This window comes from Elephas maximus, chromosome 5, assembly GCF_024166365.1.
Source record: "Elephas maximus indicus isolate mEleMax1 chromosome 5, mEleMax1 primary haplotype, whole genome shotgun sequence".
NCBI lineage: Eukaryota > Metazoa > Chordata > Mammalia > Proboscidea > Elephantidae > Elephas > Elephas maximus.
Window position 1 is genome coordinate 149174797 of NC_064823.1, and position 227786 is coordinate 149402582.

The window sequence follows — 227786 nt, forward strand, 5'->3', positions numbered from 1 at the left end:
TTCACAGATGTGGAAACCAAGGCTCCGTGAGGTTAACCGGCTAAGATCACAGTGATAAAAAGGGAGGGGATCAGGATTTGAGGCAGGTCAGAGGGTGCTGCTTAGGAGGGAAAAGTGCCCTCTGCGGCCCCATCCAGACCGTCCTGCCCCTGAGCAGGTGTGTAAGGCCACTGGAGGTGTTGCAGGCTTATCCGGAGCGCATCCAGAGCCCCAGGCTTAGCGGCTGGAACAGGGCGATCTTTGAAACACCCAGCAGGTCCCTACCGGGTACCTGGCCGCTAGCTCAGCTCTCCCGCCGGGGGTGAGTACGTTTAAGGAAACATTTGCACTCCGGGGGCTCGCATCCCAGGCCCCGGCCCGGGGACCAGGAGACCGCTGCAGGTCCCCGCGGCACCCCGGGCCTCGCTCCCCATTCCCTGCGGCAGGCTCCTCCCCCGGGTCCATAGCGTCCGGGGGTCCTGCCTCCTGCCCCCGTCTGCGCCCCGCCCCTCCCCGCCTCGGCAGGCGGTCGGGGCAGCAGGCCAGCTCTCAGGAAGGCGGCTGGTGGTCCCCGAAGCCGGCTCATAAATCATTCATGAACCGGGGCCAGGCGAGCGGGCGGCGAGGGGAGGGGGCGGGAACAGCGCCACAAGGCGGGAGCAGGAGTCCGGCGCACCGCAGCGGTGGCGGCAGCGGAGACGCACAGTGAGTGGTCGCGTCCTGATCTCGGAGCCGGGGAAGAGTCTGCGAGCCGGGCCGGGGGAGGGGCGGCGGTCTGAGCGCACGGACCCCCATTCCAGAAAGCAGGGACTAGAGAGGCTCGCCGGGCGCCTCCTTCCTGGCCCCGCGGCAGGTGGCGTGAGACCCGAGAGCCGCCGAGAAGCCGGAGGGGTTGCGGGGCGGCGAGGCGGCCCGGGCGCCAGGCTCCCCGGGGAGGGCAGGAACGCGAGCAAACTTTCCCGGTTGCGTGGTGGCCCGCGCCGCGCTGCCGGTATCTCCTGTCCATCCCGCTGGAGGGAGCCGGCGGCCGGGGCTCGCCAGGTTCCGGGACGCGAGCTGACGATGGGACCCAAGGGCCGAGGGCTCGTTCCGGGGAGAGCGGCACACCGTGGGGAGGGGTGGGGAGGGCTCGCCAGGGAGTTGGAGACTGTTCTGCCTGGAGAGGAGCGCTGGGGATGGCTCAGGGGACAAGGGGCCCTGAGCCTCCCCCGCTGGGTGCAAAAAAGAGGCCCAGCTTCCAAAGGCAGTACGCAGTGCATCCGGCCACAGCAGGAGGGGGCAGGACCCAGCCAAGGTGGGAGTCGGGGCGCCTTTGCTATGAGGTGCAAAGGGGGGCCACCTCCTTATCCATGGGAGAGGGCACGCACACCTGGCTCCAATCACCGTCATCACCTCTTCCGGGTGTACGACGCGGGGACCTCCGGCGATAGCCGAATCGAGAACTGGGGTGCTCGGTGCGCACCCCTCCAGTTCGCACCGACCGGAATAACAAAGGGGAGAGTGGAGCTAGGGAGATCTCCGCGGCTGCGGGAGAGCCAGGAGTCCGGGGTTAGTTTCCCCGAGAACCTGCGCCGAGATGGGCCTGGGGATCCTGTCCGTGGGTGCACAGCCCCGGACTCCCCTCTCCGGGGACCGGAGAGTCGCGGATCCGTGCTCAGCAGGGGCTGCGGTGCGGACCCGGCGCCCACGCGCTCGGAGCAGCCAAGTTATTCGGCAACCCCCACCCACGGAGGCGGTGGATTTCTCGAGTCTCTGAGCTTCGCGCGCTGGTCCTCGGGCCATTCTTTTGTGTCCCGCAGCCTGGGAGCCGCTACTGCTGAGCTTGGAGCGAGGGAGCCAGGGAACAAGGGGCTCTGTGCTGCGGCCGCTTGGAGGGAAACACCGGGTAGCCGGCGCCCGGAGCTTCCTGCAGCAACAGGTTGTTCCGGAGCCCGCCCGCGGCTGCTGGCTTTTCTCCTGCCCGAGTTCCAGAAAGGTTTTCCCGGGTTCTTGGGCAGCTGTTGACTTTTGTTAAGATAAGCAGGTGCATGTTTGGGGTTCCTGAAATGCGGCCCCCTCCCCGTATGGACACTCACTGTGGCCCTATGATGTTATTTTGTACCATATAGAATTGTCGTTTTTGTAGCTCGAAGACGGTTGAATATCGGCAACTTCATAGGATACAACCGGTGTGAAGTTATTTTTCTTCTCTCATTCATCTGTGAGTTTCCTTTTTCAGTATCTTTCGAGCTGCACTCTCTGCCAGGACGAGGCTAGGGGCCAAGGTGGAGTTTAGCTGAGTATTGATACTATAGAAGGGACCAAACATCCTTTCCTAACTGCCACCTGTGTGCCAGGTGCCATAGCTATTGGGTCTCTCACTCTCACAACCCTATACAAAATCTCCATTTTACAGGGGAGCCAAGGACAGTTGGGAGTGTGAGCAACTGCTCACTGTCACAAAGTTAATGAGTGGGACCTGAGACTCCTACCCTGCCTCAGAAGCTTGGGCTGTTGTCTCTGTAGCAGTGGCCTTTGGTTTGGTTTTGTTCTTTCTTATGCAACTCATATATATATATATATTTTTTTTTTTTAATGAACTTCCTTATGACCTCCATGCTGGACTCTTCCTCTGTGTTCTCATACAGTGACGTAAAAAAAAGGCATCAAAGTCCAGGCTAAAAATAATACTTTAAGGCAAGCCTTGTTTTGCTGATGCTGTTTAAAATATGAAGGAAGTAGGGTTTGGGGGCCAAGAGCGACGTCATGAGATTTGTAAGGCTCAAGATAGTGGTGGGCTTGGAGAAACCATCTTGGGTAATTTTAGCAGAAAAGAGACCTCTTGGAAGGGTGCCATCTTCACTTCTTAGTGCTGCTGTATCAGAAATACCACAAGTGGGTGGGTTTAATGACAGATATTTATTTCCTCGCCATTTAGGAGGTGAGGAGTCCGAATCTGGGACGCTGGCTAGGGGAAGTCTCTCTCTCTCTGCTCTGGGAGAAAATCCTTGTCTCAGCTTCCGTAGCGCTCTTCTTGGCATTCCTTGTGGATCTCCACGTGGCAGGCATCTTCCCCTCCATTGCTGCTGGCTTCCATCTGTGCCTCATCTGCTCTTTTTATGTTTCAGAATGATTGGTTTAAGACACACCCTACACTGATGTGGCCTCATTGACATAACAGAGAAAATCCTGTTCTCAAATGGGGTTACATCCACTGGCACACCCATTGTCGCTGAGTACTCAATAGTCACACTATAGGACAGAACAGAACTGCTTCGTAGGGTTTCCAAGGCTGTAAATCTTTAGGGAAGCAGACTGCCACATCGTTCTCCTGCCGAGCAGCTGGTGGGCTCAAATAGCAGAGTGCTTAACCACTGCACCACCAGGACTACTCATCCACAGGTATATGAACCAAAAAAAAAAAGCCAAACCCGTTGCCGTCAAGTTGATTCTGACTCATAGTGAACCTCTAGGATAGAGTAGAACTGCCCCATAGGGTTTCCAAAGCTGTACATCTTTATGAAAGCACACAGCCACATCTTTCTGCCAGGGAGCCGTTGGTGGGTTCGAACCGCTGACCTTTCACAGCTGCGCCACCAGGGCTCCTTCACAGGTATAAGCCTTAGGATTTACAGCACATATTTTGGAGAGCACAATTCAATCTATAACAGATGGTTTCTGTGTAGCTTAGGGAAATGGCAGGAAGGCTGGCTAGCCAGGCTCAGAAACCCAGAGGAGTGGGGCTCAGGATATGAGGCAGGACACCGAGGCCATGTCAGGACCATGGATGTGGCTACTGGCACTCTCACTGCCATCAGTAGAATGAATTAGAAGTTGACCTTGTTTCAGTGTGTGGTGGAGTACCTGGGTGGTGCAAACATTTAGCATGCACGACTGCGAACTGAAAGGTTGAAGGTTTGTCTACCCAGAGGCACCTTGGAAGGAAGACCTGGTGATCTACTTCCAAAAAACCAGCTGTTGGAAACCCGATGGAGCACAGTTCTACTCTGACACTCATGGGGCCGCCATGAGTCAGTGTTGACTCCAGGGCAGCTCGTTGGTTTTCAATGTGGCTTCAAGCACAGGCCCAGGAGAAGGCACCTGATGGCCCAGCCCGGGTCACGTGGTCCCTGGTAGTTCAGGATTTGGACACCTCAGCTGGCCTCATACTGAGAAGCATGACAGCTTCCCATAGGACTCAGTAAGATGGGCTCAGGAGCTGGGCAGCCCCGCCCCTCCAAAGAATACAACCCAGATGACAAACATCCTCTACACGGATGGTGTAAGAGGAAGGTTTGGAAAGTTCCATCAAAAGACAGAGAGAAGAAATGAAGTAGCTCCCTCACCATTTGCTTTTTCGCTATGAGTCGAAATCGACTCAATGGCACTGGGTTTTGGTTAAAGTGGTTCTCTGGATTCCAGACTCAGCATCCTGTGATGCTTTTGTTTAAAATTCACATTCCTGGGCCCCTTTCCCAGTTTGAAGTCAGTGCATTTGAAGCGCAAACCAAGAATCTGTGTCCCATAAACTGGAAAAACGGGCGAGACTGCCTAATTAATTTGTCTAGTGCACTTTAAGGAAACCCTGGTGGTATAGTGGTTAATTGCAACGGCTGCTAACCAAAGGGTCGGCAGTTCGAATCCGCCAGGCGCTCCTTGGAAACTCTATGGGGCAGTTAGTTCTACTCTGTCCTATAGGGTTGCTGTGAATTGGAATCGACTCAACGGCACTGGATTTCTGGGAGTGCCCTTTAAAGGGGAGAGCCTCAGGGGAGCAATATCCAAAGTTCCACAAAGCTGCGAGTCTCAGAAGAAGGTATGTCCCCAGACTTGTAGGCGAGGCGTTCTGCCAGGGGTGAGTCTAGGGAGGGCAGAGCCTGCTGCTACAGAGCAACCCCACTTAGGCCTACCTTCCAGAGCCTATAAGACCACTAATGAGAAACAAATGCTTGATCAAGTTTGGAAACAGGTAAAAACAATGGCATCGTGCTAATTCTCTGCCCTGTCCCCGACCACTGTATTTCAGCAAGGATTTACTGAGTGCCTACTGTATGCCAGGCCTTGGGCATACAGGATAAGGCAGGGACCCCGCACGGCATCTGGGATAGATCAGGTCCCTGCATTGCTGGAAGGGCCTTTGGGGAGCTTTCCCCTTATGACCTTGTCCTGCAGCTGTGTTTGGGAAGCCTCAGGTGTCCTTGGAAAGTCACATGGATTGGCCAGGCAGATGATCCAGGAGCAGTGCAAGCTCCCCGGCTTTGCCTGTCCTAAAAATCAGTCACCAAGGGAGCTTATTAAAACTGCAGATTAGCGGGCCTCATCCCCAGAAGCTAGGCCTGGTAATCTGCATTTTAAATAAAAGGACCCATTCTATACTGACACAGGTGTTGGCCTCCCCTGACCCCAGGGCTTTCCTGCAGGCAGTTCCCGAGCTGTTCTCAGTAGCTCTTGCTTGCTCCTAGTACCTGTTGTTGTTCACTGCCTTGGCGTGGGCTGCGCTTCTGGTGATCCCACGCACGAGGGAATGGAACGCTGCCTGGTTCCATACCACCATGGGGGGTCCACAGGTGCGCTGTACTGTAACTGTCCCCCACCCCGTCCGTAATGGGCATAATAGCAACTGATGGACGCAAAGTATGTGCCTTATGGGGAAATAATTGCCGTCTGAGAGACATATGTTGTTTATCTTAGAGGTGCAAAGGGGCAAAGGAGCAAGGATTGTTAACTGAAGGTAGTCAGTCTAGAATAGCCCATCAGGAGATAGCCACATACCCTGAGCCAGGGGCAGTGAGTAGTGTCTTTACCCAAAGGGTAGCCTTCCCCTTTTTATTACCCCCCTTCCGCTATTCTGGTGGCACAATGTTGAAGAGCTCAGCTGCTAACTAGAAGGATGGCAGTTGGACTCCACCAGCTGCTCCTTAGAAACTCTGTGGGGGACAGTTCTACTCTGTTCTGTAGGGTTGCTGTGAGTCGGACTTGACAGCAGCAGTTTTTTGTTTGGCAACAAGTTTCCCCTATTCTAATTCTGTCCGTGCTGTTTGGCACGTAATCATTCTAGCCTGCTAGTATATTAACTCTGGGAGACAGGGACTTTGCGATTCCTTACCCATGGTGGGAAGTGGGGCACACTTGGATGCGATCGTAACATCTCCCCCCGGGATAGGAGCCTAGCCTACCTTGGCTGATGAACTGTTTGCTCTTTGTTCTGTGAGTAATAAAAGCCTGTTGATCATGCCATAAGAACAGTGGCCTATTTGTGCTCTGCTCCAAATGGTCCTTCACCATAAAAACTTGTGAACTTGGCGTATCGTACATCCCCATGATCGATTGTGGTCTAGACTGTTGTGATCTCTAGGGTTTTCACTGACTGATTTTCATAAGTAGGTCTCTGTCTTAGTTGAAAACTCCATTGAAACCTGCACAGCATCGTAGCAACATGCAAACCTCCACTTGACAGACAGGTGGTGACTGTGCGTGAGGTGCGTTGACCGGGAATCGAACTCAGTCTTCCACGAGGAAGGGAAGAATTCTATACCTAGGCCTTCTTTTTTGGCATGGCTAATTAAAACTGAGATGAAAAATTCCTCCTTTTTGATCTGACTTTTTCGATTATCTAGAGTTTCAAAAACAGTTTTCCTTAAAATTTGCTCTTAGACTTAAGGAGGACTACGCTTTGGAGCAAGACTTAAAGAAGTCTGTGGCCCACTCAACTAATGTTTCTCTCTTTGTGGTGGTGAGCAGCAGCGGCTCATTTCATTTGGCATTTCCCTTCCCCTGCTTTTTCACTGAGGGAGTTGGAGAGTCTGTTTATTCATAGCTTTCTCATGGGCCTTCTGTCCTTTCTTCCCTGCTGCTGTTTCTCTCCATCCCTGGCTGAGACAGGGTGACATTACCAGGAAGTCAGCCTTCCCTCAGCGGCACAGCTCTTAATCCTCCCAGCTGCTGTGCTTGAGGCTTAGTGCTCTGCCTGTCCTTCAGCAGAAAACAAGAGAGGGTGCGTGTGTGGGGGGGGAGTGAGTGTGTGTGAATGTGAGTGTGTGTGTGAATGTGAGTATGTGTGTGTAGATGTGAGTGTGGTGTTTACTAGCATGTGTGTTGTGTGTATATGGTGTGTGTGAGTGTGTGATATGTGAGAATATACGAGTATATGTGGTGAGGATGGTGTGTGAGTTTGTGGTATGTGTGATGTGTTCATGAGGGTGTGTGTGTGTGGTGAGTGTGGTGTGTGATTGTGTCTATGTATTGAGTGGTGTATGCGATGGGTGCATGAGAGTATGAGTGTGTAGTGAGTGTGGTGTGTGTGTTTGTATGGTGTGTGTTAATGTGTGTATGTGGTGTGTGTAAGTGAGTAACATGAGTGTGAGAATGTGAGTATGTGGTGAGACAGGGTATGTGAGTATGCGGTATGTGTGATGTGTTCATGATAGTGTGGGTGTGTGGTGAGTGTGGTGTGTCAGTGTGTCTGTGTATTGAGTAGTGTATGCAATGGGTGCATGAGAGTATGAATGTGTGTGGTGTGTGTGTGTTTGTATGGTGTGTGTTAATGTGTGTATGTGGTGTGTGTGAGTGTAAGTGATAGGAGTGTGAGAATGTGAGTATATGTGGTGAGGGTGGTGTGTGAGTGTATGTGTTTAGTGTGGTGTATGTGATGGGTGCGTGAGAGTGTAAGTGTGTGTAGTGAGTATGGTGTGTGAGTGTGTGTGTTTGGTGTGTGTTAGTGCATGTATGTGGTATGTGTGAGTGCGAATACGTGATATGAGTGAGAATGTGTGAGTATATGTGGTGAGAGTGGTATGTCAGTGTGTGGTGGTGGTGTCTGTAGATGCCTGAATATGTGCATGTGGTATGTGTGTGATGTGTGTACATGTGTGGTGCTCATGTATGCTGGGTGTATGTGGTGTGCCTGTGGGTATGTGTGGGGTGTGTGTGTGCCTGCTTGGCTGCTTAGGGGAGAGCAGCCCTATTCCACTTGAGTAAGCACACACCCTTCCCTTCTAATCCTCCTCCAAGCCTGTGCATCCCTGGTATTTTCCAGTCAGGGGGCCCACAAAAGCTAACTTAACATTTGTTCTCTTTAGAAACAATTTGAAGATTAAGCAGAGCACGCCTGTGTTTGAATATGCAAAATGGTAGTTTCCTTGTGCCTTTCAGAGCCAGAGGATGGCTGTTTGCAGTGTGTGTGGCCTGTCAGGGAGAGCCCTTTGGAAGCAGTTGTCAAGGGTCCTGGTATCATATTGTAGGTGTGGTGACAAACAGGGCAGGGGGATGCAGAACTGGAGTTTGGGGTAAATGAGGTTGGCACTGAGAAGCCCATGATCTGATAGAGGGACTATTTAGGGTTTAGTCATTTCTATTAGGAAAAGCCCTGGTGGCACAATGCTTAAGTGCTCAGCTGCTAACTAAAGGTCAGCAGATCGAAACCACCTGGCCATCTGCTCTCGTAAAGATTACAGCCTAGGACGCTGTATCAGAAAGTTCCTCTGTGTCCTGTAGGGCCACTGTGAGTCAGAATTGACTCAGCAGCACACAACACCACCATTCTGTTGTTAGCTCTGTGCAGAACTAATTGGAGTGAAAAGGGACTTAGAAGACAAGGCAATATCTAAAGGGATTAGACATGAATTGACATTTTCATTCAGGTAGGTCATGAAATTTCATTTTTGTCTGGAGCTTTCATTGACTTGGTGGAGTATCTGTCATTTGGCCCCTTGTAAAATGTATCACTTTCTTGGTTACGCCCCCATCCCAGCCCCCATCTCAAAGCATCTTTCAGGAGCAGCCTGTACTCAGTAAATTAGAATCTAACTTAACAGGGTTTTCAAGACGTTTCTAAACAGAGGAACAAAAAGATAGGAAGAGAGGTGCATCCCAGCTCCTACTTGTAGGTTCTGTTTTGATTCACTGAGTCTCATGTAATGGCTCAAGTAAATCAGTTGTTTTACTTTTCTAGACAGCAAGCACCAAGTGAACACCAACTGTGTGCCATGCCCTTAGTGACTCTGGGAATAGAAATATCAGTAAAACAGGGTCCGTCTTGGCGGCACTTGTCAGTTTCCCTCACTGGACACCATATTGGTCACAGCTTTTAGGATACCTGCTTCTTTCTCCTCTCCCAAGGTGTGGGCAGGGGTCTTCCTCTGCCCTGCCTCTCATTTCCTGTACCCCTAGATGCCCACATGGTGACTTGGGGTGAGGGTTTCTATTAGGATTACTTGGTAAGTTTGTTGGGAGAACAGAGTTCAGTGCCACACAGCTTCAGGAAACTGAAACTCATTGAGTTTGGTCCCTGCCCTTGGGGCCATGTCCTTCTAGTTTGGATTGAGGGTGACATAGAGAGGGTGGTGTTTGAAATAATATCCGTGGCAAATAAGTAGAATATAAGGCAGAGTTAGAGAGAGAGCGGGAGCCCTGTTTGTACAGTGGTTAAGAGCTTGGCTGTTAACCAAAAGGTCAGCAGTTTGAATCCACCAGCAGCTCCTTGTAAACATTATGGGGCAGTTCTACTCTGTCCCATAGTGTCGCTATGAGTCGGAATCTACTCCACAGCAATGACTTTAAGAGACAGAGGGACAGAGAGAGGAGGAGGAGGGGAAGGAGAGGGAAAGAACACAAACTTGGAGGGTAATAAGCATATAGTCTTTTGCTGGGGACCTCTGAATCTCAGGTTGGAGTCTGAGAAGCAGGGCTCTGTCAGGGTGGTATCTTGGTGTACTGGTTAGAGCTTGGACTCTGAACGAAATTTTTTTTTTTTTAAACTAACCATTAAGTTGACCCTGCCTCATGGCGACCCATGTGTGTCGGGTAGAATTGTTCTCCACAGGATTTTCAATGGCTGATTTTTCAGAAGTAGATTTCCAGGTCTTTCTTCTGAGGCACTTCAAAGTGGACTTGAACCTCCAGCCTTTCAGTTAGCAGCCCAACATGTTAACCATTCCACCACCTAGGAACTCCCTGAAAACAAACTTTGGTTGTTTGCCATGGAGTCGATTCTGACTCAGCAACCCTATAGGACAGAGTAGAATCGTCCACTAGGGTTTTCTAGGCTGTAATATTTTCGGGGAAGCTCTGGTGGTTTAGTGGTCACGAGCTTGGCTGCTAATCAGAAGGTTCGCAGTTTGAATCCATCAGCTGCTCCTTGGAAACCCTATAGGGCAGTTTTACCCTGTCCTATAGGGCCACTATGAGTCAGAATCAACTCGACGGCAATGGGGTTTTTAATCTTTTCAGGATAAGGTCACTAGGTCTGTCTCCCACAGAGCCACTGGGTGAGTTTGAACCTTTGACCTTTTGGCTAGCAGCCAAACGCTTAACCATTGTGCCACCAGGGCTCCTTGACGCAAACTACTGAGTTTGAATTGTGGCCCCACCATTAACTAGCTGTGACCTCAGGCCTGTCACTGAAACCCTCTCTACCTCAGCTAACTCATCTATAAATAAGATAATGCCTAGAATGAGGTCCCCTGTTAAGCATGTAGAACATAGCCTGGCATAGAGTTAGTGCTCAATAAATGTCAGCTTCTTACACTGCCCAGCCTTCTCTACAAAGACTTGGTGTTTCTTGAACCCATGAAGGGCCAGTGCTCTGAGTCTGGCCCCTTGAGGAAGGACCTTCTCTGAGTCTTCCCTTCCATGCAATCCCCTCCCTGTGGCTATGGAGCAGGCCCTGTGTTTGGTTTCCACCCACTCCCGGATTACGCTGAAGAGTTTGCTCTGAGCTCACAGCCTGCTCTCCAAGGAAGCAAGCTGTAGTGGAGGCAGAGGCAGGTTGCAGACGTTGGTGACTCTGCTGCCCTTTCTCTTCCCGTTAGGGATGCTGCTGTGAGTGACTGGCCCCCTCTGAAGAAGGCTCTTCTGCACCCTTTGCTGCATGCCAGCCCAGCCAGACCACAGAGGATTCCGCCTAGCCGTTCCCAGCACACCTCTACTGCCCAGGGACGCCGCCTCCTTTCCGGAAGCTTCCAGAACCTCTGAAACAAGAGGAACCCAGTTCTACCTCATGTTTTGGGGAGCTTGCTAGCTATGGCTCTTATCCTTGGCTGCCTACTGCTGCTGGGGCTGGGCGGGAAGACCATTTCAGCAGGCAAGACCGTTCCAGCAGGGCCACCTTCATCGGCACAGACTCCTGATGGTTTGCATTTTGACTTGCCTGCAGTGAACTATGAGACCAGTGGCTCCCCTAGTACAGGATCCATTGGAGTTCTCTTTCGAATGGTGCACAACTTTCTCCATGTTGTCCAGCCCCATGATTTTCCTGAAGGTAAGTGCTGGCAATTGATCTTCAAACACACAGACACAGTATTTTTTTGTTTTCTAATGACAATACAATCAATATATACCAAAAAAGAAAACCCATTACTATCGAGCTGACTCCAACTCATAGCAACCCTATAGGGCAAAGTAGAACTGCCCCATAGGTTTCCAGGGAGTACCTAGTGGATTTGAACTGCTGACCTTTTGGTTGGCAGCTGTAGCACTTAACTACTATGCCACCAGGGTTTCCAATCAATATATGAGATAGTCAATATTTAGAGTATGAGGTTCCAAGTGATTGAACTGCACAGGAGCAGAAAATATGCAGACAGAAGTTGAGAAGACTTATACCAGCTTAAATGGGTTGTCGGGACTGTGATTTGTAGGAAATGAAATCAAACTATGTTGCTGTCAGCTATTCAGTTTTTTAACTCTTTATCCTCCTTCCCCTCCTCGAGCCTCTGCCCCTCCTCCTCTTTTTTTTTTTTTTTTTTTTTGGTTAGATCAGTGAATTATTCTATAATACATATCAAAAGTAAAGGCTAAAAATGCAAATTGTTCATCATCAAATGAGAAGTTAATTACGTAGCATCTCCTGGCTGGGCTAGCATTTAAAAACGTAATTCTTTCAAGACCGGATTATTTTCTGTTTTGAAATTTTTTGTTGATACTATACGTTTTCAGTAGTGGAATGCACACGGAGTCATTGAGTGTGTTTACATTTTTGACTGGTAATAGAGATTTTGGAAACCCTGGTAGCGTAGTGGTTAAGTGCTACGGCTGCTAACCAAAGGGTTGGCAGTTCAAGTCCTCCAGGCGCTCCTTGGAAACTCTATGGGGCAGTTCTACTCTGTCCTATAGGTTTGCTATGAGTCAGAATCAACTCGACGGCACTAGGTTTGGTTTTTTTTTTTAACAGAGATTTTGAGAAATACTGTGTGAAAATACATGATTTGTGGGAGCCCATCTAGCCCACCAGTCTTGGGTAGCAGGCTTTATTGCAGGGTGCCCTCCATTGAAGCACAGGGGGCACCTCTGGTTTTGCTTAATATCCCAGCTACATTGCTTCAACAAACTTTTTTTTTTTTTTTTTGCCTTTCACCGTTAACATGTCCTCACTGGAGGGAAGCAAATACTTTTCAGTGGGAAAAGTATACTCCCAAAGAATTCCAGGGCATAAAAATGGATGAGATACACTACATTCCATGAGTCACAAAAGAGTTAACTCTCCTTCTCTCACTGCAAAATACATTTTAACATTGTTTAGGGCTGGGGCAGGCCTGTCTAAACCTGTTTACCTAATTAACTGTTTTCTTCTCTTCTCAGATTTTGGGTGTGAGGAAGGAAGGGAGGCCGGCTTGCCAGAACTTTCTAAGCACAATGTTATATTCTTTATACATAGTACTGTTTGCCACTTTGGCTGTCTTACCCTTTTGACCCTTCTCACCTGTACTCAAAAGTATTCAGTGTGTGTGTTTGCAAGGACAGAATTATGAAGTGAAAATGGTCCACGGGAATTATTTGCTACTAGGGTTGGCAGCATAGATTTTCAATTGGCTTAGTGTTAGACCCACCTAGGCTTCTTTGTAAACTATAAAGACTTGAATAGTATCACTGATTACTAAAAATTATAAAATTTGCAGTATCTTTACTATTTTCCATAGCCATTCAACTACTATTTACAAGAGGCTTATTTGTGTGTGTGTGTATGCGAGGAGTGGGTGGAGTATGTGTACGTATTTAGTGAATTCTGTCGCTCATTTGTATTATTGCCAGTTTATATATTTTCCTTAAGATACAATTTTAACATTTAATTTTTTTTTTACATTTATTAGTCTTAGGTTAAGCAATTGAAACAGTTTGAAGTGTAGTTGTCAATTTTTCTTCTAAGTTTCAGGTTCAGTGCATGAAATAAATGACTCTAAGCCCTGACTCTTATTGAAGAGAGTCTTATTGAAGAGAATTAATTGTTTATGTCACTACCTAAAAGGTTGAATTTGCAAATCCAATGGTGGAAGTAGAAAATAAGCTGAGTTTGTTAATGTGGAGTACAAATGCACTGTTCTGAACGCTTTTCTTTGTCTACTTGTAGACTTCGTGTAAATGTTATTGAATGAGCAAATACCTACCAGTGATCTCAATCTTTTTTTTTTTTTGTTGTTGTTGTTTTATGTAAAAGGCAAAACATTTAGTTGTTTACTATGAATTTACAGTGACTTCTTCAAAAGGATTGGGAGGCAACCCATGTGTTATTATTCTAAGACATATTGTATAATTCGCTAATCCCGTAATCTCCTTCCATATGTTCTTCTATTTTGCTCCCTTTAGATTTTATAGGTAGGCTCTCACATAATCACTTGACAAGAGAGAACAGCATTTTTTAAAACCTTCTTTCAAACGATCAGGTTAGAAGGCCTCCTTTAGCTTTGCACAAAACTTCCAAAGCATTCTAGGATTTTGAAATCCACCATCATTAGTTTAGAAGGCGGTGTCTGAAAATCCTAATGCAATCTGAAGGTGTTAGCCTACTTTTCCCTTGACCTTCATCAATACTTACTGCCTTGCAGAAACAAGTTCCCAAAGTTCCAGCAGCAGAACAGAAGATTACTACTCCCTGCAAAAAAAAAAAATTATTAGGTTGCTTAAAGAATATTGAATTTAACAGACAACATCGGGAGTGTTGGTTTTCTTCCACCCTTCCACAACTTACATTCCTTTGCCCAATTATTAGATTTCATAACAGTCTCATGGTGTCCACTGAGTGATTGGCAGCATAAAGAACACATATAAGACCATCAGGACATTTCCATTTGGGGCTAGTGCATTCCATGAGTGCCAGATCTTAGGTGGAAACACTGGTGGCTTGGTGGTTAAGAGATATGGCTGTTAACCAAAAGGTCAGTGGTTTGAATCAACCAGGTGCTCCTTGGAAACTCTGTAGGGAGTTCTACTCTGTCCTATAGGGTCACTATAAGTCAGAATCAACTGGACGGCAGTAGGTTTGGTTTTTTTCGTTTTAGATCTTAGGTAGAGGCCTTCATAATTGGGGGAAAAAAAGGTTGGGCTCCTGTTTTAAGTTTTTTTTTTTTTTAGTTGCCTTATTGGGGTAAAAATCTATGCAGTATATATACAGTATAACAAAATATTTGCCAATACAACATATTTTACCTGTACATTATGGCGACATTTGTTATGTTCATCGTATTGTGCGATCATCACCATTGCCCATTGCCAAATTATTCTACCACCCTTAGCAGAAACTCGTTGCCCCTAAACTAAGACCTCCCCTTTCTCTTCTCCTTCCTACCCCGGTAATCACCAATAAACTTTGGTCTCCATTCATTTTCCTATTTCGTATGAGTGAGATCATACTTATAAATATTTGCCCTTTTGTGACTGACAGATTTCATTCATTGTGATGTCTCCAAGGTTTATCCATGTCGTAGCATGCATTGGAACTTCATTTCTCTGTATGGCTGAATAATATTCCATTGTATGTATATACCATATTTAGTTCATCCATTCATCTGCTGATGGACATTTAGGTTATTTTCATCTTTTGGCTAATGTGAGTAGTGCTGCAATGAACATTGGTATGAGTTCCCTTCTTATTACTTAGTATCTCACCCAAATTAACGAAACCAGAGGGCTTCGGGACCAGCCCCCTATGGGCTAGTGTCTCCTTAGACATCACTATGCATAGGAGATATTATCCCATGGTATATTTTCTTTCTTTTTGAAAGAGTAGAGGTGGGCTGAGGGCAAGTCCCAGCACAGGCCAAGAAGCAGAAGAGGGGGAAGGAAGGGCTCTGGAGGCCGGGTTCCCTCTTCATACCATCTCTCTAGGAAGTTCTTCACTTCTACATCCTTGTGTCCAACCAAATGGCATGCCAAAACTTGCACATGAAATGCTCTAAGAGAATCCCATATTGTGTCTCTTTATAAATACAAGATGGAAAGTTCTTGTTGAGCCGAGACTCCCAGGCTTCTTCCTGGGCAGAAGGGGAGATGATCGTACATTACACCAGGAACACAGTTAGCTATGCGACCTGGCACAATGGGCTCTAGGACCTGGCTGTGGCTGTTTCAGGAATGCCTGGCCTGGCCTGAAGCTGCAAGAGTGATACAATGTGCTATGCTTATGCTCAGTAAAGCAAAAGTTATTCATTCATTCATTCATTCATTCACTCAACCTAAAGAGGGTGTTGGCTGAAGGAAGACCAGGGGAGCTAAGGAAAGGGCATTCCACGCAGAGGCAACGGCATGTTCACGGAGTGGAGAAGACTGTGGTTTGTTTCAGTATGGGGTGAGAGGAAGGCGTTCCTAGAATAAGCTGACCAAGGTTAGCTAGGGCCAGAGCATAGATGGCCCTAAGTGCCAGGCCAGGGAGCTTTGTAGAGGGAAGGAAGCTACAGACAGTATATGAGCACAGATTTCCATCCTTTAAGTACTTATCAAAAGCCTCGGTTTCTGGGAGCTGTGGACAAGGTGCAAGTAGAACTGACTTTTAGGAAGATGACTCCAACATCGGCTTGTAGAACAGGTCACAGGGAGGAGAGGTACTCACCAGGAGACCTGTCTGGGGACATCTGCAGTAGTCCAGCCAAAACCCATTGATTCCAACTCATAGTGACCCTACAGGACAGAGTAGAACTATTCCATAGAGTTTCCAAGGAGCACCTGGTGGATTTGAACTGCTGACCCTTTGGTTAGCAGCCATAGCACCTAACCACTATGCCAGCAGTAGTCCAGGGGCAGGTAATAATGAAAGAAGTTGGAGTGAAGCAAAGGTAAGGGCGAAATGGGTGCTCCTGTGGTTAGTTGCTGTTGAGTCAGTTCCGACTCATGGTGACCCCATGTGTTACAGAATAGAACTGCTCCATAGGGTTTTCTTGGCTGTAATCTTAATGCAAGCAGACCACCAGGACTTTTCTTCCATAGTCCTGCTGGTTGGGTTCGAACCACCAACCTTTCAATTAGAAATCAAGCATAAAGCATTTGTGCCACCCAGCGATGCAGTATCCATTTTATGTCCAAAGGACTTGGTTCCAATCCTAGCTCTTGCCTATTACCTGCTGGATGAGTTTTGCCAAGTTCCTGGCCTCTGTTCTCTTAGGTAGAATATGACTATCATCATAACCCACTTCATAGCTTATACCTGTGAGGCTTAAATGAAATGATATGTGTAGAGCCCATGTTTATAACCGTGCCTGAGACACACAGAAAAATCCTCAATAAACATAGCTGGTATGAATATTATTGGAGAGGCAGAATTGGCCAAAGTTGATAATGAGATTGGGATAGGGAGGGGATGTCAGAAGAAGAAATTATCTCCAGGAGGGATCATTAAAATGTCCTTAGTACTGCTCCTTCAAGAACATTCTACAAGCAGTGGCCTTGTAAGAAACAGTTCCACTACTATAGTGGTAAAGTGGGGACACCTTTCCGAACTGGAGCTAAAGGCATTCCCGGATACCACCTTCCAGCCAAACAATGGACAGGCCCGTAAAATAAACAAGATTAACCGAGAGGAATGTCCTCCTCAAACAGTCAGTTATACAAGATCAAAAGGGTATTATCTGCCTAAAAGCAAAGATGAGAAGGCAGGAAGGGGTAGAAAATCAGGCCAAAAGGAAACGGGGAACCCGGTGTGGAAATGGGGAGAGGACTGATATATCATGGGGAATGGAACCAGTGTCAAGGAACACTTATGTACAAACTATCGAATGGAAAACTAATTTGCTCTGTAAACTTTCGCCTAATGCACAATTAAAAAAAAAAAAAAAACCTACATCTAACGGGCTCTTGTTTTTCTTTCTCTTTATTCTTTCTTGCTGTTCCCAGTATCTGCTGTAAGGCTGATATTGTGCTTGGCTGGCCGTTATCCCATATGATCCTGCCAACAACTTGGAGGAGGAGAAGTTGGTGGTGTTATTTCTATTTACTATCCCCCTGTACGGATTAAGGAGCCCTGGTGGCACAGTGGTTAAGCACTCGGCTGCTAACCGGAAGGTCTGTGGTTTGAACCCTCCAGCTGCTCCGTGGGAGAAAGATGTGGCAGTCTGCTTCCATAAAGATTTCAGCCTTGGAAACCCTACGGGGTACTTCTACCCTGTCATGTAGGCTCGCTACGAGTTGACACGGGTTCAATAGCAGTGGGTTGTACAGATTAGGAAACTAAATCAAAAAGAAGTTACATGTTCAAGACACACAACTAACAAGTAGCAAATTGAGAAACCCCTGCCTCCAGGACTAGTTATTCCACAGCTCCTTTGTGGATAATTTGTTTCTCTTTTATTTTACCTTGTGGGAGAAAGCCGTGGTAGTCTACTTCCACAAAGATGACAGACTCGGAAACCCTGTGGGGAAATTCCTCTCTATCCTCTAGGGTTGCTGTGAGTTGGAAGTGACTCAAGGGCAACGGGTTTGGTTTTTTTGTTTTTGCTTTTATTTTCCATGCTGCCTTTAAAATGACCATGGGTGACTATGAAAAATAGTAATCTCCACCCACTAAAAGCATGCATTGCAGAAGATTATTTGCTGGGGATGGTGAGCAGTGTCTTTTTTAGTTTTATGTGGCTGTGATGAATTTGGTATGAATTAGGACCCAAATTAGAGCCATTCTAATGGAGCAAGCAAAAGAAAAAAAATCTCCTCTGGCTTTTATTTTAATAGAAATTCCCTGAAATTATTCTCCACCCTATTTTGGTGTACGTGTAAAACTAGATTTTAGGACAGTCTTCCTATTTTTAAAAACATTTTAGGCTAATCTGATTTGCTCCTGGGATTTGGCAGGTGTGGGAGTGGAGTTGGGTAAATGGTAGAAGTGAGGAAAAAAAAAACCCGTTGCTGTTGAGTCGACTCCGACTCATGGCGACCCCGTACGTGTCAGAGCAGAATTGCTCCACAGGGTATTCTTGGCTGTAATCTTTATAGAAACAGATTGCCAGGCCTTTCTTGCTTGGTGCCACTGAATGAGTTCGAACTACCAACCTTTAGGGTAGTGGTCAAATGCAAACCATTTGTACCACCCAGGGACCTTAGAAGTGAAGGTGGGGGAGGAGTCCAGCTTGGTTTTGTTGGAATTTGAGGTGCCACCAGGATTTTCGATGAGGTGGGAGCTCTCTCTGTTGCAGGTAATGGAAGCTTGTTAGCTAAGGGAATCAAAAAAGAGAGTTTGTCATCAGGATTCTAGGTCGTCTCATGGAACTCAGTGAGGGGTCAGCCATCAGGGGCCAGCCGTCACCCTCCTGACTCTCTGCGTCTCTTCTTGGCTCTTCTCTGCACATCGACTACTTCATTCTTCCTCCTCCCTGTCCTATTCCTGCATGTGCACAGTTGTCGTGGTGGAGAGCCAAGTTGCCAACGTCATAGGTTCCAGGCCAGCTTCCTGGAGAGTGGCTGGGAGTTCTTTCTCTTTCAGTCCCAATGCTAGATTACCAGGGAGGGCCTCAGGCCTGCTTGGGCAGATTGCCAATGGATCCACTGATTGACTGTGGATGAAGCTGTCGCTGTCACCCAGGCATCAGAGGCAAAGAGGTGGTGGCCGGAGAGGGGCAGGCGAGCAGACAGCCCAATGGGCGTGGCTGTGCAGATGTCCATGTAGCCTTGGGCCCCAACACCTGCCTGTTCTTAGTTAATTCAGACAGAGCCAGCATTGTCTCCTTTAGATCATGTTGGCCATGGGCCTGGCCATCAATAAGGTCATAGAGAAAAGGAACTAGTACCCTACTGATCCAGCCTACGCTGTTCAGTCACTGTCCTGGGCGGGCTACAGCTTTCTACACCAAAGAAAGGTGATGCAACAGAATGTGGAAATTATGAAACAGTATCATTAATACCACACGCAAGTAAAATTTAGCTAAAGATCATTCAAAAGCAGCTGCAGCAGTACGTTGCCAGGGAACTGCCAAAAATTCAAGCCGGATTCAGATGGACTTTGGCTAAAAGCAGAGAATACCAGAAAGATGTTTACCTCTATTTTATTGACTATGCAAAGGCATTCAACTGTGTGGATCATAACAAATTATGGATAACATTGCAAAGAATAAGAATTCCAGAATGCTTAATTGTACTCATGAGAAATCTGTACATAGACCAAGAGGCAGTTGTTCAAACAGAACAAGGGAGCATTGTGTGGTTTAAAATCAGGAAAGGTGTGCACCAGGGTTGTATCCTTTCACCATTCTTATTCAGTCTGTATGCTGAGCAAATAGTCTGAGAAGTTGGACTATATGAAGAAGAAAGGGGCGTCAGGATTGGAGGAAGACTCATTAACAACCTGCAGTATGCAGATGACACAACCTTGCTTGCTGAAAGTGAAGAGGACTTGAAGCACTTACTGATGAAGATCAAAGACCGCAGCCTTCAGTATGGATTGCACCTCAACATAAAGAAAACAAAAATCCTCACAACTGGACCAATAAGCAACATCACGATAAATGGAGAAGAGATTGAAGTTGTCAAGGATTTCATTTTACTTGGTTCCACAATCAATGCCCATGGGAACAGCAGTCAAGAAATCAAATGACATAACATATTGCATTGGGCAAATGGGCTGCATAAGACCTCTTTTTAGTGTTAAAAAGCGGAGATGTCACTTTGAGAACTATGGTGTGCATGACCCAAGCCATGATGTTTTCAGTTGCCTCATATGCAGGCGAAAGCTGGGTAATGAGTAAGGAAGACTGAAGAAGAATTGATGTCTTTGAATTACAGTGTTGGGAAGAATATTGAATATACCATGGACTGCTGGAAGAACAAGCAAATGTGTCTTGGAAGAAGTACAACCAGAATGCTCCTTAGAAACAAGGATGGTGAGACTTCATCTCACACGCTTTGGACATGTTGTCAGGAGGAACTAATTCCTAGAGAAGGACACTATGCTTGGTAAAGCAGAAGGTCATTGAAAAAGTGGAAGACCCTCAATGAAATGGATTGACATAGTGGCTGCAACAATGGGTTCGAGCATAATAACGATTGTGAGGATGGCGCAGGACTGGGCAATGTTTCGTTCTGTTGTACATGCGGTCACTGTGAGTCAGAACTGACTTGATGGCACCTACCAACAACAGCAACATGGTGTTCAGTCACTGTGCTGGGTGGGCTACAGCTGTCATCTCTTTTCATCTTAAGAGCTATCATGTCGTTGTTGTTCGGCGCCATCAAGTTGATTCCAACTCATAGCTACCCCATGTGACAGAGTAGAACTGCCCCATAGGGTTTTCTAGGCTGAGTGGGCTCCAACCACCAACATTTCCATTAGCAGCTGACCACTTAACCGTTACACACAACCAGCATTCTTTAACAGTTACAATAGCAAACACTTACTACGTGATTACTGAAATTACACTTTTCAGGAATGTCTTATGAGAGGAAACAAACCAAATACCACAGGAGTCCAGCAAATATTTTAACTGTGCCCCCTGGCCCCCGCTTTCCTGGATTCACTAATGGCAGGAATATGGGGGGCCAGGCCCCTTACACCCCAGCGACTCCTGCCCAGCCGCCACCATCATTAGGGAGGTGAGTCAGTCCTGAGCCCTGATCTGAACCGCAGCTTCAGAAAGATGTCTGCCTTCTCCGTGATGGCTGTGCGCCCTGAGCACCTGCTCCCTCCAAACGAGTTGGAGATAATTTAAGAGCAGACCTGCCCAGTAACAAGCTTGGATCTGCTGAACACTGTGTAAAGGTGAAATAAAATCACAGCCCGTAGATTGGCATGGACACATGGCCGGCAGGGAGCCAGAAGGCCAGAATGGTCCCAGATGTTTTCCCAAGAATAGCTACTGGTGCAGGGTTTTCCCGGAGCTCTTTACTGGGACAGCAAGTTGATTCTGGGGAACAACAGCATGTGTAGTCCCTCAGAGAGACGCTGCTGTAGACAATTAACGGCAGAGAGGGGCATTGAGTCATGTGTGGATGGCTGCTGTGAAGAGGAAAACACACCAAGGAGCTGGAACTGTATTTTAAATAAAGGGAAGGGAGTCCTCCCTCTGGAATACTTATTGTTTGTACTTGGAAGCAGGGGGATAACATTCGATAAGTTCTAGTAAACACAGCTTCGCTTCTAAATGCCTGAAGCGGCAATGCTTTTATTAGAAACCAGACCGAGGAGTTTAGTCACGTTGAGGGGAGGATTTGATTGGTGGAGTGAACGTGCTCTGTGAAACGAAGAGTATAGGGCAGATGCTACATGAAGTGATTTTTAAATGACTGTCATGGAGGTGTTTCAGTAAATCAAACAGACTCACGTCGGCCACGCAGAAGGAAACACGCTCAGTCAAGGAATTTGGTGAACTTCTGAACCTGTTGGAGCCCTGGTGGCACAGTGGTTAAGAACTAGTCTGCTAACCAAAAGGTCGGCAGTTTGAATCCACCAGCCACTCCTTGGAAACCCTATGGGACAGTTCTACTCTGTCCTATAGGGTCACTGTGAGTCAGAATTGACTCACCGGTAACAGTGTTTCCTGGACCTGTTGTGATTGTTAGTTGCCTTCGTTGAGTCAATTCTAGATCATAACAACCCCATGGTGCACAGTAGAATGGCTCCGTAGGTTTTTCAAGGCTGTTTGCCTTTTGGAAGCAGATCACCAGGTCTCTCTTCTGAAGTGTGTAATTATTTGTGCCACCCAGGGCAGTTACATTGTTTGGGTCCCCAAATCATAGGCTTAGCCTCATCCACACTGGTGAAAGGTGAGCAGACTTTCTTCATCCCTAGTGTCAAAGGACAGCAAACACATTTCACCAAAAAGAGCTTCTAGAAGGTGGGGTTGAAAAGTGCTTTTTTAAGAGAAGTGACGCTGGTCCTTTCAGGTGAGAAACTTCTCTGTCATTTTCAATGGAAATCTTTTCAAAAGGCATTCATTTGCCTGCCTTTGAATTCAGTGCACACCAAACCTAAATCATCTTTGGGTTTTTTCTGGGGAAGTATCATCATTCAAATCAGTTGCTCTCCTCACAGTCTAAGGGGCATGTGATGACCTGCCCTGGCACTGATTGGCCCCCCGTTGCTGCCTTTTGCTTATTAGGGGAGGTCAGATTGACCAAACCAAAAAAAAACCAAACCTATTGCCGTCGAGTTGACTCTGACTCACGACGACACCACGTGTGTCAGAGTAGAACCGCTCCATAGGGTTTTCAATGGCTGTAATCTTAAAGAAGTCCATCTCCAGGCTTTTCTTCTGCAGTACCACTGAGTGGACTCAAAATGCCAAACTTTTGGTTGGTAGCTGAGCATAATCCGTTTGTGCTGCCCAGCGAACTCCTTAACCAGTTGCCGCTGCTGTGGAGTTGATTCTCACTCATGGTGACACCATGTGTTTCAGAGTAGAACTGCACTCCATAAGGTTTTCGATGGCTGTGATCTTTTGGAGCAGGTTACCAAGACTTTCTTCTGAGGTGCCTGTGGAAGGATTTGAACTGCCAACCTTTTGGCTAGTAGCCCAGTACTTCACCATTTGTGCCACCCAAGGGTGGGTGATAGTAGTTGTCAGGTTGACAGTAGCTGTCATTATTGATAATTTATCTTCCTCCTCTGTAGCAGGGCTGCTCAAATATGTTGCATTTCTGTGTATCTACGGGGTGTAACCATCCCATTGGCAATAATATCTTCTTTGGGCAGCAATTCCCAAATAACTGGGGGTGAGAGTGAAGAGCGTAGTTGGAGAAAAGCGAGCTGTTTCCCTAAACCCATTGCTGTGGAGTTGATTTCAACTCATAGCGACCCTACAAGACAGAGTAGAACTGCCCGTAGGGTTTCCAAGGAGCAGCTGGTAGATTTGAACTGCTGACCTTTTAGTTAGCAGGTGAGCTCTTAACCACTGTGCCACCAGGGCTCCAATCCCTCTCCCTAGTGATGGGCAAATGAGTGTACATTTATATTCCTTCAGTTAAAACAAAATGTCGAAAGCATGATTGCCTGCTTTTTCTTTTTCAGTTGTCTACCAGAACTGTTCACATCGAGTACGTTGATCCAATGTAGATTTTCTCGTGTTGATTCAAGGTAGATTTTCTCACTCAGTGTCTCATTTTTGTGCAGTGAATTGGCTCCTTAAACATTTCCTTTCTTGGTAAAAGCGGTCCAAATAACCAGGCATTTCTAAATTTGTTTGAATTAGTGCCATGTTTTTTTTTTTTTTTTTTTCTTTCCTCTCAGGAAAGGAAACCCGTTTTCATTTTAGAAACCTGAATCAGGAAGTTCTAAAGCAAGAGACAAAACCGAGCAAGCCTAGCTTGATGAAGGAAGATAAGGCTCCACTGCAGGGCTCACTTCGTTTGTAATCCAACATGCTTCCCACCGGGGTGCCCTGGAGGAAGTGCTGATGGCCACACACAAACCCCACAAATGTTTGTGTTTTCACTGAATGGCCCTGTATCCTGAGCTAAATCTGCATTCTCCTCCAGAAACAGTGGCCTGGACCTGGAGCTCCTAGTCTACCTTACTGGCCATTTTGCTTATGCACCACTTGGAGGTGGCACCAAGATCTTAAGCCAGTTTGGCCTTAACCTCTCTCTGATGCACATTTCCTGGAATAACAATTGAGAGCTTTCTCCTTAATTAGCGTGGTGGTAGAGACATGCTTGAACTAGTGTTTAAACTGGTTGTGAACATGAGTTTTGTAGATTAGGAAAATTCAGTTGGTGAAGCTTTTGAAAGGCTCATGGACATATAGGTCAGGCCTGTGGATGACTATCCAAGTTCTGAAGGTGACGGATGACAAGCAGGTAGGTATAGCCTTTTATCTGAACTACACTGTGTTTTGTAGTGAGTTTTATGGGTTCTAATACCATGGACTGCCAAAAGAATGAACAAATCCATCTTGAAAGAAGTACAACCAGAATGCTGCTTAGAAGCAAGGGTGGCCAGACTACATATCACATACTTTGGACATGTTGTCAGGAGGGATCAGTCCCTGGAGAAGGACATCATGCTTGGCAGAGTACAGGGTCAGCGGAAAAGAGGAAGACCCTCAACGAGGTGGATTGACACAGTGGCTGCAACAATGGGCTTAAGCATAACAGCAATTGTGAGGATGACAGAGGAGCGGACAGTGTTTTGTTCTGTTGTACGTAGGGTTGATATGAGTCAGAACCAACTTGATGGCACCTAACAACAACAGCAACAGTGCCTTTCCATGCATTTTCTTTTACAAATGCAAAAATTCAGGACTTTGAATGGAGATGTCTTTTAACATCTCAGTTGATGTTCTTGTTAGTGGTCATTGGGTCGTGGCCCACTTATGGTGACCTTAGGTACAACAGAAAGAAACTCCCCAATCTTTCATCAGCCTCAGAATCACTAGCATGTTTGAGTTTGTCATTGGGGCTATTGTGCCAGTCCATCTCACTGAGGGTATCCCTTGCCCTCTTTGGCCTTCTACTTCACCAAATATGATGTCCTCCTTTGGGTGACTGATCTCTCCTGATGGCACTTCCAAAGCAAGTGAGCTGGACAGTGTTTTGTTGTGATTCTTCAGATTTTCACTGGCTAATTTTTGGGAGTAGATTGCCAAGCATTTCTTCATAGTATGTCTTAGTCTGAAAGCTCCACTGAAGCTTGTCCACCGTGGGCGACCTGCTGATATTTGAAATACCAGTGGCATAGCTTCTGTGTCACAGCAGCGTGCCAGCCACTGTAGTACAACAAACCTACAGGCTTAGTGAACTATTAACTTCACTAAGCTCTGCCTGCATGTGTTATGTGTGTGTATTCCCTCTCCTGAGAAAGGTGAGTTAATGTTTGTGTGATCAAAACTGCAGGATAGGTTACAGGCAGAGGAGGTACGTAGCCAGAAAATGCTGAGGGTCTTAATTGTCCAAGACTTGTTTTAGTTAGGGTAAGTAACACCATTTGTCATAACAAACAAGCCCAAATCTTAGTGAAAAATGTTCATCTTTCACTGCTCAGTCCAATGCACAGGTGATGGTGGGTTGTGGGAAATCTGGGGACTCTGGCTTGTGTTACTACTGGTTCCGCCATCCTTTTGAGCTTCAAAATTCTCCACTGGATCCTCTGTATTTGGCTTGGAGATGGGTAAAGAGAGAAAGCACGAAGGAGCTTGTGAGAGGCCGTGGAGGCCCATGTTTCATTGTCCTGATCACAGTGACATTGTCCCCCCTAAAAGCAAGGGTGCTGGGGAGTGTAGTCAAGCAGTGGGCCTGGGAGGAGAGGTGGCACTTGGGTGCTGGTGAGCACTCGTATTTTGCACCCCAAGGCTGAAGGACTCCAGGGGCAGAGTGTGGAAGGATGTGTGGTACCAGAGGGCTTTCTTTTTTCCCCCTCAAGTGGAAGTGAAAGACTCTAACATTCTTATGCTAGTATATTTATGGTATTTTTATGCAAATAAAGTGTGTAGTTTTTTTTTTTTTGCAAACCGCACCCCCCCCCCCATGAGGTATATAGTATTTTCATAAGCATAAGGGCATGGTTGGCAAAAAAAAAAAAAAAAGAAATCTTGTGTGTTATTTGCATAAAAATACAGTATATACCAGGTGGTATGCTGAAGATTTTTCTTAGGGCAAAGTGCCTCTTGACTTTAGCATACCCAGGAGTTAACTCTTTGGACTGACTGTCTGGATTTGTGTTTTAACCGAGTTTGTCAGGCATCCCACCTGGTTTTCTGCCTTCCCCTTCTGCCCTCAGGAATTGGTCTAGACTAGGGCAAGTTGTCAAATTTATTTTTAAGCACCAGAGGATACTCTTTTGTACCTGGAAAGAAACAGCTACAGTTGTTTCTGTTAATATTTAATGTAATAAAGCTAAACATTTGCAGACCTCGTTTCTGTAAGCCCCTAAGTTGAACTTGAATATCGTTTTGTTCTACTTAATAAACGAATACTTTCAGCAACAGTGTGAAGAGTAACTTTCACGTTGATCAGTGCGGGTTTAACTCACAAGTTAACAGATGAAATCATCCTTAGTACAGGGCCATCCGCTGGACCTTTGCCCCATGTGCGTTTAAAATGGAGCCACCGGAGGCAAAAGAGGGACTGTGTGGGCCTGATTTAGCACTACTGGTGCCTATGCATTTTACAAGAGAGCATTCCAGAGGGGGAATTTCCCTTTGCCTGTCTTGGGCCAGAACCTGTGTATGTGTTACAAGAAGCCAATTAGGGAACAAAAATATCTTAGTCAAAGAGAAGTTTTGAGTAAGAAAGGAAAATGTTCTTGTTATATATGGACCCAGCATAAGATCCTTTTCTTATTTCATCTTCCTTGATGTGGTTTCAGTCATGAAACACTCCTAGAGAAATCACACACACACACACACACACACGTGCTCACACACACGCACAAAGTAAAAATACAAGAAACATAGCCAACCTACCTTCTAACTTGATGGCGTAACACAAGGGGTCAGAATTAATCCCTTGCTGCTACATTTTTTAATTTCCATTATCACTTGAAATTGAAAGTAACTCCCAGGTAGGAAAATGCTGTAAGCCTAGAAGGTCGGTGAAGAGAGGTTGAAGTCACTGTCATTCTGAAGAGGACCACAAAGTCCTTCTTTGGAGGCCCCCATGGCTCAGTGCTGGGATCAGATGCTGAGAAACAATCTTTTACCATAAAAATAACTTCATCTACTAGCTTAAATGTTTCCTTCCCACTCTTATATACTAAGAGGCAGCTATTATGTTGTAGAAAAGAGTATGGAATTGGTATAGTGGACAATGCATTGCTGCATGAGAAAGGTAGCCAGACAGCATCCAAGCCCAGGGCAGGAGGAACTCGCCGGCCTCTTGGAGTTGTCTGGCCCAATGCTAAGTGCTTTAGAGGCCCTGTCTCAGCGGATCCTCTAGGCAGCTCAGGACAGATTAGCTGGTCATTATCATTTCCATGTAGAAGCCTCAGAGAGACCAGGATAAGACTGTGATTTCTCAGGGCAGGTCTTTTCATTTTTAATGTGGTTACAAGAAAATTTAAAATCACTTCATCTCAAATACTTTGGACATGTTATCAGGAGGTACCAGTCCCTGGAGAAGGATATCATACTTGGTAAAGTAGAGAGTAAGCAAAAAAGAGGAAGACCCTCAAAGAGATGGATTGACACAGTGGCTGCAATGATGGGCTCGAACTTAGCAACGATTGTAAGGATGGCCCAGGGTTGGGTAGCATTTTGTTCTGTTAAGCGTAGGGGTCACTGTGAGTCGGAACTGACTTGATGGCACCTAATAACAACAAAAATGTGGCTCATATTTTGTTTTTACTGGACAGCGCTGCCCTAAACCACGAGGAGGGAAAACATCCCTGCTCCAAAGTCTTGGGTCCTTAGCTAGGGATTTTGACCATCACAGCAAGGATTGGCTTTGGCAGAGGGAAGGAGCCAGCTGGCAGCCAGAGGGCAGGGGTCAGCTGCCAGTGGGTAGCATCTTCAGATATATCCAGGACCATTCCTAGGACACCCAGGGTCCCCAGGCTCCCAGAAGGACTTGGAAGAGGCCAGGGTTCTCCAGCAAACTCCGATAGGGCTGTCTGCTCAGAACTGGGCAGTCTGTTTTTCTGAGGCTGCCCTGTTCTCTGATATTTGCTTATTTCCACATAGCTTTTTGGCTTAGTAAATTTGTCACTGATGTAATCCTGTTAAATTGTAGTGAGAAGAAGTGGTACAATCCCATTTAACTGAAGGGAAGACTTTCAGCAACTGTTGTCCCCTGACCTAGGGATTCATGTTTGTGTGTGTGTAGTGTGTTTGTGTGTGTGTAGTGTGTGTGTGTGTGTTCGAGAGAGAGAGAGAGAGAAAGGAAGACCTTGAGTTTTCACAGAGTTGTTTCTTTAGCCTTACTGTCCACAGAAGGCCCCTTAGGTTTGTATTTGAGGACAGTGGTGGTTCAGTGGTAGAATTCTCACCTTCCACGCTGGAGACCTGGGTTCAATTCCTGGCCAGTGCACCTCATGTCAGTGGAGACTTGTGTGTTACTGTGATGCTGAACAGATGTCAGCAGAGTTTCCAGACTAAGAAAGGCTAGGAAAAAAGGACTGGCCATCTACTTCTTTTTTTTTTTTTTTTGTACTTTAGACAAAGGTTTACAGAATGAACTAGTTTCTCGTCAAAGAGTTAGTACACACATTGCTCTGTGGCATTGGTTAACAACCCCATGACATGTCAACACTTTCCCTTCTCAACCCTGGGTTCCCTATTACCAGCTCTCTTGTTTCTCTCCTGCCTTCCAGTCCCTGACCCAGGGCTGGTGCACCCCTTTAGTCTTGTTTTGTTCCATGGGCCTGTTCAGTCTTTGGCTGAAGGGTGAACCTCAGGAGTGACCTCATTACTGTGCTGAAAGGATGTCCTGGAGCCACACTCTCAGGGTTTCTCCAGTCTCTATCAGCCTGGCAAGTCTGGTCTTTCTTTTTGAGTTAGAATTTTGTTCTACATTTTCTCCAGCTCTGTCCGGGACCCTCTATTGTGATCCCTGTCAGAGCAGTCAGTGGTGGTAACCATGCACCATCTAGTTGTACTGGCTTCAGTCTGGTGAATTCCATGGTAGATGTGGTCCATTAGTCCTTTGAACTAATCTTTCCCTTGTATCTTTAGTTTTCTTCATTCTTCCTTGCTCCTGAAGGGGTGAGACCAGTGGAGTATTCTCGATGACCACTCGCAGGCTTTTAAGAGCCCAGACACTACTCACCAAAGTAGAATGTAGAACATTTTCTTTATAAATTATGTTATGACAGTTGAGCTAGATGTTCCATGAGACCATGGTCCCCAGCACCCTCAGCCCAGCAGTTCGGTCCCTCAGGGAGTTTGGATGTTTCTATGGAGCTACCATACCATGACCTTGCCTGGTACAGGTTGTGCTGGCTTCCCCAGTCTTGTGTACTGCCTTACCCTTCACCAAATTTCCTACTTACCTATTGTCTATTAAGTGTTTTTCCATCCCCACCCCTCCCCCTCCTTGTAATCATCAAAGATTTTTTCTTTTTGTATGTAAACCTTTTTGTGACTTTTTACAATAGTGATCACATATGATATTTGTCCTTTTGTGATGGACTTCTTTCACTCAGCGTAGTGTCTTCCAGATTCATCCATGTTATGAAATGCTTCACAAATTCATTGTTGTTCTTTATCATTGCGTAATACTCCATTGAGTGTATGTACCACAGTTTGTTTATCCATTCATCTGTTGAAGGGCATCTAGGTTGTTTCCATCTTTTTGCTATTGTGAACAATGCTGCAATGAACATGGGTGTGCATATGTCTATCTGTGTGACGACTCTTATTTCTCTAGGATATATTCCTAGGAGTGGGATTGCTGGATCATATGGTATTTCTATTTTCTAACTTTCCAAGGAAGCACCGCATCGTTTTCCAAAATGGTTGTATCACTTTGCATTCCCACCAGTAGTGCGTAAGAGTTCCAATCTCCCCAAAGCCTCTCCAACATTTGTTATTTCCTGTTTTATTGATTCGTGACAGTAATGCCAGGGTGAGATGATATCTCAGTGTGGTTTTGATATGCGTTTCTCTAATGGCTAGAGATCGTGAGCATTTCCTCATGTGTCTGATGGTTGCTTGAATGTCTTCTTTGGTGAAGTGTCTGTTCATTTCCTTTGCCCATTTTCTAATTGGATTATTTGTCTTTTTGTTGTAGAGGTGTTGGATTTTCTTGTAGATTTTAGAGTTTAGACCTTTGTCTGACTTATAATACCCCCAAATTTTTTCCCAGTCTGTAGGTTCTCTTTTTATTCTTGTGGTAAAGTCTTTTGATGAACATAAGTGTTTAATTTTTAGAAGACCCCAGCTATCTTGCTTATCCTCTGGAGGTTGTGTGTTGGTTGTGGTTTGTATCCTGTTAATGCCATGTGTTAGGGTCTCTAGCATTGATCCTATTTTTTCGTCTATGAACTTCATGGTTTTTGGCTTTATATTTAGGTCTTTTATCCATTTTGAGTTAGTTTTTGTATATGGTGTGAGGTATGGGTCCTGTTTCATTTCTTTGTAGATGGACATCCAGTTTTGCCAGCACCATTTATTAAAAAGACTGTCTTTTCCCCATTTAATAGACTTTGGACCCTCATCAAAGATCAGGTGACCATAGGTGGATGGATTTACATCTGGGTTCTTAATTCTATTCCATTGGTTGATAGCTATCTCCTTCTGAAAATCAGCCAGTGAAACCCCTATCAATTACAGTGGTCTGATCCTGTTGTGAATGGGGTTTCCATGAGTTGGAGGTTGACTCTGCGGTTAGCTAACAACAACAATAACAGGCTTGTACAGGTATACCTTGGAGGTCCTGTGGGCTCGGTTTCATACCATTGCAATAGCAAATATCACAATAAAGCTAATCACACGAATTTTTTCAGTTTCCCAGTGCATATGAAAGTTATGTTTACACTATACTGTAGTTTATTAAGTGTGCAGTAGCATTATGTCTAAAAACAAATTTTAATTAAAAAATATTTCATTGCTAAAAAATACTAACCATTATCTGAGCCTTCAGTGAGTTGTAATTTTTTTTGCCAGTAGAAGGTCTTGCCTCGATGTTGATGGCTGCTGACTGGTCAGGGTGGTGGTTGCTAGAGGTTAGGATGGATGTGGCAATTTCTTAACACAAGACACAGTGAAGTTTGCCACATTGAATGACTCTTCCTCTCAGGAAAGATTTCTCTGGAGCATGGAATGCCGTTTGATAGCATTTTACCCACAGTAGGATTTCTTTCAAAATTGAAGTCAATCCTCTCAGATCCTCTCTTAGCTGCTTTATCAACTAAGTTTATGTAATATTCTAAATTCTTTGTTGTCACTTCAATATTGTTCATAGCACCTTCACTAAGAGTAGATTCCATCTCAAGAAGCCACTTTCTTTGCTCATCCATAAGAAGCAACTCCTTGCCCATTAAAGTTTTAGTATGAGATTGCAGCAATTCAGTCACATCTTCAGGCTCCCCTTCTCATTCTAGTTCTCTTGCTATTTCCTTCTGCAGTTACCTCCTCCACTGAGGTTTTGAACCACTCAAAGTCATCCATGAGGGTCAGAATCAACTTTTTCCAAACTCTTGTTAATGTTGATGTTTTGACCTCCTCCCATGAGTCATGAATGTTCTTAATGGTGTCTAGAATGGGGAAACCTTTCCAGAAGGTTTTCACTTTACTTTGCCCAGATCCATCAGAGGAATAACTATGGCAGCTATAGCCTTATGAAATGTATTTCTTAAATAACAAGACTTGAAAGTCAAAATTACTCCTTGATCCATGGGCTGCAGAATGGATGTTGTGTTAACAGGCATGAAAACAACATTAATCTCCTTGCACATCTCCATCACAGCTCTTGAGTGACCAGATACCTTGTCAAGGAGCAGTAATATTTTGAAAGGAATTTTTTTCTGAGCAGTAGGTCTCAACAGTGGGCTTAAAATATTCAGTAAACCATGTTGCAAACAGACGTGCTGTCATCCAGGCTTTGTTGCTCCATTTATAGAACACAGGCAGAGTGATTTAGCATAATTCTTAAGGGCCCTAAGATTTTTGAAATGGTGAATAAGCATTGGCTTCAACCAGCTGCATTAGCCTCTAACAAGAGAGTCAGCCTGTCCTTTAAAGCTTTGAAACCAGGCATTGACTTTTCCTCTCTAGCTGTGCAAATCCTAGATGACATCTTCTTCCAATATAAGGCTGTTTCGTCTACACTGAAACTCTGTTGTTGAGTGTCGCCGCCTTCATCGGTTACCTCAGCTCGATCTTCTGTGAGTCGGACTGACTCGACGGCGACGGGTTTAGATCTTGTGGAGAACCTGCTGCAACTTCTACGTCATCACTTGCTTCCTCACCTTGCACTTTATGTTATGGAGATGGCGTCTTCCCTTAAACCTCATGAACCAACCCCTGCCAGCTTGAAACTTTTCTTCTGCAGCTTCCTCACCCCTCTCAACCTTCACAGAATTGAAGAGACTTAGGGCCTTGCTCTGGATTCGGCTTTTGCTTAAGGGAATATTGTGGCTGGTTTGATCTATCCAGACCACTAAAACTTTCTTCCTATCAGCAGTAAGGCTGTTTTGCATTCTTATCATTCATGTATTCACCGGAGTAGCACTTTTAATTTCCTTCAAGAACTTTTCCTTTGCATTCACAACTTGGCTAACTGTTTGATGCAAGAGGCCTAGCTCTTATCCTATCTTGGCTTTTGACATGCCTTCCTCAATAAGCTTAATCATTTCCAACTTTTGATTTAAAGTGAGAGACGTGTAACTCTTCCTTTCACTTGAACACTTAGAGGCTGTTGTAGGGTTATTAATTGGCCTAATTTCAGTACTGTCATGTTTCAGTAAATAGGGAGCCCTGAGGAGAAGGAGAGAGACAGGGGAATGGCTGGTCAGTGGTGCAGTCTGAACACACACAGTGTTTATCTGTTAAGTTCAGCATCTTATAGGGGCTTGGTTTGTGGCACCCCAGAACAATTACAATAGCAACATCAAAGATCACTGATCAGAGATCACCCTAACAGATATAATAATGAAAAAGTTTGAAATGTTGTGAGAATTACCAAAATGTGAAACAGAGACATGAAGTGAGCACAACCCTGTTGGAAAAATGGCGCTGATAGATTTGCACGACGCAGGATCTCCACAAACGTTCGGTTTGTCAAAAACGCAACATCTGCGAAGTGCAAGAAAGCAAGGCACTATAAAATGAGGCATGCCTGTATTCAGGGATGTTTACTATTAGTCCATATACATTTGGGGAACTGTCAGAGACACACCCACTGGCGACAGTGAGAAAGGACCACTGTAAGAATGGTTGATTGAGAGACGCAGACCCATGTTGTGGCCAGCTGCATTCTGTTGAGTGATGCACCTTCAGAATGGTGACCGTGTGGGCTTCAGAAAAGGCCACCCTTGTTTTCTGTACCTTTGGGATTATGCATCCCTGCCACCTCCTCAGCAAGTGTACCGTAGAAAAATACCCCCATTTAGAGTGGAACTCAAATGATGTCACCAGGACCTCTTTGGCATCATTTCTCAAGTGTTAGCTTCGTAGTCAGTCTCTTGCCTTGTGTTTGGAGGATTGTGGACCTACACTAGACCAACATCGTTACCATCATCAGTCCAGGGGAATGGAGGGGAGGGAGAACGAGTTAGGAAGCCTTTCTCCCCTCAGAAAACAAAAAGCTGGAGCCTGTCTCTGATGATTGAAGTTGGACTGTGTGTTGTTGTTAGTTGTCGTCGAGTCAGCTCAGACTCATGGCGGCCTTATCTGTAACAGAAGGAAACATTGCCTGGTCCTACACTATCTTTAGGATCATTGGCATATTTGAGTCCATTGTTGTGGCTATTGTGTCCATCCACCTCATTGAGGCTTTCCCTCTTTTGGGTGGTTCACACCATTAAGCGTTTGGCTATTAGCCAAAAGGTTGGTGGTTCGAACTCACCCAGAGGCACCTCAGAAGACAGGCCTGGCCTTGAAAACCCCATGGAGCTGTTCAACTGGTGGGGTCACCATGAGTCAGAATCAACTGGACAGCAACTAACAGCAACTATACCAAACATGATGTCCTTTTGTAAAGATTGCTCTTTCCTGATGACATGTCCAAAGTGTTTGCTAACTTTGGACACTTCAGATTGTGTGCTGACACAATGACCATAACAATGGGCTCAAACATACCAATGATCGTGAAGATGGCACAGGACAGGGCAACGTTTCGTTCTGTTCATGTGATAAGGTCACCACGAGTTGGAGCCAACTCAACCACAACTAACAAAACATCTCTTTTAACAAATGGATGATTTTCATTTTTTTTTTTTAAACCAGCTGTGGAAACCCTAGTGGCATAGTGGTTAAGTGCTACAGCTGCTAACCAAAAGTTCAGCAGTTCAAATCCACCAAGTGCTCCTTGGAAACTCTATGGGGCTGGGGGCGGGGCGGGCGGTGTGCAGTTCTACTCTCTCCTACAGGGTTGGTATGAGTCGGAATTGACTTGTTGACAACTGGTTGTTTGTTGGTTTCTGGTGGACTCCTTCATCAATGAAATTTTAAACAAAGTCTAAACTATAAAACAGACCAAAGCAAAGCTGGCTGGTTGAAGGGGAGAACTGTGAGTTAGACAGGCTTACCCTCCCTCCTCTAGGTAGTAGCCGAGGTAACCTGGAGGAACTACCATAGTTTCCATGTTTTTTGATGGCTGATATTTTTGGAAGTATATCACCAGGCCCTTCTTCTGAGGCACCTCTGGGTGGTCCCAAACCTTCAGTAGCTGGGTATGTCAACAGTTTGCACCACCCAGGGTTCTAGCAGTTTGAAAATCCCTGTTCCTGCAACATAATCTTTGGAGACCCCCTTTAAGTATCTGCTCTGTACATGCAGGAAGTTGTTTTCCAGAAAGCTCTGTAGAGAAGTGGCTTACTTTATATCCTGGCATGTAAATCCCAGCTTCTTTGCTTTCAAAAAAGTGTTCACTGTGGGGTTTCCCTGCCCCCCAGTAATACTCTGCAGATGTGATGGATACAGTCCTAGCATTTCAGAAGCTCATTCCTAGGATGAGAGTCAACGTGGAGGGTGGTGGGAAGGACCTGGACCAGGAGAAGGAAGGCCTGGGCTGGAGTCTGGCTTCCTCACCTATCGCTGTGTGATTTTAGGCAAGTCACTTTCCCCGTCTGGGCCTCAGATGTCTTATACCATTCCTGCACTGATGGGTCAGAATAAGAAATTGCTAGTAACCATTCTGGCACAGACCTCTGTGAGAATGTGACAATGCCCGCAGTGAATCCATATGGAAAAACCCAGTCCCCATGGCATTTCAGTGTTTTCATGCACAGCTTGGGGGCAGGATGGGAGCCATTTCCATGTCAGGAACTCAAATTAGGTTAATTTTAAGAATTCTCTCATGTGTAAAATATTATGGAAATGTGGAATTACTGAAAAATGAATTGTATGGGTGGTTCCAAATAATTAAGACTTAGCAATTTCAACATACCTCTTTATCAGAAATTATTAGTGAAGCTGTGTGTGCTTTGCTGATAAATATTAAGGTGTATTGTGAGAAATGGAAAACTCTTAAACATGGCAAACATCTAATTCCGCCGCTGTGAAATAGCACATAGGAAATATTTGTCCTTCTTTCTTTGCTTCTGGCTAGAGCATCATTACCTCAGTTACTCGTCTACACTAAAAAATAGGAATGAAATGGTAAGAATACTATATAAAAACCAAAAAACCAAACCCGTTGCCATTGAGTCGATTCCCACTCATAGCAACCCCATAGGACAGAGTAGAACTGCCCCATCAGGTTTCCAAGGAGCGCCTGGTGGATTCGAACTGCCGACCTTTTAACCACTGAGCTACAGAGGTGCAATAATTGAGCATATGTAGACCTCTATTTTCTAAACATGCTTGTTACGTTTCTTGCTGAAAAAATAATCTTGCTACTGTTTTGTGCCCTTTTTTTTTTTTCCAGACACTGTCAGAAAAATTATACAGAAGAAGTTTGACCCCTTGGAGGATTATGAGGAGGTAATTTTTATTTATATGTATGTTATTTTTTTAAAAAAAAAGTATGAGGAAAATTTTGGCTGACTTGAAAGTAAGCCTTTAAGCACCCAGTTATGTGACATGTGATGTTAGTAACCTTTTTTGATTAACAACTTGCATGGAATATTGAAACACCTTTAGATCCCATTGGAACGACAGCAGAAATTCCAGGAGTGGAGTTTGAAGGAACATTAACCTTTCAGACTATATGTTGTTTAAAAACTAAAATTCCTAAGAGGAAATATTACGCTAGCCTTTTAGTAATAGTGAATGTGCACTTTGTTTTAAAAGACAGTTTGCTTGAAAGTAGCTTCACATTTGAACAATGTCTACTGAGCACCTCCTATGTATGTGGCAGAGTCCCTGGTGGCGCAGACCATTAAGTGCTCAACTACTAACCGAAAGGTTGGTGGTTTGAACCCACCTAGAGATGCCTTGGAAGAAAGGCCTGGTGATCTACTTCTGAAAAAATGACCACTGAAAACCCTGTGGAGCGCAGTTCTACTCTGCAACACATAGGATCGCCATGAGTTGAAATTGGCTTGATGGTGACTTTTTTGTTTTTGTTTTTGCTTTTTGTATGTGGCAATCAGCTGGATATGAAAGAGATGTGGAAACGAGTGAGGTAGTCCCTGAGTAGTGTGAATAGTTAATGTGCTCGGCTGCCAGTTGAAGGATTGGTGGTTTGAGTCCACCCAGAGGTACCTCAGAAGAAAGTCTTGGCAGTTTAAGAAAAATCAGCTGTAAAAAAACCCTGTGGAGCACAGTTCTGCTCTGACACACATGGGGCTGCCATGAGTTGGAGGCGACTCAGCAGCAGCTGAGTTTAAGGTAGTCCTTGGTGTCAGGAGGCTAAGAGCCAGATGGCAGAGACCGTACCTAATAATCTGAAGGACAAGGAAATAAGTGGATGTAGGTATGAGTTCCACACAAAGGGGTATAGAGAAAAACAGTTAATTCTGACTGGAAGCTTTTCAGAGAGGAGGTAGCTCTGGGCTTGTAGGAAAGGTTAGGCAGAGTTGGAACAGGTGGGGAAGTGGCTCTGCTGGGGCACAGGGACACAGAAACCGTGTGAGCAAAGGCGAGAAGATGTGAAAGGAGCAAGACTATGGCCAGAACAGGTGAGTGAGGAGCCCTAAGGTAAGTTGGGGCCAGATCCTGGGAGGGGCCTTGAACACCTTGCTAAGGTAAGTGGACTATATGTTTGGAAAATATCAAGGCATCTTGTGGGTCTCTACTTAATGCCCAAGGCACTGCTAATTCCCTCATTTTGATTCCGTAACTGATTATTTAAACAAAAATGTGTTCCTTTCCTTTTAGTTTATTATGGGTCTAGGTTGCCAGTGAAACAAATAAGCCAATGTTTGTTGTACTGTATGTAGGATACTAAAGAGCAGTTAAGTCTCTTTGTGAGGATCTTAGTCTTACAGGGTAAGGCACTTTGGTCCTTCCTCTTCCTGGTGTGAAGATGGTTGTCAAGATAACATTGACAGAGCTGAAGCTAATTCTGGAGGCCACCTTTCAGCCAAATAATAGATTGGCTTGTTAACACCCATGAGTAATACATTTCCTTAATTAAACAATCAACTAGATGAGACCAAACAGTCAACATTTACCCATAAGGAAAGATGAGAAGGCAAGGAGGGGAAGGGAAGCTAGATCAAGGAAACAGAACAAACAGAATGGCAATAATGAGGATGCTGACACATTGTGGAAATAGTAACCAATGTCACGGAACAATTTGTATTAAAATTGTTAAATGCGAACCTAATTTGCTGTGTAAACTTTAACCCCAAACACAATAGAATATTACAGGAATGAAAAAAAAAAATAGATAACATTAAAAGCAGACTGACAGGTAGGATCATTCATTTACAGCCACCACAACAAATCTGACTTGGAATGTTTCCAGTGGGTGTGAGGGCAATCGGGGGTGAGGGCAATTAACTCTTCCCCAGTCAGTGGTTAGACAGATAAACTGTGTTACAAATGGTACCATCGTACTGTCAATTTGCAATAAAATGATACTCAAGAGAGTAAACACAGAATCCAACAACAATAAAAAAGGCCTTATCTAAAATCCATTTACATTGGACCTCAGGGTTGTTAGTTGCCTTTGAGGCCATTCCGCCTTCCACAGGGAAGACTGAACTCTCTCTTCCCTAAGTGCCGACAGCCTTCCTTACTACTAGGGAAAGTGTTTCCATCCTTCAGTGCCACTGGCTTTGTTTATACCTCACAAGCATGACTGCCCATATCTGCATGCATCCTGGGCAGAACCAAATGACTGTTGCTTTTATCTGTATGTTAAAAATTATCCATATAAGATACAACTGTTGGTCTCCACTTGTCCAGAGCAAAAGAGAAAGAAGGAAACCAAAGACTCAAAGAAGAAACTAGTCTACAGGATAAATAGTCTACGTGAACCATGGCCTCATTTATCCTGAGACCAGAAAAACTAGAAGGTGCTAAGCTAATACTGTTGACTGTTCTAATCAGGGCCACTAGAGATGGACCCTGATAGAATGGAAGAAGAATGTAGAACAGAATCTCAAATTCCTTAAAAAACAAAAACAAACCAGACCTACTTGACTCGTTGAAATTAGAGGACTCCTGAGACTGTTACCCAGAGGTACTCTTGAAACCCTGAACCAGAACAAGCCCTTAAGGTCACCTTATAGCTAAATAACAAATTGGCTGAAAAAATAATATCACCCATAAGTACTGTGCTCCTTTAAAAAAATCACCTTTACGAGACCATCTATAGCTCAACAATTATTTTAAACAAAGATGAGACTGTAAGGGGGCAAGAAAACTAGATTAATGGAGGCAGAACAACCAGAAGAGAAGTAATGAGAATGTTCACACATTGTGAAGAATGTAACCAATGCCACTAAACAATGTGTATAGAAATTATTGATTGGGAACCTCAACTGCTGTGTAAACCTTCACCAAAAACACAATAAAATATTTTTTAAAAAATAATTAGCATGTCATTAGCAGCCTGCCTGAATGCCAACTAGTCCTGCCAAGGAATGAGTGGGGGAGGGGCAATGGTTCAGTAGGGTCCGGGCCTTGGAGGACAAGATCCTAAGACCCTGAAGTGACTCTGAAGAGGCTGGCAGGTGTGGGCCTGAGCCAGGCTGCCACCATCCCTAGCAGGATCCATAATGGGACAAGTCCTCTGTGGCTGGATTGATTTTAGATTTGGGGTGCCTGCAAACTTGGGAATCTCTGCTTCTTGATTTCATCTCTGCCTCAGAGTACCTTTCCCAATGGAGGAAAACCATTGGTGTGGAGGTAAGAAGAGAGTGCATACTTTGCTGAACCAACATGGATGAGGTAAGTCCCATCTTGGATGTAGGACCAGATCCTGCTTTCCACAGTTATCCAAGGAAGATGAATAGTAGTTAAGCAAAGACACCAAAGAGCCAGACACCTTTGTAGAGGAGCTTCCTGACTGGTTTTAGCCTGGAAAAAGCTGGGCATCTTGGTTTGGATTCCTCCAGATGCAGAGCCTGAGTCTAGGACTCAAGGACAAATTGTTTATTTGAGGGATGCCGGGTGTCCTGGCCAGGAAATGGGCACGGTACAGCGAAGGGAGGGCAGCCTGTGCAGGGCGTGCCTTTGCACTGTCTGGCACAGGAGGTGACTGGAGCTGCATCCTTGTAGAACCTCAGAATTAGCCCACAGGAAGGGTGAGAGAGCTGAGGTATGTATATGCCAAGAGTCACTGCTTAAGGGCTCCTTGGTGGGGAGGGACGGTGTGAGTTTCTGTGTACGTCTTACCTACCATGGTTCCGGGGTAAACCCTGGAGCACAAAGTCAGAGATACCAGTAAGTAGAAGTCTGAAGAGGTCTGCTGAGATGGTTAAGATCTCAGGGAGGTGGGCAAGCACCAGTAGCATTGGCTATGCTGGCAGTGCCCACTCTCTTTCACACTGAGATGGTTACCCAGGTGAGATCTGTCCAGGTAAGGGGCCCTGGATTGGACTCTTTTGAGCTCTTTGTGTACCGAGCTCTGTGCTGGTGAGCTCCCCTGCCCCCAATGCCTAAGGAGTCTGGGCAGCCAAGTCAGTGATCTTGTGACAGGGGGAGGGTTCCAGTGAACTCTTTCTTCATAGAGGGGTTCAAAAATATTTGACAGTAGAGAACTTTTATTCCAAAGGTGGCCCCAACTTTGGGAGGTGAAAAACAACTCCTCTTCACAGGACTCCCTCCTTTCTGCACTTAGCTTAAATGTGAAAAGTAATATTTAAGGTCCCTGGACTCCTTCTCCTCCCTGTTCCCCGCCCCCCACCCTTTTAAGAAATGTTTTCTTTCCTTGCTATTCTGTGTGTCACTGTCAATAGGAATTATGAGTTTCCTGGTGATGCCTTCCCCAGTTAGTTTCTGTGTGGTCATGGTTTCTCCTCTAGGTTTAGCTAGTTGGTATCTTCTTGGCTCATCTCTTCCCTTTCTTGAAGCTTCCTCTGAGACAGATGCAGGGCCTGGGACCCCTCCTGCTGATTTTATTGACCTCACTCATGCTAACAGTCACTGGCTAGCGAGCTAGCACTAGTAAGTGTCCGGCCATCATTACAAATGGATTGGCGATGGCTGGAGCCTACCCTTTGCTTCTGTGAGAGGTGAGTGATTCAGTTACTCGTGTCTGCTACACCATGGAGTGCCAAAAGACTGAACACACCAGTCTTAGAAGAAGTGCAACCAGCATGCTCTTTAGAAGCTAGGATGGTGAGACTTTGGCTTGCTGACTGTGGACACGTTGTCAAGAAAGACAAGTTGCTAGAAAAAGGACATCATATTTGGTAAAGTAGAGGGTCAACAAAAAGGAGATGGATTGACACAATAGCCACAGCAATGGACTCAAACATACCAAAGATCGTGAAGATGGTGCAGGACCCAGCAACGTTTCTATTATACATGACGTCGCCATGAGTCGGAGCAACTAACAACAATAACCTTCCCAGTGCCTCCAAAATATGTGTGGTCCACTTAATAAAAGCACGTTCTAGGAAGTCTCAGAAAGCATTTAGACAGAAAGCAGCACAAGATGGCACACGCATAAGAATTGTTGTCTGAGACTCACTGGAACCCAACATATACTGAACATTTCTCTGGAGGGCACTGGTCACATATTTGATGAAACATATTAACTGTCTTAATAAAGAAACATTAAATAACACACATAGAGTGCTTAGAATAGAATAATGCACGATACAGCTTAGCTGTAACTGTGTTCCCATGTAGTCCTTGCAGTAGCTGCATAGGGTGAGGACTGATTATCCCCATTCTGTTGAGAAGGTCACAGAGGCTTAGGGTAACACTGGCAGCAAAGCCCAGGCCCCTCCCCGTGAGATCCTCCTATCAGTGGTCAGGGCTGGTTGGCCACTGGTATTTTTAGACAGCTCCCAGGTGATTGTAACGGGCAGCTGGAGTGGAGAATCACAGATACTTAGATGGGGAGCCCAGATTCAAACTGCTGTCTTGCATGGATTATAAAGTCACACCTACGTGATGACTAGCCAGGACAGGAAAAAGGTGAAAATGCCCCGAGCTCCGTGGAGGTGTTTGTTGTAACTCCCTATCAGACCAGGCTGACGTTTCGGAAGGAAATTAAACACAAAAGAATTGCCTAATTGTTGTAGCTCACAGGTGGTTCTGTCCTGTCCACGGCCCAGACTGACTGGCCCTTACAACCAAGGTCAGGTTCCCCAAACTTCTCTAATCATATCCATCACACGGGACTTGTTCTCAAGACAGATTCCTGGCACCACCTGAATCTTCTGACTCACACACGCTAGGAGAGAGACCTGGAAATCAGTATGTTTAACTCACCCCTTGAGGTGTTTATGGTGGGTGAGTTTGGGAGCCTGTACCTTTGGTGGCTCAGTGGTAGAATTCCCACCTTCCATACAGGAGACCCGGGTTCAAGTCCTGGCCAGTGCACCTCATGTGTAGCCACCACTCATCCGTCAGTGGAGGCTTGCATGTTGCTGTGATGCTGAACAAGTTTCAGCGGAGCTTCCAGACTAGGAAGAAAGGCCTGGTCATCTACTTCTGAAAATCAGCCAGTGAACCTATGGGTCACAGCCACCCGGTCCATAACAGGTCATGAGGGTGGCACAGGGCTGGGCAGTGTTTAATTCCGTTGTGTGTGGTGTTGCCATGAGTCGGGGCTGACTCGACGGCAGCTAACAACAACCCTCAGTGGTAATAAGCCTCTGGAGCCCACGCACAGAAAAGGAGGCTGAGGTTGTTCACGATGTTTCATGTGACCCTGGAAGCGCTGTGTATCTCAACTGCCCACCCTCACTAGCAATTTGGATACGACATTAAAAAATTATTAGTAACACACTTTTGGATTTCTTGGACCAGGCAAATTTCAAAAAAATAATCTGAGGAATGATACAGAGCCACCTAGTTTTATTTTTGCCTCATAAGGATATTTGACAGCACAGTAACAGCTTTGTCTCCTTTCATACACATATCATCCCCATCCCCTAAAAACAGAAAAAAGAGGATAGTCTTATAAATTGAGCAACTTTAGCTTTATGGAAAATTCATTGCATCTTCTTTATTTATTATTTGTTTACCCACTGTGGGTTGGTCCATCCTCGTCACTGGCCAGCCTGCACCTCTGGACCACTGTTTAGGGATCGTTGGTCTAAGAGAGAGGTTCCTATTCCTCCAGGTCATGAGTGTATCCAGTTTTGATTAGGTCCCTATGGTATGGCAGGTTCCATGCTGGGCACTTGGAGAAAGAGAGTCATGGTTCCTGCCCTCCTGGAGCTTACAGTGTTTTCAGAGATAGCCAGCGGGGGTCCTTGACTCTACATGGGTAAGTGCTGTGGACGCACCAGTGCAGGGCTCCAGGGGAGCAGAAGAGAGGGGTGTAGTACACCAAGCTCAGACCTGGTTATCAAGATGGGTGATGTCTAAGCTTACACTTGAGTTTAGTCAGGCAAGGGTGATGGGAATAACGTCTAGACAAGAAGGCATCCTGGTGGAGGACTGGAAAAGTAAGGGAGAGAGGGCACGGCGCTTTCTGGGGCTGAGGAGATGTTCAGACTGGTGGAGAAGAATGGGGACATGAAGCTGGGATTAGATCATGTGGGACCACATTCAGAAGTTTCGATGAAAAACGCTGGGAATCCATTGAACGCTAGTAAGCCGGAGAATGATACCATCAGTGTTTCATTTTAGAAAGGACAGTTTGGAGGATTTTGCCTTTGGCACTGGGGTACCAGCAGTCTCTGAGTCTCTGTTTTACCAAGATGACTTGGGGAGTGTATTAAGCATTTGTAACTTTCCTTCTGATCATTCTTGTTTCCAAAACTGATTAACACACTGATGAAAAGTCTCTAGAGAAATCCAAATGTAAATTTCAGAACTTGACTCTACCCAAAACATCATTTCTCTAATACACACTTGGGTTTTACATTCCTTCCTTGGGTCTCTCCTGCTGTTTCTGTCACTTGAATTCCCCTGTCTGAGACCCTAATGTCCTCAGTTACTGTTAATCACTCATGTGGCTTGTTCTGTGCTCTCTTGATGCATGCTGCCTCTGTGTTATGCAAACTCGTCAACTGCTTTGACTCCACAGCCAGAAAATGTAGTCTTGACTCTCAAGGTAAATTCCTCATCTCCTTACTGCTTCATGTTGCTCTTTGTCTAAAGCCAGTGAGTAGCGACGCTTTTGCCTCAACTTCCCATTCTTCAATGTAGTCTTCCCTGTGGCGGTTTTTAAATTATTGGTTTCATTTTTACTTCAGCCGTAATCTCTAATCTTTTCTTGTAGCTTTAATGGATCATGAATGAATAGCGAGAAGTTTCTACAAATTTAAATCTTGCTCTTACCATTGACATAATCTGCGAAACACTCCCAAGTTCTTAGCGTACCAGAAAATAATTTAGGTGCTGCCAGACCTTGGCTAGACTGCAGCCTAGAAGTTAACTCTTGAAACAGCATGTCTTGTTCCTGATACTGTCTGACATCATATGTAGTCAGTAACACTGGGAAGAAGGAGCCTGGCGGCACAGTGGCTAAAGGCTCAGCTGCTAATGGAAAGGTCAACGTTTTGAACCCTTCAGCTTCTCCGCAGAAGACAGACATGGCAGTCTGCCTCCTTGAAGATTACAGCCTTGGAAACTCTATGGGGCAGTCCTACCTTGTCCTAAAGGGTTGCTCTGAGTCAGAATCGACTCCATGGCAACGGGTTACTTTTTGTTTTGTTATGGTTAATATTGGCAAGAGGAGGCCAGTAGTGCAATGGTTAAGTGCTTGGCTGTTGGCTGAAAGGTTGATGGTTTGAACTCACTCAGTAACTCTGCAGGAGAATGACCTGGTGATCTGCTTCCCTAAAGATTACAGCCAAGAAAACCCTATGGGGCAGTTCTACTCTGTCACGTAGGGTCACATGGGATCGCTGTGAGTTGACATCAACTTGATGACATCCAACAATAGCAACAGCTACAACACTGGGAAGGTTGTGTATAAATTATGAAATTTGTATTTGGAGCTAAAGTTGGTACACTTACAACGTTTAAATATACTTTCTCTCCTGAGTTAGGGCTCAGGGCCTCCTGACTCAGAAAAGATTTAAAATTCCCTTAAACATAGTAAATAATTTAGGATATTTGCTGAGAAATGATAGCAAAATATGTAAGTAAGAATTTAGAGTGTTGGGGCAGGTTTCTCAAATGACCAATGGTGCTAGCCCTCAGGGGAAGGTTCAAAGATCCAGCCGATAATAAGTCTTCAAAAAGATCTCGGGGCATTGCGGGGAGGGGGTGAGTTAGCTTAAGCAGGGGCATGCCTTGACGAATGCAGCAAAATTCAACTCATTTTTTTTCTTTTTAGCATTTAATCTTAATATTGAAGTAGATAATCTTCAAGTACCACGTGCCCTTGACAATACTCTTAAGCATTTGCCTGTGGATTTAACTAATACTTATTGCATATTTACTGTCTGCTGGGCACTTCGCTAGCTGTCCTCACATTAAAAACCAAACCCATTGCTCTCCAGTCGATTTTGACTCATAGTGACCCTATAGGACAGAGTAGAACTGCCCCGTACAGTTTCCAAAGAGCGGCTGGTGGATTCGAACAGCTGACCTTTCGGTTAGCAGCCGAGCTCGTAACCACCGTGCCACCAATCATCTACTCCTTACAATAGCCTTATTGTAACATCTTCCAGTTTAGGGAACTAGAAGCTACCTGCTGGGATTGGAAAGCAGGACTTCCAGCTCCAATGTCAGTGCTCTCTTCCCGGTCATCAAAGCAAAACGTGTGCTTCGCTTTGCTTTGCTTTGCTTTGCGCAGCTTGGCTTCAGAATTCATCGCTGTCTAGCTTGCCCATTAGTTGCAAACTGCCAACCTCAGATTTTCTACCATTCTTAAAAAATGTCTTTACTTTAAAGAAATGTAATTGCTTGTGTGAGTTGGTCTGAGATCGTTTCATCATCCCGTTGCACTGGTTTTCATTCATCTCTGGTATACAGCCAGCCGTGATGATGAAAATACGCTTAGGTCGTGGGGTGGTATCTAGACGTGCGCTGGCTCCTAGGAATCTGGAGTGGTCTGAGACACAGGCTGCTGAGCCCAGCACTTCATTGGTATAGAGCCTCACGGGCATGGTGTGAAAGGTGACATTTATTAAGTGTCTGTATGTGCCAGGTACTCTATTTGACACTGACCATACATTATTGCTAATTCTCACAATGACATTATGAGGTACATATGATTATTTCCAGAATATAGATGGCGACACTAAGGGAGTGGACCGTGCTTAATGTGTCTGACTCCGAAAGTCTGAACCTTTTTTTTTTTCTTTTTCTAAATTTAGGCGTAGTTCATATTCTGATGTAACTAATAGACTCAATCCAAACTGTGCTGAATCCATATGAACTCCTACTGGCCCTGTCTTTCTGATGAAAAGCACCTTATGTATGGATTATTTACTAAACCACTTAAGAACAAATAAAACACAGGCATCTACCTTTGGGGTTGAAATTAAGTCCTTGGCAGCTTGACCCTGCAGTGGAACACCTACCGGTGACTGTTGGAGGAAGGTAGTAACTGCTTGGTTCCTTATTGTAATAACTCAATTTTCTGCTTCCCTGCATTTCAAGAAGGAGCTTCAAAAAGTTGCTGTTGGTAGGTGGTGCTGAGCGGGTTCCAACTTATAGCAGCCCCGTGCACAACAGAATGAGACACTGTCCAGTCCTGCGCCATCTTCACCACCATTGTTCTGCTTGACCCCGTTGTTGCAGCCACGGTGTCAGTCCCTCTCGTTGAGGGTTTTCCTCTTTATACTCACCCTCTACCTAACCAAGCATGATGTCCTTCTCCAGGGACTGGTCCCTCCTGATAACATGTCCAAAGTAAGTGAGATGAAGTATGTATGTATATAAACCCGCTGCTGTTGAGTAGATTCCGATTCATAGCGACCCTATAGGACAGAGTAGAACTGCCCCATATGGTTTCCAAGGAGCGGCTGGGGGATTTGAACTGCTGACCTTTTGATTGGGAGCCAAATGCTTAACCACTATACCACCAGGGCTCTGTATATGTATATATTATGGTGACTTGCATTTGCTGTGATGCTGGACAGGTTTCAGTGGAGCTTCTAAACTAAGACAGACTAGGAAGAAAGGCCTGGCAATGTACTTATGAAAATCAGCCAGTGAAAACCCTGTGGATCACAACAGTTCCTTCTGCAGCCGATCATGAGGATGGCCTAAAACTGGGCAGCATTATGTTCTGTTGTGCATGGGGTCACCATGAGTTGGGGCGGGGGGGCAACTCGACAGCTGCTAACAACAACACACACACAAACTTAAGATTCAACTTATGATGGCAAATAGTTAAAAAAAAGGAAAAAAGAACCAGATAGAGTGTGGTAATAAGTTTTGTGTGATAATAAGTTGCCGTTTCTCTTGTTTGAATTGCAGGTGGTCCACTATGAGATCGGGCTCATTGTCTGTGCCGTGCTGGGCCTGCTGTTTGTTATCCTGATGCCCTTGGTGGGGTGTTGCTTTTGTATGTGTCGCTGCTGTAACCACTGTGGTGGCGAAATGCACCAGAGACAGAAGAAAAATGGGCCCTACCTGAAGAAATGCTTTGCCATCTCCCTCTTGGTGATTTGTATATTGATAAGGCAAGTAGTCTTGGATAACAGCCGATTGTGTTCTAGGGAAATGAAGAGTACCTTATGTTCAACTGTTAAGCCCTTGAGTTTGAAACAAAACCACAAAAGATGAAAACAGGAAAAGGAGAACAAAAGTGCTTATCTAGGACGGTTCAACTGATTTTGCTATAATCAGAAATGAGCATTGTAATTAAGCAATACTAATTTACACAGTTAGTATTGCTTAATTACAACACTCATTTAGGGACTTAATCCAATAGCCCCTGGCCGATGCAAATAGTTAAGCATTTGGCTGCTAACTGAAAGGGTGGAGGTTCAAGGGAGCCCAGAGGCACCACGCGAGAAGGGGCGGTCTATCTACTTCTGAAAAATCAGCCATTGAAAACCCTACGGAGCACAATTCTACTCGGACACGTATGGGGTCGCCTTTAGTCGAAGTCAACTCGACAGCAACTGGTTTACCTGTAAATAGACCCGTTTGCTATATTTTGATTTTGAAGATAGCCTGATAAATTTTACACTGTATAAGCCATTTATTTGTCTCCACAACAGTAGCTCACACCTCTTCAGTGGCTGCTTGGGGACAGGGAGTGTGCAGGAATGCAGAACAGGTATTTGCCAGTTGATTAGTAAAGTCCAAAGGGATCTTGCAGGATGGGCGTTGCCCCAGAATTTGTAGCATAGAATTAACTTTCTTGCAATGAAAAGCCATGTGCCACCAGCGCAGGCACCACTCATCTGTCAGTGGAGGCTTGTATGGTGCAGTGATGCTGAACAGGTTTCAGCAGAACTTCCAGACTGAGACAGACTAGGAAGCAAGGCCAGGTGACCTACTCATGAAAATCAACTCCAGGGGTACCGTATGGCTCACACGTGTTCAGTCTCGTTGTGCGTGGGGTCGCCATGAGTCAGGGCCTGACTCAACGGCAGCTAACAACCACCCTCCCTTGAAGCCTGGCACGTACTTCGTGATTTAGGGTGTTTTTGCTGTACCTCCTGCTGCTGCCCAAAAGTTTTCCAATTGACTGAAAGATAGAGATCCACTGCTTTTCAGACAGTGGCGCCTTGTGGAGTCCAAATCAGATCCTCAACTGTGGAATGTGCATTGCGGTACTGGTCTCCTGGTTGTGGTACCTGCTCACTGCTCCCAGTTTCCTCAGCCGTTCAGCCAGCACTTCATTTAGCAACAGAAGTCAAGTCCCCACTTGTGCCTAATGCTAAGCCAAGCAGTCAGATCCTCTTCGTCGTTTCTCCAAGCACCTCATCTGCTTGGTAGCAGGAAGAGTTAGATCTTTCAGGTTTTGCCTGGTGATACTTGAGAATTTAAGCAGAAAACAGCAAGGCCCACCAGCTGAAGTTCTAGCTGCAAACCCAAGCAAAGTTCTTTAAACATCATCATTTTAGTTCAACTCAACATGAGCTCTCTTTGTGTCCAAAAGGGACGGGCTTCACATCTGTTCACATCTGTCTGAAAGCAGCTAGTGATTGGATTAGGTTATTAACATCTCCTTGTTGTCCAAAAGGGACCAGCTTCACATCAGTCTTCAGACGGCTGGTGATTGGTTAGGTTAACGTCTGCTCTTCTGTGAGAAAGCACAGTGACATGTTAACACCCCAGAACGTGGGTCACTGCAGGCCGGTCTTACATTGGAAAGACCTGGGAGGCTGGCACTGAGTCTACATCCCAGCCAGACAAGTCCAGAACCCAAGAACCTTGTTTCTTTTTTTTTTATTATTATTATTTTGTTTTTATTTTCGGTTGCTGTTGTTATTGTTTTACTTATTTGGTTAGTTTGTCAGAGACCCAGTATTTTCCCACAAGTGGTATATTCAGTTGTGGTAGGACCTCCGTGTAATTTTCAGCGGCACACACATAACCACGTTTTAATAGTAATCATTTCAGAGTTTGACTGTTACCTTGTATTTATGGCGAGTCCCTGGGTGGTTCACAAGGTTAACATGTTCAGCTGCTAACTGAAAGGTTGGAGGTTTGAGTCCACCCAGAGGCTCCTCAGAAGAAAAGCCTGGTTGGTGATCTACCTCTGAAGCATCAGCTAGTGTAAAACCCTGCACACATGGGGTTGCCATGACCCTGACACACACGGGGTTGCCATGGCCCTGACACACACGGGGTTGCCATGAGTCAGAATCAACTTGGCAACTTTTTTTCTTTTTTATGGTGATAGTGTTTTTCCATCTATGTATGAATAACAGGTTTTCTTTACAATAAATTTATTAAAAGCCTGAGAGTGAAAGAAAAGTAAGTATTAAACAATACTATATAACCCGGATGAAAATGGTGCTGGCGGCCACAAATTGCTGAAGTTTCAAAGATGTCACATTGTACCGTTTACCTCTTTCAAAGCATTTTCCGTCTGCAGCCCATTGCAACTCATACGGGAGGCTCGGGTGCATCAGATGGGTAGAGAATAGTTAAAAGTCAGTCTGTACTTCCCCCAAACCAGAGCAACTATGTTTTTATCTTTTTTTTTAATTGAGATTCTCTGTTGTGGTTCCTGCTAGAAAACAAAGGTCTTATTGAGTTGCAAGAACAAAAATTGCCATCACTGGGAAAACAAGTTTGTGCTCTGACTCCAGGTGGGGTCACTTAATTTGTTATAACTGGTCCTTAATGTGAAATACCCTCTAACATGCCTTCCTCTTGTAGGGTATCCTGGTAAAGATTGGAAAAACTCAACTGTCCCACAGTAAGGGCCTATAAAATATGTGATTTGGGAATTCAGTACCCCCATTGAAGGGGACTGGGCAGCTCTAGACATCTGCTGATACAAAACAGTCCCCAAGATCAAAACCCCGCTGCCTTCGAGGTGATTGTAACTCAGACCGTCCCTGTAGGACAGAGTAGAACTGCCCCATAGGGCTTCCAAGGCTTTCGTCTTTATGGAAGCAGACTGCCACATCTTTCTACCAAGGAGCGGCTGGTGGGTTCAAAGCGGTGACCTTTTTGTTAGCAGCTGAGCCCTTAACCACTGTGCTCCCAGGACACCCGTCCCCAGGATAGAGGAGTGATAAAAGGCAGATGCAGGCCACGTGTAGAACATGGTAATGATGACAAAAAAGAAGGAAGGCATAAACACATGCTCATGTTTGCATAGAGCGTCTGTGAAAGGACTGGGCAGAAACTAGTAACAGCGGTTGCCTCTGGGAAGGAAAGTGAGGGATGTGGATGCGGAAGGAACGGAACTCACGGCTTACTGTAGATAGATGGTTTCTTTTGAATTATGGACCTACTACATTAATTAAAATAAATGTTAAACTTAAGTAACAAAATAACCAAACCACACCAGTTGCCCTGAAGTTGATCGCGACTCATGGCAACCCCATGTGTGCACAGTAGACCTGTGCTCCATAGGGATTTCAAGGCTGTGACCTTTTGAAAACAAGACTACCAGGTCTTTCTTCCAAGGCACCTCTGGGTAGGTTCAAACTGCCAGCCTTTCAGTTAGTAGTTGAGTGCTTAACTGTTTATACCACCCAGGGACTCCTGAATAACAAAAAAGTGCCCACAGAAGCCCCCAAATGCATCATCACTTATTCAAGGGCAGTGATTATTTCAACAAAGACATACTTTTGCTGAAATAGTTCACAAAATACGGGTAAACAGGATCAAAATGAACGTGTTAGCTAACTTGATGCCTGTTGGTTGGCAGGGAGCTACTTGTGCCCTCTCTGTAGGATTGGGGGGGGGGGGCCTCTCTCTGTCTCTGTTTCTGTTTGCCTCTCTCCATCGGCTGACTCTCTCTTTAGTCAATAATTTGAATCTGACCGTTTCTTTGCATTGGCTTCTGGAAGACAGCTTAGGATTGGGTCAGTGGTAATTCCAAATGGCCCTGTCTCTCTCTGTGCTTTGTGTTTGAAGTGCTCAGGAAAGCACAGGCCCTACAGCTGTGGGGCCGTTACCGCCTCCCCAGCTACCAGGAAAATGTCAGTTACAGCCCAAAGACCTGGCAGACCCAATGGGGAGCCCTGTGCCATTCGTGTGAGCCAGAGGCGTACATGCTTCATTTATCCAAAGACGTGGACATCTATGCTGCTGCTTCTCCATTCACCCTTGACATTAAAGACGAGGCTCAGACGAGAAAGCATCATCTGGAAATATTTGCCCTTGGAGCCTCTTGGTACAGTGATTGCTTACTTAACAAGTTAGTAGCTTTCAGTTGACATAACTACATATAACTCCAGGAAAATTCTTTATTATGTGTAGTTATTCATTTACCTGGATGAGTATACGGAGCCCTGAAGGTGCAGAGTGGTTAAATAGCTTGGCTGTTAACCAGAAGGTCAGCAGTTCAAATCCACCAGCTGCTCCTTGGAAACCCTAGGGAGCAGTTCTGCTCTGTCCTATAGGTAGGGTCGTTACGAGTCAGAATCGACTTGACAGCAATGGGTTTTTGTGTTTTTTTTTGTAATTATGTATGTATGTATTAGTTTACTCTGAACCACTTGAATTATGTTATGTTTAAAATATTAACATATACAAACAAGATTACAAAGTGAGAAATAAATGACTTCCATTTATATGTAAAATATATTTTTTATTCTCAAAAACTCAGGCCTCTCAAACAAATTTAGAATTTTTTTCTTCTGTGAACACTTTAGTGTGGAAAATTGTTTTAAAAATATATACTATGACTCTACAGCCTCCTAGACATTCAGTGAAGATATTTCTCCAACCCAATTAAAAACTTATTAATATGAAGCTCACAATGTTAGATTTCAGTATAATCAAACCAGAGTAGATCAGCTGTTTAAGCCCAAGTGACAAATATACAACTAATTTGATTTTGTAGAATACAGGGACATTAAATATGAATTCAAACCAGAGTAGATCAGCTGTTTAAGCCCAAGTGACAATATACAACTAATTTGATTTTGTAGAATACAGGGACATTAAATATGAATTATACATCTGTCTAAATGAGAGTAGCATTTGAGATTCTTTCACTTTACTTTAAGTTCAGACTAGGAGTCTACACTGCTTTGCCAGGAAGTTTTGATGTACAATAGCTGTTTGAGTGTCTTCCTTTTGAAACCCCTGTTGGTTTGCAAATATCTTAAAAACTGTGAGTTAAATAATGGCTCTGTATCCTGTGCAGGTATTCACAGCCAGCAAGGAAGATTAAAGACCTGGCAAAGTGAAGATTTCTATATGGGCATTAGATATAAGGGGGAAGATTAGGTAAAAACGAGAGGGGAAAGAACGTGGACAAAAGAGAAGGCAGAAAGAGAAAGAAAAGAAAGTGTTAGTGCGTTTTCTATTGTAATTCAGGACCTTTGTCTTACATCGGCCTCAACATAGATTAGATACTACTGATAAATAATTTTTCTATATGATAAAAAAAAAGTCCAGGAACCCAGAGAAGTCTACTCGCCCTTTGTCTAGCTCAGTAACGAAATATTTATCCCATTTTACCACTCTTACACTAAGTTACAATTAAATGAAGTTGATTTTTAAGTTTTTATCAAGTACTCTAATCTAATTTTACGTCTGTCCTTTTGTATTTAAAAAAAGTTAAATCTTTTTTTTTTTTTTTTTAATTTATTCAGACAGGCTTAGGTATTAGCGAAAACCTCCGCCCACCCTGCCCCTATTAGGGACTATATGAGCTCCTGTTCTTTCTCTGTCTGATGTTTCCCAAAGGCAGCTGGGGAATGCTGGAATTCTGTAGTCGTTGACATATGTTTATGCAGTCTGTCTGACCATTAGCAGAAGATTGGATTTCTACCTCTCCATGTCGACCGTTTAAGCAGATGTGTCTTACCCCAGAAAAAGCCAAGTTTCCTTTCCTTTCTTTCCATTGCTGTCCTCATCGCAGCAGTTTTCAGAATTTCGAGGTTATGGGGTGGGGAGGCGGGGAGGAAAAAAGCGCATTCATTGCTTTGGCTTCTCCAGTCTATTTCTAGGTTCCTGAGGACAGTCGGTCAGCTTTTCTTACAATTAAACCCTGGTCAAAATTGAATCCCAGTCATTTTCAAGACGGTGGATGTTTTCAGAGTTCATGTTTTATTAGGATGTGATTATCAATTCCTGGCTATGAGGCCAGGAGATTCTAGAAAAGAAATGGGGCTAGAACATACCTGAAAATTATGAGACTTTTTAATGTGAATGAGGGAACCAGTTTATTTACAATTTAAATTTTTAAAAATGTGTCTTTTAAAAAATGAGAGATCAGTTACAGGCTGAGAGCATTTGTTTGCTTGTTCATTTGCTTGTTTTATTAAGCCAGTAGAAATTGTAGAAGGAAAATAGCTACAAATTTGAAAGGGTTAGACTTTTTCTTTCTTCGGGTATTTATTTTAAAATATAAATTAGTTTTGTCCATAATGAAATGTAGAACATATAATGTTAACGTGCCACAAAAATAAAAATTCCTACCTTCCTAAAAATTGCAAGAGATTCAGTTGTCCTGTGTAAAAGCACGTGTTTTTCATAGCTTAAAGGCATTATGTCAAATGCCCCAAAACTAAGATTCATAGGAATTTAATCCCTTTTGGGGCTAGGTAAAATTTCCATTGGAATTTTATTCCATTTTGGTGTTAGATAAATTTCTCTCAGTATCTCATATCCTAATAGTTGACTGTTGGTTGTTGAAAAAACAAAAACATTAATTCACTGTCTGTTTTGGCTTAAAAAATACATTAAGCAATACCAAAACAAACAAAAAACCAAACCCATTGCCGTCGAGTCGATCCTGACTCATAGAGGCCCTATAGGACAGAGTAGAACTGCCCCATAGGATTTCCAAGGAGAGGCTGGTGGATTCGAACTGAAAACCTTTTGGTTAGCAGCCGAGCTCTTAACCACTGTGCCACCAGGGCTTTGAAACCAAATAAGGACTCTCTAACTCAGTAACAGAGTCTCTGGGTGGTACAGTTAATGCCCTCAGCTGCTAACAGAAAGGTTGGAGGTTTGAGTCCACCCAAGAGGCAACTCAGAAAAGAAACTTGGTGACCTACTTGTAGAGTTCACTTCTACTCTGACACACATGGGGTTACCCGCCATGAGTTGGGATCAATATAACAGCAACTTTTTTTTTTTAAGTCACCAACAAGAAGGACATTATTTCCCTAAAGTGTAACTCATTTATTCTTTATTTGTATTTAAATAGAAGATTAAAATTGGAGATTTTAAATGGAGACCATCAATTACATAGTATGTAACATTTTCTTCTTTAAACTAGATGCTAATATTTTAAAAATTCGGAGGTTTCAAGAAAGAATCCAGATTGCCAAATTTTTATGAATGATCAGAACATCTGCAATACTGGACATTCGTCATGGTGGCACTTGGCAGGAACGACAGAGCAGTTCTCTTAGTTTCCCAGCCCCCACATGCCCCGGGCCACACACTCTGCCCTTCCTACTTCCTACCTACCCACCTAGGCATATGAATCTGCCATCCTTCATTTAAGTACATATAAGATTTACAACGTGTTCTGGGTCTGAAAATTGCTGAACTCTATTCTGGAATTCAATGCGGTAATTTTAATTGGGTGCATTATTGATTAGCAGAAATTTTTTTTAACATAAGTTGCATTGAAATTCGGTGTTTATTGAAATTCATTTCACTGATTGATGATCTTCATGCAGCGTGAGTAAAGGCATTTATTGACTAAAAGGACAAAGGTAGTTTCACACTTAGACACCCCAAACACTTGGCTAGTCTTCTAAATGGTCCCGATGAAACCACAGCCCTGTCCAGAACCCACCGCCATTGAGCACCCACTGTGGACAAGAAACCCTGTGTTATACAAAGTTGACTGGAGTCCCTGGGTGGTGCAGATAGTTAAGGGCTTGAGTAATAACGAGAAGGTTATTGGTTTGAATCTACCTGGAGACACCTTGGAAGGAAGGCCATGCAATCTGCTTCCGAAAGGTCACAACCTTGAAAACCCTATGGACCAGTTCTCTTCTGCACACATGGGGTCACTGCGAGTCAGAATCAACTTGACAGCAACTAGTGTTGGTTATACAAAGTTGACTAGGAAACAGTTTCTGCCTCTTAATTTAAGGTGTTAGAGGGGAAATTAGGAGCCCTGGTGGCTCAGTGGTTAAGAGTTCGGCTCCTAACTGAAAGGTCAGCAGTTCGAGCCCACCAGCCACTCCATGGGAGAAAAGACTGGCGATCTGTTCCTCTAAAGATTACGGGCTAGAAAACCCCATTAAAAAAAAAAAAAAAAACCCGCTGCCTTTGAGTTGATTCCAACTCATAGTGACCCTATAGGACAGAGTAGAATGATCCTATAGGACAGAGACGTACTCCCCGTAGAGTTTCCAGGGAGGACTTGGTGGATTCGAATTGCTGACCTTTTGGTTAGCAGCCATAGCTCTCAACCACTACGCCACCAGGGACCCTATAGGACAGTTATACTCTGTCCTATACTCTGTGCTATAGGGTTGCTAGGAGTCGGAATCCACTCAACGGCACGGAACAATGTAGGGGAAATTAAATGTAGATAGAAATAAAGACAAAATAGAATATGAAATGAGAACTCAAAAAAAAAAAGCCCTTCCCATCTTGTTGATTCCGACTCCTAGCAATCCTGTACAACAGAATAGAACTGCTCCATAAGGTTTCCAAGGCCGTAATTTTTATGGTGGAAACTCTAGTGGTGTAGTAGTTAAGCGCTATGGCTGCTAACCAAAGGGTTGGCAGTTCGAGTCTACCAGACACTCCTTAGAAACTCTATGGGACAGTTCTACTCTGTCCTTACAGGGTCACTATGAATCGGAATCGACTTGACAGCAACAGCTTTTTTTTTTTTTTTAATCTTTATAGAAGCAGACTGCCATTTCTTTCTCCTGCAGAGCAGCTGGTGGGTTTGAACCACCAACCTTTCAGTTAGCAGCCATGCACTTTAACCACTGAGCCACCAGGGTCCCTGAAGTGAGAACTCTCCCTGAAATTCCAGTGATGTAGTCGTAGTAGAAATGAGAACTACTCCATTGGAATTTCAGGGAGAGCCCTCTAGGAGTTTAAGACAAGCAGGTTCTCCCCCCATTCATGGGCCAGTGAAGGCCAGGTGGATGAGCAGCAGTAGGCTTGGACCTAGCGTTTGTTTCCCAAGGTCACTTTGACTTCTTATATGACAATATGGACCTGGTGCTTGACAAATGACAAAAATAAATTGGGCATGCTGGGGAAAGAGAGCGAGGGCCCTCAGGGTAAAACCTGCCGTGAGCCGTATATTCAGGTCGTGATCCTCACTCAGCATAGTATAGAATTGTTTTGAGTTGAACATAGTAAATAAGCTCCAGGTGCCATTGTTTTGACACAATTTTTTTTTTTCCTGTTCCTAGCACTTCAGAATTGTTTATTTTGGGGTCATATGGTCTTTGCTTGGCATGAGTGCATTATTTAATGACTATTATTGCTATAGTCTAATGTCTGCTTCATATATTCCAACACAGGCTTAGGACCGAAATTGAGAGCCCGTGATGGACTATAAGGAAGCTAGTCCGAATGGCACAAAATGTTGTTAACATTCACTTTTTAAAGTTTATAATCAGAATGAACCCAAACCTGAAAAAGAAAGAAACCTTACAGAACTTTTGGACACCCAGTACCCCTCTCCATTGCTGCTCAAGAAGGAGAATCTAATTTACTGGTAATTTTCAATTCGGAGACACCACCGGAAGCTCATAGAGGCAAAATGACCTCCTAAAGCTTGCACTGTGGGAGTTGGTGGCGGTAGTCTCATTAGAACCCAAATCTCCTGTTCTTAGTAAAGTCTAGCACACATTCTTAACCAAAAGAAGTATTTCTCAGCAGTGTGTTACAGGCTTGGATTAGTTTGAAAAATCTAACACACAGACGCAATAGTGCGATGGGCAAATGTGGTTTAAGTTGGACCAGCAATGAACCAGTGCCCCTTGGAATGTATTAGGACTGTAAATAGGATGACTGCCTGCCCTAGTTTACCCAGGTTCCCTGAGGACACGGGATGTTCAGTGCTAAAACCACTTGGTCATCCAAAATGTAAATACAGGTACGCATAAAGCCCAAACGTTGCTCTTGCAGAAAAGGTAGCGTATTGATTTTCTGCATCAAGATTTTCCTCCCAAAGTTTGCCTATTATTTGCATATCTTTGTTTTAAAATCATACCCACCCCTTCCATTAAAAAAAAAAAAAAATTTTTTTTTTTTTTTTTAGATGGGTACTAATGGTTGTGTTCACTTCTTTTGGGAAAACCTTCAGCAGCCTGTTAGATGAGTTTCTGTAATTCCTTGTCGCCATCTAGTGGCTAAATCCGCTAGGGCCTTGGCAATTATTTTTGAATTTAGCGTTTTAATGTTTGAAGACTTTGTCACAGAAAGGCCAGTTGGTCAAGTCAAGGGATTTTGTTGTATTTCCTTGTAGTCTTATTTGCGAGGCACAAAGGTGTACGTATCGGGTGTGTTTGGTGTATGTACGAGGGTGAGTGCGCACGGTTTGCATTTGTACAGGAATGGGACTATACTATACGTGCTGCCTTATAACCTTTGCAGCTTCTATTTCATCCACAATTTCTTGTGAATAATGTTCCGTTTGTAAGATTCATACTTAACATAATAACCGGTTGCCATTGAGTCAATCCTGACTCGTGGCAACCCCACGGGTATCAGAGTCAAACTGTGCTCTGTAGTTTTCCATGGCTAGTTTTCTGGAAGCAAATTGCCAGGCCTTTCTTCCGAGGCACCTCTGGGTGGACTCGAACCTCCAACCTTTTGGCTAGCAGCTGAATGCATTAACTGTGTGCACCACCCAGGGACACACTTATTTTAAATGGATATTCGTCTTCTCTGAGAGGGTTGAGTCGTGTTTCTGGCCCACCTTTTGGTGGTGGGTCAGCTGTGGAATTTTACTGGGACAGCTGTAGCAGGAGACGGCAGGGTGCGGGAAGCTTGTGGCTGAGCTCAGGAATCCCTGGTGGCACCTGGCTGAGATGGCCCTCCCTGTGTGCTCCTCTGCTCCAGGTGACCGTGAATCACCCAGTCAATGCTCTTCCTTCTCCTTTCCTTTTCCTACAGCATCGGCATCATCTATGGTTTTGTGGCAAACCACCACCTCAGGACGAAGATCAGAAGGACTCAGAAACTAGCCGACAGCAATTTGAAAGACTTAAGAACGTTCCTGAATGAAACACCAGCGGTAAAAACCACAACCTATATATCCCATGATGTTTGCCTTTTTGACTTATCAGAGTTCCTTATTTATTTGAAACCTCACTTGGACCTTCTAGAACTCCAGTGAATCAGTGTAGACAGGTGTCATCTTTTAATTTTATAAATGAAGAAATAAAGGTCCATCAAGTGGTTTCCAAAGAGTACGGAAGTTGTAATTTCAGGATTGGTGTTTTTGTTTTATGTTATTTTCTTTAAGATATAACATGAAATAATAGTACATATTATAAAAGTACTTAACAATCGTAGGGGCCTGTCTCATGTTTTTTTTATTTTGAAGGAGAATCTTTGGGTGCCATTATCCTTTCCTTTTGGCAATATAGTTAACTCCCCACTGTTTACAGGAAGTTACTCTTGTCTTCATGAAAATCCTGGTAACCTTCCTGCTTTACAACACCCGCCTGCTAATATATGTATATGTGTATAAAATTCTTTGGAAAAGGCACACAAACACACAGAAGTTGTCTTTTGGGGAGGAAAACTGGGTGGCTGTAGGGCAGTGATGGGAGGCTACCATTTCTCTGTGTTCTAGACCACGTGGACCTATTAACTACTCAGAAAATGCCTGGGCAGGAAGTAGCCCAAAGCTCTGATGCTGAGCTCATGGGTACCAGCGTGGCGGGGAGCGTGCCTCTTAGTGGATTCACTAAAAGAAGTCTGCAGGAATCCATGGGCGCCCTCACAGGGATGTGTTCTTCCAAGTTTAGGCTGCAACAGTGGGCTCAAACATAACAACAATTGTGAGGATGGCAAAGGACCGGGTGGTGTTTCATTCTGTTGTACATAGGGTCGCTATGAGTTGGAACCGACTTGACGGCACCTAATGGCAACATGAAATATTAGAATATTAAACACTACATTAGCTTTTATTTATTTTTTAAAAAATGGAAATAAAAGAGAGAGAGAGGGAAAAAAAGGTGTTTTTAAATGTTGAGAATAAAGAAGCTAACCTTGTCTGTAGTTCTCAAGCTTGTTCACAGAGCGATATGTTTCATTTTCCCAATCTGTAAAAAAAAAATTCATGTTTTTACCAGTCGTTCTGAAGACTCCAAAGGAAGTCTTTTTTTTTTTTCCTTAAAAGTTGGCAAAAGCTAAATGGCCAGATAGCAACCACAGCTGGTCAAAGTTTGAGACTGCTTTTGTAACCCTTGGGAGGATAGTAAGTTGCTACCAACTTTTGTTCACTTTTGGGGCACTGACCTCGTTGAAAATATATGTAGAGCTGGACCAGATCTATAAAAAAACTGGGCAGAGAATGTGAATAGGCAAATTACGGAAGAAATATAACTGGCCAAAAATCTTAAAAGGTGTTTAATCTTATTCTTAAGAGTCCAGGTAGCTAAATGGTTAAGTACTTAGCTGCTAAATCAGAGGTCAGTGGTTCAAACCCACCCAGTGACTCCTTGGGAGAAAGACTAGTGGTGATCTGCTCTCATAAAGATTACAGCCTAGGAAACTTTATGGGGCAGCTCTACTCTGTCCTATAGGGTTGCTGTGTGTTAGAATTGACTCGATGCCACCTAACAACAATACACTGATCTTACTCTAGTAATTGAAGAAATGAAAATTTAAATGGCAACACACATTACACTGAGAAGAATGGTAGTAGCTATTTAAAAATGATAACATTCAGTGTTCCTGAGGGTTTGGGGAAACAGGTCTGTAAGACACAGTAGTCAGCAGGGTAAGCAGCCCTTTCAGAGGCCAGTTCAGTAATGGCCACTAAATAAAACGGGTCCAGTGTGGTGGATTACAAAAGGTCGCAGATTCTTTGTAGTTCCTCCCATCAAGAGGAACTCCTAACCCTCTGAATCTGGGTTCCCCTGTAACTTGTGTTGGCCAGTGGAATGCAGTGGACACAGCCTTGTGCTAGTTTTGAACTCAGGCTTACTTTCTTGCTGCTGGAAACTCTGGGACCACCACATGAAAATGCCCAGGCTAGCCGCTTGGAAGATGAGAGACCACGTGGAGTGAGAGGCCCAGCCGCCCCAGCCATGTCGGCCCCAACCAGAACATCCCCGTATCCAAGCCACAGAATCATGAGAGACAACAAATCAGAGTTTAAGCCAATAAGCTTTGGAGTGTTTTTAAGAACTTTGTGTCAGAAAATGTAAACATCTCTATGAACCTGCTGGCTATTTTTTCAAAATGTTCTGTAGTTTTGGATTCAGGATAAGGATCTTATAAGGGGAAGTTTCATTTAATTTTTTTTTTTTTTTTTTAAAGCAAATCGACTATATATTGAGCCAGTACAACACCACCAGGGAAAGGGCAGTCTTGGATCTGAACAGTGAGTAAAATTTACAGTTACGTCAAGTCTTTTGTTTGTTTGTTTTGGCTAAAACATGAGATGGCCACCACCCATAAAACATAGACTGAGAAGTGAAGCATGGGCTTTCTACAATTTGTGCATGAAATTGAGGGAAAAACAGAAAGAAAGAAAAAAATCCCTAGTGCTGTTGACAATTGGCAGTGTCACTCAATGACTAAACTTTAGCAGTCACTGTAAGAACGCTTTTGCTTTCTTTTCAAAAGTGTCTGTTCTTTACACACATGTGAGTGAGGAAATGTTCTCTCCTGTGTCCGCTATCAAAGGCTGAAACAGACTGCCTCAGAGAAACCCGTGCCCTTCAGGAATGGAGGCATGGGCAGCCGCCTCAGAGAAACCCGTGCGCCTCAGGAATAGGAGGGTGGGCAGAATTACCTCACCCAAAATGTCGGTAGTGCCAAGGTTGAGAAACCCTGGTCTAGCTGAAGAGATTGAAGTCCCTGGGGGTTACAGGCAGTTAACGTGCTCCCTCTTAACTGAAAGGTTGGAGATTCAAATCCATCCAGAGGTTTCTTGAAGAAAGACCAAACGATCTGCGTCCAAAAAATCAGCCTTTGAAAACCCTGTGGAGCACAGTTCTACTCTGACACTCATGGGGTCGCCATGAGTCAGAGTTGACTCAACAGGAATTGGTTTTGTTTTGTAGCTGAAGCGATGAGGGGCACAAGTAGTTACAGCTCAAGACGGTAAACACTGTGCTCCTAGTACAAGTAAATACCAAGTCTGTGGTGATTAATTTCTCGTTTCCAGCTTCTCGTTGGGCCAGCCATGGGGATTGTGAAGAGTGTGGAGAAATCTCCATCCAGCGGTCAACACTTACACTAGATCCAAAATGAGAAATGCGGTTTCACGGCAGGGACAAAAATAATTTTCAGGCAGCGAAATCCCACATTGTATGAAGCGAATGTGCGCTAAGAGGTGAAGAAATAAATGGAACCTCCCCTCATGATCCTTTATGTTTCTTTGAATCTAGATATTAAACTGTTGCTAGGAGATGGAATTCATACTCGACTAAAACCTAACGTGATCCCTGTTCTTGATGACATCAAGGCCATGGCAACAGGTAAGCAGTGTGAAAGAAATGACCGAGAGAATGTTCCCACCTAGAAGGCCCTGGGCTTCGTGGGTTCACTCTCCTTTTTCTTGTTTCTCCTGGTGGTTAGCTGGGGTGAGAGCCACAGTGTGTGACCATGCACACAGGTCAGCGAAACGCTGTGTCACAACATTATTTTGTTTTTAAAGCTTGTGCCAGAGGTGTTATACTGATGGTCCAAAAGTGATTTGCAATAATGATGGCAGAATTTGAGAGGAAACCACTGCCTTTTTTGTAAATAAAGTTTGATTGGAACACAGCCATGCTTATTTGTTTGAATATCATCTATGGCTGCTTTCACTCTATGATGGCAGAGTTGAGTGGTTCAAACAGAGACCATGTGGCCTGCAAAACCTAAAATATTTATTATCAAGCCTTTTATGGAGCCCTGGTGGTGAAGTTGTTAAAGTAGCTAACCAAAATGTCGGCAGTTAGAATCCACCAGCTGCTCCTTGGAAACCCTATGGGGCAGTTCTACTCAGTCCTACAGGGTTGCCATGAGTCAGAATTGACCTGACAGCAACAGGTTTGGTTTGGTTTGTAAGAGGTAATATGGCTTATCTGATATTGGACAGCTGGTAAGTGGTGGAGTTGGGATTCCAGACTCTGGTCCAACTATAAAACCTGTGCTACCTGGACCGTACTAGATGGTATTCAGGTATATTTGTGGGTGTTAAGATATAGGGTCCACCATGTGTCTGGCAGTTTGTCATACTATGGTGACTTTTGTGTTGCTGTGATACTGGAAGATTTGCCACCAGTATTTCAAATACCAGCAGAGTCACCATTGGTGGACAGGTTTTAGCTAAGCTTCCAGACTAATACACACTAGGAAGAAGCACTTGGCAGTCTACTTCAGAAGAGATTGGCTAGTGAAAATCTTATGAATCGCAGCGGAACATTGTCTGGTATAGTGCTGGAAAATGGCCCCCCGGATTGTAAGACGCTCAAAATAAGACCGCGAAAGAGCTGCCTCATCAAAATAGAGTTGACCTTAATGATCTGGATGGAGTCAAGCTTTTGGGACCTTCACCTGCCAATGTGGCATGACTCAAAATGAGAAGAAACAGCTGCAAACAGCCATTAATCAGAATGTGGAATGCACAAAGTATGAATCTAGGAAAATTGGAAGTTGTCAAAAAAGAAGTGGAATGCGTAATGATTGATATCCCAGGCATTAGTGAGCTAGCTGAAGTGGACTGATTTTGGCCACTATGAATCAGATAATCATATGGTCTACTATGCCAGGAATGACAAATTGAGGAGGAATGTACATCTTCAAAAAAAACATTTCAAGATCTATCTTGAAGTACAATGCTGTCAGTGATAGGATACTATCCATACGCCTACAAGGAGGACTAGTTAATATGACTTCATTCAAATTTATGCACCAACCAGTAAGGCCAAAGATGAAAAAATTGAAGATTTTTATGAATTTCTGCAGTCTAAAATTGACCAAACATGCAGTCAAGTTGCATTAATAATTACTGGTGATTGGAACAGGAAAGTCGGAAATAAAGAAGAGGGGTTGGTAATAGGAAAATAAGGCTTTGGTAATAGAACTGATGCCAGAGATCACATGAAAGAATTTTGCAAGACCAACCACTTCTTCATTGCAAATACCTTTTTTTCAGCAACATAAATGGTGACTATACACATGGACCTCACCAGATAGAGAATACACAGGAATCAAATTGACTACGTCTGTGGAAAGAGACAATGGAAAAGCTCAGTATCATCAGTCAGAACAAGGCCAGGGACAGACTGCAGAACAGACCATTAATTGATCATATGCAAGTTCAAGTTGAAACTGAAGAAAATTAGAACCAGTTGATGAGAGCCAAAGTACAACCTTGAGCATATCCCACCTGAATTTAGAAACCATCTCAAGAATAATATGACGTGTTGAACACTAATGACCGAAGACCAGATAAGTTGTGGAATGACATGAAGAAAGCAAGAAATCATTAAAGAGACAGAAAAGAAAGAAAAGACCAAAATAGATGTCAGAAGAGACTCTGAAAGTTGCTCCTGAATGTAGAGTGGCTAAAGTGAAAGGAAGAAATGATGAAGTAAAACAGCTGAACAGATTTCAAAGGGTGGCTAAAGAAGATAAAGTAAATTATTATAATGAAATGTGAAAAGACCTGGAGATAGAAAACCAAAGGGAAGAACACACTCAGCATTTCTCAAGCTGAAAGAACTGAAGAAAAAATTCAAGCCTCGATTGCAATATTGGAAGATTCTGCGGGGAAAATATTTAACAAAGCCAGGAGCATCAAAAGGGGATGGAAGGAATACAAAGTCACTATACCAAAAAGAATTGGTAGACGGGACTGCTAGAAGAATGAACAAATCTGTCTTGGAAGAGATACAGCCAGAATGCTCATTAGAAGCAAAGATGGGGAGACTTCGTCTCACGTATGTTGGATGTGTTTTCAGGAGGGACCAGTCCCTGGAGAATGACATCATGCTTGGTAAAATAGAGGGTCAGTGAAAAAGAGGAAGACCCTCAATGAGATGGATTGACACAGTGGCTGCAACAATGGGCTCAAAGATAACAAGGATTGTGAAGATGCGTAGGACTGGGCAGTGTTTCGTTCTATTGTACGTAGAGTCACTATGAGTCAGAATCAACTGAATGGCACCTAACAACAACAACAAGATGTAGGGTGGTGCCGTGCCATCCATGTGAAGGCAGCATGGTCCAACTTTAAAGGAAGGGATTGGAAACTGGGGTTCAAGTACCCGGGTCACTACAATATGATTCCAGGCATCCCTGCACTGTGGATCTCTGGTGAGTCAGTACTTTTTGAGATCTTGGTCTTGTGAGATCTCTTCCAGCTCCAAAACTAAGTGTCTAGTATATGAATGGTGCAATGTGGTTACCCTGTACCTTTCTTTTTCACCCGAAGTTCCAAAAATTTCTGATGTTTGAAGTATAATCCTGCTTGGATAAGACACAAATAAAATATATTTTATTTTTCTCTTCACTCTGTTTTGTATTATCATTAAAGTTATATATATTTTTAAATCAGCCTGTATAAGTTAAGGCTTAGCCTCTGAAGTTACCAGAGCTTCTTAAAACTAATTTAATAAACAGCTTCAGCAAATTTTTGCAAAAAATTCTTTGCAACCTTATGCGTTTAGTGGCCTTTGGAGAGAGTGGAAATTTCTTTTGTGAAAATTCTTTTGTGTAAATCATGTTTGGGCTGCAGGTTAGGACCTATAAAGGAACTGTGCTATGGGCTGGTGAAATGATAATTAACTAAAATTGAGAATCTGAGGAATACCTTTCCTACTTACTTCAGATACATACGTAAGCAATTTTTGTAGGCATGGAACAACTCCCAGAGTTATGACCTGATAAATATTTTACAGGCGTAAAATGCTTTGAAGCCTTTGGAAAATATATCTTTATTACCTCTGGACCCTTTTTTGGGACGTGGCTGAGAATATTACTCATAACCCTAAAAATGCACACATTTCCTGGGTCATCAATTTACTTTATAATCCTGCCTTCTTTGTTATTGTTGTTTATTCTGGCCGTAAAATAACTTGTCTTAAGTCAAAGCGGAAAGGACTACTAGAGATAAACCATACAACCTTAAAATGTGAGGTATGGCGGCTGTGATGTGAAGTGTGTTTTGGCATGTGTGTTTCTTGTTCCAGCTGTGTTCTTTGTTTCTTGTTTGCTACATTATGAGCCTGGTACTGGGCTATATTTTGCTGATCATCTTGGGAGTTAGGTGGGAGACATGAGAAACTGAGACCCAGAATGGCTTTTTGATAAAAAAGTCCTAAATATTGTTAAGATATAACTGGACCAAAATTCAAGGTTAAAGATTGTTTGAAACAGGTCATAAGATTTTCTCCTCAGGTCCCTGGGCAGTGCAGATGATTAGCACTCAGCTTCTAACCGAAAGGTTGGCAGTTCGAATCCACCCAAAGCTGCCTTGGAAGAAAGACCTGGTGATCTGCTTCTAAAAGATCACAACCAATGAAAACCCTATGGAGCTCAGTTCTACTCCATGAGTTGGAATCAACTCAACGGCAATTTTTTTTTTTAAGGTGATGGAAGTTCAGGCCAGGGGTCATGTAGTCCAATCCTACAGGCCTCCCCAGGGCTCTCAGTAAATAATTTAGGGCTCGTGACAGTGCCATCTTGAATGACATGGATTGTTTTTACCCCATCAGACATAGCTAACATGGGTGATACCATGTCCTAGGAAGAAAAACTTGACAATGTACTCCCGAAAAATCAGCCAGTGAAAACCCTGCAATTCGCAATGGTCTCATACCATTGTGCATGGTGTTGCCATGAGTCAGAGGCCAACTCAGCAGCAGTTAACAGCCCCATAAACCTTTTAGGACACAGCCTAGAATCTCAGACCCTCAGAGTAACCACGAGATAACCCAGTGAGCTCCCTAAGTTACAGATGAGGAAACTGAGATCCTGAAAGGTGAAATGCTTTCCTGAAGGTACCGAAACAAGATTCTGGAAAATCTGAGATGAGAGCTCAGGCCAGGCCACTTTTGTTGCAATTTTATGATAGAGAAGCATTTATATACAGATATATATATATATAAAACCTATTGCCATCAAGTCAATTCCTACTCATGGTGATCTCACGTGTGATGGTTAAGGTTGTGTGTCAACTTGCCTGGGCTGTTATTCTCAGTGATTTGGCAGTTATGTCGTGAGGTAGTTTGGAAGTTATGTAATGATATAATTTGGCAGTTGTGTCATGATGTAGTCATCTTCCATTGTGTGATCTGAAGTGATCAGCCAATCAGTTGTAAGGGGAGTTTCCTCAGGGATGTGGCCTGCATCCAATATGTATATGAAATATATGGACTTGTCTTAGGCTGGGTTCTCTAGAGAAGCAAAACAGTAAAGTGTACAAATATATAGAGAGATTTTTATCAAGGAAACAGCTCACAGATTTGTAGGGGCTGGAATGTCCCAAGTCCTTGGATCAGGATAGAGGCCTTTCCCAATTCACAGAGCCGCAGAAGCTGGTGAACCCAAGATGAGCAGGTGGGAGAACAGGGCTCCCACTCACAGGTTGTGAAGGTCCAGGAGTCCCCAAGGTAGGAAGGCAAGACTGCAAGGTTTCTCCTGATTCACGTAGCCATAGGGGCTGGCAAACCCAAGATTGGTAGGTCAGGGAACAGGACACTTGCTCACAGCCGTGAAGATCCACAAATCCCAAGATGGGCAGATAAGCTGCTAGCTCAAGTCCCAAGAAACAGAGGTCAGACAAGAGACAGCTGCTGGATCCAGAATAAGCCAACAACATTTGCAAGGCAAGCAGGAAGGAAGTAGGTAGTGGAAGGCAGAGAGATGAAGGTTGAGGGGGTGGTGAGCTGCCACAGGCCCCATCCCCACTGGTATCACTCAGCAGATTCCATCATGGGGGTGATTACGTATCAAATTTCAACAGGGAATTGATTACAACATTATACAACTGCCAAAACGCTGAGAATCATGGCCCAGACAGCATCTGTGTCTGCGTAACTATCGGAACCACTTTTGGAGACACTGGACAGTTTTTTAGAACACTTAAGTTGTTTCAGATATTGTCTTTGGGGATGACTTTTTATTTTGATTTCCTTTCAAAACAAACAGAAAAGTTGGCACATAATCTTAACCATCAAAAACGTTCTGGCAAAGTTCACTTGCTTGCTCTAGATGCTGCATCTGGCTTGTCATTATCTGACCTCCTGTTCTTGGCCCGCCATATTGCCTACCAATCTTCAGATTCATTGGCCTCCACAGATTCTTCAGGTTCCTTGATAGCAGTCTACTCTCTTACCTGCCGATCTTGGAATACCAGCCTAAGATAAGACACCACTCACAAAGTTCTGCTTACAAAGACAGGGGTTTGTAAGTAGAACCCAAATTCTACTTCACAAAGTAGAACTAAACTCCATAAAATTTTCTTAACTAATATTACTTTACAGAAGCAGATCATAAGCCTCTCTTCTGCAGTGCCACTGGATGGGCTCAAAAACCTGCCTGAATCTCAAATGTGTCCTTAAGTGTCACTCTATAGTTAATTCCAGCTCTTTGTATATTCTTAGCAAAATTATTTCTGGGTGTAATGAATTTTTTGCTGATTAAAACTGCCTGGAATTGAAGATGTTAGCTTACTTGGACTGACCTCTTCAAGGGAATGCTATGGCCATGACACCTTTTCTGGCCACTGCTGCTCCTTTCCTGGCCATGCCGAGGGGACCTTATGGCATTCCCACAGTTGGTGCTCATGCCCTGCTTCTTGCTTGCAAGTGACGCTAGAGGGAAGCTGAGTTGGTGGGAGTAGCTGCCCGGGAGTTCAGGGCTCTACTGTATTCCTGGAAGACTACCCCTCACAGTGGGCTTCTCTGGTCCCTCCCAGCGTCGTTTACAAGTTTATCTCAAATTTCTTTAGGCTGTGTTTGTAGATGAAAAGGGACTTTCTGTCATGGCCAGCCTAGCGAGTGCCTTTTTTCTGCACCTGTTGTATCCCTATAGCCATCAAAGAGACCAAAGAGTCCCTGGAGAAGGTGAATAGCAGCTTGGAGGATCTGAAAAGTGGGTCTGCACGTCTGAACACTAGCCTGAGCAATGTCAAGACTGAACTGGAGGACGCGCTCAATGACCCCATGTGCTCCGAACAGATGGTGACTGCAACCTGCAACGATATCAGACAGTCTCTTGGCCAGCTGGATATTAACATCAACCTTGATCAGGTGAGGAGGCAATGGACCCTGCTAGGCCATGGCGTCATCAGGACAGCTTGACAGGGCAGAGTGTGGGCGAGCCTGTGAAGACTACAGTGGCCTGGTGGACGGGCAGTAGCCCCGGGTCTCTGTCAGCTTTGCAAATCCTTGAGTCACAACTCTGCACTGGCTCTGGCTGGAGGAGAGGTGGAACAGTGAATCTCTTCTGGGGAATTCTCTGCAATTTGATGGAAAACATCGGAAAGGATACAGGTTTAAAAAGCAAAAAGCATACATTTATGTACACCTTTAAAAGTTAATATACTCAGTATATGATGGGCTAGAATATTAAACATAAATGGGCTCAAAGAGTTCAAAAATCATGGAGATAGTGCAGGACTGAGCAATACATGGTTCAGTTGCATGTAGGGTCACCATGAGTTGGAGCCGACTCCATGGCACCTAACCACAATGCTCAAATATAAGGCCGTTCCCTGTTTTCCCAAAGAAAAAATTAAAAAAAAAAAAAAATTGGGGAGTAACTTGAATATATAAAGGTCTGAGGATATAGACCAAGTTTTTATGTCTATTCATGATATTTAATTTACTAATTTAGTTATATAGGTACATGATGACATTTTATATAAAATGATGTGTTAATATAGATACACGTTTTTCTCTTTCACATTTCATGCGACAGTTTTATTCAGGCACTTCACGTTCAACAGCAGTGTCTGCGTATCGGAAGCACCCCTGGAGATGTCGGACAGCTTTTTAGAACATTCAAGTTGTTTCAGATAGAGTCCTTTGGGGGTAGCTTTTTATTTTGATTTACTTTCAAACATACAGAAAAGTTGGAAGATTCGTTCAAGGAACCCCTATCTACTCGCTTCACCCAGATTCACCAGTTGTCAGCATTTTGCCCATTTGCTTGTCATTTTATCCATCCATGCTTCCATGCTTGCATCTATCTATCTGCTTGTCTATCCATCCACCCGTCCGTCCGTCCATCCATCCTTCATGTATCTATCTATTCATATTATTTTATGCATAATAATACACATGTTCTTTTCTTAACCATTTGGGAATAAGTTGCAGATATCATGCCCCTTTACCCATAAATATTTCAGTGGAATTCCTAACCTTTTGCAGCAATTACACAATTATCAAAACCAGAGCATACAACATTGAACCAATTCTACCATCTAATCCACAGCTTATATTTAAATTTTGCCAGTTTTTCTAATGATGTCCTTTACAACTGTTTTTCTTTTCCCAGTCAAGTATCCAGTCCAGGATCACACACTGCCTTTACTTGTCATGTCTCTTTAGTCCCCTTTAACCTGGAAGAGTTTGCCAGTCTGTCTGTCTTTTGACATTTCTGAAGACCGCAAGCCATCTACTTTATGAAACGCCCATCATGATTAGATTTCAGTTATGCATATTTGTGAAGGATATCACAGTAGTGGTATGTCCTTCTCGGTATGTGGTGTCAGGAGACACATATGATATTTGTCCCAATATTGGTCAAGAGATAGAGTTTTAAAATCCATCCATAATGCTGTAAATGAAAAATTTATTCCAAACCACTCACCAAACATAACTACTAGCTGTATTACTTTTAAAAGTGATTTTGAAAAGGCTTGTTTGCAATTATATCCAGTACTTGGAATTGTGAGATCACACATAATACATTTTTGTTAAATTTCTTTGACTCATTTTTAGCCGATACCATCAGGAGACTTCAGACATCTAAAAACCAGCACTTGTAAAGGTCATTTTGAGCTGACCTTTTACCCAAATGGAAACCCTGGTGGCGTGATGGTTAAGAGCTACATCTGCCAACCAAAAGGTGGGCAGTTCACATCCACCAGGCGTTCCTTGAAAACTCTATGGGGCAGTTCTACTCTGTCCTACAGGGCCTCGATGAGTTGAAATCGACTTGACGGCAACGGGTTTTGTTTGAGTTTCCCCCAAACAATATCCTGTTGCTCAAAATGGAATTGAGATTTTGAGACTGGAGCATTTGAGGGATTTATGAGGTATAATTTTGGGGGTGCCTGCCTTGCCTTACGTTTTGTTTTATTACTTTTCAGCTCCCACCTGTGCATGATCAACTTAACAGTGTTAACAAAGTCCTCAAAACAAATTTGACTGACCTGGTCGAACGGGTATGTTTTTGGGAAAAATACAGTGGACGCGTGCTTAGACAATAAGAAACATAACAAAAAAAGCAGTGAGATTCTGGAGAGGGGTCACCAACAAGGGTCAGAGCTGTTACTTTCCAGGTAATTTTATTACTCGTTCCAACCCAAGGAATGTTTTTTGAGCACCTACGTTGTGCCAAGCATCATGGTAGGACCACGAAGGAGAAAAAGAAAACCACAATCTCTGCCTTGCTGGGGCTAAAATTTTGTTGGATATTGCTCCATAATCCGTAGACTCTGTCCTAGTTGGCTAGTGCTTCTGTAACAGCGCTAGGTGGATGGTTTTAAGAAAGAGAACTTTATTTTCTTCTCATAGTTTAGGAGGCCAGCAGTCCAAATTCAGGGCACCAGCTCTGGGGGAAGGCTTTCTCTCTGTCAGCTCTGGGGGAAGGTCTTTGTCTCTTTTCAGCTTCTGTTACTGGGATCTTCATGTGGCATGCTTCTTCTCCTTCATTTGTGTTTCCTTCTTAGTGCCTAATCTGTTTTTTTTTATGTCTCAAAAGTGACTGGCTTAAAACACACCCTGTACCGATACGGTATTATTACCATAGCAAAGAAGATCCTATTCTCGAATGGGATTACATCCACAGGTATAGGAGTTTAGGATTTATAACACATATTTTGGGGGGGACACAATTCAGTCCATAACAGACTCTTACACAAGACGGTTTTCCTTCTGTTTCCCCGCATTTCCGCTGTGTGCACGTGCATGTCCTCTGCCTGGCACTCTCTCATTTCTCCCCCTCCTTTGCTTAGTTGTTGTTAGCTGCTGTCAAGTCAGCCCCCAACTCATGGTAACCTCGTGAATGAAACAGTGCCTGGTCCTGCACTATCAGACCATTGTGGTCCATAGGGTTTTCATTTGTGATTTTCAGAAGTAGATAGCGAGGCCGTTTTTCCTAGTCTGCCTTAGCCTGGAAGCTCCACTAAAACCTGCGCAGCATCATAGCAGCATGCAAGCTTTCACTAGCAGGCAGGTGGTGGCTGTGCTTGAGATGCGTTGGCCAAGAATGAAACCTGTAAGCTGGGTGATCTCAGCAAGTCCAAATGAGATAAGCATAGACGGACAGGAAACAGAAAACCAACTCAAGCTCTAGCGTGCTCGGATGCTTCAGTCACCTTTGAGGAAACAGAAGTCGTGACATACTTTTTATGGCATCTGATGCTTTTAGGTTAAAAGGGAAACTGGCTGGGACCACACATCTTAGATAGATTATAAGCACCACAGTGCTCCCTTGCAGACCACTAACTACAGCAAGAGATAGTAAATATGGACTAAGCACCTTCCAAAGGAAAGGCCGGGCCTGTAGTTGTCCAGAAATAGTGGCATTTCCCTCTCATGGATTTAATGCCAAGGTGATTTAGCTTCGCTTGGCTGTTTTTGTCTTTGTTTTAGCTTCACTGCATTTGTATTGTCTGTAGCCTGTGTTTTGGGTCTTTTTTTTTCCTGTGATGATAGATCACCAATTTCATTTTGTAGTTGCATTGGAAATTAAGATCCTATTTTTAGAAAATCACTTTATATTTGCACACTGCACATGATACGTTACACAGACCATGGTTTCTTAACCTCGCCACTGTCAGCACTTTGGGTCAAATAGTTCTTTGTTGCGGGGGCTGTTCTGATCATTGTAGCATGCTTATTAGCATCCCTGGCCTGGACCTCCAAATAGATGCCAGCGGTACTCCCCTGATTGTGATAACCAGAATGTCTCTTCGAGGAGCAAAATCACCCCTGGTTGAGATCTACTGGTATAGTTATATCTATACATCATAATTCTTTGAACCCGTGTGAGTAAATATGTTAAGGTTTTAAAGTTATTAAGACACCCTATATGAAAAGATTTTTAACATGATCTTTGATGGATATGATGAGTCAAAGAAAATTCTCCCCAAAGGGGAATATTTTTAGATTGCTGATAACCATAGACTGGTAATTTCAGCCTTAAGTTGAGTGTTATGTTTTTATTTCACGTCTCTGCTCCGTACTGGGGGCAGTGTTGGTTCGGTGGTGGAATTCTCACGGTCCGTACGGGAGACCTGGGTTTGAGTCCTTGACGATGCACCATAAGCACAGCCACTACCCACCTGTCAGTGGGGCCTTGTGTGTTGCTATGATACTGAACAGGTTTCAGTGGAGCTTCCAGATAGACTAGGAAGAAAGGCCTGGTGATCTGCTGAAAATCAGCCAAGGAAAACCCCATGGACCATAACGGTCTGATCCTGTTGTACATGGGGTTGCCATGAGTCTCAGCCAACTCGACGGCAGCTAACAATAAAAACAATTCCTTACTAAGCTGAAAATAAGTACTAGTTTACTGTACCTCTACTTACTGTGTACATCAATTTATTTTAAAATATTTTTTAGGGCTATAAGTCTTTTAATGATATACCTGAGATGGTGCAAAACCAAACCAAGAACATCGTATCAGGTGAGATGCATAGCTGTGAGTAATCGTGTATCTATCTGTTAAGAATCGTATGGTTGGAAACGTATGGTTCAAAATGCTATTTGTCTTAAAAAGTATTCTCTCCGCCCAAACACTAAAAGACTCGCAGAGCCTTGAAATGCTGTCATCTTCAATCAGAGACCCAGATAAAAAACATTAATCTTCTTATTTTAACGCTTGTTAACGCCGTCCTGCTGGCCAGGCGCTGCTGGGGTAGGGCCATCTGTGGTGATGGCCTTCGGGGTGTGCAATTACAGAGCTTACAGGAAGGTCGCTTTCAGATTGCTCTCGTTAGGGGAAAAAACCCTGCAGATTACCATATTTTCTTAAAAGAACTTAAAGTTGATTTCTGTTTTTAGGAGTGCTATGTATTTTTTTTTTTTTTTTTTTTATGTATAAGGACTGATTGTGTCTTTTTAGGAAAAATTTCATCTGTCCTCTAGGGCTGATCTAATGGTATCTTAGGCTTATGAGACTGTTTACAGTTTTGCAGTGAGTTCTACTGTCTTACGGTACTGAATCACGTTGTTTAACGTCCTGGTATTCAGGGTGAAGGCACAGAGAGAGAATATAGGGTCAGTGCTTCTTTGTGTACGTTTGGAGATAAGCTTGGAGTCTTTGCTTGGGGAAGAAATCTTTGAAGCCATGTACAACTTTCTTCTTCTTCTTTTTAAGTCATTTTCTCAATACTTCTTTATACCCGCTGACCAAGTCATTTTAAAATGTTGTGTTAGAGGTATTTGAGGTTTTTTTTTTTTCTTTCTTTCTTTCTAACGATGTTCTTTCAACCCACCAAGACTTTGGGTAAAATATATTTTATCCTCCAGCATGTGCTGTAGATGTTTTATTGGTTTCCTTTGGTTTAATGTAAGATTATACTTTAAAACACTAAGATATTCAAGGCAACATCCAGGCTTTCCTGTGCTAGAACCTGCGGGCTAATGCATGCTGTGTGTCTGATAGCCACATGCTTACTAACCTCCGTGTTCAATTTTGTTCCCCCTTCTGGACATCTTCTACCAATATGTGCAGCCCTTCCTTGTAAGTCAGGCCCCACAAAGCACCCAGCATGCGTGACAAGGCCCGCTGCACATGGTGACATTACCTCAAACCAAGTCAGAGTTTTCCCAGGGCCAGATGGGTGCACCCCATCAGCCTGCATATCAATTGCTTATTTTCATGTCCTTTCAAAACAAAATAATAAACCTTATCGCCAGCGTTTTGATCATTTGCTCATTCATCATGTTTTTTGTGTGCCTACTGTGTGCCAGGCTCTGCTAGGCTCTGGGGATGCAAGATGAATGAGGTTTGGCTGTGCCTGCCCTTCGGCTAGGCATGTGTGAAACACCCTTGATGACATTCTGTTGACATGATGAAGCATACGCTATGGAGCCAAGACGGGGAGAGGGTAGTGGAAGGCTTCCCGGAGGAAGCTACATCAAAACTAAGGCTTGAAGAAGGCGTTTGCTGAGAGAGGGCAGCAGGACTCACATGCAGAATCACCAAAGCTCTCCTGGCCCAAGACATGTGGTGTACAGGGCACGACCACCTGGGGCCCAATTATGAGTTTAGGGAACTGTTCACAAGAAAAGGGAGTCTACATAGCACATCTGTCAAAATCCCAGAAATCCCAGAGTTAAAAAGGAAATCCACTGGGTCATCCTAGTGAAGGATCCTTAGGTATTTTGGCCCACAAGGTACTTCGAGGAGGCAACGTGTCCCCGCGTAAAAGCAGTCTTTTCCTTAGGAGCCACATTCAAGCACCTGGCTCTCGGGTGCTCATTTCTGTGCCTTGGTGTCCAGATTTCATATCTATGTGGAGAACAGACTTTTAAAAAGGCCCCCACCATTTTTATGTAATCGTATTTTGGACCAAGCTACCACCTACCTGAAGGTCACCGGAAGTCCCGGGATCACATTTTGAGGGCTGCTGATGTTATCTCTGTTGTTGCAAAGAGATTTCTCTCCCTTCCAGCATCAGTGAGCTTTCAGCTGATTAGTGTGTTCTCAGTGTATCTGTGGCTGGAATCACTACCGACAAAGCCAACCTCAGACCTTCTGTGAGCGTTGGGCCACGGGTCACCTCGCACCCCAGGTAGCTTGGACCCCAGGACCTGCCATGGTGGACAGGCATTTTTAGAAAACTAACGTTTCTTTGAACTTACCTCCTCTCTGAGAAATTAGGATGGGTATTAATAGGAACTCTTTGGCCACCAGCAATACTGTTGGTTCTTATAAGAAACATGGATGTACTTCTTTAAGTCTCAATTTATATGAGTCTAATAAAATTTTAACAAAACTATCACCTTAGGTCACTTGTTTAAAAAGAAAAAAGAAAAAAAAAAAAGGTCCTGCAGAATTTCTGTGTTCCTAAATGTCATTTCTCAAATGGAGGAATTATTATTATTATTTTTTAAATTATTTTTCTGGAATCATCTAATAGAGACTTTCTAATTAGACAGATCTGAGTTTCAATCCCATTTCTAGTACAGATAGTCCCTGATGTACAATGGGAATACTTCCCGACGACTCCATCATCAGTCAGTTCTGACGTAAGTTGAATACCTCTTTTTTTTTTTAGTTTTCATTATATTACTGCCTTTTATTATCAGCATCTTTATAAATCTGATTTTCATTTGTCTTTGGGAGTTGGAAACGTTACATGTAAATGTCTGTGAGTGAACATCTGAGAATGATAACAAGTTATGCACTGCAACATTGTATATAATACATATAACTAACAATAAGGTGTTTCAAAAAAAAAGGAACATTGGTAAGTGCGGATCATCATAACTCAAATTCGTTATAAATCAGGGACTACCTGTACTTTCTACAGAAGAAACCCAGAAACCCACAGGCAAGTGACAGTAGTCTCGGGATTACTGTTCATAAAACGGGAATAAGAATATCTACCTCAGCAGAATAAATGAGTTAACATTTATAAAAAGCCTTGGCACATGGTAGGTACACTGCACATTTTAATTACCTGACCTAGTTTCTTAGTTATGTAAGTAGAAAAAGAAAACTCTGGCTTGACTTCGCCCCCCCATCATCCAGTGGCTGCTCACAGCTTGCTATGTTGTTAAATGATTGCTTTTTGATAGCTTTGGGTTCATTTCTGCTTGCTGTGGAATCTTATCATATTTTGAGTACATATGTAGCATGGGAAAAGCTGAAAAGGGTTCAAGCTTTTCAGTTTGGTTCCAAAACAAAGTTTATGTTTTCTCCAGGCTTGAAAATGCATAACCCAGATACCTTTGTTTTCAGACGTCAAAAGGGTCTTGGATTCCGTTGGTTCGAATATCTCAAATGTAACCAATCAGGTCCCTATTCAGGATACATTATCAAATTTCATGGGTTATATTAATGATACCGAAACGTCTATCAACCATGGTTTGCTCACACTGGAAAAATATGAATCATACAGGTGAGTGTCTCCTTTGAGCTGGTAAACCCAGAATGGGAACCTTAGGCTGTACTGGGATAAACATTTGAGGTTATCACCAGGATAATCTTATAGGTCCAAGTTGTATAAAGAGGCCATACCTGACGTGTTTAACCCTAGTTTATGTTCATTAAAAAAAAGGTTGAAGACTAGGCATCCTTGAGCCAAATATTCAATAATTTGCAGTTTTAATGTCATTAGCAGCTCCTCAATCTTAGTTACAATTATCAAGTCAGGCATGTGGCAAGATTTTAAATCTTAAAAGTAATTAAAAAGGGCATTGGGAAAACATTCTTTTTTTTTTTTTTAAATTATTATTGGTTGTAAAATAAATACACGGAGATTGGTTCTCACCAAAAGAGTATTCTCTTCTAAGCCATGCCTTGCGACTAGTAAATTGCCCAAAAAAGCTCAGTTCAGGGGTTGTTTACCCATTGGAGAATGCCCGTGGGGGGAACTGGCCATGGTAGGTGGCGGCACACGGCTCAGACAGAGGGCTGGGAATTATTATTCCTCGGGCTTGAGGAACTTAGAGAATCATGGCAGATGTAAGATGCATGCTCTTTGAAAGGTTCAGCCCGGTGACCTGCCACTGGAACCATTCTTACTGCCCGAACCCCTGGAGAGTCCAAAGACATTCATTCCTAATCAGATTCTTTATGATGCAAGAGCACAGACAGATAATAAAATAATAACAATGATTGCTACCATTTGTAGAACAGTTAGGTGTGCCTACCAAGTGCTTTACTTAATACTCACGGAACTCCTCTGGGCTGTGTACCATTTAATACTTTTTTTTTGAGTTCCTAGGTGATACAAAGGAGCCCCAGAGGCACAATGGTTAAACACTTAGCTGCTAACCCAAAGGCCGGCAGTTCAAACCCACCAGCCACCCCGTGGGAGTGAGATCTGGCAGTCTACTTCTGTAAGGATCACAGCCTTGGAAGCCCTATGGGGCAGTTCTACTCTGTCATATAGGGTTGTTGTGAATCGGTGTCAACTCGGTGGCAATGGGTTTGTTTTTCTTTTTTGGTGGGTGGTACAAACGGTTAAATGCTTGACTACTAACTGAAAGGTTGGCGGTTTGAATCTACTTTGAGGTGCTTTGGAATACACCCCTGACAATATGCTTCTGAAAAGTCACAGCCTTGAAAACCCTATGGAGCAGTTCTACTCTGCACACATGGGGTTGCCATGAGTCAGAATCAGCTCGATGACAACTGGTTTGGTTTACGGATTGTGTAGCCTTTAAACAATTTGCCACGAGTCGACTCCAATTCATGGCAACCCCATATGTGTCAGAATAGAACTGTCCTCCACAGGGTTTTCAGTGGCTGATTTTTCAGAAGTAGATTGCCAGGTCTTTCTTCCAAGGTGCTTCTGGGTGGACTTGAACTGCCAACCTTTTGGTTAGCAGCCAAATGCGTTAACCATTTGCAGTACCCTGGGACGCTGTGTATCCTTAAACCCTGTTAAAGACAAGGAAAATGAGACTCAGAGAAGTGAAGTAACTTACTTAAGATCAGCTAGAATGTGGCGGAGGTGAGTTTTCACCCCCCTCTCACCATGGTCATAATCGTTGCCTTGTTACCAGCAAGCCACAAGGGACCCCAGCTGTGTTCCCCAGTGGGTATCGGGACAAACATAAGACAGACCCTTTCTGAATGAGCATACAATCTCCTCAGAGATCAGAGTTTCATGAATGAGAGACAATGTCATATTTCTCTGCCTACATATCCCCCACACCCTGCCCACCTCCCCCTCCCAAGACTATGAGCTTCTTTTTAAAAGAAACATAACTGAGCAGATGAGATTCGCATTAACTGAAAGATTTCAGAGGCCAGGCTCCATCCAAAACAAATTATTTAATTCTCTGTCCTCATTATCTGGGACAAACCTCCACTGCATGGGTGCTGGTGGCTATTGTTGTAATTATCAAGATTACTCTTAAGTGAATGAAAGACTTTAATGGTGACTTCTGTCAAGAGGCACCGAGAAGAACTGAATTCTTTGTTTTTCGGTGTTTTCAAATGTTGGGAAGCATTCCTCCCCTTGAATGCCCCTCAGCTGATGGGAAAGGTTGGTGTACATTCTGGGAATGCCAGTTAGGCTAACTGAGGATCCACTGTCCTAAAATATCTTGCCAAGCTCACAGTTCCATTACAAAATTGAGATTTGCATTCTGCCAGCATTTGATTTAGGATGCTCATAAAATTCTAAATACTCAGTGCATCCACCACTTGGAGTGCTTCTGGATCCGTTATGAACACGATGTCCCTGAATATTTCTGCAGTCACAGGATATTTTAGATAAAGTCCAGGAAGAAGAACTTGGTATTTCTTGATTTGTAGTCTAGTCATGATGCGTTCACATCTTGTTGTCATTGTAACAGATATGTGTAGTGTTGGGAACTTTGAAAGAACTTAAAATTCTTAAGAGATGTTTTTATCAGTAGCCTTGGAGAAGTCGAGTAAGCATTGTTTGTGACGCTCATGAACAACTTCGGAATTAAAAAAATCTCGTTAATGTCGAATTGATTCCGACTCATAGCAACCCTATAGGACAGAGTAGAACTGCCCCACAGAGTTGCTAAGGAGCGCCTGGTGGATTAGAACTGCCAACCCTTTGGTTAGCAGCTGTAGTACTTAACCATTATGCCACCAGAGCTTCCCGCAAAAGTAAAGGGAACAGAAAAAAAAACCCTATAGGACAGAGCAGAATGACCCCACTGGGTTACAGAAGGAAGCTATAAACCCATGGTCACTGAGAGAGGTGCTTCACAGCTAAAATAAAAACACTTTTCTCTTTATAATCTGTTTAAGGTTATCCACATGTAAGGTAGGGTTGAGATGAGTATGCCTAAAGCTGCCTAAACCCATGTTGTTGTTGCTCGTTGCTTCCATTCTGACTCATGGCAATCCCATGTGTGCAGAGTAGAACTGCCCCCATCGGCTTTTCAGGGCTGTGACTTTTCAGAAGTGGATCGTGGGTTTGAACCTCCAACCTTTTGGCTAGTAGTCATGCACTTAACTATCTGTGCCACCCAGGGACTCAAAAATAAGTTTCTCGATGAAGTTGGGTTGACGTCTAGGGATGGGAAGAGATCATCACCCTCTAAGGGACCCATAGAGGAATCTGACGTTAGGTGGCCAAGTATTACTGAATTGCTCCAGCCTTGGGCCAACAGTTGTTTGTGTTAGGATGATGTCACCTCCCGTATAGCTAACAACACTGTGCTTGCTTCACCAGATGGCTGGGCTGCTTGGCTGTCTGCTGCTTGCTGACTCTTATTGTGATTTTTTATTACCTGGGATTACTGTGTGGCACTTGTGGCTATAGCAAGAATGCCACTCCTACCAGCAGGGGCTGTGTCTCTAACACCGGAGGCATCTTCCTCATGGCGTAAGTGTTTGTTCTTCTTTGTCATCATGTGGGGGGTGGAAATGGAGGAATGGGACCAGGTGCTGACTCTGGTGTCACATGGACCTCATGCCCTCTAGGCTGAGCACTCTGGATTCCAATGGGGTAGGCATCTGGAGTGAATGGGCTTTCCTTGGTTTGAGTATTTTCATCAAGTGTAAAAAGTAAATTGGTTCCACTTTGATTGACAAGCTCAAACACACTGCGTATTGTGGGCTCCTCCTTAAAGCAGCCATCACGGAAATTCTTTCCAAGTTTTCTGTCTTGGATCCCATTGGTCTTCTCTTCATTCATTCATTCACCATCATTTTGTGTCTGGCACTGTTCTATGTGGCCAGCAGTATCACAAGCTTATTCATTCTAAAACTCACGACCCTTGATTTAGAATAGAGGTTGCCAACCCAGCAAGCACCCCTGGGCTTCAGACAAAACAAAAAAACAGCCAGTTCCCATTGAGTCACCTCCAGCTCATGGTGACCCTGTGAGCATCGTAGTAGAACTGAGCTCCATAGGGTTTTCAGTGGCTGATTTTTCGAAAGTAGATCATCAGGCCTTTCTTCTGAGGTGCCTCTGGTTGAATTTGAACCTTCAACCTTTCAGTCAGCAGCTGAGCACATTAGCTGTTTGCATTATTCAAAACCAACTGCCGTCAAGTTGATTCTGACTCATACCCAGGGGCCCTAAATTAATGATTGCAGCAGATGTGAAGAACCAGGGAGTGGTAGGTTTATGGTAGACTGGAACGGTCACCACTGGTTCCAGGGTATTCACCTCCATGTTCATGTTCTTCAAAGAACCTTTACTCTACCAGGATGTGACATGGCTTATTGGGGGCAGGAACCAGGCATGACTGGAGATAGAGCCAGAAATATAAACTAGGGTGCAGGTGTAAAAGCTCTGAGTGCTCTCCAGAGAGGAAGCTGTGTGGGTTCTAGGCCGATTTTCTCTTTTTTGTTGAGCTCATCTGAGAATCAGCAGTAGGCAGGGAGTGTGACAGGACTCAAGAGGAAGGGTAAAAATTTGCAGCATACCTACAGGGAATGGTGGATACTGCCTCCTGGAGGCAGGTGAGAAGATTGCCAAAGCTGGGCCCCGTAGGATGTTCTACTTCTATCCAGACTTCAGCCACTTCGTTATTTCATTATCTACCTATGTCACTAGTTCCGGTTGGGAGAAGCTGGAGAGCAGGTGGCATGCATTAATTTGCTTTTAAACATTGGGTCATTTCGACTCATAGGACAGGGTGGAACTGCCCCGTAGGGTTTCTAAGGCTGTAAATCTTTACGGGAGCAGACTGTCACTTCTTTCTCCCACAGATCGGCTTGTAGGCTCGAACCTCCAACCTTTCCGTTAGCAGCTGAGTGCTTAAGCACTGCGCCACCAGGGCTCCTCTGGGTTATTATAATAATTAATCAGACTTCTTATGAGCTATGATTCTAGGTACTTTCCCTAGAATATTTAGGCTACAGCAGAGTACAAGCTTTATTAATATTAATGCAGACACAAGAGCCTTGAAAATAACATTCGAGGTAGTTGTCTGGCAGTCTGAGAGGACTGACAAAGAAGTCCACACATGTAAGAGACTGTTCACATACCTAACCTCGAGAATATTAAAACCTGCAAGAAAAAGCATTACCCTTTTGTCCAAATGTACACAGATGTGGATAGAAAATTAGTTTAATGCTAAGAATTTTGCAGTTCTGATACTTGGCTGTTTTGTTGATGTTTTAGTGGGGAATTTATATATTCCATTTTTTAAAACTGATTGAAACAAACAAACAAAAAAAACCTCATTGCCATCCAGTTAATTCTGACTCGTGGCAATGCCATGTCTTACAGAGTAGAACTGCTCCACAGGGTTTTCTCGGCTGTAATGTTTATGAAAGCAGATTGCCAGGCCTTTCGTCTGCGGTGACACTGGGTAGGTTTGAACCACCCACATTTCAGTTAGTCATTGAGTAAACTGCTCTGAAACTGTAGGGACACCCTTCCTAAAATTCTGCTCACACTTTTTTAAGGAATGAAACAAAAATGTAATAGCTTCACAGAAAAAAAAAAAAAAAGGAACATCATGAGCAAATTGATGGAGGCTAAAAAAAGGCTACCTCAATTTATATCTAATACACCCACTCCTCACTTATCAACCAGGTCATTATGTGAAAATCAGCATTATGTGAAAATGAAGATGACCACATCAGATCACAAAATATTATGTGGGACACATATGTCCTACTGGACCTGAGATGTGGAAAATGGAGGTGGGTGCTGTAGGTCCCACTGGTCATGAAAGGGTTCCTGCCAGACATATGTCATTAATGAACAAAACAGTTGGATAGTATATTTTTTACTATTGTTGTAAATGCAAAATGTTGGATAATGAGATAGTTGATAAGTGAGTAGGCATATCCATTTCTTCAGATTAAGAAGTTGCTGTCAAGTCAATTCCTGCCCATAGCAACCCTAGAGGACAGAGTAGAACTACCTCATAGGGTTTCCAAGGAGCAGCTGGTGGATTTGAACTGCCAACGTTTTTGGTTAGCAGTTTTATCACTTAACCACTGTGCCACCAGGGCTCCAAAGAATATGTATTGTTGTTAGGTGCTGTCGAGTCAGTTCCGACTTATAGCTACCCTAGGTACAACAGAACGAAACACTGCCTGGTCCTGTGTTCATTTTGAGTCCTGACACATCAGCAAATAAAGGTCCCGAAAGCTTGACTCCATCCACATAATTAAGGTCGACTCTACTTTGAGGCAGCAGCTCTTCCCCAGTCATCTTTTGAGTGCCTTGCAACCTCGGGGGGGAGCCACATCTTCTGGCCCTATATCAGGAAATATTCTGCTACTATGCATAAGGTTTTTACTGGCTAATGCTTTCCAGAAGTAGACCACCGGACCCTTCTTCCTAGTCTGTCTTAGTCTGGAATCTCAGCTGAAATCTGTCTGCCATGAGTAACACTGCTGGCATTTGAATACCAGTGGCATAGCTTCCAGCATCACAGCAACATGCAAGCTCCCACAGTACAACAAGCTGACAGATACATGGGGAAAAGGAAGGTCTACAGAGACAAAAAATCACATGGAAACCTATGGCTTGAAGGCAATAAGACTTATTACAGCAGTAGGAAAAAAGCAGGTAACTCTAAGACGTCAGATTTATTTCAGATGGCCCGCAGGCTTAGGGTTGCTCGGATTTCTTCATGGTTGGACCCCACCACTCAGCTACGACATACTTTGGTTTGCTTGTCACAATTGCCTGTCTCTTGAGACCTCTGGTAAATAGCTGGAGAATTGCAAAAGGGGGAAACAATGCAAGTGTAGTCAGGCTAATCAAACTAATTAGAAGAATGCAATTTCTTCTTTAAAACTGTTCACGTGCTCGTAGAACAGAAAGAATGTACTTAGTTCTGCTGTAACTGAAACAGCACCTGCTCTTTACAAATGGTGGCACTGCCCGATCAAGATCATGGTATCTTTAAAAACCAAGCAAGGATCCTTATCTTCCTAAAAGATGCTGATGAATGATCTGTAAGGAAGGACAGCGGAGAGCCTTAGCTCTTTTCTGATCTTGTGTTTTCCGGGGTCTAGGGAGCATTGGGAGTCCCTGGGTCGTGCAAACAGTTAACATGCTTGGTTGCTAACTGAAATAAATGTTGGTGATTTGAGTTCATCCAGAGGCACCTTAGACTCTCTGCCATTCACAGCTCTCTCCACCATCTCTCCACCATTCACAGCTCTCTCCACCATCTCTCCACCATTCACAGCTCTCTCCTCCATCTCTCCACCATTCATGACTCTCCATCATCTCTCCACCATTCGTGGCTCTCTCTATCATCTCTCTACCTCTCTCCACCATTCACAGCTCTATCATCTCTCCACCATTCACAGCTCTCTCCACCATCTCTCCACCATTCACAGCTGTCTTTGCCATCTCTCCACAATTCACAGCTTCCTCCGCCATCTCTCCTCTGGCTATGCTTCAGTCACGTTGGCCTCTTCTCAGTGTGCATTTCCTGCCTCAGAAACTTCCCATCCACTGTGTCCCCTGCAGAAAACCCTGGTTCACTCACCTGACCTCAGAGCTCATACTCTGAACTGCTGAGCAGGCTGCACATAGACCAGAGATGGACAACCGTAAGGATTCAATAAGTGTGTGCCAAGACTGAAGATCACTGTGCTTAACACTTTCTATGTTCACGCCTGGGTGGGGCTCGCCTGTTTCACCTGCAAAAAGCTACAGATTCCAGGTCCATTGTATACATTCAATAGGTGGAAAAAGTAAGCACTAGTAGGTGAAATTGAATAATTCCTTGTCAAATTAATTTTCCTTTTCTTTTTCTCCAGCGGAGTTGGAATAAGCTTCCTTTTTTGCTGGATCTTGATGATCATTGTGGCTCTTACTTTTTTCATTGGTGGGAATGTTGAAAAGTTAGTCTGTGAACCCTATGAAAACAGAAAGTTATTCCAGGTAAATATGTCTTTTGTACCCATTATGAAAAGATTTAAGTGGAAACTTTGGTTTCTCCCTACAGTGTGGGTTTCTTCAAGAGCAAAGCAAAAAGGGACGAGCAGTTTCGTTTTTTCTTTTTTTATTGCACTTTAGATGAAGGTTTACAGAGCAAATTAGTTTCTCATTAAACAATTAATATACATATTGTGTTGTGACATTGGTTGCCAACCTCACGACATGTCAACATTCTATCCTTCTCAACCTTGGGTTCCCCATTACCAGCTTTCCTCCTGTCCCCTCCCGCCTTCTTGCCCTTGCCTGCAGGCTGGTGTGCCCATTTAGTCTCATTTTGTTTTATGGGTCTGTCTAATCTTTGGCTGAGGGTGAACCTCAGGAGTGACTTCAGTATTGAGTTAAAAGGGTATCTGGAGGCCATACTCTCAGGGTTTCTCCAGTCTCTGTCAGAACTGTAAGTCTGGTCTTCTTTTGTGAGTTAGAATTTTGTTCTACGTTTTTCTCCAGCTCTGTCCAGGGCCCTCTATTGTGATTCCTGTCAGAGCAGTCGGTGGTGGTAGCCAGGCACCATCTAGTTGTGCTGGACTCAGTCTGGTGGAGGCCGTGGTATATGTGGTCCATTAGTCCTTTGGACTAATCTTTCCCTTGCATCTTTGTTTTTCTTCATTCTTCCTTGCCCCAGATGGGGTGGGACCAGTGGAGTGTCTTAGACGGCCGCTCGCAAGCTTTTAAGACTGCAGACGCCACTCACCAAAGTAGGATGTAGAACATTTTCTTTATAAACTATGTTATGCCAGTTGAGGTAGATGTCCCCTGAGACCATGGTCTCAAGCCCTCAGCCCAGTAATTTGGCCCCTCAGGGAGTTTAAATGTGTCTATGAAGCTTCCATGACCTTGCCTTGGTCAAGTTGTGCTGACTTTGCCAGTATTATGCACTGTCTTAGCCTTTACCAAAGTTACCACTTATCTGTTGTCTAGTTAGTGTTTTTTCCCTCCTCATCCCTCCCCTCACTAGTAACCATCAAAGATTATTTCTTTCTGTACGTAAACCTTTTCATGAGTTTTTATAACAGTGGTCTCATGCAGTATTTGGCATTTCGTGGTTGACTTACTTCACTCAGCATAATACCTTCCAGATTCATCCATGTTCTGACATGTTTTGCAGATTCGTCATTGTTCTTTATTGTTGCATCGTATTCCATTGTGTATATGTACCATAGTTTGTTTATCCATTCATCTGCTGGTAGGTACTTAGTCTGTTTCCCTTTTTTTGCTATTGTGAAGAATGCTGCAGTGAACATGGGTGTGCATGTATCTATTCGTGTGGTGGCTCTTATTTCTCTAGGATACATTCCTAGGAGTGGGATTGCTGGATCATATGGCATGTCTATTTCTAGCTTTTTAAGGAAACACCATATTGTTCGGATAGTATTGACATCTTAGCTATATTAAGCCTTCCAATCCATGAGCAGTTTGTTTTTAACTCAAGTTGAGATTCTTTAATTTGTAAGAGAAAAAAAAAAAGCTAGTATTCTTATTTTCTGGTTGTAAATGAAATCAGTACCCAGAATTAAGGTCTACTCATCAGCATGGATTATAATGTTTTGAGAGAGTAAAACTCTCCTAAGCAGTAGTTCTTACATGTGACTGAGAAACCAGAAGATAGATTTCCAGGTCCCTCCCACAAACCCCAGGGAGTTTCTGACTTTTAAAAGAGTTTCCTTGGGGATAAAGATGCCCACACAGATGGTTTGAAGCTCTCAATGTGAAGAGGGAAGAGGCTGGTGAAGTGCACGCCCCATGGTAGAGGGTGGTCCTGCTGGTCTCTGATGGGGCAGTCAGGAGTTCAATTCGATCTTCCCCTTCTCCCTTTCAAAATCACTACCACTGACTCTAGAGGACACTTGGCATTAAGGAGGACGTTTTTGTCATTGTATCTGTCTTCTAGCTTTGACTTTCCGGTGGTTTCCTCCAGATTCTGATTTTTAAATATATTTCTCTTTTCCTTTTTTATTGTATCTGCTTTCCGCTTCAAATCTGTTATGAAATCTTGTGAATGACCATGAAGGTTGTCATGGTATTTTAGCTCTTTAATTGGTTGAAGGCTATTAAATCAGGAGCATCAACTTGTCAGATTTTCTCCATTTGGCTTCTTGATAAAAAAATGGCAATCTATGTAAATATTAATATATTAATTAACAAACGTGTTAAAAATAATAATGTAACATATGTGTAAATGTTACATAAATGTTGCATAAAGCCTGGTGTCCTTATCTTCCATACTGTGCTGAAGTGTGAAAAAGCACTGCTGAAAAAGTAAAGGCTATTTTGACACTGTCTACACCCCTCAGGCACATGCACAAAGACTGGGCAGTAATTTGCCCATCTTAAATAGAGACAGTGAAAGCCAGATCCTGTGTAAGGCAGAAACCTGTCAGTGAAGGAAAACTCAAATATTTTCCACTAATTACAGGGTGATAAAAAAGTGGTAAGCTGCATTCTGTCAAAGGCAGAAAACTTGCGAGACCCAGAAAAACAGTGCAGTCCCACTGCGTTCCAGCTCTCGCAGGTTTCAGTGGACAGCCTTCAGTCAGAGACGGCTGCGAGTTTTCATTCGCTTTGTTCAGGGAGAAGCGATGAACTGGGTCCACTGCTGCTGGCCTTCTCATATTGATTTTCAGTCAGATTGCCCAGTTCACTCACATTTCTGATGTGTTTGTTTTACTAAAATAAAAGGTTCTCAAATATCCTATAATTTGTTGATGGTTGGTCGTTTGATTTATTCCAATTACAGTAGCATTTTCTAGTTTTAAGTTGGAAAGTAGTGAGAAAAAAACTGTGATGTGTAAAACTCTCAAAAATATATTTAACAGAATATTTATTATGTGTACGTATGTTCATGTACCACTGCCTTTTAAGAGAAAAATTGCTTTTTAATTTGCTCTAGATTTTGGACACGCCGTACTTACTAAATGAGGAATGGCAGTACTATCTTTCTGGCTTGATATTTCAGAAACCGGATATCAATCTCACTTTTGAGAAAGTTTACAGGTATGAAAAATTATATCTTGCGTTTCGCTTCTTAAACTGCTCTTTTTCCAGGATAAGAATTTTGCTCTCAGAAGTGGTTTTTAACCTCGGTGATGAGCTTTTCTAGTTTCAGAATTAGGCTGTTCTCCAGTCTTACCAAAGAGGTAATGGAAATGAAACCAAAAAGATACTCCTTGCCCTGAAAGCCTTCCAGGCCTTGGGACGGTGATATCCCAGGTCAACACTGGCACTCACTTTTAAGGTAATCCTAAAATGGGTTAGCAGAACCCTGTGGAGAACTCTTGTTCAAGACTCAACTAAAAACCAAAACCACAACAGTTGCCTTTGAGTGGATTGTGACTCTTGGTGACCCCATGTGTTGCAGAATAGAGCTGTCCTCCATGGGGTTTTCATGACTGTGATCTTTTGGAAGATCGCCAGGCTTTTCTTCCAAGATGCCTCTCAATAGGCTTGGACCACCAACTTTTCAGTTAGTAGTCGAGCACTTAACTGTGTGCACCACCCAGGGACTTCTAAGATTCACTTGTTGTTGCCAGGTACCGTTGAGCCCGTTCCGACTCAAAGCGACCCTGTGTACAACAGAATGGAACACTGCCTGGTGCTGCGCTGTCCTCTCAATTATTGCTATGTTTGAGTCCGTTCTTGCAGCCACTGTGTAAATCCATCTCATTGAGGGTCTTCCTCTTTTTTGCTGACCCTCTACTAACCATGATGTTCTTCTCCAGGGACTGGTCCCACCTGATAATGCGTCTAAGGTATGGGAGACGAAGTCTCACCGTTCTTGTTTCTAAGGAGCATTCTGGTTGTACTTCTTCCAAGACAGATTTGTTCCTTCTTCTGGCCAAACTAAACCAAACTGACTGATAGCGGTCCTATAGGACAGGGTAGAACTGTCCCATAGGGTTTCCAAGAACAGGTGGTAGATTCAAACCACCAGCCTCTCGGTTATTAGCCCTAGCTATTAACCACTTTGCCACCAGGGCTCCCCAAGTTATATTCAATATTTTTCCCCAACACCATCATTCAGAAGCATCAATTCTTTTTCAGCCTTCATTATTCATTGTCCAACTTTTGCACACATATGAGATGATTGAAAATATTACGGCCTGGGTCAGGTGCACCCTAGTCCTCAAAGTGACATTTTTTCTAACACTTAAAAGAGGTCTTTTGCAGCAGATTTGCCCAATGCAATACATCGTTTGATCTCTTGACTGCTGCTTCTATGGGTGTTGATTGTGGATCCTAGTAAAATTAAATCCTTGACAACTTCAATCTTTTCTCCATTTATCGTGATGTTGCTTATTGGTCCAGTTATGAGGATTTTTGTTTTCTTTATGTTGAGGTGTAATCCATATTGAGGGCTGTAGTCTTCGATGTTCATCAGTAAGTGCTTCAAGTCCTCTTCACTTTCAGCAAGTGGGGTTGTGTCATCTGCATAACACAGGTTGTTAATGAGCCTACCTCCAGTCCTGATGCTGCATTCTTCTTCATATAGTCCAGCTTCTTGGATTATTTGCTCAGCATAAATACAGATTGAATAAGTATGGGGAAAAGGATACAGCCTTGATGCACACCTTTTCTGACTTTAAACCACTTAGTATCCCTTTGTTCTGTTCGAAAGACTGCCTCTTGGTCTATGTACAGGTTACTCTTGAGCACAATGCAACGTTATCCATAATTTGTTGTGATCTACACAGTCGGGTGCTTTTGCATACTCAATAAAACATAGGTAAGTGTCTTTCTAGTATTCTCTGCTTTCAGCCAGGATTCACCTGAAAATAGCAATGCTATCCTTCGTTTCATGTCCCCTTCTGAATCTGGCTTGAATTTCTGGTAGTTCCCTTGTATTGCTACAACTGTTTTACAATTATCTTCAGCAAAATTTTACTTGTTTACGATATTAATGATGTTGTTTGATAATTTCCTCATTCTGTCAAGTCTCCTTTTTTTGAAATGGGTAAAAATATAGATCTCTTCCTGTCAGTTGGCCAGGTAGCTGTCTTCCAAATTTCTTGGCAGAGACAAGTGAGCACTTCCAGCACTGCATCTGTTTGTTGAAACATCTCCATTGGTATTCCATCAATTCCTGGAGCCTTGTTTTTCACCAGTGACTTCAGTGCAGCTTGGACTTCTTCCTTCAGTCCCATTGGTTCTTGATCATATACTACCTCCAGAAATGGTTGAACATCAACCATTTCTTTTTGGTACAGTAACTCTGTATATTTTTCCACCTTCTTTTGATGCTTTCTATGTCATTCAGTATTTTGTCCATAGAATCCTTCAGTGTTACAGCTTGAAGCTTGAGTTTCTTCTTCAGTTCTTTCAGCTTGAGAAATGCCAAGCATGTACTTCCCTTTTGGTTTTCTAACTCCACGTCTTTGCACATTTCATTATAATACTTTGTCTTCTTGAGCTGCCCTTTGAAATCTTCCTTTCTGCTCTTTTCTTACATCATTTCTTCCATTCACTCTACCTACTCTATGTTCTAGAGAAAGTTCCAGAGTCTCTTCTGATATCTATTTTGGTCTTTTTTTTTTTTCTTTCCTGGATTTTTAATGACCTTTTACTTTCTCCATGTGTGATGTCCTTGATGTCATTCGAAACCCTTCTGGTCTTCAGTCTTTAGTGTTCATTGCATCGAATCAACTCTTGAGATGGTCTCTAAATTCAGGTGGGATATACTCAAGGTCGTACTTTGGCTCTCATGGACTTGTTTTAATTTTCTTCAGCTTCAGCTTGAATATGAGCTATTGATGTCTGTTCTGCAGTCAGACCCTGGCCTTGTTCTGAGTGGCAATATTGAGCTTCTCCATCGTCTGTTTCCACAGATGTAGTTGATTTGATTTCTGTGTATTCCTTCTGGGGAGGTCCAAGTATATAGCTGCTGTTTATATTGATGAAAAAAGGTATTTGCAATGAAGAAGTGGTTGGTCTTGCAAAATTCTATCATTCCATCTCTGGCATCATTTCTATCACCAAGGCCACACTTTATAACTATAAGTCCTTCTTAGTTTCCAACTTTTGCATTCTAATCACCAGTAATTATCAATGCATCTTGATTGTATGTTTGATCAATTTCATACTGCAGAATTTGGTAAAAATGTTCAATTTCTTCATCTTTGGCATTAATGGTTGATGTGTATATTTGAATAATAGTTGTATTAACCTGTCTTCCTTGTAGGTGTGTGGACATTATCCTATCACTGACATCGCTGTACTTCAGGATAGATCTTGAATGGTTCTTTTTGGGGATGAATATGGCACTATCCCTCTTTAATTCATCATTCCTGTCATAATAGACCATATGAATGTCTGATTCAAAATGGCCAACGCCATTCCATTTCAGCTCACTAATACCTGGGGTATTGATTTTTATGTGTTCCATTTTGTTTTTGACTACTTCCAATTTTCCTAGATTCATACTTCTTATATTTCACATTCTTATTATTAATGGATGCTTGCAGCTGTTTCTTCTTATTTTTAGTTGTGCCACATCTGCAAATGAAAGTCCTGATACCTTTACTCCATCCATGTCATTAAGGTTGACATTACTTTGAGGAAGAAGCTATTCCTGAGTCATATTTTGAGTGCCTTCCAACCTGAGAGGGTCATCTTCCAGCACTATATCAGACAGTGTTTTGCTGTTATTCATAAGGTTTTCACTGGCCAGTTTTTCTTAGAAGTAGATTGCCAGGTCCTTCTTCTTAGTATTTCTTAGTCTGGAAGCTCCACTGAAACCTGTCTACCATGGGTGACCCTGTTGGTATTTGAAGTACTGGTGGCATAGCGTCCAGCATCACAGCAACATGCAAGCCGCTACAGTATGACAAACTGACAGAAGCCACCCCAGGTAAAAGGTTGTTTTGCTTTTGTTTGTCATTGAGTCGATTGGAGCAGAGAGAAGTGGGGCTATTTCACCCAGACCACTCAGATGACTGAGTTAGGTCTATAGCCAGTGTACTGACAGTCTGGATATCAGTGGTCCCCTCCTCCTTCCCATCTCCAGCCATTAGAACGTATGTCTATCCATATAGGAAGTCAAGGTCAACCGTAGAAATATGGAGGGGAAGTAGTCTTGGCAAGTGCTTGATCAAGTCTCTCAATAAATCCCATTGTATGCTTTGCGCTTTCTAGCAAGTATTATTTTGTCTTAAGAATTTATTTTTTCTCAGTTTGGAAATGTGGTTCTTCCTAACAGCACTGGAAACAAAAGAGACAGCTAGAGGAACATATTTACCAATCTCATTGTGACTCATGGTGACTGGTTACTGTGCTGACACCCAGAAACTGCTTCTGTGTTCACAGAATAAGCACAGGAAACCATTTAACCTTCTTCTTCATCCCTAGCAGTGAACAGAGGTAGCCGTAACTGCCATTTTGGATCACGATGCCTCTGCTTCTTCCCACAGTGATTGCAAAGAAAACAAAGGCATTTATACCTCACTTCAGCTTGAGAACCGCTTCAATGTCAGTGAGCGTCTCAACATTCAAGAGGTAAGTTATTAGACCCAGTCTTAGATGGACATACTTCTCTACTGTATCCAATCAATTGTCTTTTTTCTTCTTCATTTTCTTTTTAACTGAAGTAAACACATAACACAAAAGTAACCATGCTAAAGTGTACACTTTAGTAGCATTTAGTACATTTACAATCTTGTACAACCATCGCCTCTATCTAGTTCCAAAACATTTTTATCACCCCCAAGTGTCTTTCTTGAAGCTTGAGTTTTTCTTGTAGATATGCAAGATTCTTTAAAGGGACCTCAGTGTGGACACTTCGGAGTCCCTGGGGGGTGCACGTAGTTAATGCACTTGGGTGTTCGAATTCACCCAGGTTCAAATCCACCCAGAGGTACTTGGGAAGAAAGGCCTGGTAGTCTACTTATGAAAAACCATCCATTGAAAACCCTGTGGAGCACAGTTCTACTCTGACATACGCGGAGTCGCCATGAGTCAGAATGGACTCAATGGCAACTGGTTTTGGTTGGTGGGAAGCTCACAGGGAAAAAATTTATGTTGCTAAGTATAGACGTTCTTATAGGAACAAGTCTAGCTTGATTCACAAGGAGATAGCTGTAGGAGTCCATCTTAGGAAAGATATTGAAACCAAAGAAAATCCTTCTTTATGCCTCACAGCGCAGCATTTACCTGAACCTGAGCTTTGACTTGAATGTTGCCTGAGTCAGTCATTAAACCCTGTTCATCTTGACCTTAGTGTAAGCACCTCTCTTACTTTTGCTCCTTTCAAGTGCTTCTGCAGTTCCAGACACAGGGAACTCCCCCTTCTGGCTCCCATCTGTCCAAATGAATTCTGTGGTGTTTGTCTCAAGGGCTAGAGCACAGCCTCTGATGTTCTCCAAGACCAGCCATACTTCACTGCCAGGTCCCTGAAGAGGGAATTGTGCACAGAGCACTGTGGTCCGCCCTATCAACATTCCTTATGATGAGTCCCAGCTCTGCCCCAGGACTCGGGTGGGCTTTGGTGAGCGTGGCTGACCCTTAGCCAGAGACAGCCTGGAATCGTGCTTCAAAGTAGGTGTAGTGCAATGACGACCTTTACTCCTTCTTCACTCAGGCCCACACCTGATTCTTAGTCTTAAGACCCCAAGGAGAGGCCATTGCCATCTGAGAGCACACGGGCCAAAAGAAGCAGCAACAGCTACAGCGTTTCAGTTTCCTAGGCCTAGGGCCCTGCTGGCTCATACCGGAGGGCCTCTTCTTTAGAAGGAATCTAAAGAGCCCTCTTTCTTTGAAGATTTCCATAATGGGAGTGGAGACCAAGAGCAGAGGCTATTTCCCAAACCTCACAGCCCCCCATTGAGACAGCACAGCAGGCTTCCAGGGTACGGTGAGGCCATGATGGCTTGGCAGTTTTCTAATGTGAAGAAGTTTATTTGAAAGTTTTAGGCAAAATTTGTGCTTACTATCTTCTTAAAGTAAAATAGAATTTTTTACCCAAACCCTAAATAGCCACCCCCCAGTAACTTGCCCCATCAGGCCATGTGTCATTTTCCGTCTGCTGGGAAGGGCCCCCTGGGACAGAGTAGTCACTCCATGCTGACTGGCCCTCACAACAGCTCTGAGTCAACAACACTGTTCCCATGGTCTTTGGCCTAAATTAGTACTGGAATTTTATGCAAATAAGGCACGTCTTCTATGTTTGCCAACTGTACCCTCCCCATAGGAGATATTTTCATAAGTGTGCTATGGTATATTTTTTTTTAACAGCAAAAATTTGGCATAGCAGCACTTACAAAAATATCTCATGGCGGGGAGGGCACTTTGGCAAACAAAGGTAGAAAATGTGCTAGAAAATTTGCATAAAAATACAGTAAATACTGTTCCCCAAATGATATCTCCTCATCTTCTTGGCACCCAGGTCTGGTGTGGGCCAGTCCCTTCTGAAATGCTAGCCTACCCTTTCAACATCTCTTTGTCAAGGCACAGCTCAGAAGCCATTTCTGTAATGCCTTCTCCAGCCACCTCCCCTCCGCCGGCCTTTTTTTTTATTCTTGGAGTACCGGTGGAACAGTAGTTAAGAGCTCGGATACTAAACAAAAGGTCGACGGTTCCAATCCACCAGCTGCTCCTTAGAAACCCTATGGGGCAGTTCTACTCTGTCCTATGGGGTTGCTGTAAGTCAGAATTGACTGGATGGCAGCAGGTTTGGTTTTTGGCTTGGTCTCCCCTGGCATCCTGATGCTATTCATATACCTCTGTTAATATACAGCCTCTTCCCTTTAAGGTCTTTGAGGGCACATCCTACCTCCTGACATAGTACTTAGCGAGAGGAAAAAGGAGGGAGGCAGAGAGGGGGTGGGAGGAAGAAAAGAGTACCAGAAAGAGATGCCATTCAAGCACATTCATATTATTTTTAGCCCTGTGTTCCTTCCTGGGTGGCACAGATGGTTAAGCACTCAGATACTAACTTAAAGGTTGATGGTTCGAATGTACTCAAGAGCACTGTGGAAGAAAGGCCTGGTGATCTGCTTTTGTAAAAATTATAGCCAAGAAAACCCTATGGAGCAGTTCTACTCTGTCACATGGGGTCACCATGAGTCAGAATCGACTCTACAGCAGCGGGTTTGGTTTGGTTTTGATGTATTCTTGTAGCTCTTTTAAAGCATTAGGTATGTGAAACTGTTGGTGAATAATGAATTTACTCATAACTTTTCTTTTTATCACGCAGTACACCCAAGACATAAACAATGAATTTGAACATATGAACATAAACCTTGACAATATAGTTCTGCTGGATGACGCAGGAAAACAAAACCTGAAGGATTTTGGTGCTGTGGGATTAGACCAAATGAATTATACAACTTACTTGGTGGAGGTATGACCGAGGTGTTCACACTGAGATTTTGGGGTCAATGAGAGCATCAGGTGTGTGTGTTTTTGTATGTACAAATAAGAAGGCAGGTATCGTTACCTATGTAAGAGATTCCAGCATTACTTTATGGTTCTGGACCCATGTTCTATCTATTGTTTATTAGATGTTGTTAAGGTTTAAAAAAAAGTCCATCTCTGTGACACAAGTTTTTCCCACTTCTTTTTTAGGTCAGTAAAAGCCTCACAAAAGTGAATCTTGTATCATTTGCTGATAAGCTAGTTGCGACAGCAAATCCTTTGGTGAGTTCAAATACCTGTTGCCATCGAGTCGGTTCCAACTCATAGTGACCCTAAAGGACAGAGTAGAGCTGCCCCATGGGTTTACCAAGGCTGTAGTCTTTACAGAAGCCCCACCTTTTTCCCTCAGAGCGGCTGGTGGGTTCACACTGCTGAACTTTCAGTTGGCTGAGCGCTTAACCACTGTGCCCCTGAATGGTTCAATTAAAGGCTGTAATAGTTGTGGCTGTCAAATATCAACACCATTCTTAGAGACGCTACCGAAGAGGTTCCTTCTACCGAGAGTCATTCCTTGTTAAAGCCACCCATCGCCAGCAGCCGTGGCGGCATGGCCCACACTGCTATGAGCAGTGATGGTTCCCAGGACTGTTTCAGGGTGTACACACTGGCACCCGCAGTACTGTTACGCTCGGTGCTGGGACCCTGGCTACCTGAGCAGTGGGTCCGCTTTCATCCCTATCAGCCCCTCCACGCCCTCCTTCCTACACACACACACACACACACACACACACACACACACGTACGTTCATCACTTCCTTGCACTGTAGAGGTAACTAAGGGCCCGGGAGGAGGAAGATTTCATTTGCTGCTTTAATCTCTAATAGCAAGTGGTTAAGGGGTAACAGAGACACCATCCAAACCCTGAAGGCTTCCCCCTCATCAGGTCCTGTGCTGGTTGGTAACTGAATGATCCCTTCCCAGGAGCAGGAAAGCATGGTGACAGGAAGCCTGAGCTCTTTCCCAGGAGCAGGAAAGCATGGTGACAGGAAGCCTGGGCTCTTTGTGCAACCTGGGTTTAAATCCCGACTCAGAATCTTCCTAACTGTGGGACCTCGGCAAGATTTTTCAGCCCCCTGTGCCTGAGTTTCGTCATCTGTAAAATGGGGAGAAGAGTAGTATCTGCCTTACAGGATTGTTGTACATCGACATTTGTAAAGCTCCTAAGCAGGACCTGGCATAGACCAGATACTATTTAAGTATGAGTTAAATAAATAAAAATTTCTCAGTCGAGCCTTGGTTTTCTCATCTGTAAAATGGGGAAATTGAATGAGAGAAAGCACAGCCCTTTGGAACTTAGAAAGGGTTGATGAGTGTGAGTGTCTGCCGGGAGCCTGGTTCTATGATTTGAAGCAGGATCTCTCAGCCCTGCCCCGCCAGGCTGGCTCCAAGGAAGGCCACATGCCATGACGTGACCCACTGGAGCCCCTGTAGTTAGTGAGACAGCCTAGAGTTAGGAAAACTGGTGTTGATCTTTATTTTTTTTCTCTTTGTAGCCCCCAGGAAATTTGAAAACATCCCTGAATGTTCAGGCCCAAAATATTAAAAGAATTCACCAACAGGAAGTTATCCCTTTGGAACAATCGATGGTAACAATAAGCAGCCTCTGTATTTCTCTTTGCTCTTACACAAAATCTATTTCAGAGAATTGGCTTTTATTTAGCCCAATGGCGTCTTTTCCTCGCACGTGGGTCAAAGCACGGGGGCCTCAGCCTAAGAAACAGAGCTGTTTTAAAAATAAATTTCAGCAGCCGAGCTTTAAAGCTGTAGAACATTGAGGGGACAAAAGGTAAAAGGCACCACTTCTTTTCTGTTTATTTCCTTTCCTTTTTCCGTTTGAGTGTGCACAGTTAAAATTAAATCTGCAGTAGCCTCATTCATCTTGCCCTAATTTTCGTTGCTGTTAAAAGGCCCTCCTAAGCCATGAAGGGCTGATATTTGTCTTCTGAACTCACTCTTATTCTCAAATTCTTTTTCTGCAAACGCTGTCAAGAAATATGTGAAAATGAGGGTAAGTGCCGTTCTTTGTGCTTCACTTAGATTCGGCTCACTGTTTTGATGGCTGCCTTAGGGTTCTCTAGAGAAGCAGAACCAGTGGGAGTCATGCGCGCACACGTACACACACATTATCGCTGTTGTTAGTCACTGTTGAGTCAGTCCTGACTCGTGGTGACCCCATGTGTGCAGAGTAGAACTGTGCTCCTTGGAGTTTTCAAGGCTGTGGACTTTCAAAAGCAGATCACCAGGCCCGTCTTACAAGGCACCTCTGGGTGAGTTTGAAGTCAGCCTTTCAGTTGTAGTCGAGCACTTAACTGTGCCACCCAGGGAGATGTATCTCTTTATCGCTAGATCGATTGATCAATCTATCTATCTTTCCATGCATATATATGCAGCCCTGGTGGCATAATGGTTAAGAGCTCGACTGCTAACCAAAGTGTCAGCAGTTCGAATCCATCAGCCACTCCTTGGAAACCTTATGGGACAGTTCTGTTCTGTCCTATAGGCTTGCTATGAGCCAGAATCGACTCGACAGCAATGGGTTTGGTTTTCCTGGTATATATATATATATATCACTATAGATTTCTTTTAAGAAATTGACGCATGCAATTGTAGGAGGCTAGTAAGTCCAAAATCTATAGGTCAAGTGACAGGCTTGAGATTCCTGCAGGCTTGTGTCCCTAAATCCCTAGGTTGGATTATGGTAAGAGTGAAGAGGAAGAGTGTTCTGTAAAGATGTCTGTGTATATAGTCTGGAGGCAGAACACATCCTAGGGAAAACTCCTTTTGGCTCTTAAGGCCTTCAACTGATTAGTTGAGGTCCACTCACATCACGGAAGGTAATCAGAAGGCCAGCTGACTTAATCACGTGTAACTACTTCACAACAGCAACAAGACTAGTGTTTGACAAAGCATCGGACACCATAGCCTAGCCAAGTTGACACATGAAATTCTGACCTCTCCCATCCTATTTTCTTTCTTTTTCATCTTCTCACTGCCTTCTTGCTTCTTAATGAACTATTAAAGGCAGCTTGTAGCAGGGGAAGGAGCGCTTTGGAGCCAGACAGACCTGATTTCAAATCCTGCTTCTCCCTTTCCAAACTGTCGTAGCTTCTCAGCTCCTCACCTGAAAATGATGGAACAATGCTTTGCTATTACCTGTTTCGTTGAGATGAAGCATCATAGGGACCCAGTAAATAGGAAAAAATGTTACTGTGCTCACGTGCTGTTGTCAAGGGGATGACCACGCAGAAATTGGGTTACTAAGTCAGCTTGCACAGGTTGAGAGAAACATACCAGCTCCTGCTTTAGAACCTTCTGGAACTAGTTTTACTCTTTTTTTCTCTCTCCTGACTTTCTAATTGATTAGTGTACTCACAAAAGATTCCTGCTGTTGAATTTTCTTAATTTTTATGCTGTGCTTAAAAATCCCACTGTTGCATTACTATATTTGTTTGTTCTCTACACAAATTTGGAAACCCTGGTTGCCTAGAGGTTAAGTGCTACAGCTGCTAACCAAAAGGTCGGCAGTTCGAATCCACCAGGTGCTCCTTGGAAACTCTATGGGGGCAGTTCTACTGTGTCCTGTAGGGTTGCCGTGAGTCAGAATCGACTCGAGGGCAATGGGTTTGTTTTTTTTTTAAAACGAATTTGATCACTTTAAGCCTGTTTTTTTAAGCCTGTTTCACATTTCTAAATGCTTCCCTTCAAGTGCATAGGACGCCTTGGCATTTTCAGGGATAGGGAGAATTGTCTACATGTAGGTAAGTTGTATTTTACATGTGAACTATAAGCTAAACCAGGGGTTGGCAAACTATGGCCCTGTAAGCTGCAGCCTGCAGGCCAAATCAGGCCTGCTGCATGTTTTTGTAAATAAAGTTTTATTGGAACATAGCCTCCTCCATTTGTTTACATGTAGTCTGTGGCTGCTTTTATGGGAACATAGCCACCTCCATATGTTTACATGTAGTCTGTGGCTGCTTTTGGCTACAGGGCAAAGTTGAGTAGTTGGGAGGGGGTATGGCCCACAAAGTCTAAAATATTTACAATCTGGCCCTTTACAGGTAAAGTTTGGCAATATCTGATCTAAACCATGCAAAAACCACTCTCGTTAGGTAACTTTATTTTAAAGAATACTTTCCACTGTCATCAAATCTAACTCAAACAGGTTTTTGAACACCTTGCATGTGCTATAAAACCTAAAAAACCAAACCCATTGCCTTTGAGTCGATTCTGATTCATAGCAACCCTTTAGGAGAGAGTAGGACTGCCCCATAGGGTTTCCAAGGAGCGTCTGGTGGATTTGAACTGCCTACCTTTTAGTTAGCAGCCGTAGCTCTTAACCACTGCATCACCAGGGTTTCCTGCGCTAGTACCCTTTAAAGCTTTAGAATAAGCATGTTGACTTTCTTCTTCAGGGACATATAAGGCACACATTGTTACCTGTGTCCGTTCTTTTTCTAGAATAAAACCATTAAGTGTAAAGTTGGATATGATGACTTGTGGGAGGGGAGGACACAAGGCAAGTGATCTTGCTGCTTCTTGTAATAATTTGGAAAACATTATCTATGTTTGTTCACCAGAGTACTTTAAACCAAAGCATCCGGGCACTTCAGCGCACCAGCAATGGATTAATGGTAAGGACTTCTTTTGTTTTTCTGTCATGGGATTTTGTCATACAATACCACTCAAAGCATTTCAGAGATGTTGGTTTTTGTTGGTACTCGAAGTAAAGAAGACTCAGTTACCCATCCATTTCAAATATCAAACTGAGTTTTCTTCCATCTCCTTTCTTCATTTCTGTAAATGAAGACCTCATTTTAGCATGGTGTTAGATACACGTTGTTGTGTACCGTCCAGTCAATTCTGACTCACAACGACCCTATAGAACAGAGTAGAACCGCACCATGGAGTTTCCTAGACAGTAATCTGCTGCAGAAGACCTCTTTAAAGTGTTAAAAAGCAAAGACATCACCTTGAAAACTAAGGTGCACCTGACCCATGGTATTCTCAATCGCCTCATATGCATTCGAAAGCTGGACAATGCATAAGGAAGACTGACCTCTGCCCTCCTCTCCTCCCCTCTGCCCTCCTATCCCTCCCCTCTGCCTTCCTCTCCCTCCCCTCTGCCCTCCTCTCCCTCCTCTCTGCCCTTATCTCCTCCCCTCTCTCCTCATCTTCTTCCTTCTGCCCTCATCTCCTCCCCTCTGCCCACAGAGGGCTGACCACTTCTGTTGTTTCCCTAGCTAGCAGGTGTTGGTTTGGGGCTGAGTTAACAGCACTCACATCTGTATGCAAACTGTAATGAAATCCTTTGATCACTCTGATACCTTGTGGCCCATTGCTGTGTTTTCCAGGAAAAACTGAGCGAGATCATTCTCTCTTTGGATTCTGCTCAAGCCTTCATCAGATATAATATTTCTTCTGTAATTATTGAAGTGAGTTTTCTTTTCTTTTTTTTTTAATAAATGTGTTAGAACATGGGTGTGTGAACCTAATGACATGATTAAATCGTGGTTGCTGTAGACATTTTAATGGTTTCTAATGTTTGATTTCTTTCCAGGAAAGCAAGGCATATGTGAATACCATCATAGGGTACTTCGAACATTACATACAGTGGGTCAAAGACTCTGTAAGTGGTTTCTCTTTTATGAAGAAAAGGGAGGGTATGGCTTAGCATAGTCAGCTTCTAGGATAAAATCAGAAGGAAATAGAAATGAAATTCACCCTAATTTGGTAGGAGGCAAGTAAAAGGGGCTTGGAGGGTGAAGGCCAAGAAGGGAGGTGCTGTATGGCTCAGCACAGCATCTTCCTCCCTTCATTTCGGCAGATGAATCTCAGTCTGCAAATCCTAAAATAGTTACTCTCTGGACCTTTACAAAAAGGGTTTGCTGACCCCTGTTCTAGAATGACCAATTATTAAGCAATTAGCTCTCCCTTTTCTGCCCACCTCCTTTGTCAGATGACAAAGGACCCGGGTAAGACATCGAGACTGAGGCACTGTGCGGGACACGTGCCCTTTTAATTCTCTCACGAATCCTGCAGGATGAGATTGACTGATTTTCACAGGTAGCCAGTGAGAAAACTGAGGCTGAGAGAATAACGGTCTTGCTTGCAAGTACACAGCTTGGTACATTGTAGAACTGATCCATAGAAATCAACTGCGCGTGCTTCATGGTCTAGAAGACAAAGAAATCTCTCTGGGGAAACAGGCCGGAGGTAAACGGCATGTCTAACTCTTGTGGGTTTTTGTGAATGTGTCTATTTAAAGCGTGCCTGTGTTTCTTGCTCCCGTAGATCACTGACAAAATCGCAGCCTGCAAACCCGTGGCCACCGCTTTAGATTCTGCTGTTGACGTCTTTCTGTGCAGCTACATTGTGGACCCTTTGGTAAGAGTTTTATCTTTCAGACTAAGGAAGCACAGTCAGGCCATCACCTTTGATTTTCTTTCTCCAGATTTCAGTGCACACTGTTAGCTGTCTATTGGGTCTCGTGGTTTTAGATGACTGTGTTCTGATGCCTGTTGTGGCTATTGTCTGCCGTCGAGTCCACCTGACTTATGGCAACACTATGGGACAGAGTAGAACTGCCCCCACAGGGTTTCCTGGGCTGTAGTCTTTACAGAAGCAGATTGCCAGGTCTTTTCTTCCACAGAGTCACTGGGTTGGTTTGAACCACTGATCTTTCGGTTAGCTGCTGAGCACTTAACCATTGTGTCACCAGGGCTCTTGTTATTGATACCTAATGGGCTAGAAAAGTCCAGGTCCTATTTGCACATCTTTGTTCTTTACAAGAATTATATTTACCAAAATTAGGAATCCCTCATAAAGAAAACTCCTATTTGTCCGGAATAGTTAGGAACAATCATGGGTGTACAGACTGCCAATATTCAAAATGACTTTTAGTCCAATTATATATATGACACCAAAGCTACACCAAACATAAGTTTTGATTTAAAAGCCCTTTGAGATGTAACACTTGAGATAAAACCATTGCCATCAAAGTCAATTCTGACTCATGGCGGCTCCATGTGTTACAGAGTAGACCTATGCTCCATACGGTTTTCTTGGCTGTAATCTTATAGAAGCAGACCGCCAGGCCTTTCTTCTGTGGCACCGCTAGGTGGGTTCGAACCGTCATCCTTTAGGTTAGCAGCTGATTGCAACTGCTTGTGCCACCAAAGGTCCTTGACAGTTTGGATGGTAAGTTCCAATTAATCAAGGTTATTCGTCTGAAAGCAGAGAATACCAGAAGGATGTTTCCCTGTGTTTTATTGACTATGCAAAGGCATTCGACTGTGTGGATCATAACAAATTACGGATAACATTGCAAAGAATGAGAATTCCAGAACACTTTATTGTGCTCATGAGGAACCTATACATAGATCAAGAGGCAGTTGTTTGGACAGAACGAGGGGATACTAATCGGTTTAAAGTCAGGAAAGGTGTGCATCAGGGTTGTATCCTTTCACCATACCTATTCAGTCTGTATGCTGAACAAATAATCTGAGAAGCTGGAGTATATGAAGAAGAACAGGGCATCAGGGTTGGAGGAAGACTCATTAACAACCTGCGCTATTCAGATGACACAACCTTGCTTGCTGAAAGTGAAGAGGACTTGAAGCACTTCTTGGTGAAGATCAAAGACCACAGCCTTCAGTATGGATTGCACCTCGACATAAAGAAAACAAAAATCCCCACAACTGGACCAAAGAGCCACATCATGATAAACGGAGAAAAGATTAAAGTTGTCAAGGATTTCATTTTACTTGGATCCACAATCAACAGCCATGGAAGCAGCAGCCAAGAAATCAAACAATGCATTGCATTGGGTAAATCTGTTGCAAAGGACCTCTTTAAAGTGTTGAAAAGCAAAGATGTCCCCTTGAAGACTACGGTGTGCCTGACCCAAGCCATGGCATTTTCAATCGCATCATATGCATGTGAAAGCTGGACAATGAATAAGGAATACCGGAAAAGAATTGACACCTTTGAATTGTGGTGTTGGCGAAGAATATAGAATATACCATGGACTGCCAAAAAAACGGACAAATGTGTCTTGGAAGAAGTATAACCAGAATGCTCCTTAGAAGCAAGGATGGCAAAACTGCATCTTACATACTTTGGACGTGTTGTCAGGAGAGATTCAGTCCCTGGAGAAGGACACCATGCTTGGAAAAGTACAGAGTCAGTGGAAAAGAGGAAGACCGTCAATGAGGTGGATTGACAATGGCTGCAACAATGAGCTCAAGCATAACAAGGATTGTAAGGATGGCGCAGGACCAGGCAGTGTTTCGTTCTGTTGTGCATAGGGTCGCTATGAGTCGAAACTGACTCGATGGCACCTAACAACAACAACTACATTCCTCAGGCTGATTCACTCCTTGATAGACACTTTCTCTGGGAGCCGATTTTCTCACTTCCCCTGCATAAGGTGCCTCAGTTGCTTCTGGTGGCTGTCATGATAAGGATCAGGATCCATCTTAATAGAATATACTGGACTCCATTGGATGAGGCCGTGACCCATCCAGGCCTCATTTTGGGCTATATGTACCTCTTTTCTCCTGTACTCTAGCCACACTTGTTTTCACTCACTTCTTCAAATGCATCTCAGTTTTCCCACCTCAGGACCTTTGCACATGCCATTTCCATTGCCTGGACTGGTAAGTGACATACTTTCTTTGCCTTTTTCTCTCTCACTCTTCTCCTCCTACCCACACCTCCATTGGCTAACTCCACTAGGTCTTATAACAATGGTCGAGAACACAGACTCTGAATTCAAATTCCACTTCTACCATCTTCTGAGCTCTTTGGCTTTGGACAAGCTATTGAATTTTTCTGAGCTGCATCAACCTAATGAGGTTGTTTTGACAGTTCAATGAGAGATCACATGCAAAGCCCTTAGGGATGTTCACTATTATTATTAGCTGTTGTTCACTTTTCAGATCTTAGCTCAGATATATATTTTTCCAGGAAGCATTTTCTGATCCTCCAAACTAGGGTGGGTTCGCTGTTCTACATTCCCATGGAAGCCTATGCTTTTCCTTTAGAGAGGATCCTGCAGTATGAATGATGTACTTGTATGGTTCTGCGGTTAAGGTGTGTCTCTCCCCACCAGACTCTAAACTCCACAAAGACAGGCCCGTCTCTTCACTGCCATGTCCTTGTGGTCTGGCGTATTGCCTTGGCGCAGAGTATTGCTGTTGAAGGAATGAATGAAAGATCAGAGAGCTGTCTTTCTCAAGGTCTATCTGTATCACTCCATCCATCTTACTGCTCCATGTCCATATGTCCATCTGTCTGCTGGGTGGACTTTTGTGTCCCATAGAGAATGATCCCACCACTGTCCCAGTCAAACCTTGGTTCCTGGCTGCTTCCTTTCTCTTCCAAATCCCTATCCATTTGTCCTGTTGCATTGTGGCCCTTGCTGCTGGCTTTAGCTGAGGCCCTTAAAATGAGAATTGGCCTCTTTGTACCCAGGCTTCAACTCCCGCCTCTATCCAGTCACGTATGCAGCTACCAGACTCCACTCCCCAAATAATCAGGGACTCGCAGGCTGTTCAGGGAAATGAATAATAATAAACCAAACCCATTTCTGTCAAGTCAATTCTGTCTCATAGCCACCCTGTAGGACAGAGTAGAACTGTCCCATAGGGTTTCCAAGGAGCAGCTGGTGGATTGATTCAAACTGCCAACCTTCTTTGTTACCAGCGGTAGTTCTTAACCACTGTGCCACCAGGGCTCCAGGGAGATGAAGAGGCTGGAACCGTATCAGTAGGGGGTTTGACACAGTGAGGAAGAGCTCTGGGGGTTTACTTCACTTTCTTTTGAGGAGTCTTTGGGTGGGCCTACTCTTATGTTGCCCCTTGTGGTTTTCTAACTTCGAGTCTTTGCATGTTTCCTTATAATAGTTTACTTTGTTTTCTCAAGGCAGCCTTTGAAATCTGTTCAGCTCTTTTACTTTGTCATTTCTTCCATTCACTTTAGCTACTCTACATTCAAGAGCAAGTTTCAGAGTCTCTTCTGACATCCATTTTGGTCTTTTCTTTCCTTCCTGCCTTTTTATTGACCTTTTGTTTTCTTTATGTATGATGCCCTTGATGTCACCCGGCAATGCATCTGGTCTTCTGTTCAATGGGTCAAATCTATTCTTGAGATGGTCTGCTCTCCAAATTCAGGTGGGATATACTTAAGGTCGTACTTTCAGCACTTTTGGCCTTATTTTAATTTTCTTCAACTTCACCTTGAACTTGCATATGAGAAATTGATGGTCTGCTCCACAGTCGGCCCCTGGCCTTCTTCTGACTGATGATATTGAGCTTCTTCATCGTCTTTTTCCACAGAGGTAGTCAAATTGATTCCTGTGTATTCCATCTGGCAAGGTCCACGTATATAATCACCATTTGCGTTGTTGAAAAAAGGTATTTCCAATGAATAGGTCATTGGTCTTGCAAAATTCTATCATGCCATAGATTACATTTTACTTAGATCCAGAATCAACTGCCATGGAAGCAATAGTCAAGAAATCAAAAGACGTATTGCATTGGGCAAATCTGCTGCAAAAGATCTCTTTAAAGTGTTAAAAAGCAAAGATGTCACTTTGAGGACTAAGGTGTGCCTGGTCCAACCCTTGGTGTTTTCAATCACCTCATATGCATGTGAAAGCTGGACGACGAATAAGGAAGAGAAAAGAAGAATTGATGCCTTTGAATTGTCGTGTTGGCGAAGAATACTGAATATGCCACGCGCTGCCAAAAGAACAAACAAATCTGTCTTGGAAGACGTACAGCCAGATGCTCCTTAGGCGAAACTTCAGCTTATGTACTTTGAACATGTTATCAGGAGGGACCAGTCCCCAGAGAAGGACATCATGCTGGGTAAAGTAGAAGGCCAGCAAAAGAGAAGGCCCTCCCTGAGGTGGATTGACACAGTGGCTGCAGTGATGGGTTCAAACGTAGCAATGATTATGAGGATGGCACAGGACGAGGCAGTGTTTCTTTCTCTTGTTCCTAGGGTCACTATGAGTTGGCAGCAACTTGACAGCCCTTAACAACAACATTATTATTTTTATTTTTATGTTTCAGGTTGTCTAATATGTTTGTTTATATCTTGCTTGTTCCCTAAAGGATTGAGGCAGCTTCCAGTAAAACGGCACAGTTGTCCTAAAGCTGTAAAGCCTCCCAAAACAAATACAAAAACATGCAGACCTACTAATAAAAGAGGAGGAAGGGGAAGGAGAACAGATTTACTGGACATTCTGGGTCAAGAGGTACCCCAGCCATTCAGCACTAAGCTTAGCCAGAAGTGAAGTAGAAAGGTAGCAGTAGAACCATGAGGGCCTGGAAGGGGTTTTTACATCCAAGCTGCCTTTTGCCTCGTGGTGGTCTGGGGAGAGCCACTGTGGTGCTACTTACAGCGTTATCCCAAGGCAGGGACCACAGATTTACAAAGCTGACCAAGGGTAGGACGCTGGGCAGAATGGTTATTCAGGCAGCATGTGGTACCCACCGGGTCAAACTGGTTGTAGGTTCTGATTGTTTGTTTTGCATCAGTGTCTCTTCTGATTGGCTGATAAGGTTAAATCATTTTGAATATCACACCTGCAAAAATTAGTGGTGTGGCCTCTGGCCAATTGAGGAGGAATGCCCCTGTGGAAGGCAGAACCACTAACCAGCTGCAGCTAACAGGGTGCCTTGTGGGTATGAGGGCTCAGTGTTATGAGCTCTTCCAGTTTTCAGGGAAAGAGGTCAATCTAGGTTTTTCAATGAGATCTGATTTAGGAATGTTAGCAATTTTTTAAAAAATGAAAAACTTTAACGTTGCTCTTTAGACAAAACACGGATGCATTCTATCTATGGCCTACCTCAGAGATTAAAGTAAACAGTTGAAATAAATAAAACATTTATTGAGAACTAGTATGTACTAAGAAGCCCTGGTGGGACTGTGGTTAAGTGCTTAGCTGTTAACCAAAAGGTCAATGGTTTGAACCCACCAGCCTCTCTGCGGGAGAAAGATGTGGCAGTTTGCTTCCATAAAGGTTACAGCCTTGGAAACCCTATGGGGCAGCTCTACTGTGTCCTGTAAGTTGCTGTGAGCTGGAATTGAATCAACGGCAATGGAATTTGGTTTATTATGTACCAAGGAGCCATGGTTAAGTGATACAGCTGCTAACCAAAAGTTCAGCAGTTCGAATCCAGCAACCACTCCTTGGAAACTCTATGGGGTAGTTCTACTCTGTCCTATAGGATCACTATGGTTTGGAATCGACTCAACGGCAATGGGGTAAGGAGCCCTGGTGATGCAGTTGTTAAGTGCTCAGTTGCTAACTGGAAGGTCAGCAATTCAAACCCAGCGGCTCTGCAGAAGAAAAGACCTAGCAATCTGCCTCTGTAGGAAATCCTATGGGGCAGTTCTGCTCTGTCCTATAGGGTCACTATGAGTTGGAATCAACTCGAAGGCACATGACAACAACAACAGTGTATACTAAGCATTGTTTCTATATTCTTACTCAGTAAGGTTATGAGATGATAACACTGTTGTCCCCACTGTTCAAGTGCAGAAAGCAAGCCAGGAAGGTTAATCAGTTATCTTATATCAAACAGCTCGTAAAAGGGATTTGAAGTTGGGCCTGCTGACCATGCATGCTGCAATTGTTGGCCCATCGGGGCAGTAAAGGTACTCCATAGAGTGAGGTAGTAAGAAGTTGACTTTGGAGTGCCTTAGGTTCAAATCCTGGCTCTACCACTGGTTTTGTTCCTCATTTGTAAAATAAACACTATAATAAGGCCTGGTATAAATGGTTGAAGTGCTCAGCTGCTAACCAAATGGTTGACAGTTTGAGTCCCCCCAGAGGCTTGGCTGCTAACCAAAAGGTTGACAGTTCAAATCCACCAGGCGCTCCTTGGAAACCCTATGGGGCAGTTCTACTCTACCCGATGGGGTCACTATGAGTCGGAATCGACTCCAAGGCAATGGTTTTTTTTTTTTTTTTTTTTAAAGCTCCTGAAGAAAGAAAGTCACCTAGAGGCATCTACATCTGAAAAATCAGCCTTTGAAAACCCTGTGGAGCACACTTCTTCTCTGACACACATGGGGTCACCATGAGTTGGAACTGACCCAACAACAATTGTTTGGATCCAAGGTTTTTAGAAAGATTAAATGAGTTATAGTAACATGAAGCACTTCACGCAGTGGCTGGCTCATAGTAAGCTCACAAATGACTTAAAAGAACAAAATGCAAACTCAAAAAGAAAAAATTGCAAAAAAGATGTTTCTTCTCCAACAATTGTTTTGCTTTTTGCATCCTCAAGCACTTACTTATCTGTTTGCTTTGTTTCTTTTCCTAGAACCTGTTTTGGTTTGGCATAGGAAAAGCCACCGTCTTTCTACTTCCGGCTCTCATCTTTGCTGTCAAGCTGGCCAAGTACTACCGTCGAATGGATTCGGAGGATGTGTACGATGAGTAAGTATGAGAGCTTCCGTGGAGGGTGGGGGGTCACATTCTAAGTGGTGCTGGTTTTGAAGAGTCACCAAAGGTAAGATCAGATGGCATTGTAATTGACTTTTCTAAGGTAGCAGGTCATCCCTGTGCAGGGGTTTTGTTTGTACAGACTTTGTCATGCTTGTTTTAGTTGATTTTTTTCCTCTTGCTTAATCGTCTCAGCTTCCTTAACCAACCTTTCTCTTTCTCATTTGCAGTTGCTCAGTCTCGGGGACCTGGCATTTTACTTTATGATAACTGTCTTTACCGGTTTTCATTTTGGCTCCATGGTCTGCCCTTCCCTCTGTATCTGGTGACTGTGTGTGCTTCGTTTTCATTCCACTCCTCTCCTCAACATGTCTCTCCCCTGAGTTGCACCCCCTTCAAGATCACAGTTAGAGTCAAAAGAATGGATGTAGAGTTGAGATTTTCTAGTGACTAAAAAAAAAAAAAATCCTATCTCCCTTTTTTGTATTTTATGTGTTGAATTTGTATCCATGAAAAAGTAAGCCTTTTTTTTTTAAACCATATTCCTAAAATGGGCTGGGGAAGTTTTTATTATTACATGGTGGACTTTTAAGCTAAGTTAGTAACATCTTAAAATTATCTAACAGCAGTAGATATATCCAGACATAAATAAATTCTGAAGCCCCTTAAAAAGAGAGGTGGCACACAGAAGCTGCTCAAGAAATGCTTGAGTTAATAAAAACATTTTATATGTTAAATTAATATATTTTCTTATATGACGGAGCCCTGGAGAGGCAACAGTGAAGAGTTTGGCCGCTAACAAAAAGGTCAGCAGTTCAAATCCACCAGCCACTCATTGGAAACCCTGTGGGGCTGTTCTACTCTGTTCTATAGGGTCACTATGAGTCAAAATCGACTCTCCAGCAATGAGTTTGGCTTTTGGGTTTGTTATGTGATAGGCTTTTTAAGTTAAATTAATAATATCTCAAAGGAAAGTTGCTGAATTAATAAAAATTTTATATGTTAAATTAAAACACATTAATATGTAATGGGCTCTTTACGTTAAATTAATGACATCTTAAAATTATCTAATAGCAATAGAAATGTCCAGATACGAATAAATTCTGAAGTCTCTTTAAAAACAAGTGCTGGCACGTAGAAGTTGTTGAATTAATAATAATAAATTATAAGTTAAATTAATCTACAAAGTCATTGTTTAAGTACTTGGTTTTTAAGCCATCTGCAATGTAAATATACCCTTTTACCATCTTTGTAGATTTAACACGTTGCCATATACTTTTCATGACCATGACATTGTCTTTGTAATCCATGATGTGAATACTTCATCGTAGAGATAACATAGTCTTTTTGGTGTATTTATTTTTGTTGCAGTATGAAAAACGGTAATAACGGTTATCATAAAGATCATTTATATGGTATTCAGAATCCTGTTATGACAAGGTAAAGCCAAAGTCTGAAAGTGCATGCCTTTCCTGTGTCCAGCGCCCGGGTCTTCTGCTGATCAGACACTGGATTTTCTGCATGCGGTTAACGCTATTCACTTTTCCCCGCATGATACCCTAGGGATGGTTAGTCTTCAAGCAAGCCTGCGTAGCATTCAGTTATGTCACACGCTTAAATAGTCAATAGATTGCTTAGTAACAAAACTGCTCCATAACTAAAATTTAATGTCATCTTAAAATGCTATGTATGACCATAGATCATTAAGAATTAAATGCATGCCTTCCTCCATTTAGCATTTCTGTCCAAGCCAGATCAACTGTTGAATGGTTACAGTCTGCAGAACTCTTCCTCCTTCCTGCCTTTTCATTCTCTTTCTTTCTTTCCTTCCAGTAAATTAACTCCAAGCAACCAAATTTTGACCCCCAAATCCTACTCCAAAATCTTTATGAATTTACATCCTTTATAAGGCCACTATAAGTCCCAATCGACTTGATGGCAATGGGTTTGGGTTTTGTTTGTTTGTTCGTTTAGAGTTAAGAGGAGCCCTGGTAGCACGATGGTTAAGAACTTGGCTGCTGACCAAAAAGTCAGCAGTTTGAATCCACAAGCTGCTCCTTGGAAACCCTCTGGGGCAGTTCTACTCTGTCCTATAGGGTTGCTGTTAGTCAGAATCAACTCGACGGCAGTGGGTAGCTCTTTATGGAAAAAATTCATTGACCCCGTTATAGAAGATGAGTATCATATATATGTAGGCACTGTTAGGGCTATAGAGGTTCATTGACTACTCTTTCCTTTTCCCCTTGAAAGAACAACGGGTTTTGGTTTAGAGTTAAGAAGTTTGTGCGGGTGTGGATATTTACCAGGTAACTCTGAGCATTGCCTGCCAGGAGTCCTCCTCTGAGGCTCAACTACAAATTCAGACCCACAAGTCCACCAGGGACATGTCTACTCAGAAGGGGTGGAGCCAGGAATCAGCAGCAGATTCTCCTTCTCAGGGCAGGTAGTGTTCTTTGGTCCCCTGACGCGATATCTCAAGTGCAAGGAAGTGAATCGAACATTGGAGGGAGAGGGATCCACCTTGTTTTAGAAGCCCCATGCCCCACATGACAGCCAGTACCTCTTGTGGCCACCCCAAAGGCAGCACTTCAGGGTCCCCACAAGGGCACCCAGTTAAAAGAGTTGCCACATTCAGGGAGGCCCAGAGGTCAGCTTCCTACCAGGTGTTTGCTCCCTCCCAGTCCACCTGCAATTTACCAGTCTGGCGCCATCTTGATCTTAAGTAACGTTGCCTAGCAACACAGCTGACACCCCGCTCGGTGAGGTTTCAGAGGAACAGAGCTGGAAAGCTATCAAAATTTGTCCTTTCAGAGGATAAAGGCTTTACCGAACTTATAAGTTGAGCATTCTAAAAACTTCAGAACTTTTGATTTTTATCGGAGGGAAATGGTGATAAAAAAAAAAAAATAGCTACAGTAAAGTTCCAAGATGGATAATAAGATCCCATTTGCATAGATTGTGAGGGTGAAATGAGGTTACAATGATAAAACAAATGATAAACTATTTATCCTTTTATCATTGTAAATTCTTACTTAAGGGCTTGTTGCTGATGATTACAATCCTGTTTTCCTGTCGTGGTTTTTACCTTGACGTTTCTGATGGACCCACAGGTGATTCAGAATGTAAATGTGACTGTCTAATCTGTTAGCAGAGCCCCAGTGGCGCAGTGGTTAAGAGCTCTTCTGCTAACCAAAAGGTCGGCAGTTCGAACCTATCCTCCACTCCTTGGAAACCCTACGGGGCAGTTCTCCTCTGGTCTATAGGGTCACTATGAGTCGGAATCGATTCAACAGCAGCGGGTTTGGTTTTGAATCTGTTAGCAGGAGTCCCTGGGTGGTGCAAATGGTTTACACGCTTGGTGGCTAACTGAAAGGCTGGAGGTTTGAGCCCACCCAGAGGTGTTTCAGGAGGAAGACCTGGTGATCCACTTTTAAAAAATCAGCCGTTGAAAACCGTATGGAGCACAGTTCTACCCTGACACACATAGGGTCAGAGTCAACTCAACAGCAGCTGGTTTGAATCTGTTAGCCAAATCAGCTCCACTCAGCCTCAATTCACTTACACCCACTGGTCTGTAGATGTCGATGGAGGGGCCCACTTCTGTGCCAAATAAGCCGAATACTTGCCTTTACACATTTCCCCCAGTGTTTACTCCCAAAGATTTCTAGATGCAACTCAGGATAAAACTGTATGGTCAGAGATACAGAGAGGGTACTTGGCTCTATAAGAAAGGACTTCTACAAATCAGGGCACAAATACCTACCAAGTTTAGGGGTGATTTGACCACAAATACTGCTTCATGGTAATTTCCTGGGAAAACTCTGTTAAATGGGAATCACAAAGTGAGTGAAATGGATTGTTGCTTGTGAATAGCAAACTCAGTTTCATATGTTAGGTTTTTTTTCCCCCCTTTTCCTTTCCTCTTTATATCTTAAATACACACAAACTCATGACTTTAATCATGTATGCACAGAAGTATAAAGAACATATATCAAATGGTCTATGGGTTGCTTGTTTGCTTTTTTGTGAAAGAGAAAGTACACGACTTTAATATAAGCCAGATAAGCCTAGATAAGCCTCGATTCTCCTCCCGTGGCTGTGTTTGTGTCCACACGAAGTCTGTGGAGGAAGTGGAGGCATTCTTATCTGGAGAAGCATTGAATGACTGGCTTCTGAACCTCCCACCCCAGCCTTGGATAGATCACTGGAGATCACATGGGTTGTTTCCTTTCTTCCTCTAGGGAATTCTGTTTTTAGCACAGAGATCAAGAAAGAGTTGCTTTGTGCAGGGCCACAAATCTTGAGAGGAGCAGAAACCAGTGTCTGTCCAAACCCAAAAAAGCCCATCAGCATCAAGGCAATTCTGACTCATAGCAACCCTATAGGACAAAGTAGAGCTGCCCCATAGGGTTTCCAAGGCTGTAATCTTTAGGGAAGCAGGCTGCTACATCTTTTTCCCATGGAGTGACTGGTGGGTTCAAACTGCTGACCTTTCGGTTAGTGGCTGAGTGTTTACCACTGTGCTACCAGGTCTCCTCAGTGTCTGTCCAAACCCCTCATAACTGAGGCAGGACCACTGCTCTCCATCATCCTGCTTAACCCTCCCAACAGCTATTTTCATGAGACCCGGGGAAGTGAAAGTCATGCCCAAGGCCACATAGCCAATAAGGGGCTGAGCTGAGATTTAAACAAATCAAGTGAATATTCTTTCTCCCGGTCTCCCCAAGGCCCTGTAGATAGGTGCAAAGAACAAAGAGAAATTTGATCATTTCCCCACTCTTTACTCTGAAGACCCAACAAGAGCTTAATGTTGCCAGAAAGTCTAGTTCCTCTGGAAAGGAGAGAAATCTGATTTTTGTATGAAATTTTCATTTTTAGTGTTAACGAACAATGTTGAGGAAAAAAAAAAAATGCCATGGATGGGGTGGAGTTCAGACAAACTACACCTGCAGATCACCTTCTGCTAGCTCAGCTCTGCTGTGGAGGGTGCTCCCTGCCTGCTGTACTATGGCTTCTCAGGTAGAAGTAGGAGGCATCTGCGAAAGCTACAGTTCTGCAGCTAGACAGAAACAGGTAGACCCCAGGGAGTGCTACAGGAGCAACAGCTGAGCCTCAACCCCTCGTGCTCTAACCACATTGGTCTGGTAGAGGGTCGGTAGAGCCCCTTCCCCTGTGTTTGTGGTTGCAGGTGTTAGGGGGCCAGGCTCTTTCTTCTTCAGCAGGGGCTGCAGAGCTTCCGTGGCAAGGAGGTTCCACCTTCCGTACGGCCTCCAGTCTGTTGGCCCAGGTTGCTCAGAGCCCCATATGAGAGAGGGCTGGAGACTGAAGCCAAACCAAGCCAAAGAATGGGGTGATGAGCATAAGCCATCTGCTCTGGCGAGAGGGGTGTCACAGGTATCATTCACTGGGCTCTTTTATTGAACCGTGCTGGGCACCTAGAAGTTGTAGTTCAGATCCCAAGTCCTCGTGATCTGGAGGAATACGTTCTCCAGAGATAGCCGCATCTGAGGGCCTGCTGTTCCCCTCACATCAGGAGCTCCCAAGATTGTTTGTCATCTCTTGGTTTGTTTTGCTCACGTCCCCTTCTGGGATCCCCAGAGCAATCCCTTTTCTGGGATGTGATGGTGTATATTGCCAGCTGGTCCCACAAGAGAGGCACAGTTGGGTGGGGGAAGAAGAGCCAGCTGGTGCGCCCAGTGTCCAGATGTCTCTCTGCATGAGAAGGCGTGTGCCGATGTGAGCCATGTCGTGTAAGCTACAGGAATCCCCACCACCGGCCCCTTTGTTCCTTAGAAATGATCACCAAAGCGTGCAACCAGAACACCAGGTGCTGACGAATTGATTCCATCTCATGGTGAGAACTGTGCTTTGCAGGGTTTTCAAGGGCCAATTTTTCAGAAGTAGATTGCCAGGCCTTTCTTCTGAGACACCTCTGAGTGGAGTCCAGCCTCCAACCTTTCTGTTAGTAGTTGAGCACTTAACCTTTTGTGCCACCCAGGGACTCCACCAAAGCCTGCAGTCCTTTGTAATGCTCAGTCCCGAGCGGAGTGCTGTGGGTAGTAGGGGAGACTGTGCTAGCCCGACCTGGCAGGCCCTTGGCTGTCTCTTGCCCACTGAACCTCCAAGCACCTTCAGTAATGAACTTGTTCCATTCTTGAGAGCATCAATAAGGGTACAAGATAAAAAGAGATGCACAGGCCAAGCACGTACAGTTTCCAAAGTAAAACCCTTTGGGACCTAAGGAGGAATGCCTTGCCTCGCAGACACTCTGATGTTCTCAGGGCACCTCCTCCCCACAAACCTCCTGTGGTCCTCAAGAGCACTGTGGCTCAGTGGGCGGGGGGACCAGGGCCACCTCGAGGCTCAGAGAACTTGTGATTTGCCCAAAATCATAGTTGGGGAGGGAAGGAACCAGAGTCAGAGTTGAAGCTCACAACTACAGAACTTCCAGGCAGAGTTTACAAGTCTTGTCCGCGCATAGACCTTTCCAGGGGCAGATTAACCAGTAAGCAGCGGTTTGCATTGAGTGAGGTCCACACCAGCTTAATTATATTTATTTGCTAATCTGTGGTGAGCAATCTCATAGGGGTTTCACCACATCTTTGACGCGATGGGAGACAGGTGAATTTGTGCACTGCGGATTGGTGGGAAGGCACATTTGGGCCCGTGCATACCTTTTTTATTGGGTAATCAGGCCCTGGACTCAAGGCCATGATCGTGAAATAATTTCAGAGGACGGCAAGGCTACTCTTTGACGCGATGGGAGACAGGTGAATTTGTGCACTGCGGATTGGTGGGAAGGCACATTTGGGCCTGTGCATACCTTTTTTATTGGGTAATCTGGCCCTGGACTCAAGGCCATGATCGTGAAATAATTTCAGAGGACGGCAAGGCTACTCTTGTTAATCCAGAGAGCTGTTTAGAGGAAATGCACACCTTTTGGTTTCACGCCAGTAGGTGGCATTGTAGCAACGGTTCTGCAGAACTTCCATTTGCTTGTGGCCTCCTGTCCTGTGCCAACTTGCAAAAGCCGAGTTGCAGATTAGTGGCTTGCCTCCTGGTCTGGTTTCTGCTAGCTCAGTGCCCTCTACACATCTTCTTAGTGACTCTCCCTACTGTTAGCCTTGATTGTGAATATTCACGACTCTACTTTTTCTAGTTTGTTTCTGTATATCCTTTCCTTAAAAGCAAAAGAAATGAAAGCTAGAAGAACACAACCTTTTATTTATTGGAAGTAGTCCTCCTGATAGGCTTTCTGAGGCATTCTCAGCACAGAGGTTACAAAAATCACTCTGCAGCTTTGCCTCGGAGGCTTATATTTCTGCTTTCTTTTTTTCAGCACTATGGAACACTGATAGCTGATGTTGAAATTGCTTGAGGTAAGTTAGACGCTTTTATATAAGAGACTTTGTAGCACTAAGAGAATAGTTTTTAGAACACTAAAATACAACTGACATACTGAATATATGGAAACCCTGATGGCGTAGTGGTTAAGAGCTACATCTGCTAACCAAAAGGTCGGCAGTTCGAATCCACCAGGGGCTCTTTGGAACCTCTATAGGGCAGGTCTACTCTGTCTTATAGGGTCACTATGAGTCAGAATCAACTCGACGGCAATGGGTTTGGTTTGGTTTTTGGTTAATATATACATAGTCCTTGGAGAAGGCCATCATGCTTGGTAAAGTAGAGAGTCATAAAAAAAAGAGGAGGACCTTCAACGAGATGGATTGACACAGTGGCTGCAATAATGGACTCAAGAGTAGCAATGATTCTGATGGCACAGGACCAGGCAGTGTTTCTTTCTGTTGTGCATAGGATTGCTATGAGTCAGAACCGACTCGAAGCCACCTAACAACAACAATATACACATGATGACTATTTATAGATATATGGATATACATATACATAGAGATATAGATATATATACGGAAACCCTGGTGGTGTAGTGGTTAAGAGCTACAAGTACTAACCAAAAGGTCAACAGTTTGAATCTACCAGGTGCTCCTTGAAAACCGTATGGGGCGGTTCTACTCTGTCCTATAGGGTCGCTATGAGTTGGAATCAACTCGACGGCAACAGGTTTGGTTTTGGTTATATATATATATATATATACACACACACACTAAATATAGTGTGAGCATATATATGCTAGATATATATTTATAGTGCTGGTGTGTAAATGCGTATACACTCACTAAACAGCGTGTGTGTATATAAGTATGTATACATACACACATGTACATATATTATGGCAAAATATAAGATCTGAAAACCAACTGTGTGCCTTGGTTATTAAAAACTAGAAGGTTTTTATACATTTGTATATTAAAAAGTTTTTTGCCACAAACATATTTATAATAAGTGATAATACAAAACAATATTTCAGAAATGAAAATTACAATGATGTAACACAAGTGAGGTCAAGCCAAGAAATTTGCCTCTTGGACAAAATCTGTCTTTTCCCTAGTCGTTGGCTCCTGGCGTAGACCATTTTAGGATCCTGCATTCCGGGTTTTCTCTCTAATAATCGTTTTAATAATTCAAAGCCAGTTTCTGAAGTTTTGTATGACTTTCATTTTAGCATCAAGACACCCAAAGTGGAAGGATCACAGACTTTTGGTAGTTTCTGGGCCAAAGAGCACTTTCCAAATCCTGGAGGACCTCTGGTGGCTGACCCAGCAACTCCAACAGGCACGAGGAGACACCTTTGGAAATGACGCCGCTCATCACGCCGCTCACCTCTGGGTAGTGCTTTGTTAGGAACGAACACACTCCAAGAGCCCTAGTGTCCAGGTCAAGGAAAATTCCAGCACCGCTGCACCCCACCCTCATTTTTTGTGTTATTTTATGTGTGTGTGTGTTTTTTTACTTTTTTACACTGGGTTGGTTTCTCTTTTGACACTACAACGTATGGGGTTTTCCCATTTGATGCATTTATGCGTCAAACAGCTCTTCAGATGTCATGGCTCAGCTTTTAACATACTGTTGTCTGAGGTGTGGGTTCCACATATACCAGTTTACAGGAAAGATGCCTTTGGTGTCTGTAAATTTTGTATTTCTCTGTTAGCACGCACAACCGAAGTGTTTTAAACAAATGAGCATTGATGATTTACTTCCTAAGTGAGCTTACCACCAGGTCAGCGTTGACTTTTTTGCTGCTGCTGAAAATAATCTATATGCACTAAAAAAAAAAAAAAAATGTGAAAACTACAGCAAATCCTTTCCCTCCAGTGACTTACTTTTTCAATAACTTATGTTCAGTTTGGAAATAGAATGCAAAGCCAGTCACAGAGAGACCTGCTTGATTCTATCTAGCAAATGAAAAGCACAGCGAGAGAGAAAGAGAGATCCTGAAATAAAGTCATGCTGTTCATTAGAAACTGGTAGTTATTTTAACAGATGCCAATTATAGCGTGTGCATAAGAGAATTTTCTGATTTATAAGCCTACCATTAATTGGAGTGCTGCTGGATAATTTGAAAACAAGTGTTGCTGGGGATTTTAAAATGAAATAGGAGAAGATTCTGTCAGGACTCTTAGATCTGAAATCTAACGTGAATGAAACCTTTGAACTTGGTCCTTAAAAACACATGAAAGTACAAAATAAATACCTGTTTACTCTGAGATTTTTCCCTTGGCTTTGCCATTATTGAAAGTGATCAGAATGAAAAATCTCATTGAATAAAATGTATCACCTATTAATGAATTTTAAAATGTAGATTTTTCACCAGGTCTTTTCAGGGGCAAATTACTGCTCTGATTTATTTCAATAAAAAGGAACTTGGAAAGCATGATCTATCTGTTGCTTCCTTCGTAGACCCAGAGACTGTCAAATTTCAGATGATGAAATTTGGGTTTCCGTTATATGTTTATTCCATATCCACATCGTTAAGGTGCCATATACAGAGTCCCTGGGTGGTACACATGGTTAACATGCTTGGCTTAAAGGCTGGAGGTTCAAGTCTGCCCGGAGGCACCTGGGAAGAAAGGCCTGGTGATCTACTACCAAAAAATCAGCCACTGACAACCCTATGGAGCGCAGTTCCATTCTGACACACACGGGGTCGCCATGAGTTGGAATCTACTCAACGGTAACTGGTTTTCTAATATGGATGTAATACAAGGTTACAACCAACATCCTTCCTCAGAGAAGGCTATTGACTCAGTCTGATTCATTCTGTCCAAAGAAAAGTCTCGAACCTCACTTTTTAGGATCTGAAGTCACCACCACTTAGGGAACGATCCCAGTGGCTTGGCCAATATACACACTTCAATCCCTATGACAGGCAAACTTTGATGTACTTTTAACGTATGTAAGGAGCCCTGGTGGTGCAGTGGTTAAGTGCTCAGCTGCGAACCAAAAGGTTGGCAGTTTGAACTGACCAGACTCCACTGGAGAAAGATGTGGCAATTTGCTTCCATAAAGATAGTTGTTGTTAGGTGCCATTGAGTCGGTTTTGAGTCATAGCGACCCCTATGTACAACAGAACAAAATGCTATCTAGTCCTGCGCCATCCTCACAGTCAGTCATTGCTATGTTTTAGCTCTTCATTGCAGCCACTGTGTCAGTCCATCTCATTGAGGGTCTTCCTCTCTCTCTCTCTGACCCTCTACCAAGCATGATGTCCATCTCCAGGGACTGGTCTCTCCTGATAATGTGTCCAAAGTACGTGAGACGTAGTCTCGCCATCCTTGCTTCTAAGGGACATTCTGGTTGTACTTCTTCCAAGACAGATGTGTTCCTTCTTCTGGCAGTCCATGAAATATTCAATATTCTTCACCAACACAATAATTCAAAGGCATCAGTTCTTCAGTCTTGCTTATTCGCTGTCCAGCTTTCCCATGCATATGAGGCAATTGAAAATACCGTGGCTTGAGTCAGGCCCACCTTAGTCCTCAAAGTGACATCTTTGCTTTTTAACACTTGAAAGACATCTTTTGCAGCAGATTTGTCCAATGCAATGCGTTGTTTGATTTCTTGACTGCTGCTTCCATGGGCATTGATTGTGAACCCAAGTAAAACAAAATCCTTGACAACTTCAGTATTTTCTCCACTTACCGTGATGTTTATTGGTCCAGTTGTGAGGATTTTCATTTTCTTTATGTTGAGGTGTAATCCATACTGAAGACTGTAGTCTTTTATCTACATCAGCAAGTGCTTCAAATCCTCTTCACTTTCAGCAAGGAAGGTCGTGTCACCAGCATATCGTAGGTTGTTAATGAGTCTTGTTCCAATCTTGATGCCACATTCTTCTTCATATAGTCCAGCTTCTCAGATTATTTGCTTAGCATACAGATTGAGTAAGTGTGATGAAAGGACACAACCCTGATGCATACCTTTGCTGATTTTAAACCATGCAGTATCCACTTGTTCTGTTCTAATGACTGTCTCTTGGTCTATGTACAGGTTCCTCATGAGCACAATTAAGTCTTCTGGCATTCCCATTCTTCACAATGTTATCCATAACTTGTTATGATCCACACAGTTGAATGCCTTTGCATTCCAAGGCTGTAAAAATCACTCTGTGTAATTACTCTATGAGGCAGTTCCACTCTGTCCTCTAGGGTTGTTATGAGTCAGAATTGACTCAATGGCAATGGATTTTTTTTGTAGCATGTATGTGCAAATTTTTGTTAAACTATACATGAGAGGCTTGCAGTTTGAACAAATTAAGCTCTGTGTTCACTGAGGAAAATCATCCCTTCACTTGACATTTCTTAAACCTAATTTTCATATTCTGTAACTTTAAAATTCAAATTATTTAAGCCAACTGAATTTAATACTCTAAAGCTTAACTCTGGCGACTTAGTTATTTCTCAGTGTTTCCCGGTGTCAAATACACAAGTGGCAAGAGATTAGATCTGAAAGTTCTCATGGTTCTTAAAAACTAAGCTTTTTGTCAATCCCACAGAACACTCACATGTCAGTGCACACATTTTCTCTACCCTCGTCTTTACAAATACTTTTTACTTACTTATTTTTTATTGTGCTTTAGGTGAAAGTTTACATAGCAAGTTAGTTTCTCATTAAACAGTTAATATACAAATTGTTTTGTGACATTGGTTGCCAACCCCGAGGCATGTCAACACTCTCTCGTCTTGACCTTGGGTTCCCCATTTCCATTCACCCAGCTTTCTTGGCCCCTCCTGCCTTCTTGTCCCCGGGCTGGTGTGCCCATTTAGTCTGGTATACATGGTTGAACTATGTACATTATTGCTTGTTTTATAGGACTTTCTAATCGTTGGCTGAAGGATGAACCTCAGGAGTGACTTCAGTATTGAATTAGAAGGGTGTCTGGGGCCCGTATTCTCAGGGTTTTTCCAGTGTCTGTCAGACCTGTAAGTCTGGTCTTTTTTTTTTTTTTTTTTAGGTTTGAATTTTGTTCTACACTTTTCTCCAGCTCTGTTCGGGACCCTCTACTGTGATCCCTGTCCGAGCAGTCAGTAGTAGCTGGCCACAATCTAGGTGTACTGGGCTCAGCCTGGTGGAGGCTGTGGTAATTGCGGTACAGTACTCCTTCGGACTAATCTTTCCTTTGTGTCTATGGTTTTCTTCATTCTCCCTTGCTCCAGACATTTATCTTAGATGGCCGTTCGCACGCTTTTAAGAACCCAGAATCTACTCGCCCATGTAGGCTGTGGAACATTGTCTTTATAAACTACGTTATGCCAATTGAGCTAGATGTCCCCTGAGACCATAGTCCCCAGCCCTCATCCCAGTAACTCGGTCCCTCAGGGAGTTTGGGTGTGCTTGTAAACACAAATAATTTTCTTGAAAGCATTCTCAACCCATCTGTACCTCCACTTTCTCACCTCCATTTGTTTTTCAGCCTGCTGAGATCCAGCTTCTGCCCCCTTCACTCCTTTAAGAAGGACTTTTGTCAAAGTCACTAATGTCTGCTTTCTTGATAACGTTAACAAGACTGTTCTGTCCTCACAGACCTCTTGGTAGCTTTTGACTTTGTTGACCACTCCCTCTTTTCAAAGATCTCCTTTTAATGCTCCCAAAGAAGCCCTCTCTCCTTAGTCTTCTTGGGGCATGGCTTTCTCTTCCTTAGTCCACCTGTGCTCGTCACCTGTCCTTAACTTGTATTGGTGTCCCCTGGTTCCCTCCTGTCTACCTTCTCACCTTCTCCCTGGGTGACTTCATTCACTCTCATAGTTCCACTGGCCCCCTCTGTTCTCATGACTTTTTGTCTCTAACCACAATATAAAACCACTTGTCATCAATGCAGTTCCCATTCATGGCAACCACGCGTGTGTCAATCGAACTGTGTTCCATGGGTTTTCAATGACTGATTTTTTGGAAGTAGATCATCAGGCCTTTCTTCTGAGGTACCTCTGGGTGAACTCAAACCTCCAACCTTTTCGTTAACAGCTGAGTGCTTTAACCATTTGAACCACCCACGGACTCCCTAGTAACCATAAACCCAACCCAGTGCTTTAGAAAACCATGTGCCCACTGCATCCCTCCACCTGGGTGTCCCACAGATACTTCAAAGAGACTTAAACCAGAGACCAACAAACCTTTTCAGTAAAACCCAGTGCCGTCGAAGGACCAGACAATATTTTAGGCTTTGTAGGCCATATCGTCTCTGCTACAGCTACTGAAATATCTGAGTCTTGTTCTTAGGGTGAAAGCAGGCATAGACCATAGTTAAGTGAATGGAAACAGTTATGTTCCAGTACAACTTTACAAAGTCAGTTTTGGCCCATGGACCATAGTTTACCATCCCCCGCCTTAAATTAAAGGTCCCTAGGTGGTGCAAATGGTTTGCACTCAGACTGCTAACCCAGCAGTGCTGTAGAAGGCCTGACAATCTGCTTCCACAAAGATTACTGCCAAGAAAACCCTGTGAAGCAGTTCAACTCTTTCACATGGAACTGCTATGAATCAGAATCCGCTTGACAGCACCCAACAATACAAAACCCTTATTATTATTATTAACTTCAGAGTCTTTTCTATTTCCTCGGTCATCTCACAAGACTTAGGCTTGGTTAGTTGGCATCCTTTGGGTTAACTAAACCCATTGTCCCCCAAGATGGGGACTTCTGAGGGGCAAGAGATAGCCCTGAGGAAACCCAGGCCACAAGCTATGCATCTCTTTCCAGAGCTCCTCTGTCACAACTTGGCAGATCCCACATTTTCACAAAGAAAGCTGTTTGTTACCTTACAAGGCTCAATTATAGTGGAAGGTCCCTGCAGTTGGGAAAATGCAAAACCCCAAATGTGTGTGTAGTGCTTGTCTGTGCAACACCAGCAAAGCTACTGAAGCACCCTGCTCTACATGTACTAAGGTAACCTGTCCCCTTTGCTTGTCGTGGGGAAGGCCAGGTGGCTGCTAAACTCTTGCCAAGGACTACACGTCCAAGGTCTGTGTGTGAATGTTTTCCTTATATGGTCATGATTGGGGCTTCATTGCCTAGGCTGGTTGGGGCTTCATTGCATAGGCTGATTGGGATCTCATTGCACAGGCTGATTGGAGCCTCACTGCACAGGTTGATTGGGGCCTCACTGCACAGGTTGATTGGGGCCTCACTGCACAGGTTGATTGGGGCCTCACTGCATAGGCTGGTTGGGGTCTCATTGCATAGGATGATTGGGACTTCATTGCACAGGCATGATTGATTGAACCATGCCCGCCCTTAGGTCAGCTGATATCGTGCCTCAAGGTGGTCTTTCTGGCCTGGCTAGCCCCCACCCCGACTCATTTGCAAAAACCCTCAGGTCTTGTCTGGAGATCTTAGATAATGACACCTCAATTACTCAGGAAATTCTAAGGGTTATCACTCAGAAATCAAGGGCAAAGGCCACATGACTTTATGTAAGGTAATTCTTTACCTCACACTATGCTATGCCAGGAGAAGAAAAAAACCTAGATGTCCTGATAAATATCTATTTGATAACATCAGAAAACAGATTTGCCTTTTTCTGAAAGCGCCAAGACAGCAGGGCCTGCTCTTCAGCACTCTGCCAGAGCTGGTTTGGTGTTTGCTGCTCTGGGCTGAGGGTTTCCTGTGGAATCAAATTCTCAGGCCCCACCCCAGACCTACTGAAGCGTACCCTCTGGAATGGGGCCCACAGATGTTTGTCAATCTTCTCAGGTGATTCTGATGCACCATAGGGTTTGCCAAGCAATATTTTAAATCATCCTAGAGGGAAAGGTCCTGATCCATTTAAGAAATTGTTTTTGCCCAAGCAAAATGGTTAGGCCAGATTGTAAACTACAAAGGCCAGGCTGAGCAATCTGTGGTTATATTAACTGCTGCACGAGAGAAGGGAGCAGGTGAAGCCAGTTTTGAGAGTGTTTTCAGCCTCAAAGTAGGGGTGGGGGTGTTTTATAGGCCTAACAAGTGAGCCCTCCAGTGTACCCATCAGTTTGAAATGCCCATCTCCACTCCCTCCTTCCCTGCATAGAAACTCCTGCCCACCACCGTTCCCCTAGGTCAGAATCAGCAAGTCACCACTTCTTTGCCCTCCTCCTATAGGGTCACTATGAGTCGGAATCGACTCGACGGCAACAGGTTGTTTTTTTGGTTGGTTATATCGTTAAAGAGCCTCTGGTGGTGCAGTGATGAAAGTGCTCGCCTGCTAACTGAAAGTTCAGCGGTAGAACCCATCAGCCACTCCACGGGAGAAAGATGTGGCAGTCTGCTTCCGTAAAGTTTTCCAGCCTCAGAAACTCTATGGAGCAGTTCTATATGTCACTGTCCTATATGGTCACTATGAGTCGGAATTGACAGCAATGGGTTTCATTTTCGGGTTTATTTTGTGATAAGCTTTTTAAATTGGATTAATGACATCTCCAAGGAGACTTATTGAATTAATAAAAAAATTTATATATTAAATTGATATACATTATTATATAATGGACTTTTGTGGGTTTGGTTTTATGTTGTTAAGGAGTCCTGGTGGTACAACGGTTAAGCACATGGCTGTTAAGCAAAAGGTTGGCAGTTCAAACTCATCCAGCAGCTCTGTGGGAGAAAGACCAGGTGATCAGCCCCCATAAATATTAAACAAACAACAACCACCAATAAATAAATAAATAAACAGCCTAGAACACTATGGAGAAGTTATATTCTGTCACGTGGGGCTGTTACGAGTCAAAACGTTGCTGTTGCATTGAGTCAGCATCGACTCATAGCAACCCATTGTACAATAGACTGAACCGTTGCCTGGTCCGACAACACCTTCACTATCATCGGTAAGCTTGAGCCCATTGTTTCTGCCACTGTGTAGTTTGATTTTTTTTTTTTTCTTTTTCTCCAACCTAGGGGCTTATCTTCCAGCATTATATCAGACAGTATTCTGTGGTGATCCATAGGTACTCATTGGATAATTTTCAGAAGTAGACCGCCAGGCCTTTCTTCCTAGTCTTAGTTCTCCTCTATAGCAGCTTCTATTTTATTGCTCCCTCTCTCCCCAACAAGGTCTCAACACTTGTGCACAAGGAAGGCCAATGTCTTAAATTTCTTTGTATTTCCTACCATACTTTAGAGGCAGGACGGACTGACGTTGGACTCAAAAGACCTCAGCTAAAATGTGGGTCTCATTTGAGTAGGCAACACAAGCTCCCTGAGCCTCATTTCCCCCTCTGTAAAATGGGAACAGGGCTGCACCAATCTCGTTGGGTTGATATGATGAAAAACATGATGCCCAGCACAGAATAGGGCTTAATAAATAGTAGGTAATAATTTTTTTTTTTTAATAAATAGATTACTTGCCCATAGTAGGTGTTCAATAAATAGCAGATCACAGCACTCTGTGAGGCAGTGAACACCTTGTGAGTGGAGGGTTGAAGCAAAGGCTGGCCAGCCTTTCAATGAGTTGCCATGAAGAGGTGTTGCCATTCAACTTAAAAGAAAAAGAAAAGCCTTTTTATCTTTTCAACAAATAGTCTTGGAACAACAAGATAGCTATAGGAAAAAAAAAAATCTACCATTAGCCTCACGTGATATGTGAAAATTAATTGGAAATGGATGATAGACCTAAATGTAAAGGATGTTTCCTCCCCAGTTGCTGGTGTGTTACCTTTCCCTCCCTGGCCATATAGTCTGTTTGTCCTAATCTAGTGGCCACTCTCTCTCCCAATGTCTATCAATGACCCATGCATACCCAGACTTTCTGTCCAGTTGTATGAGGGGCCATGGGGCTGGTGCACAAGAGTTAAACTTGCAATGTGCAATGATAACACCTACTGCTCCCCCAGTGGGTCACCACAAGAATGCTTTGTTGTTGTCATTGTTAGCTGCTGTTGAGTAGGCTCTCGACTCACAGCGACCCCATGCATAATGGAGGAACTAAACTCTGCCTGGTCCCGTATCACCCCCACAATCAATGGCAGGTTGGACCGTTGTGATTCATACGGATTATATAGGCTGGTTTTCAGAAGTAGATTGCCAGGCCTTTCTTTCTAGCTCATCTTGGTCTGGAAACACCACTGAAACCTGTTCAGTAGCGTATCTACATGCAAGCCACTACTGACAGATGGGCGGTGGTTGGACATGAGGTGCATCGGCTGGGAATAGAACTCAGGTCTCCCACATGGAAGGAGAGGTTTACCCCTGAACCACCACTGCCCTCCAAGTACGCTTTAGGATCCACAGATTACACCAGCTGGTCATAATCCTCATGGTGTGTGACCTTTCATATCCAGTAACTCAAACCAAGTGGTGGTAGAAGCTACAGATGAGAGTCACCCCCTCTCCGTGGTCACCGATGAAGCAATCTGATGATGAAACTGGTCAGGCATCCCAAGCACGAGGGTCAGTAGAAAAACAAACACACAAACAATTGAACAGTGGCTGGGGATTGTTAGGGTGCGATCACAGTACAGAGAGCCATCTCCCAGTCCCTCTACTACTTCTTTCTTAATTTTCTCCAAGCGACTACCCCAGAGGGGTTGTTTCTTCTGAGAACCAGCTACATTTAGCGCTCACGCTGTCTGCCTAAGATGTGTAATCCACAATGCTGACAGCATCATCTATCCAACCATCTGTTTTATTCAGGTCTTTTTCAATCTAAAAGTTCGTTCGTTACACCTTTTGATGATGCCATCAACTGGAGAATGATAATGGGCATGATTGAATGACATGTCCCTAAGCCAACTGATGTGAACAGCCCACTGTGAAAAGCATAGCATGATCTAACAGAGATTCAGATATCAAAAAACGTGGCAGATCTTGGTCTCAAGTACTACTGTGGTGTGACCAGAACCTGCCATTTTCACAATAATGGGCACTAGTTTTTTTTATTGGAAAAAAAAAAAAAGAATTTTTTTTATTAGAAGCCAATAGCAGCCACAAGGTGGCGAAAGAGGATCAATGTAGTCTGCTTGCCAAAAATGGACAGGCCCACTCTTAGAGCTAGGGATCCTTGCTCATTATCAGGCAGATCAACTGCTGACAGTTATCACAGTCCTGGTAGGCCATTTCTGTCCTCTTGGCATACAGATAGAGGCCCACCTTTTGAGACCATTGAGTTTTGGTGGCAGGATTACTATGTCCAGTCCAATAATGGAATGAGGTAGCAATGCTGGCCACCTGGGCTGTACTGGCCCCAAGCAGCAACATTGTTGCATTCAGTCTCATTTGAGTATGGACCCTTCCCATAGGCACCCACGTAGTATACAAAAATGTCTTGTCAGACTGCAGCAGTGGCTTTCCAGAGCTTGCACCCATACAGATATGTGTCTTTAATATACCAGTAAATACTACTGCTATCCATTGTCACTGAGTTGATTCTGACTCATAGAAACACTATAGGACAGAGTAGAACTGCCCAGTAGGGTTTCCAAGGAGTGGCTGGTGGATTCAAACTGTCTACCTTTTGGCTAGCAGCTGAGCTCTTAACCACTGTGCCACCATGACTCCACCCAGATATTCAACCAACTAGCTAGGTTGCTAGCCACAGCCCAAGAGTAGGTGAAAAAGGACATACCTAGTCCTTAGGAGTATTATTTAAGGCAAAAGCAATGGCTTTCAATTTAGCTCATTGGGCTAACTGGCCCCCACTATAGTAGGTCTTTGAGACTGTCATTGGGGTTAGATGGCTGCTGCTGCCCAGTGGACACCATCAGCTTTTAAATGGACTGGGCCTTCAGTAAACCAAGCCCAATCATCCTCAGGGACTTCCTAGGATTGTAATCTTGAGGTATCCAAAGCTGCTCATGTGAGTAATCAAGGGTAGTACAGTAGGCCCCTGAAGATGTGGCCTCAACTTTCTTGTGTCAAGAGGACTTGTCTGTAGGACTTGATTTGTCACTCTGCAATACACTGTTCCCATTTAGTATGAGAAGTCTGTTTGCCTTTCTAACTCTGTCATTAGCACCTGAGTGGACCTAATTCAAGATGAAAATATCTGGATACAATATTACCTTGCAGTCCTTCCTAGGGAACTTGGTCTCCACGAATGCCCATAACATGTCAGTAGCTCTTTATCAAATAAAGCATAGCAGGTAGCTATGTCAGGAAGAGTTTGGCACCTCAAGGGGTGCTTTGGGCAGAGGGTCCTTCCCTCCCCCACCCCAGAGACTCCACTCAGCATAATTATCAGTAACAGATACCTGTAGCTCAAAAGGGTTCTTGAGATTGGGTACCAAAAACCAAAAAAAACAACCAAACAAACCCATTGCTGTTGAGTCAATTCCAACTCATAGCAGCCCTATAGGACAGAGTAGAACTGCCCCACAGAGTTTCCAAGGAGGGCCTGGTGAATTCGGACTGCCAACTTTTGGTTAGCGGCTATAGCTCTTAACCACTACGCCGCCAGATTGAGTAGGGCTGCTAAAACAACCTGTTGTACAGCCTCTAGAGCACCTGCTGCTGAGGTCCCAGAGAAATTAGGCTAATTTTTTGGTCAGCTTATACAGAGGGCTCAATAACATAGTTGCAGGAGACTATATTGGGTCCAATCCCAGAACAGTTCAATTAAGTGCTGGGCTTCTTTACAATGTTAGGGATCAATCTTTGAGCATCAAAGAGCTCCAAAGAATTGATGTGGGCGACTGGTCCCTGTGTTTTACCAGGTTCAATGAGCTGCCTCTGGACTTTCATATGAGTCAGGGGCCTATTCATCAATGCAGTGGAATCAAGTCACCTCGTGAAAGGAGATAGGCTTGTTCCATGTTGTGGCAAATAATAGGAGAATTCAAGTACCCTTGTGTTTTGGAGGTCCAGCCACGGGAAACAGGCTAATCTTTGACCCTTGGTATCAAAGAGACTGAAGAAAAGATATTAGCAATGTCCACGACAGCATACCAGGGGCTCTCGGTCTGTGCAATTAATTCAGCTGCAGTTACAAGGTCTGAAACAACCGGGGCTGTGGAGACAATAACTGAATTTAGTAGGTGATAAGCCCGCATTAGCCTTTCTCACTGGCCATACAGGGCTGTTGTCTTGAGATATTGCATCTTTCAATACTCTGCTCCCTTCAAGTCCTTCATCAAGACTGTAATTTCTTTTTCTCCTCTTGGAAATCTGTATTGTTTCTGTTGTACAACATGGGACGGGACTGGAAACCTGGTGGGCAGTCATTGTACAGTTGTCTCACTGTCACCTCTCTGCAAGAAGCTCTTCCTGAGTGGGAAAATTCTTCTTGGGCTTTATGAGCTTTAACAATACAAGCATATAAACCACTAATCTGACTATACATTCAGCGGTGGGGCAACATTAGCAGTGCACAAAAGGGCTCTGAATGGCCCTTCCCAGATGACTATAGTCAGTCTCTTTCCCACTTTTACTCTGTTTCCAAATCTGGCCAATTGAATGCATGACCCTCACTGGACAAAAGAGCTTGAGAGAGAGTCACTTGAGAAAAAGCCATAAAAGTGTATATCCTTCACCCTTCCCCCCAGCCCCATTGTACCTCGCTTGAGCATGAGGCTTCAAGTTCCACTGGGACAGAGAGACCATAGCCCTAATGACATTTCTCTTTAAAGCGTGTCAAATCAGGATACAGGGGCACAAGGTTAGAGAGGGAAGGAGGTGTTTGTTCTAAGGCAGCCACTGAGTTTCTTTGCACCTCCAGAGGAGGGAGACTGAGCTCCATGAAGATGTGAGTCCATAGAGCCAGTCTCAGTTTCAACACACAGCGACACCAGCCAAGTGTCTCACTGATCCTCAGTGTATCGATCAAAGCAATCTCGGATTTTCCTCCCTTGTGGAGGTCTGGGGTGCCCTCTTTGTTCTCTAACCTACAGGAGAGCAAACAACAACCATGGCACCATTTAGACAGCTTTTCCAATTCTGCCTCTTATCTCCTACCCTCTTATTAACATAATCCCTATTCATGAACAGGTGATGTGGAGGGTCCTTTATGAACCCCTATCCTCTGTTGCCCACCACTTGGCAGAAGCGCTCACTATAGGCATTTTCTACAGGCTTATGTCCCCAAGCCCAGCTCATAGGGCCCTTACTTGTTCTCTTCCAAAAAAGTCATTGTCAGTTTCATCACCCTGCTCACTGCACAAAGCTCCTTCAGGGAAGAATCCCAAGTGCATAGAGGATGGCAAGGTGTAAATCTGCCACCACTTTAAGGGTATGGAAAGCTGAAGTGGATCAGAACAAGACAGTATCTTACAGCGCAGCAAACAACGGGGCATGAGCAGGGTCGTGCCAGTACCCCTGCACCCAAGTCACACAAGGTGACGCGATGGGCCCAGATGGTACTTCAGTCACAGTGGCTTCTACTGCAACTGAAAAGGGGCACATACACTTTTAGGGCAAGCAGGAAACTAACCAGTACTCCTCCCTCAGGGAGTGGGTGGTTACATGTCAAGCTATGGTTGGCTTGGTGTAGCTGCTTGTTGCTTTGGGCAAATCTGCTGCAAAACACCTCTTCAAAGTGTTTTAAAAAATGTCACTTTAAGGGCTAAGGTATGCCTGACCCAAGCCATGGTATTTTCAATTGCCTCATATGCATGTGAAAGCTGGACAGTGAATAAGGAAAACTAAAGAAGAATTGACACCTTTGAATATCTGGTAATGGCAAAGAATACAGAATATACCATGGACTGCCAAAAGAACGAACAAATCTGTGTTGGAAGAAGTATAACCAGAATGCTCCTTGGAAGCAAGGATGGCGAGACTTCTTCTCACATACTTTGGACATGTTATCAGGAGGGACTGGTCCCTGGAAAAGGACATCATACTTGGTAAAGTGGAGGGTCAGCAAAAAAGAGGAAAGCCTTCAAAGAGATGGATTGACACACTGACTGCGACAATAGGCTCAAGCATAGCAAAGATTGTGAGGATGGTGCTGGACCAGGCAGTGTTTTATTCTGTTGCACATAGGGTCTCTATGAGTCGGAATCGACTCCACGCCACCTAAAAACAACACAGAGACTGCTAAGATCAAGATGACAGGCAAGTCTTGTAGCTTGGCACAGTCAGGAAGAACAGGCAGGATGGTCACGGTCCATAGCCCACCGCACTCCCAAAAGATGTCATTGCTTCTAGGCCCTCTCAGTGGGCAGAGCTAGGAAATAGGTTATGTATATATAGACGTACAAGCACAGAATACACAGAATACATGCATGTCTATTTCTATTTCTCTCTCTCTACCTGTCTATTGGGTTGCTACCTATCTATGCTAAAAACTTTGTATCCATAACAATACCTTAAATTCTAATCCAACACAACACAATTCATTCTAGCATTCTCTCTTCCATTTTTGTAACTATCTTCTCTGAAAATGAGAAAACTGGCTCCCTTTACTCTCTCTCTCTCTCATATATATACATAAAGCACTTACTGATGAAGTTCAAGATTATGACCTTCAGGGTGGATTACATCTCAACATAAAGAAAACAAAAATCCTTACAACTAGACTGATAAGCCACATCATGATAAATGAAGAAAAGATTGAAGTTGTCAAGGATTTCATTTTACTTGGATCCACAACCAACACCCACGGAAGCAGCAGTCAAGAAATCAAACACCATATTGCACTGGAAAAATCTGCCACAAAAGACCTCTTTAAAGTATTAAAAAGCAAAGATGTCACTTTGAGGACTAAGGTGGGCCTGACCCAAGCCATGGTGCTTTCAATCGTCTCATATGCATGTGAAAGCTGGACAATGAATAAGGAAGAAAAATTGATGCTTTTGAGTTATGTTGTTGGCCAAGAATATTGAATATACCATAGAATGCCAGAAGAAGGAACAAATCCGTCTTGGAAAAAGTACAACCAGGATGCTCTTTAGAAGCAAGGTTGGTGAGACTTCATCTCACATACTTTGGACATGTTATCATGAGGGACCAGTCCCTGAAGAAGGACACCAAGCTTGGTAAAGTAGAGGGTCAGCAAAAAGAGGAAGACCTTCAAGGAGATGGATTGACACAGTGGCTGCAACAATCGCCTCAAACATAACATGGATTGTGAGGATAGAACCAGACCAGGCAGTGTTTTGTTTTGTTGCACATAGATAGGGTCAACTATGAGGTGGCACCAACTCAATGACACAGATTCAGTGACAACATATACATAGACACACACGCATAGTTATATATGAACCTATACAGATATGAATACAACACATGTGAGCATATATGTATGTAAATATTACTTATACATATGTGTGTGTGTGTACTCATGCATATCTATATATGTGCGTATATATATTTATTTGCTAAGTTTCCCTTTATGTAACCAATCTCCCAACAGTATAGGCCGTTCCTTCTTCTTGTTGTTATGTGCTGTCAGGTCAGTTCCAACTCATAGCGATCCTACATACAACGGAACAATACATTGCCTAGTCCTTTACCATCCTCACAACTGTTATTATGCTTGAGCCCATTGTTGTAGCCACTGTGTCAATCCACCGAGTTGAGGGTCTTCTTTTTCTCTGACTCTCTACTTTACCAAGAATGATGTCCTTCTCCAGGGACTGGTCCCTCCTCATAACATGTCCAAATTATGTGAGACAAAGTTTTGCCATCCTTGCTTCTAAGGAGCATTCTAGCTGTACTTTTTCCAAGACAGGTTTGTTCATTCTTCTGGCAGTGCATGGTATATTCAATATTTTTCACCAACCCCATAATTCAAAGGCATCAATTCTTCTTCAGTGTTCTTTATTGGTTGTCCAGTTTTCACATGCATATAAGGTGATTGAAAACACCATAACTCAGTTCAGGTGCATCTTAGTCCTTAAAGTGATATTTTTGCTTTTTAACACTTTAAAGAGGTCTTTTGCAGCAGATTTGCCTCATGCAATGCATCATCTGATTTCTTGACAGCTTCTTCCATGGGCATTGATTGAGGATCCACGTAAAATGAAATCCTGACAACTTCAATCTTTTCTCTGTTTATCATGATGTTGCTTATTGGTCCAGTTGCAAGGACTTTTGTTTTCTTCATGTTGAGATGTAATCCATTCCTTAACCTCAGCCAAATCCTCAGTCAGTACCACTAAACACGCCAGCTGCACTGGCCAATTCCACAACCCTAGTTCCACGGAGCATGCGGGCTGTGATGGATGATTCCTTGGCTTTTGGCCAAGGAGAAGGAAGACGAAGAGGAGGGGGAAAAGGATTGTGAAGTAGAAGGGGCTGCTAATAATACGTAATGACTGGAATTTTTTTTTTTCCATCGCTATGATGTCCCACTCACTGTTTAGCCACTTTCCTCCTTTCGAGCTTCAGAGAATAACACCCTGGTAGGTAAAGATCTGTGTACATCTAGGCTCACTTCTTTAGTATGTATTTCCAAGTCCTGTTTCTAGGATACACAGTGTGCATCTCTTAAGAGTGTTAATATATATTAACAAACTACTCTCCAATTCTTGTACTAATTTACTCTATCAGAGTAATGTCTCCTCCCCAGTGCCATATTAACACTTGTCATAGACATTTTTGCAGGAATATGGTCACTGAATAAAGAATAGCCTGGGAAGGTTTTGCTCCTACAGGTACAGTTAGAACAAGCAAGAGAGAAGGGAGGGAGGGGATGACCACTGAATCTGCCAGATGGATCCAATCAACCTGGCTGGGTTCCCATATGTGATGGAAAGCTGACCCTCACATTGAAAAATTCCAATGGCTCACCTGGGGGGGGTCTCTTGGGAGTAGTGGTGGGATGGAGAGTCAAGACGCTTGGGAGCCAGTCCCTGGTCTGTGTGGCAGAGAATACTAGCTGATCTTCACACCCAGTTCCTTTTCTTCCTTGACACAGCGAGGCTACTTTTCCCAGGCTCCTTGCACCAGTGGCTATGGGACTGGAATGTGAGTGAAAGCGATATATGCCACTTCCAGACCTGGCTCATCACAGCGTCCCATGAACAGTCCTCCTAGGTCTTTTCCCACCAGCTCACAGCAGATGGACATGGTGGCCTTAGAAGCCATATCTTGAAGATGGTGGAGCTACAGAATGGAAGCCCCCTAGGTCTCTGAGCCACCACAGCGAGGAGATCCCCTGTGGATTAGAAACATCCATTTTGGACTCCACGGGAGGCAGAAATAAACTTTCAGTCTGTTAAGCCCCTGAGATTTGGTGTTTTATTTGTTATGACAACTGGCATTATCCAACTGATATACTCTGCTACTCCATAAGTTCTATGGCCTTGTCAATGGCACATAACCTCCATGGGCTCATTTTAGGCACTCAGTAAATATTTGTGAAATTAATTGAATTGATTAATTAAACTAATAGCATTGATCTATATGACCTCTAATATACATTCCTGCTCTGACATTTAGAGGATCAAAGTTTACTGAGTTGGGAAGGCATTGGGCCAATTATTGACATTCTTAATGAACATCACACTGCCTTTAGAAAGGATTTAGGAAATTGCTGAGAGATTCATAAATTATGGTTGAGGTCTAAGTGCTTTGAATAAAACAACTATGAAAAATGTGAGCATGAAAAAAAAAATCCCTTCCTGTGTGTCTGATTGTACATATGTATAGCTCTGTGAGGTCCACAATGATTGCAGTGAATAATCAGAATAAAGGGCCCCTTTTAAGACCATTTATCTGCCTGTGTATTTTTTTTTTTTTTTTTTGGAGCTCAAGACTGATAGCATCCTGGAGGCAGCAGGAACGTCTTGTAGCTGTTTCATTACCAACATATTTTTTTATGTTCCCCTGGAGTCATTATGTATTTATCAATATCTTAGAAAATTACAGCTGGAAAAGACTTAAGACCTTTTAAATAATAAAACTAAAAAACCAAACCCACTATATTCAAGTCGATTCCAGCTCACAGTGACCCCACAGGGTTTCTCAGGCTGTAAATCTTTATGGAAGCAGACTGCCACATCTTTCTCCCACGGAGTGGCTGGTGGTTTTGAATCGACAACCTTTTGGTTAGTAGTCAAACACTTTAACCACTGCACCACCAGGGCTCCTCATTAAATAATAATGACTGGTTTGTGGAATGGATATTCCTAACTCTCTCCAATGCCTGGATCATGTATCCTTTGCCCCATACCTTTCTATTCCTTTCCACCTCTCTTTCTTTTCTCAGATCTTGTCTGTTTCTTGATGTCAAGTCAGAGGAGACTGTAAGCTGAAGTCTAACCATGATTCTCTCAGTGTTGCTCACTCGCTAGAGTCTTCCCAGAATCACGCACTCAGTTGCTGTCTGGCTTGGCTTTGGGTTGTGGTGTCATTTTTTTCTTTTTCTATCTTCAAATCAAGAAAGCACACTGGACTTGGAGTAGAAGATTTAGGTGCAGCTCCTGCATCTGCCACAAATGAGTCCTCTCAGCTTTAACCAGGTGTAAATAATAGCCATTCCTTGTAAGTTGTTACAAAGGTCTAATATTATAACATACAGTAAAAGGTTTCAACAATGATATTGTACTATGCAGGTATGTAGTATGATTAACAATAAAGAAGTAAAAAGATTGGAATATAACAAACAAAAAAAAAAAAAACCAAAACCAAACCCAGTGCCGTCGAGTCGACTCCGACTCATAGCGACACTATAGGACAGAGTAGAACTGCCCCATAGTTTCCAAGGAGCACCTGGCAGATTCGAACTGCCATCCCTTTGGTTAGCAGCCATAGCACTTAACCACTATGCCACAAGGTTTCCAAAAGGGAAGAAAAAACCCTTCTTATCATGGTCTTTGGTTGATGGAAATTCTTCACAAAACTGGTCAACATTCAATCATTTCAGGAAGTAGCATATGATTAAGACCAATTGTATCGAGGGAAGAAGCCCAAGCTGTACTGAAGGCATTGTTGAAAAACAAGGCTCCAGGAATTGATGGAATACCAATTGAGATGTTTCAACAAACAGATGCAATGCTGGAAGTTCTCATTCATCTATGCCAAGAAATATGGAAGACATCTACCTGGCCAATCAACTGGAAGAGATCCATATTTGTGTCCATTCCAAAGAAAATTATCCAACCAAATGCAGAAATTATCAAATAATATCATTAATATCACACAGAAATAAAGCTTCGCTGAAGATACTTCAAAAATGGTTGAGCACTACATCAACAGAGAACTTCAGAAATTCAAACCAGGTTCAGAAGAGGACGCAGAATGAGGGATATCATTGCAGATGTCAGATGGATCTTAGCTGAAAGCAAAGAATACCAAAAAGATGTTTGCCTGTGTTTTATTGACTATGCAATTGACTAGAGCCTGAAGATGACCCTTAACTATGAAAATTTACTGTAAAACTTGGCTAGTAGACACGTGTAAGACAAATTTAAAAGAGGTCATTTATGTGTGATATGGTTTTTGGTTTATGTCTTAAAGAGAGATGGAAAAAAGTTGGCTGACCCTTTTTTCTGCTTTGAGGTCATTTGACATGGAAAGAAGGGGGGAGGATGTGGCTGTATACTTAACGGAATATTTTTTTATGTTCCCCTGAATTCATTATATATCTATCAACACCTTAGAAATTACAGCTGGAAAAGACAAAAAAAAAAAAAAAAAAACAACCAAACCCATTGCCACAGAGTTAATTCCAACTCACAGCGACCCTATAGGACAGAGTTAAAACTGCTCCATAAGGTTTCCAAGGAAAGACTAGTGGACTCTAACTGCTGACCTTTTGGTTAGCAGCCAAGATCTTAATGAAAAGACTTAAGACCTATTAAATAATAGTGACCAGTTTTGTGAAAATCATATTCACCATCCCTCTGCACTCTCTGAATCATGGACACTTCACCCAATACCTCCCAGAGAGCTTCTTTTCCTTTCCACCAAGCCTAGCCTCCTGTTGACTTTATGGATTATCTTTTCCTCCTCTCTGTCACGCTCAGATGACACTCACTCTCTAGAGCTTGGCTCTCCTATAGTTGAAAAGGTGTTTAAGTCCTGAGGTCATAAATTGGACGAGGCTAGGAATGGTATTGCTCATACCTTGCCCTCTCCCAGCCCCAACTGAAATTTCTGTACCTTCCTCCCTGAAAGGGAGCAGCCTGCATTGTTTGGAGTTTTCTAAAGGACCCTGGAGCAGGGTCAGAAAAAAGCCAGAGCAAAGTAGGGAAAGTAGAAAGAGGGTAGGGATTGAAGGCAAGTTGTTGCATGGGCTCATGAGGACAGTGAATAAATACTGTATATTTTCAAATGATGGTGGATAGTAAAGGAGCCCTGGTGGCGCAACAGTTAAAGTATTTGGCTGCTAACTGGAAGGTCGGTGGTTCGAAGCCATCAACCACTCTGCAGGAGAAAGATGTGGCAGTCTACTTCCATAAAGATTACAGCCTTGGAAACCCTGTGGAGAAGCTCTACTCTGTCCTATAGGACAGAATCAACTCAACGGCAGTGGGTTAGTTTGGTTGGTGGATAGTATTGTGGTAAATAAAAAACAACTGTATCTAAAGGGACTACGAAATTCCCATTCACTTTTTTGGTACTTTTTAATGGCAATATAGGTTAAGTGCATGAATTATTTACGGTCTGAATGGACTGTTTTAGAACCTTGGAACCCTGGAACTAACTAGAACTCGCTAGTTGTCTGACCTTGGGTGAACTTTAATTTCCTCATCTCCACAATGTAGACAATAATAGTATCTATGTTTTTATCTCATAAACATAACTCATAAACATAGTGGAAGGATCAAATGAGATTATCCATGCAAATTGCCTATAGTAATAGCTCAAACAGTAGCTGCTGTCAGTCTTACCATCATATTGTTTCTCAGTCAGTGTTTATTATAAGTATGGGTGCTATGATGGGTAAGACCACACAGTGTTTTGTTTGTTTTATTATGCCAAAAATAGACACAACAGAATATTCACCAATTCAACAGTTTCTACATGTATAATGCAGTGACGTCGAATACATTCTTCATGTGTGCAACCATTATTGCTATTCCTTTCCAAATTATTCTACCACCATTAATATAATAAACTCAATGCGCCTCAAGCAAAAACACCCCCTTGCCCTCTCCCTCCCATCCCTGGTAACCACTGATAATCTTTGGCTTCTGTAAACAAAAAAAAAAAAAACCAAACCCAGTGCCATTGAGTTGATTCCGACTCATAGCAACCCTACAGGACAGAGTAGAACTGCCCCGTATATTTTCCAAGGAGTGCCTGGTGGGTTAGAACCAACCCTTTGGTTAGCTTTACTTATTTCACATAGGTGAGATCATGCAGCATTTGTCCCTTTGTGACTGATTTATTTCACACAGCATAATGTTTTCAAGGTTCATCCATGTTGTGGCATGCGTTAGGACTTTTTTTCTGTTTATGGCTGAGTAGTATTCCATTGTATGTATGTACGACATATTGTTTATCCATTCATCTGTTGATGGACATTTTGATTGTCTCCACCTTTTGGCTATTGCAAAAAGTGCTTCGGGTTTCTGTTTGGGTTCCTGCTTTCACTTCTTCTGAGTATATATCTAGGATGGGGATTTCTAGGTCATAGGTTAGTTCTATGTTCAACTTTTTGTGGAACTGACAAACTTTTTGCGCAGTGGCTACACTATTTTACATTGCTATCAGCAATGGATGACAGCACACTGTTTTGATGTTATAAAAGGGTCCTTCTTCTTGGGAAAGTTGAGAGCCACTGGTGTAGATGAAGTTTTTGAATATTCTCCTCCACACCTTTCCATGTAACTTATTTGTAACTTTCTTCCAGTACAGCATAAAACCTACAAAACTTCTCTCTTCAGGAAATAGTTCTCCATTTCTGTGGAGCAGCTGCTCCTTTCCCCCAAATACAGCCACATGTTTCAGAGGGGCCAGGTTGTCCACCACAGAATCCTGCTCTTGGCCATGGTTGGCGAGTCCAGTGGTAGGAACGTGACTAACCAAAGCCTCTCCCTGGGATTTTTCACACTGGAAAGAAGGCAGTCCCTCAGCTCAGAGCTGCTGACATCCATGTTTTCAACCATGTGGAGAAAATCAGACTGAGGAACAAAGCAGACGCACAGAGAAAACAGAGCTGCAATATGAGAACAGAGAGCCCTGCTGGTAGTCAAGTTCCCAATACTGTATGTCTGGGTGGTCCAGCCAATTCTTGCTTTCCCTCAGTTATAGAAACTTCCAATAAACTCCCACTTTTGTTTATGTTAATTTGAGCTTTGTTTCTATTATTGCAACAAGGAGAATCTTGTTAATACAAAATCCAACTCAATCCAATAAATACTTGCTGAGTGCTTTCTAAGCATCATGCATGAGCTCTGGGATGGGGATGTGATTTCCCAGGTATGTAATGGTGACAGGCATGTAAAAAAATATGACAAGGTGGCAAACCAATGGTAACAACAGCTAAGTCTATAAAGAGCTATGGGGACCCAGATGAAGGAAGGATGGATTCTCCTGTGGGACAGCGAGTTAGGCAGAGTGGGAACTTTCCAGGTAGATAAGCAGGAAAGGAAATTTTAGGTAAAGATGACAGTTTAGCATAGGCAAGGAGTTCTGAATAGCCTTGAATTTGGGACAAGAGTGAACAGGCAGATGTAGCTACACGATATATGTGTGTAGGGAGTGGTGAGAATTGGGATGGATGTTGGCTGGGGTTCATGTGTCAGGCTCAGAGATTTGGATCTTATTCTGTAGTCAGTTATGTCAAAGATTTGAAACTTGGGAGGGCCTACGTGTCCCCACTACAACACTCACCAGATAGCGAGCTGGAGGAAGACCAAATCACATTCATTGTGTGCCCCTGCATTTCCTAATGCTGCACCCTGCCTAGAGCAGTGACTGAATAAGGATACAACAATTAACGCTCCTTTTCCCCAGCATGTTGAGTTGTCTCTTAACAAGCTGCAGGCTCTTGAGGAATTCCTGTTTGTCTCTGGATTGGCTAGATACCCCCACTCATAGCACCCCACGCTTCCGTCCACCACAGCTACTACTCCCGATATTGTCATGGTTGATAAGCTTGTTGATGTATTGTCTGCCATCTTATTTAGGGCAAGGACATGCCATTCTTGGCTGCATTCCCAGCTGGTAACAGAGAGGGCCTGGGACATAGGTACTTCCAAAGCGTTCCATGAATGAATGAGAAACGAGTGAATGAATGAATGATTCAGTGGAAGAATGACTGAGGTCTGGTCTGGCCACCGCTGTTCTTCCCAGAGTAGACTAATATCTGACTCCTTGGCCCCTTCATGTCTTCCCCTATCCAGCCCATTGCATGCAGGGATGTTTCTCCGTTTGAGATTTGTGCTGCTCTGCCCTGGGTGCCCTTACTGGCCTTTCCAGAGCAGTTTTCTGGTGCTTTTAATCTAAACACCTCTTCATTCAATGGAAGCAGCATGGTTGTATGCCATTGTGCAAAAAGAACAGGCGGATCACATTCTCCCTTTTCTGGCTTTCCAGAATGGCAACTGATAGTCTTTGTAGTAATACATATGAGCTGGCGACTGAAGACTTCAAAGGGAAACTCTCCAGCCCCTTCTTTGCCCCAAGATACAGATGTGGGGTGTGTGTGTGTGGGTAGAGATGCACAGACATCTGTAAGCCTTAATAACTTTTTAAATATAATCATAAATAGCTTGAATTTTATTGTGGTAAAAAGCATAAATGACATTTGCCATTTTAACCATTTTTAAGCACACAAAATTCAGTGACATTAATTACTTTCACCGTATTGTACAATCATCACCACGACCCATTTTCAAATGTTTTTATAACTCCGAAAAACAGAAACAGTGTCTGTTAAGCAATAACTTCCTACTTCCCCCTCCCCACAGAGACCACTAATCTACCTTTGCCTCTATGCTGTTGCCTGTTATAGATATTTCCTGTAAGTGGGATCATACAATATTTCTTCTTTTGTGGATAACTTACTTCACTTAGCACAACATCTTCAAGGTCCATCCATATCATAGCACGTATTAGAACTACAATATTCCGTTGTATGGATATAGCACATTTTGTTTATCCATTCATTTGTTGTTGGATGCTTGGGTTGTTTCCACATTTTGGCTGTTGTGAACAGTGTGGAAATGAACATTGGTGTACAAGTATCTGTTTGAGCCTTTACTTTCAGTGCTTTTGGGTATATGCCTAGGAGTGGAATTGCTGGGTCATATGGTAATTCCATGTTTAACCTTTTGAGGAACTGCCAGACTGTGTTCTACAGTTGCTGTACCATTTTACATTCCCACCACCAATGCACAAATGCTCCAGTTTTGCCATATCCTCGCCAACACTTGTTATTTTCTGGTTTTTGTTTGTTTGTTTGCATTATAGTAGCCATCGTAGTGAGTGTGAAGTGGTATCTTATTAAGGTTTTCATTTGCATTTCCCTAACGAGTGCGTTATTGAACATATTTTCATGTGCTTATTGGCCATTTATATATCTTCTTTGGAGAAACGTCTATTCAAGTCCTTTGTCCATTTTTTAATTGGGTGGTTTGTGTTCTGTTGTTGAGTTGTATCTTCCAAAAAGAGAAGACTTCTTTAAGTGATGCTTAAGACATTTGAGAATAAAATTCTTAAAAACAAAGTTATGAAAAACTCAGAGATGATCAAATAGCTAGCTTTGTAGAAAGAGTTTATTATAAAAGAGCTAGAAACATTTTTTTTTTAATATAAAGCTTTGAAACATCCCTATTGCTTGAGAAAAAAAAAAAAAAAACCCTGGTTGATATTAAGTTGAACCGTTTCAAATTGCTGATATTCCATCATTTTTCACCTATTGAAAAACAGCAGTTTTATTTGGCTTAACCAGTTTGCCCTAGACTACTAACCTAAAGGTTGGCGACTCAAATCCACCCCGTGGTGCCACAGAAGAAAACCCTGATGATTTGCTTCCATTAAGATTACAGCCAAGACAACCTTATGGATCAGTTCTACTCTGTAACACACGGGAACACTGTGAGTCAAAATCGACTCGAGGGCAACAGTGTTTTGGTTTAATACAAAAACTGTGGGTACCATTAAATGGATTCAGAATTGGAACCAAACATTACATAATGTGTCTAATAAAACGGGCTCAATACCATGCAGTGTGAAGCAGGGTTCTTTTATTAAGGCAATGTCTGTCAGTTGGTCGTACTGCGGTGGCCTGTGTGTTGCTGTGATACTGGAAGATTTGCCACTGGTATTTCAAATACCAGCAGGGTCACCCTTGGAGGACTTGAAGCACTTACTGGTGAAGATCAAAAACCGCAGCGTTCAAAAGAAAGACCAGACTTACTGGCCTGACAGAGACTGGAGAAACCCTGAGAGCATAGCCCCCGGACACACTTTCAGCTCAGTAATGAGGCCACTCTGGAGGTTCACCCTTCAGCCAAAGATTGAACAGGCCCAAGGAACAAAACAAGACCAAGGGGGCGCACCAACCCTGGGGCAGCTATTGGAAGGTAGGAGGGAACAAGGAATCTGGTAACAGGGAACCCAGGGTTGAGAATGCAGTGTGTTGACATGCCATGGGGTTGTTAACCAACGTCATACCACAACGTGTATACTAACACTTTGTTCTGTAAACCTTCATCTAAAATTCAATAATAAATTAATTAATTAAATGAATTAAAAAAAAAAAAAACTTGCAGACTTCAGTATGGATTATACCTCAACATAAAACAAAAATCCTCACAACTGGACCAATAAGCAATATCACAGTAAATGAAGAAAAAAATTGAAGTCGTCAAGGATTTCATTTTACTTGGATCCATAATCAATGCCCATGGAAGCTACAGTCAGGAAATCAAATGACACCTTGCACTGGGCAAATCTGCTGCAAAAGATCTCTTTAAAGTGTTAAAAAGCAAAGATGTCACTTTAAGGTGCGTCTGACCCAAGCCACAGTATTTTCAATTGCCTCATATGCATGCAAAACCTGGACAATGAATAAGGAAGACTAAAGAAGAATTGATGCCTTTGAATTACGGTGTTGGCAAATAATATTGTCTTGGAACAAAAGAACAAATCTGCCTTGGAAAAAGTACAGCCAGAATGCTCATTAGAAGCAAGGATGGCAAGACTTCACCTCACGTACTTTGGACATGTTATCAGGAGGGATCAGTCCCTGGAGAAGGACATCGTGCTTGGTAAAGTCAGTGAAAAAAGACCCTCAGTGAGATGGATTGACACAGTAGCTGCAACAATGAGCTCAAGCATAACAACGATTGTGAGAATGGCGCGGGACCGGGCAGTGTTTCGTTCTGTTGTGCATAGGGTTGCTATGAGTCGGAACTAACTGAATGGCACCTAACAACAACAACACACTTTAATAGGCTTTCAATTTGCATTCATACCAGATGCTGCGCCAGCGGCTCTTCGCTGTCTCTTATTTTTCTAGTGAAGTAAAGCTTTAGCAGCACGTATCATTTCATTTGCAGGACAGGAATTCTGAAATCTCATAACTAATGAGTACTTACATCTGGAATGCAAATAGTGTTCAGGAGGCCTAAGGTGAGTGCTTTGAGCCAGACTAATTAGATTTTAGCTGATGTTTGTTTAGCTAATTTTTCCCTTTTCTGACAATGAATGAATTTTCAATGCACATTATTTGATCCACCAAATTAATATCATTTTGGTGCAATAATTCAGTATTTTCTACCGTCATGAAGTAATTTCTAAAGGAGGAATTGATTACTTACCAAGGTTGGCATGGCAATATGTCTCAGTCAAGAGCAGCCTCAAAGCTAGATCACAGCCACTGATATTATCTCAGCTGCTTGCACCTACAGGGGCCAGTCCTTTAGGTCAAGGGACTCTGGCAGTAACGTTCATTAGAGTAAAATCAGCTTTGAACTTGAAATCACCTGCCCGTGGCTGGACCGGGGGAGACATGCATTCAATTACCAGCCTTCACTGGTGGTTACCAATTGTGCCCAGACTTCCTTTGGCGCCCCAGACAAGAAACCAGTTAGGTATCATTTAAATTCTTTGATCAAAAGAAGAATGGCATAACCCCAATCTAGGCATGAGAAAAACACCAGACAAATTCCGATAGAAGGGTATTCATCGAAAACAAGGGAAATCGGAGAAACCACCCGTCAAGAGCATCCTAAGGACTCATGCCTACTATATATAACGTGGTAAGCTGGATGAAGAGCCCCTGGGTGTACAGATGGTTAATGTGCTCGGCTGCTAACCAAAAGGTTGGAAGTTCAAGTCCAACCAAAGGTGCTTCAGGGGAAAGGCTTGGTGATCTTCTGAAAAGTCAGCCATTGAAAACCCTATAGAGCGCAGCTCTACTCTGACACACGTGAAGTCACTGTGAGTCTAAGTCAACTCGATGGCAACTGGTTCTTTATCCTGGATGAGAGTCTGAAACAGAAAAGGGTATTAGGTACAAATTAAGAAAATCTGGGTAAAGAATGGATTTAATTTATAATGATGCATCAATATTGGGTGGCGCAGTGGATTAAGTGCTCAGCTGCTAACCGAAAGGTTGGCAGTTTGAACCCACCAGCTGCTCTGTGGAAGAAAGATGTGGTAGTCTGCTTCTATAAAGATTTACAGCCTCGGAAACCCTATGGAGCAGTTCTACTCTGTCCTACAGGGTCGCTGTGAATCAGAACTGGCTCGACAGTAAGGAGTTTGATGTTTTGGTGTTTAGTTGTGATGAACGTGGAAGACTGAGTTGGAAAGGCTGCTGAGGCTGTATGCAGGTTCAGCAAAAAGAATGCCCTCCACCATTAATTAGCAATGTCTGCCAAAGGCACTGGAGAGGAAAATGATGATGTGTGGGTTTCACAGTTTTCATCCTTAGCCTTTAGGATAAAGTCTAAAATCTTCAGCGTTAACATCCAAGACCTTTCGTTGTCTTTCCAATCTTACCTTCCACTTTGTCCTGTCACGAAACTTTTTCAGGCCACTAGTTTACTTACTGGTCCTCAAACAGATTAGGAATATTTCTATCACTATGAGATTGAAATGGCTCCCCTAATTACCTAAATTGTACCAAACCTGAAGGAATTCTTTCTCGACCAGTTAGTCAACTAGCCTGAAATTCCTCTAGAGCTTATCATTTTTTTTTATTTCCCACATTTATTGAGTACTAGCCTTTCTTCCTTCTGTGGAGAACAGAAATCCCTTATCCTGTTGAGATCTGTACCTCCTCTGCTTCAGGCTGTCAAGATCCCTGAGTGGTACAATGGTTTGCCCTTGACTACTAACTGAAAGGTTGGTGGTTTGAACCCACCCCGTGGAGCTACAGAAGAAAGTCCTGGTTTTTTGCTTCCATAAAGATTATAGCCAATATGACAAATCCAACAAAGGCCTAATCTCTAAAATCTGCAGGAAAATCCAATGCCTCTATGACAAAAAGACAAATAATCCAGTGAAAAAATAGGCAAAGGTAATGAACAGGCACTTCACCAAAGGAGACATTCAAGTGGCTAACAGACACATGAGGAAATGCTCTCGATCACTAGCCATTAGAGAAAAGCAAATCAAAACCACAATGAGATACCATCTTATCTCGGCATTACTGGCATGAATCAAAAAAACAGAAAATAGCAAATGTTGGAGAGGCTGCAGGGAGATTAGGATTCTTATGCACTGCTGGTGGGAATGCAAAATGGTACAATCATTTTGAAAAACGATATGGTGCTTCCTTAGAAATCTAGAAATAGAAATGCCATATGATCCAGCAATCCCACTCCTAGCAATATATCCTAGAGAAATAAGAGCCATTGCATGAAGATACATGTGCACACCCATGTTCATTGCAACATTGTTCACAACAGCAAAAAGATGGAAACGACCTAGATCCCCATCAACAGATGAATGGATAAACAAACTGTGGTACATACGCACAATGGAGTACTATGAAACAATAAAGAACAATGATGAATCTGCAAAGCATCTCACAACATGGATGAATCTGGAGGTCATTATGCTGAGTGAAAGAAGTCAATCACAAAAGGATAAATATTTTATGAAGCCACTACTATTAAAACTCATGAAAAAGTTGACACACAAAAAGAAACAATCTTTGATAGTTAAGAGGGAGGGGAGGGGTGCGGGTGGAAAAACACTAAATAGACAATAGATAAGTGGTAACTTTGATGAAAGGTAAGACAGTACACAATACTGGGGAAACCAGCACAACTTGTCCAAGGTAAGGTCATAGAAGCTCCATAGACACACCCAAATTCCCTGAGGAACCAAATTACTGGCCTGAGGGACCAAATTACTGACCTGAGGGCTGTGGGGACCCTGATCTTGGGAACAGACAGCTCAATTGACATAACACAGTTTATAAAGAAAATGTTCTATATTCTACTTTGGTGAGTAGCATCTAGGGTCTTAAAAGTTTTTGAGCAGCCATATAAAATACTCCAGTGGTCTCACCCTGTCTGGAGCAAAGGAGAACAAAGAAAAGAAAAGACGTGAGGGAAAGATTAGTCCAAAGGACTAATGGACCCAAACTACCACAACTTCCACAAGACTGAGTCCAGTACAATTAGATGGTGGCCAGCTACCACCACCGACTGCTCTGACAGGGATCACAATAGAGGGTTCTGGACAGAGCTGGAGAAAAATGTAGAATAAAATTCTAACTCACAAAAAAAGACCAGCCTTACTTGCCTAACAGAGACTGGAGACCCAGAGAGTATGGCCTCTGGACACCCTTTTAGCTCAGTGCTGAAGTCACTCCTGAGGTTCACCTTTCAGCCAAAGATTAGACAAGCCCATAAAACAAAACAAGACTAAAGAGGCACACCAGCCCAGGGGCTAGAGCTAGAAGGCAGGAGGAGGCAGGAAAGCTGGTGTTAAGAAACTCAAGGTTGAGAAGTGGAGACTGTTGATATGTCCTGGGGTTGGTAACCAATATCACAAAACAATATGTGTACTAATAGTTTAATGAGAAGCTAGTTTGTTCTGTAAACTTTCATCTAAAGTACAATAAATAGGAAAAAAAAAAAAGATTATAGTCAAGAAAACCCTATGAACTGCAGTTCTATTCTGACACACATGGGGTTGCCAGGAATCAGAATCAACTCGACGGCAATGGGTTTGTTTGTGTTTTGATCAACCATGTATACACCACTCCCAGCAGTGAACGTAGTAATGGTACCAGGGATAGGTACTCTGAACGCTCTTCGGAGTTCATATGGATGCTGGGAAGATAAAAGTTCAAGTTCTTTTCTGTGGTGAATGCAAAGAACCTGCCTGAGAATGAAGTAAGACAGTGGAATGTGGAGAGAGACAATTTTAACCTTTGGATCCATGTGAGCTGGCCCCACTCTCTGAGTTTCCCAGTTATCTGAGCCAATAAATGTTTTTTCTATTCTAGTTTCTTTATTTTAAGCTAGTCGAAGTTGGGTTTCTCAACCTATTATTGAAATAATTGTGACCAAAACACCCACTACTCTATGCTAGCAATTGTTATGATTAATGGGAACATTAGGGGAGAGACAGGCTCATATCTAAGAAGCATATGACAATGTCTGAAGTATTCTGCTGGAAGGTTAATCACCAAATAGACCCAGGCCCAAAGCCAAGCTCTACCACTTGGACTCTGTGACGTTTGCCGAGGTACTCGGCCCACTCAAACCTCAGCTCCATGTTTATAACAAGAAGATAATGGACAGGCTCTCCTCATAGGACTCCTGTGAAAACTCAATGAGACTGTCCATAGTCAGTTCTCCAGGAGTTACTGATCCCCTGAGTCCTGAGGGAGCGGGGAGCAGTGGGCCCTGCGACAGCCAGAGCCTGCTGTGAACAGCCTTGTCTGGGGTTCCCGATCATCTCCCATTTCCAACGCAATGCACAAGTGTACCTTTTCTAAGTATGGCAAGATGTGGAAAATGTTGGAAACGTGGCCTCAGCAGAATGCTGGCACAGAGTAGGCACTCAGTAGACATGACTATGCATGACTTTCCATGAACACTGATGAGAAGGTGGGGCTGCATGGGGAAGGAGCAGGGGCCAAGCACACCAACAAAGATGACATTGTAGCTGGCCTTGAAGGATGAGCCATTGTTTGACTGGTGGAGAAGGACTGGAAGAGCATCCCAAGCAAAGGGAACAGCAGGGGCCAAGGCAGGAAGTGGGTGAGTGTATAGAATATTCAGGAGATGGTCGGATTGGACTCTGTGTGTATGTGTGTGTGTGTGTGTGTGTGTGTGTCTGGAAGTGAGCCTGGAATAACAGGCTAAGCAAATCCTGAAAAGGTCTACACAGCTGGTCTTATAATCTGGCCTCCCTCCCACCCCCATTATAGAATGGAAAGATCAAGGAGAAAGTTGAGGATGGGAGTCACAGGAAAGCTTATGGTCCATGGGAAGCCCATCGAGGAAGTATGTCATGCTGCCTGCCAAAACTTAGAGAAGCATTTCTCAGAAAAGATTCTGGTGTCCACATGTTTCCTTGTAATTGTGCATTCTGACCTAGAATATTTTTCCAGAAGGAATCTGGTTACCTCAGGAGATCAAGTAGAATTTCTCGTTTTGCAGATCCATATATCCCTTTTGGAACAAAGCAACTTTACCTTGCCTATGTCCAAATAATCTCCCAAAATACCAGTGCCCTTTTGTGGCGGTCAGGGGTTGAGTGGGGTGGTGGTAAGGCCAACGGGGATGGAACAGAAGGTGAATTTGCGTCAGTAGCCACCTCTAATGGAATTCATGCAAAGATTCCTTGAGTGAACTGGTCAACATCCATAGCACTGTGATCTTGGAATTCTCAGCAGGTGGATGGATCATGCATGGAATCCAACCATAGTTATAACTTCTGGCCTGTGTATTGTTGGACTCTTGCAGTATTTTTAGAAAAATTTGAATTAGATGCCAACCCAATTTCATATAAATAAATCTGGATTGGGAGCAACATTTTAAAAAATCAGAAAGTCTGCCAAGACTGAGCCTCTATCTCCATATTTCCTTAGTCTTTTGGAGCCGAGTGGTGACTGTCCCCTTTAGGCTGTCTCACTTCTCCAGTTTGCTGCAGTCTCCACCAATCCCTATTACTGCCTGTCCCAAAGCTGAGGGCTAGTTATCATTTATCATCACACTTTTGCTATTGTTTTTCTAACAGCTGAGTAAAGAAGAAAGCAAACACTTAATTTTGCCCAAATATCCATGAACAGTGAGATGATAAAATATAGTGAGGCTCACATCTTTGTGAAAGTGTGTCTCTTTGTATATGTTTAATATGTAAACAATATATGCCTGCTTAAAGAATATAACTTACAACCCCATTATGAAAAAATGTGTTCTGTTTCACTTTATGTTAACAGCTCAGCTCCACTACGAAATTTGGTTGCACCTTTAAAAGAGGTACTGTTATGGTCAGCAATCTGTAGATGAGATGGTGGATGTTCAGAGAGGTTAAGCAGTTTGGGAAAGGTCACACAGCTAAACAAATGCATTCACCAGGATCCAATCTAGTTCTTTCTGGCACCAGGATATTACCCATAGCAGGTTGTCCTGAGTAATACTCCTGCACATGATCTGAAGGTGAGTGTCTTCAACAGAAGTCCCCAGATCAAGAATCCCCTCTTTGTTAGACTCTCAGCACCCAGGGAATCTTCTGCCCACACCAGTAACTTAAGATGGATCAGTAAAAACAAAGACTCAGAAACCAAGATGGCTTTTTCAACTTCAGTCGTTCATTCCCCAAATATTTAATGAGGAGGGCAGGTAGGATGAGATCAGACCATGAGTGCAGAGAGTTCTGGGTTTGAATTCTGGGCTCCTCCTCTGCTAGGTCTGTGATCTCGGACAAGCAGGTGAGTATCTCTGAGCTCCAATTTCGACATCTATGTGATAGGAAGAATCGTAACAGTATCATAAGATAGACTGGATGTGATTGAGGATTAAATGAGAGCTTTCGGGAAAAATGAACCCAGTATGGTGTTTGGCAGCTATGATTATGATTATTGTTATGACTCCCCCTGCAGATAGCACTGCTGGAATCCTCGCCCCATCAAGGAGGGTCTTTGCAAAGCTGAGCTGTGCTCCTATCTTGGCTGTAGGGTGGAAGGAAAGGGCTTGGCAGAAGCAAATTTAAAGACATATATGTAACCCCATCCCAGAGCAAGTTCTCTGGAGGAAACAGCAGCGGAGGTGTGGCCGGGAGGAGTGGGAGTAAAACACCACAGGTATGTGTTGTAATAACTCAGCCGGCTTGCACTTTTAAGTAAATAGCCTTCCCTGCCTCACGGTGCAGATCCATCAGCGGTGGTGGCAAGCCTGAGCTTTCACTCTACCTTCAGGGATTACACCGACCCGCAGCCTCAGGACAAGGACAAGGTAAGAGCCTCACTCTCTTAATATTTTCTGACCTGCTCCCTGCCTGCTCCACACAAGGACTTCGAGTTTCTTGGGTAGGGAACCTGTTGGGGACTGGGTCCCTAAACTGTGAAAATGAGTGGGTCTTCGTCTGGCATCTGGTCTCCAATCTCAGCTCTTCATTGCTGGAGAGATCACGCTCCCGTGACTGTCCCCTGCCCCCGCGCCCCCTTACTGAGGGGAACCCATACACACAGGGTACAAATGCAATCAGGTCCATTTCCTGGACCTGCTTCTTTTTCAGACAAAATTTTGTACTTTCTTTTTAAACGGAGCACGGACCATCTGAAATATCACCATAAGCTATGCCAGACGAAACACGATAGACCTCACAATTGCTTTTTATTTATTGCCAATATTTTTCAAATGGCAGAGTAAGAGTAAAAGGCAAGAAGTGATGGAAGAGGGGTGGTAGAAAAGACCAAAGAGATGCTTACAGGCTCCCCATCCCAGTCTTTGCCACCTGCCCACAGTGGGATCTTGAGCAATTTACTTACCTGGCTGAGCCTTAACTGCCACATCTATTACTGGCAGGTGCTACTATTAATAGCCGCCAGGCAGGGTTCTCGTGTGGGTTAATCAAGGGAAGAGTCAAATGCTGGACCGGTGCTTTGTCCCTGTGTTCTGTCGAGTCAGTTCTGACTCATAGCGACCTTATAGGACAGAGTAGAACTGCCCCAGAGGGTTTCCAACGCTGTAATCTAAACAGACGCAGACTGCCACACGTGGGTTTGAACCTCCAACCTTTCAGTTAACAGCCGAGCTATATCCATTGCTGCCTGACTCACGGGACCCCATGTGTGCATAGTAGAACTGCACTCCATCAGTTTTTCAAGGCTGTGATCTTTTGGAAACAGATCTCCAGGGACTTTCTTCCGAGGCACTTCTGGGTGGGTTCGAATTGCCAACCTTTCACTTAGTGGTAGAGTGCCTGATCATTTGTACCACTCAGGGACTCTGCTTAGCACATACAAAAACAAAATCAAACCCATTGCTGTTGAGTTAATTCCGACTCATAGCAACCCTACAGGACAGAGTAGAAGTGCCCAATAGGGTTTCCAAAGCTGTAACCTTTACAGAAGCAGACTGCCACAACTTTTCTCCCATAGAATGGCTGGTGGGTGCAAACTGCTGACCTTTCAGTTAGCAGTCAAGCGCTTAATCACTGCGCCACCAGGGCTCCTTGCTTTACACACCCAAAAATCAAACCTATGATTGCTATCCAGTCGATTCCACCTCATAGCAACCCTATAGGACAGAGTAGAAGTGCCCCATAGGATATCTGAGTAGCTGGTGGATTTGGACTGCTGACCTTTTGGTTAATAACAGAGCTCTTAACCACTGAGTCACCAGGGCTCTGCTTAACAAATACCCCCAAAATCAAACCTATTGTCATCGAGTTGATTCTGACTCTAGTAGGTGTCAAATTGAAATGGTACACTTCTCCTTAAGGGTGGATTTTTTATTGCCCATCTGATTAAATTCACACAGTTTAGTCTGGCCTTTAAGACCACCCTATTTAGTCAATGATTTATTTTTAAAAGTATTGATTGAGGCTTTCAATATGCCCAACACTGGGCTCCAGAAATCAATTAGACATGGTCCTTGCCTTCAACCTTGTAGCCTAAGTACTCGGGTTGAAATTCACTCCTCTCCACCCTGGCTCCCTTTGTCCTGGTAAAGCTGGAAAACTTTCTCAACTTTATGCCTTTCTTTAACCTCTTATTTACTCCCAGGATCCCTGCCCCCATCTCAGTGTGTCCAAACCCCATCCATGTTTAACATCGGGTCAAACATCACCTTTAGTGACACTTTCATGACTCTTACGGTGTCCTTTCTCATAGTGGTTACCTGAGCTCAGGTAGAATTGTAAGAAACCCAGCCTACTGGAGCTGGGAGAGAAAAAAAAAATTTTTTTTGCCTGACACCTTGACTTCTAGATAAAGGAACTGAGATCCCGAGAGGAAGAGTGGCAAATGGAAGGCAGAGTTGGGACCGACTCCCTGGTCAATGCCTTTCTTAGTAACCTCTAAGCCACTTACAACCTCCTAAAGATGTATGTTCAGCATCTAGCCTGGTGCACAGCATGTAGTCGCTGTCTAAAATGCTTGGTGAGTGAGTGAATGAAGGAGTGAATGAGTGAACAAAGACAGGAGTGAATGAGTGAGAGTTAATGAGGCTCAGAGAATGAGTGAAGGAAGGGAGGAAGGAACCGTAGTCATTGGTGATACTCAAAGGAAAAGTCAAGCGGAAACGGGAGTAGACAGGCTGCTGGTCTAGTCTTCCCAGGAGCCAGAGAGGCTCTCCTTCTCACGCATGAAGCAGGCAGGTCTGTGTCAGGGTAGGAGGGAGGGATAGCCTGCAGCCCTGCTCTGCTGAACCGCTGCCCAACGCTGACTCACCTGCCATTTGTCAAACAGGTTCCTCCCCAAGCTGAAGCTATGAGGATCCAGAGCCTCGCCCTGCTCTCCTTCCTCCTTCTGGCAGCTCAGATGCTCTTGGTGGAAGGCAAAAAGGAAAGAAGCAGGAAGAAGGGACATGGTCTGGGACACAGAAGCCAGCCACACATGCGCCCGGCTAAGGGCCGCTTTCTCACCCCAGACCAAGCAGAATGTAAATGGGCTGTGATGGAGGAGGGCAACGGGGCCACACTGAAGGTTGAATGCACCAGAGCAGAAAACCACTTCTCCTGTTACTTTGCCGGCAATCCGCACTCATGCCCAGAGTTTGTGAAAAAAAAGAGGGTCTACTGGAAACAAATTGGCCGGAACCTAGCACAGCAGATGAACATCTGTGAGACCTCCCAGAACGTCCTGAAGACCAAGCTGTGTGGAAAGGAGTTTCCGGAAGCCCATCTCAAGATGGTGAACTCCACTCTGATCGAAAAAAAGGAATTCACAGAGAAGTCTGTACAGCCAGCTGTGGTTCCAGAGACCAAAATGATGACCACCACTACCACCCCAAAGCCCACTGTGGTCCTTGAGACCAAAGAGACCACCCCAGCAGACGACCAACAGCAGACCATGGGCATCAATGGCCCTGAGTGCGAGCAGGACCCTGACATCCAGTACCAGAGGAAGGTGGCTGAGGAGTACTGTGGGGAATCCTGGGCCTCCTTCTGCAAATTCTTCCTCACCATGTTCCAGGACAAACCATGCTCCTGAGGTCAAAGAGAATGGAGTCCGTCGCCGTCCAAGACCTGCTGCACGCTGTAAAGCTCTCCAGATTCCTGTTAGATATCAACTGTGGTGCTGTGGAAGGGAGTGCAGCACAGTATTTAAATAGGTTTTGTCATTTTTGGTTTTGTGTTTGGCATTTGCCTTGTATTCACTCCCTTGGATGTGAGGTTTTCAGAGGCTGTTGACCTCAGTGTACATCTCCAAGGCCCATAACATTTTGTGAAGATGACCAGGGAGGGCCTGTCTTTGAGCTAAACTCGCCACCGTGATGATTTCAGTGTAAATATACTTTTTGCTGAATTAACAAAGATAATAAAGCCCTGGGCATTTTTCAGAAATACCTTCAGTCGTTGTTTGGTTCCAAATGAACTCATGGCTCATTATAAACCAGCCCCTATAGATCAGTAGAAAGAATATTGAAGGAATGTCTTCCTGCTCCCCAACCCCATCCATCCCGAGTCAACCCTTAACCTAACCAATTCCAGAATGCCTATCTCTATCATTTCATTTATCTGTCTGTGGTGCTTGATGCTTTGTTTGTTCCTGCTGCTTCACATGCAGGAAGCCTGCCTGCAGGAGCTCATTTCTGGCCTGGAGGAAGAGAGGCCTGGGTAGGTACAGTGCCCTGTGATGGGGGCTACAATGGGAGGGGGAGAAAAATGGCATGGAAAACCCGAAAGACAAGACAGAACTCCTCGAAGACCTGGCGTTGAGCTTCACAGAGGAGGTGATATTGCAGCTGGGTTTAGAAGAGAAGATAGGAGCCCTTGAGGCAGAAGAAGGGGTAGAATGAGGACACTTTAGGCACAGAGGGCAGCATGTACAAAAGCAAAGAACTGTGAAAGTTCTGGAAGCTGGTAGAGATGAGGTAGCCGTAATGCAGGTGGGATGCAGGGATGAGACTGTTATTATTCATTTACATTTTATTATGAAATAAGGATATGAAAGTGTCTTAATTAATTCGTTGGGGAATGCGAAGGGAGTCTTGGGAGACCATGGTTAGGGAAGAAGAGGATCGGGCCCCAAAGTTTGTCTTGTCTACTTGCCCTGGACAGGCCTTATCTGCACTGATCAGCTTAAAAAATTGTATAAACTCTCCTGGAGGATGAACTGTCCCCATTTCCTTGTCACAACTCTACAAAGAGGGAAATATAGGGAGCAGAAGTTGGTAAGAGCACTGCCCTTTGGTGTCTAGGTGACGGGGGGAATGGGCCGTAGAGGGGAAGGGAAGTCTTTCACACTCACCAGTTTACCACGGGGTCCACTGAAGGTTGTCAGTGGCAAATCCAGAATGTGACAGTGTCAGAATGATACCGGGTATCGTGACCATCATTACCAACTTAAACATCATCCCCATCAAAATGAACATTTTTCATTTGCTATGTGCCAGGCACAGTACTAAGCTCTTTCTATGTACGCATTACCCATTCACTCATACCCGTTATGTACACATTTACCCATGCATTCATTCAACAGATATTTAGTAGCACCTATTTTTTTTTTTATTCTTAGGGTCGCTATGAGTCGGAATCGACCTGATGGCATTGGGTTTTTTTATTCTTGCCAGGCTCTGTTCTAGGTGCTAGAGATATGGCAGTGCACGGAGATAGATGCTCTGCCTCATGGAACTTACCAGTGGAGAGAGTGACAAGCTCACGGGTATGCAAGAGGTAGAGAAAAAAAAAAAAAAATCCAGCAGGGGACAGGGACAGAAGTGAGAGAGAGTGGCCAGTTTCAGATGGGGAATTCAGGGGGTGCCTCTCTGGGGAGGTAACTTTCGAGCCTAGGCCTGAATCAAGTAAAGAACTGAGCCAGGTGACTACCTGGGGCAAGAATGTTCCAAACCATTGGCAAAAATGCCTGAAATTAATTCATTGACTTATTCCCTACTACGAGCTCTTAGGACAGTGCCAGCACTGTTCTAGGGGCAGGAAATGAAACCAAAAAACCAAACCCACTACCATCGAGTTGATTCAGACTCATAGCAACCCTATAAGACAGAGTAGAACTGCCCCATAGGGTTTTCAAGGTTGTAATCTTTATGGAAACAGACTGCCACATCTTTCTCCCTCGGAATGGTTAGTGGGTTTGAATTGCCAAGCTTTTCGTTAGCAGCCGAGCACTTAGCCACTGGGCCACCAGGGCAGGAAATAGCAGCAAATGAAAAAGAAAACAATGTCTGTCTTCATGGTGCTTACATTCCAATGACTGGTACCATGCTTGGTAAGTTTGAGATACGCCACAGATCCCAGCATCAGAGCAGGATGGGGTCCAGGGACCTGTATGCCTTATCCCTTCCCCTAGGAGAACTGAACCAATATCCAAGGCCCTCCCCAAGCTCTTGTAGCCATACCATGAGGAGGACATTTTTCAAGGGCATCCATCAAAACCAGCCCTCAAAGTCTACGTAAGTGCTCAGCCCTTTGGACTTCCTTGCCCTCTCATGCATCTCAGTTTAGCATAGCTCGAGCTTAAAAAGGAGTCCCAGGTGGTGCAAATGGATCCCTGGGCTACTTACCCAGAGCATCTGGAAAGAAAAGCCTAGAGATTTACTTCAGAAAAACCAGCATTTGCAAACCCATGGAGTGCAGTTCTACTCTGAAGCACACGGGGTCACCATGAGTCAGAACGGATGCAATGGCAATGATTTTGCTCTCGATTTTGAGATAGAAATGGACTATTAAACTCTTCCAGAGGTCATTAAAAAATAACCCTGATAATCTTCTGGCCTGGGTTGGTATAAACCTTGGAAAACCAACCCGAAGCCTTCTTATGATCCCTTCTAGCCCATGATATCGCTGACTTTTCTAGTTCACACTCATGGCCTTTGGCCTCTGAAAGAATTGGGAGGAGTTTTGTCTTCCAACATGGTGGAGTCAGCCGGACCTGGGTTAGAGGTTTGTATCTCTTAATTACTAATGTCCCAGGGCCAATTATTTAACCTTCTGTGTCCCAGTCAGCTCATCTCTCATATAGGGCTGGTGAAACTCACCTTTAAGGGTTGTCAGACTGACATATACCTAAAGCACTAGTGTCCCAACACTTACATGGTAAGTATTCTACAAAAGTGATCATTAAAGTCCATAACACAACACTGGATTGTGGAAGGACATAAAATATTTCCATGTACAAAACTTTCAATTGGGAGTTTTTTTTTTTCTTTCTTTCTTTCTTTCTTTCTAGTACAATAAGGAGAGGCATCATCAGATGATTGAAATGGTTAATGTGCTCGGCTACTAACTGAAAGGTTAGAGGGTCAAGTCTATCCAGAGGCTCCTTGAAAGAAAAGCCTGGCGATCTACTTCCGAAAAGCCCTACGGAGCACTTTTACTCTGACATACATGGGGTCCCCGTGAATTGGAATCAACCCAAAGGCAACTGGTTAATAGCTAGCGATATAATAAAGGGGCAGGAACCAGCATTCCTGATCACCTGCTCTGTACCAGTCGCTTTACCTCCGTTATCTTTTTTAACTGCCCCAACAACCCTGCCTGGTGGGTGTTAACCCTCATTTTTTAGGTGAGGGAACTGAGGCTCAGGGAAGTAAGAAACTGCCAGGGTCATGAAGCCTGTAAGTGGCAGAGTCTGTAACTGAAAAAGCCCAGATCAGGAGATTCCCAAGACCTCCTGCCTCTAAAACAAAACCAAACCCACTGCCATTAGGTTGATTCCGACTCTTGGTAGCCCCATGGGTTACTGGGGTTCTGTGGAGTAGAATTAATCTGCAAGGTTTAGTTCTTGGCTGTAATCTTTACAGAAGCAGGTGGCCAGGCCTTCCTTCCATGGCACCATTGGGTGGGTTTGAACCACCAACTTTTAGGTTAGTAGTTGAGCGCAAACTGCTTGCACCACCCAGGGACCCCAAGCTCCTGATTTCCTTCATTTGATGAAAGAAGAGTGACATTTATGTTCTTTAGACATGGACCTTGCTGGCACAGTGGTTAAGTGTTCGGCTACTTATCAAAAGGTCAGCAGTTCGAATCCGCCAGCCGCTCCTTGGAAACCCTATGGGCCGGGCAGTTCTACTCTGTCCTGTAGGTGGGTATGAGTTGGAATCAACTCGACAGCCAGGAGTTTTGGTCTGGTTTTTTTCAGACATGGACCAAACCTGAATGTGAGCCGGATCCTTCAGTCCTTCTAGAAGCCAGCACTCGTGCTCAACCTTCCACCATAGTCACATCCTCAGCATGCAAGTGTTCAACACAGTAAAAAGAAAAAAAAGACTCTTAACTAAATCATTTAGCTCAATAGATAAGCAATGTCTGCATTGAGCACTGGGCCCTAATGAGATTGAAATGGCAACACTAACTCTAAAGGGCAGAGAGTATACCTTAACGGTGAAACAATAGGGGCGGAGAATGGTGACACAATTTGAAGTATGTAACCTATGTCAATGAACTGTATGTGTAAAAATTGTTAAACGAGTGCATGATTTATTGTGTGTATTTTCAGCAAAAAAATGAAGACACCAGGAATTTTATTAGCTTCTATCCAGCGTGGCTCTCTATATATTCTCTATGAGGACTTTCTGGATATGAAGTAGAAGAATCAGCTTTTGAGTACGAAGGAGGAGTGTGTGTATGCATGTTCGTGTACATGCGTGTGTATATGTGTGCCTGTGAGCATGCACGTGTGTGTGTGTTTGTGTGTGTGTGTTCTTTACGAAATGATTCCCTTTGATGGCTGGAGCTAGGAAGCTTTCAGGTAGGTAAGAAGTGCTAAAGATGGCATGTCTGTGTGCCCCAAAGCCACTGAGCAGCAGGATGTCTTTCCTCCTTGGTGAAACCACAGCTCTCCCTTCGGGCAGAGGCTGAGTCTCTACCTTGGGGCAGTAACTGACAGAGACACACCAGTGCAAACTTGCATCCTTGGAACCCCATGCATCTCACTCTGGCCACTCACCCATCCACCTCCTTCCCCAACCACCCTACTTAATTATTTTTTGTGGAACAAGAAAAAGAGGCCAAAGTGTTTGGGGCTGTCAGCAAAAACGAGGCCCCAGTCATTACTCAGTGTGTTGCTTTTCATAAGGCCCCATGTACAATGCTTACTTGGAAATGTCTCACTCAAAAACATTTCCTGCAACAGTATGCAAGAAAGCATTTATTAAACCTGTGCACCAGTGTTCATTGCAGCACTTTTCACTGTAGCCAAAAGGTGGAAGCAACTGAAATGTCCATCAACAGATGAATGGATAAGCACAAGGTATGCATGTTTATATGTGTTCACAAACACAATGGAATAGTACTCAGCTATAAGGAAAAATGAGGCCCTGTTGCACACGACAACATGGATGAACCTTGAAAACATCATGCTGAGTGAAACAAAAGAAAACCAAACCCATTGCTGTCAAGTCAATTCTGACTCATAGCAACCCTATAGGACAGAGTAGAACTGCCGTGTAAGGTTTCCAAGGAGCAGCTGGTGGATTTGAACTGCTGACCTTTAGGTTAGCAGCCAAATGCTTAATCACTGCACCACCAGGGCTCCAAAACATGGTTACAAGGGAGGAGAGGGGTAGGGAGGAGAAAACACTAATCAGATAGTAGACAAGTGTCAATTTTGGTGAAGGGAAAGACAATACACGATATAGTGGAAATCTGTACAACTTGACCAAGGCGAAGTCATAAAGCTTTCTAAAAAAAAAATTTTACTTTCAAACATCTTGAAAGATCGAGTTGCTGGGCTTGAGGGTTGGGGACCACAGTCTTGTGGAACATCTAGGTCGATTGGCATAGCATAGTTCATAAAGAAAATAAATGTTCTAGACCTCACTTTGGTGAGTAGTGTCTATGGTCTTAAAAGCTTATCTGTCAGCCCCATACTGTCCAGAGCAAAGGAGTATAAAGAAAACCAAAGACACGAAGAAACTATCAACTCAAAGAACGAAAGGATCACATGAACCACAGCCTCTACCAGTCTGAGAACTAGATGATGCCCAGCTACTGCTAACAATTGCTCTGACAGAGATTACAATAGAGAGTCCCAAACAGCAGGAGAAAAATGTGGAACAAAACTCAAATTAGTCTGACAGAAACTAGAGGAATTCCTAAGACTACGGTCCACGGACATTCTGCTAACTCAGAATTGAAGCCTCTCCTGGAGCCCACTTTTCAGACAAAGATTAGACAGATCTATAGAACAATAACACACTTGAGCCATGTGCTTCTTAGTTCAATCAAATATATGAGACCAAATGGGCAATTCCTGCCCTAAAGCAAGATGAGAAGGCAGGAAGAGACAGGAAAACTGGATGAACGGACACGGGAACCTGGGGTGGAAAGGGGGAGAGTGCTGTCACATTGTTGAGATTGCAACCAATGTCACGAAACAACTTGTACAGAAATTTTTGAATGAGAAACTAACTTACACTATAAACTTTCACCTAAAGCACAGCAGAATTATTGGAAAAAGGAAACCTACTCCCAAAGAACTTTGTTAAAAAAGGAAACAAATAAAATCTGAAGCATGGTCTTTAAACATGTGAATTTGCATTAAGATTGTCTTATAAATGAATGAATGAATGAACCAACAAGCTGACAGAGGAGATAAGAAGGCAATTTTCTAGGAAAGATACACAAGACTCAAGAGATGTCATGCCAAGGACCCACCTGCCAAATGGAACCTGTTTGTCCCTAATCCCCCACCCAAGGACCATCTTTTACTAATGACCGTTCGGATCCCACATTCATGCCCTGAACTTTAACGAGACAGGAGGAAGGTAGAGACAAGATTTGCTCTTTAAGACTTTTTAGTCTGGCTTCCAATCTACTTCAGGCTCCTTGGCTGGTTCATCATCAACCTGACCTCTATCTACCGCTTGAGAGACCTGGACTGAGTGTTCAGCCCAAGGTCTTCTGCTCTGTCCACACCTGCTCCTTGGGTCATCTCCTCCAGTGTCATTGTTTAACATGACAAACTCATGCCAGCAACTCCCACGTTGTGTCTCCAGCCAGAGCTATTTCCTCACCTCCAGCTGCTCAGTCAACACATTCACTTGGTTGTCAAAAAAGTAAACACAACAAGTCCAAAGACACACTCCTGTTCATCCCCCACAAAATCTGCCCCCTTGTGGTCTTCCCTTGCTTGGTTCATGGTAATGCCGTCCTTTCAATTGCTTGAACTGAAATCCTTGAGGAGTTGTATTTGACTACTTTTATGGATTGAAATATACCCTCTCCTCACTTGAATATGGAAGACCAAAGAAGAATTGACACCTTTGAATTATAGTGCTGGTGAAGAATATTGAATATTCCATGGACTGCCAAAAGAACAAACAAATCTGTCTTGGAAGAAGTACAACCAGAACACTCCTTAGAAGCAAGGATGGCAAGACTATGTCTCACATACTTTGAACATGTTATCAGAAGGGATCCATCCCCAGAGAAGGACATCATGGGTGGTAAAGTAGAAGGTCATTGAAAAAGAGGAAGACCCTCAACAAGATGGATTGACACAGCAGCTGCAATGATGATGGGCTCAAGCATAGCAGCGATTGCAGGAATGGCACAGGACTGGTCAGTGTTTTATTCTGTTGTGCATAGGGTCGCTGTAAGTCAGAGCCAACTTGATGGCACCTAATGACAACAGCAGCCACCTCACTTATCAACATAGTTAGGTTCTAAAGGCCAGGTCGTTATATGAAAGTCTGCATATGTGAAAATGGAGGATGACTACATCAGATCACAAAAATGGAGGATGACTACATTATTTCATAACTGCCAAATTATATCATTACATAACCACCAAACCACTGAGAATGACGGTCCAGTCAAGTCGATACATAACCTTGACCATCATAACCAGTGTTACTCTCACCTCAGCATTCATTACTGCCAGACGTATGTCATTAATGTACACAATAGTCAGAGAGTAGATTTTTTACTGTTGTCATAAATGTGAAATGATAGACAATGAGATAACTGATAAGTGAGGAGAAGTTGTATATGTGTTGACTCTCACACTATACGTCCAGTTCCTCTATATGTCCCTGCCATCTCTGCCTTCAAAATATATTTCCAACACCACTCTTCACCACCCAGTGGCCACCACCCTGGTCCAAACCACTGGCCTCTCTTAACTAGACTGTTGCCATAGTGTCCTAGCTGGTCTCCCTGCTTCTGGCCATACCAAAGCAGCCAGAGAGAGCCATTCCAAAACCCAAGTCAGGTCACTTTTGCTTCTCTGCAAAAAACCCTTCAGTGGCTCATCTGCTTCAGAGTAAATGCCGCAAATTCTTGAAACACCTTACATAGCCCTACTATGTGACCTGGGTCCCACCGCTACTTTCTGACCTGCTCTCCTGTGACATACCTCCAGGCTTATTCTGAGCCAGCCACACTGACCTCCCTGCTATGCCTGGGACTCACCAGCAGCCTCCTGCCTCAGGCCCTTTGCACATGCTCTTGAGTTTACCTCCCTGAGCTCTCTGCTCATTTGTCACCATAGCCCCCAACCTTGCTTTATTTTCCCCCACGGCACTTATTGCCACCTGACATGCTCTATCTTTACCTGGTTCACTCACCCACCTGTTTATCCTCTGTCTCTTTCTAGAATATAAGCTCCCTGGGAGCAGAGGCTGTGTTTTGTTCGCTGCTGTTTCTCCAGCATTTTGTGCAATGCCAGGCACATACAATGTCTGGAATAATTAACTCCATTTTTTTTTTTTTCCTTTTTAACAGAAGTGCAAGAGAATCATTTTGGAGTCAGATATCCCACAACCTCAATCCCTGTCCCAGCAAGGTGATTAAGATTAAATTGCTTATCTTTAATACCTGAGAAATGTTTTTGTTAGTTGCCATTGAGTCAATCCTGACTCATGGCGACCACATGCGTTTCAGGGTAGGACTGCTCTGTAGGGTTTTCAAGTCTGTGAAAATTTCAGCATAAATGTGCCATTGGGCTGAAGCTATGCTGCGAAGGGGAGGTGCGTGGTGCAAGCAGCACAGAAGAGCAGATGTGATCAGAGGAGCGGAAAGCAGGGGTCAGAGGTCACAGAGGACTCCTCTGAGTAGGTGACACCTGAGTGAAGACCCAAAGGATGAGTGGGGTTACCTGGGCAAGGTAAATGTGGCAGAGAGCAGGGCAGACAGAAGGACTGCCTTTGCCAAGGCCCTGACAGAGCAGAGAGAGGAAGCTAGTGCGGCCAGAGCAGAGCCCGCGGGGTATGGAATGAGCACAGGCCTCCGAGCTGGGCTCGGGACAGGCTGCAAAGGATCTTCGGTGCTTGGCTAAAACTTTTATCCTGGGGGCAGGGGAAAACCCTCCAAGGATGTTAAGCAAGAAAGATTTTTAAGATCACATTTGTGCTTTGGAAACACCTTCACGCTGTGGTAGAGAGAACTTTCTCAATGGCAAAATGTTGATCTGCATTCCTGGAAGTGCTGGGTCCTCTGATTCTATGTCTGTCTTAGCTTTTTAGTGCCGCTATAACAGAAATACCACAAGCGGATAACTTTAACAAACAGAAATTTATTCTCTCACAGTCTAGGAGGCTAGAAACTCTAAGGGAAGGCTTTCTCTCTCTGTTGGCTCTGGGGGAAGGTCCTTGTCATTAATCGTCCCCTTGTCTAGGAGCTTCTCAATACAGGGACCCCAGGTCCAAAGGGCATGCTGCTCCTGGTACTTCTTTCTTGGTGGTAATGAGGTCCCCCTGTCTCCCTGCTCACTTCTCTCTTTTACAGCTCAAAGGAGATTGACTCAAAACACAATCTAATCTTATACTTTAGGTCCTGCTTCATTAACATAACTGCCTCTAATCCTGCTCGTTAACATCACAGAGGTAGGTCCATAACACTTAGGAAAATCACATCAGATGACAAAATGAAGGACAGCCGCACAATACTGGGAATCATGGCCTAGCCAAATTGACACACATTTTTGGGCGACACAATTCAATCCATAACAATGTCCCTTCTCCCAGCTATAGCCCAGCCTGATCAGAAGTTCCTTTTTTTATCTCATTTCATGCTCATGGCCACCCTATAGTCAGGACTGTCCCACAGATGAGGAATCTGGAGCACAGGGAGGTTGTCACTTACCAGGGTCACAGGGTTAAGAGGCAGAGCCTGGATTCTTCCTGGGCAGCCTGTGTCAGAGCCCATGACCTGAAGCTTTAATACAGACCCAAAGGCACCTCCTAGAGAGGCTTCTGAGTGTAGTAGAAAGAGCAAGGACCTGGATTTCAAACCCACTTCTGAACCCTGGAAACCCTGGTGATGTAGTGGTTAAGTGCTACAGCTGCTAACCAAAGGGTCAGCAGTCCAAATCCACCAGGTGCTCCTTGGAAACTCTATGGGGCAGTTCTACTCTGTCCTATAGGGTCGCTATGAGTCGGAGTCGACTCGACGGCACTGGGTTTGGTTTTTTTTTTTTTCTTTGGTTCTGACCCTTATTGACTGGGGGTCCTTGTTGTTGTTATTAGTTGCCGTTGAGTTGATTCCAACTCCTTGAGATCCTTTGTGTGTCAGAGGAGAACAGTGCTCCACATGGGTTTTCTATGGCTGATTTTTCAGACATAGCTCACCAGGCCTTTCTTCCAAGATGTGTCTGGGTGGATTCCAACCTCTAATCTTTCAGTTAACAGCCTAGCACTTTAACTGTTTGCACCACTCACAGACTCCAGGCATAAAAACATAGCCACGTTAAAAAACAAGAACGAGGCAGTAGGGAATGATTTCTAATGGAAAAAAAAAATGGAAGCAGCTAAATAAATACAATAAAAACAAACAAAAAATACAATAAGCATATTGTGCTTTCTGATAATAATAAAATAATATGCATGTATATATAAAACGTGGATAAAATATTTCTCAAACAGCAACACTGGCAGCAGTGATGGCCTTGGGGAGAGAGGAAGTTGGGAGTTAGAACAGGGGAGAGACTTATGTTCCCTTGGTCCTTTTTAAAGTGTTCACCATGCATTGGATTAGGCTAAACCATAGGAAATTGCCAATATTCCATTGTTTTTGACCTACAAAAACAGCAGTTTCATATGGTTCAGACTAATATTCCTTTGTCAATTAAAAATGAGTTTAACAAGAAATAAATGAAAAAACAAAATGAGTTAATTTTAAAAAGGTCAGCAGGAAGAAAGCTATATTAAATGTAATGTGTATTGAGAGCCAAATCCCATTGAGTTACAGGAGGCCTCTGGGTTCCCTCAAAATCAAATGAGAAAAACCAGAATGAGGGGTGAGCTAGATTCTTTCAGAAAAGTCACCACCCAAGAATGCTTCTTGATTCTCACAAGAATACCAACTTTTAAAGCAGCTCAATGAGGCAGAGTTGGTAGGCAGTTTGTAGCTGTGTATTCTTTTCCATCAGCTCTGAATGCCGCCAAAATTGTAAAACAAACCCAAATAGGAAGCAAACTAGTCCTTTGCCCTCTTTGAGTATCTTATGTAGGTATCTACCTGTTCACAGAGATTAATTACAATTTTCTTTAGTATGAGAAATAGACAGAGACTTAAGCAATCTTGACAGCTTCTGGTGAAATACTCCCCAAGGCCTTTCACATTCCAGAGCCTGCCAGGGCACTCCAAGGGCCTTGGACAAATGGCTGGACTTGTTCAGACTCACCAGGAGCATCTCAGACTGTGGACAGGAGCTGCTGCCAGGACAGGAAAGCACTTGAGGAGATGATAGAAACAGCAGTAAAAGCAGAGTGTGTGGGTGGAGTGCTGAGTGCCTTACATACATTATCTTCTAACATTTCCATCAAGAAAGCACAGAAACAAGACTAAAGGGGCACGCCAGCCCAGGGGCAAGAACTAGAAGGCAGGAGGGGACAGAAAAGCTGGTAATAGGAAACCCAAGGTAGAGAAGGGAGAGTGTTGACTTGTCGTGGGGCTGTTAACCAATGTCATAAAACAATATGTGTACTAACCGTTTAATGAGAGATTAGTTTGTTCTGTAAACCTTCATCTGGAGTACAAAAAAAAAAAAGGGAAGTATAGAACATAGTAACAATTTCATACATGAGAAAAATGAGGCTTCAGGAGGTTGAAGAACCTGGCAAAGGTCACACAAAACCTGGGTTTATCTTATTCCAAAACCTGTTCTCCTAATGATCATCCTGGGTGTGGCCATTGTTGGAGTCAAGGGATGGGGAAGGAAGACACCAGCTAGCAAAGGCAGATACTGGACAGGGTATCTGTCAGGATACAGGTTGCTTAAGGTTGGACAGTGTGACTCATAGCACTTCTGACCAGGTCATTCATTCTCTGCTCCAAACCCTTCAGTGGCTCCCCATCAAGTTCAGAATAAAATCCTAATTTAGTACAAAGTACAGAAGGTGCTATTCGTCCTTCTTCCCACCACCCTCACCCAACCCCTCCACCTTCATGCCCCTGCCAGGTGCAATCATCCAAGGAGGCAACATGGTCAGCTGTTGGTGTTAATAAAGACCTGTCTGGCAGAGTGTGGTGGTCAGAGCTGCCAGAAGTAAGACTTGAGCCAGGGAGACCAGCTGGACCAGGGAGAGCAAGGGTCCAGGTGAGAGATGGCAAAGAGCTGAAAAGATGGAGAAGATAAAAGTGATGTAGGTGAGAAATGACATGGGGCTGGACAGAAGAAAAGAAAAGGAAGTGAAACTTTGCTTAAAAAAAAAAAAAATTGACAGGTCTCAGTGAGAATGAAGGAGCCCTCGCACAGTGGTTAAGCTCCAGCTGCTAAGCAAAATGTCAGTGATTCAAATCCACCACCTGTTCCATGGAGAAAGATGTGGCAGTCTGCATCTGTAAAGATATATAGCCTTGGAAACTCTGTGGGAGAGTTCTATTCTGTCCTATAGAGTAGCTATGATTTTGCAATCGACTTGAAGGCAATGGGTTTGGTTTTTTTGTTTGTTTTTTTAGTGAGGACAAATGTCTACCATTTGTGTTTGGATGACCAACTCAATTTTTGTGCCAGCAACTGAGATAAAAATACAGAAGGAGAGACAAGCAGGTTTAGAGAAGGTGATTGATGAGATTTGTTTGAGACAAGTTGATTTATAAGCTCTTTGTAGGACATCAAAGTGTAGATGACTAGGAGATAGACATTCAGATGTCTGAGTTCAAATATTGAATGAGTGTTCTCTGTCCAGTGATTTAGATGTTAAAGCCACCAGCAAGTATACTGTAGTTAAACCGTGAGGAGAGATGAGATCTACCAAGGAGACGTACACTGATAAGTGGGCCAAGTTGTCTTGGGAGGACCAGCATTCAGGGATGGTAGTAGGAAGAACCTCCAATGGAACCACACAAAGAACAAAGGGTAGAGAAGACAAAGAGAACCAGGAGAATAAAGTTTCCTAGGAGATGAGGCTGGGCGATCAACAGCATTAAATACAAGAAGTGTCCATTGGTTGGAACTTAGGAGGTTGTAGGAGTCCTGGTGGTGAAGTGGTTAAGAGCTTAGCTGCTAACCAAAAAATCAGGAGTTTGAATCCACCATCCAACTCTTGGAAACCCTATGGGGCTGCTCTACTCTGTCCTGTAGGGTCGCTGCGAGTCAGAATAGACTCGAAGGCACACATCAACAACAACAAGGCGAATTTAGAAAGAGCAGTTACTACTGAAGTTGATAGATCGCCGTGGGTTGAGGAATGAAGTGAAGGTGAAGCAGTAGATACAGAGAACATAGACTACTCTGTTCAAAAGTCTCGATGAGAGAGGGGAAAGGTAGAATGGTAACTGGAAGGACTACCAGTTCAAGGGAGTTTTTTGGTATGAAAGAGGCTTTGAGGAGGAGCTGGCAGAGATGGAGAAGAAAGGAAGAGGGAGAAGCTGGTGATACTGGGGAGGATCGTTGATAATGCATAGACATGAAACAACCACGAAGGGACAGGGCCAAGCACCCTCTGTTCTCTAATTGCCTGCTTACTTGTCCCTCCCCCTAAATTCCCAGCTCTAGCCTAGGAGCTCCGTATCTGCTGGACTGAGCGCCTAGCACATGCTCTATCCACACTTGCTGAGTGAATGAATGACTAAGTGAATGGCTGGGTGGCTAGGTGGATATCCAATACTAAAGATCAAAATAGAAGATAAGCATCTTTGGCTTATCAAAGGCTCTGAAACTAGTACAACATGACCAAGGTTTGAAATGTGAAATTATTCAATAGAACTTTGGACCTCTGGAGCAAAATTATGGCCTGCGGGAAGGAAATCTTCAAGATTTACTTCAGATATAAAAAGCCCAAAACCAAAATCCCAACCACATCAACCTGGATGAAGACCTCAATGGTGAGAGTTGTTGGATTAGAATCAGAGAGGTTGGAAACCAACCATCTTTGTGCTTAGATTAATTGGGCATTTTAATAGCACTGATCTTTATTGGTTCATTTGAAATGGCTTATAAGAGGCTGATCTAGTTGTGCTGTCTTTCTTTCTAATCTGGAAGAAAATAAGTCAGGTTCTTTCTCAAGGCATTCTTTTAGGTCTTCAGTTAAATTTTTCTCCCACAGCAACTAAGGATTCATCTTGCAAAGAGAGCTGGGGAAGGAGGTCTTGTTTCCCTTGGTCATGAGTCTGACAACTGTGTTCTCCATGGTCATCCCTCTAGCTGGCATTTGCAACATCTTGTCCCTGCAGCTGCTGGACCACCCAGTCAAGCCCCGTGCATGGTGGCTAGCTGAGAAGCTATTAGAAAACAAAACACAAAGTGTGGTAATTTTGGGAAGGGAGTGAGGATAAGTGGGGAAAACAAGGAGCTGGTACTCATTTTGAGAAGTAGTATGAAGGAGCAAAATTCACTCTGTTCCCAGCTCCACACTTATCAGTGATATGAGTAAACCCCCATGAACCTCATCTGTAGAATGGTAATTCATTCAATTAAAACATAATTGTCCTCCACTCTGTGCCACACAGTGTTTTAGGCACTTCGAGAACATCAGTGAACAATAATAATACCTCTTCTTCAGATTGTTTTAAGGAGTAAATGAGTGTGTATGTAGAATTGCCTAGTGATAAATGAAAGGTACTGAATTAATTGTAACAGCAATGATGATGGAGGATAGTAACCCACCTCATAGTTTACAGGTGTTGAGGTTGCCGAGAAAGACATGATTCATATACAGGTATTGGGTGGAACAATGCTTTATTCACATAGAGAAGAGAAGAACAAGGTCAGCCTTCAATAGTGAATGTCAGTCCCCCATGGCAAGGGATTCTCACTCTGTAACTGATGCAGAGAGATGGTCTGCACCCACCACTCTTGTGCTACAGGAGAAGGACTCAGTTTCCTTCCCACCAAGAACAGATACAGAAGTGGGGTTGGCCAGGTGCCATATAATGCACACACTTAACTAAGCAGTTCCTGGTAATGTTGACATGTGCTCCGAGAAAGAGGGAAGGGATGTGCTGATAGGCAACAAGCTGCTATGGTATGTATATTGAGTTAAGATGTCCCAGAAAAGGGAGTCATCCAACAAACTGATTTCATCCAGGAAGCCAGGCCAACATATCTGGTCCTGAACACAAGGTCCATTTGTGGGTCCCAGAGAAAGGTAGCAGGCTGTGCTCAGACTGCCCTTTCCACGATAAATATTTGGTTATCAATAATCAATCATTCTCAATTGATCATTGCCAATTAAGTTACCTCATGTCTCCAAAGTATGTTGTCTTTGCCTGTGCCCTGTGCCCTAGGGCCCTTCCCACAACTAGAAGGGGTACGACGGCAGGTACACACAGGTGCTCAGGAAACCCAACTGGTTCCTATGGGTCTCCTCTTTGTAGACTCAAGGCCCAGTTTAATTGATTCAGTTCATGGGGTGCCAGATCCTCAGCTATCTGAGTGGGAGAGCCTCAGAGCTCATCAGCAATCCTCCATGTGTGTAGGGGAGGAGATAGGCTCAGTGATGTGAACAGATGTGCCCAGAGTCACTCACTCAATGAAAAACAGAGCTGGGGCCATGCCAGGCTCAGGGAGGGAAGCAAGAGGTAGAGGCTGGTGAATGCCCTCAAGGCATTTCTCATGCAATTCCGGAGATAAACCACACACTGGTGAAACAATTAAATCCATCACAGGGATTAAATGCCAGGTGCTGGCAGAGTCTCAAGGTGGGGAGAAAAGCTGGGAGCAGAAACCGTGGAAAAGCTGGGTCTGTGGCTGGACTTTGAGAGAGGTGAGAGAAGGAGGAGTTGGGGAGGAATCGAGAGTCAGAGCAGCAAGAGCTCAGAGGCAAGCTTGGGTGTGGTCAGTCCAGAGGACAAGGAGAGCCAGACTGTGGGAAAAGAGAAAGGAATCGGCATAATTAAATTCCTACTACAAGCCTGCCAGGGATGCTGTCCTGGCTCATCCCATAATCTTGAGACGGTGTTTTTCTTTTGGTCATTTTATAGACAGGAAAACCGAGGCTCCTTGGTAAGTAGCAGAGTGGTATTTGAGCTGGATCTGTCCAGCACCAAAGTTCTTGTACTTTTGTGGCTTCCTGGATGGGCCAAGTAGGGCTGGACTGGTGGCCGTCTGGAAGCTTGGGAGACTCTGGTACTGTCCTGATAGCTGGGTGACCTAGGACATGTGGTTTAGCTTCTGTCACCTTTTCTCTCTTCCTTTTTCATGTGGAGTAGTAATGGAGCAATGGTAACAGGAACAATACCCAAAACACCAAACTCATTGCTACCAAGTCAACTTAGACTCACGGTGAGCCCATGTATGTCAGAGTAGAACTGTGTTCCAAAGGCTTTTTAACGGCTGTGATCACAAGGACTTGGAAGAAAGGCCTGGTGATCTGCTTCTGAAAGGTCACAGCCATGAAAACCCTATGGAGTACAATCCTATTCTGTACTACATGGAGTCTCTGTTAGTTAGAATAGGCTCGATGGCGACTGGTTAATGGTTAACCTTATGAAATAGATCGCCAGGTCTTTTTTCTGCAGTGCTACTGGGTGGATGTGAACCTCCAACCTTTCAGTGAATGGCTGAGAGTAACAAGAATGGAAGTTACTTCTATGCCTGCCTCACATCAAGGGGGAGTTTCCTCTGTGGGGTGAGAACAGGGGCTGATGGGGTACCATGATCTGCAGCCACAGAAAAGAAGGGCCGTGCCAAATGAGTCATGGCCTGTAAACTTCCACCCAACGATGTGCTCCTTTTCACTTCTTTGCCCAAAGCAAGACAGCAGCCACAGCCAAGCTCAGGTGAACTGGGAAATGCCAACTTACTGACTCCATGGGAGAAACTGGAAATATTAATGCCTACCACAAGAGCTAATAAGTATCATTCTGAACCTTTTGTGAGTTTCTACATATCTGAGTTCTTTTCATTTTTAGACTAATCGTGAGACTTTAAACCTCAGCATAAGGGATTGAGACAGGATTCTAGGCAATGGGGAGCCCTTTAAGATTCCTGAGAACAGAAGGATAGAAGTGTCAAAGTTTAATACTTTAATGAAAGCTGTATAATCAAAATGGTGTTGTGGTGTTGGAGATGAATACCTCTGGTGATAGGGTGCAAGCTGCATTTGCAATGGGGCAACGTGAAAAGATAGATGCTGTGGAAAATACGAGGATAATCCAGGTGCCACCTGGACTTAGAATAGTGATGACAGAAGAAAAGGCAAAGCCTACAGAGATGTTTTAATTTGATAAAGCCTGAGAACCTACTCTGTAGCAAGCAATGTGCATAAGAAATGCAAAGATGAATAAGAATAACCCTACTCATGAGGCACTTCCAGTCCTTGTGGGTGAGACTTGTTGATCCAGTTGAGTTTGAGTTGATTCTGACTCATGACGACCCCATATGTGTCCAAGTAGAACTGCGCACCACAGGCATGTCAATGGCTTATTTTTCTAAAGTAGATTGCAGGCTTTTCTTCTGAGGTATCTCTGGGTAGACTCGAACCTCCAACCTTTCAGTTAATAGCCAAAAGTGTTTACTGTTTGCACCACGCAGGGACTCCTGTGAGTAAGACAGACATGAACTAATGTATCTGACCTCCCATGGGCAGCCTCAATTCTCACCCCTGTGCTCATCTTGGAGTAAGACGTTGATTACATGATGTCCTTCTCCCGGGATTGGTTCCTACCGATGACATGTCATTAGGAGGGGCTGATTGCTGGAGAAGGACATCATGCTTGGTAGAGAGGCGGTGAAAAAGAGGAAGACCCTCAATGAGATGGGTTGACACAGTGGCTGCAACAATGAGCTCAAACATAGCAACAATTGTAAGAATGGCTCAGGACCGGGCAGTGTTATGTTCTGTTGTACACAGAAGAACAACTACAATGACATGTCCAAAGTGGGTGAGATGCAGTCTTGCCGTCCTCACTTCTAAGGAGCAAGAGTGAAATAAGTCAACCATAAAAGGAAAAATATTATATGATCTCACTAATATGAAGTACCACAAGACTAGAGACCAATGTTTGACAGTGGTTAGCAGGGGCGGGAGGGAGGGGGAGAGGGGCAAGTGTTGTTTAGAAAGCATTGAGTCCCCCTTTTCTTTTGAAAGCTCTTTAGAAGTCTGTCAGCCTCTCAGAGTTTACAGACTGACACACGTCACCATCCTAGGTGAACAATCTGCCCTCCCAGAGCTCACTCTCTTTAGAAGGGGGAGGGGCACTGGAAAAATAACAATCAACCTTCTCTGGTTCACCCAGTTGCCTCCCCTGGCATACTCTTCACAGAGCAGATCACTCTGGCCACAGTCAGTCCATTACCTAACCTTCCTCAGTGGCTGCAAGAAGACAAAGCAGATCATTCGCTTCTTGCCTGGCCTCCTGGGACTCCTCACCAGACACCCTGCCCTCTTCCTCTTGGCTCTGCCATTTAGAAAAGGGACAAGTTTGCCAGCTCTCTCCAGCTGGACCAGGTGAGCCTCCTCTAGTGTCCCTGAGGGTCAAGTATTCTAGCAGGCTGTGGGGATTTGCAAACTGTTTGTATAGGTTTGCACTTGACTACCAATGCAAGGTTGGTAGTTCAAATCCACCCAGCGGCTCCTTGAAAGAAAGAAATCTGCTTCCATGAAGATTACAGCCAAGCTCAGTTCTACTCTGTAACAGATGAGGTGGCCTTGAGTCAGAAACGACTCGACAGCAATGGGGTATTTTTTTTGCTTCTACATGCTTGTCAAAGAGGGTTGGGAACAGTGGTCACCCTCAGTCTCCTATATATATGCCTCCCTCCTGGATGCTCTGTACAACTCAGCTTATAATGTCACAACTGTACAGGTAGAATTAACGTTCCCAAAGTTCAGTTATGAATATTTAGCAATGCACTTTCCAGCACTGTTGAAGCAACTATTAAATATTATGACACACCATACTAAGGAATAATGCCCAATGGGCAAGGCACTGAAACCGATGACAGACTGCTTGCTGTTGTAGGACGCATTTCATACTGCTTGTCGCAGAAGTGAGACTGGTGCCTGGACTCCACCCCATCTCAATAACTCCCGGGGCAGAAGAAAATTGACATTTCTAATCCCTCAAAATAGGTCTCTGAGTGGTGCAAATGGTTAACCCACGCAGCTGCCGACAGAAAGGTTGGAGGTTCCAATCCACCCTGAAGCACCTCAGAAGAAAGGCCTGGTGATCTACTTCCAAAGAATCAGCCACTGGAAGTGCTACGAAGCTCTACTCTGACACACATGGGGCCGCCATGAGCTGGAGTTGATTCCACAGCAGTTGGTTAACTGGTTTCCCTCACTTCAGACTGGCTTTCTAAAGCTTCCCCAAACCCAGAAAGGGTCTACGACAAAACGTTTCCATTAGAGGCAGCCCTCGGTGACCAAGGTTCTGTCTGCCTCTCTTGGCCCCAGCTTGGGCCAGAGTTCCTGTTTCATCATAAGGATCCAGCCAGTTTGGAACTTGGTGAGAGGATGAGGAGGGGTGTAGGGAGCAGAATCGGCAGACAGCACCAGTGACAACTCTTCTCTTAGGAAACAAGTGGAATTAAACAATTATGCTCAGAAAGCAAGTCCACCAACCTCTGTGTGGTCCTTTCCTAGAAAAAACAATACAAAAGGAAATACACGATAATGAGGAAGGAGAAAATGTATTGCCTGCAGACTTTCTTATGCAAAGTCTCCTTGTTCTGGTGCTGGCTGATTGCTGCCTTTCTAATGAAGAGTAAAGAGTAAGACCCCAACCTCGCTGCTCTGTACTGCAAATGAAGTAAGAAATCTGTAACTCTGGTCCAACGAGGGCATAAAAGGAATCAGGACACCTTCCGTCTTCATAGCAGTCTCCTGCTTAAGGCCACAGAGCTTGGCCATGCATTGCAGACTGTTCGCCCAAGTCCGTCCATAGACCCAAGGCTGCTTCCCTGCCCGTGCAGAGGACTGGAGCAGTGGGGGCAATATATGAATGCTTCTTAGCCTTGTCTTCAATGGGGACTCAGAGGAGACTGAAAACTTCTCTGATAGGTCTCAATCTTTTGGTCTCTCGAAACTTCAGTGTCGCTGAGATTAACAGAATCAAAGTAAGGCCTCAGGCAGAGAGGTGAGTCACTGACAGTTTTGACAGGTCTTAAAAAAAAAAATTTTTTTTTTATAATGCAGGGAGAATTAACATTAATAAGGGTTTCCCAGTGTGCCCTGATTTTCTGGCAAAGCTTTGGCTTTGTGGGACTGTCTAGTCAATTGGCCTAATACTGCCTTTAGAGTTACTGTTCCAATCCCTGGTTCGGTGAGTAGTAGCTGGGGTCTTAAAAGCTTGTGAGCATCCATCAAAGATACAACAATTTGTCTCTAGTCTCCTGGAGCAACAAAGGAAGAAGGAGACCCAGGAATTGGAGAAGGAACTGAACTGTAGCTCTAACTGCCTCCTTGCACTGCTGCCTCCTTGCCATGAGACCAGAAGAACTAGATGGTGCATGGCTACCATTATTGACCATTTTGATAAAGGAATCATTAGCTGAATCCTGATCAAAAGGGAAAAAAATGTGGAACAAAATTTCAAATTCTTACAGAAACCAGACTTACTGGACCTATTGAGACTGGAGGAAACCCTGAATGACTCTGACAAAATCTTTAAACCATGAACTGAAATCATCCCCGAATTCATCTTTAAACTAAACAACTGTTTAGCTAAATTAGTAAAGAATGTTCACCATGAGTATTGCCCTTTTTTTAAGGAATTATCTATACGAGATCAAATTGTGAACAGTTACTCTAAAGCACATTGTTATTGTTCGGTGCCATCCAGTCGGTTGTGACTCATAGCAACCCTGTGTACAACAGAACAGTCCTGAACCCTCTTCAGAATCATTGCTATGCTTGAGCCCATTGTTGCAGCTACTGTGCCAGTCCATCTCCTTGAGGGTCTTCCTCTTTTTTGATGACTCTCTACTTTACCAAGCATGATGTCCTTCTCCAGGAACTGGTCCCTCCTGATAACATGTCCAAAGTTTGTGAGATGTAGTCTCACTATCCTTGCTTCTAAAGAGCATTCTGGCTGTACTTCTTCCAAGACAGATTTGTTCATTCTTCTGGCAGTCCATGTTATATTCAATATTCTTTACCAACACCATAATTCAAAGACATCAGTTCTTCTTCTGTCTTCTTATTCATTGTCCAGCTTTCAGATGCATACGAGGCGACTGAAAACACCATGGTTTGGGTCAGGTGCTAAAACCCTGGTGGCATAGTTGTTAAGAGCTATAGCTGCTAACCAAAAGGTCGGCAGTTCAAGACCATCCGGTGCTCCTTGGGAACCCTATGGTGCAGTCCTACTCTGTCCTTTAGGGTCACTATGTATAGGAATCGATTTAATGGCAACGGGTTTGGGTCTGGAGCACCTTAGTTGTGAAAGTGATGTTTTTGCTTTTTAACACTTTAAAGAGGTCTTCTGCAGCATATATCATTTGATTTCCTGACTGCTGCTTCCATGGGCATTGATCGTGGATTAAAGCAAAATGAAATTCTTAACAACTTCAATATTTTCTCCATTATCCTGATGTTGCTTATCGGTCCAGTTGTGAGGATTTTTGTAATTCTAAAGCATAGATGAGACATTTAGGGGGTAATGAATCTAAGTCAATGATGGTGAAACAATATGGGTAGAGATAGTGAGAACTGGTGACAAATGTGAAGAATACAGCTAGTGCTATTGAATTGTACATGTAGAAATTGATGAGTGGGGTATATGTTCCTCTGTGTGTATTTTCACCATAATTAAAACAAACAAACAAAACCTATTTATGCCTTTTCCACAATTCTCCACAGCCTTCTTAAAGACGTGTATAACACAGGTTGAAGTGCATAAAGTCCTACCAGTAGCAGTACCAGTTGCCCTCATGGCGACCTCATGTGTATCAGAGTAGAGCTACGGTTTTCAATGGTTGATTTTTCAGAAATAGATCTCCAAGTCTTTCCTCTAAGGCACCTCTAGGTAGACTCAGTTCTCCAACTTTCTGGTTAGCAGCTGAGTGCATTAACTGTTTGCTCCACCCAGGGACTGCTAAAGACCTAATCTAGGGTATTTGCGCCCTTTTGGAAAAAAATTGTTTGAGAATCAATGACACACATCCCTGCTTTCTCATGTAAAGCTAATACAAAGAGAGGCTGTGTCCATAAACTAGCAATCAAAATAAGAATGTTTAAGCTCTGAGTAAAAGCTCCAAACATGCACTTATCTGTCAGTAGAGTATGTGAGCTTTAGTGTCCAGACATTATCTACTCTGATGGTTTAGAAAAATTTGCAGCCCTGCTACTGACCAGTTGTGTGACCTCGGGCCATTTCACCTCTAGGTGCCTTCATTTCAATCCACTCACTTAGCAAACATTCACTGAGGTTCTACCAAGTGCCGGATCCCAGCTGAGGTCGCACAGCAGAGTCATTAAGAGCATAGATTTTGGTATAAGACAGACCTGGGTTCAAATTTACAGCACATCACGGTGGGAACTGTGTGATCTTGAGCCAACCACTTCCTTCTCTCTGAAGCTATTGATGAAGTGAAATTAAAACAAGTACCAATCTCAGTGTTGCCGAAAGGATTGAGATGGAATTGTGTAATGACTTTCTCAGAAGGTTGCAATATCCTTCTCCCCTTCTCCCCACCCCACCTTCAACAATTCTGCTGAGGCCATCACTACACTTAACCATGTTTGCTCAACAACTCTGAGTTTAAGGAACAAGATTTCTGGAAGAGTGATCGATGGTTCTGGCTTGCCAGGAACTGAGGGGATTCCTGACACAGGACTTTCAAGGTTAAGACTGGAGAAGTCCTGGGCAAACCAAGATGAGCTGGTCACCCTAATTTCTGGTTTGCTGAATCTGCTCTAGAGCTAAAATTCCATAGCCATGGTCAGAAGGGGTCAACTTAACTCCCTGCACATGGGAATAGTCAACCCTCTTAGCAGGTCTGTGCTCTCCCAAATGCCTCAGGATCCTTTGAAACAGCAGGCTCCTAAACTCATTACGGTGCGGAACTGGACAATTATGGCTCTTATTCCTTGCCAATGGTTGGTTCAGTTTATTCAGAGGTTGTCAAGGTTTCCATGAGTCCTCCTTGTCTTTCCTGCAAAATCAAAAACAAAGCTCAATGTCCTCCTGAGTCAGGCAAAGAGAACTTCAATGTTTTGCTCACTCAATCTGTTACCTCTAACACATACGAAATTGTGTGTGGGCCCCTGGTAACAAAGTCTAAGGCCAATGGGCGTTGGTATAACAGCAATTTCATTGAGGCCAGTGCTTCTTGGGAGTTAGAGCAGGGACAGAAGAAAGGCCTGCCTATGGGGAGGTTGAGCGAACCATGGCCTGAAAACTGCTTTTATGTTCTGTCTGGATGGCCTGTTACTGTTGTTGCTGTTAGCTGCTGTCAGGTAGGACCCTGATGCATGTCCTGTCTTGTATCATCCCCATGATCAGTTGTAGATTGGACTGTTGTGATCCAAAGGGTTTTCATTGGCTGATTTTGAAAGTAGGTTGCCAAGCCTTTTTTCCTAGTTTATCATAGTCGGATGCTCCACCGAAACCTGCTTAGCATCATAGCCTCCATTGACAGATGAGTGGCGGCTGCACATGAAATGCATTGGCTGGGAATCAAAACAAGGTCTCCCACATGGAAGATGAGAATTCTACCACTGAATCAGCAATACTCCCTAGATAGCCCTACTGGCTACAAAATCTCCCAAATCAACACCTGGCTCCTCATGCCTTCTTCTGAGGCCTTAGCTCACCAGTTCGTAAGCCATGTCATTTAACTCCCCTCCTTCATTGGCCCTCCTGGGCCCCTCTGTCAGCTACCCCTAGAAGCACCCCAAATTCTGGCAAAGGAAAAGGAAGAGAATACTGGAGCAAGTTGCAGGTGTGCTGGCTCTAGGTTTTGGTCAAAAGCAATTCAGTTTGTTGGGAAAATTGGATTTCCACATGCAAAAAATAAATCAGGATTCATACCTCACACCATACAAAAAAGCCAATGCAAAATGGATCAATGACCTAAATGTGAAAACTAAAACCATAAAATTCTTAAAAGACAATGGGATGAGATTGTGGGACCTAGTGTTTAATGATAGATTATCAGATACAACAAAAGCTAGAGCAGCAAAAAACAAAATAAGTAAATGGGACCTCATACAAATTAAGTACTTTTGGACATTAAAGGACTTTATCAACAAAGTGAAAAGACAGTGTACAGATTGAGGGAAATTTGGGGAAAACATGTATCATATTATTGTTAGGTGCCATTGAGTTGGTTTCAATTTATGTATAATAGAACATAACACTGCCTAGTTGTCTTAGTCATCTAGTGCTGCCGTAACAGAAATACCACAAATGGATGGCTTTAACAAAGAGAAATTTATCCTCTCACAGTCTAGAAGGCTAGAAGTCTGAATTCAGGGTGCCAGCTCCAGGGGAAGGCTTTCTCTCTCTCTGGACTCTGGAGGAAGGTCGTTGTCATCAATCTTCCCCTGACCTAGGAGCTTCTCTGCTCAGGAACCCTGGGTCCAAAGAGACGTGCTATGCTCCTGGTGCTCCTTTCTTGATGGTGTGAGGTCTCCAGGTCTCTGCTAGCTTCTCTCTCTTTTTATCTCTTGTAAGATAAAATGTGACGCAGACCACACCCCAGGGAAACTCCTTTTACATTGAACCAGGGCTGTGATCTGAGAAAGGGTGTTACCTCCTTCCCCAATCCTCTTCAACATGACCCAATCCTGCCTCGTTAACCACAGGCAGAAATCAGAATTTACAACACATAGGAAAATTTCATCAATCACAAATGAAGGACAGACATGCAATACTGGGAATCAATGGCCTAGTTAAATTGATACACATATCTTTAGGGGACACAGTTCAATCCATGACACTAGTCCTGCAGCATCCTCAACATTGTTGCTATGTTTAAGACCACTGTTGCAGCCACTGTGTCAATTCATCTTATTGAGGGCTCCCTCTTTTCTGCTGACCCTCTGCTTTACCAAGTATGGCGTCCTTCTCCAGAGATGGATCTCCCCTAATGACTTTTCCAAAGTGAGCAAGACAAAGTCTCACCATCCTCACTTCTAAGGAGTATTCTTGTTATACTTCCTCCAAGACAGATTTGTACATTCTTTCGGCAGTCCATGAGGGAATATTCAATATTCTTCTCCAAGACCACAAATATATCAGATAAGGGTCTAATATCCAATATTTATGTAAAATTCCTACCTCTCAACAACAAAAAGACAAACAACCCAATCAAAAAAAATTGGGCAAAGCACTTGAACAGGCAGTTCAACAAACAGGATATTCGAATGGCCAACAAGCACAGGAAAGGATGCTTAACATCATTAGCCATTAGAGAGATGCAAATCAAAACCACAATGAGATAACATCTCACCCCTCTTAGAATGGCAATGATCAAAAAATGGAGAACAACAAGTAAAGTTGTGGAGAAACTGGAACCCTCGTCTGATACTTTTGGGAATGTCAAATAGTACAGCCTCTGTGGAAAACAGTTTGGCCATTCCTCAAAAAGTTGAACATAGAACTACAATATAACCCAGCAATCCCAACCCTATGTACATACCTAGAAGACAAGCAGTCAGGAACACAAACAGAAACCTGTATGTCATTGTTCCTAGCAGCACTTTCACATTAGCCAAAAGGTGGAAACAACCAAGGTGTCCGTCGATAGACGAATGGATAAACAAAATGTGGTATATACATACAATGGAATATTATGCAGCTGTAAAGAGAAATGAAGTTCTGATATATGCAACAATGTGGGTGAACCTTGAAAACATTGTGCTGAGTGAAATAAGTCAGTTGCAAAAGGACAAATACTGTGCAATCTCCTTTATATGGAATAAGCAAATATATGGAAACCAAAGAGTATTAATGGTTAATTAGGGGTGGGAGGGAGGGAGAAAGGGGAGTTTTTGTCTGGGGGGCATTGAGTTTATGTTAATGGTGGTAGAATATTTTGGAAAAGGATAGTGATGATGGTGGCACAACATGAAAAATGTTATCAATGTTATTGAATCGTAAATGTTGAAGTGTTGACGTTGTGGTCCTAGTGAATGTTCTGGTATATTTTCACCACAATTTAAAAAAAAAGTTCAGCTGAAAAACAGTTAGCTAAGAAGATCACCTAACTAAAATAAACGTATGTCAAAAATGAAGAGCCCCAGGTCCTGATTTTTATACTGTTGTTGTCGTTACTTTGCTGTTGAGTCAGCTGTAACTCATGGTGACCTTACATATAACAGAACGAAACAGTGCCCAGTCCTTCACCATCTCCATCATCTTTGATATATTTCAGCCAAAAAAAAATCTGCCTTTAAGCATTTTTGTCTGTATTTCAGAATTTTTCAGGTTTCTTGAGGCTATTGTGTCAATCCATCTCATGAAGAGTTTCCCATGTTTTCGTTGACCCTCTACTTAACCAAACACGATGTCCTTTTCTAGCTACTGCTCTTTCCTGGTTTTTATACTGCATACTCGTAATTTTTAAGGCATTCTGGTAGCACAGTGATTAAACACTCAGCTTTTAACCAAAAGGTTGGTGGTTCGAACCCACCAGTTGATCCGCAGGAGAAAGATGTGGCAATCTGCTTCTGTAAAAATTTACAGTCTTAGAAGCCCTATGGGCCTTTTTACTCTGTCATATGGAGTCACGATGAGTCAGAATAGACTCGACAGCAATGGGTTTGGATTTTTTTTTTTTTTTGCAATCTGTAATTTGGATGGATTGAGCAAATTGGAAATCTTTTAAATCTGCCTTTAAGCATTGTTCTCTGTATTTCAGAATTTTTCTGGTTTGAAAAAAAGAGATTCTAGTTTTTGGGTAATGTTTTGCTACTTATTTCTAATTAAACATTAGCCTATTGTGACTGTTTCATCTGAACTGCAAAACCAAAAGGGTGGAACAATCTAAATCCTTAAGAAGATGGATTAGTTTAAACAACCTGAAAGTATACCACCAGAGGATTAGCTGGAAAGCACATAACACCCCACAATTAGTGGCATGTGTAAATAAGCCGTGGTAGTTTACAATGCAGTACTTATTGCCTGATGAAATTTTTACAGAAAAAAATAGTATGTTTACCCATACATGTGAGTGCATAAATGAATAGAAAATAATCTGGAAGTATACATCAGGCCTGTCCTCAATACGTAGAGGGCCCAGGCAAGAGGCCAAATGGGGTCCCAGATACTATCTATCAAAAAAAAAAAATCTATCAAGATATTTAAAAATCATAGATCAAGCTAGCAAACTGTTAAATAAAATATGTTCTACCCTTCCTTTGACAAATAACGTTTCTAATGACCTGGAGGAGTCCCTGAGTGGTACAAAGGTGGCACTTGACTACTAGCCAAAAGGTTGGCAGTTCAAACCCACCCAGAGGCACCTCAGAAAACAGGCCTAGTGATCTGCTTCCAAAAGATTATACAGCCTTGAAAACCCTATGGAGCAGTCCTACTCTGTGCACAAAGGGCTGCCTGTGTCTGAATTAACTCAATAGCAAATAACAACAATGGCCAGAAGGTTGGGTTGAAATGTGGAATCCTTGGACTCTTCAGAGCCCGGAGCTGGAGCGTGGCAGGTTGGGGTAGGCTGGCCTTCGTCCCCAACCCTGGACTCCCAGTGCTAGCCCTTGGCCGTCAGCCCTTGGCCTGTCCCTTCTCTGTTCACCCACAACTCCATCCCACATCATGAGGAGCTTCATATGCACATGTATGAACCCCCCAGCTTGCACAGCCAAGTTCTGTCGACACCTCCTCTAAAGATCCACTACTGGGCATCCCTGGAGCTAGGGGTGTACACCAACACCGTGGTCCACCCTTGTGATGATGGACTGGACACAGGACACAGGCCCATGCAGGCCATTGATGTGGGCTTAGGACATTGGGCAAGGAATTCTGTCTGGGGTCTTGAGTGCTCTAAGAGAGGTCTAGAAGGAGGGTGGGCACTAGTTCTTGGTGTATACATCCAGGGCTGAATTACCCAATAAGCAAGGTACTCACAGGCCCAATTGTACCTTCCCACCAATTTGCAGTGCACAGTTTCGCCTTTTCCCCACCACATCAAAGATGTGGTGAAACCCATGCAAAATTGCTTATCACAGACTAACAAGTAAATACGATTAAGCCTGTGGGTACCTTGCTCAATGCAAGCCAGTGCATACCGTGCTTACTAGTCAATCCACCCCTGAATATATCCCTTTGGCCCCACAGAATCCTTACCTGGTGGAGGGAGGCCTGGTCTCAGGGGGGCTTTGGGCAATGCCTTAGTTTCCTTTTTTTAATTTTTATTGTGCTTTAAGTAAAAGTTTACAAATTAAGTCAGTCTCTCATACAAAAATTTATATACACCTTGCTATATACTCCTAGTTGTTCTCCCCCTAATGAGACAGCACACTCCTTCTCTCCACCCTCTATTTTCATGTCCTTTCAGCCAGCTTCTGACCCCCTCTACCTTTTCATCTCCCCTCCAGACAAGAGCTGCCTTTAGTTTCCTCTTTTTCTGTAATACGTTATTGTTGTTGTTAGGTGCCATCGAGTAGACTCTGATTCATAGCAACCCTATGTACAACAGAAGGAAACACTGCCCAGTCCTGAGCCATCCTCACAAGCATTGCTATGTTTAAACCCATTGTTGAAGCCACTGTGTCAATCCATCTTGTCAAGGGTCTTCCTCTTTTTCGATGACTCTACTTTACCAAGCATGATGTCCTTCTCCAGGGACTGGTCCCTCCTGATAAAATGTCCAAAGTACGTGAGACAAAGTCTTGCCATCCTCGTTTCCAAGGAGCATTGTGGCTGTACTTCTTCCAAGACAGATTTGTTCATTCTTCTGGCAGTCCATGGTATATTCAATATTCTTGGCCAACGCCATAATTCAAATGCATCAGTTTTTCTTTGGTCTTCCTTATTCATTGCCCAGCTTTTGCATGCATATGATGCAATTGAAAATACCATGGCTTAAGTCAGGAAGTCAGGCACACCTTAGTCCTCAAGGTGACATCTTTTACTTTAAAGAGGCTTTTTACAACAGATTTGTCCAATGCAATGAGTCCTTTGATTTCTCGACTGCTGCTTCCCTGGGCATTGATTGCAGGATCCAAGTAAAATGAAATCCTTGACAACTTCAATCTTTTCTCTGTTTATCATGGTGTTTCTTATTGGTCCACTTGTGAGGATTTTTGTTTTCTTTATGGTGAGGTGCAATCCCTACTGAAGGCTGTAGTCTTTGATCTTCCTTGGTAAGTACTTCAAGTCCTCTTCACTTTCAGCAAGCAAGGTTGTGTCATCTGCATATCATAGGTTGTTAATTAGTCTTCCTGGAATCCTGATGCCATGTTCTTCCTCATACTTAGTAATTATGTGGTAAGATTGTGGTAATTTGTTACCACATTTGTAACAAACTACCGCAATCATATGTCTACTTGATCCAAGCAGCTCACCCCTCACCAGTATCATTTTCTATCTTATAATCCAGTCGAATCCCTGCCTGAAGAGTTGGCTTTGGGAATGGTTCCTGTCTTAATGGCTTAAAACAACATGAATATGTTATCTTACAGATCCAGAGGCCAGAAGTCAATGACACAGGGCTCACTGGACTAAAATCAAAGTGTCCACAGGGCTACATTACTTTCTGGAGGTTCTAAGGGAGAATCTGCTTCTCCGCCTTTTCCAGCGTCTGGAGGCTGCCTGCCTTCCTTGGCTCATGGTCCCTTCTTCCATCATCAAGCCAGCATCTCCCTGACCATTCTTCTATAGTCACTTTTCCCTCTGATCAAAGCTGGAAAAGTTTCTCCACTTTTAAAAAGTCATGTGATTATATTGGGCCCACCTGGATAATCCTGGCTAATCTGCCCATCTCAAAATCCTTAGCCTTAATCGCATCTGCAGAATTCTATTGGCATGGAAGGTCACATATTCGCAGGGTCTGAGACTAGGACTTGGACATCTTAGGGGCAGGGTGAGGGCATTATTTACTTTACCACACGCAGGGATCCCACTTGCTCAGGTCTAATATATACACATGTGTTAACCATGATTGTCTTTAGTTATATGGGGTTATGGATATTCACTGTTTTCTGGTTTTATCGTCACTGGGAAGACATTGACTTGGAATAAGAAAAGGATATGTTTAAAATGGCTCAATTTTGTTTGACTTGGGCAGTTACCAATGTCCTTCTATTGTTGGGCATCTAGGTCCCTTGCAACCTTTATCTATTACAGTCAGCACAGGACAGAAATAACTAGTAGAAAAGAATTAGAAATGGAAAGCAAACAGTACAAGGTGTCGGGGGACAGCCCCAGCAAGGAAAGGCCCTCACCGTGCATCCTGGCAGATAATCCGAAGAACTGACACAGCCCTTTCCAGATTCATGCGTTCAGGGAAACTTACTGACACGGGCAAGCAGCTGCTCTCCAGTGGCGGCCAGCTGGAGTATTGTCCATAACCCCCTAGCAAGGGACCCAAGCTTACATACCATTCCTGCTGGGACCAAGGCCCATTGTTTTTCTCCTTGGGTAGTCAGTGTTCCCAGGGACTTCACGTCCAGGGCTAGATGTTTTCCTTCTTGTTGCTAAGGCATTGCTCAGCCTTGGCTGCTGGCTCAGTCGTGCCACTCCCAGCCTTGTACCTTAGCCCGGGTTCATCCCGAATTCATTCCCAGCATGCTTTGGGGAAGAGCAAAGCTGATTCCATTAGGAAGGGAATGCATATAGCTAAATAGCATTACCCTACATAAGGCAAAACAAAACCTTTCAGTTTCAGTTGCCATCAAGTCAACCATGAGTCATGGTGGCCCCCATGTGCCAGAATAGACTGGTGCGCATAGGGCTTTCAGTGCGGGATTTTCCAGAAGTAGATCTCCAGGCCTTTCTCCTGAGACTTCTATGAGTAGATTCAAACCATTAGACTAGCACCAGGAGTGTTAACGATTTTCACTACCTAGTATAAACTCATTGCTGTCAAGGTGATTCTGACTCATAGTGACCCCATGTGTTACAGAGTAGAATTGCTCCATTGATTTTTCTTGGCTGTAGTCCTTCTGGAAGCAGTTTGCTAGGCCTTTCTTCCCTAGCACTGGGTAGTTCTAATTGCCAACCTTAAGGTAAGTAGAAGTGTGCAAACTGTTTGTACCACCCAGGGACCTTGTAGCACCTAGTATGCTAAGATGTTATTTGCCTTTTTCACTGTCACTCCCTCACGAGTATACAGTCGCATTTTCCAGAAGCTACCTGACATGTGATATCATGACAGATTGAGTTCAGAAGCAGATAAGAGGATTCAGCTGACTTCCATGAAGCCAGACAATAAGGAGATTTGCAAAAATGTAAAGCAATGAAACTCTTCTAGCTAGTTATTTCTGGCTTTGAAAAATAGTTATTTTTCATAAAAATGTTTATGGTAACATGTGATAGGTTCATTATTGTTTTAAAGTAATAGTTTAAATTTTTATCAGTTTCAATTTCTAATACCCACCAGTCATCTGTCAGCTACTGTGGTAGCTTGTGTGTTGCTATGCTACCAGAAACTATGCCACTGGTATTTCAAACACCAGCAGGGTCACCCATGATGGACAGGTTTCAGCAGACCTTCCAGACTAAGACAGACTAGGAAGAAGGACACGACAGTCTACTTCTGAAAAAAATTAGCCAGTGAAAACCTTATGAATAGCAGCAGAACATTGATATAGTGCTGGAAGATGAGCCCCACAGGTGGGGAGGTACCCAAAATATGACTGGGGAAGAGCTGCCTCCTCAAAATGAGTTGACCTTAATGATATAGGCAAAATTTTCAGAACCTTCATTTGCTGATGTGGCAAGACCCAAAATGAGAAGTAACAGCTTCAAACATCCACTTGTAATCGGAACGTGAAATACATGAAGTATGAATCAAGGAACATTGGAAGTTGTCAAAAATGAAACAGAATGCTTGAGATCAACGTCCTAGGCATTAGTGAGCTGGAATGAACTGGTACTGGCCACTCTGAATTGGACAATTATATGGTCTACTATGCCTGGAGTGACGAAGAGGAAAGGCAGCACGTTCATGGTCACAAAGAACATTTCAAGATCTATCCTAAAGTACAATGCTCTCAGTCATAGAATGATATCCACAAGCCTACAAGGGAGACCAGTTAATATGACTATTATTCGAATTTACTAACCACTAATTTTGCCAAAGATGAAGAATTGATATCTTTGAATTATGGTGTTGGTGAAGAAGATTAAATATGCCGTGGACTGCCAGAAGAATGAACAACTCTGTCTTGGAAGAAGTACAGCCAGGATACTCCTTAGAAGCAAGGATGGTGAGGCTTCATCTCTCTTACTTTGCACATGCTATCCAGAGGGACCAATCCCTGGAGAGGGACATCATGCCCGGTAAAAAGAGCAAAACATCATCAATCCTTGGAGAAGGACATCAGCGGAAAAGAGGAAGACCCTCAACAAGATGGATTGACACAGCAGCTGCAACAGTGGGCTCAAACACAGCAACGACTGTGTGGAATGGTGAAAGATTGGGCAGTGCATTTCATTCTGTTGTGCATGGGGTCACTATGAGTTAGAACTGGCTGGACAGCACCTAACAATAACAACAATTTCTAATACAGTGAAGATTATTCACAGCTCCTGGGCCAGCAGGGCTGGAGCCCTCGGGGTAGGGTAGGTGAGGTGGTAACAAGAGGCAGAGGAAGCAGAAGGGTCTCCCAACCATGACAAGGAAAACTCCCCAAAGCAGGCCCCTGGAAGAAGGGTGGGGCATCCAACATCACATTTTAGAAAGCTCATTCTCACTGCCAGAAGAACAGTCTGGAGGGGGTGAGCTGTGAGGACGCTGACTGATTCAGTGACATAAGGAATTCAAGGAGAAGCACTGATGGTTCAGTGGTAGAATTCTTGCTTTCCATGCAGGAGATCTGGGTTCGATTCCCGGCCAATGCACCTCTTGTGCAGCCACCGCCCGTCTGTCATTGGAGACTTGTGTATTGCTGTGATGCTGGGTAGGTTTCAGTAGAGCTTCCAGACTAACGCGGATTAGGGAAACGGCCTAGTGACCTGAAAATTGGAAATTCTGAGAATCCGCCGATGAACACCCAACAGCCTGATCCACGAAAATGAAAACACCACAGTCTGATCCGCAAAGGATCATGGGTATGGCACAGGACTAGGTAGCGTTTTATTCTGTCATGCCTGGCAGGGGTCACATGGACCACAGTTAACAACACAAACAACAAGGAACTCGAGAGGACTCTGTTTGGAGGGGAAGGCGGGGTGTGTGGTTTCCTGGCAGGTGGGAGTTGAGGTGTGAGTGAGCTTCTTGTCACCAACTATGATGCAGTAAATCGGCTTTAAACTGGTGTCCAGAAAATCTGTTAATCATTCATTGAAACATATTCCTTAAAAATATTCCTTTTATATATGTGAGACTGCATTGTACATACTGTGGACATGTTGTCAGGAGGGATCAGTCCCTGGTGAAGGACATCACGCTTGGCAGAGTACAGGGTCAGCAAAAAGAAGAAGACTCTCAAGGAAGTGGGCTGACACAGCGGCTGCTGACACAGCGGCTGCAACAATGAGCTCGAGCATGACAACGACTGTAAGGATGGCCCAGGACCGGGCAGTGTTTCGGTCTGTTGTGCATAGGGTCGCTATGGGTCGGAACCGACTCGACGGCACCTAACGACAACAGCATATATATATGGAAACCCTGGTAATGTAGTAATGGTTAAGAGCTACGGCTGCTAACCAGAAGGTTGGCAGTTTGAATCCACCAGGCACTCCTTGGAATACCTATGGACAGAGTTCTACTCTGTCCTATAGAGTTTCTGTGAGTCAGAATCAACTCCACAGCAGTGGGTTTTATACATATATTTATATAAAGGATAGTGGTTCTGTTTCTTTCAGGCAAAGGGATGTGGATGGGAAGCCTGATCTGGCCATTTACTGACCGTGGTGGGGGGCAGTTCTTTACCTCTCTGAGCCTCAGTTTGCCTATTTATAAAGTCGGGGTAAAAGCCTCTACCTCTTCTGATTGTTGTGGGAATTCAACTAGAAGGTGCACTGAAAGTTCTCAACATAGTGCCTGGTATTTAGTGCGGTTGTCGTTGTTAGGTGCTGTTGAGTTGGTTCTGACTCACGGCAACCCCATGTACAACAGAACAAAACACTAACCGGTCCTGCGCCACCCTCACAATTGTTGTTTTGCTTCAGCCTATTGTTGCATCCACTGTGTCAGTCCATCTCACCGAAGTCTTCCCTTTTTCACTGATTCTCCACTTTACCAAGCATGACGTTCTTCTCCAGGGACTGGTCCCTCTTGGTTACATGTACAAAGTACATGAGACAGTCTTGCCATGCTTGCTTCTAAGGAGCATTCTGGCTGTACTTCTTCCAAGACAGATGTGTTCGTTCTTTTTTTTTGGCCAATAAATCGCCTTTTTTTGGGCGCTAGTGCTGGAGGGTCCCTTTGAGTGGCCATCAGAAAACCTTTATCATTTTTTCTAAATTCACTCTCTCCCTCCCCCGGGGCAGACTTAGTCATCCATTTGGCAGGGGTGGGGGTTGGTTACTCACACACTTGCCTAATTGCACCTGAGGAAGAGGTAAGGTAATGCCAGCCCGGGCTGAGCTGCTGGCCCAGCCCCGCCCCGCCCCGCCCTGCCCTGCCCCGCCTGATGTCACCCCATGCACAGGGGCCAATCAGCCAGGCCTCCGCCTCGCCAGGCACCTGGCTTGCACTTGAGGTGAGAAAGCAGGGCGGGCTCCCCCTCTTCCTCCTTCCTCACCTACTCCGCCTGGGCAGCTGTCTTTGAGCCTTTACAGCCCTCCCCCAGGGCCCCTTCCTTTTCAGGGCCCCTTCTTCTTATAAGGCAGGGATGGGGGAAGGAGAGGCAGGGAGCCACCTTACTGAAGGCAGTTTGCTTTTTGTTTGTTTGTTTTTTCCAAGGTTTGGCCTTTGAGCCAGCTTTTACTTATTTTTTTTTTCCTAAACTGTGAACTTTTACTTTTTTTTTCTCTTCCCTGACAAAAGTTGTCGCAGGGAGGCCACTGCACAGAATAGGAAGTGGACCGTGGAAGGGGTCAGTCGGTTTGGATGTAGAAGCCTTAAACAGGGAGGTCAAGTGCAAATGCTTCCGGTGTGACCTTCATGTCCTCCCCACCAGAGTTTCCTTAGAGCCAGGAGCTTCATGGGACTTTGAATCACTTCTTTAAGAGGCAAATTCCAGGGGGAGACAGGTGCCTTTGTTAGCAACAGTTACTTAATGTCTCTCGAGTAATTGTAAAAGAAATGACAGGTGCCCTGCTGAAATGCTCTCACACTGTTGTTTAATCTTCTCTCCTGGGAGGTTTGTATTATTGCCCCCCTTTTACAGGTCAGGAAACTGAGGTACAGTGAGGGTGGTTTACACAGTTAGTAAGTGACAGCCAGGAAGCAAAGCCTTGGTGTAACAGCTCTTGTTTTTCCACCTCTCTTAAACCACAAGAGATCAGGAGACCCTGGGTGGCACAAAGGGCTAAGTACTTGACTACTAACCAAAGGGCTGGCAATTTGAACCTACCCAGATGTGCCTCAGAAAAAAGGCCTGGCAATTTGTTTCAAAAAGGTCATACCATGAAAACGCTATGGAGTGCAGCTCTACTCTGTACATATGGGGTCCCAATGAGTTGGTATCAACTTGACTGCAACTGGTTTTGATATCGGGCTCCAGAATCAGGATGTTGTTTTTGTTAATTGCTATCCATTGGCTCAGTACCCTGATGATCTTATCTATAACAGAATAAAAGTCAGAATAAAAACAAACAAACAAAAAAAAACTGTCGACATTGAGTCGATTCCTACTTATAGCCACCATATAGGACAGAGTTGAACTGCCCCGCAGGGTTTCCAAGGAGTGGCTGGTGGATTCAAACTGCTGACCTTTTGATTGGCAGCCTGAGCTCTTAACCACTACACCACCAGGGCTCTGAAAGTCCAAACAGGACACACTAATTTCCTGGGCAGAAGACATAAAAACAGAGCAAGGAAAAAATACCCATCTTGATGCTGACTGTCCACCTTGTAGTGTGTTGTCTCCTTGAATGTCCAGTTTGTCTCCATAGCAGCTAGACAGAAAATCCCACTGTTTATTTATTCATTCAGCAAACATGTGGGAGTCCTTCTATGAGCCAGGCATTGTTGTACAGCAGTGCAGCAGTAAGACAAAAATCTCCGCATGTGTGGAACTAACGTTCCAGTCGGAGAGAAGCCAGGCAATAAACAATTTTTAAAAACCTGTTGCTGTTGGGTCTATTCTGACTCATAGTGACCCTATAGGACAGAGTAGAACTGCCCCACAGGGTCTCCAAGAAGTGGCAGGTGGATTTAAACTGTTGACCTTTTGGTTAGCAGCCAAGCTCTTAACACTGCACCACTAAAAAAAAAAATAAGGCTCCAATAAATAATAAATATAGGAAAATAAATAATTATATAGTGAAAAAAGCGCTGTGAGAAAAATTAGAGCATAATAATGGAGATTGAGATGGTAGAGTAGAGCCCCTAGATAGTGCACACAGTAGATGTGCTTAGCTGCTGATGGTAAGGTTGTAGGTATAGGTTGTAGTTCACCCAGAGGCACCACAGAAGAAAGGCCTGGCGATCTACTTTTGAAAAATCAGCCATTGAAAACCCTATGGAGCGCAGTTTTACTCCGACACACATGGGGTTGCCATGAGTAGGAATCAATTCTAAGGCGGTTGGTTGTTGTGCTGGTTGAGGGCAGGGGAGGTGGAAGCAAGCTGCATTTTGAATAGGGCTTTCAGGGTAGGATTCATTGAGAAGGCAGGGAGAGAGTAAGCTTACCGCTGTCTTAGGAAAGAGTTTTCCAGGTGTGGTGAAGGGCCAATGCAGTGCAATGAGGCTGGAGTGTGCCTGGAACAACAAGGAGGCTAGTAGGGGTGGAGAGGAGGGAGGGAGTAATGGAAGGAGCAAGAATAATAGGAAATGAAGTCAGAGTGGTGGGGAAGGGCAGTCATGTCCTACAGGATCTTGTAGATCTTTGTCAAGACTGTCTTTCACTCAGGGTGCCCTGGGAGACAATGGAGGAGTGACATGATTGGACTTTCATTTTAACAGAACCATTCTACACTGTGTAGAGGACAGCGTGCCAGGAGTCGTAGATGGAAGCAGGAAGACCAGTTAAGAAGTATTCACAGCAATGCAGTTGAGAGATGATATCGGCATGGACCAAGGTGGGAGGAGTGAAAGTGGAGAGAAGGACTTGGATTCTGGATCCGTTTTGAAGATCTAGTCAATAGGATTTGAATTGGACTGGACATAGATCCGCTATGGTCGGAAGCAACTCAATGGCATTGGGTTGGGTTTTGGGACATAGGTTAAGAACACAAGGAGTCAAGGATAATTTGAAGGTGTGAGCTGCTGAAAGAATCGACGTGCTGTCACTTGACAAAGGAAAGGCTATGGAAGGAATGGGGGTGTGTAGGGGGCTGATTAGGATTTCATTTTTGTTCCCCAGCAATGGTGCAAACATGTGACAGGGCACAGCCACATTTGGTGTGTGTGTTTTCCCTGTCCTCCAGTGGTAACCGTCACATTGTGAACTGGGTTTTCACACCACCATGCCCTTGCTTCGGCCGTTCAGTCTGCCCCAGCATCCCGTCCAGGGCAGCTGCCTGGCACGGTTCTAACTAGTTGTTGCTCTCAAGCGGACTCCAACTCATGGTGACCCCACGTGTGTCAGAGTAGAGCTGTGCCCCACTGGGTTTCCAATGGCTGATTTGGGGAAGTAGATCACCAGACCTTTCTTCTGAGGCACCTCTAGGTGGACTTGAACCCCCAACCTTTCAGTTAGCACATTAATGTTTATACCACCCAGGGACTTGTAAATTTCTGTTATTGTTGTTGTTAGATGCCGCTGAGTTGATTCTGACTCATAGTGCCCCCTGTGACAGAGTGGAACTGCTCCATAGAATTTCCTTGGCTGTACTATTTATGGAAGCATATTGCCAGGTCTTTCTCTCGTGAAGCTGCTGGCTGGGTTCGAACCACCAACCTTTTGGTTAGCAGCCGAGCTCTTAACCATCACATCACCAGGGCTCCTATACCATAGTGACTGTACCGTATTGCACTTCCACCCGCAACACATGAAAGGTCCAGGTACTCTGCATTCCTGCCAACACTTGGTATTGTCAGATTTTTTTTTATTTTAGTCATTATAATAGGTATTATGGTTTTTTTAAAAAATTTAACCATTCTAATAGGTAGTGGTTATGTTTGGTTCCATCATATAGCATTCCATTCACAGAAAATTCTAGAAAATGCAAACTCACCTATAGTGACAGACAGCTGATCAGTTGTTGTCTAGGGATAGGGATAGGGATAGGGATGGGAAAAGAGGGGTAGGAAAGGAGCATGAGGAAACTTTTGGGAGTGATGTAGAGATTCATTTTGTTTTTATTGTGGTGATGGTTCTACAGATATGTAAGTATATAAAAAAGAAAAAAGTTGCCATCAAGTCGATTCCAACTCATGGTGACCTCATGTGTGTCAGAGTAGAACTGTGCTCCAAAGTGCTTTCATGGCTAATTTTTGTGATCTTCTTCTGCAAATTAGCTGATGAAAGTCCTATGGATCATAACAGAATATTGTCAGATATAGTGCTGGAAGATGAGCTCCATAGGTTGGAAGGCACTCAAAATTCAGTGACCACAATGGACTCGAATATACCAACAATTATGAAGTTGGCGCAGGACCAGGCAACATTTTGTTCTGTTGTACATAGTTGGCTCTGTGTCAGAGCCAACTCAAAAACAACTAACAACCTGCTTTGTACATCTTGCTATAAGCACATTCTGCCCTGTTTTAAATTCATTTGCTTCTCTCTGACTAGACCTTTAGCAACCAAAGGGCTGGAACTGTGTCTTGATCATCCCCGGTTGTTGACAACAGTTGTTATCAAATCGATTCTGACTCATTGAGACCCCAGGTGTTGCAGAGTAGAATGGTTCCATAGGGTTTTCACGGCTGTGATCTTTTGGAAGCAAATCGTCAGGCCTTCTTCCAAGGTGCCTCTGGGTGGGTTCAAACCAACAGCCTTTTAGTTAGTAGCTGCGCACTTAATAATTTCCACCACCCAGGGACTCCTTGATCATCCCCAAACAATGTATTTTTGATAAGTGAATGAATGAACAAATGATTTTTTTCATAAGCATAATTGAGTAGTGAATAACCTAAATGTGGATAAGCAGGGCTTCAAACTGGTTCATTCCAGTTTGTTACAGATTGAACTGTGTCCCCGAAAAATGTGTGTCAACTTGACTAAGCCATGATTCCCCGTATCGTATGATTGTCCAACATTTTGTCATCTGATGTGATTTTCTTATGTGTTGTAAATCCTACCTTTATGATGTTAATGAAGTGGGATTAGTGACAGTTACGTTAATGATACAGGACTCAATCTGCAAGATTAGGTTGTATCTTAAATCAATCTCTTTTGAGATATAAAAGAGAGAAGTGAACAGGGAGACATGGGGACCTCAAACAGCCAAGAAAAAAGAACCAGGAGGATAACATGTCCTTTGGACCCAGGGTGCCTACGCTGAGAAGCTCCTTGACTGGGGAAGATTGATGAGAAGGATTTTCCCCAGAGCCAACACAGAGAGAAAGGCTTCCCCCAGAGCTGGCACCCTGAATTTGGACTTCTAGCCTCCTAAACTATGAGACGGCAAATTTTTCTTTGTTAAAGCCACCCACTTGTATTTCTGTTGTAGCAGCACTAGATGACTAAGACACAGTTCAACCCCCTTGCTGAGAATTTACATTTCCATCCCAGATATACTGAATTAGAATCTACATTTTAACAAGATCCCCAGGTGATTTTCATGTATACATAACAATTTTAACAAGATTCCCAGGTGATTCTTAGGTATATATAAGAAGCTGCATATACATCTATACATAAGAATCACCTATAGTTCTTATTAAAATACAGATTCTGATTCAGTATATCTGAGGTGGAAATGCAAATTCTCAGTGGGATCAAACCAGAATGAACCAATTCAAAGCCCTAAAGAAAAGCAATAGATCCCCATGGGTCTATTCCTCTGATTGCCCCACTCCTGATAAATACTCAGTGAAAGTCAAGTAAATGAGTGCCCCAAAACCTGAGGTTCTTGACCACTTCTTCTTTCCTAAACTGGACTGTCCAGGGAGAGAACCATGTCAGGATTTATTCCTCTCTCTTTTTTTTTCTTCTAGCAAGAGGGACCCTGGTGGCACAGCGGTTAACCGTTTGGCTGCTAACTGAAAGGTCAGCAGTTTGAACCCATCAGCCTCTCCATGGTGGAAAGATGTGGCAGTCTGCTTCCATAAAGATTACAGCCTTGGAAACCCTAAGGGGCAGTTCTATTCTGTCCTACAGGGTTGCTATGAGTCAGAGTCAACTCGATGGCAATGGGTTGGGTTTGGTTTGGTTCTTCCAGTGCTGATACCAGTGAGGGGCACACAGGAGGCTCTCTGCATGAGTTTATTGATCAACAGAGACTCTTCCCTCTTATGTCTCCACAGAAGGAGTTCACCAAATCTTTCTGCTCCCTGCCTCGCTTTGTGTGTCTTCTGTCTCCAGAAGGGATTATTGCTCCAGAGCCTCAGGAGGTCAGGAAACTTACTCAACTTCAGACAGCTTTGATGGAGGATTCATATATAAGCTTTTCCAGAACCTTTTTCAGAGCCAGAAGCTCTCAGGTCTTGGTCTGTGTCATGAAGTGGGAAACGACTTAGCTAAGAATACCCTCAGTGGCAGACCAGGACTTTAACACATGTCAAGAAAGCCTTTGCTTGTACTTGTTAGTTGCCATCAAGCCAGCTCCATCTCATAGTCATCCTATGTATAACTGAACAAAATGTTGTCCTGGTCCTGTGCCATCTTCTCTATCGTTGGTCTGCTCAAGTCCATTGTTGCCACCATTGTGTATTTTGAGTACCTTCCAACCTAGAGGGTTCATCTTCCATCACTATATCAGACACTGTTCTGTAAGGAGTTCTTATCACCCCTTTTTCTTTGCAGATGCCCGGGAAGAATAAGTTGGTTGTCCCCTCCTCCAGCCCCTCTCCCTACCCCCTATGGAGGAAATCTATCAAGAATCACTTTCCTGAGAAAGTGCACCCGTTTTGACTATCACCTGCATGTTCATTCCTGCTGGTGACTATTGAGAAAGAAATTGGGAAATGACTCAATGACCTAGGTGTCCCTGGGAGGCTAGGCTTTGTAGGGGATCAAAAAAAACACCTGCCTCCTGTTATCTCTCCTTTGTTTCCTTCTGGGCTGGGCTCTGGCTTGGGCAAGTGTGATTCATCCATTTCTAATGAGAAAAGCGGGCCTAACATGGCAGCCATCAGCCTTTACCCAATGCATCGGAATCTCAGGGCTAGGTTCCAGCAGCTGCATTTTTTATTCCCTTCCTGCCTCCAGGTTATTTTGAGGCACGCCGAGTTTTGCTAATAGCTCCCTTCCCCGTTCACATTTGTTGTTGTTGTTAGTTGTCATCAAGTTGATTCCGACTCATGGCAACCCTGTTTATTACAAAGTAGAACTGCTTTTTAGGATTTTCTCGGCTGTGATCTTTAAAGAAGCAGATCACCAAGGCTTTCTTCTGCAGTACTGCTGGGTGGATTCAAACCACCAACCTTTAGGTTAGCAGTCTAGTGCAAACCATTTGTGCCATCTACAGACCTCCAATTCATGTTTAACGCCCCTAAAACTTAGTTTCCCCAATAACCCATTACCCATTGGCATCTAGAGGATTCTGACTTGTAGTGACCCTAGAGGACAGATTAGAGCTACCCCATAGGGTTGCCAAGGAGTGGCTGGTGGATTCCAACCGCTGACTTTTTGGTTAGCAGCCCAACTCTTAACCACCGTGCCACCAGTTTCTCTGTACACGTTGCCGTTGAGTCGATTTCGACTCATAGCGACCCTATAGGACAGAGTAGAACTGCCCCATAGAGTTTCCAAGGAGCGCCTGGTGGATTTGAACTGCTGACCTTTTGGTTAGCAGCTGTAGCACTTAACCACTGTGCCACCAGGGTTTCCAGTTTCACTATTTAGAGGGACAGTTTCCTAATAGGCCTCTTACTATATCGCAGTATGACACACTAAGTGTCACTATAAAGTTGTGGTGGGCAGAATAATAGCCCCCCAAAGATGTCCGCGTCCTAATTCCCGGACCTATGAATATGTTACCTCACGTGGTAAAAAGGACTTTGCGGATGTGATTAAATCAAGGATGTTGGGGTAGAGAGGTCATCCTGAAATAATCTGGTGAGCCCAATTTTGAAGCAGAGAAGCTTTACCAGCTTTGGTCAGAGGGAAATACGACTACAAAGAATGGTCAGAAGAATGCAACATTGCTGATTTTGAAGATGGAGGAAGGGGCCACAAGCCAAGGAATGTGGGTGGCTCTGCTTTGTTGGCAGCAGCGTCACTAGGAGGGTGCAGGGAGTGCAGACCACACGAGGTAACATTGTCAGAGGGGGTGACATCAAAAGGACTGTCTAAAATTTTCGTGCAGTGTTTCAGCAGAAATTTATTATTTTTTTAAAAAAAAAAAATCCCTGTAGTTAGTTATAACAACAAAAACATTTTTCATGAGCCCAACTTACATGCATCAACATACCAAGAAGGCTGAAACTCTATACGAATTTACTTTTGAACATTCTAAGGTGTTCCCATACGAGCTGTCATGATTACCCAATTACAGTGATGTTTCGAATCACGTGGTTTCGTCTGCCGTGCTATAAGCACCCGCTGTTTTTGTTGCTGCTGGTATTTTTATAGTTGCTGATTTTGTCAAATTTTCTGATGTTTTAGCTACAATAGTGTGGTAATTAGTATTTGTGAACCCATATCAATAACTTTTGAGAATGAAGTAGTAATTAAAGGAAAAGGAGTGATATACAGGAGTTACAGTTTACTAGTAACATTAGTACAAAAAACATTACTAAGGATTCTGTATGATCTGGTATGGGAGGAGGTCCATAGTGGGGAAGGAGATGACCCCATGAGTTATCACCTCACTGGGTGACACCAGCCCTAGTGACACCACTGGTTGTTGTGTGCCGTCAAGTCGATACCAACTCATCATGACCCTATAGGACAGAGTAGAACTGCCCCCATAGAGTTTCCTAAGCTGTAGTCTTTATAGTAGATCACCAGGTCTTTTCTTCTGAGTTTGTCTGATTAGAGTGACTGGTGGGTTTGAACCGTCAGCCTTTTGGTTAGCAGCTTAGTGCTTAACCATTGCACCACCAGGGCTAACACCATGTGTAGCTCTAGAAGATGGAAAAGCAAGGAAACAGATTCTACCCTAGAAACTCCAGAAAGAGACTTAGCCCTGTTGACACCTTGATTTTAGCCCAATGAGACCCATGTTAGACGTCAAACCTCCATAACTCTCAGGTAATAAACTGTGAGCTGTTTTAAGCCAGTACATTTGTGATAGTTCCTTATGGCAGCAATAGAAACTAATTCAGAGGTATTCTGGGCCAAAGTGTTTAACCTGAACCTAATGGAGTGTCTGCACTTGATTCTGAGTGCAGGAAATTCAGGGGCTAAGGAGCAAGTTAAGTGACATTAAGGAAAAATCCAAATCCATTGCTGTCGAGTCAATTCCGACTCATAGTGACCCCTAACCGACACTAGGAGGAAACAATCAGACAAACTCAGAAGGCAGCGTGTTCTTAAAGGCAACTGGCCTAGATTATTCAAAAGCAATGCTAGGGTAAGCAGTCCAGGAGAGAATGGTTAGTCCTATGTTATGGTGGACAGGGGAGTGCACAACCAGCTGAGAGAACTGGTAGACCAGAAGAAGCCTGGACTACTGACAAGGAGCTTGGCAGCAAAATCAGGACCAGGCGACTAGTCAGCATGAGCCATGCCTTGGGGACATCAATGCAGAACAAGGACCAGTGGCCTCATCTCTAGCCCACCCACTCCCTCCTATCCCTAGATACCTTCTTAAGAACAAGGCATAGAGGAGGAACACTCTTGAGAGGGTGGGAGAACAATGATGATGAGCAGTTTTGTCTGCACTTACTATTTACCCCAAAGAGATTGAGTTAACCCCAAAGAACCAAAAAAAAAAAAAAAAACCACACTGCTGTCAAGTTGATTCCAACTCATAGAGACCCTATAGGACAGAGTAGAACTGCCCCATAGGGTTTCCAAGGAGTGGCTGGTGGATTCAAACTGCTGACCATTTTGGTTAGCAGCCAAGCTCTTAACCTCTGTACCACCAGGGCTCCACCCTAAAGACAGTGCCTAAAACTGAAAATGATGAGTTAATGTTTAATTGCCATTCTAACCCCTTCTGTCCTTACCTCTTCTCCCACCATCACGAGCGGGAATGGGGACTTCAGAGTGTGAGGAGACCAGTTCACAGAAAACAAGCATTTTTTGTAGACCTGCATTGTAATGTGCTCATTTCCATTTGTGGACTCAGAGTTTATCTCACAGTCTCCTGACCTTCTGACACATTGGTCACTCAGCCTTTCTGCAAACATTCACTCTCCATGACTATAGGGCATCACACTTTCCTCTGCCTTTTCGATGGCTTCTTTTCAATATCCTTTGCCAGCTTCATCTCCTTTCTGACCTCTATATGTTGGAGTGCTACAGGGATCAGTCTTTGGAACACTGCCTTTGTCATCGACATCCATGCCTTCCAAAATATCCCAAGACTAACATCTCCCCTCGCTTCAGACTCTTCTCTCTAATCACCTACTAGACATATTGTTTGGCTATCTAGTAGGCATTTCAAGTTAAGCATGCCCAAAACACAACTCTTGATTTCCCCATCTACCCCTCCCCAAACCTACTTCTCCTGCATGTTCCCCCACCTCTATAAGTGACACAAACAATGTCTTTATTAATTTTATGTGTCAACTTGGCTAGGCAATGATTCGAAGTTGTTTGGCCAAACACTGATCTAGTTGCTGTTCCACAGTGTAATCTAATGAAAATTGTAATGCAACTTCTTTCCATAAAGGAATGTAATGTAATCAAATAATCAGCTGCAAAAAGAGTTCCCCTAGGGTGTGTTCTGCCTCCAGAATATAAATAAATGTTTTAGCAGAACTTTACACTGGACTCTTCCATGGCCTGATTTACGGATCTTGGGATGCAAGCCTGTAAGACTCTCCAGCCTGTTGCCTGACCTAAGGGTTATGGCCATGCCAGACCCCACCATCACATGAGACAATTCCTTGAAGTAAATCTCCATCTATCTCTCTATCTATCTCTGTGTATGTCTTTCTCTCTCTGTAGATAAACAGACAGACAGATAGATAGACAGATAATCTCACTGGTACTGTTTCTCTAGAGAACTCTAAGACAGAAGGTATCCATTTACACAGGTCATAACCCTAAGATCCATCCTCGATTCCTTTATTTCCTTTAAGTCTCACATCTAATCCATTAGCCAATCCTGCTGTCTCTACCATTGGAATATATTCCGAAATGTCCTCTGGTCACCAACCCCACCTCTACCCTCTGGGTCTAAGCCATCAACACTTTTCATCTTGTGTCATAACTGGGCTTCGTGCCTCCACCCCTATACAGCAATTCTCCACACAGCAGCCAGAGTAAGTCAGCAAAAACAGAAAACACACCAATCACTCCTCTCCCAGTACCCTCCAAAGGCTTCCCGTCACATGCAGAAGAAGATCCAAACTCCTGTCCACTGCCTGTGTGTCCCTAATAATCTGGCTCTGCTTCTCTCTGGTCTCATTTCCAACTACAGTCTGCCTCACTTACCCTGTTTCAATCACACTGGCTTGCTCGTGGTTTTTTAAAAAAAAAAAGCACACACACCCCAGATTCATTTCTAATGTGAGGTCTATACTCCCTGCTTTTCTCTCACTGAGGAGGCTTGCCTTCAGTATTAACATGACTAAAGGAACCGGTATCCTCATAGAAGACATTCTTGATCCCTCTGACTCAAATAGCACTCCATTATCATGTCCATTTTCCCCATAAGTAGGGAGAGACAGCTTGAGAATGGGGTCAACACAGGGGACAGCAGAATTGAGAAATGGAGAGAGATCAATTCATGATACAACAGTGTGAGCTGTTCTAGCCATGCCTGGACTTGGATTCTTTGCAGTATCATGAATTGACAGAATTCCTTTTTTTAATGAAAACCCAGTTTGGGTTGTGTTTTCTGCCACTTGTAACCAAAAAAAATCTTGGTATGAGAACGAAATCCACATTACTCACTGTGTACCTTGACATGCCCTATCTTCACCATCTTCATCAACATGATTTTACCTTTCCAGGAAACACTTGCCCAAGAATATAAAAAGTTGCAAATAGCTTTATTGTTTCCATGGGGAACTTCCTGAGAAACCAATTTAAATGAACATCAGACTGCTGAATTTTTTAATAAGTAATATCAAATGACTGTTGATGCCTCAAGACTCATAAATCTCTCCTGGAAACCCCTGTCTTGCTGTCTCCAACAATCCTCAATCATTATATCATGGTCCTTACCCAATCCTCATCAAGCCCCTCAATTGAATGACCCACATAAATCTGACCCTAAAACCTCATAAATATCTTAATATCCTGATTTTGTCCTCCCCACCCTGAGAAGCTGCTCAGACTCTGGGTGGTGATCTCCTTTACCGTGGGAGGCAGTAAACTCAGCTTGGTTTATCAACAGATTACGTTGGTGGTGTTTTCAGGGAAAAACCATTTGAGAATAAAAACAAGTACCTAACTCTGAACTGGGAGTCCCTGGATGGTGAAAATGGTTAACATGCTCTCCTGCTAAGTGAAAGTTTAGTGGTTCAAATCCACCTAAAGTTCCCTCAAAAGGAAGGATGACAATCTACTTCCAAAACTCAGCCATTGAAAACCCTATGGTACACAGTCCTACTCTGACACACATGGGGTCTCCATGAGTCTAAATCTACTTGATGGCAACTGGTATTGGTAGCCCTGGATCTGGGCTCCGCAAGCGTGTGTATGTGTGTGTATCTGTGTACGGCCAAGGGCTTCCTGAAAAGAGGTGACATCCAAGTAGATTCTTTCTTTGGCCAGATGGGTTTCACAGGCTTTCTATTTACTTTCACCTGCCCTGTCATTCTTAGGGATCTCTTTGCTTGTGTCATCACTGAAGTTTGAAACTTTTTTGTCTTCTTTTTCACCTATAACAGTTTCTCTAACGGCAAAGGTCACTTGATACAGTGGACACTCTTGGAACCTAGGTTGAGTCCTAGGCCTTATGAAAAATAATGATTTGAAGGGGGGTGGGTTGATTAATTTTTGAGCCTTATTTTAAACTGGAGCTAACAATACCAGACTTTTGGTGCAAAATAGAGCAGACAAAAAAAAAAAAAAACCCAACCTGATCTCATGTCATTTTGTAACAGCTCAAAATATCATTTTCTACCTTTCTGAAATTGATTGGTTGCAGTAATAGTTCTAGAACTTTTCAATATTCCAGTACTATTATTTTTCTTTAAATTGATCCAATTTAAAATTTAAATTGATCCAATTTAAAATTTAAATTTATTTTAAAAGTTTATTTCACTATAGTAAAATAAAAGCTAGTATGATTTTATACATAGAAAAGCTAATTATAAAAATAAATACAATGTGAAGAAAATCAAATTAAAGACTAGCCAGAAACTGCTGCCTTGCCTAGGCTCTCTTTTCGTTAAAAAAAAGAAAGGAAGGAAAGAGGTAGAGAGAGAAAGGAAGGGAGAAGGCATAATAGCAGCAAATTGAAATCATTCTCTTTGTTGTAATCAGAAGTATTGGGGGAAAAAAGGTAAAGGGGATGGTTTCTCTTACAATAAGACTCAATATTATTTTATGCTCTTTCAGTGCGTGATCTAAAATGACTACATATATCACCAAAAATTGTTTCTTATGATTAAAAATCTTACTCTTTGGGAAACACAGAATTCCAAGGCGGGTACAGGAACAGAAAGGAACACTGCTTTTGAAGAGGAGGAATCCAGTGTCTAAGCTAAAAAAAGAAAGAGAGAGAGAGAGGGAGTGCAATACATGTTTGATAAAGAGGTGCAGTGGCGGTTCAGTGATAGAATTCTCACCTGCCATGTGTGAGACCCAGGTTCCAATCCCAGCCGATGCCCCTCAAGTGAAGCTACCACCCATCCATCAGTGGAGACTTGTGTGTTTCATCAGAGTTTCCAGACTGAGAAGGAGTAGGAAGAATGGTCTGGTGACCTACTTCTGAAAAAATTAGCCAGTGAAAACCTATGGCTCACAACAATCTGATCCCCGTGTACACAGGGTCACCATGAGTCAGGAGCCAACTTGAAGGCAGCTAACAACAAAAACAGCATATTCGATGGGGACTTGGAGGATGAAATGCTGCTTGCTCTGTAAGGCAAACATTTTCTCTATTCTCCCTCAGAAATTCTCAGTAAAATCTACAATGCCTGCCAATACAGGGTAAAAAAAAAAAAAAAAAAAAAAAAAAAATGCAGGGAGTTCCACTTAAATACAAAAGAGCGCTGAGTTAGGCTTCAAATTGCTGCGTGGCAACAACAAAATCTGCAGTCAAAGGAAGCCAGAGCATGGGTCGTAAGTGCCATTTTGTTCAACAAAAAATTATTGAACATCTATTAGATCTAGGCATTGTCTTGAGCATTAGAAATGTTGTTGTTGGGTGCTGTAAAGTCAATTTTTGACTCACCATGACCCCGTGTGACAGTGTAGAACTGCTCCATAGGGTTTCCTAGGCTGTAATCTTTACAGAAGCAGAAGGCCAGGTCTTTCTCCCATGGAGTCGCAGGGTGAGTATGAATGGCCAACCTTTTAGTGAGCAGCCAAGCACTTAACAGTCGTTCAACCAAGGCTCCTACAGAGAATGTAGAGATGAGCAAAGCATGTTTTTCCCCTGATGAAGCTCATAGTAGTGGAAGGACATGGGAAAGAGTGCCTTCCTATAAAACAAAACTATTTTCTTAGGGTTATAGGTTAAGTTTCCCATCCTGTTAGTTTTTAGAATAAAACTCATCGCTGTCAAATTGACTCCAAGTCACAGCAACCCTATGGTACAGGCTAGAACTGCCCCATAGAGTTTCCAAGGAGTAGCTGGTGGATTCATACTGGTGACCTTTTGGTTAGCAGCTGAGCTCTTAACCACTGCGCCACCAGGGCTTCAGTTTTTAGAACAGGAAGCAAATTTTAAAATAACATTGTGTGCTAAAAATAACAATAAAAAATCAATTTCACTAGTAACTGATTATCTCTCAACCAATTCTGAATTTCTGGAAGTTGGAGAAATTGAGCTGGCAGCCCCACCTGGGTTATGGAGTCAAGGTTTCCTCTCCCACTTTTGGAGTCTGGTATCATTGGCACATGCTGGTAAATGCTACAGAACAGTGCTTCTTAAATCTGGCTGAAAAGCCCATCCATCAATACTTTTGAGTCTGGAGTCCACCAATATGTTGCTCGATAAATTCACAGTGCCATGACATTCAAAGATTAATCAGATGACCCACTGGTGGTTCGTTGTTCTATAGATGATTCTTGGATTATAAGAGCATTCCTACTTAGGAAATGGGGAGGGAAATACCAAGTGATCAAACATGCATTGACCATGTTTGAGCCTGACGATAACTGCAAGAGTATCAAACCTCTCCACCCACTAGGCCTTTGGGCCAGGGTTGAACCAAGTTCCCACTGAACCTAGTAGTGAGTCATCTGCTTTAATCAGTTTCCCCGTGGCCTACTGAGTAACATGCGGCAATTAAAGGAATTCAATCTTACATGAACCTGTAGCACCTCTCGTGATTCTTTCAACATTGGCATCAAATTGAAAAAAGAATGTTGTATGCTTTCCAGAGACAACACTTTGCTTAAGCCAGTTGAGCAAATTGAGACAGAGAATATTTTTCTTCTTCTTCTTATTAAAAATCCCTCTTAGGTAAATACCATGTCATATTGCATTGGCAAATTTGCTGCAAACTTCCTTAAACTGTTAAAAAGCAGAGATGTCACTTTGAGGATTAAGGTGCGCCTGACCCAGCCCATGGCATTTTCAACTGCCTCATATGCATGTAAAAGTTGGACGATGAATAAGGAAGACAAAAGAATTGATGCATTTGAATTATGGTGTTGATGAAGAATATTGAATATACCATGGACTACCAGAAGAACGAGCAAATCTGTCTTGAAAGAAATCCAGCCAGAGTGATCCTTAGAAGGGAAAATGGTAAGACTTCATCTTACGTACTTTGGAAATGTTTTCAGGAGGGACCAGTCCCTGGAGAAGTACATCAGGCTTGGTAAGAGGGTCAGTGAATAAAAGAACGACCCTCAGAGAGATGAATTGACACAGTGGCTGCAACAATGGGCTCAAACATAGCAACAATTGTGAGGATGGCACAGGACCAGGAAGTGTTTCGTTTGGTTGTGTCATATTATGCATAACCTACGACTCAGCAATCCACTCCTTAAGGATATGCCCGCGAAGCGTGTCCATATGTTTGCCAAGAGGCATGTATGAGAATGTAGCAGCATTATTCCTAGTAACCAAAAACTGGAAATAATCCAAATAACCACCAGCAGTAGAATGGATAAATAAATTGTGATACGTTCACCCAATAAAATACCATACAGCAATAAGAATGAAAAAATTACAACCACATACAACCGTAGGGATGAATCTCACAACCATAATGCTCAGCTGGAGAAGCCAAACCAAAAAGTATATACTATATGATTCCATTTATAAAAAGTTCAAAAAAAAGAAAGTGAAACGTAAAAGTATTCCACAGTATTAGAAAACAGGATGTGGTTGCCCCAGGGCCGTAGAAACTGGGAGAGGCACAAGAAAACCTTCTGGGATGATGAAAGTGTTCTGTTTCTCAACTAGGGTGTTTTGTTAACATGGGCGTGTTCATCTTGTGAAAATTCACCGAAGAGTATAATTGTGTGCTTTTATGTATGTCTGTTTGGGTTATACTGCAGTAAAAAAGTTAAAAAAGAAAAGAAAACTAAAGCTTCCAAAACATTGCGTTTGGATTCCAATATACAGGCAGTCTGCAGGTTACAAAAGTCCAACTTAAGGACAATTCACACTTAAGAATGTACTTCCATAAACCCTATTATATTAAAAATTTGAGTTAAATGCAATTGTTTGTAATAATGAATGCATGCACTACTTTGTGACACTCATGAAAACATTACACGGTTTTCAAGTGTTTCATAAGTGTGTTATATGCATAAAAAGGTAAAGTATATACTACATACTGAGACAGACATTTTACTGATGCTAAATAAGACTACCTGTACAGATTTACCTACAAATCCAACTTAAAGACAGACTTAGAATGGATCTTGTTCATAACCTGAGGACTCCCTGTAGTGAGAAACCTTAGCTCCCCTTTCTGAAGGGAAGGGCTCTTAGTTCAAAGGTAACAAAAGGCAGCCAACTCACATGTGTTTTTTGAAGTCCTACATAGTGTTCTTAATATTTGTAACCAGTCACCAATATTCAGAAACTTTCACATAAAAATCTAAATGCCCATCACTCCTTGCTTCTCTAAAATAATCCGAAGGTCCAGTTCAGTGGTAGAATTCTCACCTTGCATGGGGATGCCCAGATTTGATTCCTGGCCAATGCACCTTGTGTGTAGCCACCACCGGCCGATCAGTGGAGGTTTGCCTGTTGCTTTAACACTGAACTGGTTTCAGGGGAGCTTCCAGATTAATGGACTAGGAAAAAAGACCTGGAGATCTACTTTTTCAAAAATTAGCCATTGAAAACCCTATGGATCACAAAGGTCCAATCCCACTGTGCTTGGGGTTGCCATGAGGCAGAAGCCCACTCAACAGCAGCTAACAAAATGCAACAAACAATATCACGTGGCCCATGCCACCAATTTTCACGTGGCAACAATTGGCTGGAACTGACCATGGCTGCCCTTCGTTGTCACAATCTCCATCCACCTGCTTATTAAGTCATATCACCTGCCCTTCGTTGTCACAATCTCCACCCACCTGCTTATTAAGTCATATCACCTGCCCCTGCAGGCACATGAATTTGTGACAACGGATCTGCTGCTTTGGGGTTCTCAGAGAAACCTGGGGTTTATCATCCTTGCACTGCCCTCACCACCATAAGGCAAGGTCATTTATCCCAAATGGACCATGGGTGCCTAATCCATAAAACGGAGGTGAGGAATATCCTGATTACTAAAGGGGCCAAACCAGATAATATCCTGAAGTCCTTTTCCAACCCTCAGACTGCTCATTCTTGAATCCTTTACTTCATTTCCACCTTCCTTCAAGCAACACTTGACCAGAGGATTTGGAGGAATAGATCTCCTGCATTCCTCCTTACCTCCGATGGCACTGCTCATACAGAGTCACCTGGAAGAACTCTCTTGAATTCCTGGGGTCTGACATAAGCCCAAGTCCATCTCAGTTGGTCTGTACGTCCTTTCATTCCACCAGGTACATTTAGATCATTTGGATGCAGAGGAGAAAGCCTGTTAGGATGTAGGGGTGCCAGCAATGCTGGGAACCATATTGAAGTGGTTTAAGGGAACCAGCTTTGGAGCCAGTCCTCTTCGGTTTGAATCCCAGTTCTCTTTCACTCACGTGTGATCCCAGGCAAGATGCTTCATCTGTCTCTGTCCAGTGTTCACAACTAAAAAATGGGGGATAATATGAGCACTTACTTCCTATCACTGGTTTGAGAATTTAGAACAGTCCCTGGTATTTAATGTGTCCAGTAAGTGTTTGTAATTTTTATTGATGAGATTTTCTTCTAATTTTAACCAAGGCTTTTTGAGTGTAAGCAATAGAAAGTTACCAACTTGAGATAAAAGGAGGTGGCAGTGGAGGGGAAAGGAAGAATATCTGTATTCTTATATATGGAGTGTATCAATTAATCCATTGCTATATTACACACCACCCAAAACTTTGTGGCTTAAAAGAAACACCCATTTTATTTGCTCGTGATTTTGTGGATCAGAAATTTGAGCTGGGCTCAGCTGGATGGTTCTTCTGCTGGTCTTGCCTGGGATCACTCATGCAGCTGCAGTCATCTGGCAGCTCTTTTTGGGCTGAATGGCCCAAGGTGGCCTCAGGTACATGTCTGGTGGTTAATGTTGATGTGGCTGTCACTAGAGCCTCTCTCACTCTGTGGCCTGTCTAACTCTCAGAAGTGAACCTAAGCATGGCAGCAGTATCCTAAGAGGTTGAGGACAGAAGCTGCAAGGCCACTTGGGGCCTATACTTGGAAAATACACAAGGTCACTTCTGCCACATTCCATTGCCCAAAGAAAGTCACAGGCCAGCCAGATTCAAAAGGTGGGAAATAGACTCCATCTCTGATGAAAGGAGCTACCAAGAATTTGTGCTCATTTTTAATTTGCCAACCAGAGAGCAAAACGTTCATCAGAGAGTAATGGAAAAATGAAACAGGACATTGGAAACCCTTTGAAGCTGAGGCTGCCTCTCACTCTTCGCTCTGTTTCAGGGCATGTGCTTCATTCTCTTCTCTCTCAACTTAATGCTTCTGTCTAGCTCTTGTTGGGCAGCCCTGGTCCCAGACTTTGAACTCTCATTTTCTGTGGCCATCACAAAATGCCATCATTCTCTGGTCTCCTGGTTCCAATTATAGACAGAGAGAGAAAATATGAATGGTTCATCCCGGGCAATGGATGTCTTCCTTGAATCAAGTTCTTATTAGCTTTTTCCAGATGATATACTATGGGATGCTAGGGTTGCCCTTTTCAGACCTGAGGACCTAGTAGACAACAAAATATTTCCAAGACAAGACTGTATAGGTTTAAATCTTATAATTACTATGGAAAAGTTTACAAGTCCAAATTCTCTAGTCTATTGCTTGAGGTTTCCCAAGCAGTCCAGTACTAAACCACCTATATCCATTAAACATGCAAGGAAGAGAAGAGCCCCAAGTAACAGAAAATAGGGTCTAAATAAATGGGGATTATTTTCTAACACATAATTAGGTGTTTAGAGCTAGGTAGTCCATACCATTGGTTCAGTAGCTTGATGATGCCAAATTCAAAATCTTTGATATTTTGTAGACCTTTCCATCATGCTTCTCACCTAATAGTGTCAAGATAGCTGCTTGACAAAATAAACTCCAGGAATGTCCACTGAACCAAATGTAACCACCTCTAGCCTGCTGCCACATCCCACTTTTAGCTTCTCTGGTATGAATCAGGCTCCAATTTTCTACCTTCCTGATTGCAAGGAACACATTAAACTCTTTGACGTCCCATGGAGAGCCCCTGGTAGATCTGACATGAAGAAGGCAGCTCCTCACCTCTACTTCGCCCTTGCAAGGGCTGGAACTCACAGCCCGAAGACAACTTTCCAGAGCAGTCTCCTCACAGATCCTCTCTCTACTGTCTCAGCCATTTATATTCTTATTGTGTGTGTGTCTGTGTGTCTGTGTATGAGAGAGAGACAGCGAGAGAAACAGGGAACAAGTTTTTAGGCATCCTTTTAGTAAACTCCATTTATAGTAACCTGACTTGGAACTGTGCATCTATTGTCCCTTAGAACTTTAATAGAAAATAATTTTTATGTTGTATCACACATGTTTAGATTGCTACTTCTCAGTGTTCAGTTTTAAGCATAATCTATTGGTGACTCAGTGGTAAAACTCTTGTCTTCCACGAGGGAAACCTAGGTTCGTTTCCTGGCCAGTGCACCTCATACCCAGCCACCACCTATCTGTTCCTCTGATGCTTAAGAGGTTTCAGAGGAGCTTTCAGACTAAGAAGACTAGGAAGAAAGGTCTGACGATCTACTCCCAAAAATCAGCCAACGAAAACTCTATGGATCACAGTGGTCTGCTTCACAACAGATCACAGGGATGGTGCAGGACCGGGCAGCATTTTGTTCTGACATGCATTAGGTCTCTGTGAGTCAGGGGGCTCACTCGATCCCAGCTAACAAAACCAACAACATTCAATTCTCACAATGGAAGAAGTCATATTAGCTCGATTTCATTCTCTCCTACCTCTGACCACATACCTCATACCCCCAGTATCCAATTATCCCCCAGACAGACTATAACTTTCATGAGAGCAGACTGTTGTATATTATGTTCTGAAATGTGTCCCAAGTAGGCTACAAGTGTCTGACACATGGTAGGTGCCCAGAAAATGTCTGTAAAATTAACGAATGAATGTAATTTAGTTAGATTAGCATTGAGTGTTTATACTATCGTGACTATTAAACACAATCCACAATATAGCCCTGTAACTATTGTCATTTATTTTCTTTCCTGCACATTTTTATTTTCTGTGACACTTGTAATTGTTTCCTCCCCCCAACTTATTTAGGCTTTATGTACCTGCCGCTAATTTCAACATCGAAAAGCTTAAGCTCAGACACATTAGAAATTCCATCAATTTCAACTTCTTGAAGACATTTCTCGTAGTACTGTTTTATCTGTTCCACTTCGGTATCATTGTGGTTGTTGTTGTTAGGTGCTGTCGAGTCAGTTCTGACTCATAGAGACCCTATGTACAACAGAAGGAAACAATGCCCAGTCCTGTGCCACCCTCATAACTGTTGCTATGTTTGAGCCCATCATTGCAGCCACTGTGTCAATCAACTCATTGAGGGTCTCCCTCTTTTTTGATGACCCTCTACTTTACCAAGTGCCTTAGTCATCTGGTGCTGCCATGACAGAAATGCCACAAGTGAATGGCTTTAACAAAGAGAAATTTATTTTCTCATAGTCTAGGTGGTTACAAGTCCAAATTCAGGGTGTTGGCTCCAGGGGAAGGCTTTCTCTCTCTGTTGGTTCTGGAGGAAGGTCCTTGTCCTCAATCTTCCTCTGATCGAGTAGCTTCTGAGGTACAGGGACCCCGTGTCTAAAGGATGCACTCTGCTCCTGGTGCTGTTTTCTTGGTGGTATGAGGCCCCCTACTCTGCTTTCTTCCTTTTCGTTTTATCTCTTGAGAAATAAAAGATGGTGCAGGCCACACCCCAGGGAAACTCCCTTTATCTGGATCAGGGAGGTGACCTGAGGAAGGATGGTGTTACAATCCCACCCTAATCCTCTTTAACATAAAATTACAATCACAAAATGGAGGACAACCACACAATACTGGGAATCATGGCCTAACCAAGTTGACATATACTTTTTGGGGGACACAATTCAATCCAAGACACCAAGCACGATGTCCTTCTCCAGGGACTGGTCCCTCCTGATAATATGTCCAAAGTAAGCAAGATGAAGTCTCACCATCCTCCTTTCTAAGGAGCATTCTGATGTATTCATTCTTCTGGCAGTCCACGGTATATTCTTCTTCACCACTACATATTTCAAGGCATCAATTTTTCTTCAGACTTCCTTATTCATTGTCCAGTTTTGCATGCATATGAAGTGATTGAAAACATGGCTTGAATCAGACTCACCTTAGTCCTCACACTGTCATCTTTGCTTTTTAACACTTTAAAGAGGTCTTTTGCAGCATCCAAAGCAATACGTCATTTAATTTCTTGACTGCTGCTTCCATGGGCATTGATTGTGTATCCCAGTAAAATGAAATCCTTGACAACCTCAGTATTTTCTCCCTTTAACATGAAGAAGAATTGATACCTTTGAATTATGGCATTGAGGAAGAATATTGGATATTCCATGGATTCCCAGAAGAACAAACAAGTCTGTCTTGGAATAAATATAGCCAGAGTGCTCCTTGGAAGCCAGGATGGCAAGACTTCATCTCATATACTTTGACCATGTTACCAGAAGGGACCAGACCCTGAAGAAGGATATCATGCTTGGTAAAGTAGAGGGTCAATGAAAAAGGGGAAGAACTCAATGAGATGGATTGATACACAGTGGCTGTAACAATGGGCTCAAACATAATGATTGTAAGGATGACACAGGACCGGGCAGGGTTTTGTTCCGTTGTGCATGGGATTGCTAAGAGTCAGAACCAGCTCGATGGCACCTAACAACAACAACATGATGTTGCTTTTTGGTTCAGTTGTGAGGATTTTTGTTTTCTTTATGTTGAGGTGAGCCTTCTTACTGAAGGCTGTAGTCTTTGATCTTCATCAGTAAGTGCTTCATATCTGTATATCGCAGGTTGTTAACGAGTTTTCCTCCAATCCTGATGCCTCATTCTTTTTCATATAGTCTGGCCTCTTGGATTATTTGCTTAGTATACAGGTTGAATAAGTTTGGTGAAAGGATACAACCCTGACACACAATTTTCCTGACTTTAAACCATGTAGTATCCCCTTGTTCTGTTCAAACGACTTCCTCCTGGCCTACGTACAGGTTCTGCATGAGCATAATTAAGTATTCTGGAATTCTCATTCTTTGAAATGTTATCCATTACATCTGGTAAACAACTGTCATGCAGGGATTTCTCATTACATTTAGCCCGAGAATTTTCACAAACTCATCTTTCATCCCTGTTTCCTTACCTCTTGTCGTATTCTTAATTGGCTAACTTTCTCATTCTATGGAATATATGAAGAAGAATCAAAGCCTTTGAATTATTGTGTTGGTGAATATTGAATATACCAAGGACAGCCAGAAGAATGAACAAATCTGTCTTAGAAGTACAGCCAGAGTGCTCCTTGGAGGACTGGATGGCGAGACTTCGTCTCATGTACTTTGGACATGTTATCAGGAGGGACTAGTCCCCAGAGAAGGACATCTTGCTTTGTAAAATAGACGGTCAGCAAAAAAGAGGAAGACCCTCAATGAGATGGATTGACACAGTGGCTGCAACAATGGGCTCAAATATAGCAACGATTGTGAGGATGGTATTGAACCAGGCAATGTTTCATTCTGTTGTACATAGGGTCATTATGAATGGGAACCAACTCAACAGCATCTAAAAACAACGCCTATAGGTCCTGAGGAATGATGCATGAGTGGTGAATTTTTTGAGGTCTTCCATCTCTGAAAGTTTCTTTACATAACTTCACATTTGTTTAATAGTTTGACTGGGCATAAAGTTCTAAATTGGAAATAACTTTTCTTTAGGATTTTGAACGCTCCATCATATTCTGCTTTACCGTGTTCCTTTTAGAAGGTAAATTCCATTCTAATTCTTGATCTTTTTTCTGTGGCCTATTTTTTTCTTAACTTATTGTTTCCTGAACTCTGAAATTTCACAAAGCTATGCTTTGGGGAAGAACTATTTTCATCTCTTGAGTACTCGGCAGCCTCTTTCACTTTTGAAATTTAAGTGCTTCAATTCAGGGAAATGTTTCAAATATTTTAAATTATGATTTCCTCCTTCCTTTAAAAGGATGTTGACCTTTTGGTTTTTTTCTCTAATTTTCTTATATTTTCTTTATTTTCCAACTCTTTTTCTTTTCACTCAAATTTTTGGTGCCTTTCTTCAACATTATATTCTAACCCTTCCACTGAATTTTTCACTTCTCGTATAATATTTTTAATTTTTGAAAGTTTTTTTTCCCTAAATGTTCCTTTTTTTTTTTTAATAGTATTGTTATTTTTGATGGTGATAATATTATCTTTTATACTTCTGAGCGTATTTATTACACTTTTTTTTTTTTTTTTTTAATTTTCTTCTTCCTGCATGGTCTAATTTCCTCTAGGTCTTTTTTTTTTTTTTTCTATTTGTTTGGGTATCTAATTTTCATACTAGAGTTACCTCAGATATCTAGTGATCTTTAGTGGTCTTTATCAGTCAGAATAATTTGACTCTACTGTAACAACAAACAACCTGGAACTTATAATAGTTTAAAATAAAAATGTTCATTGTTTTGCTCATGCTTTGTGCCCATCATGAATTGTCAAGGGGGTTTTCTTCATCATCTTCACTCAAGGTCCTGTGTGAGCTCCATATCAACTCATGTTCCCATGCTCCCAGGGGCAGGCTTTTAAAACTTATTTCCTGAAGTGACACCCACCACCTCCCTTCACATTTTAAGTTGGCCAAAGCAATTCACATAGCCGTGCTGAGTTCAACATGGAGTGATGTATACTCTTCCCTCAGGAAGGAGCACAGAATATTTATGAACCATACTTCAGTACACCTCATCTACTCATATTAAAGAATGAGACCCTGAAAAGCTGATTGGAAGTTCTGAATACAAAGGGTGGGGCACGGGGAGGGGGTGCATCTCGATTGTAGGCTTCACTATAGGATGGTCTGGCTGGGCTGTTTCATGGAAGAAACCCCTGACATCTTGGGCTGGTCAAATCCACTACCGAAGATTCTTCAAACCCCTCCTGAAGTACAAAGGCAGGTTTCTATATTCTGACGATTGAGTGGAGAAAGGAGTCTGGAAGCAATGTCTCAGCATTTAGAACACAAATTTTAATTAATCCTTCATTTTGTTTTTGTATTGTACCCCCTGCTTTCACAGGGCTGTTGCTCCCGGTCTAGATATTCTATCTTAGCCTGTTCAGGAAATAAACTTCCAATCATTTCCCAGGGTAGAGGGGGATAAAGTTAAGGAGAGGAGGATACGAGGATTTCATCTACTTATGCAGACTTTTAAGCAATTCTCTAGCTTAGACAACTCTCATCTTCACTTCCAGAGGTATCTGCTTCCATCAATTCCTGGATCTTTGGAAGGTTTGGCAGTTTAAAATTGAGTTACTTTGGCCTTCTTCTGGGCTAGTTTGGAATTGCAATTGTTGGTCTTGCTAAGTCCAGTCAACCAACTGTTTCTACCTTTCAAAATATAGTTACCCTTAACTCTTCTCCCAAAGTCTTTATCCTGAAGGGTTTATGCCTTTCTCTAAAAGTCTTGTTTATTCTCATTTTGATGTGGTTTTAGAAGTCAACAAAAGTAAATATTTGTGCTCTGTCCATCATATTCCATCAGCTGTCTTTGTTGTTGTTAGGTGCTGTTGAGTCGGTTCTGACTCATAGCGACCCTATGCACAACAGAACGAAACACTGCCCGGTCCTGCACCATCCTTACAGTCATTATTATGCTTGAGCTCATTGTTACAACCACTGTGTCAATCCACCTCTTTGCGGGTCTTCCTCTTTTCCGCTGACCCTGTACTTTGCCAAGCATGACGTTCTTCTCCAGGGACTGATCCCTCCTGACAACATGTCCAAAGTATGTAAGACACAGTCTCTCCATCCTTGCTTCTAAGGAGCATTCTGGCCGCACTTCTTCCAAGACAAATTGTTGTTCTTAGCTGCCATCAAATTTGCTCCAACTCATAGTGATGCCACACACAACAGAATGAAATGCTGCCCAGTTCTGTGCCATCCCCATAATGGGTTGTGGATTGGAACATTGTGATCCACAGTGCTCTCAATGGCTCGTTTTTGGAAATAAATCACCAGGCATTTTTCCTAGTCTGTCTTAGTCTGGAAACTCCACTGAAACCTATTCAGATACTTTTAGCCTGCTTTCTATCTCTTGGAAACCCTGGTGGCATAGTGGTTAAGTGCTAGCTGCTAACCAAAAGGTCAGCAGTTCAAATCCACCAGGTGCTCCTTGGAAGCCCTATGGGACAGCTCTATTCTGTCCTATAGGGTCACTATGAGTCAGAATCGACTTGACGGCAGTGGGTTTGGTTTTTTGGTTTTATATCTCTTAACATAGTGTCTTAGTCATCTAATGCTGCTATAACAGAAATAGCACACGTGGATGGCTTTAACAAAGAGAAGTTTATTTCCTCACAGTAAAGTAGACTAAAAGTCCAAATTCAGGGTGCCAGCTCCAAGGGAGCTGACTTTCCCTCTCTGTTGGCCTTCTCATCAATCTTCCCCCAGATTAGGAGCTTCTTGTCTATGCTTTAGAGTTACTGTTGTCAATTTGATCTCATATATATAATTCTGTAAAAGAGGATGGTGTTCAAGGCAAATGTTCTTCACTAATTGAGCTAAGCTCGTTTGGTTTAAAGATGACTTCAGGGGATAGTTTTGGTTCAAGGCTTAAAGATTACCTCAGGGTAACAGAATACGGGGGTTCCTCTAGTCTCAATGAGCTCAGGAAGTCTGAATTCCATAAGAATCTGACATTCTGTTCCACATTTCCCTCCCAAAAATACAACCACCACTGACTGCTCTGACAGGGATCACAATGGAGTCCCAGACAGAGCTAGAGAAAAATGTAGAACAAAATTCTAACTCACAAAAAAAGACCAGACTTACTGGCCTAACAGAGACTGAAGAAACCCTGAAAGTATGGCCCCTAGACACCCTTTTAGCTCAGTAATAAAGTCAGTCCTGAAGTTCATCCTTCATCCAAAGATTAGACAGGCCCATAAAACAAAAGGAGACTAAAGGGGCACACTAGCCAAGAGGCAAGGACTAGAAGGCAGGAGGGAACAGGAAAGCTGGTAATAGAGAACCCAAGGTAGAGAAGGGAGAATGTTGACATGTCGTGGGGTTGGTAGCCAATGTCACAAAACAATATCTGTACTAACTGTTTAATGAGAAGCTAGTTTGTTCTGTAAACTTTCATCTACAGTACAATAAAAAAAGAATTAAAAAAGTTCCCCCCTCCCCAAAATTAATACTGTTGATCCAGAAGTTTACTGTAGTGTTATTTCTATTGAAAACTTAGAAACAAAATCATAGGAGAAACAAAACCATAGGTCAAAAAGAGAAATAGAGCATGATACTTTCCTGTTGGAAAATTAAGTTAGGCAGTCATAAAAATTAGCATTAGGAAGAGTTCCCAATAATTTGGCGAATTCCTATGTTACCGTGTCTCATGGATTAAGTTGTGTCACCTAAAAATATGTGTCGACTTGGTTAGGCCAGGACTGTGTGGGTGCCCTCCATTTTGTGATTTTCTTATGTGTTATAAATCAGAATCTCTCCTTAGGTTAAAGAGTATTAGGGTGGAATGTAACCCTGAGCAAGGGTGTTACATCCCACCCTAATACAGAAATTGTTGAATGGACGTATATTTCGCTGTGTATATTTTCACCAAAAATAAAAAGACTGATTTTTTTATAAGCCTTTCAAGACAATTTGACTCTTTAATGATGTGCATCTGCGAAATCTGATAAAAATTTAAAGTAAGGGGAAAATCAAGTCAGAAAATTATATATACAGTGTGACCTCAATTATTTAAAAGCAAACTATAGTTTAGCTTAACCAGTAAAAAATATGTCTTGAGTGTTATACTTTTTTAAGAACTATCTACATGGGATCAAAATGACAACAGCAACTCAAAAGATTAGATAGGAACCTTAGAGAGCAGTGAGTTTATGTTAATGAAGGAGGAACAACTCAGAAAAGAAGGGTAAGAATGGTTACACAACTTGGAGAATGGTTGCACAACTTGGAGAATGGTTGCACAACTTGGAGAACAGTTACACAACTTGGAGAATGGTTACAAAACTTGGAGAATGTAATCAATGTCACTGAATTTTACATGTAGTGATGGTTGAATTGGTGTATGTTTTGTTGTGTGCATTCTCAACAACAAAATAAAAAAATAAAATATTCATGGAAAAAATACTATGGGTGAACAGGAAGAAGTTTATAAGTGAGTTTAATTGTTACATATTTCTGGAAGTTTCATATTATTTGAGGTCAACATCTAGTTTCTAATCAAGAAAAAGTTTTATTTTTTTGTTCTATTTTAAAAAGAAAAATGGTCAAAAGGATATATACCGAATTGCAGTCCTTGGATGTTGAAACTGTGGATGTTATTTCTTTTTTGTGCTTCTCTGAAGTTTCAAATTTCGTATAATAAGCATGATTTGGGGTTTTAAGAACCCAAGAAATAGCACCCTGATTGAGTCTTAGACAAAGAAATAAGGCAAATGGACAATAAAAATCACCCTTATTGTTGGTAAACACTTGGCTGAAGGACTTGCTTAAAAACCAAATTTTTGTGTTGGCTAAGCTAATTAATCAAATTAACTGGAAATATACCAAATGTACACTCCATTTTGTTGTCTAAGCAGCAGCCAAACTCACACTTAAGAATCAGTTGCTGAGGTATGACACAGCCTTGGGGATCTGTTGTAGTTCCAAACATCCAGAGAAACGCCAAGGAAATGCCAGTTATTTCCATCGGTGTATCAAAGGATGGCAGGATGTCTGTTGCTAAGTGATAACTCATAATATTTAGCAACAAGGAATGGCAGCTGGAAACTCTGACTAAAGTGACTGATTCCTAAGTTTCATAAATGATTGCAAAGGTATTAGTGGAAATAAAATTAAGAAATAAAGATGTAAATGTGTATAAGAGAAGCCTGCGTGGTTTCCAGAGTACTTTCCAAGGGTTATGGAGAACTTTCCCCAGGCTTCTGGAAATCACACCTTGCTGTCAATTCTTGATTGCCTAATTGGTGAGCTGTATATGTCTTACTGTTTGAAGATAAGCACTTTGATCTCATAAAAGAAAAGGGGCCTCTGCTTGGATCAGCATTGAAGGAGAGGCCTCTCAACCTGGGGCTGGTCTCTGCCCTCTCAGTCCTGCTCAATCATTCTCTGTAGTTTTACCAGGCCGCGAAACCGTCTGTGTAACTTTTCATGCAACAGCATTTCCTTTAAACTTAATAGTTTTCCTGGACACACTCCTATTTAACGTTTTCCAAGACAACAACCATATTTAAAAAGAACAGTGGAAAACCAATGCTTGGTCGTCTTTAGAACCAAGCAGCCTTCAGATGGGTGGACCCAACGGTTGGTAAAACAGACTCAGGTTTTCACTTTTATCTGTTTATATTATGGCCATCTATTTATAGCAAATAGTGACTACAGATTAAGGTCATTTAAACCAAAAAATGGCAGGGTGGGGGAACATATCTTTCACAAAACTCTGGGCCAAACCAAAAACCAAACCCATTGCGGTTGAACTGATTCTGAACTCATAGCGACCCTATAGGACAGAGTAGAATTGCCCCATAGGGTTTCCAAGGCTGTAAATCTCTACAGAAGCAGACTACCACATCTTTCTCCCATGCCATCAGGGCTCCTAAGACCATGGGACAATGCATATTTATGCCAATGTTGCTTTATGCTAGAAGAATTTCTGGAAGTTTGCTCTGAGAATTTCACTGGGATACAGATTTTTAACCATTACCCTGTTGCTGTTGAGTTGATTATGACTCAAGGTGACCCCATGTGTTACAGAGTAGAACTTTTCCATTGATTTTCCTTGACTGTAATCTTTACGGAAGCTGACTAACAGGCCTTTCTTCTGAGGTGTCACTGGGTGGATTCAAACCACCAACCTTTAGGTTAATAGTTGAACATAAATTGTTTGTGCTATCCAGGGACCTTTAACCATCATTGTTGTTGTTAGGTGCTGTCATTTTCAAGGCATAGCTACTCTACATGACAGTAGAACTGCCCCGCAGGGTTTTCTTGGCTGTAATCCTTACAGAAGCAGATTGTCAGGTCTTTTGCCAGGGATCCACTGGATTGTTTCAAACTGCCAACGTTTTGGTTAGCAGCTGAGCACTTAATCCTGCATCACCAGGTTTCCTTTTAACCATTATAGTCAGCCATGTATTCCTTTAGAGTTGTGCCTCATTTTTCTGTTTGTTTGAGCAACATGGTCACCTGTTTTCTCTGCCAAACTTATAAAAATCAAGTTCATCAAGGATATTCAAGAGAATGAGCCAGTAGCATTTGGGCTACAGTGAAAAATAAAAGACAACGAGGCCTACAATTTGAAGCTTAAGAAAAGGCACCAACCAATCCACATCTTTTGTGAGATGAAATCTCATTATCCTCACTTCTAAGGAATATTTTGGCTTTACTCCTTCCAAGACAGATTTGTTCATTCTTCCGGAAGTCCATGTTATATTCAGTATTCTTCACCAGCACCATAATTCAAAGGCATTGATTCTTCTACCGTCTTCCTTATCCATTGTCCAGCTTTCACACGTATATGGGGCAAATGAAAATACCATGGCTTGCTTGGGTCAGGCGCAACTTAGTCCTCAAACTGACATCTTCGCTTTTTAACACTTGAAAGAGGTCTATGTTGACAGAATCCAAAGGATATTAACTAATTCAAAGCCAAAAGAAATAAAAGCTAAGATCAACCGCAGCAGTCCCTGGCACACATGGTACAGCAGAGTGGCTGTTGTGGTGAGTTGCTCAGATGCCTCTGATTGTCTGAGGCACCCGCTGCTCCCTCCCTCACCTGTGGTGTGCTGGCAGCTAATGGTTCTCAGCTGAGTCCCCCTCCAGAAATTGTTCTTGACTGAGTTCACTTCATCCACAGTCACACTCCCTCCCTGGGGTCTGCCTACATCTAATGACTGTCAATGTGAGGCAACAAAGGCCCAGCCCTTGCTCAAGGGGAGACAATGCCAAAGGGCCATCCCAGCTCACCTTGGGATCAGTTGAGGCCTTTGTTGAGACTTAATAAAACAAAAACAAACAAAAAACCCGAACCCATTGCTGTTGAGTTGATTCCAACTCATAGTGACCCTATAAGACAAAGTAGAACTGCCCCATAGAGTTTCCAAGGAGTGCCTGGTGGATTCGAATTGCTGACCTTATTAGTTAGCAACTGTAGCACTTAACCACTACGTCACCAGGGCTTCTTGACACTGCACAGCAGCTCCATTTCTCCTTTTGTGCACTCTTCATTGCTTCCCCTGCCCCACCCTCTAGCCCCCCAAGCACTGATCCCAAGATCACTCTGATAAAATTCCTGTTCACAAATCTCCTCCGAGTCTGTTTCCCAAGGGCATTGTTTTGAAACAGAAAACCCATTTTGGCTTATAATTTTAAGGTATATGTTAAAAAGCAGATTATAAAGCATATTATGATTGCAATAAAAAAAAAAAGATGTATACAAATACAGGGGTTTCATAATAATTAAGGACTTGAGGAAGTAGGCAATGAACTAGTATTTTTTTGCGTACCTATGTTGAGCCAGGCATTAGATTAGGCATTATATCAAGTATATCTCTGGATGGTGGGATTACAAGTGATTTTTATTATCTTATTCCTCTTTTTATAATATTTCTTAATTTTTGTTTTGTAATTAAATACTAAGTTATAAATATTATTTTATATGTTAATGAATCTGAAGAGCATTGTATTGAGTGAAATGTCAATCACCAAAGGACAAATACTGTATGAAACCACTATTATAAAAACTCATGGGAAGGGTTACACACAGAAAGAAATAATGTTTGATGGTTACGAGGGAGAGGAGGGTAGGGATAGAAAAACACTAAACAGACAAAGTGATAAGAGGGTAAGACAGTGCACAACACTGGGGAAGTCAGCAAAACTTGACCAATGCAAAGTCATAGAAGCTTCATAGACACATCCAGACTCCCTGAGGGACCAAGTTACAGGGCTGAGGGCTGGGGACCATGGTCTTGGGGGACATCTAGCTCAATTGACATAACATAGTTTATAAAGAAAATGTTCTATATGGGTCTGGGGTTTTAAAAGCTTGTGAGCAACCACCTAAGATACTGTACTGGTCCTACCCTATCTGGAGCAAGGGAGAATGAAAAAAACCAAAAACACAAGGGAAAGATTAGTCCAAAGGACTAATGTACCACAACTACCACAGCTTCCACCAGACTGAGGCCAGCGCAACTTAGATGTTGCCAGGCTACCATCACCAACTGCTCTGACAGGTAACAAAATGGAGAGTCCTGAACAGAGCTGCAGAAGAATGGAGAACAAAATTCTAACTCACCGAAAAAAAAAAAAAAAAAAGGCCAAAGACCAGATTTACTGGTCTGACAGAGGCTAGAGAAACTCTGGCCCCCAATACCCTTTTAACTCAGTCCTGAAGTCACTCCTTGAGGTTCACCCTTCAGCCAAAGATTAGACAGATCTATGAAGCAAACAACAACACACATAGTTCAATCATGTGTATAAGACTAAATGGCACACAAGCCCAGGAGCAAGGATGAGAAGCCAGGAGGGGGCAGGAAAGCTGGACAAATGGAAATAGGGAACCCAAGGTCAAGAAGGGGAGAATGTGGACACTTTGTGGGGTTGGCAACCAATATCACAAAATAATATGTGTATTAATTGTTTAATGAGAAAATAATTTGTTCTGTAAACTTTCACCTAAAGCAAAATAAAAACAATTATTTTATAAATCAGCCATACATAAATTTGAATTATACCAAACATTTTCAAAGAACATTTGCAATAATTTTGATATTACGTGTATCCCCAAGTTCTTCCCTCTATGCTCCAAAAAGCCTAAGACCTACCAAAAAGGAGACATTTCATGCCAACAAAAGTTGAAGGACAAGTTTTGAACATTTTCAGGATTTGAGAGAAAAGGGAATTTTCAGTACCTTTCGCTGACCTCAGGTAGATGGCACATAGAAGGAACGTAAAAGTTTCCGAGCACTGAGTCTTCACAAGGACGCCATGGACATCAAGAAAGGGCAGAGTCTGGACTTGAAAGTTGACGGCAAACCTCAAGCACCCTGATATTCTTTAGCAGCCCAGCCTGGAATCTGACACCCAAAGATTACATTCATTTATTCTTCTTTCCCACATGCATACTGGGAATGCATTGTTTACATCTGGTCTTTAATTTGAAGAAATATTGACAATGCATTGTCATTCTAAGGTAAAAGGACAAAATGGAGGCAAAACATTTTACAGTATTATTCTTTCCTCAAAAATATATTTGTTTTGCTTTTTTTTTTGGCTCAAATAAGCATATTTTATTACATCTTTCTGGCAAAAACTTTTGACTGAATTCAAACAAGGGTACCTGAAGGTTAGTTGAAAAGTGGCCATTTTTATGTAACCTCTTCCAGTTGCTAATGAATTTCTGCCAAGCCCAGATAAAGGGTGAGATGTAAAGATAAGGTGATGCCTTTCAAATTACGAGTCATGCCATGATGGTGATTCCACGCCAAATTACATCCAGGGTGGCACTGTCTGATCTAATTGAACATAGTGTAATTAAAGAGACGGGAAGTGAGAAGCCAAGAGAGATGACCCCTTTAAACAGTTCCCAACTTTCCCTGGTCTGTAACAAACAAAAGCAAAGCAAGGGCTTCTGGGAATTAGCAATGTTGATCATATTCAAAGAAATCACAGAGTATTCATTAGAGAGTTGCTCAAGTCTAACAGTTGTTGTCAAGTCAATTCGAACTCATGGCAACCCCATGTGTGTCAGAGTGTAACTGTGCTCCGTAGGGTTTTCAGTGGTTCAATTTTCGGAAGTAGATCACCAGATCTCTCTCCTGAAGCACCTCTGGGTGGATTCGAATCTCCAATCTTTTAGTTAGCAGCTGAGCGCATTAATTATTTGCACCACCCAGGGACTCCTTGCTCAGGTTAGAGCCCTCTTATCAGGGAGAACAGGAACCATTGGAAGGGAGCTGGGTATCAGATAGCATGCGATGAGAAAGTGGAAGCACAGGGTGCTTTGGTCTCATTGATTGTGTACACAAGGAGAGGTCTCCTTCTTTGATTCTGGTGGCCATCTATATCATCCTCACTCTTCCAGGATCCACTAGAATTCCGGGCTATCCTAGAAGCTATTGCTAGACTAAAACCACAAAAAAAAAAAAAAATGCTGTAGTGTTGATTCCAACTCATGGCAAACCCATGTGTATCAATCAGAGTAGAACCATGCTCCATAGGATTTCCAACGGCTGACTTTTCAGAAGTAGATCAACAGGCCTTTCTTCCAAGGCAGCTCCAAGTGGACTTGAACCTCCAAGTTTCAGTTAGTAGCCAGCAGGGATTCCAATCATTTCATTCTGGTTAGAACCCCTGCTAGGAATTTGCCTTTCTACCCCAAATATACTGAATCAGAATCTACATTTTAGCAAGATCCCCAGTTGATCCTTATGTATGATAAATTTTGAGAACTACTGCTCTACTAGTGGTTCTCAGAATTGGGGCCTAACCAGCAGCATTAGCATCACCTGGGACTTGTTAGAAATGCAAATTCTGCAGGGGCTTGAACCAGAAAAAACCGGTTCAAAGTCCTGGTAGCCAGGCTTGTTAACCGGTTGCACTACCCAGGGACTACTGCTAGACTAAGACCAAAAAACCAAACCCAGTGCTGTCTAGTCGATTCCGACTCATAGCAACCCTATAGGACAGAGTAGAACTGCCCCATAGAGTTTCCAAGGAGCGCCTGGCAGATTCAAACTGCCGACCCTTTGGTTAGCAGCCGTAGCACTTAACCACTACACCACCAGGGTTTACTGGTAGACTACTCTCCCTAAAACAGCATTCATTCCTACACATACTTGCTGAGAGACTATTTAACTCCACAGTTGGGGATCATAAAGTTCAGAGCAAGAAGCAATCTTGGATCATCTAGTCCAATTCTGTCATCATGTAGATGAGAAAATTGAAGCCTAGAAAGGTGAAGTGACTTATCCAAGGCCACATGCAGCTTTTCCACCTGAATCGGTGCCATCTTCAAGGTAATCTTCACTTATCTGCCTCCCTGCAGAGATGCCTAAATCATCAGACTCATTCTTCCTACAAGCTAGAAATATTCCAATGACTGAGGAATAGCATGTAGGAAGACAAGGGAATCCAGGGGCCAAAAGAGTCCTGAGGACCCCACTGGGAGGCATCACCTTATCTTTACATCTCATCCTTTATCTGGGCTTGGCAGAAATTCATTAGCAACTGGAAGAGGTTACATAAAAAGGGCCACATTTCAACCAACCTTCAGGTACCCTTATTTGAATTCAGTCAAAAGTTTTTGCCAGAAAGATGTAATAAAATATGCTTATTTGAGCCAAAAAAAAAAAAAAAAGCAAAACAAATATATTTTTGAGGAAAGAATAATACTGTAAAATGTTTTGCCTCCATTTTGTCCTTTTACCTTAGAATGACAATGCATTGTCAATATTTCTTCAAATTAAAGACCAGATGTAAACAATGCATTCCCAGTATGCATGTGGGAAAGAAGAATGAATGAATGTAATCTTTGGGTGTCAGATTCCAAGTCGGGCTGCTAAAGAATATCAGGGTGCTTGAGGTTTGCCGTCAACTTTCAAGTCCAGACTCTGCCCTTTCTTGATGTCCATGGCATCCATGTGAAGACTCAGCGCTGGGAAACTTTTATGTTCCTCCTGTGTGCCACCTATCTGAGGTCAGCGGAGCCCAAACCCAGCGCTGTCGAGTCGATTCCGACTCATAAAGGAAGGTACCAAAAATTTCCTTTTCAGAACGAGAGTTTGCTTGTTCTGATTAGGGCTAACTTAGCCGATTTCTTAATGGTTGTAGTTTACACAAACATCTAATGAGATAACACTGGCTGGCCGTGTGGGAGGGAGGGAGGCTGCCTTGCTCTCTTACCCTGTACACTTTGAACAATGCCCTAGTTTATCGCTTACTCCTGGGTGCATCTCTGAACTGCTCAGGTTTGAGATGAGATTAATTTAGGGATTAGATGAAAACTAACTAGGTGCAAGTAGGGAATCACTTTACTAAAAAAAAGCAATTTAGGCCTTTGGTCCTAATTTCAAAGCCCCACCCAGTAGCTGAACTTTATTGGTGATTGGTTGGTGGGCCATCGCACAGTCTGGCCTTTACGGAGATTGGCGGGGAAGGCCCCACCCTGTAGTTGACCTTTACATGAATTGGCTGCCCCGCCACCACTGATAAAAACCCTAGAACACCAGGATCAGAGGCGCTTCCTGACCAATGAAAGCCAGGAGAGGAGCTTTTCCTTTGGACATGGGGCCCTGAACTATGAACCTCCCCAACCAGGTAAACCTGCATTGACACCAGAAAAGGCAGAGACACAACAATCAGACCTACGCAAGGGCTCCAAAGTGTAAGGATCAAACCCAGCGACAGAGCCAGAAGCTGGGAGCCAGCAGAGAGGAGCGAGCGACTGACAGCAGAATCCACCTAGTGATATCACAGAAAGGTTCCTGTTTCAAAGTTTCCAGCTGGGTGAAAATGAACATTTTCGGGTAGAGTAAGTGGGTCCCTTTGCGACTTAAGCCGGTCTTCTTTAAACTTTGAAGAGTTGTACTAGAACCCCTACTGAACCTCTCACTCTTTGCGTATCTTTGTTTCTGTTTATATCGTTGTCTGGTATTAAAGTTGTTACCTCAGTTGTTTCCATGAATTCTCTGTGACTGTTCAAATGAATTATTGAACCCAGTAGAGAAAGAGTGCCAGGAGGAGTACAGTTGGTGTCAGAAATGGTGGAGGAGTTGGATTACTGGGGTATATTTGACCTCTGCTTTGGTGCTGATTTTTATTTAGGGTCGTCATTGTCCTTTCAGTTGGTATTCAAGAAAGTTTTCTGCTATTACACCAGGAAAAAGATCATTGAAAGCACCTTGGGCCTGTATCCTCACCGCCACCCACGCTCCTTATTCCACTGCCCCAGTCTCCAAGGTTTCAAGGGTTAGCAAGGCCCTTGATAGGGACAGAACAGTGAGATAAGACGCAACAACCCATTGAAAGGTTAGGGTAATGGTTTTAAGGGACATCACAGGTAATTGGTCTAATATCATTTTTAGTGCTTCTTTTCTACCTTCTATTCATTTCGTATTACCTGGGGTCTTAAAAGCTTGCAACGGCCACCTAAGGTCATTATCACCTGGAGCAGTAGGGGAAGAGGGAGAGTCAGGAATAGAAGGAGGAAATGGAATATGTGTCTAATTGCTTCCATGAACAAACGCCTCCTTTGCCATGAGACCAGAAGTGCTGGATGGTGCCCAGCTACCTTTATTGAACATTTTAATCAAAGATTCTATAGATAATTTTGATGAAAATGAGGAAAAATGTGCAACAGAATTCCAAATTATCATGAACTCTAGACTTTCTGTAACCATGCAGGCTGGATGAAGCCCTGAAAGTTTTGTCCTGAGATAGTCTTTAAAACTTAAACCAAAAATTCCCCGAATTGCCCTTTAAACAGTAAGTTAGCTTATTTAATAAAGAATGTTTGCCTTGAACATCGTGCTCTTCTGAAGAACTATCTATATGGGATCAAATTGACAACAGCAACTTGAAAGGTCAGGTAGGAAACTTAGGGGGCAGTGAGCTCATGATAATGGGGAATGTCAGTTCAGAAAAGGAGAGTGAGAATGGTTGTACAACTTGAATAATGTAATCAGTGTTATTGATTTGTACATGTAGAAATTACTGAATTGATTTGTTTTGCTGTGTATACTTTATAACAATTAAGAAAGAAAAAAGATGAAACAAGTCAGAGAGGAAAAGAAAGGGTCTACCTCCCCCCTTTCAACAACCCATTATCCCGTGATGAATTCATTGATTCATCCACTGATCTAGCCACGGACATTTATCAAGCCCTGCTGTGTTCTAGGAAGACAGAAACTAATGATGATGATAGCACTGGAATAGTTCCTAAGCATTTACTTTGTCCTGGGTCCTCTACTAAGCACTTTAATTTCATGATCTCATTTGATCCTAACGGTGACTCTGTGGGTAAGTACTACTATTAGCACCATTTCATAGTTGAAGAAACTGAGCCTTGGAGAGATCATAGCCCACAGCTGATAAAAGGCGTGGTTGGAATTTGAAAGCAAATGAACCAAGCAAAGAACTCTCATTTTTAACTACTGTCTCTGCCCTTAAGGAGATCACTATCTAGTGAAGTGTGTTGTTGTTGTTAGTTGCTGTTGCATTGGCTCCATTCATGTGCCACAGAACAAAATGTTCCCTGGTCTACACCTCCTTCATGAACATTGGCATATTTGAGTCCATTGTGGCAGCCCCTCTAAATTTTCAGTGCCTTCCACAACTATATTGGACAACATTTTGCTGTGATTCATAGGCTAATTTTCAGGACTAGATCACCAGGCCTTTTTTCCTAGTCTGTCTTGGTCCAAAGCTCCACTGAAGCCTGGCCACCATAGGTGACCTGCTGGTATTTGAAATACCAGAGGCATAGCTTCTAGCTTCACAGCAATATGAAAGCCACCACAGAGTGACAAATAGACAGGTGGTGGAAATCGAATCTAAAACCAAAAACTCATTGCAGTCAAGTCGATTCTGACTCATAGAGACCCATAGAACAGAGTAGAACTGCCCCGTGGGGTTTCCAGGAATGTAACCCTTATGGAAAGGAGCCCTGGTGGCACAGTGTTAAGCACTTGGCTGCTAACAAAAAAGCTGGTGATTTGCACCCACCAGTTGTTCTGCGGGAGAAGTATGTGGCAGTCTGTTTCCATAAAGATAACAGCCTTTACCCAGCAATCCCACTCCTAGGAATATACCCATGAGAAATAACCATCACACAAATAGACACATGCACAACCATGTTCATTGCAGCACTATTCGCGATAGCAAAAAGTTGAAAACAATCTAAATGCCCAACAACACACAAATGGATAAACAAATTATGGTACATACACACAATGGAATATTATGCAACAATAAAGAACAACGATGAATTCACAAAACATCTCACAACAAGAATGAATCTGGGGGACATTACGCTGAGTAAAATTATTCAGTCACAAAAGGACAAATATTGTATGAGACCACTATTATAAGAACTCAAAAAAAAGTTTAAACACAGAAAAAAGCATTCTTTGATGGTTAAGAGGTCGGAGAGGAAGGGGAAGAGGAAATCACTAGATAGGAGACGTGGATCAATTTTGGTGAAGGGAAGGACAACACACAGGGGAACTCAGAACAACTGGACCAAAGCAAAAGCTAAGAAGTTTCTTGGACACATCCAAACATTTTGAGGGACAGAGTAGCTGGGGCTGAGGTCTGGGGACCTTAGTTTTGGGGGACATCTAGGTCAATTGGCATAACAAAGTTTAAGAAAATATTCTACATCCCACTTTGGCTAGTGGCGTCTGGGGTATTAAAAGGTTGGGAGCAGCCATCTAAGATAACATCGATTTGTCCCGTCCCACTTAGACCAAAGGAGAATGAAGAAAACCAAAGGCACAAGGAAAATATTAGCCCAAAGCACTAAAGGACCACATGAACCAGAGGCTCCACCTGTCTGAGACCAGAAGAACTAGATGGTGCCAGGCTACCACCAATGACTGCCCTGACAGGGAATATAGCAGAGAGTCCCGGACCGAGCATGAAAAAAATATAGAGCTCAAATTCACTCAAAAAGACCTGACTTAATGGTCTAATAGAGACTAGAGGAACCCCCAAAACTGTGGTCACCAGACACTCTGTTAATCCAGAACTGAAACCTTTCCCAAAGCCCACTATTCAGACAAAGATTAGACAGGACTAAAAAACAAAAAATAATACACACGAGGAACATGCTTCTTTGTTCAATCAGGTATACAAGACCAAATGGGCAGCTCCTGTCCAAAAGTAGGTTGAGAAGGCAGAAAGGGACAGGAACTGGCCAAATGGACACAGGGAACCCGGGGTGAAAAAGGGGAGGGTGCTGACACATTGTGGGGATTGCAACTAATGTCACCAAACAATATGTGTATAAATTTTTGTATGATAAATTGAGCTGTAAACTTTCACCAAAAGCACGATAAAAACATATATATATATATATATATATATATATAAAATATCAAAAAAAATGTAAAGCGAAATAAAATAGATGACAGCCTTGGAAACCTTATGGGATGGTTCTACTCTGTCCTATAGGGTCACTATAAGGTCACTATGAGTCAGGATTGACAGCAATGGGTAATTCTTGTGG

The 227786-nt window shown here is 43.3% G+C and overlaps 2 protein-coding genes and 1 non-coding gene across 7 annotated transcripts; all 3 read left to right on the top strand.

Annotated features, from left to right (window-relative positions):
* Window positions 1–238: 238 nt before the first annotated feature.
* PROM1 (prominin 1) lies at window positions 239–117829 on the top strand. 5 transcript variants are annotated; one of them, XM_049886459.1, is made up of 26 exons: window positions 239–301; window positions 10767–11215; window positions 35599–35654; window positions 46629–46834; window positions 57858–57978; window positions 60237–60300; window positions 61313–61402; window positions 67950–68167; window positions 70234–70308; window positions 72713–72776; window positions 76062–76221; window positions 79489–79641; window positions 84003–84126; window positions 87071–87174; window positions 91584–91668; window positions 94364–94510; window positions 94735–94806; window positions 96078–96170; window positions 99162–99215; window positions 99936–100016; window positions 100142–100210; window positions 100876–100968; window positions 107925–108040; window positions 109418–109486; window positions 115386–115425; window positions 116628–117829. In XM_049886459.1, the coding sequence occupies exons 2-25, from the start codon at window positions 10978–10980 to the stop codon at window positions 115399–115401; spliced, it is 2568 nt and encodes an 855-aa protein (XP_049742416.1). In that variant the 5' UTR covers window positions 239–301; window positions 10767–10977; the 3' UTR covers window positions 115402–115425; window positions 116628–117829. The 5 variants fall into 5 exon arrangements, with proteins under 5 accessions (XP_049742416.1, XP_049742415.1, XP_049742418.1 ...); XM_049886458.1 differs by lacking the exon at window positions 239–301 and adding an exon at window positions 466–684; XM_049886460.1 differs by lacking the exon at window positions 239–301 and adding an exon at window positions 1183–1273.
* Window positions 117830–149562: 31733 nt separating this feature from the next.
* On the top strand, window positions 149563–153160 carry LOC126077591 (fibroblast growth factor-binding protein 1-like). The gene is made up of 2 exons (XM_049887110.1): window positions 149563–149630; window positions 152090–153160. Exon 2 carries the CDS (start codon window positions 152111–152113, stop codon window positions 152831–152833), a length of 723 nt encoding a protein of 240 aa, XP_049743067.1. The 5' UTR covers window positions 149563–149630; window positions 152090–152110; the 3' UTR covers window positions 152834–153160.
* Window positions 153161–186085: 32925 nt separating this feature from the next.
* TRNAG-UCC (transfer RNA glycine (anticodon UCC)) lies at window positions 186086–186156 on the top strand. The gene has a single exon. It is a non-coding gene; the product is annotated as a tRNA-Gly (tRNA).
* Window positions 186157–227786: the final 41630 nt, after the last annotated feature.

Excerpts from the sequence above, each read along its gene's own strand:
- PROM1 (XM_049886459.1), top strand. The coding sequence starts at position 10,978 with ATGGCTCTTATCCTTGGCTGCCTACTGCTGCTGGGGCTGGGCGGGAAG. Across the intron at positions 46,835-57,857 it reads GTGATTTGTATATTGATAAG|CATCGGCATCATCTATGGTT; the intron begins GCAAGTAGTCTT and ends CTTTTCCTACAG. Across the intron at positions 61,403-67,949 it reads CATCAAGGCCATGGCAACAG|CCATCAAAGAGACCAAAGAG; the intron begins GTAAGCAGTGTG and ends GTATCCCTATAG.
- LOC126077591 (XM_049887110.1), top strand. The coding sequence starts at position 152,111 with ATGAGGATCCAGAGCCTCGCCCTGCTCTCCTTCCTCCTTCTGGCAGCT.